This window comes from Ranitomeya variabilis, chromosome 4 (assembly GCF_051348905.1).
Source record: "Ranitomeya variabilis isolate aRanVar5 chromosome 4, aRanVar5.hap1, whole genome shotgun sequence".
Lineage (NCBI taxonomy): Eukaryota > Metazoa > Chordata > Amphibia > Anura > Dendrobatidae > Ranitomeya > Ranitomeya variabilis.
In genome coordinates, this window is record NC_135235.1 from 651,526,785 (window position 1) to 651,815,142 (window position 288,358).

Here is a 288,358-nt window from a genome sequence, read left to right on the forward strand (position 1 = left end):
ACAAAACTCTGTGGCCTTCACAGAGCAGATGTGGTTATACTGAGAATAAATTACACATAGGTGAACTCAATGTAATAATTATGTGATTTCTGGTGAAGTATTCGACTACAAGGGGCTGAATACAAATGCACATCACAGTTTTCAGATTTATAGTTTTTAACAATTAGAAAACCATATATCATTTCCTTTAAACTTCACAAATGCTTGGTATTTTCTGTTGGTATCTCATAAAATCCCAATATATTACATTTAAATTTGTGACTGTAAGTGGAAAAGTTCACAGGGTATGAATACTTTTTCAAGGCAATGTGTATATATAAGCTTCTTGCTTAAAGGAACCTCCCCCAAGTGTGGTTTGTGATTAGTAACTTGTACTTGAGAATGGAGTTTCATGTTGTACTGCTGTAAGGGACAAAATAAAAAACCTTCATTTCTAGACAGTAGGACGGATCTCCAGAACCAGAGATGGAGGAGAGATAAACTGGAATAGAAGTGGTGTGGGGAGGGGAAAACAACTACAGTTCTGATGTATAATGCTCACCAGCAGACAAGACAAAGCTTATATGTAAAGCAATATAAGTGACAGAAAAAATATTTAGAATGGAGAGTTGATACCTAGTTCAATAGATAAAATACACTGGCGCTGTGATAATAGATAAAGACCACACAAGTGCTGCCGGTATAATAGACAGATGCTGTGCCTACTCTGTCACTGGAAAAAACAATTGAAAAACATAGAATACCGCGCTACAAGTGTCCAGAACCTAGAAACAATCCGTATGTAGTACTAGCATCTCATTAATCTGTTTGTAGAGATTGCTAATATCACCTACTATACAATGTAATTGAAAAACACCCCTGCTAAGTATTAGAAATGTATGCAGCAGGAGAGAAAAGAAATAATGATACAATAAACCACACAGCAGTAGCCCCCTGTATAACAACCTCCCTCTGGTACTAAGCCCAGCTGAAACAAGCGATATTAGTATAACATTAAACAGTGTCTGTGAATAATGGATTCCCTTACCTATCCACTGAAAGTGTGTGACAGGTACCGGACTGCTGGTATCCTCGCATGAAGCTGGGATGCCGGATCCTTAGAAGGTACAGTTAGCTGGTAACAGCGGTGCTTGCTTGTAGTTGGGGACGAACCCAATTACCTCCACATCAAAGCGTGCGTGTACCGGCGTGGGTGAGAGCAGGTACCGCTAGTAGGGATAGCTGACAGGGGGTATGTGGAGCTGCATGTAGTGCCAGAGACGTCCCGGCCGGAGACGTCCCTGGATGCACGAGGAAAAAAATGGCTGACGCTGCAGTGCAGCGTGTGACGTCACTGGCCTAAGGGGACTGAGTAGGGTCAATTCTAACCGACGCGTTTCAGAGTGTAACGCACTCCTTCATCAGGGTTACCGACCATAGCCCAGTACTCAATATATAGAGGCTCCACATATGTCCCTCCCAGATTTGAATACATCCCACTTATTCCATTCATACTTGTGACAGCAGGCCCTACCATAATACCAATGACTGGACCCTACAATACAGAGGAACATTAAATGGCTAGCTTATACCATAAAGAATTGCTTTTCAATAAACCTACATACATTATCAAGGGCTGATCACCAACACAGTCATTAACCCTTTACATATTATGCTGGATTGATTCTTTCACCCACACATGCGAAATAAAATCCAAAACAACCACTCATGCGCAATAAAACTTTACTTTTATTAAAAATGATAAATATATAAAAACTACATAGAAATCCATAAAAAAGCTTAAATATGTTACATTAAAATATGATTACCATACTAACAAGTGTGACACACTTGCTGACACTTGATGGTGATTTGGACCTGTATCTATCCAGAATACTATATTTAGTCATTCTATATCTACTAAACTCATAATGCAGTCATCTAGTGAATAAACCATCACAGGTTATTACTCATTGCATCCTATTGTTCGTTCATATGGTGGTCCTATAAAACCATAACTACCCGCCCCCTCCTGGATAGGTAGAAAATGTATATAAAGGATAAATAAATATATATATATATATATATATGCCAAAGACTGGACACCTCATAACATTAAAAAGCGTATAGCTCCAATTCACAGTTGAGACCCTTATGCCTCAAACTATCTAAAGTAAAAATCCATTGGGATTCCAGTCTAGACATCTGTTTTAAAAAATCGCCCCTTCTTTTGCTTGGGCGTACTACCTGTATGCCATAGAAGATTGTTCCTTTTAGTGATTTCCCATGTTTTTCCTTAAAATGCCGCGAAAGGGGATGTTCTAGGAATCCTTTTTGAATATTTTTAAAATGTTCTTTAATATGCACCCTTAATTGTCTCTTGGTGCGGCCTACATATAACTTCCCACATGGACATTGAATCACATAAATTACTCCGGTGGTATAGCATGACATACTATCCTTAATAGGGAACTCTTTTGACCCATCAGAATCTAAAAATGTTAATTGCCTAGTTTTACTAAAGGAAGTGTGTGTACACCCATAACAACCTCCACAAGGTAGAAAACCAACCTTTAATGGGTTCATATTAGTCCCTACCTTGTCCGTAATGACCATTCTAGTTGTAGGAGCTATTAGTTGACCCAGGGATTGGGCTTTTTTATAGATGAATCTAGGATTGCTAGGGAGATGTTCACCAACCACCTTGTCATTTTGCAAAACTGCCCAATGTCTGCGTATAATATTAACGAACTTTTTGTGTCCAGCGTGGAATTGGGTTATAAGCGGTAGGTTGCGGATTTGTTGTTCCAAGGTCCCATCTCCTATGTCCACAGCTTTATTTCTACTTTGTAATGTAGATTTCCTGGATACTTCTGCAATTGCATTTTTCGTTTTCATTAATAATGATTCAGAATATCCTTTTTCCAAAAACTGTTGAGTTAAATGCTCCGCTTCTTCATGGAAATCTACCATCTTTGAGCAGTTGCGACGGATTCTGGTATATTGGCTTTTGGGTATGTTTGTTAACCACACTGGTAAATGGCAACTAGTCATATCTATAAAGCTATTTGAGTCTACTTCCTTCCGATAGCATTTGGTGTACAGCTGGTTACTTTCAACATAGATGTTCAGGTCCAGGAAATTCACTGCAGTAGAGCTAATATTGGCAGTGAACTCCAGACCAAATTGGTTGTCATTTATCCCCATAATAAAGGCATTAAGGTCTTCATGGGAACCCTCCCAAATGAAAAAAATATCGTCTATAAAGCGACGCCAAACCACTAGGCCTGGATGTAACAGCCCTTCCTTATAGATGTGTAGGGATTCCCACCTGGCTACATAAGTATTTGCGTAACTTGGCGCAAATCTCATACCCATCGCGGTACCCCACATTTGGATGTAAAACTGACCCTCATACACAAAATAATTATGTTGTAGTATAAATTTAATGCAATCCATGATGTACTGTATCTGTGTCTCCGTATAGATATCCAAACCTTGGAGAAAGTATTTAGCCGCCTGGCACCCTTTCTCATGATTTATGACTGTATATAATGACTTAATGTCGAGGGTGCCCATTATATAGTTTTGTTTCCACCTAGTGTTCTCCAAAAATTCCAGTGTGTGGCTTGTATCCTTCAGGTACGCTGGAATCAAGCGCATACATTTTTGCAGATGCACATCAACATATCTTGATAGGTTAGCTGTTAAACTATTAATACCAGATATTATAGGTCTACCTGGGGGGTTAGTTATATTTTTATGTAATTTGGGTATATGATAAAAGATGGCTATACTAGGATTTTTATTCATAATGTAACCGTGTTCCTTTTTGTTTATGATCCCTTCAGTTTTACCTTTTTGCGCCAAAATATTCAATTTACTAATAAAATGATTAGTGGGATCATGACTTAGTTTTTTATATGTAATATGATCATCTAGAAGTCTCATAGACTCCTGATGATACATAGTATGATTTAATACCACAATCCCCCCACCTTTGTCTGCGGGGCGCACTATGATGTCATTGTTAGACTGTAAGTCCTTTATTGCTCTTCTGTCCTGTGAGGTTAGATTTTGCGGCGCATATTTATAGTTGCTTACACTTAATTTCCTGATGTCCCGCGAGACCAATGAATCGAAAGCATGGAAAGTACTTGAATACTCTTGGATCGGATTAAACGCTGATGGATTTGCTAGAGAGGTATGTACATACCTCGATACATCCTTAGAACTATGATTCATGGATGTTGGCCCTTTCTTTAAAAAATATTTTTTAAGGGCTAAATTCCTCAGATATTTCTTCATGCTTATATATAGATTGAATGGCTTTGCCTGTTTCGTAGGTGCAAACTTAAGTCCTTTTTGTAGGAGAGAGGTTTCATTAGTTGATAGTACATGGGAACTCAGATTGTATATTCGTTGTGGAAATTTATTTATGCCAGCTAGTTATGGTTTTATAGGACCACCATATGAACGAACAATAGGATGCAATGAGTAATAACCTGTGATGGTTTATTCACTAGATGACTGCATTATGAGTTTAGTAGATATAAAATGACTAAATATAGTATTCTGGATAGATACAGGTCCAAATCACCATCAAGTGTCAGCAAGTGTGTCACACTTGTTAGTATGGTAATCATATTTTAATGTAACATATTTAAGCTTTTTTATGGATTTCTATGTAGTTTTTATATATTTATCATTTTTAATAAAAGTAAAGTTTTATTGCGTATGAGTGGTTGTTTTGGATTTTACTTCGCATGTGTGGGTGAATCAATCCAGCATAATATGTAAAGGGTTAATGACTGTGTTGGTGATCAGCCCTTGATAATGTATGTAGGTTTATTGAAAAGCAATTCTTTATGGTATAAGCTAGCCATTTAACGTTCCTCTGTATTGTAGGGTACAGTCATTGGTATTATGGTAGAGCCTGCTGTCACAAGTATGAATGGAATAAGTGGGATGTATTCAAATCTGGGAGGGACATATGTGGAGCCTCTATATATTGAGTACTGGGCTATGGTCGCTAACCGTGATGAAGGAGTGCGTTACACTCTGAAACGCGTCGGATAGAATTGACCCTACTCAGTCCCCTTAGGCCAGTGACGTCACACGCTGCACTGCAGCGTCGGCCATTTTTTTCCTCGTGCATCCAGGGACGTCTCCGGCCGGGACGTCTCTGGCACTACACGCAGCTCCACATACCCCCTGTCAGCTATCCCTACTAGCGGTACCTGCTCTCACCCACGCCGGTACGCGCACGCTTTGATGTGGAGGTAATTGGGTTCGTCCCCAACTACAAGCAAGCACCGCTGTTACCAGCTAACTGTACCTTCTAAGGATCCGGCATCCCAGCTTCATGCGAGGATACCAGCAGTCCGGTACCTGTCACACACTTTCAGTGGATAGGTAAGGGAATCCATTATTCACAGACACTGTTTAATGTTATACTAATATCGCTTGTTCGAGAGTTGATACCTTTTAATGGTTAACTGAACAGATGGTAACAAATTGCAAGCTTTCGAGACTACACAGGTCTCTTCATCAGGCATAGACTAAAAGAAATTCTGGAGAATCACATATTTATGCACAACAGAATTGTGGGTAAACAACTTTGTTTCAAGCATGTGAGGCTTGTTCAAACTCACCTGTAGCAAATAACAGGTGTGGGCAATATTAAAATCATACTTGAAACCACATAAAAAGGAGATAAGATGACTCAGTCATTGCTTTGTGTGTATGCGTGTGCCACACAAAGCATGAAGAATTGAAAGTGGAGAAGAGAATTGTGTGAGGACTTGTGAACCAAAATTGTTGAACAATATCAACAATCTCAAGGTTACATGTCCATCTCCAGAGATCTTGATGTTGCTTTGTCCAATCAACATAATCAAAAAGTTTACAACCCATGGCACTGTAGCTAATCTCCCTGGATGTGGAGGGCAGAGTAAAATTGATGAAAGGATGGTGTATAAGCAGCCCCAATCAAGTTCTAAAGAAATGTAAACTGTCCTGCAGTCTCAGGGTGCATCAGTATCAGTGCAAACTATCTGTCGAATCTGAATTAATTCAAACTCTATGGGCCATGGCAAAAGATCCAGGAGGACACCACTGGTGACACAGAGGCATAAAAAAGCTAGACGAGTTTACCAAAATGTATATGAATAAAGGTACCTTTACACTAAGCGACTTTGCAGCGAGAACGACGACGATCCGTGACGTTGCAACGTCCTGGATAGCGATCTCGTTGTGTTTGACACGCAGCAGCTATCTGGATCCCGCTGTGATATCGCTGGTCGGAGCTAGAAGTCCAGAACTTTATTTCGTCTCTTGATCACCCGCTGTCATCGCTGTATCGGCGTGTGTGACGCCAATATAGCGATGTGTTCACTTGTAACCAGGGTAAACATCGGGTTACTAAGTGCAGGGCCGCGCTTAGTAACTCGATATTTACCCTGGTTACCATTGTAAAAGTAAGAAAAAAAAAACAGTACATACTCACCTTCTGATGTCTGTCACGTCCCCCGGTGTCCACAGGGTTACGCGCTGCTGCCGAGAACTTCCTGCACTGACTGTGTCAGTGCCGGCAGTAAAGCAGAGCACAGCGGTGACGTCACCACTGTGCTCTACTTTACTGCCGGCGCTGACACATTCAGTGCAGGAAGCTCTGAGCAGCAGCGCGTAACCCTGTGGATGCCGGGGGACGTGACAGACATCAGAAGGTGAGTATGTACTGGTTTTTTTTTTACTTTTACAATGGTAACCAGGGTAAATATCGGGTTACTAAGCGCAGCCCTGTGCTTAGTAACCCGATATTTACCCTGGTTACCCGGGTGCTGCAGGGTGACTTCGGCATCGTTGAAGACAGTTTCAACGATGCCGAAGTCGTTCCCCTGATCGTTGGTCGCTGGAGAGAGCTGTCTGTGTGACAGCTCCCCAGCGACCTAAACAGCGACGCTGCAGCTATCGGCTCGTTGTCTATATCGCTGCAGCTTCGCTGAGTGTGACGGTAGCTTTAGGCAAAATCCTCCTAGTGAACAGATGAGACCAAGATAAAGCTTTTTTGGTAAAGCACATCATTATACAGTGGGGGAAAAGTATTTAGTCAGCCACCAATTGTGCAAGTTCTCCCACTTAAAAAGATGAGAGAGGCCTTTAATTGACATCATAGGTAGATCACAACTATGAGAGTCGAAATGAGAAAACAAATCCAGAAAATCACCTTGTCTGATAGGCAATATATATTTTGCAAATTATGGTGGAAAATAAGTATTTGGAAATTAACAAAAGTTCATCTCAATATTTTGTTATATATCCTTTGTTGGCAATGACAGAGGTCAAACGTTTTCAGTAAGTCTTCACAAGGTTGACACACACTGTTGGTAGTATGTTGGCCCATTCCTCCATAATGAAAAGAACACAAGAACACAATACCTACAGTCAATATGGTGGAGGTTCAAAGATGTTTTGAGGTTGTTTTACTGCCTCTGGCACAGAGTGCCTTGACTGTTTCCAAGGCATCATGAAATCTGAAGACTACCAAAGGATTTTGGGTCACAATTAGAGATGAGCGAATTTGATTGGGTCAGGGCTTATTCGGCAAGCTATAATGCTTACTGAATAAGCTGCAGAGGGAACCTAGTTTCCTGGATTGCTTCGGTTGATCAGCTGTTCGGCTCTGCAGCTGCATGTGTCGTGGCTGTGTGACAGTAACAACACATGCATGATGTGCATGACAGGCAAAGCGCTGGAGCGCTGCCATCAAAGTAATTTAAAGCATATTGCCATATCTATGCCATCTTGAGGACTATAAAGCGCACCTTATTTATGACTATAACCAAGGAAATAGCCCCACACAAACTACATCCAGCGCCCATGACTAAGGAGTTACCAACGACGTATTGAATAAGACCTAGGATAGGTCGAAACGTCACTTTAACATAGTCGCTCTAAATAATTTTTTGTTCTCACCAGTTGTAACTAACTGTATTTTCTTGCATCACTTTAAAACTACAGAGTGTGCAGTGAATTTTTATGACTGTGCAGGCCAACATTTTTTCTATAGTACTTCCATCCAGACAGAGGGAAATAGAACTATCACCGACAACCTGCTGAAGGGACTATAGTCCATGAGCCAAGAACCAAATTTGACGATATCGGTACCAAGCGGAGTGACTAATTCTCTTTGGTATTTTTAGGTAGATGCATGTCTGTAGTTTATTTTTTGATATGATAGCCCTTACATATACGTAGCTTATTAACCCCTTCAGCCCTAGGCCTATTTGTACCCAAGTGCCTAAGCCAATCTGACCTGTGCCACTTCATGGGCTAATAACTTTGGAACGCTTTCACCTATCCAAGCCATTCTGAGATTGTTTTCTCGTGACATATTGTACTTCACGTCAGTGCTAAATGGGAGTCAATATATTTTACCTTTCTATATAAAAAAATGCTAAATATTCGGAAATTTTGGAAAAATCGGCAATTTTTTAACTTTGAAATTCTCTGCTTTTTACAAAAATACTGATACCCCCCATAATAGTTATTAATTTACACTCCCCACATGTTTACTTCATATTGGCATCATTTTGAAAATGAAACCTTATTGTTTTACGACGTAATAGGGCTTATAGTTTTATGCGCAATTTTTCACATTTACAGCAAAACCCACTTTTCAAAGGACCAAGTCACTTCTGAAGTCACTTTAAGGGGCTTACATAACAGAAACCACCCATAAATTACCCCATTTTGCAAACTACACCCCTCAAGCTGTTCAAAACTCATTTTTAAAAACTGTTAACCCTTTAGGTGTTCCACAGGAATTTTAGCATGAGCCAAGAACCAAATATGACGATATCGGTACCACCCGGAGTGACTAGATGTAGTATTTGTAACAAAATTTAATCCAAGTTATGTAAATACACACTGAACATGTCATGTGCATATATATATATATATATATATATATATATATATATATATATATATATATATGTTACTCCATAATATCTTCAACATCGGACTCTGAATCTGACTGTTGTTCTACTGGCTCGTCTTCAGTACCCTTGTTCTGGCATGTCTGTAATCTGCACATGTCTGTGCACTTCAGGCCATTGCTGAGGCAAGTACACTGAGGAAGTTCACATGACCGCACACACTTGCAGGACAGTAGCTGTATAATAGCTTCTGGTGCTGGTGCCCCTTGCATCCACTTGACAACAAGCTTTCCGTCGTTATCTATCATCCAACCGCAGTCTGTTGGGTTTGCAACCCATGGCTGGCTCTGCAGACTTCTCCTCCAGATCGCAGCCTGGTAGTTTGCACGCAGTGCATGCATGAAAAGGCAGTCCTGGCAAGGAGGGAGTTGACTTGACTCTACCACTCCACGTCTGGCACAGAACAGCTGATAACGGAGCCTGTTTACCTCAGTTGTTTGGGTAGTTGGCAGGTACATGTGGCAGGTGATTTCCTGTAACTTCTCAAAAAGTTCGGTAGACACTTCCCATGAACGACCAACTTCCTGAAAGGCATCCTGGTATGTCTTGTTCATCTTCAACTGCTTGAGTGTCGTCATCTTCCCACGGCCAGCGAATGCACTGACGGTGTCACAGCCTGTAAATGCATGCATACCAATCAATGAATCACATACGCTGCCTCCCAATGTTCGGCTCAGAGTGGTGATATCCAGGAATCTTGTCCGGTTCTGTGTACCGCATTTCTGGAACAGGTGGGATGGGATTTTGTGGCACATGCCCAGACACAGGACCATGACATCAGTATCCTCCGAAGTGATGATGACCGACTTGTAACCAGATTCTGCTGCATGAAGAGCATGGAGAAGGAGGCGTGTGTCTGCTTCTTCTTGATTTGACTTAAGGTCAGCAGCCTCTTCCCACTGTTCTTTGGTGATCTTAAAGCAGAGCTGCTCACATGTGACATACAGCTCCTTCTCCTCAAGCTTCTCCCTGTGGTGTTTCGCCTTCCATTCTTCTACCAGAAACTTTATGAGACTTGCCTTGTTGGAGGAACTACTTAGAAGCTTTTTCCACTGCTGGATGTTGTGCCCATGTTGAATGTTCTTGAAATGGATCCCTGTGCCTTCATATCTGTTGACTCTTTCTGTATCTTTGATGGATGTCTCCTTGTAGACGTCAAAGACAATATCAATGCGCTTGCTCTTAGCACCCTCATGGATAGCGCGACTCATTGCTGTGCCTGCTAGCTGGCCAAATGTTGCATTGTTTCCCTTCAGTTTCTGAACCAGGCTCATCCCATCAATGATGGTTGCAGAGGGCTCGGGGATCACTTCTGCAGGACGAGCATTCCTCTCCAACTCCCTTGCGAGGGCAGCCTTGTTGGTCTTGCGGATAGACCCATCACCATTGGCAAGTGCCCATGGCAATGGACCCAGGGGATGAGTCAAGACATCACTCATTTGTAGCTTTCTGTTCTCAGCTACAAGTATCATCTGGCCAAATAGGTTTCTGTCAGCCTTCAAAATTACCTCCTTGCCAAGACCTTGTCTGCGTGTCTTCATTTGGATGTTAGAGAACGTTTTAAGTTTGTTCTTCGTCATCTTGTCATGAAACAATGTAGTTGGCTTATCGGTACCCAAACGCTCATCCTTGAATGTTTGATATGCATCCTCTCCTATACTGTATGCCCCTTGAAGGTCTTTGGCTACATCTGGTGGTGCTACAGTCGCTGTTGACAAACTGATAAGTTCACCATTATGCTCTTTGTTGAAGGGGTTCACCCAACCTGTCTCCAGCAGTTGAACGAAAGATTGGACATCGGCTTCATCTCTTCTAATCCTAGACACCTGTAGGTCTGAATGGCTGAAGTCAGTATATTGTTGGCCTACCAGGGCCCTCAGCTGCCTCAAGTACATACTGCGGTACTCTGATGTCAGGTAGAACCTGGAAACAGCTCCAACTTTGAGGCTGAAGCCTTTTGTGCCCCCTGGTGTCTGGGTGTCTTTGTTGATTGTCTCTTCAATGGTCTGGTCCACAGGAATTCGTCCAAAAGGATTCTTGCTACCGATCTGGACCGAAAAGCCACCTTGCATGAAGTATTCATGGACCTCTGGGTGTTCTATGGGCAGCCGAGACATTGTGGCATAGTAATAGGTTAGGTATCGGGCATAGTTGACCTTGTCATAGGCAAAACACCATGGTATCATCTGTCGGATTGCTCCTAGGTGAAGCATCCAGTTGCCTTCTCTTGAAGCTCGAACCAGGGCCAGCATGGTCTCGACCATGTCCAAGTATGACATCCAGAATGCTGAGAGTTGTTCATTTCTGAGGGTCTCAAGATAAACTTGAAAGAGCTTCAGGGTAAGTGTGCAAGATTCATTATCCAAGAGCTTTTCGAAGGATCCCTGCGACACACTGATGCGAAAGTTTGTGATGTTCTTCAGTGTTTCATCCAGATGGTGAAGGTCCCTTGCATGGTTTTCTTCTAGCCATGGAAGGAAGTTTTTCCATGCAAGCCTCATAAGTGCTTCATAGACCAGCTTGTGTAGTCTCACTGCTCTGTTGTACCTCCGGCCGTCCATCACTCCAGACACTGATCCTTCAGCGATTACACCGGATTCAACACACAGATCTCTAAGGCCTGCATCCTGAAATCTGTTCCCTATGATAGAGAGGAGATTACAGATTGTGTGGAAGACACCCATTCTAATTATAATGTTCTTGAACTTCTCCTGTTTCCAGATAACCTCGGCAGCTTTGGCATAGAGTGCTTGATCAAACACACACACAATTCTGTTAAGCTTCAGGGTCTGCATGATGGCATGTGTTTGCTCCAAGACTTCATTCACAGTGGACATGGCTGTTGCAGGAGCATTGATAGTGGGCAGGTAGCTTACAGTGTCCTGGGCCACTACAATGTCGCTGCGGATTTTTATGTTGAACCCAGTCCAACTGCTGGTGGTCTGATCCTCATGGTCTGACATTCTAGCCAGAAGCCAGATATGGTTTTTGGTTTTTGAATCCTGGACCTCCTTGGTAGTGTTAACATTCGAAGTCTCAATCCTGGGTGGCTCTCCCCGCTGCCCAACATTGTATATCGGTAGCATTAATTCTGTCAGAGTTATGCTTCTTTTCTTCGACTTGGTTACATCTGGCAGGACTTTCTTTGTCACAGAGCATGCAACATTGGACTGAACAGCAATGCCATTGACTCTATGAGATGTACCTGCTCCACTTAGTGTCTCCTCAAGTCTGTCAATGTTATCCCAGGCCAGGGTTGTGAACACACCTGGGTAGATACTTGCTGGCATTGGGATGTCATCCTTTGAACATTCCAACTTCTGGATACAAAGGGCTGTATCGATCTCCTCAGCCATTGAATATGACACACAGTGGCCAAGACGATTCAGAGTTCGAATCAGTTCTGTATTGCCGGTCAAAGACTTAACTGCAAAGGATAGCAGTACGTGCTTTGGTGGCTTTGTCTTTCCATTGGTAACAGCAAAAACCAAGTCACTGCCGAAGGATGTGGCAAGACGTTGAGCTCTTTCACAGGTAGTTTGGCACTCACAATCTCCTGTAAGCAGGGTTTGCAGGAATTGAGTGACTAATTTTCTCAACCAAGTGTTTCCAACTACTGTGAAACACTGGTTGGGTCAAAGTGGTCACTATACCCCCTAAAAGATTCCTTGGGGGTGTAGTTTCCAAAATAGGGTCACTTTTTGGGGTTTCCACTGTGGGGGTACCTCAGGCAGCCTTCAAATGTGACATGGCCCCCTAGATTTCTTCCAGTGAATCCGCCACCCAAAAACCACATAGCGCTCCTTCCGTGTTGAGCTGTGCTGTGTGCCCATACTTTAGTTTACGAGTACATGTGGGGTGTTTCTATAAACTGCAGAATTAGGGTAACCAAGTTTGGGTTTGCCGTTAACCCTTGCTAGGTTGCAGGTAAAATTGGATTACAATGTAATATCTGGAAAAAAAATGAAATTTTGAAATTTCGCCTTCATTCTGCTAAAATTCCTGTGGAACACCTAAAGGGTTAACAGTTTTTAAAAATGAGTTTTGAACAGCTTGAGGGGTGTAGTTTGCAAAATGGGGTAATTTATGGGTGGTTTCTGTTATGTAAGCCCCTTAAAGTGACTTCAGAAGTGACTTGGTCCTTTGAAAAGTGGGTTTTGCTGTAAATGTGAAAAATTGCGCATAAAACTATAAGCCCTATTACGTCGTAAAACAATAAGGTTTCATTTTCAAAATGATGCCAATATGAAGTAAACATGTGGGGAGTGTAAATTAATAACTATTATGGGGGGTATCAGTATTTTTGTAAAAAGCAGAGAATTTCAAAGTTAAAAAATTGCCGATTTTTCCAAAATTTCCGAATATTTAGCATTTTTTTATATAGAAAGGTAAAATATATTGACTCCCATTTAGCACTGACGTGAAGTACAATATGTCACGAGAAAACAATCTCAGAATGGCTTGGATAGGTGAAAGCGTTCCAAAGTTATTAGCCCATGAAGTGGCACAGGTCAGATTGGCTTAGGCACTTGGGTACAAATAGGCCTAGGGCTGAAGGGGTTAATAAGCTACGTATATGTAAGGGCTATCATATCAAAAAATAAACTACAGACATGCATCTACCTAAAAATACCAAAGAAAATTAGTCACTCCGGGTGGTACCGATATCTGGCCCGGCTCATGGACTACTAAAGGTATTTTAACATCCAGCAAGAGTGTGTTAATCAGCAACAGATGGTGAAGACCATCGCTAGGTCCTAGAGGGAGAAGGATATCACTCCACTGCAGAGATGCAAGATCCAGAAGGTGTCTACAGAGCGAGGGGCAATTACTTTCTACAGACGGATCCAGAATGACTGTCTGTCACACCTGACATATCCATGACACCAGCGTAGGGTCGTCATCATGGCCGCAAAGTTATCACACATGGCCTTCCCTGACTCCAGGTTCAATGGAGACAGCCATTGCTAAACTCAGCCTGGATAGCTGTCTCTTGTGCTGTGTGCCTGCGATCTCCAAGGAGAGGTTGAGGGAGCAGGTGGAGGCCCTAGAGGAGTGGAGGAACAGTTAGGTACAGAGGTCTGTACCACAAGCCTTGGGGATTCCAGGACTTGTGGAGCAGCCCTTTAGGCCATGTTCACACGATCCTTTTTTTGATCCTTTTTTTGATCCTTTTTTTTTCAGGTCCTGATTTGGAAAACCCGCAGTGCAAAACTGCACTGCTGATTTTCCTGCAGTTTCTTCTGCAGATTCCACTGCGGGTTTTCAACAGCACTTTCCTATTGGTGCCTGTTGAAAACAGGAGCTGAATCCGCAGAAAGAAGTGACATGGTACTTCTTTTTTTCTGCAGGCAAATCCTCGCGGATTTGCCTGAGAAAAAAAGCATAGTGGGCACAGCGGTTTTTGTTTTCCATAGAGTAACATTGGACTGTACCCTGCATGGAAAAAGGACCTGAAAAAAAAAGGATCAAAAAAAGGATCGTGTGAACATAGCCTTACTCACCTGCTTCCACAGTCACCAGTTAACCAGTGCCCAGTCAGCGAGATGTAATGCTCCTGCCGATGTTTGCTCATCCAGGTGTCAGTGGTGTATTGCACCCTGGTAGACATAGATTTTTTCAGGGAATGGGTGATGTTGTCTGTGACATGCTGGTGTAGCATAGGCACAGCTTTCTTAGAGAAGTAATGTTGACTAGGCAAGTCTATATCCGCCAGGTGGAAGGGCAGCATCTTTGTGGCCACAAATTGAAGATTGTGGAGTTCAAGCTCTTAGCGTTGGCATGTGTAGGAAGAAACATTGTTTTACGTGACCACAATGGCAGGACGGAGTGCTGACTACTGTGCAGAGAGAGGGTGGAGTAGGGTAAACAGGACAAACTGCTGAACTATGAGAGAGGTGCAGGGGGAGATGTTGTAATAGATTGAGAAATATATGGAGTGCTCGGTGAAAGAAAAACAGCAGGCATCTCCACTTCAATAACAGCTGATGGTCTCTCACTGTCGCGTGGGTACTGGGTAGACTACAGCTGATTACCTGGGCCCCTGCAATATCCCTCAAACTAGGGAAACCCTGTCTGTCCCTCTCCCAGAGTTTACACTGAAGGTGTGCATGTCTGGGCCGCCAGGCCTGACCCTGAGTCCTGTTTCAGTACTAAGCTGAAACCTCCACCCACCACCCAGTGATAAGACCCCACACCAACCCCCACAGAAAGCACAGACAGGGAAAACTAAAAAACGCACCATGCCGCAGACACACAGGAAAACTCTATAATGTGCACAGGGCAAAACAATACAAATATAGGAAGGAGAAATATAACGAAGGATAATACACCACCAGATATGATATTTCTTCTCCTAGACCACCACTCCAGACCGAGATCACCAGGCACAAGACACAAGCTATAATCGGTGACGCCCAAAGCCCAGGAAAACTATTTAAAGGCAATGGGCGTGACTAAGCCTCCAACCAGAGTACCAGCCAGATTAACCCCGGACAATCTGGATCAATCTAGCCGGCGCCACTGAGCATATAGTGGACAAATGAGGAATTACCGCTGTCTGTCGGACTTCCTAGTGTGAACAGCATCCGACATGACACTCACCTCGACTGTTGGGTGGTGAACAAGTGGAGGTTTTGCGGCTGGAGATCTGTGTGAGAACACTTTCCATGGTGGCGGAGGAGGAAGGAGCAGCAAATGCGGTTGATGGGACTGTCGGTGGTTGGCGATGCCTGTCAGTCCACATTTTAGCACAGTGTGATTCCCAGACTAAGGCATGTTGACTGCGCATGTGCCGGTTCATGCATGTAGAAGTCAAATTATTGCAATTTTTGCCTCTACTGAGTCACTTTTTGCAAATTTGGCAGATAACGTGAGTTGTGTCATCCTCTGCGGTCTCAAAAAAGACCCAGGCTAGGTAACCCTTGCAAACTGCAGACTCGTGCTGGCCACAGATGAGGCTGAGGATGCAGTGGATGCCCATGGAATAGAATGTGCGAACAGCTCTGCAGACTGATCCATCTGAGGTTCCCCAGTCAGTTGGGCAGTTGTGACATGGGGGAAACAAGGGTAATTGGGGTGCCATCTATGAGGATTGTACTGTGTGTGATGTTAAGGTAGAGGAAGAGGAGGAGAGGTCACTTGATGCAGTGCTTGCCATCCACTGGAGCACATGCTCTTTTTGACCCTCATCTACAAGGTGTACCGCTGTGTGGCTGTCAAAGAAAGGGAGTAGAGTAGCCCATGTGCGGCGCCCCCACCGCCGCAGGGCCGAGGGGTACCCGATACCGGGTCTCTGAGTCTCTGCTCTGGGGTTGTCACGGTGGCTAGGCCCGGTCCGTGACCCTGCTGGTGGGGAGGCGACGTATAGTGAATGATAGATATGGATAGTGGTGGTGGTGAGGCTGTAGTGGTGCGGTGCAGTAAATAACGAGGACACCAGGTTGCAGTCTCTTTACCTCTTTACTGAAGATCTCTGGGTCCTCAGTCCGGAATCCGGATAACCAGGCTGCGCAAGTCCGGCCGGTCCAATGGCACCTCCAGAGTTCTCTTAACAGGTGGAAATCTGTGCCTTCCTTCTAGCGCTATGTGTTGCGGTCCTTCCCTGCTGTGCTTACGGAAAGTCCCCACAACTGTTGTGTCTGTTTCTTAAGTTCCCTCACAACTCGATTAGATGATGTTCTGCTAATCCTCCGTCCCTCCCTGATGTTACGGTTAGGACGGCACCCGTTTGACGGGTAGGCTCGGAGCTCTTCCGGGACCCTAGAGTCGCCCCTCTCCACAAGTTGCCCCCCCAAGACTGCATAGGTGATTTAGGTGAGACAGCCTGCCTGAGACTGACTGTCCTGCCGTAGGTTCGAAGTATTGCCTGAAGCTCTATGTAGAAATACTTCCTTCGGCGTTCCGGCCACCGGTTGTTGCGCCTCAGTAGGATGTTGCCTCGGTCTTACAGCACGACCCCTACTGGTATTCTCCTTCTTGCTTTGATCTCGTTTCTCACTCAGCACAATCTATCTCGCTTCCAATCCCTTCTTGGGCACCGCCGCTATACTGTGCAGGCACGGTCCCGTTACGTTCGCTCAAGTTGCCAAGCCCCTGTCAGGATCCCACCCCTGACAGGGACCCTACCGAATCTTCTTCCGCAACACCCTCTGCCACAAGGTGTTGCCTGGTTCCAACCCAGTCAGCTTTCTGTCTAACTTCCTGCCTGACCCCCAGTTTTACCAGTGTCTGTGATACCTGATCAGATGAACTCCTTCAGTGCCATCAGACGTACCATAGCTCCCCTTAGTGGCGGAGCCACAGTACTGCAATGACCAGGACTCTGGGGCGCTGCACTCCCCCCCGGTTAAATCCAGTACTCCGGGACTGGGAAGAAAACAACAATACAAGTTAGCAAAAAGACATACAATTTGTTGAGTGCAATAACAATAAGTATACTTGAACAGAGCTTCCCTTTATGGGAGGTGAGGACACTTGAACGTTACAAACATGTTTAAATATCATAGCAACATGCTATAAGTAACTTTTCTTACCCAACCGGGTATTCTACTTAGTACAAATTCTTGAACAATAATTTAACATTGCCTTTAAGGACGTACACTCTGAATCCGCTAAAGACCTTCTTATAATCACATTATAAGGCAATTTAACTTTTACATTCTCCTTTCTTACAGGACCGCTCCTTTCAGCCCGAGCCTTCTGTCTTTTCAACTACTATACACAGTATAGAACATAACATTACTTTCAGTTTAAGAGCACTGAGCCATCTCTATATGGCTCCTAGGAGGACTCAGGGTTCACCTTCTATCCTCATTTTCTATCAACATTATCAAACATTTTCTATAAAACATTAAACTTTCTCATTACTTTCTTACTAGCAATTATGCAGGACACCATGTCTACCCCTACGGGTCTACTGCATCTTTCTTCTAGCTTTCACTTTCTACCAAAGAACATTATCAGCATTTCTTCACAATTAACTAGTTTGATACACATAACTTTTACATGTAAACGTTAGCATCTCTTTCTTTCATCAAGACATTACTGTTATCTATCAGTCTTAGAGCAACACGGTTCATCAGCGTAATACGTGGACATCCCCTTTAAGAGGGGACCAAGTCTTTATGAGGTAGCATATCTTCTCAGGCTACCAGTCCGTACTCAACAAAGGCTCCGGTGCGGTATCTTCGCAAAGAGTCTCTCTTTAAGTAAAACCAGTAGGAAGCACCTTTAAGAAGGTGCAAACTATTTACAAAGAGTTTGTATCATGCACTGTTCATGATTGCGGCAGTTCTGAAAACTTGTGCAAACTTAGAAAAACAAACAAAACAATAGGGATCCCGGGTCAACAAAGGGATCCCTTTAAAAGTTAACCCTAAACGGGTTCAGCAGCAAATCGGGAAACGAACAGTCAACTATTTACATCCAATACAGTATTTTTCCTTACTCTTGTGGTGCAGAAGGTGATTTCCTTCTGGGCCTCACCAGACCAACGGGTCGCGCTGCCGATCCAAGGAGCGGGTCCTGCCCCAGCAGCGACAGGATCCCTCGCCGTGATGTCCTTCTCACTGATGGACCAGCACGCCCCCAAAGTGCATGGTGGGTCCGGGTTCCCCGCTGCTCTGCCGGGGCAGGTTCCGCTGCCTTTTCAGCAGGAGGTTCATCCTCCGATGTTCCGGCAGCGGCTTGGAGTGCGACGCACCGCTGGACGCCCCGAGCTATCCAGCCAGCCTCACCGGTTTCCCTCCTCCACCTGGTGTAGGTCACAGCGTCACCTGGCTCCAGGTCGCGGGCGAACCTTCCTCCGCAGGGCTCCACTTCCTCCCGGTCCACACGGACTTGCAATGGCTCCCCGATCTCCTGTATAACTCCCCTTCCACGTCGGGAGTTAAAGGAGACCACTACACCCCAGTGGGACGATGGGACCTCTGCGACGCTGGTCAGATCAACCTGGGTCGCCGGTTGTGGTCGGTCTCGCCATGTAGCCATCAAGTGCCGCAGGTGTTCGGCCTCTGGCATGATCTTCAGGCCCTGCGTCCGCAGCGCACCTTCAGCCGCGGCCGGGTTGGGAGGAGCGGGGGACACTGCAGACAGGTGGACCTCCGTGGGTTGGCCCAGCCGCGCAAGCACACGGGCATCCGCCTCCAAGCGGCGCGCTATCTGCCGGGCTTCGGCTGCGGCCACACACTCCTCGGACGGCGGCCAGTTGGGTCGACCCATCAGTGGTTCCGTGAGGGTCTGGCCCCACAACGATGGCGTCTCCGAGGCTGTGTCCGGTGATGCGGCTCCGAACCGAGGCAGGTTATCCCCACGCGGTGCTCCCGGCGTTGCCATCTTTTTCTCCTCTTCCGCGTCTTCTTCCCGCGGTCTCTTTCGTGGGCGGCCCCGTCTCCATGGTCTCCACCCTCCAAACAGGATCAGGAGGCGGACCTCGGCTGTTGACGGACACGTCCTCAGGACACAGAAATATTTAGACTGGGCGGCCATTGTCCTTCGCGCTCTCCAGCTTGTCTACGCCTACTCCACGCCCCTCTTCTTCTCCTGCGCTTCTCCTCAGCGCTGCAATGGCGGCGGTTTTGGCGGTAATCCTTGTAGTAATGGCAATGCACAGTCCAATAAAGCACAGTCCAAGCACAATAAATCACAGTTCCAAGGCACACATGACCTGATTTGTCAGGCTTAAGTAGATCCTGTTCGTGACGCCAAGTTGCGGCGCCCCCACCGCCGCAGGGCCGAGGGGTACCCGATACCGGGTCTCTGAGTCTCTGCTCTGGGGTTGTCATGGTGGCTAGGCCCGGTCCGTGACCCTGCTGGTGGGGAGGCGACGTATAGTGAATGATAGATGTGGATAGTGGTGGTGGTGAGGCTGTAGTGGTGCGGTGCAGTAAATAACGAGGACACCAGGTTGCAGTCTCTTTACTGAAGATCTCTGGGTCCTCAGTCCGGAATCCGGATAACCAGGCTGCGTAAGTCCGGCCGGTCCAATGGCACCTCCAGAGTTCTCTTAACAGGTGGAAATCTGTGCCTTCCTTCTAGCGCTATGTGTTGCGGTCCTTCCCTGCTGTGCTTACGGAAAGTCCCCACAACTGTTGTGTCTGTTTCTTAAGTTCCCTCACAACTCGATTAGATGATGTTCTGCTAATCCTCCGTCCCTCCCTGATGTTACGGTTAGGATGGCACCCGTTTGACGGGTAGGCTCGGAGCTCTTCTGGGACCCTAGAGTCGCCCCTCTCCACAAGTTGCCCCCCAAGACTGCATAGGTGATTTAGGTGAGACAGCCCGCCTGAGACTGACTGTCCTGCCATAGGTTCGAAGTATTGCCTGAAGCTCTATGTAGAAATACTTCCTTCGGCGTTCCGGCCACCGGTTGTTGCGCCTCAGTAGGATGTTGCCTCGGTCTTACAGCACGACCCCTACTGGTATTCTCCTTCTTGCTTTGATCTCGTTTCTCACTCAGCACAATCTATCTCGCTTCCAATCCCTTCTTGGGCACCGCCGCTATACTGTGCAGGCACGGTCCCGTTACATTCGCTCAAGTTGCCAAGCCCCTGTCAGGATCCCACCCCTGACAGGGACCCTACCGAATCTTCTCCCGCAACACCCTCTGCCACAAGGTGTTGCCTGGTTCCAACCCAGTCAGCTTTCTGTCTAACTTCCTGCCTGACCCCCAGTTTTACCAGTGTCTGTGATACCTGATCAGATGAACTCCTTCAGTGCCATCAGACGTACCATAGGTCCCCTTAAGTGGCGGAGCCACAGTACTGCAACGACCAGGACTCTGGGGCGCTGCACATGCAGTAACAGATGTTGTCAGTCTTTGGATAGGACAAGACAGAGTTTGTTCAGTAGAACTTTCAGTAACATTACCACCTAACCCATGTACACGTCGAATACCAAGCCTATTCCTCCTTTCACCATGACCTCGCTTTTTCTCACTTATGTTGTATGGGGTAAGGATGATTCTGAGAAAGGTCAGGAATCAGTCTAGAATTACACGGGAGGATTTGGTCAATAAACTGAAGAAAGCTGGGACCAAAGTCTCAAACATTACCATTAAGCCGGGTCACACTTGTGAGTGCAATGCGAGAAACTCGCGTGAATCTCTCGCATCAATACCTGGTACTGCAGCCGGCACTGGGGACCTGAGCGTGCGGCTGCATGTATTTCTATGCAGCTGAACGCTCCGGTCCCAAGTGCTGGCAGCAGTGCCGGGTATTGATGCGAGTTTCTTGCATTGCACTCGCAAGTGTGACCCCGGCCTTAGTAACACACTACTCAGTCATGGATTAAAATCCTGCATGGCACACAAAGTCCCCGGTTATGGACTGGTGATTTTGGAGCGACATGCGACGAGCTCTGGGCAGGTGGTAACTATACTGACCGCAGTTCCTGATCTTAACACAACACTAGAAGTAGCCGTGGGATGTTCCTGTCACTCCCTAGACACCTCGTCACAGCTTAAGAGCTAACTACCCCTAAAGGTAGAAACAGGAAAGCTATCTTGCCTCAGAGAAAATCCCCAAAGGATAGACAGCCCCCCACAAATAATGACTGTGAGTGGAGAGGGAAATGACATACGTAGAATGAAACAAGATGTAGCAAAGGAGGCCAATTCTAGCTAGACAGATAGTACAGGACAGAACACTGTGCGGTCAGTAATAAAAACTAGAAAAAGTCCACCGCAGAGAATGTAAAAATCTCCACACCTGACTAAAGGTGTGGAGGGCAAAATCTGCTGCCCAGAGCTTCCAGCTTAGCTGAATAGATCCATACTGATAAGCTGGACTAAGAGAAAAACAGAATGTGCTGAACAATAAAGTCCACAACAAGTGGACTGCAAAAGGACAAGCAAGGACTTATCTTTGCTGAACTGGTCAGAGTGTCAGGGAAATCCAAAAGAGCTGTGACTCCAAGCAGGAACAATTGACAACTGGCATTGACTGAGGGATAAGGCCAGACTAAAATAGCCGAGCCAGAAAGACGATCAGTGGAAGCAGCTGCTGATGCTAAATCCAAGAAGCAGCCATTCCACTCAAAACCACAGGAGGGAGCCCAAGAGCAGAACTCACAAAAGTGCCACTTACAACCACCGGAGGGAGCCCAAGAGCGGAATTCACAACAGTCCCCCTGCTCATATCAGCACATGTCTAGGCTCTTTTATAATAATTTTATTTCTATAATGCCAACATATTCCGCAGCACTTTACATTTTAGAGGGGACTTGTACAGACAATAGACATTACAGCATAACAATAAACACATAGATGAACAAATACCAGGAGGAATGAGGGCCCTGCCCACAAGCTTACAATCTATGAACGCTTTGAAGTTCGCCAATGACCATCTGGATGATTCAGAGAAGGCATGGGAGAAGGTAATGTGGTCAAATGAGACCAAAATAGAACTTTTTGGCATCAACTCCACTTGCTGTGTTTGGAGGAAGAAGGACGCGTACAATCCCAAGAACACTGCTCTAACCGTGAAGCATGGTGGAGGAAACATCATACTTTGGGGGTTTTTCTGCAAAGGGGACAGGACAACTGCATCATATTGAAGGGAGGATGGATTGGGTAATGTACGAGCGAGATTTTGGCCAGCAGCCTCCTTCCCTCAGTAAGAGCAGTGAAGATGAAGAGTTGCTTGCTGTTCCAGCATGACAATGTCCCGAAACACACAACCAGGGCAACTAAGGAGTGGCTGTGTATGAAATGTTTCAAGGTCCTGGAGCGGCTTAGCCAGTCTCCAGACCTGAACCCATGAGAAAATCTTTTGAGGGAGCTAATACAATGTTGCCCAGTGACAGACATGAAACCTGGAAGATCTGGAGGAGTGTGAAAAAAATCTTTGCTGCAGTGTGTGCAAACTTGGTTAAGAACTACAGGAAACGTCTGACCTTAAATACTTATTTTTCTCACTGTATATAATGTGCATGGCAGCCTTTGGGAAGAGCTGTATCATGGTACCAGGATTGAGAGACGAGGAATTCAATCAAGGTCAAATTTTTTTTAATCAGACTGATGCATTGTGTAAAATGATAGTGGTCAGTTAAGCTGTATCACACAGGTTTTAGTGAATTCCTAAAACTTTGACACGTTTGATTCACATTAAATCAGTCATCTCTACTGACAATTTTTGATCTAGCATTAGAAACATTTACCACATTAAGAAATTATGAATATGGATTTTCCCTTCATTTCAATATTGTAATTGTCAACAAGATTTGATACTCTAGGAAAATATTTCCCCCATTCTCAGCATGAAAATGAGATTTTTCCCATGCGACTTCTCTAATGTTAAGATAGAATTCAGGAAGCATTTTAACCAAACATTTTAAGTGTCAGAACGGATTGTGCCTTGCATGTGTTCTTTGATGTGAAACAAGACCCCACTTCTGCACAAAACATTTCCCACATACTAAACATGAAAACGGCTTCTCACCTGTATGAATTTTTTGATGATCACCAAGATTTGATTTCTGAGCAAAACATTTTCCACATTCGGAGCATGAAAATGGCTTCTCTCCCGTGTGAGTTTTCTGATGTTTAACAAGGTTTGTTTTCTCAGGAAACCGTTTTCCACATTCCAAACATGAAAATGGCTTCTCTCCTGTGTGACTTTTCTGATGCACAGTAAGATGTGATTTTTGGTTAAAACACTTCCCACATTCTGCACATAAGTATGGCTTCTCCCCAGTGTGTGTTCTCTGATGTATAACAAGACCCAACTTCAGTTTAAAACATTTCCCACATTCTGTACATGTAAATGGTTTCTCTCCTGTGTGACTTTTTTGATGGTCAACAAGATATGTTTTTCGAGTAAAACATTTATCACATTCTGAGCATGAATATGGCTTCTCTCCTATGTGAGTTTTTTTATGGCAAACAAAATTTTTTTTCAATGAAAAAACTTTCCCACATTCTGAGCATGTAAATGGCTTTTCACCTGTGTGAGTTTTTTGATGGTCAACAAGATTGGATTTCCATGGAAAACCTTTCCCACATTCTAAGCATGTAAATGACCTGTCCCCTGTGTGAGTTTTTTGATGGTCAACAAGATTTGATTTCCAAGAAAAACATTTCCCACATTCTGAACATGTAAATGGCTTCTCACCTGTGTGAGTTTTTTGGTGTTCAACAAGATTTGATTTCCGAGCAAAATATTTCAAACATACTAAGCATGAAAATGGCTTCTCCTCACTGTGACTTCTCTCATGTCTAAAGAGATTCGATTGACGATTAAAACATGCTCCACATTCTGAACATAAGAACAGTTTCTCCCCAGTTTGACTCCACTCTTGTGTTGTAGGGTGTGATTTCATGGCAAAGTATTTCTTGCATCCAGAAGACGAATATGGTTTCTCTCCAGTGTGAATTCTTTGATTTATAACAACTTTTGAACCAGCTATTAAACAATTCCCACATTCTGACCTTGAAAATTCCTTTGCTTCTGTGCAACTTTTCTGACATTTATCAAGATTTAACATATCTATGTAACATTTTCCACACTTTAAACATGTAAATGATTTATCCCCTTTGTGAGATCTTTTATCTTCATCATCTCTTCGGTCTTTTTTATTTTTCTTATCAATCTCTAATGAATCAGAAGATGAGCCCTGTTGGACAGAATCAGATGATAGATCTTCGCTGTGAAGGTCTGATGTTATATCAAGGATAATAGCATGATCTTCATATGCATCTTGTGTGATATCATGATCTTCATCTTTAAAATCTGAAGATAGTATATGTCCCTCTAAGCTTCTGATACAGTCACCTGCCGAGAAGAAAACTGATAATTTTTATATAATGTAATCTTATTTTATGGATAGTTTATAATATGTCTACAGTGGGTACGGAAAGTATTCAGACCCCTTTAAATTTTTCACTCTTTGTTTCATTGCATCCATTTGGTAAAGTCAAAAAAGTTCATTTTTTTTCCATTAGTGTACACTGCACCCCATCTTGACTGAAAAAAACAGAAATATAGAAATTTTTGCATATTTATTAATAAAGAAAAACTGAAATATCACATGGTCATAAGTATTCAGACCCTTTGCTCACACATTCATATTTAAGTCACATGCTGTCCATTTACTTGTGATCCTCCTTGAGATGGTTCTGCTCCTTCATTGAAGTCCAGCTGTGTTTAAAGGGAATCTGTCACCCCAAAAATCGTATATGAGCTAAGGCCACCGGCATCAGGGGCTTATGTACAGCATTCTAGATAAGCCCCCGATGTAACCTGAAAAGTAAGAAAAACAGGTTATAGTATACTCACCAAGGGGCGGTCCCGTCCGATGGGCGTCGCGGTCCGGCGCCTCCCATCTTCATACGATGACGTCCTCTTCTTGTTTTCCTGCTGCGGCTCCGGCACAGGCGTACTTTGACCTGTTGAGGGCAGAGTAAAGTACTGCAGTGCGCAGCTGCCGGGAAAGGTCAGAGAGGCAGACAAAGTATGCCTGCACCGGAGCTGTAGATAAGCCACTGATGCTGGTGGCATTAGCTCATATACGATTTTTGGGGTGACAGATTCCCTTTAAATAAACTGATAGGACTTGATTTGAAAAGGCACACACCTGTCTATATAAGACCTCACAGCTCACAGTGCATGTCAGACCAAATGAGAATCATGAGGTCAAAGGAACTGGCCAAGGAGCTCAGAGACAGAATTGCGGCAAGGCACCGATCTGGCCAAGGTTACAAAAGAATTTCTGCAGTACTCAAGGTTCCAAAGAGTGACCTCAATAATCCTTAAATGGAAGAAGTTTGGAACCACCAGAAGTCTTCCTAGACCTTGCCGTTCAGCCAAACTGAGCAATCATGGGAGAAGAGCCTTGGTGAGAGAGGTAAAGAAGAACCACAAGATCACTGTGGCTGAGCTCCAGAGATGCAGTAGGGAGATGGGAGAAAGTTCCACAAAGTCAACTATCACTGCAGCCCTCCACCAGTCATGCCTCTATGGCATAGTGGCCAGAAGGAAGCCTCTCCTTAGTGCAAGACACATGAAAGCCCGCATAGGGTTTGCTAAAAAACACATGAAGGACTCCTAGACTATGAGAAATAAGATTCTCTGGTCTGATGAGATGAAGATAGACCTTTTTGGTGATAATTCTAAGTGGTATGTGTGGAGAAAACCAGGTACTGCTCATCACCTAGCCAGTACAATCCCAACAGTGAAACATGGTGGTGGCAGCATCATGCTATGGGGGTGTTTTTCAGCTGCAGGGACAGGACAACAGGTTGCCGCTGAAGGAAACATGAATGCAGCCAACTACAGAGATATCCTGGATGAAAACCTCTTCCAGAGTGCTCTGGACCTGAGACTTGGCCGAAGGTTCACCTTCCAACAAGACAATGGCCCTAAGCACACAACTAAAATACCAAAGGAGTGGCTTCAGAACAACTCTGTGACCATTCTAGACTGGCCTAGCCAGAGCCCTGACCTAAACCCATTTGATCATCTCTGGAGAGACCTGAAAATGGCTGTTATCCAACCTGACAGATTGTAGAGGATCTGCAAGGAACAATGGCAGAGGATCCCCAAATCCAGGTGTGAAAAATGTTTTGCATCATTCCCAAGAAGACTCATGGCTGTACTAACTCAAAAGGGTGCTTCTACTCAATACTGAGCAAAGGGTCTGAATACTTATGACCATGTGATATTTCAGTTTTTCTTTTTTAATAAATTTGCAAAAATGTATACATTTCTGTTTTTTTTTAAGTCAAGATGGGATGCAGAGTGTACATTAATAAGAAAAAAAAAGAACTTTTTTTGAATTTACCAAGTGGCTGCAATGAAACAAAGAGCATAAAATTTAAAGGGGTCTGAATACTTTCCATACCCACTGCATATAAACAGTTCCATACAAATTGCAGGGCATATAGCAAAACTCAAATTCAGTAGAAGATAGAAAAGTCTGCGACAGACCTCCCAACTTTTATAGAAGATAAACAGGGACAAACTATGCAGTATGGCTAAATTTTAGGCCATGCCCTTAACCACAGCCCTATAGTCACACTTACTTACCATTTCTCCCAACCCTGACAGGAGGAGATGACAGATGGGGTATGGTGAAAGTGAGGGACATTCAGCAAACTGCCTGGGATAGTGGTGCATAGACCCTGGGATTGTTTCTATATACCAAGAAAAGTTCTTATTTATAGATTTTTTTCATTTATTCATAGTTGTAGCAATCATAACTTTTTCATTTTTACCTAAACTAAATTATATGAGGTCTTCCTTTACTACGAGATGAGCTGTAGTTTTGTTTAAGTGCCATTTTGCCAAAAACATCTGTGGGTCTGTGTTCATATATACGTTTTTTTTTGCATAATAATAATCTTCTTCGTTAAAAGCAATATTCACTTGTAGCATACATACTGTTTTTTTTTCTCCACTAAACTAAAACAATCTTTGCTGGTCATTTAGTTTTTGCTGCATTTTTTATACGTTTGTTTTCCCCATTAGTCGTACATTTTTGTTGTAGATTGTAGATATAATCTCTTGTCTGCTCTTACCTCTTACACCTAAAGAACATCTCTAGAATCCGCCCATTTCTCACCATGGAAACAACAAAAACCCTCACCGTTGCCCTGATGCACTCCCCCCTTGACTACTGTAATGCTCTATTAATTGGCCTCCCCCTCACTCAACTTTCCCCTCTCCAGTCTATCCTTAATGCAGCAGCCAGGGTCGTCCATCTGGCTAATCGGTACTCGGACGCATCCACTCTTTGCCAGTCATTGCACTGGCTGCCCATTCATTATAGGATCCAATTCAAACTGCTTGTCCTCACCCACAAAGCTCTCCAACATGCGCCACCCCCCTACATCTCCTCCCTAATTTTTGTTTATCGGCCTACCCGCTTGTTACACTCTGCAAACGACTTTCAACTAACCTCTGCAATAATCCGTACCTCCCACTCCTGGCTCCAAGACTTCTCCTGCGTTGCGCCCATCCTCTGGAATGCTCTACCCCAAGAAATTAGGACTATCCACAACTTACACAGTTTTAGGTGCTCCCCGAATACACATCTGTTCAGAGCGGCCTATCATGTTCCCTAATCAAACTGCTTTTATGTGTGTATTTAGCCCATTCACTATCTATATCAGAATAACCCTGCATCAAACTCCACCGCACCCAACAGCACCACAAAAACTTGCTGGTTACTACCTCAAGCAGCTGTTATCTATCCCCCAACTCCCTCAAGATGGCTGGACCATCATTGTAAATATACACCTATATGTGTCTCCCCTACCTCATTGTAGATTGTAAGCTCTCACGAGCAGGGTCGTCTTATTTTGCTTTAATTATTGTATTACTTTGAATGTTGTTACTTATGACTTGTGTATGAACTGCTAAACTGTAAAGTGCTATGGAATATGTTGGCGCTATATAAATAACGATTATTATTATTATTAGATATGAAGCAGCATTTTGATGCATTTTTTCAGACTGCCTACAGAAGCAAAAAAAACCCACATATCTGCACTGCCTCAATGAATAACATTGGTCCGAGTGCAATCCTTTATACTGTACGCTCATGCGAGCGAGCCCTTAGACATACTGTGTGTATGAGTTTTCATGAAATGACATGCGCTTTATTTGATAAAAGGAATTTGTAATGTTGGATAAGGCTATTAACCTGCAGATATAGGGGTAATCTGCAGGTAAATAGCACTTAAAAAAGGTGCAAGGTCAACCTACTGAAGGGTGCTATCAGTCATACAAGAATACTGAAACAGCTACATAACAGTTACCACTTAAAACACTGAAAAAAATCTGACTTTTTTGTGCCTCTAGAATACAGGTACACAGGAATACACTGGTATATGGAGATGTATCTCTATATACATGTACACTCTCTGCCTGTAATGAAAAATACCTGACACATTCAGATAGAGAAAATTCAACTACACCTGACACTAGGGCTTGTGGCTTATTGCTTCAGCTGCAACCTGCTTTGCAAGAGGTTGGGTGTTTGAATCTTGGGAAAAATCAGACTTCAAGAAGAGTGAAGAAGAGATAATTAATTGAATGTTAGTTTCTACAGTGAACTCAGTAACTGACCGCGCATCCTCCAATGCACGATCAGTTAAAATCTGTTGCCGTGCAGGAGATTCCTCCCGCACGGTAACAGTTAACAGCTGCCAGCCAATCACAGGCCAGCAGCTGACGTCAGTGCTCACATCGCCGATGCCAAATTGGAGAGGAGGAGAGCGCTGGAGCTCATCCAGCTAAGGAAAATCCTTTTTTTATTTTTTGTAAAGCCACGGTATGGGGTATACTATACTACTATGGGGGGAAGGAAAAGGGGATGCATTATACTATGGAGTGCATTATATCCCTATTAGGCTGCTGCATTATACTATGGGGTGCATTATATCCCTATGAGGCTTCTGCATTATACTATGGGGCATTGTGGTGCATTATATCCCTATGAGGCTGCTGCATTATACTATGGGGCATTGTGGTGCACTATATTCCTATGAGGCTTCTGCATTATACTATGGGGCATTGTGCTGCATTATATCCCTATGAGGCTTCTGCATTATACTATGGGGCATTGGGGTGCATTATCTCGCTATGGGGCTGCTGCATTATACTATGGGGCTGCTGCATTATACTATGGGTGCATTATACGATGGGGCTGCTTTATTTTACTATGGGTACATTATATTATAGGGTGCATTATAAGCTTATGAGGGTACATTATACTGCTATGGGGTTGCATTATACTGCTATGGGGGTGCATTATACTCTTTTTTTGGGGGGGTGCATTATACTCTTTTCTTGGGGTGCATTATACTCTAATCTAAAAAGTTTGTACGCATTTTAGTCTGGAAGCAGTTGCTTTTTTCCACAAGTTGAACATTGACACAGCGTCCTTCCCGGTCACAAAACTGCTCTCTCCTCCTGCCAAACACTGATTAGTCTGATATGTGCAGAGCTGAAGAGAAATCTTCTGAGATGCTGCATGTCCCAAGTACCTGTTATGGGGTCGAGTTCCCGCCTCTGCACAGGGGGAATCTCGAACCATCTCCGCTGCGGTGTCTCATTCTTCTCCAGCTGCAGTGGAGCCTGCTCAGCGGAGACGTCGGTCCCAGCGTCTGGCTCAGCCTGACACGGTGCGGATGGTTACTGCTGGCTTTCCAGGCTCAGCCATTGTAGCCAGTACTGTTCAGCGGTGAGCAGACGTCTCTGGGACTAAGGGTACCGTCTCACAGTGGCACTTTGATCACTACGACGGCACGATCTGTGACGTTCCAGCGATATCCATACGATATCGCTGTGTCTGACACGCAGCAGCGATCAGGGACCCTGCTGAGAATCGTACGTCGTAGCAGATCGTTTGAAACTTTATTTCGTCGCTGGATCTCCCGCTGTCATCGCTGGATCGTTGTGTGTGACAGCGATCCAGCGATGCGTTCGCATGTAACCAGGGTAAACATCGGGTTACTAAGCGCAGGGCCGCGCTTAGTAACCCGATGTTTACCCTGGTTACCATCGTAAAAGTAAAAAAAAAAAACAGTACATACTCACATTCCGGTGTCCGTCAGGTCCCTCGCAGTCTGCTTCCCGCTCTGACTGACTGCCGGCCGTAAAGTGAAAGCAGAGCACAGCGGTGACGTCACCGCTGTGCTGTGCTTTCACTTTACGGCGGCACTCAGTCAGAGCGGGAAGCAGACGGCAAGGGACCTGACGGACACCGGAATGTGAGTATGTACTGTTTGGTTTTTTTTACTTTTACGCTGGTAACCAGGGTAAACATCGGGTTACTAAGAGCGGCCCTGCGCTTAGTAACCCGATGTTTACCCTGGTTACCCGGGGCCTTCGGCATCGTTGGTCGCTGGAGAGCTGTCTGTGTGACAGCTCTCCAGCGACCACACAACGACTTTCCAACGATCACGGCCCAGGTCGTATCGCTGGTCGTGATCGTTGTAAAGTTGCGGAGTGTGACGGTATCCTAAGTCCTGCTTTTCCCATTCTGAGCATGCCCAGGGTAAGTCCTCTCATTGGAGGTCGGGGGTCACATGCTCAGGTACTACAGAAGCTCCCATTGGTCCTCCAGGAAGGTCCTAAAGTGGCTCAGGTACTGTAGCAGCTCCCATTGGTCCTCTAGGAAGGTCCTGTAGTTGCTGCAGCTACAAATGGTACAAAAGCTACGGCCATGCGCTAGTATCAGCTAAGTTGTGTGTTCTGCGCCAGTGTGGTCATGTGTATGTGGTTTCAGGGTTCGGCTGAAATAAGCCCCTAAAATACCGGTGAGGAGTTTTGCATGTGCTATTCTGACTGCATGACCACTGTTCGCTCTATTTGGTAGCTGTGTTCCTCTGTGAGGTTAACAGGGCACAGCGTTCTCTTGTCTTAAGTGACTCTGTGAAGTAACAGAGTTCACTTATACCGCCATATTGTACCGTCAGTTACTAGCAGCGGGTTTTACTCCTGCACGGTGGACCCCGGGTTGCGAACGCACCTATTACTCTTTAAATATATATTTGGTGCCAAACCCTAACAGTACCTAAGAGACCTTGAAGGTCCTGACAGAAAAAAATTAAAACTATGGTTGTGTAAAGTGTGAATGTTTGTATGTTGATGATGAGGTAGTTAAATTGGCAATGTTATAGTTAAGTTGAGTGGGTTTGAGGAAAGGAGATGAGCTGAGTGTGTGTTTTGATGATGTAGCTGAGCGGAGGATAGAGTAGTTGAGCTGAGGATGGAGTAGTACAGCTGAGCGTGTTTTCGATTATGTAGCTGAGCTGAGTTTTGTAGGTGAGCTGTTTGTGTTTTGATAATGTAATTGAGTGTGAGGAGGTAGCTGCGTTGAGTGTGTTATAACTGAGCTGTCTCTAGCACAGATCATTAGATCAATTCTCATTGAATAATTCCACTGAATAAGAATAATTTGCTCTGCTGACGTGCATTGGGAGGAAAATAGAGCTTGAGTTAAGGTACCGTCACACTAAGCAATGTCGCCAGCGATCTGTGACGTTGCAGCGTCCTAGGGAGCGATATCGCTGTATTTGACACGCAGCAGCGATCAGAATCCCGCTGTGAAATTGCTGGTCGCTGCTAGAAGGTCTGCACATTATTTGGTCGCTAGGTCGCCGTGTATCGCCGTGTTTGACAGCAAAAGCAACCATACCAGCGATATTTTACACTGGTAACCAGGGTAAACATCGGGTTACTAAGCGCAGGGCCGCACTTAGTAACCCGATGTTTACCCTGGTTACCAGCGTAAAAGTTAAAAAAACAAACAGCACATACTCACCAGCGCGTCCCCCAGCCTCTGCTTCCTGACACTGACTGAGCGCCGGCCCTAAACTGAAAGTGAAAGCACAGCGGTGACGTCACCGCTGTGCTGTTAGGGCCGGAGCTCAGTCAGTGTCAGGAAGCAGAGGCTGGGGGACGCGCTGGTGAGTATGTACTGTTTGTTTTTTTAACTTTTACGCTGGTAACCAGGGTAAACATCGGGTTACTAAGCGCGGCCCTGCGCTTAGCAACCCGATGCTTACCCTGGTTACCCGGGGACCTCGGCATCGTTGGTCGCTGGAGAGCGGTCTGTGTGACAGCTCTCCAGCGACCAAACAGCGACGCTGCAGCGATCGGCATCGCTGTCGCTATCGCTGCAGCGTCGCTTAATGTGACGGTACCTTTACAGAGGCTTCAGATCTACCATAGCTCTTCAGCCTCATGGGGTGAAATCCTGCTGATGGATTCCCTTTAAAGGGGAACAACATTCACTAATGAGTGACATTAAAGTTTTAGTATGCCAGGAGACTCAATCTTCACTAGATGCCATCTCTCAGCAATTCACATCCAACCCCCCAGCCCTCTGAAAACGATGCTCAAAAAAGCATCAGATTCTAAACTGAAGTGCTATCAGGTTTTCATTTCTGATGGCCTAATTGAAGAAGAGCTGAATTACATCTGCCTGTTCCTGTAGACGGAAATGAGAAGCATTACTTCTCTTTCAATTTTCCTTTCACCACGACAGCACCCTACTGAGAGAGAGGATCTTCCCACCAGGACAGGAACCTACAGGTTAAAAAGGGGGCGGTCCCCCTCACGTCCTCAGTTGGGTTCCTCTCCTGATGGGAACCTGCTGCTTACCTGGGTCCAATCAGCCTCTGTGCAGTGTCTGCGGGAACGGCAGAGCCTGGGATCCCAGAAGCAGCGTCTGGGGTGCTCTGCCTGTTCAGGCCCCTCCTCGTCTAGCATGGATGGCGCGATCCCAGGTTCCAGGTGGTGCCGCCCTGGGTTGCATGGGCGCAGGTGGAGGTGAGGCTCCATGTGTTCATCCAGGGTGGTGGCATTGGTCGCCCTGCGCTGCATGCGGGCCATATTCGGTCAAGGTCCATGTGTGTGCGCTGGCAGTGACGTGCCCGTAACCCGGAAGTGCCTCCTCTTGACTTCCAGGGGGACCAGGGAGGTGCATCTTGAACGGCGAAGTGAAGGGGTGTGGCCAGTCCTTCTTTAGCTGGCACCATGCAGCAGCAGTGTGCTTGAGAAATGTCTTCCCCAAGAGATGCTGAGGAGCACTGTTGTGAATTCTGCTCTTGGGTTCCCTCCGGTGGTTGTTGGTGGTAGCGCAGTTGTCTCTGGGTTGTAATCCAGGGCAGGTGTTTCTGCTTATTGCAGCTCTACTAGGTATTTAGGTGTGCAGGATCCATTACTCCTGGCCAGTTGTCCATTGTTCTTGGAGGGTTTACATCTCTGTCTGGTTCCTTCTGCTCTGCTGCAAATTCAGCCAAGATAAGTGTCTGGTTTATTTTCCTGCAGCACATATGCAGTGTGCTTTTCAGTTCAGAACAATTCATTGTTTTGTCTTGTCCAGCTTAGACTTGTTTGGATTTTTTCAGTCATGCTGGATTCTCTGGAGATGCAGATATACATTCTATGTCTTTAGTTAGATGTGGAATTTTTGTATTTTCTCCTGTGGATATTTTCAGAGTTTTAATACTGACCGCTTAGTACTCTGTCCTATCCTTACTATTTAGCTAGAAGTGCCTATTTTGCTAAATTCTGCTTTCAGCCTGTGTGTGTCTTTACTCTTATATTCACCGTCAATATTTGTGGGGGGCTGCCTATCCTTTGGGGTTTCTGCTCTGAGGCAAGATAGAATTCCCATTTCCATCTATAGGGTTATTTAGTCCTCCGGCTGTGTCGAGGTGTCTAGGATGTGTTAGGTACACCCCACGGCTTCTTCTAGTTACGGTGTCAGTTTAGTGTTGCGGTCAGTACAGGTACCACCTTCTCCAGAGAAGGTCTCATGCGGCACCAAGGCCACCGGATCATAACAGAGCACCCACCGCCTGCAGAGGTGGTTACTGAGCAGCGCAGAAGCAAAGGCAAAAACAGTGGTTGCTCTAGAAGGAGTGACATCACTGAGATCAGAAGCGAACGGGGTCAGCAAAAACCTATGGCCTCCAAATCGCATGCTGTGTCTCCACCTCCTGAACTGGTACCCTGCTAACAAGCTTCAGATGGGGAGTGTGTACAATGATCACCTGGTAAGCTGAATCCCTTTTGTTCTGTGTGTTCCCAGGTTATGAAATCTGTTAAGACCAAGCACACACAGTGTGCTTTGTGCACAGAGCCCCTGCCTGACGCTTATCTTAAAAGACTGTGTCAGTCATGTATATGCCAGACCTTGGAGGGTAGGGAGCCAAAGTCAGCTTAGGCCCTGATGTTCACAGGCTTATGCCAGAGGAATTGAAAATCCTTTCACATGAATGACATAGTGAAAAACCTCATGAGAAGGGAGTGGGACAAGCAGGACAGCCGGGGGTTCCTGCCAAGCTCCTCAAAGAGTAAATACCCCTTTGATGATGATCTGCTAGCGGAATGGGTTAAAGTTCCCAAAGTCAATGCGGCGATAGCCTCTGCATCAAAACAGTCGGCACTGCCCCAAAAAGACAGAGGTCTTCTAAAGAATCCATCTGATAGAAAAGCAGAGATGCTTCTGAAGCTGGCCTGGGAGTTGTCGTCCGGGGCATTCAAACCGGCAATTGCAAGTACATGTACCGCCAGATCGATGATGGTCTGGTTGGACCAGCTGGAAGACCAAATACGGTCTGGAACACCTAGAGACACGTTACTGGACTCCTTTTCACAGATCCGTGGAGGTGCAACCTATCTGGCAGATGCTTCAGTAGACTCATTACGTTTAGCTGCCAGGTTTGCTGGTCTGTCCAACGCTGCCTGCCGAACCCTCTGGTTAAAGAGCTGGAAGGGGGATGCGCACGCTAAGAACAAATTATGTGCTATTCCATGCTGAGGTGAGTACTTGTTTGGCCCCATGCTTGATGAAATCCTCACAAAGGCAGGTGACGGAAAAGGGTCCCCTAAACTATTTACCGCTACTTTCAGGAACACCTTTAGGAGATGGTCAGCTTTCCAGAGGAAGTATAGAGACCGAGCCGAGGAGCCAGCAGAGCCGAAAAGAAAAGGTGGGGCCTCATCCTCCAAATATAGGCACAAGTATCGTTAGCCCTGATCTCCCGATGGGCGATAGATTAAGATATTTTTATAGTCAATGAGTCCATATAAGGTCCAGCACCTGGATCCTCGATATAATCATCTGGGGTGAAAGCAGAGTTCTGGAGTACCCCTCTGGACTCCTTCCTATTAACAACCTTGAGACACCCCCGATGGCACCGGCCCTGGAACTGGAAATTCTACAGTTGATGGAGAAACGGGTCCTAATTGAGGTTCCTAAGGACCAAGAGGGGAGGGAATTTTATTCACCTCTGTTCTTGATCTCCAAGCAAGATGGTGCTTTCAGAACCATTATTAATTCGCGGAAGTTGAATTTATTCCTGAAGTCCCATACCTTTAAAATGGAGTCCATTAAGTCTGCAATCAAACTTCTGTATCCCAGATGTTTCATGACAGTCACGACTCTAAAGGATGCCTATTACCACCTACCTATATACCAGGACCACCAACAATATTTCAGAGTGGCTGTACGGCTGGGCGATCAAGTTAGACACTTTCAGTTCGCCACCATACCATTTGGTCTGTCCATAGCACCACGTGTGTTCACCAAGGTGATTGCGGAGGTGATGGCACATTTGAGGGAACGAGATACCCTGGTTATTCCGTACTTTGATGATTTCCTTATAGTTGGGAGGTCGGCCATGCAGTGCAGCACCCGGCTGAACCATATAATATCGTCCCTACAGGATTTGGGTTGGTTAGTCAATCTAAAGAAATCAAGACTAGTTCCCTCGACCCTTCAAAGGTTCCTCGGCCTCCTTTTGGATTCAGTAGATCAATATTGCTTTCTTCCAGAAGACAAAAAGCAAAGTATCATCGGCAAAGTCAGAAAGATAACGGACAATCCAGAGCTACTTTTGAGAGGTGCAATGTCCCTGCTAGTTACTATAATGTCTTGTATACTGGCTGTGCAGTGAGACCAATTTCACACCAGGGCACTACAGAACGAGGTGCTCGAGGAAGAGAGGAAGTTGCGAGGCCACCTCAATGGGAGAACGCGGTTGTCAGTCGCCACTGTAAGCAGTCTATCCAGGTGGCTAAATCCACTACATCTGTCCAAAAGGGTGCCGTGGGGGATAAAACCCGACAGAATAGTCATGACAGATGCCAGTCCCTCGGGGTGGGGAGCTCACGTGGGAGACAGACTAAAGAATTAAGGGCAGTGAAGTATGCGCTTCTCGAGTTTCTACCGACTTTGTGGGACACACACGTGTGGATAAACACCGACAACACTACGGTGGCCTACTTGAATCATTAGGGGGATGAGATTACAATCACTAATGTCCACCGCAGACGACATACTCACCTTGGCCGAGACTCACCTCCTCTCCCTGTCAGCACTTCACATCAGAGGGGAGTGCAATATTCAGGCAGACTATCTCAATTAACACTCCCTGCGCCAGGGGGAATGGTCCCTAGACCCACAGATTTTCAGACGGATCATATGGTTATGGGGCCTCCCGGACATAGACCTTTTCACTACAAGGAGCAACGGACAGGTCAGGAGGTTTGTGTCGCTATGAACATCAGACCAGCCAGAAGTAGTAGACTCCCTTCAGGTCTGGTGGGATTATAATCTGGCCTACGCATTTCCTTCGATGTGTCTGATTCCTATAGTGCTCAGAAAGATCAGAGAGGAGGGAGTGAGTGTAATTCTCATTGCCCCCTTCTGGCCTAAGAGGCCTTAGTTTTCTTGGCTAAGGGCAATGTCCATGACAGACAGCTGGGTGCTACCAACTAGTCCGGGGCTTCTCTTTCAAGGACCGTTCCGTCATCCACGGATGGACGGTCTCCATTTGACGGTGTGGAATTTGAGAGGGAGCTGCTGAGGTATAGAGGGTTTTCAGAAGCCTTAGTTACCACATTGCTAAGGAAGGAGGTTACCACAGAAATTTATTTTAAGACCTGGAGGAGATTTTTGTTATTCCGCTCAGCCCCCCCTGTCAGACCATGTTCCATTTCTGGCAATTCTGGAATTTTTGCAGAAAGGCCAGGAGTTGGGGTTATCTGTTAACACCTTTAGAGTACAGGTCTCGGCTCTGGGCATACTGTAGAGCTATAATGTAGCAGGGGATAGATGGGTCACTATATTCATAAAAGTCTGTGAACGCAGTGATCCAGTGCGTATTCCTAGATTACCTCCGTGGGATTTAAACCTTGTGCTAGACTCAATAATAGGTTCCCTCTTTGAACCCTTAGGGTACCGTCTCACTATACGATTTACCAACGATCACGACCTGCGATACGACCTGGCCGTGATCGTTGGTAAGTCGTTGTGTGGTCGCTGGGGAGCTGTCACACAGACCGCTCCCCAGCGACCAACGATGCCGAGGTTCGCTGGTAACCAGGGTAAACATCGGGTTACTAAGCGCAGGGCCGCGCTTAGTAACCCGATGTTTACCGTGGTTACCAGCGTAAAAGTAAAAAAAACCAAACCGTACATACTCACCCTCTGATGTCTGTCAGGTCCCTTGCCGTCTGCTTCCCGCTCTGACTGAGTGCCGCCGTACAGTGAGAGCAGAGCGCAGCGGTGACGTCACCGCTGTGATCTGCTCTCACTTTCCGGCCGGCAGACAGTCAGAGCGGGAAGCGGACGGCAAGGGACCTGACGGACATCAGAGGGTGAGTATGTACTGTTTGTTTTTTTTTTACTTTTACGCTGGTAATCACGGTAAACATCGGGTTACTAAGCGCGGCCCTGCGCTTAGTAACCCGATGTTTACCCTGGTTACAAGCGAACGCATCGCTGGATCGCTGTCACACACAACGATCCAGCGATGACAGCGGGAGATCCAGCGACGAAAGAAAGTTTCAAACGATCTGCTACGACGTACGATTCTCAGCAGGGTCCCTGATCGCTGCTGCGTGTCAGACACTGCGAGATCGTAACGATATCGCTAGAACGTCACGGATCGTACCGTCGTAGCGACAAAAATGCCACTGTGTGACGGTACCCATAGATTCTGCCCCTGTTAAGGTTCTAATCTTCAAAACAGCTTTGTTAGTAGCCTTGACTTCTGCAAGATGAGTCAGTGCCATTCAGGCACTATCAGTAGATACTCCATTTTTGATGATTTATCAAGATAAGATAGTTCTGAAACTGGATCCGGCTTATTTACCAAAAGTCATTTTTTTGGTCGCTGCAGCATTGCAATAAAATGCAATTACAGGCAATCAAAAGATCTTATACACACCAAAATGGTATCAATAAAAAAACGTCAGAATGGCATGCAAAAAAAAGCCGTCACCCAGCCCCAGATCCCGAAACATGGAGACGCTACGGGTCTCGGAAAATGGCAACTTTTTTTTTACAAACATTGGAATTTTTTTTTCACCACTCATAAAAAAACCTAGACATGTTTGGTGTCTATGAACTCATAATGACCTGTAGAATCATAAAGCAGGTCAGTTTTAGCATTTAGTGAACCTAGTAAAAAAGCCAAACAAAAAAACACTGTGGGATTGCACTTTTTTTGCAATTTCACCACACTTGGAATTGTTTTCCCGTTTTCTATTACATAACATGGTAAAACTAATGGTTTCCTTCAAAAGTACAACTCGTTCTGCAAAAAACAAGCCCTCACATTGCTATTTTGAGCAAAAAATAAAAAAGTTATGGCTCTGGGAAGAAGGGGAGCAAAAATTAAAATGCAAAACAAAAATACCCTGGTCATTAAGGGGTTAAGCTCAATCAACTTATGATCCATAGATGATTCAACATAGAGTCAATATAAACAACTATTGATAGGACAAGACTTTACCATGACAAAAACAGATCTCCAAAATACAAATCATCAAATCACCATTCATCCATCAAAGTGAAAATGTCTAAGATTTACTATAATCCAAGGTTGACATTTTTGTCATTTTTAGTTTCATATCCTGCCCTTCGAATCTCCTTAAGTTGCTTTCCTCAAAAAACAAAAGCATTATACCCTACCTATATGCTATGATGCTCAGAGATTCTTCCAGGAAATCTGGCCTCAGACAATAAGTCAGTGTTCTTCACACTACAGAGAACTAAAGGCCCCGTCTCACATAGCGAGATCGCTAGCGAGATCGCTGCTGAGTCACAAGTTTTGTGACGCAACAGCGACCTCAGTAGCGATCTCGCTATGTTTGACACGTACCAGCGACCAGGCCCCTGCTGTGAGATCGCTGGTCGTGTCGGAATGGCCTGGACCTTTTTTTGGTCGTTGAGGTCCCGCTGACATCGCTGAATCGGTGTGTGTGACACGGATTCAGCGATGTCTTCACTGGTAACCAGGGTAAACATCGGGTTACTAAGTGCAGGGCCGCGCTTAGTAACCTGATGTTTACCCTGGTTACCATCGTAAATGTAAAAAAAAAAAACAGTACATACTCACATTCCGGTGTCCGTCAGGTCCCTTGCCGTCTGCTTCCCACACTGACTGAGTGCCGGCCGTAAAGTGAAAGTACAGCACAGCGGTGACGTCACCGCTCTGCTGTTAGGGCCGGCGCTCAGTCAGTGCAGGAAGCGGACGCCGGGGGACGCGAAGGTGAGTATGTACTGTTTGTTTTTTTACATTTTACACTGGTAACCAGGGTAAACATCGGGTTACTAAGCGCGGCCCTGCGCTTAGCAACCCGATGTTTACCCTGGTTACCCGGGGACCTCGGCATCGTTGGTCGCTGGAGAGCGGTCTGTGTGACAGCTCTCCAGCGACCACACAGCGACAAAACAGCGACGCTGCAGCGATCAGCATCGTTGTCTGTATCGCTGCAGCGTCGCTGTGTGTGACGGGGCCTTAAGAGCAGTTTGGGAATCTCCAAGAGCTGCCACAGACCTGATTCAAAATGCCTATGTAAAGATAGATTAAGATAACATGAAGAGAGTTGCAAATCTATGCCATCAAAAGGGTGCATAACAGAACAATCTTCAGATACTGTCAGTAAAAAATATTTTCCTGGGCGGAAACAAACCTTCTGTACTTATTGTCTCTTTTTCCAAAAAGGTGGGGACAATGTTGAGGTGGATTTCCTGAGCCAAAAAGATTTGGATCTAGGGGAATGGAACCTTCACACCCAGTTAATATCCAGGATGTGTGGTCTACTGGAAGATGATATGTTTGAAAAACAAATAACAAAGTTCCCTTCTTCTTTTCTCTAAATCCAAGAGATGCTTCACTGAGAGTGGATGCTCTACTTCACAAATGGACCTTCAGCTTGGCATATGTCTTTCCCCCAAACCCACTTCTGAAAATCTTTCAAAGATAAGTGTAGGAAGTATGATGTTTGGCCTACTAAAAAAAAGCTTTAACTTAGAGGAATCTTTCATTCTTCCAGAATCTACTCCATCAAGGTCCCATGTCCCATTGACATTTTCTAGTCACATTTAGGAAAATTGTCTCTAGCAGTATAGCTTCTGAAAGACCAATTCCAAAAGCTGGAGACGTTTGTAGAACGCAGTTATACTTACACTACGGTGAAGCAGCAAGATTTTTTTTTATAGTAAGTTTTGGAAGACCATTTCTAACTAGAGTGGGTCTAAACCTCCCGATCCTTCATCTTAACACCATAGAGATCCTGGAAATCCTTCAGAATGGAGAATGAAAAAAGAATAAAACCTAATGCACTAAAAGTTCAGATTTTAGCCTTGAGTTCATATTTTGACCAGGATATAGCCAGTAATCATTGGATTAAAAGATTTACTATAGCTGCCAGTTATATTTGTCCTCAAACTCCAAAACTATTTCCACTATTGAACTTAAAATTTCATATTTTCATCCACGGTTATTTAGAATTTTTGCAAAGAGTTCAATCTCAAGCTGAGAAACCTGAAAGACCAATGAGCTCATGAAAAAGAAACACAAAATGGTGCCAGCCAGTGACTGAGAATAATCTGTGACTTCTCTGTCTTTAATGGTTACTACTTACCCAATTCGTCATCTGTAATAATCTCCTCTTTACACCACTCATCACCCCTCGCATATGTCTCTGTAGTATTAATATGGGTCAAATCTTTACCCTGAAACAAAGATTGTAAATGTCACAGACAGATGGAGAAGTCACATCCATAGCTCTAACCTCAGCTCTAATCCTGCCATCTCCACCGTTCTCATTACACAAGTATAAAACATGTAATACTGGTGGATAAAACAAGACTGAACACAAGACCTTCACAGCCATCTACACATCATAGGGGAGATCTCATGACACCTTCTTTCCACCTACCTGATGATCCTGAGAAATATTGGGATTTTCTTGTTTACAGTCCTGTGGGACAAGAGGACGGGGACATCTCTCTGGTGTTGTCCTCTTACTGGATAGAACTGGAGGAAACACATACTGAGAATGAATACATTCTTTATGTAGAGAAAAGTATAGGCCATGTGCATTTAGTCCTGTCAATTACCTGGTGATGTGAGGGGCTGGGGAACCTCCATCATGATGTCCTTGTACAGATCTTTATGTCCTTCTAAATACTCCCACTCCTCCATGGAGAAATAGATGGTGACATCCTGACACCTTATAGGAACCTGACACATACAATGATATTGTCATCCCCCCCGATCCCCTCATAGCGTTACTGTATAATGTCCCATCATTCCCAGCAGTGTCACCTCTCCAGTCAGCAGCTCAATCATCTTGTAGGTGAGTTCTAGGATCTTCTGGTCATTGATGTCCTCATATATCAGGGGGTGAGGTGATGGCCCAGTGATTGGGCTCAGGGGTCTTCCCCATCCCTCAGACACAGGGGCCTGACAGCGCTCACTAGAGGTCTTCTTCACTACTGTGTAATCCTGGTTATGGAGAGACACATTAATAAATCTCACTACAGACATTCCCAGAGTCCTCACCTCTCCAGTTCTGTCCATCTGTTATTCCCATAGATAAGAATGATGTAATGTGACATCATCAGGATCTCTCACCTCTCCAGTAAGCCGGAAGAGGATCTCTAGGGTGAGGTGTAATATCTTCTCCTCCATCTTGTCCCTGTCTCTATCCATCCTTAATGGGTCAATCAAGAAAATTCTTTTATATAGAAGATCTCCACTGAGAGGACCCGATATTTTTGGAATCTAAATGAAAAGATGAAAAATCGCAAGAAATAAAATTTCTGGAAAAATAAGGGGAACATATCAGGAGGTACAAAGCAGCGTTTCCATATTTAAGGTTAGAGCATGTCACACAGTCATATGCAAGCTGCAGCTAATCACTGGCCACTGAGGTGTTACTAACTCGCATGGCAAATGAATACTGGGATAGCAACCACCTGCGCTATATTTCACATGCAATGATCATATATGTAGAGAAAATAACTACAAGGGCACAGTACTACTTTATTGTGATAAAAACAAATTGTTGTAGGATGTGCAATGCCACTACAAAAACCTCTGTGGGAACGTATCAGGAATATGGCAGGAGGTTTACTAAGGCACCCTTTATCAAAACATTTTATAGAAATACAAGTAGGTACAATTCAAAGGACATCAGTTTTTGGGGTAGAGAAAGTTCTCATAAGCTGTAAGGAGGGTGACTATATAATAAAGAAAATGCCTAGAACTGAATCCAAATGTATTTTTTAATTTAGATACTTTAACCCCAAAGGGTTTAACCTGAGAGAGACAACGATTTGTATCTTGAGTGTATCTCAAAGGAGCACGATTAGTATAGAGAATGTATCCTAAATACTAAGTAATAAAGTATAAGCTCATATGGTTATCAGCAGGGCTGTGGCGTCGGAGTCGGATCCCATTTTAGTGGAGTCAGAGTCGCAGTTGGAGTCATAGAAATTGAGAAGTCGGAGGTTTGGCTTACCGACTCCACAGCCCTGGCTGGGCTGTGGAGTCAGAGTCGTGGGGTCAGAGCTCATTTTGGTGGAGTTGGAGTCATGGATACTGAGGAGTCAGAGTTGGAGGTTTGGCTTACCGACTCCACAGCCCTGGTTAGCAGGGTCATCTCTCTCCTGTAGAGTGTAAGCTCTTATGGTCAGCAGGTTCCTCTCTCTTTCTTTTCTATAGAGTGTAAGCTCTTATGGTCATCAGGATCCTCCCTCTCTCCTGTAGAGTGTAAGCTCTTATGGTCATCAGGGTCCTCTTTCTTTCTCCTATAAAGTGTAAGCTATTATGGTCATCAGGATCCTCCCTCTCTCCTGTAGAGTGTAAGCTCTTATGGTCAGTGGGATCTTCTCTCTTTCTTTCCTATAGAGTGTAAGCTCTTATGGTCATCAGGGTCCTCTCTCTCCTAAAGAGTGCAAACTCTTATGGTCATTAGGGTCCTTTCTCTCCTATAGAGTGCAAGCTCTTATGGTCATCAGGGTCCTCTCTCCTGTAGAGTGTAATCTCTTATGGTCAGTGGAGTCCTCTCTTTTTATCTCCTATAGAGTGTAATCTCTTATGGGTCAGTGGAGTCCTCTCTTTTTCTCTCCCGTAGAATGTAATCTCTTATAGTCAGTGGAGTCCTCTCTTTTTATCTCCTGTAGAGTGTAATCTCTTATGGGTCAGCGGAGTCCTCTCTTTTTATCTCCTATAGTGTAATCTCTTATGGGTCAGTGGAGTCCTCTCTTTTTATCTCCTGTAGAGTGTAATCTCTTATGGGTCAGCGGAGTCCTCTCTTTTTCTCTCCTGTAGAGTGTAATCTCTTATGGTCTGTGGAGTCCTCTCTTTTTATCTCCTGTAGAGTGTAATCTCTTATGGGTCAGGGGAGTCCTCTCTTTTTATCTCCTATAGAGTGTAATCTCTTATGGGTCAGTGGAGTCCTCTCTTTTTATCTCCTGTAGAGTGTAATCTCTTATGGGTCAGTGGAGTCCTCTCTTTTTATCTCCTGTAGAGTGTAATCTCTTATGGGTCAGTGGAGTCCTCTCTTTTTCTCTCCTGTAGAGTGTAATCTCTTATGGTCTGTGGAGTCCTCTCTTTTTATCTCCTGTAGAGTGTAATCTCTTATGGTCTGTGGAGTCCTCTCTTTTTATCTCCTGTAGAGTATAATCTCTTATGGTCAGTGGAGTCCTCTCTTTTTATCTCCTGTAGAGTGTAATCTCTTATGGCTCAGCTGAGTCCTTTCTTTTTCTCTCCTGTAGAGTGTAATCTTTTATGGTCAGTGGAGTCCTCTCTTTTTATCTCCTGTAGAGTGTAATCTCTTATGGGTCAGCGGAGTCCTCTCTTTTTATCTCCTGTAGAGTGTAATCTCTTATGGATCAGTGGAGTCCTCTCTTTTTCTCTCCTATAGAGTGTAATCTCTTATGGGTCTGTGGAGTCCTGTCTTTTTATCTCCTGTAGAGTGTAATCTCTTATGGGTCAGGGGAGTCCTCTCTTTTTATCTCCTATAGAGTGTAATCTCTTATGGGTCAGTGGAGTCCTCTCTTTTTATCTCCTGTAGAGTGTAATCTCTTATGGTCTGTGGAGTCCTCTCTTTTTCTCTCCTGTAGAGTGTAATCTCTTATGGTCAGGGGAGTCCTCTCTTTTTATCTCCTGTAGAGTGTAATCTCTTATGAGTCAGTGGAGTCCTCTCTTTTTATCTCCTGTAGAGTGTAATCTCTTATGAGTCAGTGGAGTCCTCTCTTTTTCTCTCCTGTAGAGTGTAACCTCTTATGGTCAGCGGGATTCAATTAGCATACTCCAGATTGCAATTATAAACCTGGGACCTTGTATTTGGTCTTGCAAATTATAATAAATTCTGATGAAAACTTGTATTTTCTGGATGATTTTTTTTTCTTATGCTCATGCGAGCTTAACCTAAGTGTAACTGGTGGTCTCTCAATCGGAAAGAGGTGATATGGGTGGTGCTAGAAAGGGGCCCCTAAGTTACCCATAAATGACTGAAGGAGCCCCTCCACACATAGCCTCCCTTATTAAATGGAGGCCCACCACTCTCACATTAATACCTATGCACACACTCTACGTATACACACACATGTTCACACTCGCATACACATGGAATATACACACTTTACATGCAAAAATTGAGTGTAGTGGAAATGGGGTCCACTCAGTATACCTAAAGTCTCCAGGCACCCCATACTCTGTGCTCCAAAGCTCAAACTATCTCCGGGAATGGAGGGGTTACTGCCCCCTGCCCACCGCCCAGTAATGGGGAATCTCCAGCACCTACCTCCACCTGCAGAGCCGCACACCACATATATGGCTGTTCTGTGTGCACAGGACCTGAGATGAGGTCACAGGAGGGGAGGAGTCAGGGGTCACATGATCAGGGGCCTCAGTGCATGCAGAAACACGCTAGTCGCCTTAGACAAATGGAGATACTTATTAAGGACCCTATTTAGTCCTCCACGCACATATCAGTTGGCATCAGGCAAAACTACCTACTGTTGCCCTCTTACGAATTAAGGGGTAAACATGATCTCATCTGTTTAACCTTATTGTAGCACAACCTACTGCCACTGTCCTCTATAGGTGCACCACTTCAAGTCACTACACCAGAACAGCCATTAGCCTCCCCGACATGTTTAGCCTTGAGGCATCATCAGGGGAATGAGGTGAAACATAGAATCTTGATAGTAGATGTTAGGTTCGTATTTGGGCTTTTAATAGTATCCTCTAGGCTGGATGTGTGCGTAAAATCTGTCTTGCGTGAAGACAGTTTTTCTAATTACTGAGGTAGGTGATGACCAAAGTTCGTTTGAGAGGTGGGGGGGGGGGGGGGAGGAGGAGGGACAAGCTTGAGGTAGACACAGACATTCTATGGCAAGTTCCCTTAAAATGACAATTGGGCATTATGCAGTGGCTACACCGCAACATGATGGTGCTGTTACCTTACAATACAACAATAAAGGAATAAAAATAATAATAGTAATAATCTTTATTTTTATATAGCGCTAACATATTCCGCAGCGCTTTACAGTTTGCACACAGTATCATCGCTGTCCTTGATGGGGCTCACAATCTAAATTCCCTATCAGTATGTCTTTGGAGTGTGGGAGGAAACTGGAGAACCCGGAGGAAACCCACGCAAACACGGGAAGAGCATACAAACTTCTTGCAGATTAGGAAGGATTAATATACACAGAAAATACAATGTGATAACTGAGACCCAAAAATGACGAAACTTTTGGACAGCAGAACGAGTTCCCCTACTGGCCTGAGGAACAATTTGGTCTCGCCTTGTTTCCCTATTTTTACTTCTACCTTACATACAATTCCTACCTTATTCGGGAACGTCTTGGTAATGAGACCTAATGGCCATTCATTTCTCCGAGACTGACAGTCTTTCATTAGTACTAAATCACCAGGCTGGAAGTTAGGCTTGCTGGTTTGCCACTTTCTCCTCTGTTGCAGAGTAGGCAGGTACTGGTTTTTCCACTTGTCCCAAAAAGCATTGGCGAGACCCTGTACTTGTCTCATGTAACGGTATTTAACATTAAATTATCCAGGTGGAGAGCAATTAGATTCAGTCTTCTGCGTAAGCAGCGGGGTTGGAGTGAGAACAGTTGGGTCAACAGGATCACTTAAAATTGGAGTCAGTGGTCTAGCGTTTATGATGGCTGACACTTCGGCCATGAATGTTGTCAAGCTTTTGTGCGTCAGTCTTGCAGATCCTTCTTGTAAGAAGATTGAATCGAGGATTTTCCTTGCAACACCTATCATTCTCTCCCATACACCTCCCATGTGTGAAGATTTTGGTGGGTTGAAAGTCCTAGTACACCCTTTTACACTTAGGTATTTTTCTACATCATTCATATCTAAGTTGGAAGAGAGTTGCAGTTCTCTTGCTGCTCCAAGTTTCCGCAGAACACTATCTTTTGGTATTGGTCGTTGGTTAGTTACACAGTCGATTTCTTTAGCGTAGTTTTTCCGCTGTACAGCTCGGATAATTACATTCTTTGACTGCTCTAGCTCGAGAGCTGTGTTGGCGTGTTTACCATGGTGTCAGTGCTCTTCAGAGTCTTGAAGTGTAGGTGCTTACTCTGCATGACCGTTCTTACATATCTTCTCCATGAAGGTTAAGAAATGGTCTTTCATCTCTGGTTTACTATGGAAGCTGTGCCTGAGGGAGACAAATTGTTTGTAAACATGTTCTCTGTTAGGCAAGCAATGTCTTTGAGGCTTGAAGGGTAGAGGTGCAATCCAGCTTTTAGTTTTGTCCTGCACCATTCCTTGCTCCATCATCCTATCTAGGAACAGTCTATCTTCAAATGATATTGCTGTATGTTTATCTTCTTTTGTCTTGTGGAAGACTGTACACCGAAGGTGATCTTGATCGCCATTCAGGATGCAATCATCATAGGCATGACTTGCTAAGATATTTGGTGCTGAAGTGCTGTGTGGCAGCTCCTTTAAGAAGTAGTGATTTTCACATGGTTGAAGGAGAGATGGACGTCCATTCTCGAGCCTAGTGGTAAGCATGTTGTTAACCATTGTCGGTTTGTGTGCACCTCCAAAACAGACCTCTCCTACAATGACCCACAAAAGGTCAAGTCTCTGGGCATATGGTGCATTGTGTGAGCCATTGATCTGTTGTCTAACCTTGTGGACTCGTAGAATATCTCTCCCAAGGAGCAAGACTATTTGAGCCTCTGGGTCAAGACTTGGAATCAGGCGTTCTATACACTTCAGATGAGGATGATGTGATGCTACTTCAGGCGTTGGTATCTCTGACCTGTTGTCAGAAATCTGGTTACATTCCAATATGGCTGGTAAGGACAGACATATTTGGTCATCTATAGACTCAACTATGTAACCTCTTGCTCTCCTACCACCTGTCTGTACTATACCGGCACAAGTTTTTAAAGAGTAGGGGCACTGGGTCCTCTGACGTTAAAGCTATCAAAGAAGGCAGACTTGGCTAATGACCTGTTACTCTGATCATCTAAAATCGCGCTAATACCAGCCGATGGTGTGTTGTCAGAGTACATGTGTTCTGTGCAGTCATACCTGTTAGATGTCTCTGGTTTGGTCCAACTGCTGTAGTACCTTTCTGAAGCAAAGGGAGTCTCTGTAAGCCAGGGCAGATTCCGGATCTTCTGTTCTGCAGAAAGATTATTGTAGTCAGTCTCATCCCAATGTGTATTTCCTTGCAGGGAGACTGATAGCTGCTTTTCTGAGGGTCTGAATTATCTGGTTGGCTTGACTTGTTGACAAAATGTTCTGTCTTCGGCTATGGGTTTGTATCGTCGTTTGATTTGGTATGTTGATGGACGTACTCTGCAGTACGCTGCAATGGATCCGAGTAACTTGCTGTAGGCATAGCACACTGCTGAGTCTACTGTGTTCGTCGTCAGAATATACGGCAGCTTCTAAGGTTTCTGCTTCCGCTATGGCAGCTGCTGTTTCTTTTTCAATAGCAAGCTTCTGTAATTCCACTTCAAGGCGCGCTTTCTCTTCATCCAGGCATGCTTTTTGCACATACAGTGATGCTTTTTCCGCATCCAAGGTTGTCTGTTGGCATGCTTTTTTTGCATCCAGGGATGCTTGTTGTAGTTTCAGTTGTATCTCTTGCTCAGCAAAGGTGATTTGTGCTCTTGCTGCTTTAGCTTTTGCGTGGGCAATGGCGGTGGCATTGCTGACGGATGATGTCTTGGAGGAACCAACTCATGATCTCGTCTTGACAGAGAATGCTCCTCCTTTAGACATGATTCAACGGTTAGGGGACCGCTGCAAAATCCCTGTGTCACTCTGCATGGATGATGGCAGGCTCTGTGTGCTACGATTATTCAGTGAGACCGTTAGGAGGTTGCTGCAATATCCGTGTGCAATATCCGTTTGCTTGGATAATGGCGGGCAGATCTTCTGAGCTTGTTCTCAGCAGTTGTTTCACTATGTTGTCCTCATACACGTTAGCACGGTGTGTAATAAGACATGTAGCTAAACCCCCGATCTTCTTTAAGAAAAGAGTCTGTAAAGTTGTAACCTTCTTTTATTGATTGTAGATGTGACAGGAAAGTGTGATACTAAAAGATGCAATAACAGGAGCATTTCAGAGTTTATATCTGTACAGTGCATAGAATACAGATAGTCTGCAATACAGAGTAAAATAATGTAATACACAAGCTGATGATTATCTATTAATACAGCAAACGTACTGAAAAACACAAGGCTGTAACACATAGTGACTTATCAACTATGCTTAACCCCTTCATGACCCAGCCTATTTTGGCCTTAATGACCTTGCCGTTTTTTGAAATTCTGACCAGTGTCCCTTTATGAGGTAATAACTCAGGAACGCTTCAACGGATCCTAGCGATTCTGAGATTGTTTTTTCGTGACATATTGGGCTTCATGTTAGTGGTAAATTTAGGTCGATAGTTTCTGAGTTTATTTGTGAAAAAAACGGAAATTTGGCAAAAAATTTGAAAATTTCGCAATTTTCACATTTTGAATTTTTATTCTGTTAAACCAGAGAGTTATGTGACACAAAATAGTTAATAAATAACGTTTCCCACATGTCTACTTTACATCAGCACAATTTTGGAAACAATTTTTTTTTTTGCTAGGAAGTTATAAGGGTTAAAATTTGACCAGTGATTTCTCATTTTTACAACAAAATTTACAAAACCATTTTTTTTAGGGACCACCTCACATTTGAAGTCATTTTGAGGGTTCTATATGGCTGAAAATACCCAAAAGTGACACCATTCTAAAAACTGCACCCCTCAAGGTGCTCAAAACCACATTCAAGAAGTTTATTAACCCTTCAGGTGTTTCACAGCAGCAGAAGCAACATGGAAGTAAAAAATTAACATTTAACTTTTTAGTCACAAAAATGATCTTTTAGCAACAATTTTTTTATTTTCCCAGCGGTAAAAGGAGAAACTGGACCACGGACGTTGTTGTCCAATTTGTCCTGAGTACGCTGATACCTCATATGTGGGGGTAAACCACTGTTTGGGAGAACGGCAGGGCTCGGAAGGGAAGGAGCGCCATTTGACTTTTTGAATGAAAAATTGGCTCCAATCTTTAGCGGACACCATGTCACGTTTGGAGAGCCCCCGTGTGCCTAAACATTGGAGCTCCCCCACAAGTGACCCCATTTTGGAAACTAGACCCCCCAAGGAACTTATCTAGAAGCATAGTGAGCACTTTAAACCCCCAGGTGCTTCACAAATTGATCCGTAAAAATGAAAAAGTACTTTTTTTTCACAAAAAAATTATTTTAGCCTCAATTTTTTCATTTTCACATGGGCAACAGGATAAAATGGATCCTAAATTTTGTTGGGCAATTTCTCCTGAGTACACCAATACCTCACATGTGGGGGTAAACCACTGTTTGGGCACATGGTAAGGCTCGGAAGGGAAGGAGCGCCATTTGACTTTTTGAATGAAAAATTATCTCCATCGTTAGCGGACACCATGTCGCGTTTGGAAAGCCCCTGTGTGCCTAAACATTGGAGCTCCTCCACAAGTGACCCCATTTTGGAAACTAGACCCCCCAAGGAACTCATCTAGAGGCATAGTGAGCACTTTAAACCCCCAGGTGCTTCACAAATTGATCCGCAAATATGAAAAAGTACTTTTTTTTCACACAAAATTTCTTTTAGCCTCAATTCTTTCATTTTCACATGGGCAACAGGATAAAATGGATCCTAAAATTTGTTGGGCAATTTCTCCTGAGTATGCCGATACCTCATATGTGGGGGTAAACCACTGTTTGGGTGCACGGCAAGGCTCGGAAGGGGAGGCGTGCCATTTGACTTTTTGAATGGAAAATTAGCTCCAATCGTTAGCGGACACCATGTCGCGTTTGGAGAGCCCCTGTGTGCCTAAACATTGGAGCTCCCCTACAAGTGACCACATTTTGGAAACTAGACCCCCCAAGGAACTTATCTAGATGCATAGTGAGCACTTATAACCCCCAGGTGCTTCACAGAAGTTTATAACGCAGAGCCGTGAAAATAAAAAAATAATTTTTCTTTCCTCAAAAATGATTTTTAGCCCAGAATTTTTTTATTTTCCCAAGGGTAATAGGAGAAATTGGATCCCAAATGTTGTTGTCCAGTTTGTCCTGAGTACGATGATACCCCATATGTGGGGGTAAACCACTGTTTGGGCGCACGGCAGGGCTCGGAAGGGAAGGCACGCCATTTGGCTTTTTGAATGGAAAATTAGCTCCAATCATTAGCGGACACCATGTCGCGTTTGGAGAGCCCCTGTGTGCCTAAACATTGGAGCTCCCGCACAAGTGACCCCATTTTGGAAACTAGACCTCCCAAGGAACTAATCTAGATGTGTGGTGAGCACTTTGAACCCCCAAGTGCTTCACAGAAGTTTATAACGCAGAGCCGTGAAAATAAAAAATGTGTTTCCTTTCCTCAAAAATATTTTTTTAGCCCAGAATTTTTTATTTTTTGCAAGAGTAACAGGAGAAATTGGACCCCAAAAGTTGTTGTCCAGTTTCTCCTGAGTACGCTGATACCCCATATGTGGGGGTAAACCACTGTTTGGGCACATGCCGGGGCTCGGAAGGGAAGTAGTGACGTTTTGGAATGCAGACTTTGATGGAATGCTCTGCGGGCATCAGGTTGCGTTTGCAGAGCCCCTGATGTGCCTAAACAGTAGGAACTCCCCACAAGTGACTCCATTTTGGAAACTAGACCCCCAAGGGAACTTATCTAGATGTGTGGTGAGCACTTTGAACCCCCAAGTGCTTCACAGAAGTTTATAACGCAGAGCCGTGAAAATAATAAATGTGTTTCCTTTCCTCAAAAATATTTTTTTAGCCCAGAATTTTTTATTTTTTGCAAGAGTAACAGGAGAAATTGGACCCCAAAAGTTGTTGTCCAGTTTCTCCTGAGTACGCTGATACCCCATATGTGGGGGTAAACCACTGTTTGGGCACATGCCGGGGCTCGGAAGGGAAGTAGTGACGTTTTGGAATGCAGACTTTGATGGAATGGTCTGCGGGCATCATGTTACGTTTGCAGAGCCCCTGATATGCCTAAACAGTAGAAACCCCCCACAAGTGACCCCATTTTGGAAACTAGACCCCCCAAGGAACTTATCTAGATGTGTGGTGAGCACGTTCAACCCCCAAGTGCTTCACAGAAGTTTACAACGCAGAGCCGTGAAAATAAAAAATCATTTTTCTTTCCTCAAAAAAGATGTTTTAGCAAGCAATTTTTTATTTTCACAAGGGTAACAGGAGAATTTGGACCCCAATATTTGTTGCCCAGTTTGTTGTGAGTACGCTGATACCCCACATGTGGGGGTAAACCACTGTTTGGGCGCACGTCAGGGCTCGGAAGGGAAGTAGTGACATTTGAAATGCAGACTTTGATGGAATGGTCTGCGGGCGTCACATTGCATTTGCAGAGCCCCTGATGTGCCTAAACAGTAGAAACACCCCACAAGTGACCCCATTTTGGAAACTAGACCCCCGAAGGAACTTATCTAGATGTGTGGTGAGCACTTTCAACCCCCAAGTGCTTCACAGAAGTTTATAACGCAGAGCCGTGAAAATAAAAAATAATTGTTCTTTCCTCAAAAATTATGTTTTAGCAAGTAATTTTTTATTTTTGCAAGGGTAACAGGAGAAATTGGACCCCAACAGTTGTTGCCCAGTTTGTCCTGAGTACGCTGGTACCCCAAATGTGGGGGTAAACCACTGTTTGGGCGCACGTCGGGGCTTGGAAGGGCGGGAGCACCATTTGACTTTTTGAACGCAAGATTGGCTGGAATCAATGGTGGCGCCATGTTGCGTTTGGAGACCCCTGATGTGCCTAAACAGTGGAAACCCCTCAATTCTAACTTCAACACTAACCCCAACACACCCCTAATCCTAATCCCAACTGTAGCCATAACCCTAATCACAACCCTAACCCCAACACACCCCTAACCACAACCCTAACCGCAACACACCCGTAACCCTAATTCCAACCCTAATCCTAACCCTAATCCCAACCGTAACCCTAATCCCAACCCTAACCACAACTGTAACCCCAACACACTCCTAACCCTATCCGTAACCCTAACCACAAGCCTAATCTTAACCCTATTTCAAACCCTAGCCCTAATTCCAACCCTAACTCTAATTCCAACCCTAACCCTAAGGCTATGTGCCCACGTTGCGGATTCGTGTGAGATTTTTCCGCACGATTTTTGAAAAATCTGCAGGTAAAAGGCACTGCGTTTTACCTGCGGATTTACAGCAGATTTCCAGTGTTTTTTTGTGCGGATTTCACCTGCGGATTCCTATTGAGGAACAGGTGTAAAACGCTGCGGAATCCGCACAAAGAATTGACATGCTGCGGAAAATACAACGCAGCGTTTCTGCACGGAATTTTCCGCACCATGGGCACAGCGGATTTGGTTTTCCTTAGGTGTACATGGTACTGTAAACCTGATGGAAAACTGCTTCGAATTCGCAGCGGCCAATCCGCTGCGGATCCGCGGCCAATCCGCTACCGATCCGCTGCGGATCCGCGGCCAATCCGCTGCCAATCCACTGCGGATCCGCGGCCAATCCGCTGCGGATCCGCTGCCAATCCGCTGCGGATCCGCGGCCAATCCGCTACCGATCCGCGGCCAATCCGCTGCGGATACGCTGCCAATCCGCTGCGGATCCGCGGCCAATCCGCTGCCAATCCGCTGCGGATCCGCTGCCGATCCGTGGCCGATCGGCTGCGGATCCGCGGCCGATCCGCTACCGATCCGCGGCCAATCCGCTGCGGATACGCTGCCAATCCGCTGCGGATCCGCGGCCAATCCGCTGCGGATCCGCTGCCGATCCGCTGCGGATCCGCGGCCGATCCGCTGCGGATCCGCGGCCGATCCGCTCTGTGTGCACATGCCATAACCCTACCCCTATATAAAATAAAACCTGGCACTCAACTTTATCAACTGGAAATATATTTATTATCAGCAACAAAAAACGTTTCGGTCCCGAACTGGACCTTCATCAGTTACGTGCTGTGAAGGATATGTGCGAGAAACAAGCCCGTATGAGCAGATGATAATTAATTTTCCATAAGGAAGTGGATAGTTAACCTATGTAGGGCTGTATGGACAAGACACCGTATTGGAATAGTGTGGCTGACGCGGTGTCCACGTTTCTCGCACATATCCTTCACAGCACGTAACTGATGAAGGTCCAGTTCGGGACCGAAACGTTTTTTGTTGCTGATAATAAATATATTTCCAGTTGATAAAGTTGAGTGCCAGGTTTTATTTTATATTGTCATGGTGTTGGAACCTACCTGAGCACCATAAGTGTAAAGGCAGTGCACACGTTTTTCATTTAAGCGATAACCCTACCCCTAACCCTACCCGTAACCCTAACCCTACCCCTAACCCTACCCCTAGTTCTAACCCTAGTTCTAACCCTAACCCTAGTGGAAAAAAAAAAAAAATAATAATTATTTATTTTATTATTGTCCCTATGGGGGTGATAAAGGGGGGGGGGTTATTTATTATTTTTTTTATTTTGATCGCTGTGATAGAACCTACCACAGCGATCAAAATGTACTTGTAAGGAATCTGCCGACTGGCAGATTCGGCGGGCGCACTGAGCATGCGCCCGCCATTTTCCAAGATGGCGGCGCCCAGCGAGGAGACGGCCGGACACCGGGAGGATCGGTAAGTATGAAGGGGTGGTGGGGGGGTGGATCGGAGCACAGGGGGGGTGATCGGAGCACAGGGGGGGGGGGGGATCTGAGCAAGGAGGGAGCGGACAGGAGGACGGGGGAGCCGGCAGGCGGACGGAGGGGACCGGACCCCATAACGGAGGACTGGGGGGCGATCGGTGGGTGTGGGGGGGGTCACTTTAGTATTTCCAGCCATGGCCGATGATATTGCAGCATCGGCCATGGCTGGATTGTAATATTTCACCAGTTTTTTAGGTGAAATATTACAAATCGCTCTGATTGGCAGTTTCACTTTCAACAGCCAATCAGAGCGATCGTAGCCACGGGGGGGTGAAGCCACCCCCCCTGGGCTGAAGCACCACTCCCCCTGTCTCTGCAGATCGGGTAAAATGGGAGTTAACCCCTTCACCCGATCTGCAGGGACGCGATCCCTCCATGACGCATACGCTGCGTCACAGGTCGGGAAGGCACAGACTTTCATGACGCAGCGTATGCGTCAAAGGTCGGGAAGGGGTTAAACAGGCTGTTTACAAGGAGCATGACAGAAAGTGAGTGGTGTGTTTTCTCCTCAAAGCATACAGGAACAATGGCTGCTGCTCCTTCCACAGTGTCATAATAAGACCACAATGCAACAGGAACAATCCCACAATGCCCTAGGACAGTGATGGCGAACCTATGACACGCGTGTCAGTGCTGACACGCGTAGTCATTTTCAGTGACACGCCGGCCGCGGCCCCATAGAAATTGCATCTTTACATTGCATGGCATCCGATCCGATTTTTTATCGGATCGGATGCCATGCAGGAGGTCTGTGGGTCCAAACAACAGAGCTCCGGCACAGAGCGTCTAGGCCTGGGACTTCCGGTAGGCCCGGCGCAGCTCCCGGAAGTCCCAGGCCTCCGCGCAGGTCGGATGCCATGCAGGAGGTCTGTGGGCCCAAACAACAGAGCTCCGGTGCAGAGCGTCTAGGCCTGGGACTTCCGGTAGGCCAGGCGCAGCTCCCGGAAGTCCCAGGCCTCTGCGTCGGAGCTGTGTTGTTTGGGCGGCATTGCGCTGCTCCCTGCTCCCTGCTTCGCCGGCCGGAAAGATCGGACCTACCGGTCCCATGCCTAGAGTCCGCTCTGCGCCCTAGCTCTGTTGGGTGGCATTGCGCTGCTCCCTGCTTCACCGGCCGGAAAGATCGGACCTACCAGTCCCATGCCTAGAGTCCGCTCTGCGCCCTAGCTCTGTTGGGTGGCATTGCGCTGCTCCCTGCTGCGCCGGCCAGAAGTCCCAGGCTGCACTTCTGAGGCCTGAGGAGATCGCTGTCTGGAGGCCCTTTGATTGCTGTCTGGAGGCCCTGTGATTGCTGTCTGCAGGCCCTGTGATTGCTGTCTGGAGGCCCTGTGATTGCTGTCTGGAGGCCCTGTGATTGCTGTCTGGAAGCCCTGTGATTGCTGTCTGGAGGCCCTGTGATTGCTGTCTGGAGGCCCTGTGATTGCTGTCTGGAGGCCCTGTGATTGCTGTCTGCAGGCCCTGTGATTGCTGTCTGGAGGCCCTGTGATTGCTGTCTGGAGGCCCTGTGATTGCTGTCTGGAGGCCCTGTGATTGCTGTCTGGAGGCCCTGTGATTGCTGTCTGGAGGCCCTGTGATTGCTGTCTGGAGGCCCTGTGATTGCTGTCTGGAGGCCCTGTGATTGCTGTCTGGAGGCCCTGTGATTGCTGTCTGGAGGCCCTGTGATTGCTGTCTGGAGGCCCTGTGATTGCTGTCTGGAGGCCCTGTGATTGCTGTCTGGAGGCCCTGTGATTGCTGTCTGGAGGCCCTGTGATTGCTGTCTGGAGGCCCTGTGATTGCTGTCTGCAGGCCCTGTGATTGCTGTCTGGAGGCCCTGTGATTGCTGTCTGGAGGCCCTGTGATTGCTGTCTGGAGGCCCTGTGATTGCTGTCTGGAGGCCCTGTGATTGCTGTCTGGAGGCCCTGTGATTGCTGTCTGGAGGCCCTGTGATTGCTGTCTGCAGGCCCTGTGATAACTACAGCAACCATCATCCAGTGAACTGTGGGGTGTCATTGGCCATTACTAAGATAAGTGAGGGGGAGGCTGGAAGAGGCCTGTGCTATGGGTGCCGTTTCCCGCCATTAGGAACGCCATTTTGCAGCATAGTACAGACTCCATTTCACCACCATTACTGTTTGTGGTGCATCCTTATTAACCCCTATTTCTGCTAATTGCCTGCAGGGCTAACTATAAATCTTCTCTCATGGAGAAGCCACAAAATAAAAAAACAAAGTTAAGTAAAGGGAGTGGTAGTAGCAGTAGCCGACCCTTTCAAGAGACATGGACTGAGATGTACGGCATTATAGAAAAAAATGGCAGATCATTTTGCGTTCTATGTAGTGAAACGGTAGTAAGCAGAACGTGGAATGTAAATAGACATTTTGAAACTAATCATTCCCAGCTCTTGAAAAAAAGTGAGGATGAAAGGAAGGAATACATTTCCAGGCAGCTACACCTTCATAAGAGCCAATCTAATTCCATCCTTAAATTTGTAAAAAGCTCTACAAATGTAACATCTGCAAGTCTGAGCATTGCTCACTCCATAGCTCAGCATGGAAAAGCACTCAGTGAGGGAGAATTTATTAAAGATACTCTCTTAAGATGTGCACCAGTTCTGTTTCATGATATGCAGAATAAAGATGCAATTATCAATTATGCAACAGCTGGAGTGCCACAGGTTCGCCATCGCAAGAATTCCCCCTCCCCCTCTCTTATCTTAGTTCACGGCACCCCACACAAGTTAAATAATAGCAAGACCAACAAAAGAAACCAACTGACAGATGAACAAAGAAGTCACAAAGCAGGTAAGTTAAATAATTATAATTATACATATTTGTTATTTAAACTATACATGTCGCAAAATTATGGTTTTTTATCAAGGTGACACACCACCCAAGTTATGCTCGGTTTTTTGGCGAATTTTGACACACCAAGCTCAAAAGGTTGCCCATCACTGCCCTAGGAACTTCCATAATACATTGCAAACTAAGCTAGAATGTATACATTAAACCGCCAGCAGATGGTGCTGTTACCTTACAATACAAAAATATAGGAAGGATTAATATACACAGAAAATACAATGTCTGTGATAACTGAGAAAAAAAATGACTACACATTTTAGACAGCAATTATACTGCTGGACAGAACAATTAAGTTGATGGAAAGTGTCTCTCTTACCCCAAAAGTGCTGTGGCTGTGGGTATAAGGAGTCAGAAAAGAGAGAGGTGTCATCAACAGAATCAAAGTCCGCAATCAAAAAGATTCGCTGTTAAGGTGACAAAGGAAGAGGAGAGTGCAGAACACTTCTGTAAACTGATGGTGTCAGTGACAGAGGTGACATCATCCATCTGTGACTCTAAGGTCAGGATCACACATGTGAGAAATATAGCCAAGTCTTGCATGTTAATACCCCGCATTGCCACCGTCACTCAAGAGCGGAGCGCGCGGCTATGTATTGCTATGCGGCCGCACGCTCCGCTCCTGAGTGACGGCAGCAACGCCGAGTATTAACATGCGAGACTCGGATGTATTTCTCGCATGTGTGATCCCAGCCTAATAGCGATTATTATTATAATTTAGCAGCCTTTGACTCGAACTTGAGCCATGGCAACTTGATGGATGAATGCTCTATAGGAAAATTGAACTTGTGCAAGTCTAGATACATGTTGTTGGGGTGGTCTGCAAGTCAGACCTTCAGGGATATTGGATGGTTGCCAGATATGAGGATGTTCAAGCAATGATGGGACAGAGATTATCTGTTTCAGACGCCATAAAGTTTACTGGTTACATGCAGTTATACTGTATACCCTTTGAGTAGGCATATATATTATGTTTATGCGCGAATCAGCTGTTTATTACATATGAGATCATTCTTAATTCATCAGGTGATCCTTACATAAGAAGTGAACTGTGGACAAACATGTTGTGTTGGAAGGACCCAAAGTTACATCTTGATTAGCCTCTCCCTTGTCAGCAGTTACAGGTCAGAATGACTTAGTAAAGCTTGGACCTGTCTGGGCACATTCTGCTAGACTAACAAGTATATATGTGTGAATTATAAGGATATATCACGGTGGTCCGATTTCCCCATCAGTCCCCCCTTTTGAGAAAAGATATGATTCTTCCCCTAACCCACAGGTACTCCAAAGGCCTAGCGCCAGTGTTGGACTTTCTTCTCAATTCTTCTGCAGAATCCCCCATAAGAGGGTGGAGCAACCCCCAAACGCAGGGCAGCGGGGTACTCGGTACCGGGTCCCTCGGTCTCGGTTCTGGGGATGTCACGGTGGCCCGACCCGGTCCGTGGCCCTGCTAAGGGGCGCCCAATTAAAGGTGATGAAAGTCTGTCAAGTGTTCGTGACGCCACCTGTGGTATTCGGTCAGGGTGACCGACGCTGCTAGGGGTCCGCTGGGGCGATGGAATGGCAGCTAGATGGTGTAACTTCCCACAGGTGAAGTATGTCCCCAGGGCTGATGAGTAGATGGTAATGGTGTAGGTCGCAGTAAATGACGAGGACACAGGGTTGCAGTCTCTTTACCTCTTTACTGAAGGCTTCGGCATCCGCAATCCAGAGCACTGTTAACAGGGCTGGCTGAGACCGGCCAGTCCAAAGGCACATCCAGAGTTCCCGTTGCAGGTGGAAATCAGTAGCCTTCCTACTAGCGCCTGGGTGTTGTAGTACCTCCCTGCTGAGCACCACGGGATAGTCCTCACAACTGTCGTGTATGTTTCTGTTCTTTCCGTCCCCCAGATGGTTTGGATAGGACGCACCCGTATGACGGGGCAGGCCTGGAGTTATTTTATAGGGACCCTAGAGACACCCCTCTCCCACAATTGCCTCCGATGTCTTCATTAGGTGTAAAGGTGAGACAGCCAACCTAGAGTTAACTGCCCTGCCGTAGTTCAAAGTAATGCGTAGAGTCTATTACTTCGGCGTTCTGGCCGCCGGCTACGCGCCTCAGAAGGATGTTGCCGATCTTGGGGCACGACTCCTCCTGGTTCTATCTCCTTTGTGCTGTGATCTCGTTTCTCACTTCTCCACAATATACTTCGCTTCGTGTCTTTTCTTAAGATGCCGCAGCAATGAGGTGCAGGCACGGCTCCGTAACGATCTGTCCTGTGCTAGGCCACTGTCAGGATCCCACCTCTGGCAGGGACCCCCCTGAATCTTCCCAAGCAACCTCTTCTCTCACTAGATGTTGCCTCGGCAAAACCCAGTCAGCTTCTCTCTAACTTCCTATCCGACTCCCAGTTTTACCAGAGTGTGAGGAGTGGCCTAATACATAGAACCTTTTGCTCCCCCTGGTGGCCGGAGTGTGAAGTGTAGTGTGTGACTGTGATACCTGGTCAGGTGAACTCTTTTAGTGCCATCAGACGTACCATCACTCCCCTTAGTGGCGGAGCGACAGTACTGCAACGACCAGGACTCTGGGGCGCTGCAAGGGCAGGTAATTTCCTATTCTCAATTATAACGTTTCATATATTCATCATTGTGGGGTGTTAAATTTTATGTGTGATTTTAGTGATGGCGCCTCTATTTGTCTGTAGAGGTGTCTGCTAGGTTTGTCAGTGCATCCCTAATATACATTATAAATCTCTGTTGATTATAGTAAAGGTAATTTATCCAGTCCACTTGTTTCACAACATCAAGTCTAAGCGGGGCTGCTTTATTATAAGTGTCGCTTTGGCTTGTCTGAGTCGTCTGTATTCTCTGGAGTAGAGTCATCAGCATCATCAGGAGCAGGACAATCGCTCTTCTGTTCCAGGATCTTGCAGTGGCTTGCATGGATCCAGGTGGGCTTTCCCTCAAGCTTTACTGATGTGGCTGTAGTGAGGAGGACTTGGAAGGGTCTGTCAAACCTCGGCTCCAGTGGCTTCCATGTGTGTCTCTTGACCACCACCCAATCTCTGGGCTGGAGAGAATGGGTTCCCTCTCGGCTCTCTGGGTCTGGAATAGAATCAAACACTTGTTTATGCACGAATGAGCCTCTTTTGAGGGCCCTGGACATAGCTGGTGAGGCTGTCACACTGAAGCTGCAGTGTCTATGGGAAGTACAGGCCTAGTCTTGGTGCTGACCCGAACAAAACCTCAAAAGGGGACACCTTTGTCTTTCTGTTAGGTGTGTACCTGATGGAGAACAGAGCTAGAGGCAAACACTCTGTCCAAGGTTTCCCCAATTCCTCACTCGCTTTCTGGATCTTTAGCTTAAGTGTACCATTTAGCCGTTCTACCTTGCCGCTAGCTTGTGGTCTGTAGGGGGTATGAAATGCCTGTGTGACCCCTAACATTTGCATAACATTTTGCATTACCTCTCCAGTGAAGTGGGTACCTCTGTCAGATTCTATGGTTTCAGGCAGTCCGAATCTACAGAAGACTTCTGACATCAGTTTCTTTGCAGTGGCTCGTGCAGTAGCTTTTGGCATCGGGAAAGCTTCCGGCCACCCTGAGAAGAGGTCGACACACACAAGACAATATTCATATGTTCCTACCTTGGGAAGTTGTATGAAATCAATCTGCAGTCGTAGAAGCGGGTAGAGGGGCTTAGGTGTGTGTTTTTGTGGTACTTTCACTACACTATCTGGATTGTGTTGTGCACATGTGAGACATGCCTGTGTAAACCTAGTAGCAACCATTGTGAAACTAGGTGCGACCCATTGTTCATCCACCAGAGCACACATGGCGTTCTTAGACAGGTGTGTTGGACCATGGGCCGCTTGGGCCATTGCAGGATACTGAGATCTTGGCAGACACACCCGCTGTCCCACCTTCCACAAACCTTCATGCTCCCAAGCTCCAGCTTTCGAGCAAACTTTTTTCTCTTCCCTGGTGGCTTGCCGAGTCAGAGCCTGTAAGATACTTAAGTCCAACTGGTTATACTCAGTGCTTACCATAATCAGTGGGGGGACCTCAGGGGTTTCGTGTTGCCGTGGCTTCCTTGCTGCTTCCTTGGCTGCTCGGTCCGCTTTGTCATTGCCTCGTGCTTCGTCGGTCGCGAGCCTGGTGTGTGCCTTTACCTTAACTATGGCAACCTCTTTTGGAAGTAGTAGTGTGTCCATTAGCTGCTTGATGAGGTGCACATGCTTAATATGAGTACCTGTTGATGTAAGAAAGTCTCTTGCCCTCGATATGGGGCCGTAGTCATGTGTGACTCCAAAACTGTACCTGGAGTCTGTGTAAATGGTGTACTGTTTACCTTCAACCCCTTTAAGCGCTTCAATGAGTGCCATCAGCTCCGCCTCCTGTGCCTCCTGTGATATATGAGGAGGGAGTGGTTCTGCTTTTACTACCTCATGCTGTGTGACCACTGCATACCCAGTGTAGAACCGGCCGTCAAGGTGCTTCTCACAAAATTAGAATATCATCAAAAAGTTAATTTATTTCAATTTTTCAATACAAAAAGTGAAACTCATATATTATATACAGTCATTACAGACAGAGTGATCTATTTCAAGTGTTTATTTCTGTTAATGTTGATGATTATGGCTTACAGCCAATGAAAACCCAAAAGTCATTATCTCAGAAAATTAGAATACTTTATAACTCTTGAAAAAATGATTTTAACATCTGAAATGTTGGTCTACTGAAATGTATGTTCAGTAAATGCTCTCAATACTTGGTCGGGGCTACTTTTGTATCAATTACTGCATCAATGCGGCGTGGCATGGAGGCGATCAGCCTGTGGCACTGCAGAGGTGTTATGGAAGCCCAGATTGCTATGATAGCAGCCTTCAGCTAGTCTGCATTGTGGGGTCTGGTGTCTCTCATCTTCTTCTTGACAATACCCCATAGATTCTCTATGGGGTTATGGTCAGGCGAGTTTGCTGGCCAATCAAGCACGGTGATACTGATGTTTTTAAACCAGGTATTGGTACTTTTGGCAGGGTGGACAGGTGCCAAGTCCTACTGGAGAATGGAATTTCCATCTCCAAAAAGCTTGTCAGCAGAAGGAAGCATAAAGTGCTCAAAAATATCCTAGTAGACGGCTGTGCCTACTTTGGTCTTGATAAAACACAGTGGACTTGTGCCAGCAGATGACATGGCTCCCCAAACCATCACTGATTGTGGAAACTTTACAGTAGACCTCAAACATCTTGGATTGTGTACCTCTCCACTTTTCTTCCAGACACTGGGACCTTGATTTCCAAATGAAATGCAAGATTTACTTTAATCTGAAAGCAACACCTTGGACCACTGAGCAACAGTTCAGTTCTTTTTCTCCTTGGCCCAGGCAAGACGCTTCTGGTGTTGTCAATTGGTCATGAGTGGCTTGACACAAGTAATGCGACGCTTGCAGCCCATGTCCTGGATATATCTGTGTATGGTGGCTCTTGAAGCAATGACTCCAGCAGCAGTCCACTCCTTGTGAATCTCCCCCAATTTTTTTAATGGCCTTTTCTTAACAATCTTTTCAAGACTGCGGTTATCCCGGTTACTTGTGCACCTTTTTCTACCACACTTTCTAATTCCACTCAACTTTCTATTAATATGCTTGGATACAGCACTCAGTGACCAGCAAGCTTCTTTAGCAATGAACTTTTGTGGCTTACCCTCCTTGTGGAGTGTGTCAATGACTGCCTTCTGGACATCTGTCAATGATTGTGCAGCCTACTAAAACAGACTAAGGGGCATTTTTAAATGCGTAGGAAGTCTTTGCAGGTGTTTTTCTTCATTATGCTAATTTTCTGAGATGACTTTTGGGTTTTCATTGGCTTTAAGTCATGATCATCAACATTAACAGAAATAACCACTTGAAATAGATCACTCTATTTGTAATGACTCTATATAATATATGAGCTTCACTTTCTGTATTGAAGAACTGAAATAAAAAAAAATGTTGATGATAGTCTAATTTTGTGAGAAGCACCTGTAGGTCCACCAGGGTATTCACCGTTATCTTGATAGTATCAAGCCATTGGGTGTCTGCTCTTCCACTTCATCCTGAAAATAACTTCTGCATATAAATTGAGAAATGGTGACAGAAAGCTGCCTTGTCTGAAGCCCTGCTGTATTTTGAACCATGCCATGTCACCATATTTCGTTTGGATTGGTGCTTCTTGGTCAATGTAAAAGTTCCTAATGAGGCTGATCAGATAGTTCGGCACACTCATATCTTTCATGGTATTCCAACGTTTCTGGTGATCAACACCATTGAAGGCTTTGCTGTAGTCGATGAAGCAAAAATAGATCTTTGTTGTATTCTTTGGCCATTTCTATTATCCATCTAATGTTAGCAAACATCTCTTGCTCCTCAGCCTTTTCTGAAACCTGTTCCTCTGATAACTGTAAAAGTAAGGCTTTAACCATCATGGTAGGATCTTCAATAGTAGTTTGCTGGCATGAGATAGTTTCCACCATTGGTAGCATCTCCCTTAGTCAGAATAGGAATAAGCACTGATCTTGCCCAGTCCTTGGATAATTTACCAGTTGTCCATAGCTGTTGACACAGACTTCAGATGACATCAACGGCTGCTTCATAAGATTTTATTAGCTCTATTGGAATATTGTCACATCCAAGTGCTTTGTTGTTTCACAGAAACTTTATTGCAGCAACGACTTCGTATTTCAGCATGTTTGGCTTCCTATCATTTCCAGACTCAGCTTTTTCCTGTATAATTTAATTGTTCTTGTAGAGGTGCTCTGTGTACTCATTCCATGATTTGTTTTGGTTCAGTTGTTTGTTCTCATTGGCTTCTTTCAACATGATCACTTTTGGTTGAAATTTTCGTGATATCTCTTTGATCTTTTGGTATGACTTCCTGGTCTTACCCATCAGATGTTCACTTTCTATCTCTGTACATATCTTTTGATTACAAAGTTTTTTGTCTGCTCGAATGGTTCTCTTTAGTTTTTTACTGATGAACAGTCATAGCGCAGAGAGCTGGAAGATGCCGACGCTGAGGAGTCCGGAGCAGAGCAGCGGCCAGCAAGGAGAGCTATTTCATTTTTTTTAATGTTTGGAGCATCTTATGGGGCCAATTATATATGGAGCATTACTGTATATGGGGCACATTATATATGGAGCATCTTATGGGGCCAATTATATGTGAAGCATTCTATGGGGCCCATTCTGTATGGAGCAATATGTGGGGCCCTTAATATACTGTATGGAGCATTATCTGGGGCTCATTATTCAGTATAGAGCATTATATGGGGCTCATTATTCTGTATGGAGCACTATGTGGTGCCCATAATACTGTATGGATGACTATACTGTCTTGTTTCTGAGCTATTGATATCACTCATGTAATGTAAGAAGTGAAAACTTTGGCATTGTACTATATCTATATTTCTTTACCGCATCTGTGCCTCATTAATTGTGGTGTGTGTTACAGGGGCCCACGAAAACCTGGAGCCGGCTCTCGCTCCGTACACCTCGTACACACCTGGCTCCGCTCCGTACACCTCGTACACACACGACTCCGCTCCGTACACCTCTTACACACGGCTCTGCTCCGTACACCTCGTACACACAAGGCTCCGCTACATCCACCCTGTAAACCCCTCCTGACCCCACACATAAACTTCCCCTCATCCAGCACCATGACAACCAGCACAGCAGAGTCCTGCATACACTGAGGCCCCTGATCATGTGACCCCTGACTCCTCCCCTCCTGTGACCTCATCCCAGGTCCTGTGCGCACAGAACAGCCATATATGTGGTGTGCGGCTCTGCAGGTGGAGGTAGGTGCTGGAGATTCCCCATTACTGGGCAGGGGCAGGGGGCAGTAACCCCTCCATTCCCAGAGATAGTGCCCCCTTATACGAGTGCCGGCAGCTCCACAATGGCCCCTGTTCCCCATTACTTCCTCTTTATTTCCTGCTCTCACAGGAAGTTTCCGCCTTCCCTGCTGTGGGGCAGAGACTCTGACTGGCGGCTTCTTCTGTCCTGAGTGGAGGCTTTTTCCCTGCACTTAGTGACTGTGCTATAAAGTAAGTATGTGTGTAAGGTGTGTATATTTATTGTGTATGAGTATGGACGTGTATAATTCTGTTCATACTCCTGTATAGCCTGCGTATAGATATTAATGTGAGAGTGGTGGAATCTCATTTAGTAAGAGAGGCTATGGATGGTGGGGGAGGGGAGCAGTCAGTTATCGGTGACTAGAAGCCCTCATTCCCACACCATCGATGTCAACTCTTCAAGAATGAAAGCCCACCACCCTTAAACTCACTGACAGTTTTTTGGGGTGGAGCAAAGCCCTCAATCACTTCTGCTGTTATTGGTGATGAAAAAATAGAACTTTTCTATATGTGAAGCCATAATTGATTTAGGCCCCCCTCGCCTACGACCACTGTCCACCTACAAGCAACTGTCATCCCCCAACCAGCAACTGCGAGCATATATTCACATGCAGAATATTTGCTACAGATTTTTTCACCGTGTATCTGCTTGTGCTTCCTGCAGCTCTGCTTATGAATGGTACCGGGCTGAAATCGGCACATCTAAATGATGACCTGCTAGATGGGTAAGGCACTGTCCGAGGATAGGATCGTTATAGATGTGATCTTGCTGATTGATGGGTTTCCCACAGTTAGAACCTGTACTGATTAGCACACTGGGGAATTTTTTTCCCATTACAAAATGGAGCATCTGGTTGGATGATTGAAAGCTGCTCCATGCACACTCTATGGGGCTGCCGGAAAAAAAGACAAGCGCAGTGCTTGGCAGTCCCGTATGGAATAAGTGCCTCACAAGTGGAGTACGTGTACTGTGCTCCATTCAAACAGGGTCCACAGTACAACAAGTGGATAAGTGATAACTTTGTTTAACCGGGCAACACTTTAAAGGGAACCTGTCACCGGGTTTTTCTCATGTGAGGTAAGGACAGTATCTGTATGCCCCCAATCTGGCCTACAAGACAAGAAAATGACCTTTTATTATGCTCACCTACATGGCGGTCTGGTCCAAATGGGCATCTCTGGTCTTGGTACAACACCTCCTCTCTATTTGCAATAGCCGTCCTACGACATCGCTTCATGTGGATGATGCGTCCTACATTATCAACAGAGTGTCCACCATCTCGCTACAGGACAGGTGTACTTTGCTCTGGCGGAGCGCTGGCGCTCTTTGGCCTTTTCCTGTGCATGCGCACAGCAGTACTTTGCTCTGCCCTTGACAGGGCAGACAGAAGTACGCCTGCACATTAGTGCGATGCCAGACACTGCACAGATAACATAGCACGCATCATCCACACGAAGCAGTGCAGGAGGACCGCAATCGCAAGAAGAAGGGAAGCGCCGGATCAAGACCAGCAATGCCCAATGGACCCTTCCGCTCCGTAGTTGAGTATAATAAAAGGTGTTTTTCTTTTCTTGGAGGCCAGATTGGTGGTATATATAAAACATATTAGAATGCTGTTTATGAGTATGAGAGCTTACCTCTTAAGGGTAAAACCTTGTGACAGGTTCCCTTTAAGCAGTATTTGTAAAGAAAAGTGAGCCAAAATTACTTCAGAGCGCATTGGGAGACTGGTAAAGAAAACCATTACTCCAAGTTAGTGCTGCGAAAGGTGATTCTACACGCTATTGAGTCATGAGGTGTACTTAATTTATCACAGATTGCTTTTACTTTTTGTTATTAAAATAATGACCTGGCGTAGTTTCATTCATTGTTGTTCATTTGAAGTTGTCATTTTCTTTTACTGGGGACGCCATATCGCTATTCTAGGGTTAGAAAGGGAAACTATAGGGCTAGTGTAGCCCCCATTTTCCTTTCAGTGTACCAACATTGTTTTTTTCATTACCCTGATTTATTGACTATTTTGGCTTTATTTTAGTGCTCTGTTTTTAATATATTTATTAATAAACTTACTGTTTTGATGTTTTTTTTTGTTTTTCTGCTTGTTTGTTTATAAGGGCCCCTTATTCATATCTTGTTGTTTATTTTGTAGTTAATTAATTTTAAGATGTTATAAGGAAGATATTTTTATCATTCCTCAATTAGTGGAACCATAGAACTCAAAGAGTGTGTACTTGATTTTTCTCATACCTTGAGTGTACTGTAAGTGGCTCACACAAATACTGGATCCCCCATCATCTCTCCACTAGAAATCCCAATAATACACAATCTATAAGTATCAATAGTGCACATGACCCCCTATAGGATATATTTCCTATACTGATCATGTTCATGTGAAGGTGTAACATGCGCAATCCTTAAATATTGAGACGCTTCTCTATATCTCCTCATATGTTTCTTATTATTATCTCCGGTAATTGTATTATTACATAGGATTATTTATGATGGGTTCATCTTCTTGCCATTTAGGTTCCTACAATATTGGATCCTCTTAGTGGAGATCTTCTATCTAAGAGAATTTTCCTGATTGACCCATCAAGGATGGATAGAGACAGGGACAAGATGGCGGAGAGGATTTTACACCTCACCCTAGAGATCCTCTTCCGGCTTACTGGAGAGGTGAGAGATTCTGATGACGTCACATTACATCATTCTTATCTATGAGAATAAGAGATGGACAGAACTGGAGAGGTGAGGACTCTGGAAATGTCTGTAGTGAGGTTTATTAATGTGTCTCTTAATAACTAGGATTACTTGGTAGTGAAAACCTCTAGTGAGCGCTGTCAGGACCCTGTGTTTGAGGGATGGGGAAGACTCCAGGGCCCAGTCACGGGATCTCCACCTCACACCCTGATACATGCGGACATCAGTGACCAGAAGATTCTAGATCTCGCCTACAAAATTATTGAGCTGCTGACTGGAGAGGTGACACTGCTGGGAATGCTGGGACTTTATATAGTAACTTTATGAAGGTATCGGGGGGATTACTGTACCATTGTGTGTGTCAGGTTCCTATAAGGTGTCAGGATGTCACCATTTATTTCTCCATGGAGGAGTGGGAATATTTAGAAGGACACAAAGAACTGTACGAGGACGTCATAATGGAGGTTCCCCAGCCCCTCACATCACCAGGTAATAGACAGGACTAAATTCATACGATGTATAATTATCTGTATGTAAACAATGAAATCAGTCCCTGTATGTGTTTCCTCCAGTGCTATACAGTAAGAGGACAACACCAGAGAGATGTCCCCGTCCTCTTCTTACACAGGATTGTAAACAAGAAAATCTCAGTGTTCCTCAGGATCATCAGGTAGATGGAGAGAAGGTGTCATGAGATCTCCCCTACGATGTGTAGACGGCTTTGACGGTCTTGTGTTCAGTCTTGTTTTATCCACCAGTATTATATGTTTTATACTTGTGCATTGAGAATGGTGGAGATGGCAGGATTAGAGATGATCATAGATTTGACTTCCCCATCTGTATGTAAATTTTACAATATTTGTTTTAGGGTGAAGATCTGACCCATATTAATACTACAGAGACATATCTGTGGGATGATGAGCAGAGTAAAGAGAAGATTCCTACAGATAACAGAGCAGGTGAGTAGTAACCTCTAGATGCAGAGAAACCACAGAACCTTCACATTTACTAGCTGAATATATATCTACTAGATGGTGGCCCGATTCTAACGCATCGGGTATTCTAAAATATGTATGTATGTATGTATATATATATATATATATATAGCAGCCACATAGCATATAGCAGAGGCCATGTAACACAGACAGCCACGTAGTATATAGCACAGCCATGTAGTATATAGGAGCCACGTAGTATATAACACAGCCCACGTAGTATATAACACAGCCCACGCAGTATATAACACTGCGCAAGTAGTATATAACACTGTCCACGTAGTATATAACACTGCCCACGTAGTACATACAGTGGGGCAAAAAAGTATTTAGTCAGTCAGCAATAGTGCAGGTTCCACCACTTAAAAAGATGAGAGGCGTCTGTAATTTACATCATAGGTAGACCTCAACTATGGGAGACAAACTGGGAAAAAAAATCCAGAAAATCACATTGTCTGTTTTTTGAACATTTTATTTGCATATTATGGTGGAAAATAAGTATTTGGTCAGAAACAAAATTTCATCTCAATACTTTGTAATATATCCTTTGTTGGCAATGACAGAGGTCAAACGTTTTCTGCAAGTCTTCACAAGGTGCCACACACTGTTGTTGGTATGTTGGCCCATTCCTCCATGCAGATCTCCTCTAGAGCAGTGATGTTTTTGGTTTTTCGCTTGGCAACACGGACTTTCAACTCCCTCCAAAGGTTTTCTATAGGGTTGAGATCTGGAGACTGGCTAGGCCACTCCAGGACCTTGAAATGCTTCTTACGAAGCCACTCCTTCGTTGCCCTGGCGGTGTGCTTTGGATCATTGTCATGTTGAAAGACCCAGCCACGTTTCATCTTCAATGCCCTTGCTGATGGAAGGAGGTTTGCACTCAAAATCTCACGATACATGGCCCCATTCATTCTTTCATGTACCCGGATCAGTCGTCCTGGCCCCTTTGCAGAGAAACAGCCCCAAAGCATGATGTTTCCACCACCATGCTTTACAGTAGGTATGGTGTTTGATGGATGCAACTCAGTATTCTTTTTCCTCCAAACACGACAAGTTGTGTTTCTACCAAACAGTTCCAGTTTGGTTTCATCAGACCATAGGACATTCTCCCAAAACTCCTCTGGATCATCCAAATGCTCTCTAGCAAACTTCAGACAGGCCCGGACATGTACTGGCTTAAGCAGTGGGACACGTCTGGCACTGCAGGATCTGAGTCCATGGTGGCGTAGTGTGTTACTTATGGTAGGCCTTATTACATTGGTCCCAGCTCTCTGCAGTTCATTCACTAGGTCCCCCCGCATGGTTCTGGGATTTTTGCTCACCGTTCTTGTGATCATTCTGACCCCACGGGGTGGGATTTTGCGTGGAGCCCCAGATCGAGGGAGATTATCAGTGGTCTTGTATGTCTTCCATTTTCTAATTATTGCTCCCACTGTTGATTTCTTCACTCCAAGCTGGTTGGCTATTGCAGATTCAGTCTTCCCAGCCTGGTGCAGGGCTACAATTTTGTTTCTGGTGTCCTTTGACAGCTCTTTGGTCTTCACCATAGTGGAGTTTGGAGTCAGACTGTTTGAGGGTGTGCACAGGAGTCTTTTTATACTGATAACAAGTTTAAACAGGTGCCATTACTACAGGTAATGAGTGGAGGAAAGAGGAGACTCTTAAAGAAGAAGTTACAGGTCTGTGAGAGCCAGAAATCTTGATTGTTTGTTTCTGACCAAATACTTATTTTCCACCATAAAATGCAAATAAAATGATAAAAAAACAGACAATGTGATTTTCTGGATTTTTGTTTCTCAGTTTGTCTCCCATAGTTGAGGTCTACCTATGATGTAAATTACAGACGCCTCTCATCTTTTTAAGTGGTGGAACTTGCACTATTGCTGACTGACTAAATACTTTTTTGCCCCACTGTAACACTGCCTACGTAGTATATAACACAGCCCACGTAGTATATAACACTGCGCACGTAGTATATAACACTGCGCACGTAGTATATAACACTGCCACGTAGTATATAACACTGCCCACGTAGTATATAACACAGCCCACGTAGTATATAACACTGCCTACGTAGTATATAACACTGCCACGTAGTATATAACACTGCCACGTAGTATATAACACTGCCACGTAGTATGTAACACTGCCACGTAGTATATAACACTGCCACGTAGTATATAACACTGCCACGTAGTATATAACACTGCCCACGTAGTATATAACACTGCCCACGTAGTATATAACACAGCCCACGTAGTATATAACACAGCCCACGTAGTATATAACACAGCCCACGTAGTATACAACACAGTCCACGTAGTATACAACACAGCCCACGTAGTATATAACACAGCCTACGTAGTATATAGCACAGCCCACGTAGTATATAGCACAGCCCACGTAGTATATAGCACAGCCCACGTAGTATATAGCACAGCCCACGTAGTATATAGCACAGCCCACGTAGTATATAGCACAGCCACGTAGTATATAACACTGCCACGTAGTATATAACACAGCCCTCGTAGTATATAACACTGCCCATGTAGTATATAACACTGCCACGTAGTATATAACACAGCCCTCGACTCGTCCGGTCGTGTGGGGGTCTGCAGCGCCATCACCGCACAGTTAGCAGACAGCCTCTTGTCCTGGCGGTGTCACAGAGCACGAATGGAAACCAGAAGTCGCGCTCTGATGACATGGCCTGGACTTTTCACCGGGAGCACTTCCGGGGGGCAGGTACCGCAGGTGCGCTCCGGCCAGCAGATCCCCTACAGTACAGTACTGAAGGGTAGATTGCCGGCCAGGCAGGGACACCAGTGTAATCATGGATACACAGCAGCCCTCTCCACAGCGGCAGCAACAGCAGATACTGCAGCCACAGCAGCAGCATTTGGAGCCTGAGCAGCCGCAACAACCTCAGCGTCAGATTCAACCACACCAGGATAGGAGCATTGGGTGCTCCAGTGGGTCACGCAGGTCCAAAGATTCCAGGACAAGTTGGCACAGCTCTATTAGGATGGAGGATTCCGCGTTCTCTAAAGGAGACCTTTTGGACGACATTCTGCTTCCTGTTCCAGTACCCTTCAATTTCCTCTGAGTGGTGAATGAGCTACAAGAATGTCATTTTAATAATGCAAAACTCTCTCTCTTCCTTTCTGCTTCTCTTTCCTGTTGCTTTTCTGGTAGGATCCCTCTAGAAAATGCACAGGGAAATGAAAGCACAGAGCCTATTCTCTGTGCGGTCAGAGTCTAGCTAGTACATGGCCCAAAAAGCTGTGCCAAGCACGTATCAATGACACAGTGGCAAATGAGACCCCAGATTTCCAGTTCACCAATCCTGACAGCAACATGGGGGGTTGTCCTTCTTATCTTCACTGGGACAGGAAACGAGAGGTTAAAAGTACCCTCCCATCTCCACCTCTCAGTGCTTTTTCCTGTCTCAGTGAGGATAGGAACAATGAGAGGAAGCTCCTATCCCTGGCTGTACCACGCAGATCAGTGTGGATCGGGGGGCCCAGCCTTTCCCTTCCTGCTGTCAAGTAATCTGCGTCCGACACCCTCCAATGGGGGGTCCCTCAGCCTACCTCAGCCTACCTCGGTGAGCACTGCTCCTGAGTTGTGAGACGCTTCCTCCTGCCTGGAGGCTCTAAGCTCCGGCGTCTGCCTCCGGCACGCTGAAGCACTGCGGGTGCACTTCTGGCGACGTAATCTCTGCAAGCCAGGTAGAGCACTTCCGGGTTGCGGGCAGCGTGCGGTCCACGATGGAATGCAGGAAGGAGGATCCAGCAAGGACATCAGCAGAAGAAATCCGAGATTGGTATCGTATCAATAGGGCACTGAAACGTGTGTAGGCTGCCCTACTGTATGCTTAGGATATTCACCAAGCTTGTGGATGGAATATTCTGCTAAGACTGACATTGGCTTGGAATAGAGCCATGGGCATGTAAGTAAGCTTGTAAAAAGACACCCACGCTAAGCCCTTGCCCCACACATAGAAACACATGGCATCTACTCTGTGTATTCTATGGGGAAACACCTTTCTCGGCAACTCCTAAGAAGGATAGCAAAAAGTCAATGAAGGGTAGAAGATGTGCTATCTGTAACATCAAACCACCAGATACCTGGCAGAAGCACCTTTGTGAACCCTGCACTACAAAGATTATCAGAGAGGTCCATAATCAGAGAGGAGGTCCAGGCCTCAATTTCTGGAATGGTATACAGACATACCTCACAGCTCGAATCCCAGGGTGGTTCCCGTAAAAGACCAAGGGAAATAGAAGTGTCCTCTGAAGAAGAGATGATGTCAGATGAATCTGACCAGGAAGACGGGGAAGAATTTTCTGACACACCAGAGGGAGGGAATATATATCACTTTTCCTCCGAGTACACAGATGAACTCCTCCGTGCGGTACGAAATACCATGCAGGTGGAGAAAACCCCCAAACCCCTCTCTGTACAGGACGAGATGTTTGGGAGGTAACGATCCCAAAGAAACACAGTATTCCCGGTCAACAGCCACATCTGGTCAATGATCATGTAGGAATGGGAAGACGCGGAGAAAAGACTGGTTATTCCTAGAGACTTCAAACTTCGCCTACCCTTTGATCAGGAAGACATCAAATCCTGGGAAGACATCCCCAAGATCAACGTTCCGGTAGCCAAGGTGGCAAAGAGAACCTCAATTCCGTTTGAAGACTCCTCCAGCCTGAAAGAACCCATGGACCGGAAGGCGGTCTGCCTCCTAAAGAGAACCTTGGAAACCTCGGCAGCCATAATCTGGGCTAACATCGCAGCAACCTCGATGGCTCGATCTATGCATTTATGGGTCGACGACTTGGAGGAACACTTGAGGTCTAAGACCCCCAGGGACACTATCCTAAAATCCCTTTCCCTCCTGAAACTGGCGACCGGATTCATGGCTGACGCCTCAGTAGAATCTGCATGATTCGCAGCCAGGAATGGGTCTTTAACCAATGCCGCCCGGAGGGCTTTCTGGCTAAAGACTTGGTCTGGGGACACACAGTCCAAAAACAAGCTCTGTTCCATTTTCTTCTTGGGTAATAAAGTGTTTGGGCCTGTTCTGGATGATATTCTAGAAAAGGCATCAGACAAAACGAAAGAGTTCCCAAGGAGAAACCAAAGAAATAACAGCCCTTTCGTAGGCTCCAACCTAGCCAGAAGTCATGCTATAAGGGAAAGGGCAAAATGGGCAGATGGAGCTACCCCGAGGGAGGTAGGGGTAAGAACTCCATTTTTGGTTCAGCGTCAGGCTCAAGCTGAAAGTGATGTCATGAGAGTGGGAGGACGGCTAGGGCGGTTCCTGGGATCTCAGAAAATCAGTGGATTTTGGGGATAGTCTCCCATGGTTACAAAATAGAGTTCACCCAACTACCCCCAGAAAGGTTCATAATAACAAACTCCCGCCTTCAGCCAGCCACTTCCCCCATGTGGACAGTCATCCAGGATCTACTAAAAATCGAAGAGGTGGTCCCGGTCCCCGAGCAGGAAAAATGCAAGGGCCAGTACTCCAGCCTCTTCTCGATAAAGAAACCCTCATGAGAGAGCAGGACAATAATAAATTTAAAGCCTCTAAACCAATGGATAAAATACAGGAAATTCAAGATGCAATCCATCAGATCTATGATTCCTCTTATAGACAGGAATGCGGTGATGTGTATCCTAGACTTAAAAAAAAAAAAGTACTATCATCTTCCCGTCCATGCCTCATTCCAGAGATTCCTAAGGTTTGCTCTGAGAGTATAGGGGAGAGTCCGTCACTACCAGTTCCATTGTCTTCCCTTTGTCTTGGCTTTGCCACCCAGAGTATTTACCAAGCTTGTGGCAGAGTTAGTCACCTGTCTAAGGAAACGGGACATCATCATAGTCCCCTACCTAGATGACTTCCTGATCATAGCCAGCTCTGAAGAACAGCTCAGGGAGCACTACCAGACCTCGATTTCCATGCTTCAGAGGCTGGGATGGGTCATAAATTGGGGAAAGTCAGATCTTGTTCCAGAATCCAGAAAGTGATTCCTTGGGGTTCTGCTAGACTCCCAAATAAGAACATCTTTTTTACCAGAAGAGAAGCAGAGCAGAGAAAGAATCCACCAATTTACAGAAAGGCGCTGCTCCATCAGAGAAGCGATGAGAATCCAGGGACTGATGACCTCTTGTATCTCCTGTGTACGGTGGAGTCAGTTCCACTCACGAGAGCTCCAGGGCGCGGTTCTATCTGCCTGGGACAAACGTCAAATGTCGCTGGACACTGTAATGCCCCTATCTCTCCCGGTGAAGGAATTCTACGCTGGTGGACCACTCCGGAAGTTCCCTGGATTCTCGCCCCGTGTATCGTGATCACCACCGACGCAAGTCAGTTAGGCTGGGGCGGCTGTTATGATCCGGTGACCTTGGAGCCGCATGAAACTTTCTCTGGAGTCGGTGGAACCTGTACTGACCGCAAATCCTGAACTAACACCGCAACTAGAAGTAGCCGTGGGGTGTGCCCAACAAACCCTAGACACCTCGACACAGCTGGAGGACTAAATACCCCTATAGATGGAAATAGGAATGCTACCTTGCCTCAGAGCAGACCCCCAAAGGATAGGCAGCCCCCACGAATAATGACTGTGAGTAGGAGAAGAATAGACACACGCAGGTAGAAAACAGGATTTAGCAAAAGAGGCCACTCTAGCTAAATAGGAAAGGATAGGACAGATTACTAGGCGGTCAGTATTAAAACCCTTCCAAAAATATCCACAGCAGATAATACAAAAAGTTCCACAATCTAACTAAAGACATGGAATGTATATCTGCCACTCCAGAGAATCCAACAAGACTGAGAAAATACTGACACAATCTAAGCTGGACAAGAAAACGCAAGAATAGCACTGAATTGTGAAGCACACAGCATGTGTGCCACAGAAAAAGAAACCAGACACTTATCTTTGCTGCTTTGGCAGAAAGGCAGGAGAAACCAGGCAGAGGTCCAACACCTCCCAACAACAATTGACAACTGGCAAGGACTAATGAATCCTGCACACCTAAATACCCCAGTCAGAACTGCAATCAGCAGACACACCTGACCAGGACTGCAACCCAGGGACAACTGCATTACCACCTACTACCACCGGAGGGAACCCAAAAGCAGAATTCACAACAGGCGGCCATGTGGAAGAAAGATATTTCCAGGGAGAATGGAGTCCAGAGAAGGGATCCAGATCTTTGAACTTCAGGGAACTGTATGCAGTATGGAAGGTACTACTTCAGGTCCAGTCGATGGTCAGAGACAAATATATAAAAATCCTGTCCGACAACGTGACAGCAGTGGTGTTCTTAGGTCATCAAGGGGGACCAAACATCCTACCCTGCAACACCTGGCCAGGAAGATCTTCAAATGGGCAGAAAGGACGGTCCTATCCATCTTTACAGTACACTTGGAAGGATCCAGGAACAAGGTGGCAGACTTCTTGAGCAGGCAGAAGTTATCCCCCACGGAGTGGGAACTGAATGAGGGAGTGTTCAGTATGCTGTGTCAATGCTGGAGGGTGCCATGAGTGGATCTGTTTGCATCCAGAGAAAATGTGAAGGTCAGAATTTTTCTCCTTAAACCCTCTAGACGGTTCAGCATGAGTCGACGCACTATCCCAACCATGGGGAGAGGGGCTGTCCTATGTGTTTCTCCCCCTTCCTCTGGTTCCGAGAGTGCTGAGGAAAGTGCAGGAAGAAACGGCAAAGATCATCTTGGTGGTGCCCTTCTGGCCAAAGAGGAGTTGGTTCCCTGTGCTGAGAAAATTGGCGGAAGAAGACCCCATCCTCCTTCCAAAGAGAAGAGGCCTCCTCTACAAGGGCCCAGTTCTGCACCACAATCTGGACAGTCTTCAACTATCAGCATGGATCCTGAGAGGCAGGTTCTGAAGTCAAGAGGATTGTCTGACGAAGTGATATCTACCCTTCAAATAAGCAGAAAACCTGTGACCTCTGCTATACAGTATATATTCAAATTAAGGGTTTTTTTTTATATCATCCGCGCTCCTGTAGAAATTAATGTCCAGGCGTATTGGAGATAAAGATGATGGTTTATGCTCAACGCGTTTCAAAGTCACTAAGACTTCTTCCTCAGGAAGATGCTACACTACACAGTGAGGAAGAAGTCCTAGTGACTTTGAAACGCGTTGAGAATAAACCGTCATCTTTATCTCCAATACGCTTGGACATTCATTTCTACAGCAGTGCGGATGATATCCACAAAAACCTTAATTTGAATATCCTGAATCGGTCACTAGTGTGACCAGTGGATCTGCGGCAGCTTTTAAACTCTGAGGAGTTTTTTTTCATGCTATATTTATTGGAAACATCAGGTGAGTGCAATCTCATTTATATCTTGAAATCTCCATCGGATAAGAACCTATTGCGCTTTTCTTTCCTGCAGTGCCTTTGAATACAGTATATAATACGATCTGGAAGTGCTTCTGCATTTATTGCAGGGAATCATCGGTAGATACATCTTGCCTGGACATCCCCAACATTCTTGATTTCCTGCAGACAGGTTTCAATAAGGAAAGAATCCAACAAAAATAAGTCAAACCGCACCCAATACTGACATTGTCTCCATGGACATCGGGGCGCACGTCCACACCAGGGGGTCCATCCCAGTAGAAGAGTCCACGATAAAAATTAGAGAGAAGGACAGCGCCACACCAGGAAGTGACAGACAGCAATACACTTTATTCTGCCTCCTGCGGCAACGTTACGGTCCGAGGACCTTTTTCAAGCACAGTACAGTCACATTTCAACCACCATTATATATCATTAAGACCACCCCCTTAGTTAACAAACAACCAATAGGGGTGCTATGTTCAGATAGAAAAAACCAACAGTATTACAAACTCCATAGAAATACATAAAAACATTACAAAATATACAGCAATCTATATTCACCCTACCCACATATAAAAAAATCACCCCTTGATCACTCCCCTTATCACAACCCACCTCATAAATACAATACACACGCACCCGGCTTCCCAAATGTAAACAAACTCCATCATCCTATTAGGGCAATGCATCGGCGGTTGCTATGGCTCTGTAGGTGTGTGCAGGATAGGCGCAGCCCAATCAGGCAACAGCGCTGATCCCATGTGACCGCACTGTACCCAGCATGCAGCGCCCACCACCGCACAGGCCCACAGACGCCACCACCACCGCACATGTCCCAATGGAGGATCCGCCCACTGAGGGCCCAATCTGGGGCTTCTGCACACGCCGCCGTAGAAGAGATCATTGCGAGCGCTATGTTCCACAGCGCTCATCATTGCGCAAGTCCGAATACAGTCTATCAGTGCGCATGTCCTTATTCAGAAGCCTCCCATCATAGTCCAGGAATGGCACTTCAGTGCGCATGTCCGCAATGCCATAGTCTCAATTGAGCTCAGTGCACAAGTCCTAGCTCCAATTCCACAAAAGGTTCCAGTGCGCATGACATATTGCGTCCATAGGTATATAACTTTGGCTTCGTGCGCATATTCAAAAAAGTGGGACCACCGAAGGCGTTTTACTCCTCCAAAGTCAGATGATGTATAGATGCATTTAAATAGATATCGCACCAATGTGGCGCTGTCCTTCTCTCTAATTTTTATCGAGGTTTCAATAAGGGTCTTAGACCAAGTACTGTAAGGATACAGATTTCGGCTCTTGGTGTATTTTTCAACTCTCCCCTATCTATCCACCCCTGGATAGCTAGGTTCTCTAGAGCTATACAGAGACTGAAGCCCTCTGTGAGGAAGTTTGTCCCACCTTGGGATCTAAACCTGGTGCTAAACGCGCTCTGTAAACATCCATATGAACCAGCAAATGATATGAACATTAGTGGGCTCTCATTTAAAACTGCTTTCCTGGTAGCAATCACACCGGCCAAAAGAATAGGGAAATTACAGGCCATATCTATCCAAGAACCTTATTTATATTTGAGGACCGACTGGTATTGAGGCCCGACCCTGCGTTCCTCACAAAGGTGGTATCAACCCCAAACATGAACCAGGAAGTCATTCTCCCCTCCTTCTGCCAGCAACCTAGGAACCCGAAGGAGGAATCCTTTCCCAAAGGAGGCAACGAGGGACTGGAGACAGGACACAAACTTGTTCGTGCAATATAGGGGTTCAAATAGGGGTAAAAAGCAGCCAAATGCACAGTTGCTAGGTGGATCAGATCCAAAATTGGTCTAGCCAACAAGGTTGAAGGAAGATCTCCCCCGGAGACTCTTAGGGCCCATTCAACTAGGGCCATAGCTACTTCATGGGCAGAAAAAGGGGGGATTCAGTGGATCAGATATATAGGGTCGCAACATGGTCGAGTCTGAATACTTTCTCGAGGCATTATAAGCTAAACGTAGTCTCAGGACAACAGGCCTTCGGCAGGAAGGTTCTTGATGCAGTGGTCCCACCCTAGATCATCATACTTTGGTATTCTACATGGTGCTGTCAGGATTGGTGAACTAGAAAACAGTAATTAGACCTTCTGGTAATTGTATTTCCAGGAATCCATCCTGACAGCACTGCTAGTTCCCTCCCTTCTGAGAAATTCAATACTAATGTGACGTAACGTTTGTATAAAGAATAATTAATACATTTATGTTTCATCCATCCAGATGTGGTACTTTGAAAAGACACTGAGGGGTGGAGATGGGAGGGTCCTTTTAACCTCTTGTTGTTTCTTGTCCCTGTGAGGATAAGAAGGATGACCTCCATGGTGCTGTCAGGATGGATTCCTGGAAATACAATTAGGTAGGTCTAATTACTGTTTTCTCCACCCTAAGAACCCTCATCAGGATGGAGGTAGAAAATTCATTAAGGTCCTAGTCTCTCAGAGGATACACCACAAAGAGATAGGGCAAAGATGTCTCCTACATCATTAGCTATATACTCGGATGAGGGGGTTCTGCTGAATTCTTCGGAGTCATCCTCATCGGAAGACCACTTGGGAGCGGGCTATTACTTCACCCTAGTTAAGGCCATGAGGTCCACAATGAGTCTAGTCGATCAGAATGCTAAAAAATCTGTCCGGGATGTAATGTTTGGGACCTTGGACAGGAAAAAGTGTAGATCCTTCCCTATGAATGAGAAGGTGCTGGATCTCATTAATTAGGAATGTAAAAGGCCAGACAAGAAGGGCCCCCTGCCATCCTCCTTTAAAACAATGTACCCCTTTGAGGAAGAGGCTACCTGGTCCTGGAATAAAGCGCCAAAATTGGATGTCCCTGTATCCAAGACCTCAAGGAGATCATTCCTTCCCTTTGAGGATGCTGGATTACTGAAAGATCTCCCTCGATAGAAAGGTTGACACCTTTTTCAAGGCTACCTGGGAGTCATCAGCAGGCGCTATGAGGCCAGCACTTGGGATTCTCAGCCTGGTAAGATCAGGGTTAAAGCTGGAGTTCCTGAGATATCCACCAGACAGGTATCCATCTCGGAGCAAGTAGCCCTGGAATCAGAGATACAAAGGCTCCTAAAGAAGAAAGTTCTGCAGGATGTTCCATTAGGAGAAGAAGCGAAAGGTTTATGATAAAGATGCTGGATGGCTCATACAGAACAATTATCAACCTCAAAGGCCTGAACAAGTTCTTGAAGATTCCCAAGTTCAAGATGGAGTCAATAAGGCCAGCAATACAACTGTTCTTTTTTGGTTGCTATATGGCCATCCTGGACCTGAAAGATGCATATTACCATGTTCCAATACACGCAGCATTTCGGAGGTTTCTCAGAGTAGCAGTATAGTATGGGGGACCACAAGGCACAGTGCCCTCCCCTTTGGCCTGACAGTAGTTCCTTATGTGTTCACGAAGCTAATAGCGGAGATTACTGCCCACCTCAGAGAAAGAAACAGACTGGTCATCCCATACTTGGACGATTTCCTAATAGTGGGTCATTCATTCAGTCAGGTGAGAGAGCTTGCCACCATCTTAGAAGGCTTAGGTTGGTGTTTAAACCTAGAAAAATCAAGGATAGACCCACAAAGGACACATATCTTTCTGGGGCTATTACTTGACTCGTGCCAGCAGGAGTGTCTCCTACTTGATCAAAAGAAGGAAAAGTATTATTCAGTCTCCTCTCCAGGTCAATACAAGAGCTGGTGATGTCCCTCAGAAACGCTATGTCCCTCACCTCTTGCATCCCGGCAGTAAGATGGGCCCAGATCCACTCAAGGGAGTTTCAGTGGTACGTGTTGAAAAGCCAACGTTCCTTACGGGGTTATCTGGAAGGTAGGAAGGTACACTGACACTTCCTTGGGAAGTAATACATTCATTCCACTGGTGGTTAGAAATAGTATCCCTTCAGGAGGGGGTCCCTTGGTTTCCTCACATCACCAGGGTAGTCACCACAGACGCCAGTCCCAAGGGGTGGGGAGCTCATCTGGACAACCATCTGGTCCAGGGAACATGGTCGGTGGTAGAAAAGGAAGTCTCCTCAAACATGTGGGAGCTCTTGACAGTAGAGAATGCATTACAAAGTCTCCTACCATTCCTACAGGGTCCCGTGTAAAGATTCTTACGGACAACCAGGTCACGGTCGCATACCTGAATCATCAGGAGGGCACAAATTCCTGTTCCCTAATGCAGATTACCAAGCGGATTTTCAGCCTCACAGAGGAGAACATCCTTTCATTATCCGAAGTTCACATCAGAGGGAAGGACAATATTACAGCATGTGATGTCCGAGGAGGCGGACAGAGAGTGGACCCTCTGGGTCACGGTACTGACGCACCCAAGGGCGAGCGGGCCCGGAGGGCTACCCCTATACAGGGACAGTTGGGAGCAGGCCAAAGGAGGTCGAGTACCGCAACAGCTGATGCCAAGAGGGACGGCTCAAGGAAGGCAGGTTAGGTATGACAACAGAAAACAAACGGAAGGAAGGTGAAGAGAACCGAAGGCAGGCAAGGGGAATGGAGGAAGGGAAAAACTAGGGGATAGGACTGCAAGCGCTGGAATAGACAGGAACGGGCAGGAGACTGAACCACAGGGACCTGAGTTAAAGCACAATGAGCACAATAATAATCAGGCGCCTCCATTATGGAGGAGCCGCCTGATATAGCCGTGGGAGGGACCTGATAGGAGGAAGGGGAAGCGTGGAAGAGGTTAAGAGGAGAGAGGGGCGGGCGCCCGCGTCCTAAGGCGCATGTGCGGGGCAGACGCAGGGAGAGAGGAAGCGCGGACACCACGCCGGAATCCCCGGACAGCAGGAGAAGGAACCAGGGAACCGGCGCGGCGCAGTGAGCGGCGACTACCGCGGGAAGAGCCGGCAGGAGCAGGAGCCGCAGCAGCGGGCAAGACAGCAGGAGGAACCGGAGAACCGGCGCGGCGCAGAGGGCGGCGGCTGCAGCGGGAAGAGCCGACAGGAGCAGGAGCTGCAGCAGCGGGTATGACAGTACCCCCCCTCTTAAGACTCCCCCCTCTGAGGCTGGCCCAAAATCTATTTAGAATCCGTGGGGCATTAATGTTCTCCCTAGGTTCCCAAGACCTCTCTTCAGGACCAAACCCTCTCCAATCAATAAGGTAGAAGACTCTCCCTCTAACCCTCTTCATGGCCAGAATATCCCTTACTTCGAAATCCTTGTCACTGCCTAGAGGCAAAGGAGAGTCAAGTGGTGCAGGACAGAACCGATTAAGGACGAGAGGCTTCAGGAGCGAGACATGGAAGGCATTCGGGACTCGGAGCGAAGCCGGCAACCTCAATTTGTAAGCGACGTCGTTGATACGTCCCAGAATCTCGAAGGGGCCGATGTATCGGGGAGCCAACTTGTAAGAAGGGATCTTCAAACGGATATGTTTAGTAGAAAGCCAGACTTTATCACCAGGACGGTATGGTGGAAGATCTCTTCTCCTCTTATCAGCGTGTCTCTTCATTTGGGCAGAGGCCCGAACGAGTGCCTCCTTTGTCTCTTGCCAGATTTGAGAAAATTCAGAAGAGAGAGCATCCGCAGCAGGTACACCCGAAGAAGAAGACATAGGGAGGGGTACTCCCGGGTTTAGACCGGAGACCACAAAAAATGGAGATTTAGAAGTGGCCTCACTAGGATGATTATTATGGGCAAACTCAGCCCAAGGGAGAAGAGACACCCAATCATCGTGATGAGCATTGGTAAAGTTGCGTAGATAGGAGGTCAAGATTTGATTTATCCTTTCCACTTGCCCGTTGGTCTGAGGATGGCAGGCGGAGGAGAAATCCAGGGATACGCCTAAGAGCTTACAGAGTGCTCTCCAGAACTTGGAAGTAAATTGAACCCCCCGATCGGACACAATTCGCAGAGGAAGCCCATGTAATCTGAAGATATGAAGGAAAAAAATTCTTGCCAATTCTGAAGCTGAAGGCAGTCCTGGTAAGGGAATGAAGTGGGCCATCTTGGAGAAGCGATCCACAACTACAAGGATGGTTGTACAGCCAGAGGAGCGAGGCAAATCTGTGACAAAATCCATGGCTATCTGTTGCCAAGGGGCTTCAGGAACGGGTAAAGGATGTAGAAGACCAGAAGGTAGTTCTCTGGGTACCTTGTTTCTAGCACAGGTCATGCAGGAGGCTACGAACTCAGAAACATCATGTCGTAGGGATGGCCACCAATAATATCGGGAGAGAAGAAGAAACGTCTTCTTAGTACCGACATGTCCAGCAATCTTAGAGGAATGTCCCCAACGTAATACCTCTGTTCTCTTGTCACACGGGACAAAAGTTTTGCCAGGCGGAACTGAGTGGAGATTTGAAGGAGCTACCATAATGAATTTAGCAGGATCGATGATGTGAGAAGGGGCTTCCTCCGTCTCGGGAGATTGCAAGGACCGAGAGAGAGCATCAGCTTTAGTGTTCTTGTCTCCGGGACGAAAATGCAGTTTGAAATCAAAACGAGAAAAGAACAAAGACCACCTAGCTTGCCTGGAATTGAGTCTCTGAGCGGATTGAATGTAGGCCAAGTTCTTGTGATCAGTGAAAATTGCAAAGGGATGAATGGCTCCCTCCAATAGGTAACGCCACTCCTGTAGAGCCAATTTTATAGCCAGCAACTCACGATCTCCAATAGAATAGTTGCATTCCGCGGGAGAAAACGACTTTGAGAAGAACCCACAAGGAACCAGATGACCAGAGAGAGAGCGTTGAGAGAGGACCGCCCCGGCACCAGTAGAGGAGGCATCCACCTCGAGGATGAAGGGTCTGCTGGCTACAGGCCGATGAAGAACCGGAGCAGAAGCGAAGGCCCGCTTCAAGGAAAGGAAGGCGTCTTCAGCCTCCTGAGGCCAAACGTTTGGTTTAGCTTCTTTCCGGGTAAGGACGACAAGAGGTTTAGTCACAGAAGAGAAATGTGGGACGAACTGTCTGTAGTAGTTCGCGAAGCCTAAAAATCGTTGGATGGCCTTGACTCCAACGGGACGGGGCCACTTGAGAACAGCAGACAATTTCTCTGGGTCCATCTTCAACCCTAAGTCAGAGATAATGTACCCCAGGAAGGGCAAGGAGGTTTGTTCGAACAAACATTTCTCAATCTTCGCATAGAGACGATTCTCCCGAAGACGTTGTAGAACTAGACGGACGCTTCTCCTGTGGGAGGACAAGTCGGGAGAAAAAATAAGGATGTCATCTAGGTATACAACAACACAGGAATACAATAAGTCACGGAAGATCTCATTCACGAATTCCTGGAAGACTGCTGGGGCATTACAGAGACCAAAAGGCATGACTAGGTACTCATAATGACCATCTCGAGTGTTAAAGGCGGTCTTCCACTCGTCTCCAGCGCGAATTCGGACCAAATTATAGGCCCCTCTCAGATCTAGTTTGGAAAAAATTCGGGCTCCCCTCAAACGGTCGAAAAGCTCAGGGATCAGAGGTAGGGGATATCTGTTCTTGACCGTGATGGCATTCAGGCCCCGGTAGTCAATACAAGGCCGAAGGGATCCATCCTTCTTCCGGACGAAGAAGAAACCGGCTCCAGCCGGGGAAGATGACTTTCGGATGAACCCCTTCGCTAGATTTTCTCGGATGTACTCAGACATGGCTGTGGTCTCGGCTGGAGACAAAGGATAGGTTCTTCCTTTAGGAAGAGAAACTCCAGGGATTAGCTCGATTGGACAGTCGAAAGTTCGATGAGGAGGAAGAATCTCTGCATCCTTCTTATCAAAGACGTCGGCAAACGAAAGGTAGGCAGAAGGAAGATTTGGAGGATTGACGGATGCTTGAGGGCGGACAGAACGGGAAACGGACTGCAGACAATGTTCATGACAACCATGCCCCCATCGGAGAATCTCCCCAGAGCGCCAATCCAGAACTGGCTCGTGCGACCTGAGCCAAGGTAAACCCAACAGTAGAGCATGAGACAGGTAGGGCAAAACATAAAATGCTATCTTCTCCCGGTGTAGAGCTCCTATCTGCATCTCCAACTCGAGGGTAACCATTTTAATGGGGACAGAAAGCGGTTTGCCGTCTACTGCAGAGATTTGACGCGGAGTCTCAAGGGCAACCACTGGTATCTGAAACTGGTTCACCACGTCCTCACGAATGAAGTTACCAGCCGCACCCGAGTCCACATATGCCTCCACAGACCTGCGCTCCCGACCTAAGACAATCAAAGCTGAGATGGTTAAGGGTAGAGAGGGATTAGGGTCACCTAGGAAGGCCTCTCTTACCTGGCCTAGGTGGAGGAGTTTCCCGGCCTCTCTGGACAGGAACGTAGGAAATGATTGACCCCTCCGCAGTAGAGACACAAGCCCCGTGCCAACCTCTCCTTACGTCGCTGCTCCGACAATTTGACACGATCTACCTGCATTGGCTCCGGGGCAGGTAAAGCGGAGGGTTTGAAGGAAGGAGAACCGGATGCCAAATTGGTTTTAAAAGGCCTCCTCTCCCTGACTAACTCCCGAGAGCGTTCCTGGAAGCGTAAATCAATACGCGTGGCCAGAGAAATTAGGTCCTCCAAGGTAGTGGGAGTATCCCGGCCAGCGAGCTCGTCCTTTATCTTGGACGAAAGACCTCTCCAAAAAGCCCCTACCAATGCCTCGTTATTCCATCCGAGCTCAGAGGAAAGAGTTCGGAAGCGGATTGCATATTGCCCAACTGTGAGATTTCCTTGTTGCAGGTTAAAGAGGGATTCTGTAGTAGAAGCCACCCGACCTGGCTCATCAAAGACCCTACGGAAAGTATCTAAGAAAATCTGAATGCTGGATACTACCGGATCATCCCGCTCCCATAAAGGATTTACCCAGGCTAGGGCCTCCCCTTCCAGATGAGACACAATGAAGGCCACTTTAGCGCGATCTGACGGATACTGCTGGGGTAGAAGCTCGAAGTGAAGACGGCACTGGTTCAAGAAACCCCGACATAATTTGGGGTCACCGCAATACCTAGGGGGCTTTCCCAAACGAGGAGGGGGAGGTGGTACCGAATCACGGCGAGAGACAGAAGCAGCGGTAGTAGATTGTAGAGAGAGTAAACGGTCGTCAACGGACGCCATATAAGAGAGGATATGGGACTGGGTATCTCGCTGCTGCGCAAGCTCCTGCTGGAGACCTGCCAACAGAGGAGCGTTACTAGGATCAGAAGTCTGCAGGGCTGTCAAACGGGAGTCCATAGATTTCATGACCGACATGATCCGGGTCTGATTCTCCCGTAAGAACAACAACTCTTTCTGAGTTGCCGCAGAGGCACCAGCGGGGTCCATGGCCTGATTATACTGTGATGTCCGAGGAGGCGGACAGAGAGTGGACCCTCTGGGTCACGGTACTGACGCACCCAAGGGCGAGCGGGCCCGGAGGGCTACCCCTATACAGGGACAGTTGGGAGCAGGCCAAAGGAGGTCGAGTACCGCAACAGCTGATGCCAAGAGGGACGGCTCAAGGAAGGCAGGTTAGGTATGACAACAGAAAACAAACGGAAGGAAGGTGAAGAGAACCGAAGGCAGGCAAGGGGAATGGAGGAAGGGAAAAACTAGGGGATAGGACTGCAAGCGCTGGAATAGACAGGAACGGGCAGGAGACCGAACCACAGGGACCTGAGTTAAAGCACAATGAGCACAATAATAATCAGGCGCCTCCATTATGGAGGAGCCGCCTGATATAGCCGTGGGAGGGACCTGATAAGAGGAAGGGGAAGCGTGGAAGAGGTTAAGAGGAGAGAGGGGCGGGCGCCCGCGTCCTAAGGCGCATGTGCGGGGCAGACGCAGGGAGAGAGGAAGCGCGGACACCACGCCGGAATCCCCGGACAGCAGGAGAAGGAACCAGGGAACCGGCGCGGCGCAGTGAGCGGCGACTACCGCGGGAAGAGCCGGCAGGAGCAGGAGCCGCAGCAGCGGGCAAGACAGCAGGAGGAACCGGAGAACCGGCGCGGCGCAGAGGGCGGCGGCTGCAGCGGGAAGAGCCGACAGGAGCAGGAGCTGCAGCAGCGGGTATGACACAGCAGATATTTTTTGAGCCGCAAACTTGCTACAGGGCGAATGGTCCCTCAAGACCTGAAAATTCAGGTGGTTAGTGATCGACAGTGAGCAGAACAGCAAAGTAGAAAGGTTCTGCTATGAGCACTACTCTTGCCCTGTTCTGCCAGATCTTCCTGAGAATCGCTGGAATTAGACAAATTGGGGCGGGAAGGCGTAGGCCAGGGTGAAGTCCATGTGATCCAAAAGACATCCACCACCTGAGGATTTTCTTTTGAATCCAGGGGGCCCTGTTTCTTTTGGCTGAGGAACATGTCAGTCACAGAACCATGGGTCCTTCCAGAGATCCCAGACCTTCTAGCTCAGGGGCCTGTATTCCATCCTCAGGTGACTGGGCTGCACTTATCAACCTGGAACTTAAGAGGCCAGTGCTAGAGGGTAAGGGTTTTCCTCCCAACCTGGTCTCCACCTTGCTTACTAGTAGGAAACCGGTCACTACAAAAAGTTATGGTAGGACTTGGAAAAAATCTTGTCATCCATGGGATGTACTCTGGAAGGAAAGGTGCCCCTAAGAGAAGTCCTGAAGTTCCTTCAGAGGGGGCATGAACAAGGCCTGGCGGTTAGCACCTTTAAAAATACAGGTTTCGGCCTTAGGTGCTTTGTATAATTACAACCTCGCAGGTAATCAGTGGGTGGTCAGGTTTATTAAAGCATGTGCTAGATCCAGACCAGTCCCAGTCGCCAGGCCCTTCCATGGAACTTAAACTTGATTTTGAATGCTTTGACAGAAGCACCTTTGAGCCTGTGAGTGAAGGGTCCATAAAGTTGATTACCCTAAAGATTATACTTTTAGTAGCTCTAACATCAGCTCGTAGGGCGAGCGATATACAGGCTTTGTCAGCAGACCCTCCCTTTACTCTATCATCCATAACCAGGGTAGTCTGAAAACCTAACCCTGCCTATCTAACTAAAGTAGTATCTAAGTTCCATAGGTCACAGGAGATAGCTTTGCTGTCCTTCTGTCCTGACCCTAGGAATAGTAAGGAAGAGAAGTTTCACACCGGCCTAGGCGTTAGGCGATGCCTTCTTCACTATTTATCAGCAACAAAACCTTGGAGGAAGAATAGGGCTCTTTTTATCTCTTTTCAGGGTTTTAGGAAAGGAATGAGAGTCTCAAATGGTACCCTATCCAGGTTGATAAGAGAGGCTATCAAATTGGCCTATACAGGCACAGGAAGACCGGTCCCTGATGACCTGAGGGTCCACTCTACAAGAGCGATGGCAACATCTTGGGCAGAAAGAGCAGACGTGTCCATAGAGCAGATCTGTAAGGCAGCTGCGTGGTCATCACCTTCCACCTTTTATAGCCACTATAGACTGGACCTGTCTGCCTCTTCTGATCTCACATTTAGGAAGAGGGTTGTACAGGCTGTGGTCCCTCTCAGAGAGTAATTCTCTCATTGATGCTGTCATAGGTGACTGGAAAACACGTATATTACTTACCGGTAATAACAGCATATTCCCTCCCGTTACTAAATTCATCACCTTCTAGTTGGTGGGTTATTGTATATAGAACACCACTTATGGTTGTGGTTAAGCATAGTTTGTCTAAATGTGTATAGATATGTGTACATTAACTCAGAGGTCCTCTCATGCACTGTAATCCATTGATGCAGAGAGAGGAGCCACCCTTTTTATCTTGAAGGTTTTCTGTCCTTGAAGGGCGGAACTCCTCTCTCGTTGGTGCTGTCATGGGTTCCGTAAAAACACATTACCGGTAAATAATATACGTGTTGTTTCGTGACATATTGTACTTAATGATAGTGGTAACATTTCTTTGATATGACTTTGATATCACTTTATCTGCGAAAAAAAAAAGGAAATTTGGCTAAAATTTTGCAAATTTTCAAACTTTGAATTTTTATGCCCTTAAATCAGAGTTGGGGCTAGGGTTAGAGTTAGGGTTGGGGCTAGGATTAGGGTTGGGGCTAGGGTTAGGGTTGGGGCTAGAGTTAGGGTTGGGGCTAGAGTTAGGGTTGGGGCTAGAGTTAGGGTTGGGGCTAAAGTTAGGGTTGGGGCTAAAGTTAGTGTTTGGATTACATATACAGTTGGGATCAGGGTTAGGGATGTGTCAGGGTTAGGGGTGTGGTTAGGGTTATGGTTGGGATTAGAGTTAGGGGTGTGTTGGAGTTAGGGGTGTGGTTAGGGTTGGGATTAGGGTTAGGGGTGTGTTGGTTAAGGGTGTGGATGGGGTTAGGGGTGTGGTTGGGGTTATGGTTAGGGGCATGTTCGGGATAGGGTTTGTGGTTGGGGTTAGGGTTAGAGTTGGGATTAGGGTTAGGGGTGTGTTTGGGTTAGGGTTTCAGTTAGAATTGGGTGTTTCCACTGTTTAGGTACATCAAGGGCTCTCCAAACGCGACATGGCGTCCGATCTCAATTCCACCCAATTCTGCGTTGAAAAAGTAAAACAGTGCTCCTTCCCTTCCGAGCTCTCCCGTGTGCCCAAACAGGGGTTTACCCCAACATATGGGGTATCAGCGTACTCAGGACAAATTGGACAACAACTTTTGGGGTCCATTTTCTCCTGTTACCCTTGGTAAAATAAAACAAATTGGAGCTGAAGTAAATTTTTTGTGAAACAAAGTTAAATGTTCATTTTTTTTAAAACATTCCAAAAATTCCTGTGAAACACCTGAAGGGTTAATAAACTTCTTGAATGTAGTTTGGAACCCCTTGAGGGCTGCAGTTTTTAGAATGGTGTCAAACTTGGTTATTTTCTATCGTATAGACCCCTCAAAATGACTTCAAATGTGATGTGGTCCCTAAAAAAAATGATGTTGTAAAAATTAGAAATTGCTGGTCAACTTTTAACCCTTATAACTCCCTAACAGAAAAAAATTTTGTTTCCAAAATTGTGCTGATGTAAAGTAGACATGTGGTAAATTTTACTTATTAAGTATTTTGTGTGACATATCTCTGTGATTTAAGGGCATAAAAATTCAAAGTTGGAAAATTGCAAAATTTTAAAAATTTTCGTCAAATTTCCTTTTTTTTCACAAATAAACGCAGGTAATATCAAATAAATTTTACCACTATCATGAAGTATAATATGTCACGAGAAACCAAGGTCAGAATCATCAGGATCCGTTGAAGCGTTCCAGAGTTATAACCTCATAAAGGGACAGTGGTCAGAATTGTAAAAATTGGTCCAGTCATTAACGTGAAAACCACCTTGGGGCTTAAGGGGTTAACATGCCGATACCTCATATGTGGGAGAAAACCACTGTTTGGGTGCTCAGAATGGAAGGAGCACCCAATCCTCCTTCGGATTTATAACCATGCATACTAGACTTTGGCCTTGCCAACATCAATGATGGAAGCAATAACCACAGTGCTTTTTGTTTTTTTTTTCTTTTAGGCTAATTTCACTACTACCATCGGATTTTAATGTTTTGGCCACATTATTAGCTAGACAATGACACTTTCATACATGTAGATTTTTTTTACAAAACTTCAGGCAACTTGCAGCCATATCGAAGTCAGGGAGATTTGTCCTGTGAAGTTTGCAAAGCATTCAATTTTATTGTGTGGTGTTTCTTATTCTGTACACTTGCAAATTTGGGTTTGTAGACACACTTTATTTCAAGGGCATGTCTTCTTTATCCTGAAGCTAACTCCTGGGTAATGGTGAGCAGGTGGATCTCAGAACCCTTTCAGCTACAAAGTGGCAGCAGGCAGGGCTGCCTTATATCACCACTTTTATTCACAATAGCAATAGAACCACTGGCAATATGTCTACAGCAGGATCCCACTGTACTTAGTTTTAATATTCTTCGGAGAGCGAAAAAGTCAGTTTATATGGAGGAGTTACACTCCTTTACCTTGCAGACCCTGATTTGGACATTATGGACCGTCTACATTACTTCAGTTCCTGGTCTGGACTCCAAATTAATTGGTCCAAAACCAGTTTGTTACCTATAGATATAATGGTTCCTTCCAGATCTGTAGCAGTTTCCATTATTGAGGGAATCAACCATCATCTACGTGGGTGGTCGTCATTTTCAGATCTGTGACAAAATAGATGCAGCTAAATGTATTCCACTTTTTTTTGTCAGAGTCTAAAATTTAAGGATGGAGTAAGCTCCTATTATGGCAGCTAAAGTAAGTTTAATTTAAGTGACCCTTTTACCTAAAATATTATGTGTTGTAGCACTCCGCTACCTAACATATACCACATCAGAGACTATGGTGGACTTATTTGTGTGGAATAATGTGGCATCATGGGTGGCTGGAGGCATAGCAGCACTGGAATTTGGGTTACAAAATTAGCACATCTCACTAAGTGGTAGACATCATAATCGATGAGGTTGCAGATACTTCTCATATATCCCTAGAGCAAGTTATATTTGCATTCATTGCATCTTCTGTTTTGTGGTGTGAGAGGCTGAGTGACATCTTTAGAGGCTCAAGGCCTAGCGCAGTTGTTGCTGGTATGGAAGGACTTTTCAAGATAGTTGGGATTCATGTACGTGCTCTCTCTCTCCTCTGGTACAATGTGAGAGTCCCAGAACTGCTATCCCTCTCTGGGGAACTGGGATGGAAGAAACGATTGGGGTGGTTTATATACCAGGTATGCACAGGACTGTTAATGGACTTTCCTGTTTTTTGGACCAGCTATGATCTCCTATATGCCCTGATTTTTAATTGCCTACATTTCAAACTGGTGATGAGTGCACATGCTTGTAGACCGCATGTGCAGTACTATAGAAACTGCGACATATGTCACTCGCCACTCGATAGGGACGTATGTTGCGATTATTATAGCGCTGCTGATTGCAGTTTACAAGCATACAGCATAAGGTAAGCAGTTCTTATGAAGGTCCAAATTCAAGGCTGAAATGTTAACAACTGTAAGGATTGCCAATAAAAATTGTTTCCTCCAGTGCAACCTTTTGAGTGCCATGTTCCTCTTGTGCTTTGACTTCGGATTGGAACCCAACTTGGGCATCTCCTTTCTTAACCAGGAGTGCTGTATATTTTTCTAGTATGTTGCACAGTGTTTCATCATGAGGTTGTGTTTGTTTCATATTTTTGTACCTTCTTTTGTATTTGAATTTAGCTACTTGCCATGTAATCTGTATAGAAATCTTATATATAAAAAATAATATATTCTAAAAAAATATATAAAAAAATAAAGGTAGTCCATTTTATTCTCAGCAGGTGCATGTATCAGAAGCCCAAAGCGACATGTTCAGTCTTCAGATTTTAAAGCAGATGATCACGGCATCACACAAAATGCATATGAAGAGCTTGCCAGTATCCCAGATAAACCATCAGCCCTTCACAACAAAGATCTATCATCTAATCCTGTTCAACAGATTCTATCTTCTGACTATTTACAGACTGTTATTATTAAAAAAACTAATGGAAGAGATGATAAATGTGACAGCTCTCACAAAGGGGAGAAACCGTTTGCCTGTTTAAACCTTGGAAAATGTTATGCAGATATATCAAATCTTATACATGAGAAAATTCACACAAAAGCACAGAAATATTCATGTTCAGTATGTGGAAAACGTTTTAGACAGAAATCAAATCTTCTTGATCATCAAGCAATTCATACAGGAGAGAAGCCATTTTCATGTTCGGAATGTGGGAAATGTTTTGCACGGAAATCATATCTTTTTGATCATAACAAAATCCACACAGGGAAGAGGCCATTTTCATGTTCTGAATGCGGGAAATGTTTTATAAAGAAATCAAATCTTGCTGCACATGAAAAAATTCACACTGGGGAGAAGCCGCTCTCTTGTTCAGAATGTGGTGCACGTTTTACCTGTCAGTCGAAACTTATTAGACATGAGAGAAGTCACACTGGGGAGAGGCCATTTTCATGCTTAGAATGTGGGAAATGTTTTCCTATGAAATCAATTCTCCTTGACCATCAAAAAACTCACACAGGGGAGAAATCGTTCACATGTTCAGACTGTGGTGCATGTTTTACCTGTCAATCGAAACTTATTAGACACGAGAGGAGTCACACTGGGGAGAAGCCATTTTCATGCTTAGAATGTGGGAAATGTTTTTCTATTAAATCAAATCTTCTCCACCATCAAAAAACTCACACAGGGGAGGAGCCATTTTCATGTTTAGAATGTGGAAAATGTTTTACTAAGAAGTTCACTCTTGCTATACATCATAGAATTCACACAGGAGAGAAGCCATTCTTATGTACAGAATGTGGTAAATGTTTTAAGCAAAAAGCACATCTTGCTGTGCATCAGAAAACTCACACAGGAGAAAAGCCATTTTCATGTTTACAATGTGGCAAATGTTTTTCTCGGAACTCGCAGCTTACTGACCACCACAAAATTCACTCAAAAGAGTATCCATTTTCATGTTCACAATGTGAGAAATGCTTTAAAAAGAAGCCATATCTTGATAGACATCAGAGAACTCATACAGAGAAGCAATCTTTCTGATGTTAAGAATATGGGAAGTGTTTTAACCAGAAATCTGTTGGAGCTGAGCATCAAAAAACTCACCCAGGAGAGAAGTCATTTCCATACTGTCCATGTCACAATCTACAGATTTTTTGCAAAGCTCTTCATTTAGTCTTTGATGTAATTTGTCTTGATGCATATACACGTCGCTCAAATATTGAGATCTGTTGCTGCTTACATATTTTGAGTAGACCCCAACATTTCTTGGTTGCTCCTTTTTGGAAAGAGGTGATTGTGTTGAAAATGTATACAAGAGGATTAAAGAGTACAGATATTTAACTGTGTGACTGCCTCACAAAATATGCATTTCACAAACTACTGATTTATGCACTCCCATTTTACTTGTCAGATTTGAGTTGCATATCTGCCACTCCAATCCTGAAGGCTTTTGCTCTGATATTCTTTGGATACACCAAGTATCTAGCATTTCTTGTTTGGTCTTTTTTGGGGGGAAGTGGGAATTGTGGTTCAAAAGAGTGCTGAAAGTTGATCATAGTGAAATATAAAAGTGGTAATGTAAAAAAAGCCGCATACAATAGCATCAGGTATAGGAACATGAGAGCAGCAGCCCCGGAGTAGTAATAGCCCCGGAGTAGTAGTAGCTGTGTTGGTGGTAGTAGTTGAGTGGCACTTTTAACTTTGTTAGTAAGAGAATCGACAATGTCTGCTAAGATGGTATTGCCACTCCGTGGGGTGGAGGTTAGGATCTTAAGACATTTCCAAGACTGAGATGACTGTCACTTGAGTCAGGGATTATGATGGTGATGATTGATGGACAGGTGTTTTCGAAATACTTTCATCTGCTCATAATATATACTTGACTAATATTTCCATTAAGATTTCTAAATAAGCCTCAACTGTAAAACATCAGAAATAAACTGGAGCACGCCTAAAGTATTTCAAACTCCTTTTTTATATATAGTATTTATGTCCATCATACAAATGATAATGATACATCATGACATGCACAAGTAAGTTGTCACAATAGTTACTACATGCTGAGATTGATTGCCTCCTAATTCTGTGTTGGAATTGAGCATCCACAATTTTGGGTAGAAGTCAATCAGCAGGACACATTTAGAACTGTTCATCTTTGCGTACTCTTCCTTGCAATAGCTCCAAATCTGTCAGATTCCAAGGGCATCTCCTGTCTTCAGCACCCTCTGTAGGATACCCACAGATTTTCAAATGGATTCAGGTATGGGTTCTGGTTAGGCTATTCCAAAACTTTTGTTCTTCTGAAGAATCCATTCTTTTGTTGATCTGGAAGCATGCTTAGGGTTGTTTTGCTGAAATTCCTCTTTATCTTCAGCTTCTTAGCAGAGACCTGAAGGTTTAGATGCAAAATTGACTAATCCAAGATAGACAAATACAGTGTGTCCGTAAAGTCATGGTGCACTTTTGACCAGTCACTGGAAAGCAACAAAAACGTTAGATATGTGAAATCTCCAAATAAAAGAAAAACTCTCCCAGTTTCATACCTATTCAGTGCAGTTCAATGTGGGCTCCATTTGTCGCCCTACACACATCCAAACTATAGTGAAGTTCTTGCCACACACGGGTAAGGATGTCTGGTGTAACAGAGTGAATAACGTCTGACATTCTTTGTTTTGTGGAAGGTCGCCTCATCGCTAAACACAATCTTCTGCAAAAATCTTGCATCATTGTCGATCTCATAAAGCATATCTGTAGCAAACGCGTATCGTTTGGGTCTTTCCGCCAGTTTGATAGCGTGCAACAGCCGCAATTTGTACCCCCGTAAAACAGAGACATTTATTTAACACCTTATGAACTGTAGTCTTGCTTAGGTGTAATTGTCGAGCACACGCACAGATTTTTTAGGGCTCCTTAGGTAGCTATCCCGTATAGTCTGTACAGACTCGTCATTGAGTCATGGCCTACCAGAACGTGGTTTCTCCACCAAACTGCCAGTTTCTTCAACTGCTTATCCCACCGAGTAATGTTATTCCTATGTGGTGGCGCCTCATTTTAAACACGCCAATATTCACGAAGCACTTTGGTCATGGATTTGAATGTAGCGAGCCACAGAACACACTGAACTTTCCTCTGTACCATCCACATCTCGCCTGGCATGGAAAACCACACAGCTGACATAAGCTTGTGGTTGCATGATTTCACAGACCTGGCAGTGTATTAATCAGTGTTCAGTTTATCAGGGGTTAATCTGACTGGGGGCTCAGCAACAGCTTAAATGAGTTTGTGTTGTATGATTGGTTCTTGTTATCTCTCCTCATGAACAGATGTGATATGATTGGGCCAGAAAAATGTAAACTATAAATAGATACTTTGACTAGTCAAAAGTGCACCATGACTTTACGGACACACTGTATATAAATAACTATTAGATAGAGGGGGGTGTTTTCAATCCTATAAGGTCCATCAATGGCACCCTATTCTTACTCTTGCCTGTCAGCGGAGGTTGGCACCTTAATAGGCTGTCCCTACGGTGCGTTCCACTGAGTTTTGTTCTGCCTGTGTAGGGTGTATGATATAAAATGTTTATACCTTTGTCCTTCTCTCTCGTCCTGGTGCCATATGTTATCAGTGTTTGTGTATAGGTTTACATATGATGGTATTGCTACACAGTTTAGTGTATTACCACTCTTATATAATGGTACGGCTACACGATCAGGTATATTACCGTGTCTTGTTCACTATATATATATAATGTCTTTCTTATCCTTTAATCTGCTAAATGTATATATTGTTATTTGGTGTACCTGTTAAATAGGGAAAGCGTAGTACTGAAGTTGGCCCACTAGATGAAGTACCTTAGAATAGTGTACATAGTACTAGATAGGAGTTCCACATAGTTAGGAACTAGTTAATGTAGAAGGGGTCAGCTGCAGCTAAGAGAAGGAGCTTTTCCCGAATCTTGTCAGAAGAGCCCGGGTACCAAGACAGTCCACACAGGCTTAAGTGCCCAGGGCAATAGCAGAGACCACACAATGTTTGTTAAGAGAGGAGCCCAGCCATCCCCGGCATCGGGCCTGAGCAACAGTGACCAGTACAGCAGCGGGAAAGGAGAAAATAAGACAGAAATAGTGACAGGACGGGGGCACAGGTGGCTCCATGATGTGGCAGCTTATAGCTTGGGCAGATGCCCTCAGTACTGGGGCGAAACGGCCACAGAGGGAACTCCCAGGTGCAGTGAGCTTGGAACAGGAGTACGCGGTCCAGCCACGGGAGGCGGTAACTCACAGCCCCAGACCATCGAGGACAGGTCCGCGTTCGGCAATATCATAACTCGGGGGTCGTCCCATGATAATCATCCGTCAGAAGGCCCCTTCCCATCCCCCATGCAGGCCGTCTGGATCAAGAAGGTCATCCTCAAGAAACAACAGGAGGAGGTGTGGGTGGAGTTATGACAACCGGGAGGGGGCGCTATGGCCGGATGGCGCACCAGGGGGTAGTTGATCTACACTGACGAGGAACGCGGGTATGGATTTATCCGGGAGAGTGGCACCAGCACAAAAGTGTATGCGAATGCTGCCTTGGTAACATATGGCAGGCCCTTGAAAGTAGGCGACTGGGTCACTTTCTACCGGGAGGAGGGCCCCCGGGGATTCTTTGCGGTTGCTGCAACTCAACAGGAGGAAGGAGAACCGGTATTGTGTGCTGGTGTTGAGTCGGCCCACACAGAACCTGACCATCAGGCCAATGTGCAGCATAAGGATGCCCCGGCCAGACAATGGCCGCCTCTGATGACTGCAGCTGCAGCGTCAACTCAAGCACGAGCACCGGACTGTAAAGGAGACCATGTGACACGGGACAGGTGCTGATGAAAGAATGGACTCCAGCAAAATTTTGAAAAATATGCATAGTTAGTGCTGGTTGCACCTGATATGCGGGACTGTTTTGCATCCCGATGGGCAAAGGAGCCCTGCAGCACCAGAACAATGGTGCACTAAGGTCAGAGAGGCCCGAAGCTTTGACATTAAGTGGGAACCCCCACTTTGAGTTTGTTTCTTTTGTTTTGTTGCGCCCTTTCTGATGGAAAGCAGGAACATGCCCTGGGACTAAGTCCTGACTTTTTGTGCGACTGCAGCAATGGACTCTTTCCAGGACAGGCAGTGCACCTGGCATTAAAAGGGCAATGCTCGATGTGAAGGGAGGGGGACGCATTTTCCCTTAAGGATTTTTTACCTAATGCATAGGTCTTCTCATATTTGAATAGGTTGAAACCGTGCTTTCTTCAAGGGAAGGGGGAGGACATCCCCAAGCACTACAGACCCCAAGCACAGGACATGCTGTATACATTTGGGTAAACTTATTGAATGGGATTGTATTTGATAGACTTCACCTGGAGGACTGTGAACTAGAAATTATGTTCCAATACAGACTGCTGTGCCTTTTTGTGTGGCCTTGACTCACGAACAGTTACTCTAATATTATGACTACCTCGTTTGCCTCCCTGCATGGAGTATGGATTGTAAATATAAAGGTTTATGTTGTACTTGGTCAGGGAAGACCAAATTACAGTAAAGGGAAGGGGGAATGTAGGGGGTATGATATAATATGTTTATACCTTTGTCCTCTCTCGTCCTGGTGCTGTATGTTATCATTGTTTGTGTAGAGGTTAACATATGATGGTATTGCTACACGGTTTAGTGTATTGCCACTATTATACAATGGTACTGCTACACGATCAGGTGTATTACCGTGTCTTGTTCACTATATATAATGTCTTTCTTATCCTTTAATCTGCTCAATGTATAAATTGTTATTTGGTGTACCTGTTAAATAGGGAAAGCGTAGTACTGAAGTTGGCCCACTAGATGAAGTACCTTAGAATAGTGTACATAGTACTAGATTTGAGTTCCACATAGTTAGGAACTAGTTAATGTAGATGTGTCAGCTGCAGCTAAGAGAAGAAGCATTTCCTGAATCTAGTCAGAAGGGCCCGGTGCCCAGACAGTCCACACGGGCTTAAGTGCCCAGGGCAATAGCAGTGACCACACAACGTTTGTTAAGAGAGGAACCCAGCCATCCACAGAATTGGGCCTGAGCAACAGTGGCTAGTACAGCAGTGGGAAAGGAGAAAACAAGACAGAAACAGTGACAGGACAGGAGCACAGGTGGCTCCATGATGTGGCAGCTTATAGCTTGGGCAGATGCCCTCAGTACTGGGGTGAAACGGCCGTTGAGGGAACTCCCAGGTGCAGTGAGCTTGGAACAGGAGTATACTGGGTCACCACAAAGCACAGTACAGAAGAGCAGGTTGTTTGCCAAGTGGCAACTAGCTTTGGAGGCAGTAATTCTCTTGTCTGGTGTGAAATAGGCTAAGGAAGGACTAACCGTTGCAGAGCTGAATTGGGAGGACTCTGAGGAACCGTGCGGCACAGTCCGACCCGGATGTGTGCTGTGTGACAGAAAGGAAAGCGCAGGGAAAGAAGTAGAGATGGGCAATGCAAATCCTACTGTTAATGCTGTGAAGAATATGGATGTGCTGTGTGAAGGAAACAGTAAAGTTGTTTATTTGAAAGTTGAACAGGACTGTGTCTCAATCTTTATAACACCGACTGATGGGAGCCTGCAGCAAAACAGAGGTGACCTTGATGGCGCAGAGAGTGGAGCCACAGGTACGCAAAGTAATGGACAATGTTTTCATGTAATGGGAGGCCAGGGCAAAGATACACCAGAGTGTTCGACCATGACTACTGCCCTGGTCGTGCCTCTTACACTTGTACTAAGTTGCACATTTTAGCACCTCTTTGTTTTACTATTATCCCCAGATGAAACCTTGAAATGAAGAAACAGGGTGGAAACGTGTCGGGGCCTATCTTCCTGGCAGTATAAGATAAGTTGATACCCTTCTTTTTTGGAACTGTTTAAAAGTTATGATATCCATATTAGTAAGTTAATATGCAGTTTTCATAATAAGTGGGCATTGAAACCCTTCCAGAGACGCTACGACTATTATATTTATCACTTTTTGGGTTCTAAGGGGAATCAGAATGAGTCCCTAACAGATTCCTGCTGATATCCTAATTGGGGGGGGAGTGTATTTACTCTCCTCAGGTCACGTTATCTGCTTTTTGTTTGTTAATTTTTGTATCTAATAATTGGTTTGTTGACACTGGTGGTGTTTTAAGTGCATTGTCCACTTTCCTCTATATAATACTCTGATAGCTATCTGGAAAAACGGGGTTACAAGGGACCAACAGGGTGAGCCAATGTGGAACGGGGCGCCATATACATCAGGGTGTCAACCTCCGCTGACAGGTACTGTAAGTGAAAAACTAGGGATGTATTTAGGCCCTATGGCGATACCCCTATATTTTTTTCTCTTTAGGAAGGCTGCCAGGAGAATAGGGTTCCATTGAGGGACCTTATTGGATTGAAAATACCCCCCCCCCCTCTATCTAATAGTTATTTATATGTATGCCTGTGTTGGATAATTTTTTATTTTAATAAGTATTTAACTCCTTAGCGACCGCTGATACGCCTTTTAACGACATTAGTTTTTAACAGTACTGAGGAATAACAGTATAGCGCCGCCCAGTGGTGGCGATTCCCTCAGGTGTCAGCTGTACATGACAGCTGACTCCTTGCAGTATTGGGACCGGACAGTTTTGTGACCGGTCGGGGCAGATTAAGCCCTTAAATACCGTTGTCAATCGCGACAGCGGTATTTGAGTTGTTGCAGGGGAGGGTGGTGTCACAAGATGCCTTTAGTAACCATCGGACCCCTGCGATGAGAATCGGGAGTCCCGATGGTCACCATGGTACCCTGAGGTCATGTGATGACACCGGGGTAAGGTGGCTTGTGAGATCCAACTATAAGCTGGGTATCACTGACTGCTCTCCTGCACTGCTATACACGAGTACTGCAGTGTATGCGACAAGCAATCAAAATAGAAATTATACATGTCCCACAGTGTGACTAAGTGAAAAAGTAAAATGAAATATGTAAAAATGTTTTTAAAACATTTAAAAAAGTACACACATCACAAATTCTTTTCGCCACTCAAAACGCATTGTTTGTGATGAAACAAAAAAAGTACACATAATTATATAAAATTAGTATCTCCGTGACTGGAACGACCCGCTCTATAAAACTAGTATGTCATTTAGTCAGTATGGAAATAATAGAAAAAATTGGAGTCCGGCTCAACAGGACTGGATTTTCCTTTTCTTTTTCTTTTTCAAAATAAAATATGGTGCATACAAAAGAAAAATTCACATCGTCGACATGACCCAGTCGACGTGTTTCGACTACACTAGGCAGTCTTACTCATGACTAATGGTCAAATAACATGCAGTCATTTATATATTCTTTTACAAGGGATAACGTATTGCTTTTAATAATATTGAAAAGCATAGTGTCAACTTTGTATGTTTCAATAGCATATATATACACTCACTGGCCACTTTATTAGGTACACCTGTCCAACTTCTTGTTAACACTTAATTTCTAATCAGCCAATCACATGGCGGCAACTCAGTGCATTTAGGCATGTAGACATGGTCAAGACAATCTCCTGCAGTTCAAACCGAGCATCAGTATGGGGAAGAAAGGTGATTTGAGTGCCTTTGAACGTGGCATGGTTGTTGGTGCCAGAAGGGCTGGTCTGAGTATTTCAGAAACTGCTGATCTACTGGGATTTTCACGCACAACCATCTCTAGGGTTTACAGAGAATGGTCCGAAAAAGAAAAAAAATCCAGTGAGCGGCAGTTCTGTGGGCGGAAATGCCTTGTTGATGCCAGAGGTCAGAGGAGAATGGGCAGACTGGTTCGAGCTGATAGAAAGGCAACAGTGACTCAAATCGCCACCCGTTACAACCAAGGTAGGCCTAAGAGCATCTCTGAACGCACAGTGCGTCGAACTTTGAGGCAGATGGGCTACAGCAGCAGAAGACCACACCGGGTACCACTCCTTTCAGCTAAGAACAGGAAACTGAGGCTACAATTTGTACAAGCTCATCGAAATTGGACAGTAGAAGATTGGAAAAACGTTGCTTGGTCTGATGAGTCTCGATTTCTGCTGCGACATTCGGATGGTAGGGTCAGAATTTGGCGTAAACAACATGAAAGCATGGATCCATCCTGCCTTGTATGGAGCATCTTTGGGATGTGCAGCCGACAAATCTGCGGCAACTGTGTGATGCCATCATGTCAATATGGACCAAAATCTCTGAGGAATGCTTCCAGCACCTTGTTGAATCTATGCCACGAAGAATTGAGGCAGTTCTGAAGGCAAAAGGGGGTCCAACCCGTTACTAGCATGGTGTACCTAATAAAGTGGCCGGTGAGTGTATATGATACATTTATTGCATAAGGTATTTCAGCAAGTTGTTTTTTTGTTGTTTTCCATTTTATGGGAGGCATTCATATTTATTTATAAATGCTTGTATTATGTTTTCACTTTATAATCTTTCTTAATATTGAAATAAGGAATTAGAAAATTTTTTATATATACACAATAAAAATAATTTTTTAATATAATTTTTTGCATTTTTGTTTGGTAGAATTCACATTCACCTTCATAACGTGGTATAATTATATCATGTCATTATTAAATACACTTTGGGGTTTTTATTCTGGTGTATGATTTAATTTTTTTCTTATTTCAACATCACACTATTGCATGTATTTTTTTTTGAATTTTGGTGTGTGACTTTTTATATATAATTTTTTCGCCTGCACTGTAGAAAAATTCATGGTCACTACTCACTAATAATTTGCAGTTTTGTAATGTCATTCTAGTATTTGCTACATCGCTTGCTATATGTAACACCCATTTGTTAAGTGAATTAAGAACATCTGTGTTATACCTTGTAAAAGAATATATAAATGACTGCATGTTATTTGACCATTAGTCATGACTAAGGCTACTTTCACACTAGCGTTTTTGGCTGCACGTCGCAATGCGTCGTTTAGGAGAAAAAACGCATCCTGCAAAGTTGTCTGCAGGATGCGTTTTTTCCCCATAGACTAACATTACCGACGCATTGCGACGTATGGCCACACGTCGCAACCGTCGTGCGACGGTTGCTTCGTGTTTTGGTGGACCGCCGCCACAAAAAAGTTACATGTAACTTTTTTGTGCGTCGAGTCCGCCATTTTCGACCGCGCATGCGTGGCCGAAACTCTGCCCCCTCCTCCCCGGACCTTGCAATGGGGCAGCGGAAGCGTCGTAAGACTGCTTCCGCTGCCCACGTCGGGCATTTTTTTCACAGTATGCGTCGGTACGTCGAGCCGACGCAGCGCGACGGCCCTGTACCAACGCTAGTGTCAAAGCAGCCTTAGACTGCCTAGTGCAGTCAAAACGTGTCGACTGGGTCATGTCGACCATGAAAATTTTTCTTTTGTATGCACCATATTTTCTTTTGAAAAATGAAAAGAAAAGGAAAGTCCAGTCCTGTTGAGCCGGACTCCAATTTTTTTCTATTATCCTTGAAAAAAAAATGGTATAAATGAAAACGCCAAATCGTCCTGAAAAACAAGCCCCAATATGGCCCATTTGGCAGAAAAATAAAAAAGTTATTATATAAATGTATTAATATATAAATATGGTATCGCTGTAATTGCACCGACCCGCAGAATAAATCTGCCTTTTCACTCATACAGCATGGTGAACAGTGCAAAGATAAAAATGACAACTATTCTTGTACTGCTGTCTATTTGTGCATTCTACTTTGCAAAAATCAGACTAAGGCCAGAGTCACACACAACGTATAAAAATACGGTCCGTTTTTTATGGCCGAGATACGCAGAAAATTTCCAGAACAGTGATCTGTATTCAATGCGAGGATGCGATTTTTTTCTCCAAAATTATCTGTGTGTCATCCGTATGGCATCTGTACAGCAAAATTTTCTCGCCGGCTTGCAAAATGGACATAGAATGGCTCCATGGGCTCAAATATTCGTAAAAACATATATACAGCATATATATATATATATATATATATATATATATATATATATATATATATATATATATATATATATATATATATATATATATATATATATATATATCAGTGAGACACATATATATACACATATATTTATATTTCATACAGAGCTAGATAGCAGAAAAGCCGGTAATTCAATTGCCGGCTTTTGCTATCTCCTTCCCAAACCCGACAGGATATGAGACATGGTTTACATACAGTAAACCATTTCATATAACTTATTTATTTACATATTCCGCACTACTAATGTTAGAAGTGTCTGTGTGTAAAATTTGGTGGCATAAACTCATATGAACTCGAGCGTGAGAAAATATTCTGAAAAATTCCCACGCTCGAGTTCATATGAGGTTATGCCAGCAGGGGGCGCAGCACCGCAAGTCTACGATGCTACGTTCCCCTGCTTTTCATTCATTCCCCAGTTTTTACAGGCAGGGGCGGCTGCATTAGCAGAGCTCCTGCTTGTAAAATTATTTAACCCCTTCAGATGAATTTACAGCGTGGGACATGACTGAGCTCCGGAGAGGTATGGGATATTGCTGTTTTTTTATTTTAACTTTGTTTCAGGTGACAAGGGTCTTCAATTGGATTGAGCGTTTAATTAACATATTACAACACCATGTGTCTTTATTTCATTAAAATACTTTTTTCCTAATGTGTGTTTTTTTTTAACCCTTTATTAATATAGGATTAATAATGGATAGGTGTCTTATTGACACCTGTCCATTATTAACCTGGCTTAATGTCACCTTACAATAGCAAGGTGGCATTAACCCCTTATGACCCCATATCCCAACGCTACAGGGGAGTGGGAAGAGAGTGGCTAAGTGCCAGAATAGGCGCATCTTACAGATGTGCCTTTTCTGGGGTGGGTGAGGGCAGATGTTTTTAGCCTGGGGGGGGCAATAACCATGGTCCCTCTCTATGCTACTAATATCTGCCCTCAGTCACTGGCTTTCCCACTCTGGCGGAGAAAATTGCGCGGGAGCCCACGCCAGTTTTTTCCGGGATTTAACCCCTTATTTTAACATCTAGAACCACCAAATCTTGCACACAGACACTTCTAACATTAGTAGTGAGGAATATGTAAAAAAATAAGGGATATGAAATGGTTTACAGTATGTAAACCATGTCTCATATCCTGTTGGGTTTGGGAAGGATATAGCAAAAGCGGGCAACTGAATTACCGGCTTTTCTGCTATCTAGCGCTATATCTAAAAACAAGAAAAAGAAGCGCACATAGAGTAATACCTTCAGGTATCGCAATCACGTGGACCCCCACAAAACAGACTCACCTGGTCTGGTTGTGACAGGTCACAACTCCCTTGGATAAGCACGTATGGTCGCAGCAGGCTCCCGGCAAACAGTATGGATCCACATGGAGAAAAAAGAAGAACCGGAGGATAAAAGCCGCGCAGACCACAATGAAGATAACAGAGTTACACACACACTCTGTTTATTGGCCTACGCGTTTCGTGGCAGACAAGCCACTTCATCAGGGCATCAAGATTCATCAATAAAACCAGGTATATATACCCACAAGTACAATCAAAAAAACACAAACATGTATAAGCCCCACCCTCTTACGACATCACTTCTGGTGGGAACGCCCACTTTAGGTCAAACATTTGTAAATATACCCATAATATTGGTTACAAAACATTAAAATACATTGAAACCCAATGATCGATCTTTAAAACCATATATATTCATCAATAAATAATTAAAACAAATATAAACATTTCTGGTATCCAGATAAACCAGGATTAGAACTCACACTGGGAGAAACCTAAAAACTATCCTCCAGAGATCAAACCTCCGTCTTATACCACTAAACCACCTGGTGGTCTTAGGTGAGGGTAACTATTTATCTTGGAGCCACCAGTTAAACCCATTCGAAACACTTAAAATATCATATATTGACCCATAGTAACGAACCAAGGGCTCATATGGGGTAACTAACACTACATTGTAGTATACTTCAATATCAATAGGATTATTTGGACAAAAATTACATGAAATAAGAGAAGTAAAGGGGAGGGTGAATTCCCATGTGCTCAATTTCAACGGTTCATTCGGGAATTGAACCCATTTGGTCCAGAGGTCTACAAACACTGCAACGAAATAAGCAGCATCTCAGACCAGTCGGCCACCTAGATTAATAAAAGGTAGGGGCCACTGAAGTCAATAATCTCTCGCCATATCGTCACACGGAGGCACTCCAAACACCCCAAAAAAATTTTTCACAGAAGAATGTCAGTGTGATGAAAATTCATGATATCATTTATTGGTTTCTAGAAGAGGTCACTTACCTCATTTAATCCACCAGGGCTTAAAGTGCCCAACTTGAATATCCAATATGTTTCTTTTTTACCCAGGACCTCCAATCTCCTAGGTGTATTCACAGGCACATGGTCAATGGGGGTCACAGATAATTTAACATTACCATGATGAACTATAGTACAATGTCGCGACAATCCATGTTTAGAAAAACCTCTAAGAATATTAAACCTATGGGAGTTAACCCGTTTGTGAAGAGGTTGAGAAGTTCTTCCCACGTACTGTTTGCCACAGTTACACTGAATTAAATAGATTACGTAATCTGTCTGACACGTCATTCTAAAATTGATATTAAAAACCTTTCCTTTCTTTACAAACGACATGAAACTGTCAACATTGTTACTAATAGATCTACAACATTTGCACCCACGTCCATTACATCGGTAAGAACCGTTGCGGCCGATCCATTCATTACCTACTAAAGTGCATCCAGAGGTGGAAACCTTAACTACACTGGGTGCCAAGACATTTTTGATGGTGGGGGCCCTTTTAAATGTTACTGTTGGTTTCCTAGGAACCACCTTATTAAGGATCGGATCATTTAAGATCACACTCCAATGTTTTTCTAATATATTCCGTATTTGAACATTTTGTGCCGAAAAAGTAGTGATAAAATTAGTTTCAAAAAGGTTTTTCTTAGCACCCTTATTTTTGTCGAGATGTATAAGCTCATTTTGGGAACAACCCTTAACGGAGTTATAAGCCTTTTTGACAAGCTTCACAGGATATTCTTTTTCTTGAAATCTCTCCCTCAGAATTTTGCTTTGTTCCCTGAATGCTGTATCAGAAGTGCAATTTTTTCTAATCCTATAATACTGGTTCCTTGGGATGTTCCTAAGCCATGGTCTGTGATGGTTACTTTCAAAATGAACATACCCATTGGCATCCACATTTTTAAAATGGTTTTTGGTCATGATCTCTCCGGCCTCATCAATATAGATGTTCAGGTCTAGAAAGGTAACATTTTTACTTTCCACACAGGGAGTGAGCTCTATACCCCAACGATTATCCCTTATAGCATCAAGGAATTCAAAAACCGTATTATCTGCATTATCTGCAAAATGTTCATTTTGAAAGTAACCATCACAGACCATGGCTTAGGAACATCCCAAGGAACCAGTATTATAGGATTAGAAAAAATTGCACTTCTGATACAGCATTCAGGGAACAAAGCAAAATTCTGAGGGAGAGATTTCAAGAAAAAGAATATCCTGTGAAGCTTGTCAAAAAGGCTTATAACTCCGTTAAGGGTTGTTCCCAAAATGAGCTTATACATCTCGACAAAAATAAGGGTGCTAAGAAAAACCTTTTTGAAACTAATTTTATCACTACTTTTTCGGCACAAAATGTTCAAATACGGAATATATTAGAAAAACATTGGAGTGTGATCTTAAATGATCCGATCCTTAATAAGGTGGTTCCTAGGAAACCAACAGTAACATTTAAAAGGGCCCCCACCATCAAAAATGTCTTGGCACCCAGTGTAGTTAAGGTTTCCACCTCTGGATGCACTTTAGTAGGTAATGAATGGATCGGCCGCAACGGTTCTTACCGATGTAATGGACGTGGGTGCAAATGTTGTAGATCTATTAGTAACAATGTTGACAGTTTCATGTCGTTTGTAAAGAAAGGAAAGGTTTTTAATATCAATTTTAGAATGACGTGTCAGACAGATTACGTAATCTATTTAATTCAGTGTAACTGTGGCAAACAGTACGTGGGAAGAACTTCTCAACCTCTTCACAAACGGGTTAACTCCCATAGGTTTAATATTCTTAGAGGTTTTTCTAAACATGGATTGTCGCGACATTGTACTATAGTTCATCATGGTAATGTTAAATTATCTGTGACCCCCATTGACCATGTGCCTGTGAATACACCTAGGAGATTGGAGGTCCTGGGTAAAAAAGAAACATATTGGATATTCAAGTTGGGCACTTTAAGCCCTGGTGGATTAAATGAGGTAAGTGACCTCTTCTAGAAACCAATAAATGATATCATGAATTTTCATCACACTGACATTCTTCTGTGAAAAATTTTTTTGGGGTGTTTGGAGTGCCTCCGTGTGACGATATGGCGAGAGATTATTGACTTCAGTGGCCCCTACCTTTTATTAATCTAGGTGGCCGACTGGTCTGAGATGCTGCTTATTTCGTTGCAGTGTTTGTAGACCTCTGGACCAAATGGGTTCAATTCCCGAATGAACCGTTGAAATTGAGCACATGGGAATTCACCCTCCCCTTTACTTCTCTTATTTCATGTAATTTTTGTCCAAATAATCCTATTGATATTGAAGTATACTACAATGTAGTGTTAGTTACCCCATATGAGCCCTTGGTTCGTTACTATGGGTCAATATATGATATTTTAAGTGTTTCGAATGGGTTTAACTGGTGGCTCCAAGATAAATAGTTACCCTCACCTAAGACCACCAGGTGGTTTAGTGGTATAAGACGGAGGTTTGATCTCTGGAGGATAGTTTTTAGGTTTCTCCCAGTGTGAGTTCTAATCCTGGTTTATCTGGATACCAGAAATGTTTATATTTGTTTTAATTATTTATTGATGAATATATATGGTTTTAAAGATCGATCATTGGGTTTCAATGTATTTTAATGTTTTGTAACCAATATTATGGGTATATTTACAAATGTTTGACCTAAAGTGGGCGTTCCCACCAGAAGTGATGTCGTAAGAGGGTGGGGCTTATACATGTTTGTGTTTTTTTGATTGTACTTGTGGGTATATATACCTGGTTTTATTGATGAATCTTGATGCCCTGATGAAGTGGCTTGTCTGCCACGAAACGCGTAGGCTAATAAACAGAGTGTGTGTGTAACTCTGTTATCTTCATTGTGGTCTGCGCGGCTTTTATCCTCCGGTTCTTCTTTTTTCTCCATGTGGATCTAGCGCTATATGAAATATAAATATATATATATGTGTCTCACTGACATATATATACATATATATATATATATATATATATATATATATATATATATATATATTTACAGGGGTTGGACAAAATAATGGAAACACCTGGAAACATCAACAAAGGTTAGTTTAATATGGTGTAGGTTCACCTTTTGCGGCGAATACAGCCACAATTCTCCAAGGTATGGATTCATACAAGGTGTGAATTGTTTCCAAAAGAATTTTAGCCCATTCTGCACTTAAAACACCCTCCAGTTCTTTGAGCGACGATGGTGGCGGAAATCGACGTCTAACTTGAATCTCTAAAATCGACCATAAATGCTTCATAATGTTGAGGTCTGGGGATTGTGGGGGCCAGATGAGATGCTCAACTTCATTAGAATGTTCCTCGCGCCATGCTTTAATGATTCTAGCTGTATGAATTGGTTCATTATCATCCTGAAAGATGGCGTTCCTTTCCGGGAACAGTGCTTGAACTATTGGATGCACTTGGTCGCCCAAAATGCCTAAATAATCTCGGCTGTTAATTCCTCCATGAAGGGATATCATTGGCCCAGTTGATCTCCACGAAATAGCACCCCAGATCATCACAGAACCTCCGCCATGAGAAGGCAGTCTGGATGGAATGTTTCTTTCGGCTGTCACCAAACATACACTCGGCCGGAGGTCAGAAATAGGGTAAATAATGATTCGTCTGAGAATATCACGTTTCCACTGCTCGAGGGACCAATTCTGGAAGTTTCTACACCACTCTAAACGCTTGGAAACATTTGTCATTGAGAGCAGCGGTTTTCTAATTTAGTTTTCGTGGAAACTGGATTCTGTAGGTGTTCATTGAGCTCAGCAGTGATTTTCGGAGCCGTGGTCTTGCGATCCTCTCTCACAATTCGCTTTAGAGTCCGACGGTCTTGCTCAGTCAACTTTGACTTTCGGCCGGATCTGTGCTTTGCTGCGGATGTTTTTCCTTCTCTTTCAAATGCAGTCATTACTTTGGAGACAGTACCTCTTGACACACCAAGCATTCGGGCACTTTCTCTTACAATAGCGCCTGCCATACGAGCACCAACAATTTGGCCTCTTTGAAAATCCGAGAGGTCTGCCATTGATATCAGGTTCTCATCAATGTTCTTACAATTATGCAAAACAGTTAATTCACATAACACAAATAATCAACTACAAAACATTACCATATGTCATGGTTTGCATGTTTATCACATGTTCGAAGATTGTGATGCCAAAACATTAGGTGTTTCCATTATTTTGTCCAACCCCTGTATATACCATGTGTAGACATTAATTTTATCTGTTCTATTCTAACCTGTCAGTGTGATTTTACTGTACACCACACTGAATTGCCGGCTTTTCTATAGAACACCGGTGCATATTTCTCGCAAGTCACACACATGGTCCGTGGGTAATCCGTTTTTTTCTCGCCCCCATAGACTTGCATTGGCGATTCTCGGCCGAGATACGCTGACAATCGCGGCATGCTGCGATTTCACTTGGATCCTGAATGCAGCCGAGAAAACAACGGATGATAGGAGCTGCCCCATAGATTAACATTGGTCTGAGTGCTATGCGATTTTTTATCGCATAGCACTCGTCCGTATTACGGTCTAGTGTGACTCCGGCCCAAGGCTTGGCTCACATTTATCCTGCGCTCTCCTCTGAGCACTTATGTCTGGGTTTCCATGTAAATTTCCCAAAATCATGATTCAAACAAAACCCCCGACGTAACCACTCACTTATGAGGCAGATGGAGCCACTTCGGACTGGTCTGTATCCCAGAGGTGTCCCATCATTTTCTGTGTCTTTTTAGCACCCAAGTGTGGATGACTACAGATCTGTGCACTCCTAAAAAGATGGATACCACCGGAGCAGACGCCAAATGGAGTATGAAGTGTCTCAATCTGCCTCATTATGGTGGTTAGTTCAGTTGGGGATTTCGTCTGAATTGCATTTTTGTGGGATTTACATGGAAACCCCAACACCGATCCTCACCCCCCTGCTTCCTCTCTCTGCAGCACATTGGAATGCCCGCTCCATCTGCAACAAGCTCCACGTGATCCACGATCTCTTTATTTCCCGCAACCTTCCCTTCCTGGCCCTCACTGAGACCTGGCTGATGCCCCTGACATGGCCTCCCCTGCTGCACTGAGTTACGGTGGCCTCCACTTTACCCACACTCCTCGCTCTGGCAACAGACATGGCGGAGGAGTGGGTTTCCATCTTTCTAAAAACTGCTCCTTCAACCTTATTCAACCCACACCCTCCCTTATCTTCCCATCTTTCGAGGTTCACTCTGTCCATATCTACTCTCCCTCTAATCTCCAAATGGCTGTCATATACTGACCACCATTCTCAGCCATTGCCTTCATTGACCAATTCTCCACTTGGTTTCTTCACTTTCTGCTAACATCCCAACCATCATCATGGGTGACATTAATATCCCTACTTGCACCCGCCAGCCAGCAGCCTCCAAACTCTTGTCCCTTACCTCATCCTTTGGGCTTACTCAGTGGTCATCCACAGCCACCCACACAGACGGACATACACTAGACCTCATCTTCACCCGCCTTTGTTCCCTATCTAATCTCACAACCTCTTCCCCCTATCTGACCACCTACTCACCTTTTCATCTTTGTCCTAATGTCCAACCACTAGCACATCCTCGCAGAAACCTCGCACACCTAGACCTTCTCAGACTCCACCGCTTTCTATAACGGTACCTTCACATCAGCCATAGACTCAGTCGCTCCTCTCATGCATGGCAAAGTGCAACAAATCAATAGGCAACCCTGGCACAACAATCTCACAAAAAAAGTTCGACAAACATCCAGGGTCGCGGAGTGGAGTTGGAAGAAAACACGCCTGCCAGACAACTTCACTGCTTTCAAACAAGCTATACTTCCCTTCAAATTAGCCCTCACCTCTGCTAAACAGACTTATTTCACAAATCTTGTATCTTCATTATCCTACAACCCAAAAACAAATGTTCAGCACGTTCATCTCTCTCCTCTGCCCACCACTGCCACCTCCAACTACCCTCATCTCTGCTGATGACTTTGCTACCTACTTCAAAAATAAGATCGACCAAACAAGGCAAACCTTTACTGTTCCACCACTCCATATACCAGACCTCTGCCCTTCCCTAATAACCTCCCTCTCCAACATCACTGAAGGAGAGCTTACTCACCTCCTTTCCAAATCACACCTCATCACCTGCGCACTTGACCCCATCCCTTCCCACCTGCTCCCCAACCTCACTAACACACTCATTCCAGCCCTAACCCATCTCTTTAACCTATCGCTATCTTCTGGTACCTTCCCTCCTGCCTCCAAACATGCCACCTTCACACCCATCCTCAAAAAACTATCCTTGACCCAACTGCTATGCGCAGCTATCGCCCCATATCACTGCTCCCGTTTGCATCCAAACTCCTTGAGCAGCATGTCCATGCTGAACTTTCTTCCCACCTCTCATCTAACTCTCTTCTTGACAACCTCCTATCTGGCTTTCGCCCCCATCACTCCGAAACTGCCCTGACCAAAATTACTAATGACTAACAGTTAAAACTAGCAGACAATTCTCCATCCTCCTCCTTCTCGACCTGTCCCCTACCTTCGACACAGTCGACCACTGCCTACTGCTAAAGTCCCATGGCTTTCAGTACCATCTGCATGCGGATGACACTCAGATCCACCTCTGTAGCCCAGATGTCACCTCTCTGCAGTCCAGAATCCCAGAGTGTCTATCAGCCATATCCTCCTCCTTCTCTTCTCGCTTCCTCAAACTCAATGTGGACAAAGCTGAACTCATCATCTTTCCTCCATCTCATAGAACTTTCTTGCCTGACCTATCTATCGCAATTAACGACATCACGCTTTCCCCCGTACCAGAATCCCGGAGTGTCTGTCAGTCATATCCTCCTTCTTCACCTCTTGCTTCCTAAAACTCAATGTAGACAAAACCGAACTCATCATCTTTCCTCCCTCTTGCGTATCTCCCCTACCTGACCTATCTATTATGGTAAATGGCATCACGCTCTCTTCCGCACCTGAAATCCGCTGCCTCAGACTAACTCTCGACTCTGCCCTGTCCTTCAAACCGCACGTCCAAACTCGTGCCACCTCCTGTCACCTCCAACTCAAAAATATTTCCAGAATCCGTCCCTTCCTCAGCCTTCAATCTACTAAAACTCTTGTGCATGCCCTCATCATCTCCCGCCTTGATTACTGCAACACCCTCCTCTGTGGCCTCCCCGCTATCTCTATTGCACCACTCTAGTCAGTCCTCAACTCTGCTGCCCGGCTAATCCACCTCTGTCCTCGCTACTCTCCTGTTTCTCCCCTCTGCAAATCCCTCCACTGGTTCCCAATTCCCCAACAAATCCAGTTCAAACTACTAACACTGGCCTACAAAGCCATCCACAAACTGTCCCCTCCTTATATCTCTGAACTAATCTCCCAATATCTTCACTCACGTAATCTTCAATCCTCCCAAGACCTCCTACTCTCCTCCACACTTATTTGTTCCTCACATAACCACCTCCAAGATTTGTCCCGAATATCTCCCATCCTCTGGAATTCCACGCCTCAACAAGTCCGATTATCCACCACCCTCGGATCCTTCAGACGGAAACTGAAAACCCCTCTTCAGGAAAGCTTACAGCCTGCAATAACCATTCTGCCGCCTCACCAGCACTAGAGCTGCTGCACCCCTGACCTTCTGTCTCTTCCCCATTATCCCGTAGAATGTAAGTCCACAAGGACAGGGTCCTCTCCCCACTGTACCAGTCTGTCATTGTAAATTTGTTTACTGTGAACGATATCCAGAACTTTGAATGTAACCCCTTCTCATGTACAGCACCATGGAATTTATGGTGCTATACAAATAAATAATAATAACATAATTGCTCAGCGTAGAACACAAGATTATGATCCCAGCTTTATACTGGAAGCAATCCAAAAACATGTACCCCAAAATGTTACCAATAAAACCCCTAATTTATTCTGCACAAAACCAGCCCCCACTCAGGCCCTTCACTGTCACTGGAACTATAGGAGGTTCCCACGTTACAAAGTCTGTGGAAAAGCGACATCACTCCCACCTTCTCAAATAAAATCCAGTGAATTCTGCGCTCTCAAATCAAAATGCCCCCCATGCTTCTGAGCCCCAATGTGCCTAAACCACAGTAAGCGGCCACATGTTTGGCATTATAGTAGTGGGGAGAGAGCACTTAACACTTTACAGGGTGCGTATCACTAGAAGCACAAGCTGGGCACAATGTATGGGGGCGATACAATATAGAGGTGCACAATGTATGGGTACTAAACTGACAGATTTGCAATTCTCCAGAAAAAAGTCCTGGTGTGGATGAATTCATTGAGAGGTGCAACTTCTGCAATGGGGTAACTTTTTTTTTTGTTGTTGTTCTGGCACCTTCGGGGCTCCACAAATGTGTTCAAATAGTCAAGTGGTTCTCCTTCCCTTCTAAGACCTGTTGGGCACCCTAAACAGTGGATTTCCCCCACATATGGAGTATCGGCATACTCGAGAGAAAGTGCACGATCCTAGGGTCCATTTTCTCCAGATACCCTTGTGAAAAAAACAAGTTTGGGGCTAAAGTAAAATTTTGGTGAAAAAGGTAAATCTTCATTTTTTCATTCCACATTGCTTTAGTTTCTGTGAAGCAACTGAAGGGTTAAAAAACTTCTTGAATGTGGTTTTGAGTACTTTGAGGGGTGTAGTTTTAAAAATAGAGTCACTATTGGGTATTTTCTGTCATATAGGCCCCCCAAAGACACTTCAAATGTGATGTGGTCCCTAAAAAAAGGTTTTGTAAATTTTGTTGTTAAAATGGGAAATTTCTGATCAACTTTTAACCGTTCTAACTTCCTAGCAAAAAAAAAAAAAAAAGTTTAGAAAATGATGCAGAGGTAAAGTAGACATGTGGGAAATATTATTTATTAACTATTTTGTGTAACATAGCTTTCTGATATAAGGGTATAAGAATTGAAAGTTTGAAAATTGCAAAGTTTTCACCAAATTTCCATAAAGTTCAGGGTCTGTATCAAACACCTATTATTCAGGCACGGACCCTGAACACAAATTTCTCCAGGAAGTTCGTGTTCGGCACCCTGAACATTGGGTGTTTCCCTTGCTGTCATCTGCAGGACAGTGTGAGAAACACTGGTGGCTCTGATAGGCAGTAAGGTTATTACCACTGGTCAGAGATCTGGGGTAAAAAGTTTACCACTATTCACAGAGGCAGACTGATGTGAGTACTACTGCCATCAACCTACGCCTGGTATTGCTGATAAACACTGAGAGCCTGCACTATAAATAAAAAACAAACAAATGACGTGGAGTCCATTCTATTTTTGATAACCAACTAGGTAAAACTGACAGCTGTGGGCTGCAACCCTCAGCTGTCTGCATAATCATGACTAATTATCAAGAATAGATGGGTCCCCACGCCATTTTTTTTTTAACAACCAGCCAAGCTAAATCAGACAGCTTGGGGCAGGTATTCTCAGGCTGGTAAGGGGCCATGGGTACTGGACCCCCAGCCTAAAAATAGCAGCTGACAGCCACCCCAGAAAAGACGTATCTATTAGATGCGCCAATTCTGGCGCTTTACCTAGCTCTTCCCACTCGCCTCTGTGGCAAGTGGGGTACTAGTTGTGGGGCCTTTGTATCATCAGGTGACATCAAGCCCACAGGTTAGTAATGGAGAGGCATCTATATAAGTTGCCTCTCTATTACAAACCCAGAATAAAGTCCTTTATTTGAAATAAAAAACCACACCCTGATTGCAAATGTATTTAAAAATAAAAACACATTTATACTCCTCTTACGCCCATTCCATTGAAGCCCTTGTCGCCTGTAAAAAAACTGAAAAAATAAACAAAAATACTCACCTAACGCCTAGAAAAATATAGTTCTTACCGATAACGGTATTTCTCTGAGCCCATGACGGCACCACGGAGAGGGGATCCGCCCACCAAGGACAGGAAACCTACGGATAAAAAAGGCGGTACCACTCTCCTGCATCAGTTTGTTTACATAGAGAATGATGGGAGACTACTAAGGCATTTGTAATTTTTAACTCTTTAGCCTAATAAGATACCGCGTGACTTTAACTAAAAGTAGACTATAAATAGACTATGGCACTTTTTAAATGTGCACACCCATAAGTGAAGGGAGGGAATGTACGGGTGCCGTCATGGGCTCAGAGAAATACCGTTATCGGTAAGAACTATATTTTTCTCTGATCGCCCATGACGGCACCACGGAGAGAATTGCATAGATAGTACATTCAGGGAGGGACCACTGCTTCCAGAACCCTTTTACCGAAGGTAAGATCTGAGGAAGAGATTAGGTCCAATCTATAGTGCCTATAGAATGTGGATGGTGAGGACCAGGTAGCAGCTCTACATATCTGGTCTATAGAAGCTCCGGCCTTCTCCGCCCAGGAAGTCGCCACTGCTCTTGTCGAGTGAGCCTTAACCTCCCCGGGAACGGACATCCCACTTGCCGAGTATGAGAGACTGATGGCGTCCGTGATCCATCTTGCTATGGTGGCCTTAGAAGCTTTTTTCCCCTTCCGGGGACCCTGGAAACACACAAACAGAGAGGAATCCTCAATACTCTCTCTAGTGGCTTCTAGGTATTGTAAGAGACACCTTCTTACATCTAGAGTATGTAATGTTTGTTCCTCCTTATTTGTAGGGTTGGGACAGAAGGAGGGGAGAGATATCTCTTGAGACCTGTGAAATTTTGAAGCCACTTTCGGGAGATATGCTGGGTCTGTTTTTAAAATGACCCTATCCTCTAAAATTTGTGTGTAGGGGGCATTAACTGATAGAGCCTGCAAGTCGCTGACCCTACGGGCAGAAGTGAGGGCGACTAACAGAGCGGTTTTGAGAGACAAGTTTTTTATTGAAGTTTTGTGTAATGGTTCAAATGGTGGACTAGTCAGGGCTTTAAGGACCAAGTTTAAGTCCCATTGTGGAACCACTTTCACTGGCAGAGGCCTCGATCTTCCTGCTGCTCTGATGAACCTAGAGACCCACCTATTTGAAGCTAAGTCAAAATTGAATAATGCTCCCAATGCTGCCACATGAACTTTTAGGGTACTGGTGGCTAAACCCATCTCCAAACCTTTTTGTAGGAACTCTAATATGGAATTAAGGGGAATGTCTTTCCCTATTTTTGCGCCTGAAGACGACAAAAACTTTTTCCATATTTTGCCGTACTGTCTTGTTGTAACCGGCTTCCTACTTTTTAACAGAGTTGAGATTACACCTGAAGAGAACCCTCTGTTTTCTAATATCTTCCTCTCAAGAGCCAGGCTGTCAAGTGCAAGTTCTTGACTTGCGGATGACAAACCGGGCCCTGCGACAACAGATCCTGGAGGTCTGGTAATACCCACGGGTCGGATATTGACATTTTCCTCATCCATGAGAACCAAGGTCTCTTCGGCCAGAACGGGGCAATTAAGATGACCAGTGCCCCGTCCTCCCGAATCTTCCTCAGCACTGCTGGAATCAGAATGAGAGGAGGAAAGGCATAGACCAGATGGTGACCCCAAGAAATCAGGAAAGCGTCCACAGCTACTGAGTTCCCCAAGGGAGATAGGGAGCAGAAGGACGCTACTTTTTTGTTTAAATGGCTCGCGAAGAGATCTATTTTGGGAACCCCCCATTTTTTTGTGATCTGAGTAAATATCACTGGATTTAGTTCCCATTCCCCCTGTTTTAGGCTGGAACGACTTAGAAAGTCTGCCTTGTAATTGTCTACCCCCTTTATGTGTAGGCTTGTCAGGGATAGAAGGTTGCTCTCGACTATCTGAAGGATTGAGCTGGTCACTTCCATTAGATTTTTGGAACGGGTACCCCCTTGATGATTTAGGTAGGATACTACTACTTGATTGTCCGACATCACCCTTACATGGTGAGATTGAAGGACTCCCAGAAATTCCTGAAGGGCAAATTTCACTGCCAGGAGTTCCTTCATATTGGAGGAATTGTTTGCAAGGGACGGAGACCAAATGCCCTGAGCTACTAGGTCGCCCAGATGAGCCCCCCACCCTGAGGGGCTTGCGTCCGTAGTTAGGACCTTCGAGATCGGAATTACCCATGGGACTCCCTGGGAAAGATTTTTCTGCAATGTCCACCAAGTCAGGGAGTGATTGGTGCGAGGAGACAATGTTAACCGCTCGTCTAAATGTTCTCCTAGAAGGTTTTGCTCTGACAGTAGTTGCCATTGGAGATCTCTTGAATGTAGTCGGGCCCACTGGACCGCCGGGATGCAAGAGGTCATAGAGCCTAATAGGGACATGCCCTGACGGAGTGTTATGGAGGGGAGAGATTGTACTCTTAACGCTAGACTTTTTATTTTTTGTATTTTGCTCTCTGGGAGCCGACATTCCATTTGTTTGGAGTCTAGAGTGAGACCTAGGTACTCCTGAACCTGAGAAGGCACCAGTCTGGATTTCTCTAGGTTTATTAGCCAACCTAGATTTTTTAGAGAGTGAATCACTAGGTCTAGTTGGCTCTTGCAATGTTGCGGGGAGGAGCCTATCACCAGGAAGTCATCCAGATATGGTACGATCAGGGTATTTTCTTCCCTGAGGTGCGCCATTACCTCCGCCACCAACTTTGAAAACTCTCGGGGCGATTGCTAAGCCAAATGGTAGAGCTGAGAACTGGAAGTGACTTAGGACTCCCTGGATGTGGACTGCCAGTCTGAGGAATTTTTGGTGGTCCTTGTGTATTGGGACGTGATAATATGCGTCCTTTAGGTCCAGGACCACCATGAAGCATTGAGGAAATAGCATCTTGATAGATGATTTTACTGTTTCCATCTTGAATGCTTGAACCTCTAGGTAGTTGTTTAGGTTCTTTAAATTGATAATGGTCCTGAAGGAACCATCTGGCTTCTTCCTCAGGAAAAGAGGGGAATAGTACCCTTGCCCTCTTTCCTGAGGGGGGACTTCCAGGAGTACTCCTTTTTTTACCAACCCGACAACCTCGTTTTCTAACGTCAACTGCTCCTCTGCCGAGGTTCTTGTGGGCGTTATCTTGAAAGAGGGATGGGGGTACCTCTTGAATGTTAATCTCGGTCCCGACTCTATGATGTTTAGTATCCATCGACTTGAGGTAATCTTTTCCCAGGCTGGGAGAAAGAGAGATAACCTTCCCCCCACCTGGGGCGAACCTTCATTGTGAAGGTTTTTTGTTGTCATTGAGGTTTTTATTAAAGATAAACACCTTATTTTTGTTCTTTTTATCTTCCCATTTCCCCTGGTTTCTCCCCGTGTTCTTACGGAAAAAACTCTTGTTCCGAAAGGGCTTCCTATAAGAGGGGAGACCCAGAGGAGGGAAGGATTTTTTCTTGTCCCCCGCTTTTTCCAAGATGTCATCCAGGGTGGAACCGAACAGAAATTCTCCTTCACAGGGGATAGTGCACAGTTTTGTTTTCGTCTGTAGGTCGCCTGGCCAATTCTTAAGCCAGAGGGCGCGCCTGGCCGCATTAGCAAACCCTGCTGCTCTGGCGGATAGCCTGATAGAGTCGGCCGAGGCATCAGCTAGGAAAGCCGCGGCCCCTCTCATTACAGGTAGTGTGTCTAGTATTGAGTCCCGGGAAGTTTTCCCCCTTAATTGGCCCTCTAGTTGGTTCAGCCAAATCATCAGGGAGCGTGAAGTACATGCTGCCGCTACTGCCGGCTTCAGGCCTCCACCCGCTGCCTCCCAGGTACCTTTGAGAAAGGCGTCTGCCTTTTTGTCCATGGGGTCTTTTAGGACCCCCATGTCTTCAAACGGGAGGGAAATTTTTTTTGAGGCCTTAGCGATTGCTACATCTAATTTGGGGGCCTTCTCCCAAAAGGAGCAGGATTCCTCCTCAAAGGGGTATTTTCTTTTAGGCGTTAGAAGAGTCTTTTTCATAGGCTTCTTCCATTCCTTCTTAATTAAGGCTGCTATTGCTTCGTTAAGAGGGAAAGCTCTTCTCTTTTTTTGTTCCAGGCCCCCAAACATTATGTCTTGTACCGATTTTTTAGGGTGGGAGTCTACCAGACCCATGGTACTTCTCACGGCTTTTATGAGGCCATCAGTATCCTCTAGAGGGAAACAGTTATGTCCCCCCGAGGACGAAGTAGATGAAGAAGATGAGGTGGAGGAGTTGAAGGACACTGAATTCCCACTATCACTTCCTGATTTTGAGACGGGAGATGGGGACCTGAGTCTGGTTTTTCTCCTTTTTTTTCCACTTTTTAGTGATCTGAAGGTGTCCTCTACTTGTTCTTTAATCAGGCTCTTAAGGTCTGTTGCAAACCCAGGAAGGTTTTCGGATAAAGTTTGCTGAATGCAAGTATTGCATAGTCTCTTATCCCATGTAGGTGGAAGATCCTCTCTACAGATGGCGCAACTTTTGTGCTTAGTTTTACATACACTTTTCCTCCCCTATAAGAGACAAATAACAATCTTACTGTCTCTGACATTCACGAAGATCCACTTACCACCTCCAGGACCCATAAATACCGGTTGGGGATTGTCTGCCTCTGGCTTCTTCCCCGACGCCGTACTGGACTCCTTACTGTGCTGGGACCTTTGGCGTTCTTTGCTGGTGTCCTGGTGCCCTTTCTGCTGTCGCCTTTTTTGCTGCTGCTGCTGCTGCGGCGGCGATGCTACAGGTGGAGGTGACTCGGGCTGAGGTGATATCGGGTCGCTCATACTGCTGCTGGTCTGCTTATGCTGAGCTGACACTGCGGCACTACTACTCATGAGGCTCTTTTGCTTATTACAGTAGAGCCACTGGGAGGATGTGGATTCCTAAATTTAAACTCCCCCGCCGCTTCTGCGCAGTCCACGGGGAGGAGCGCCGAACGCCGTCTATTAGCTCGGCGCTCACCGCCGGCGCCTGCGCAGATTGCTTCTAGCGCCTGAGCGGTGCCCGTCAGCGCCTGCGCAGACCGCGCCCGGCGCTCGAGCGGCGCCCCTCAGCGGCTGCGCAGACCGCGCCGCTCGAGCTCCCGCGAGACCAGCTGGATCCCGGGCATGCGCCGACTTTCAAGATGGCGCCCGGGAAGCATTTATGGCGCTGCTGACCGGCGCCCCCGGTCCTATGCAGCCCTTGTAGCGCGTTCCTCTGCACGCCCGATGGCGGTGCAGCGTGCAGACTCATGCTTGTTCAGGGAGGGTCGCGCTGCACCTCCCGCAACCACAGAGGGACCCCCCTGGATCGTTGCTGCTGCTGCATCTTACCTGGGGAGGTGACCGCGACTCCTTGTCACCTCCCCCGCACACCCTGTCGCCCCTGGCTCCCAGCGGTGGCGCTTCGGGTCACCACCCTAGCCGAGGCAGAGGGACCCCAGCTGCCTTGAATCGGACTGGATGGCCCCGGAATTCCAACGTCGAACTGGTAAGTCCGTAGGTCTCCCATCAAGGACAGGAAACCAACTGATGCAGGAGAGTGGTACCGCCTTTTTTATCCGTAGGTTTCCTGTCCTTGGTGGGCAGATCCCCTCTCCGTGGTGCCGTCATGGGCGATCAGAGAAAAATAGTAAACAACCATATCTCTCACCTCTCCGAAGTGCAGTTAATCCATACTATACCACGACAATTCAGATGATTTGGAGAGCGGTCAGATTAGTGACCACTCTCCCTGCCAGCCGACACAGTGCTGAGCTCCCGCAGAGAGAAATTTCACCGGACTTTATAGCTGAACCCCATGAACTCACAGCACAGCTTGAGAGTAGTAGGACTCTCCCATCAGCCGATGCCTGTGACTGGAGGTAGACATTTTACAGTTACAGCTGCTGTCTCACGCTGTCATCTGACTGCATGGGAACCGCAACTCTGTGACAGCGATAATAATCTCGCTGCCAATTAGAGGAAAGCGTTTGCCACGCTTTCATGCAGATGACAGAGTGGCAAACAACGGATGTTTAGTTCCCTCATTCATCTAAGAAGACCCTGGTGGACCTACCTAGGCTTGCACAAGATCGATCTTCCTACATATTGTTTATCCATCAAGTCACTATGGCTTGAAATATAGTTGAAGGCCGTGACCTTGGCCTTACCAACATCAATGATGAAAGCAATAATAGTTCTTCCTAAGCCTAATAAGGACCCCAGATTTTGTGATCCTTCTGGCTAATTTTCCTACTACCATCGGATATTAAAATTTTGGGCTTGAGATCGAGTAGAAAGATGTGAAATAATAAATATAAATTATAAATCACCACCACATAAGATAAAGCTTATATAATGTATAACAAACAGCATAATATAAATGATAGCGATGCAAACAGCTCCACTAAATACACATCATACACACGGCTCCGCTCTGTATATACACCTCGTACACGCGGCTCTGCTCCATATGCAGCGCCCCAGAGTCCTGGTTGCTGCAGTAATGTTGTTCTCCCACCAGGGGGAGCAATATTACGTCTGGAGGCAATAAAGGAGATCTCCTGTCCAGGTATCACAGACACACCACACACTTTACATTCCAGCCACCAGGGGGAGTAAAGGGTCCGATCTAGTAGGCCACTCCTCACAGTTAGGTAAAACTGGGGGTTGGAGGGAAAGTTAGGGAGTTCCTGGCTGGAGACAGAGAGAAAGGTCTCCAGGCCGAGCTGTCTGGAGTGATCTCCAGCAGATCCAGAGTTTGGTCTGAGGAGGACGAGGGTCCTCGGAGCTGCGCCTGCCCCACGTGCGGCAGTATCCAAAGAAAGAGACATTAAAAGGAAGCGTGTTCTAGTGAGTGAGAAACGAAGGCATAGCAACAAGTGGATACCAGAGAGGATAGTAGACTGTAATAATTATAGGGGATAACTCAGGAGACTCTTTGCGTGGAACAAGACAACTACAGGACACAGTTTTATAAGAGGTAAAGTCTATATTATCACACGGTGATTCAAACAGGTGCAGAGAGAAACTTAAGTCCACAACACTTGGTGTAAATATTAAACGCAGCTTAGCAGTCTATAGGAAACTTCAGAGGAAAATGCAATCAAGCAGAAAGTCTATGAAGCACAGTTATTCTTAAGGATACTTGACACGAATAAATCCTTGTCTTAGTCCAAACACAGATAGATAAGCTTATAAGGCAGTTCAAATCATATCTTAGCTCAACCAGGGAGGCCTGGTTAATAGTCTCAGGTTTTTGCAGAGCAGAAACAGCTTACATGTCCAGCAAATGCAGATGGAAGTAAACACAAGCAGCAGATGAAGGAGGATTACTGGAAACTGGTGTATGCAGCAGGAACTCAGAGCAGAGTAGCAGGATCACCACACAGGTTCACAGGAGCAGGTATATAGCCAGGGAGTAATTGGAGGTCAGGAGCTGGATGCAAGGCAGAATACTCTAGCACAGACTGAAGGCTGGGGTGGAGTTTTATAGCAGGAAGACACAGTGCACATGAGACCAAAGACGCCATCTTGGAAAAGGGCAGTAATGCACAAAAGGTAAAAAATGTTCAGAGTCCTGACATATACGAGAGGAGCTGCATCCTTCTGGTGCGTGTTCCGGTAGCCAGAATAACGAGGAAGTAAAGTGCTCTATGCCATTGCTTCAGAGACTGGCAGGACAGTCAATTCCAAGTTGGCTGCCCGACCTTAATACCTAAGAAGACAGGTGGCAACTTGTGGGGGTCGGGGCGTCTCTAGGGTCCCTATAAACAAGCCTCAGGCCATCAGTCATACGGGTTTTGTTCTATCCGACCATGGGGAACAGAGAGAGAAGAGTAATAACAGTGAGGACTTCATTAGAGCTTCAGCAAGTGAGGACCTACTATGTTACTGTGCGCATAGGAAGGCTATTGCATTCCACCTGGATAAGGAGACTCTGGATTTGCCTTTGGACCAGCCGGACTCTGCCTACCCTGTGATCCGGCGCCCAGGACTGTGGACACTGAAGCCTTCAGTAAAAGGTAAAGAGACTGCAACCTTGTGTCCTCGTTATTCACTGCACCTCACACCATCCAACATCACCATCTACACTCCGGGAAGCCCTGGGGATACACTTCACCTGTGGGAAGGTATACCATCTAGCTGCCATAACATCACCCCAGAGGACCCCTAAGCAGCGTCGGTCACCCTGACCGAATACCACAGCTGGCGTCACGAACACTATCCCCTTAAAGACCTTCCCCTTTTAATACGGACGTCCCTAGGGGCCACGGACCGGGTCAGCCACCGTGACATCCCCACTGAGAACTGAAGGACCCGATGCCGAGTACCCCATTGCCCTAACGTGGGGGCGATCCACATACATGTCATACCCACACAGTTCCGCTCCATATACGTCGTACACACACGGCTCTGCACACAAACGGCTCTGCTCCATACACATCGTACACACACGGCTCCGCTCCGTACACCTCGTACACACACGGCTCCGCTCCGTACACCTCGTACACACACGGCTCTGCTCCGTACACCTCGTACACACACGGCTCTGCTCCGTACACCTCGTACACACGGCTCTGCTACATCCACCCTGTAAACCCCTCCTGACCCCACACAGAAACTTCCCCTCATCCAGCACCATGACAACCAGCACAGCAGAGTCCTGCAGACACTGAGGCCCCTGATCATGTGACTCCTCCCCTCCTATGACCTCACCACAGGTCCTGTGCGCACAGAGCAGCCATATATGTGGTGTGCGGCTCTGCAGGTGGAGGTAGGTGCTGGAGATTCCCCATTACTGGGCGGGGGCAGGGGGCAGTAACCCCTCCATTCCCGGAGATAGTGCCCCCAGCTCTGCCATGTGTATATGTACAGTAATAGGACGCTGGCTGTGCTCATGTATACAGGGGAGGGCGCTCTGGTTTGGGGACAGATGACGTTTTCTCTCTGGGGTGGAGATTACAGGGAATGGAAATGTCAAGTTTTTATGATGAATAAAAAATGTGGAAATATGTAAAATCTGTAATGTTGACATCTGATTATACTGCTATCAGCCCCATCCCTGTGCATTTCGCAGCCTCATTCAAACACATAACATTGTAAGGGAAAAATACGCAAATTGTCTCTTCAGAGAGGAAGAGGACTATTGGAACTATTGCCACCTATTGGAAGCAGCAATCCTAACAGCTCGACATGCTTATCATGTCACTCTCCGCAAGGAGAAACGATACTTCTTGGATAAGGGAAAAATAGATATTTCAAAACAGATTTATGATTTCCTGTAATATGATGAGAAAGTAAAAATCCTAAGCCTTTTCTCGTGGTTGTCCCTTTTTTTTTATTTTAGCCACAACAAATAAGGAAATAGACTTACAAAGGAGCCTGGGACCCTGCCCATTGCTCTCTGCACATTTCACTATGAGGAAGGGATGGAACAAAGAATAATGTGGGAGGACTGTCGCTCCTTAGGCCTCTTTCACACATCAGTTTTTGCCGTCAGTCACAATCCGTTGGCTGTGAAAAACTGATACGACGGATTAATTTTTTGGATGGATCCGACTAGCGGATCTGACTAATTGGATCGGAGCATGCTCAGTTAAAATAAACAGAATCCGTCGCCGGATTCCATCATTTGACTGATCCGGCACCATAGGCTTCTATTCTAGCAAACGATGGATGGCGACTAGTGATGAGCGAATATACTCGTTACTCGAGATTTCCTGAGCACGCTCGGGTGACTTCCGAGTATTTTTTAGTGCTCGGAGAATTAGTTTTCATCGCCTCAGCTGAATGATTTGCAGCTCTTAAGGCCCCGTCACACATAGCGATGCTGCAGCGATTCAGACAACGATGCCGATCGCTGCAGCGTCGCTGTTTAGTCTCTGTGTGGTCGCTGGAGAGCTGTCACACAGACCGCTCTCCAGCGACCAACGATGCCGAGGTCCCCAGGTAACCAGGGTAAACATCGGGTTGCTAAGCGCAGGGCCGCGCTTAGTAACCCGATGTTTACCCTGGTTACCAGTGTAAAATGTAAAATAACAAACAGTACATACTCACCTTCGCGTCCCCCGGCGTCCGCTTCCTGCACTGACTGAGCGCCGGCCCTAACAGCAGAGCGGTGACGTCACCGCTGTGCTGTACTTTCACTTTACGGCTGGCAGTCAGTCAGTGCGGGAAGCAGACGGCTAGGGACCTGACGGACACCGGAATGTGAGTATGTACTGTTTTTTTTTTTTTACATTTACGATGGTAACCAGGGTAAACATCGGGTTACTAAGCGCGGCCCTGCGCTTAGTAACCCGATGTTTACCCTGGTTACCAGTGAAGACATCGCTGAATCCGTGTCACACACACCGATTCAGCGATGTCAGCGGGACCTCAACGACCAAAAAAAGGTCCAGGCCATTCCGACACGACCAGCGATCTCACAGCAGGGGCCGGGTCGCTGGTACGTGTCACACATAGCGAGATCGCTACTGAGGTCGCTGTTGCGTCACAAAACTTGTGACTCAGCAGCGATCTCGCTAGCGATCTCGCTATGTGAGACGGGGCCTTTAGCCAGCTTGATTACATGTGGGGATTCCCTAGCAACCAGGCAACCCCCACATGTACTCAGCCTGGCTTACAGATGTAAATCATTCAGCTGAGGCAATGAAAACTAAATCTCCGAGCACTAAAAAATACTCGGAGGACCCCCGAGCGTGCTCGAGAGATCTCGAGTAACGAGTAATACTATTGCACGCCCCACTTTTCACTTTTTGAATTTCCCCAAAATTTAAAATAACCAATAAATTTCGTTCAACTTCACAATTGTGTTCCACGTCTTGTTGATTCTTCACCAAAAATTTACATTTGGTATCTTCATATTTGAAGCATGATATGTGGGAAAAGGTTGAAAAGTTCCAGGGAGCCGAATACTTTCGCAAGGCACTGTGTCCCAGATGAGGGTGCACTAACCCTTTGTAAAGTGGTAGTATTACATCCTTATTCCGGGAGTCCACACCTTTTAATACCTGACCATATCCTGCTGGACTTAGAAGCAGCTGATTGTCGTTGCAAACTGTTATATAGTCTGTGATCTACAATTACACCCAGATTCTTTTCTTCTTGTGACTTTCCTACTTTCGCTCACCCTAGATTATATGGAGCCCATGTGCATAACTTTACATGTAACCACAAGGGAAATCCTCTTCCAAGTGGGTGCACTATGGATAAGCCAGTTTTGGTCCAATTACAAAGCCTACTTTCTCAGCCTATAGACCTTTATCCCCTTTCTGACCTCAGATGGAATAGTACGTCCGAGGGCAGAACCCCCACTTTGATGTGGGCTCCGGCGCGGAGCCCACATCAAAGCCGGGACATGTCAGCTGTTATGTACAACTGACATGTGCCCGCAATAGCGGCGGGTGGAATCGCGATCCATCTGCCTCTATTAGCTAGTTAAATGCCGTTGTCAAACGCTGACAGCGGCATTTAACTAGCGCTTCCGGCCATCGGGCCGGAAATGCGCGCATCACTGACTCCTGACACGTGATCGGGGGTTAGTGATGCGTCCACATGACAACCAAAGGTCTATTGAAGACCTCTTTGGTTGTTGATGCCGTATTGCTGTGAGCGCCACCCTGTGGTCGGTGCTCATAGCAATGCAGAAATTTAGCCACATAGAAGCGATCTGAGCATCGCTCCTATGTAGCACAGCCGATCAGGCTATGCCAGCTTCTAGCCTCCTATGGAGGCTAATGAAGCATGGGAAAAGTAAAGAAAAAAAAGGTTTTAAAAAAATAAAAAAATATAAAAGTTTAAATCACCCCCCTTTCGCCCCATTCAAAATAAAACAATTAAAAAAAAATCAAACCTACACATATTTGGTATCGCAGCGTTCATAATCACCCACTCTATAAAAAAAAAAAGGATTAACATGATCGCTAAACGGCGTAGCGAGAAAAAAAATAAAAAACGCCAGAATTACGTTTTTTGGTCGCCGTGACATTGCATTAAATGCAATAACGGGCGATCAAAAGAATCTATCTGCACCAAAATGGTATCATTAAAAATATCAGCTCAGCACGCAAAAAATAAGCCCTCAAGAACCCACACATCACGAAAAATGGAGACGCTACGGGTATCGGAAAATTGCACCATTTTTTTTTTTTTTAGCAAAGTTTGGAATTTTTTTTTGTGTGTCTTTGAACTCGTATTGACCTGGAGAATCATAATGGCAGGTCATTTTTAGCATTTAGTAGTGAACCTAGAAAAAAATCCAAACAAAAAACAAGTGTGGGATTGCACTTTTTTTGCAATTTCACCGCACTTGGAATTTTTTTTCCCATTTTCTAGTACACGACATGGTAAAACCAATGATGTTGTTTAAAAGTACAACTTGTCCCACAAAAAATAAGCCCCCACATGGCCATATTGATGGAAAAATAAAAAAGTTATGGCTCTATGAAGGAGGGGAGGGAAAAACGAAAACACAAAACCGAAAAAAGCTGGGGTCTGAAGAGATTCTTTGAGGAGACTCTTGATTTTCCCCCCAAATTAGTTGCCACTAATGCCTTGCCTACCAACAAACAGAGAAATGCCTCATCTTGAAGAAGTTACAAATCTGAGGTCCAATAAAGATTCCTTCCTTAATCTTTCTTTCACGCAACCTTGGAAATGTATAAATGAGATACTTGAATGTTTTTGCATTTTTGTCCATAGCATAACCAACCGGAAGGTAGGTAGCGCATTGACATTATGGAGCAAAACATCTTTTAGGCTTGCCTTGGACAAATGGATGAAAATCTTTCATTCCTCTGGATTATGACTTATCTTCTGAGCTTCCATTAAACTGTTGATGTTTTTGCTTACCACAAGATCAGCCTTCATGAACAATTACTGGACAAGATCCTTATCACAGAACGGAAAACAAAGAAATCCAAATATAGCTCCTAGGAGATTTCACCTCTGTAGCCTGCCTAAGGGTATGTGCACACATCAGGATTTCTGGCAGAAATTTTCCTGACAAAAACCGGACATTTCTGCCAGAAATCCGCATGCGTTTTTATCGCGATTTTCACCGCGTTTTTTACTCGTTTTTAGTGCGTTTTTTTCCCAAATGCATAGAATTGTGGGAAAAACGCGGAAAATTTGCCAAATTAATGAACATGCTGCTTTTTTTACCGCGATGCGTTTTGGAAAAAAACGCACCATATGCAGAATGCATTCTAAATGATAGGATGCATAATGTATGCGTTGTTAATGAGTTTTTATAGCGTTTTTATCGCGAAAAAAACGCGAAAAAACCTGAATGTGTGCACATAGCCTAAGGCCATGTGCCCACGTTCAGGTTTTTTCGCAATAAAAACTAATTAAAAACGCATGCATTATGCATTCTATCATTTAGAATGCATTCTGCATGTTTTGTGCACATGGATGCGTTTTTTTCCGCGAAAAAAACGCATCGCAGTAAAAAAATGAGCATGTTCATTAATTTTGCGGTTTTTCCCGCATTTCTATGCATCTGGGAAAAAACGCACAAAAAAACGCATCAAAAACGCGTCAAAAAATGCGAAAAAAAACGCATGCGGATTTCTGGCAGAAATTTCCGTTCTTTTGTCAGGAAAATTTCTGCAAGAAATCCTGACGTGTGCACATACCCTTAAGGTACCGTCACATTTAGCGACGCTGCAGCGATATAGACAACGAGCCGATCGCTGGAGCGTCGCTGTTTAGGTCGCTGTAGAGATGCCAAACACAGCTGCTCCACAACGATGCAGGAGCGATCCTGTGACGTAGCAGTGACTCACTTATCGTTCTCACAGGTTGTTAGCTCCATGTTTAACATTGCTGGCATCGTTGCTTTTGCTGTCAAACACGACGATACACGCCGACCTGACAACCAAATAAAGTACTGGACTTCTAGCTCCGACCAGCGATATCACAGCGGGATCCAGATCGCTGCTGCGTGTCAAACACAACGAGATCGCTATCCAGGACGCTGCAACGTCACGGATCGTTGTCGTTCTCGTTGTAAAGTTGCTCAGTGTGAAGGTACCTTTACTCTTGGGCAGATACAAATCTCTAACAAGATTGTTCAGTTCCCTTTGTGTTATAATGTTTGGTTTAGTTGAGGTTACTAACAGAAAGTCTGCATCACAAGAGGAAGATGCTTCGAGACTCCAAGTGCCTACTTCTTCCTCACTTGACTGGACTGAAAATGTTTCTTCTGCTTTTGGATTCAGCAGTTCTTCTGTATGTGTTACTAAGCATATTGCAGATGGAATGTTTGGAAGCTGTAAAGTCTATTTCTTCTACCTTGAAACGCCTTTCCTAATGGGGCACCGTGCTGAAATAGCATTGAGACTGCAAAATGCATACATTTTCTCTCCCCCTTAATCCACTGGGTAAGATGTGATGCACATCTATTGCAGCATTTGTGGAGCCCAACCCTTGTCCTGATTTCCTATTCTGCAGACAAAATACAGGTCTTTCCTTATCATGGTAGTAAAGTTTTTCCTTTGTAACGCAAAAGTGACTTTTCCACATATGTAGCAAAAGCTATCCACTTTGTTAATGCAAAAACAAGGCATATCTGAACAAACATATAGAAACGTACTTCACGAGAAGTTTGCTGTTTTCCAGGTGCCCAAATCAAAGATGTGTGTGATAGGGTATCAAGATTCTTCAGTGCTACAGACGACTACCTAGGTCTACTAATACACGTAGGAACAAATGACACAGCAAAAAAGGATCTGGAAACTATATGCAGAGACTTTGAAGACCTAGGCTGGAAAATGAAGGAACTGGGAGCACAAGTCGTCTTCTCATCCATCCTCCAATTGGATGGACATGGACCAAAGAGATTGAACCGGATTCTACAGGTGAACAACTGGCCACGTCGATGGTGTTGTGAACAACATTTTGGGTTTCTTGATGATGGAGTGAATTACCTGCATGATGGACTCTTTGCTAGAGATGGGTTGCATCTTACAAAAACAGGAAAACTCATATTTGATACACGCATTGCTACATTCATCAGGAGAGCTTTAAACTAGAGAAATATGGGATGGGAAATATACAGCAAGGAAAAAATATGCAGCTAATGAATTCTTTTGCAAATTGCCTCTTAAGAGAAAAAGAGGACTTGAACTCTATAGCGCCACCTTTTGGAAGTAGCGATCCATGCAATTAGAAGTGGAAATAAAGAACAAAACAATACATTCTGAATGAAAATAGCGGAGAAAGAGAAACTGACTACAAACTAAAATATGTCTATATATATGCACAGAGCATAAGAAAGAAACAAGGAGAATTTAAGCTGCTAACACAGGAAGAGAGATATTATGTCATAGACATCACTGAAACTTGATGGGATGATACACATGATTGGAATACAAACTTTGAAGACTACAACTTATTTATTAAAAACAGGATTAACAAGAGGGGTGGAGGTGTTGCATTGTATGTTAGGAAAATGTATATCTCCACGGAGATCCAAGCTTCAGAGACTGGTAGCTCTGTAGAAAATGTCTGAGTAAGAATACAAGGACAGAAGAACAGAAAGGACACTATTGTAGGTGTCTACTAGAGTCCACATAGACTGAAGATATGGATGAACTCTTTTTACATCAGGTGTTTCTGTTATTAAAAAAAGTATGATATAGTGATCATGGGACATTTTAACTATCTAGGTATTTGTTGGGAATCTCTCTCAGGCAAAAGTACTGGGTCCAGAAAATTCTTATCTTCTCTTGCTGACAAGTTTATCCTTTAAAAGGTAGACGAGAGTACAAGAGGATCTAAAATTCTGGACTTAATTCTTACCAACGGATAAAATGGTTGCGGAAGTAAAGGTGGCTGGGAATTTAGGAAGCAGCGATCATGCTATCCTTAAATTTTTGATTACAAGAGGAGGAAAACCAGTGAGCACTCAGACTTTAAGTTTGATTTCAGAAAGCATATTTTAATGGACTCAGAAGTGGGGTAGGAAAGGTCCAATGGCTGGATGTTCTAAAGAACAGAAATGTCCAAGAAGAATGGGAGTTTTTGTTAAATGAAATTCCCACTGCACAATTTGTAACAATACCAAAAAAAGGAAGAAATGGATGCATTTAAAGAGACCAGGATGGATGAACACAGAACTTAATCACTTGTTAAAAAGGAAAAAAGAAATGTATATTAAATAGAAAGAGGGGGACATATCTAAAGAAGAATATAATGCAGGGCAAGCATTAGAAAAGCTAAAGCCAGTGATGGAGTGAGGCTTGCAAGAGAGACCAAAAGCAGTAAAAAAGTATTTTGAGGGTATGTTAAAAGCAAAGGAAAAGTCAAAGATGCCATAGGATTTTTACAGGATGAAAAGGGTGAAGTACCTTATTTTTCGGACTATAAGACGCACCGGACCATAAGACGCACCCCAAATTTGGGGTGAAAATTGCAGAAAAAAAGATTTTTTTATAAGATGGGGGTCCATCTTATTGTCCGAATTTACAGTATCTTACCTGAGGGCTGGCGGTGGCAGAGCAGGGTCACAGGAGGCATTGTGGCAGCAGAGGTGGGGTGATGCGGTACGGCGTGCACCTGAGCAGGGTCCCTTCCACCCTTTAGGTGGGCGACACCATGGCCTGGTGTCCATGGGGGGTTGCAGAAGTGGTGTGGCGACGGCAGAGGTGTGGGAATAATGAATGGTATGAGGTGACGTGACGCAGCGGTGAGGTGATGCAGCGGCCCGGTATCCAATGTGAGCTGCAGAGCCAGGTTAATCACCGGTTTCTCGGTGGTGACGGCCTTCTTCCTGAGGCCGCGCGTGTGCAGATGGAGTCCTCTGCTTCCCGGGGCTTCAGGAAAATGGCCTCGGGAGGCCACCGGTGATTAACCCGGCTCTGCTGCTCACATTGGATACCGGGCCGCTGCGTCACCTCACCTGTGGAAGGGACCCTGCTCACACCATACCGCTCACTGTGCCTCATCATCCCCGCACCTCTGCCGCCGCCACACTACTGCCGGTAAGCCTGCATTACAACTATAAGATGCACCCCCCATTTTCCTCACATTTTTGGGGGGAAAAAGAGCGTGTTACAGTCCGAAAAATACGGTAGTCAAAATTATGTTGAGAAAACCAAACTTTTAATTTCCTATTTTGCATCTGTGCTCTCTAAGAAAATGATTGTAACATCAATAACATCAACTGAAATTCATGGTGCCATTGAAGGAATAAAAGAATCCACACGATTTATAAATAGAGAGATAGGGAGGGAACACTTAGCTAAGTTAAATAAATTTAAATCTCCTGGTCCAGATGAAATACATCCTAGGGTACTGAATCTTTGGAAAAATCCTGTAGAACAGGGGAAGACCCAGAAGATTGGAGAAGGGCAAATGTTTTCCCTATCTTCAAAAAAGCAAAGATGAAGCCAGAAAATTACAGTACAGTGAGCCTTACTTCTATACCAGGAAAGATCTTTGAACAAATTATCAAACAACATGTATGTACGTACTTGGATAAGAATACAATAATTTACCAGAGCCAGCATGGGTTTGTAGCAAACAAGCCATGCCAGACTAATCTAATTTCTTTGTATGATCAAATCACTGACTGAGTGGATCAGGAAAATGCGATAGATATAGTATATCTCGACATCAGCAAAGCATTTGATAAAGTATCTTATACTATCCTTATTGAAAAAATGACCAAGTATATTATTGATAATACTAAGGTTAGGTGGATTCATAACTGGCTCAGTGATCATACTCAAAGAAAGGTAATAAATGGTTCCACACGCAATTAGAAGAGTGTTTCAAGTGGGGTACCACAAGACTCAGTCCTGACCCCAGTGTTGTTCAATATTTTTTTATAAATGATCTAGATAAGGGAACTGAAGGTAAACTGATCAAATTTGCAGACGATGCAAAGTTAAGGGGGATATCTAACACTAGACAAGACAGAGAAAGGATTCAGAAGGATCTAGATAAGCTTGAACAATGGGCAGTGACTAATAAAATGTTATTTAACAGGAATAAATGCAAGATTCCACATATGCTCAAGAAAAAGCAAACTTATATCTACAGAATGGGTGGAATAGAGCTAAGCAACAGCACGTGTGAAAAAGACTTGGGTATACCAATAGATTATAGGTTGCACATGAGTCAACAGTGTGATTCAGCAGCAAAAAAGGCAAACACTGTTCTATGATGTATTAAGAGAAGCATAGAGTTTAGATTACGTGAAGTAATTATGCCTCTCTACTCCTCCTTGGTCAGGCCTCATCTGCAATACTGTGTCCAGTTCTGGGCACGACATTTTAAGACCATGATAAACTGGAGCAAGTTCAGAGAAAAGCTACCAGGATTTTGAGTGGACTGCAGTGTATTACAAGGAATGGTTAAAGGATATGGAAATGCTTAGCCTGCAAAAAAGAAGGCTAAGGCTGCTTTCACACTAGCGTCAGTATGAGGCCGTCGCGCTGTGTCGGCCCGACGTACTGACGCATACTGTGCAAAAAATGCCCGACGTGGGCAGCGGAAGCAGTCTTAGGACGCTTCCGCTGCCCCATTGCAAGGTCCGCGAAGGAGGGGGCAGAGTTTTGGCCGCGCATGCGCGGTCGAAAATGGCCGTCTCGATGCACAAAAACAGTTACATGTAACTTTTTTTGTGGCGGCGGTCCGCCAAAACACGACGCAACCGTCGCACGACGGTTGCAACGTGTGGCACTGCGTCGCAATGCGTCGCTAATAAAAGTCTATGGAGAAAAAACGCATCCTGCGGGCAACTTTGCAAGATGCGTTTTTTCTCCACAACGACGCATTGCGACGTGCAGCAAAAAACGCTAGTATGAAAGTAGCCTAAGAGGAGACCTAATAGCAGGAGACCTAATAGCTGTCTACAAATATCTGAAGGGATGTCACAGTGTAATGGGATCATCCTTATTCCCATTTGCACATGGAAACAAGAAAAGCAATGGAATGAAATGGAAAGGGAAAAGATACAGATTACCGTATTTTTCCGACCATAAGATGCGCTTTTTTCCTCCAAATTTGGGAGGAAAGTGTGGGTGCGTCTTATGGTAGGGATGTAGCATGTGGGGAGGGGGGCAGCAGCGAGTGGGCACTATTATCCCACTTCAGGAGGCAGAAAAATGTCCCTGCTGCCTGGAATCAGTGCTGGGGAAACCATGTGGTCCCGATGATTAAGTGCAGTGAATATTCATTAGCTGCTTCCCCGCCCACCTATCAGCTGAGCCATGAGCTGGGAGCAGCAAATGAATACTCCACTTAAGCAGGGACACACATGGTTTCCTCAACGCTGGATTCCTGCAGCAGCTGGGGAGATCTGTGTGTTCGGGGGAGGAGGAGGCAGCAGCAGCAGGGGCCAGGGGAGAGGAGATCGCTGCATACCTGCCTGCCGGGGTGCTGAGTGCTGTGCACAAGGAGGACCTGTGTGATGTCAGAAGTGGGCAGGCTGGAGCATCACATGGCAGCTCAGAGCCCTCCCTCTTCTTGACATCATCACAGGTCCTTCAGACTCCCCACTAGAATCTGCAGGCTTCCTCTTATAACCTGTGCTGTGGAAAGGCAACAAGAGGGAGGGCTCTGTGTGTGCAGTCATGGGATGCTTTTACCTCACCACAGTGGCTGGCTGCCACAATTAAGAGGTTAGTCTTTACAACACACAATAAAGCACTCTGCCACTCCTTTGGTGAACTATAACTCCCAGCATGTCATAGGATCTGCAGGACATGCTGGGAGTTATAGTTCTCCCATGGGATTTTAAAGCAGCACTCCAGTGTTATTTTGCAGTGCTGGAGTGGTGCTTTCAATATAAGCCCCCATTCTTATACTCACCCTCCAGCGTCTTCATATAGTACTTTACAGACACCACACTGGTCCCGCAGCTACCAACATAATAACGTACTATTATATATAATAACACCACTTATAATAGTATGTTATTTATGTTATTAAATATTTTACCACATTTTTTTGCTTCAAATATTTTTTTCCCTATTTTCCACCTCTAAAACCTGGGTGCGCCTTATAGTCCGGTGCGTCTTATAGTCCGAAAAATACGTATTAGAAAAAACTTTTTGACATTGAAGGTGATGAGTTCTTCAGTAGAAGTCTTCAAAATTAGCGGGACATACGTCTGGCTGAAATAGTTTAGTGAGTCGTGCATTGAGCAGGTGTTTGGACACAATGACGCTTGAGGTCTCTTCCAACTCTAACATTCTATGATTCTATGTCAATATGCTAAGAAATCCTAAAACTGTATACCATACACACAGAGTATTTATAAAAGTAGGTGATTCAACAGTAATTAGGATTACGTCATCGGAGCGGAGTTGGCATTTTTTGATTGGTCACCCTAAGATGATAGAATACCTAAGGCTCAATAGACTAAATAGATGATGTAATGGATGATGTAATAGACTAGCTACTAACAAAGAAATAATGATGATGAAATAATAAAGATGCAATAAAGATGTAATCAGCAAATTTAGGTATCATATTTGTTTTCAGCACCACAAGATTAGTTGAGCTCTACTGCTTTTGTCTCTGAAACAATTTGGCTGTAGAGCAGTATAATTGTACTTCATTAATCATAGAGATATCGAACTAAACAATGAAAAAAAAACACTGAAGCAGCAAAATGTGAGAAGCTTTTGACCATAACTGTACAATGTTTTCATTTTCTTTCAATTCAGGTTTCTACAATATTGGATCCTCTCAGTGGAGCACTTCCATATAAGAGAAATTGACCATCAAGGATGGATAGGGACCAGGACAAGATGGTGGAGAAGATATTACACCTCGCCATAGAGATCCTCTTTTGGCTTACTGGAGAGGTGAGAGACTTTCATGACGTCAAATTACATCATTCTGTAAAGTTTTGTACACAGTCTATTTATAGAGTCTTGTGCTTGAGTGCGAGGAAGACACAGGTTTAGTTAGGACTGGCTTGTATTACTTCATACAAGTATGCCACAGAAAAACAGGTTTTACATAATTGCAGGTACAGAGGCAGGAGACACGGCGGGCGACACAGCAGACCAGAGCAAACCTGAAGTTCAGCAATAACCCCTTAATCCCATATGACGTACTATCCCGTCGAGGTGGGGTGGGCCTTAATTCCCACCGACGGGATAGTACGTCATAGCGATCGGCCGCGCTCACGGGGGAAGCGCGGCCGGGTGTCAACTGCCTATCGCAGCTGACATCCGGCACTATGTGCCAGGAGCGGTCACGGACCGCCCCCGGCACATTAACCCCCGGCACACCGCGATCAAACATGATCGCGGTGTACCGGAGGTACAGGGAAGCATCGCGCAGGGAGGGGGCTCCCTGCGTGCTTCCCTGAGACCCCCGGAGCAACGCGATGTGATCGCGTTGCTGCGAGGGTCTCCTACCTCCTATCCCTGCAGGCCCCGGATCCAAAATGGCCGCGGGGCTGCATCCGGGTCCTGCAGGGAGTACTTCCGGGTCCGGAGCAGACTGCAGATGAAAGCTGCAGCCTGCAGCGATGTGAGTGAGAGCGCCGATCTGATAGAGTGCTGTGCACACTATCAGATCGGCGATCTGTGATGTCCCCCCCTGGGACAAAGTAAAAAAGTTAAAAAAAAAATTTCCACATGTGTAAAAAAAAAAAAAAAATCCTAAATAAAGAAGAAAAAAAAAATATTATTCCCATAAATACATTTCTTTATCTAAAAAAAACAAAAAAAACAATAAAAGTACACATATTTAGTATCACCACATCCGTAACGACCCAACCTATAAAACTGTCCCACTAGTTAACCCCTTCAGTGAACACCGTAAGAAAAAAAAAAAAAACGAGCCAAAAAACAACGCTTTATTATCATACCGCCGAACAAAAAGTGAAATAACACGCGATCAAAAAGATGGATATAAATAACCATGGTACCGCTGAAAACGTCATCTTGTCCCGCAAAAAACGAGCCGCCATATAGCATCATAACCAAAAAAATAAAAAAGTTATAGTCCTCAGAATAAAGCGATGCCAAAATAATTATTTTTTCTATAAAATAGTTTTTATCGTATAAAAGCGCCAAAACATAAAAAAATGATATAAATGAGGTATCGCTGTAATCGTACTGACCCGACGAATAAAACTGCTTTATCAAGTTTACCAAACGTGGAACGGTATAAACGCCTCCCCCAAAAGAAATTCATGAATAGCTGGTTTTTGGTCATTCTGCCTCACAAAAATCGGAATAAAAAGGGATCAAAAACTGTCACATGTCCGAAAATGTTACCAATAAAAACGTCAACTCGTCCCGCAAAAAACAAGACCTCACATGATTCTGTGGACCAAAATACGGAAAAATTATAGGTCTCAAAATATGGAGACGCAAAAACTTTTTTGCTATAAAAAGCGTCTTTTAGTGTGACAGCTGCCAATCATAAAAATCCGATATAAAAAACGCTATAAAAGTAAATCAAACCCCCCTTCATCACCCCCTTAGTTAGGGAAAAATAATAAAATAAAAAAAATGTATTTATTTCCATTTTCCCATTAGGGCTAGGGTTAGGGCTAGGGTTAGGGTTAGGGCTAGGGTTAGGGTTAGGGCTAGGGTTGGAGCTAAGGTTAGGGATAGGGTTGGGGCTAAAGTTAGGGTTGGGGATAAAGTTAGGGTTGGGGCTAAAGTTAGGGTTGGGGTTTGGATTACATTTACGGTTGGGATTAGGGTTGAGATTAGAATTAGGGGTGTGTCAGGGTTAGGGGTGTGGTTAGGGTTACAGTTGGGATTAGGGCTAGGGGTGTGTTTGGATTAGTTTCAAGTAGAATTGGGGAGTTTCCACTGTTTAGGCACATCAGGGGCTCTCCAAACGCGACATGGCGTCCGATCTCAATTCCAGACAATTCTGCGTTGAAAAAGTAAAACAGTGCTCCTTCCCTTCCAAGCTCTCCCGTGCGCCCAAACAGGGGTTTACCCCAACATATGGGGCATCAGCGTACTCGGGACAAATTGGACAACAACTTTTGGGGTCCAAGTTCTCTTGTTATCTCTGGGAAAATAAAAATTTGGGGGGCTAAAAATCATTTTTGTGGAAAAAAAAGGATTTTTTATTTTCACAGCACTGCGTTGTAAACTGTAGTGAAACACTTGGGGGTTCAAAGTTCTCACAACACATCTAGATAAGTTCCTTGGGAGGTCTAGTTTCCAATATGGGGTCACTTATGGGGGGTTTATACTGTTTGGGTACATCAGGGGCTCTGCAAATGCAACATGACGCCTGCAGACCAATCCATCTAAGTCTGCATTCCAAATGGCGCTCCTTCCCTTCCGAGCTCTGCCATGCGCCCAAACAGTGGTTCCCCCCACATATGGGGTATCAGCGTACTCAGGACAAATTGGACAACAATTTTTGGAGTCCAATTTATCCTGTTACCCTTGTGAAAATAAAAAACTGGGGGCTAAAAAATCATTTTTCTGAAAAAAAAAAAAAATTTATTTTCACGGCTCTGCGTTATAAACTGTAGTAAAACACTTGGGGGGTTCAAAGCTCTCAAAACACATCAAGATAAGTTCCTTAGGGGTTCTACTTTCCAAAATGGTGTCACTTGTGGGGGTTTTTAATGTTTAGGCACATCAGGGGCTCTCCAAACGCGACATGGTGTCCCATCTCAATTCCAGTCAATTTTGCATTGAAAAGTCAAATGGCGCTCCTTCCCTTCCGAGCTCTGCTATGCGCCCAAACAGTGGTTTACCCCCACATATGGGGTATCGTTGTACTCAGGACAAATTGAACAACAACTTTTGTAGTCTAATTTCTTCTCTTACCCTTGGGAAAATAAAAAATTGGGGGCGAAAAGATGATTTTTGTGAAAAAATATGATTTTTTATTTTTACGGCTCTGCATTATAAACTTCTGTGAAGCACTTGTTGGGTCAAAGTGCTCACCACACATCTAGATAAGTTCCTTAAGGGGTCTACTTTCCAAAATGGTGTCATTTGTGGGGGGTTTCAATGTTTAGGCACATCAGGGGCTCTCCAAACGCAACATGGTGTCCCATCTCAATTCCAGTCAATTTTGCATTGAAAAGTCAAATGGCGCTCCTTCCCTTCCGAGCTCTGTCATGTGCCCAAAAAGTGGTTTACCCCCACATATGGGGTATCGGCATACTCAGGACAAATTGTACAACATCTTTTGGGGTCCATTTTCTCCTGTTACCCTTGGTAAAATAAAACAAATTGGAGCTGAAGTAAATTTTGTTTGAAAAAAAGTTAAATGTTCATTTTTATTTAAACATTCCAAAAATTCCTGTGAAACACCTGAAGGGTTAATAAACTTCTTGAATATGGGTTTGAGCACCTTGAGGGGTGCAGTTTTTAGAATGGTGTCACACTTGGTTATTTTCTATCATATAGACCCCTCAAAATGACTTCAAATGAGATGTGGTCCCTAAAACAAATTGGTGTTGTAAAAATGAGAAATTGCTGGTCAACTTTTAACCCTTATAACTCCCTAACAAAAAAAAATTTTGGTTCCAAAATTGTGCTGATGTAAAGTAGACATGTGGGAAATGTTACTTATTAAGTATTTTGCGTGACATATCTCTGTGATTTAAGGGCATAAAAATTCAAAGTTGGAAAATTGTGAAATTTTCAAATTTTTTGCCAAATTTCCATTTTTTTCACAAATAAACACAAGTTATATCGAATAAATTTTACCACTAACATGAAGTACAATATCTCACGAGAAAACAATGTCAGAATCGCCAAGATCCGTTGAAGCGTTCCAGAGTTATAACCTCATAAAGGGACAGTGGTCAGAATTGTAAAAATTGGCCCGGTCATTAACGTGCAAACCACCCTCGGGGCTTAAGGGGTTAAGCACAAAACAGGTTCAGAATCGCTCTGTTACTTCCCTGGTAAATGTTGTTTAGCATGCAGCAGAGTTCCAGTGTCCACAAGTGTCCCAGAGATCCACAGTAGGAGATGGATGGATTACTAAATCCAAGACTTCCAGGAGCAGGTCACAGGCTGACTGCAGACATGATTCCGAAGCACTGATTGAACAGCTGAGGCTGCTTAAAAAGGCAAGAGGCAGAGAACAGGGTGGAAACATAGAAGCTAGAAACTCCATACTGACGCAGGGCAAGGTAACTGCAGCAGGACAAAGCAAAATGACCGACGACAAAAACAGGTTACAATAACAGAAAATCACAGCAGATATAGCAAAGAGACATTACACAGGAATAACAGGTGGACAGAACTGGAGAGGTGAGATGTCTGTAGTGAGATTTTCTAATGTATCTCTCCATAACCAGGATTACACAATAGTAAAGAAGACCTCTAGTGACCGCTGTCAGGCCCCTGTGACTGAGGGATGTGGAAGAACCCTGAGCCCAGTCACAGGGCCTCCACCTCACCCCCTGACACATGAGGACATCAATGATCAGAAGATCCTAGAACTCACCGACAAAATGATTGAGATCCTGACTGGAGAGGTGACACTGCTGGGACATTATACAGTAACACTATGATGGGATTGAGGGATGATGGTATCATTGTATGTGTCAGGTTCCTTTAAGGTGTCAGGATGTCGCCATCTATTTCTCTCTGGAGGAGTGGGACTATTTAGAAGGACACAAAGATCTGTACAAGGACGTCATTATGGAGGTTCCCCAGCCCCTCACATCACCAGGTAATAGGACTAAATACAAACGGCCTCTAATTATCTGTATGTAAAGAATGAATTCAGTCCCTGTATGTGTTTCCTTCAGTTCTATCCAGTAGGAGGACAACACCAAAGAGATGTCCCCGTCCTCTTCTACCTCAGGAATGTAAACAAGAAAATCCCAATGTTCCTCAAGATCACCAGGTAGATGGAGAGAAGGTGTCATGAGATCTCCCCTATGATGTGTAGACGGCTGTGATGGTCTTGTGCTCAGTCTTGTTTTTACCACCAGTATTATATGTTTTATACTTGTTTAATGAGAACGGTGGAGATGGCAGGATTAGAGCTGATCATAGATGTGACTTATCAATATGTGACTTTTACAATATTTGTTTCAGGATGAAGATCTGACCCATATTAATACTACAGAGATATATGTGAGGGGTGATGAGCAGTGTAAAGGGGAGATTCCTACAGATAACAGCACAGGTGAGTAGTAATCATTAAATGGAGATATGTCACAAACTTTTCTCAGTCACTGGCGGTTACCATTTTGTATTACTTGTTGTGAGCTCTGTGATACTTTAGGTTTTTTAGCTTTAGTTTCAATCCTTTTGCCAAAATACAGCTGAAATTTGCCAATGGGGGGAAAAACGTGGTAGATCAGTCCATCTGAACTGTTTCTTCTTCATTATTTTCATTGCAGCTAATTAACAGCTGATGTTGGAGATTGAATCATTTACAGCAGTTAAAAGTCTTTCTGCGCAGTATTATTGACTATTTTGGAGCCGACAAAGTGCAAATTTTATGAAGTAAAGACTATAACTGATTGCAAGGGTTAAATTGTAGGGTGAAGATTAGGAGAAGAGGAGATCTTGTGTTTCTTGTCAGAAAAATTATTCCAAGAAGTTATAAGGAGCTGATAAATGTACAGTGGGTACAGAAAGTATTCATACTCCTTTAAATTTTTCACCCTTTGTTTCATTGCAGTTATTTGGTAAATTCAAAAAGTTCATTTTTTTCTCATTAATGTACACTCTGTTCCCCATCTTGACTGGAAAAAAAACAAATGTAGAATTTGTAGCAAATTTATTAAAAAAGAAAAACTGAAATATCACATGGTCATAAGTATTCAGACCCTTTGCTCAGACACTCATGTTTAAGTCACCTACTGTCCATTTCCTCGTGATCCTCCTTGAGATGGTTCTACTCCTTCATTGGAGTCCAGCTGTGCTTAATTAAACTGATAGGACTTGATTTGGAAAGGCACACACCTGTCTGTATAAGACCTCACAGCTCACAGTGCATGTCAGACCAAATGAGAATGCAAACTTTTATTTTTACATCTACTGATTTTTCTTTGAATTTTTTTTTCTAAATTTTTCCTTTTTTTATCTAATGTTTTTCTCTCTACTTTTATAATAAATAGTACTCTTTACACAAGACCCACGCAATACAGGTGTAAAAGAAAAGGAGGAAGTAACCACCTCCAATTGTATACTACAAAAAAAAATATTTAATAACACTATATGGCATTACAGAGTGCTTTAGCAGACTACTGTGTTTATCTAATATTTTTCAAACTTCTCTTTAATTGGAATTTTGCTACCTGCCCTATAATTTGAATGGAAAAGTTTATCTTAATATTATTTTGATTTTCTAAAATACTTCAAGATACTATAGAAAAATTATTGGTTTTATTGACAGGTGACTGTATCAGAAGCTTAATGAGACATATGATATCTTCAGACTTTAAAGCTAGAGAACATGGTATCACACAAGATACATATGAAGAGAATGCTATAGTCCCAGATCTACCATCAGCCCTTCGCAGTGAAGATCTATCATTTAATCCATTTCAAGAGATTCTATCTTCTGATTCATTACAGACTGTTAAAGATAATACATATGACAGAAGCGATGGTGAACATGAAAGATCTCACAACGGAGAGAATTCTTTTTTGTGTTTAAAATGTGGAAAATGTTATGTAGATATATCAAATCTTGTTGAACATGAGAAAAGTCACACAGAAGCAAAAGAATTTTCATGTTCAGAATGTGGGAAATATTTTACGTGGAAATCAAATCTTTTTGAGCATCAAAAAACTCATGAGAAGAAGCAACATTCATGTTCTGAATGTGGGAAATGTTTTATGAAGAAATCACATCTTATTAGACATGAGAGACGTCACACAGGGGAGAAGCCATTTCTGTGCACAGAATGTGGAAAGTGTTTTGCCCAAAAATCACATCTTCATACGCATCAGAAAACTCATACAGGAGAAAAACCATTTTCATGTTTAGAATGTGGAAAATGTTTTTCTAATAAAAGAACTCTTGATTGCCATGAAAAAACTCACACGGGAGAGAAGCCATTTCCATGCTCAGAATGTGGGAAATGTTTTGCATGGAAATCAAATCTTGTTGAGCATCAAAGAGTTCACACTGGGGAAAAGCCATTTGTATGTTTAGAATGTGGGAAATGTTTTAAATTTAAGTCATGTCTTGTTCCACATAAGAGAACTCACTTAGGAGTGAAGCCATTCTGATGCTCAGAGTATTGGAAACATTTTAACCATACCTCACAATTTAAAAAAAAAAAAAAAAGGAAGAAAGGGACAGATTATGTGGTGTATGGAGCACACAGCAACAAAACTTTAGACCATACTCTTAACCACACCCATTTACCGTTTCATTCTATTCTGCCCACAAAAATAAAATGTTAGAAAATGCTACAATGTAATGGACAACCCCTTCATGGCTGTGTTCTCACTACTCCTAAACTATTCTTTTGCCCTGTTCCATTTTTTGGAAAAGAGTAACGAAAAAGGTAGGAAACAGATTCATCATTAGACCCTGTAGTGCAGCAGAGAAAGCAGAAGAATCCAGCTCACAGATGAAATCCAAAAAGTGCATTTTATTATCCAAGGTACATGAAGCAAAGATTAAAATTGTCTGTTCACCAAAATGAGAATACAGGCATCTTTTGACCCATTTTGAGCAACATGCGCTCTTCACATCCGATGCCTTGGGACAAGGGCACTCCCGACAGTCCAGACCCTCAGAAGGTCCGTAGCTTCCCCAACGGAGTACCGTCATAGACTCTGTGAGTACATGGTCTCACTCTGTGCTATTCAGGAATCCAGTCCACCCTCACGACCTTCCAACACAGCAACCATCCAGGTCCACGGCCTCACCATGTGCTCTTCAGGAAGTCCGTCCACTCATAGGACCTTCCATCACACAGACCTGACCTCCTACAGGACTGTACAACCTCCAACATATGACCCAAAGCAAGGTCACATTATGTAGCTGAAACCACCCCCATAGGTGAGAGGTGTGTGGCTAGCCAGTCCCGCCCAGCTCTCCGACTAACCTTGTAAGCCCCCTTTATAAACAAACCAAGGCTCGTGGAAATAAAGGTCCCAGAGCAACGTTTCCAGCTTACAGCACAGAGGACCTCTTCCTCTGCGACACATACCGGCCATTTACAACAATGCCGGTCACTATCTCGCATACCCCCCCTCTGTTCAAACTTGTTGGGTTGAACACTTGTCAAACGCCAGGGGTCTCGAGACAGGTCATGTACGTTACCTTGTCCTACCAGTCGAGGGAACCGTCTCAGTCGGTTTTGGACGCCATTCAGTGTCATACCCTTGTTGGGCCTCCCCCACCCCCAAGGCACCAGGAAGGGTCTTTGGGTCTCAAAGAGCACATTGGCTAGGTGGATTAGGGAGGCTATTTCTCTAGTGTATACAGCGTGTGGCAGGCCGGTACCAGAGAAACTGAGGGCGCATTCCACTCGATCCATGGCAGCCTCGTGGGCAGAGAGGTTGGAAGTCTCCATTGACTAAATATGTAAGGTGGCCACTTGGTCTTCTCCGTCCACCTTTTACAATCATTATAAGTTAGACTTGGGTGCTTCCTCAGACCTCTCCTTCGGTATAAGGATACTGCAGGCTGTGATCACTCCCTAAGTAGTTATTACTTCTCTGTAATTCTCTTGTTGGTGCTGTCATGGGCGACCGAATAAAGTCTTAGTTACTTACCATTAACGGTATTTTTCGGAGCCCATGACAGCACCCTTAGATTCCCTCCCTTTTCACGTTGGGTGTGCACTTCTTTCTCTTATAAGGTTCACTTGTGTGAAGTAGGTAGTCATTAGAGTATTGTACATAATTTGCCATTAACCATGGTGGTCCTCTCGAGCTCTGTAATCCAACTGATGCATGGGAGAGGTGCTGCCCTTTTGTATCTGTAGGTTTCCTGTTCCTGAAGGGCGGATCCCCTCTCTTGTTGGTGCTGTCATGGGTTCCGAAAAATACCGCTAACGGTAAGTAACTAGGACTTTCCGATTCTAAGCATCCTTGTCTTGCTGAATTACCCAGGCGTCTTCTAGCTGGCTGTCTTTGGCTCACAGGAATTCCATTATTTGGAGGGTCCCTTCTGTTCCTTTTACCTTGAGCTGAAGGCGGCTGCCATTTTATGTCCTGCAGCTGATTATTAATCTGCAGTCTGTGACAATGACAATTGGTACTATCCCATCTTCACAAGCTACCTGGGCTTCGTCCTCAGCTGGAATCCTCACTCTCACCACACCGGCTTTATTTACAATTTATGGCAAAGAGAGTAATCCTCAATATATATGATAAATTCTTTGCTGACAAAGATTTGTTACTCGTCTGTCAACTATGAACTCTGACATTATACGTCATTTGATTGTTTGGCGCCGTTTTTTGAACCCTGCATGTATTTAAACATTGTAAGAACACTGTCCCTGTATGTTGTATGTGGCCATTCCTGAAGAAGGGGCCATTGAAGCCTTGAAACGCGTTGAATAAACCACTGTTAAATTCTACTATCAACTGGAACCAAATTATTACAGCAGCACGGATTTAATCCACATTCCCTACCCAGTATATTGCTTCATATGGTCGGTGACCGGCCTGTGGACCTGCGGAAGCCGAAATCTTTGCAAGCTTGTTTTTAGCATCACCAGGTGAGCAATTTTCTTGGTGATTCCTCCATCTGTTTTATGGGATAAGACCCTATTTGCGCTTTGTGTCTCCCTTTTTCTTTCAAACCTACTATCTAACTCAGCGTGTCGGGCCATCTGACTTAAAACGTGGTCAGGGACAGCCATTCATAAAGCAAACTCTGCTCCATCTCATTCTCAGGCACTCGTCTTCAGTCCAGTGCTATATTACATTTTATATAGGACCACTGAGGACAAGAAAGAGTTCCCGGAAGAGAAAACAAAAAAATACCATTCGCTTCATAGGCTACGTCAGTCCCACAGGCAGGACTAAAAGAGGAAGGGGAAGATGGGCAGGTGGAGATACCCCTAGGGGGGCAGAGGTAGATCCACCCAGATTTCTTTGGGCCCACAGAGGAGATCTTGACGCCAGGAAGGTAGGAGGGAGATTCCTTTTTTTTCTGGGAAAATGACAGACCATTACAAACAATTAGTATATCCTGCGGAGCGTAGAAAAAAAAGGCACATAGACTTCTCCCATGTCCCTCCTCAATGGTTTTGCACCAACAAACCCCAGTCCCTCTCCGCTCGACTCTGGGTGGATGTCTGGAACCTCTTAGAATTAGGAGCAGTCGAGCCGGTACCCATTTCAGAGATAGGTCGGGGTCACTACTCCTCCCTTTTCTCCATGAAAAAGCCTCCAGGCAAATATTGTACCATTATAAACCTAAAACCCCTGAATCAATGGGTCATGTACAAAAAATTCAAAATGGAGAAAATAAAATCAAACATTCAGTTGATAGGGAAGGACTCCGCCATGTGCACGTTAGATGTAAGAGACGCATACTATCACGTGCCAATCCACCCACACCACCGCCAGTATCTGAGGTTTGCACTGGATCATCAGGGAGCAAGCCACCATTTCCAATTTACTTGGATTGAAGCTTGAAGAGGACAATTTGCATATTTCAGGTGCCTTCTGGGAAAAGCAAAGAGTCTCCCTCAGCAAGAAGATCGTTGGGTACAGCCGGGATCAGCTGCTTGGAAAGCATCGCCAATTTTTGCCTCTAGGACATTATTGCAAGAAAGCTTTGCTGATTGAGTAGATTGCACAAGGGGGGAGACACAGCAAGTCAGCATTATCTAGGAGCAACATGGCAGATGAGACAATCTACATGGTGAGCTGCAACATGTGCTACATGTTCATAGATCGACCAGAAGAAGAATTCAACTTCACCTGCCAGAAGTGTAGACTACTGGCCCTTTTAGAAGAAAAGGTGTGGGGTCTGGAACAAAGAATTGCAACTTTGAAACTCATCAAAGAAAATGAAGACTTCCTAGATAGAACAGAAGCATCTCTACTGGTCACAGAAGGTGAGGAAACTGTCAGAGAACCTCCAAAAGCAGACGAGTTGAAGCATGTGACCAAAAGAAGCAAGAAGACCATGGAGACATTATCAAGTAATAGAAAAACTCCGGCACACAAGAGAATATAACCGATGAAAAATTTATTTCAAAGTCAATTCAAAGGATCAGACTCAAGTAAAGAAAAAATACTTTTGAAGATTCTTACAGACACATATTAGATTCAACGTTTCAGCTATTTAGCCTTTTTCAAGAAATGTCTGTTATCTGTAACATATACAAACATCATTATATTAACATTGGGTTTAAGTCATGAGGGATTCTTTACATATAGTATTCTTATAAATAATAAGAAATATGTAACCAAAAAGAAGGGGAGAGTTGAAAATATGTGTAGTATGTATCCTATGATCCTCTAATAATAATCATGCATCCCGTGTGTTAGTTGTGACAGAAACAGCAATGGGAAAAACCTGTTGCAAGTGTAGACCATCATAGGTGATACAAGGGTGGTGTATACCACATAAGTGAATAAGAAACAAGATATAATACTTTACTTGTATTTGCTCCGTTTTAGGAGAAAAAATATCAATCACACTGTGGGATAAAACAAGAAAAATATGAAGAGCGGTCCGTGCCGCTAGTATGGCCAAATAAATGAAATACACAAAATGTCATAGTCCTAACAAAGTTACCTGGTAGTCTTAGCCAAAAGAAAGGGGGAAGTGCCCATGTGGTAAATGCTAAAGGAGACACGTCGGCAGTGGATCAGTGATGAATCTGATAGAGGAGGACGCGATATGCCGGTACTGAGATGCTTCTGGTGGGGAAAGAAAAAAGTTTGTGTGCAGCAGCGCATGTGCCAGACGAAAAAAGCCGAATCTATGATGAGGAGTCGAAGTCCACTCGGTGCGCATGTGTAGATGCACCGTGGGATAATCCGGAAAAAGCCGAGGTATCTTCAACAAGAGGGGTGTAATGTGCGCATGCGTGATGCGAAATCTTCCGGAAAAAGCCGACAGACTCAGCCATGAGTCAGTATACTGGGTGCGTGTGCGTGGTCTTATCTTGGATCGCCGCCTACGTGCTGTGAAGATAATAATAAAAAATTAATGACCTATATGAAAGTTTCTTACTCTTCGTCGTCGCTATGATTAAATAAAGATTCTGAATGTTGTAAAAAAGTTATGCAATAAAGATATATAGGCATGTGCTGGGTCCTATGTAGGTATACACTCATATATATGTATAAGAAATCTTAGTGTATAGTTTAAAGTATCACATGAACAGATTAAGAATTGAAAGTTAGTAATGTTAACCCAATTTAGAAAAATAGAAACAACAATGATGGAGTCCATAGAGTCAAGGATTTGTCAGTATTGGGAAACCATTTAATATGAAATTTCATATTCTCTATTGAGACCGAGTGGAGATAGAGTTTGGAGTCTATAAATCCAGAAGGATTCACGTTCCTTCAATCTTTTGACTCTATCTCCTCCTCTTCTGAAGATGGGCACATGATCAATTACCTGATATTTGAGTTGGGTAATGCCATGGTTATGTTGATGAAAATGTGCTGGGATGGGAAGAAGTGTTCTTCCACACCTAATGGTGGACTTATGTTGGGAAATGCGGTCCCGGATATGCTGAGTGGTCATTACCAACCACACAACTGAGAAACCGATATCAATTCATTGTGGAGGATGAAGATGGCACACCTAAGGATGAGGCACTACCAGCAAGCAAAGAAGAAAAGGACATACAGCAACACCCAGAAGTGACACCAAAAAGTACAGCCAAGAAGCAAAGAAGAGTGGTAGTGGTGGGAGACTCACTACTGAGAGGCACAGAAGCAGCCATCTGCAGACCGGACATAACCGCAAGAGTAGTATGCTGCCTCCCAGGTGCGAATATCTAGGATGTCACCGATAGGATACCTAAGCTCTTCAGTTCCAAGGATGTCCACCCATTTCTTCTGATACATGTCGGCACCAATAACACGGCAAGGAAGGACCTATCAACAATCTGCAAGGACTTTGAAGAGTTAGGGAAGAAAGTAAAGGAACTGGATGCACAGGTATTTTTTTTCTATCCTTCCAGTAGATGGGCATGGCACCAGGAGATGGAACAGGATTCTTTATGCGAACTGGCTAAGATGATGGTGCAGTCAACAAGGATTTGGATTCCTGGACCATGGTGTGAACTACCTGAACGACGGACTCCTTGCCAATAGCCAGGAGACTCGCTACACATCAGGAGGGCATTAAACTAGAAGAAGAGGGGATGGAAAGAAAAACATAGACTTGAGCATGAAGCCAAAAAATATACTGATGAAGGATATAAGGTGCGGCAAAGAAGACCCAAGACAACATACTCGGAAGGAAGATAAGAAAATTTGCAAAACAATCCACAGGGAGGAGATTGAAACAAAATCCTCTAAATTGCATGCTCGCAAACACCAGAAGCCTGACAAAGAAGATGGAAGAACTAGAAGCAGAAATATCTACAGGTCACTATGACATAGTGGGAATAACCGAGACATGGTTAGATGAAAGCTATGACTGGGCAGTTAACTTACAGGGTTACAGTCTGTTTAGAAAGGATCGTAAAAATCGGAGAAGAGGAGGGGTTTTTGTTTATGTAAAGTCTTGCCTAAAGTCCACTTTAAGGGAGGATATTAGCGAAGGGAATGAGGATGTCGAGTCCATATGGGTCGAAATAGATGGAGGGAAAAATAGTAACAAAATTCTCATTGGTGTCTGTTACAAACCCCCAAATATAACAGAAATCATGGAAAGTCTACTACAAAGGCAGATAGATGAAGCTGCAACCCATAATGAGGTCCTTGTTATGGGTGACTTTAACTACCCGGATATTAACTGGGAAACAAAGATCTGCGAAAACCATACAACAGGTTTCTGCTATTAACCAAGAAAAATTATCTTTCACAATTGGTGCAGAATCCAACCAGAGGAGCAGCACTTTTAGACTTATTACTATCTAATAGACCAGACAGAATAACAAGTCCGCAGGTCATCAGGCATCTAGGAAATAGTGACCACAATATTGTACAGTTTCACTTGTCTTTTACCAGGGGGACTTGTCAGGGAGTCACAAAAACACTGAACTTTAGGAAGGCAAAGTTTGACCAGCTTAGAGATGCCCTTAATCTGGTTGACTGGGACAATGTCCTCAGAAATAAGAATACAGATAATAAATGGGAAATGCTTAAGAACATCCTAAATAGGCACTGTAAGCGGTTTATACCTTATGGGAAAAGAAATAGGAAAAACCAAATGTGGCTAAACAAAGAAGTAAGGGGCAATTAACAATAAAAAAAAAGCATTTAAACTAATAAAGCAGGATGGCACCATTGAAGCTCTAAAAACTATAGGGAGAAAAATGCTTGATCTAAAAAACTAATTAAAGCTTCCAAAAAGGAAACAGAGAAGCACATTGCTAAGGAGAGTAAAACTAACCCCAAACTGTTCAACTATATCAATAGTAAAAGAATCATAAGTGAAAGTGTAGGCCCCTTAAAAAATTTTCAGGAAAGAATGGTTGTTGATGATGAGGAAAAAGCTAATATATTAAAAACCTTCTTCTCTACTGTATTCATGGTGGAAAATGAAATGGTAGGTGAAATGCTGAGAGGCAAAGAAAACACTATATTAAGGGTCACCAATTTAACCCAAGAAGAGGTGCAAAACCGGCTAAATAAGATTAAAATGGATAAATCTCTGGGTCCGGATGGCACACACCCATGAATACTAAGAGAACTAAGTAATGTAATAGACAAGCCATTATTTTTTATATTTAGGGACTCTATAGCGACGGAGTCTGTTCCACAGGACTGGCGCATAGCAAATGTGGTACCAATATTCTGCTACAGATGGATCTGGATAAGTTGGAAACTGGGGCCGAAAGGTGGCAGATGCGGTTTAACAATGATTAATGTAAGGTTATACACATTGTAAGAAGGAATCAATATCACTATTACACACTGATCGGAAAACCACTGGGTAAATCTGACATGGAGAAGGACTTAGGGATCCTAGGTAATGATAAACTTACCTGGAGCAGCCAGTGCCAGGCAGCGGCTGCCAAGCAAACAGGATCATGGGGTGCATTAAAAGAGGTCTGGATACACATGATAAGAACATTATACTGCCTCTCTAGAAATCCCTGGTTAGACCGCACATGGAGTACTGTGTACAGTCTTGGGCACCAGTGCTCAGGATGTATATAATGGAACTAAAGCGAGTACAAAGGAGGGCAACAAAATTAATAAAGGGATGGGGGAACTACAATACCCAGAGAGATTAGCAAAATTAGGATTATTTAGTCTAGAAAAAAGATGACTGAGGGGTGATCTAGTAACCATGTATAAGTATATAAGGGGCCAATACAAATATCTCTCCGAGGATCTGTTTATACCAAGGAATGTGACTGTCACAAGGGGGCATTTTCTGCATCTGGAGGAGAGGTTTTTCCATCAACATAGAAGAGGATTCTTTATTGTTAGAGCAGTGAGAATCTGGAATTACTTGCCTGAGGAGGAGGTGATGGCGAACTCAGTTGAGGGGTTCAAGAGAGGCCTGGATATCTGCCTAGAGCGTAACAATATTGTATCTTACAGTTATTAGGTTCTTTAGAAGGACGTAGATCTGGGGATTTATTCTGATGGAATATAGGCTGAACTGGATGGACAAATGTCTTTTTTCGGCCTAACTAACTATGTCTACCGTTTGGCCTATCCTCAGCCCCTCGTATCTTTACGAAGGTAATGACGGAGGTGGCAGCCTTTCTGAGGGGGAAGGGAATTTTAAGTTTTTTCCATGCCTCAATTCCCATCGCAGGATGTCTTCCTTGTCCCTCATAAATCGGGAAGAGATCAGAGGCAAGATCCAGGAATTACAGAGGAAGAGGATAGTTTCCATCAGGTATGCCATGAGGGTCCTAGGCCTGATGACATCCTGCACCCTGAGCATTCGGTGGAATCAGGCCCAGTTTAGACAGCTACAAGGTACAGTCCTATCAGTCTGGAACAGACATCAATACGGCCTAGACAGGAAGATGAGAATTTCGGCCAGCTTAAAAAATTCCCTATCGTGGTGGACATCCGGGAACAAACTCAGGGAAGGAATAGTGTGAATCCTTTCTCCCTGCATCCATATCACCACCGACTCAAGCCTGAAAAGATGGGGGGCAGTAGGGGAGGGCTGATACCTGCAGGGTACATGGTCTCCAGAAGACCAGGAAAGATCCTCCAATTACAGAGAGCTAAAGGCGGTATGGGAGTCTCTACAACAATGCTGAGATACGATCAGGGATCGTCATGTGAAAATTCTTTCAGACAACATCACGGCGGTTTCTTTTTTGCTTTGCCAGAGAGGTCTGAGAGGCCAAATACTACAGGCCTTAGCAGAACAAATATTTTGGTGGGCAGAAAGGAACATTCTGTCTATTTCAGCAATGCACTTGAAAAGCTCTGAAAACAGAACAGCAGACTTTCTCAGCAAGGAAAAGCTGTGGTCCTCCGAGTGGGAATTTAATCCAGAAGTGTTCCACCAGCTAGCGATGGCAGATTCCACGTATAGATCTGTATGCAATCCAGAGGAATGAAAAAGTGGCAAGGTTCTTCTCCATAGATCCAAGAGACAGCCCAGAAGGAGTGGATGCCCTATCTCAGACTTGCGAAGATCTTCTAAATGCATTCCCCCTTTTTCCCCTTAAACCGAGGGTCCTGAGGAAAATCCAGGAAGATCAAACCACAGTAATATTGGTAGCCCCCTTCTGGCCCAAGAGAAGTTGGTTTCCAGTGTTACACTACCTGGCCCTGGAGGATCCTGTTCCCCTTCCAGACAGATGCGACCTGCTTTCCCACGGTCCTCTCTGGCATCAAGATTCACATTTTCTATGCCTGAATGGGTCCTGAGAGGAAGATCCTAAGCTCCAAGGGATTTTTGGATAAGGTAAAATCCACTATGCAGGCAAGTAGAAAACCAGTGACTTCATCAATCTATTCCAAGATATGAAAGAAATTCTGCTGTTAAGTAGGGGAATCTACTTCGGACGCATCCCGTCCAGACATTCCCAGAATACTAGAATTCCACCAGTGTGGATTCGAGAAGGGTCTGAGGCCTAGAACGCTAAAAGAACAGATTTCTGCCCTTAGCACCTTTATTGCCTTCCCTCTAGCAGACCACCCTTGGGGTGCAAGGTTTACTCGAGCCGTTACTAGGTTAAGACCCACAATCAGGGAGACTGTTCCACCATGGGACCTAAACTTAGTGTTAGGGACACTATGCAGATCTCCCTTTCAACCCCAGAAACAATCTAACTTTAACTTTATCACCATGGAGACTGCATTACTGGTGGCAGTCACCTCTGCAAAAGTGGTTAGGGGAAAGCCAGGCACTGTCGGTAAGGGATCCCTAATTAAAAATCCTAGAGGATTGTTTAATATTTAGGCTTGACTTGTCCTTCTTGCCAAAGGTAGTATCAAAGACAAATTTGAGCCAGGAAATCGTTCTTTCATCATTCTGTCAGCTCCCAAAGAACGAGAAAGAAAGGCTACACTCTAGACGTAAGACGAGCAGTGATGCGCTATGTAGAGGCAATCGCTCCCTGGAGGCAGGACTCGAACTTGTTCATACAGTATGTGGGGACTAATAGGGGCAAGTAAGCCTGAAAGTCAACTTTAGGTGGATTACATCAACCTTATCGCAAGCATACGAGTCAGAAAAGAGAGAGCCGCTGCTTAATATTAAAGCTTACTCCACAAGAAAGATTTCCGTATCCTGGGCCGAAAGAGCTTCCATACACAAGATCTGCAGGACCTCAACTTGTTCTAATGTAATGACTTTCTGTAGACACTACAAGCTAGATGTAATGTCAGGTCAGCAGTTAGCTTACAGTAGCCCCCCCCCCCAAAAAAAAAAAAAATGCCAATATCCTGTCATGCTGTCATGAGGGTCGTCCTGGGGAAAATAGAGATTAGTCCTACTGGTAATTGTATTTCTAGGAGTCCATTATGACAGCACCATTACATTCCCTCCCCTAAATTCTGAAAGCTGGTGTGAGATTAACATTTGTATGTAAGAATTCAATAAAATAGAGTTGCATCCATCCTAGAGTGGTGACTGGTAAAAACACTGAGGGTGAGGTGGAAGGGGGTGTTGGGGGGGGGGGGTTAGTCTTTTAACCTCTTGTATGTTTACTGTCCCTAGAGGATGAGTAGGACTACCTCCTGTCGTCATGATGGACTCCTGGAAATACAATTACTAATTCCTATTTTTCACCGTTTCATCCCACTTGGAATTTTTTCCCCATTTTTCAGTATATGGTAAGAAAAAAAAGATGGTGTCATTCAAAACTACCTATGACTTTTCCTAGAAAAATCAAGACTTTATATGGCTATGTGTATAGAAAAAATCTAAAACATATGGCTCTGGGTAAAAGATGAGTAAAAAAAGGATTTAATGTTGAAAAAAATGATTCCAGGGCATTACAAGTGTGAGACATGTAATGACTTGACAGTCTGCTCTCCTGATCTACATGTCTCACACTGGTAATACCCTCTTTCATACAAAAAAGCTCTGGAGGCAGATTCTCAGAAAGATCTGTGTCCGGCCCATAGATCTTATCAGCTTATTTACATATTAAAAATCATGGATTTCTCAGGAATAAAACATCTTATCACAGTTATCAAGGCATAATTTTATTCAACTTTCTATGACCTATATGCCCATGGAGACAGCATAGAAGGTTTGATCCTACTGACAGATTCCCTTTAAGCAGGATCTTACAATCCTCAGGCATGATTTACCATAGCTGTGGGGGGAAGGGAGAATTTCTAAAAGACATTTTGTATTTATTGGATTATAAGATGCACTTTTTTCCTCCAAATGTGGGGGGAAAAAGAGGATGCATTTTATAATCTGAATGTAGCTCACTGGAGGGGGTGGTGGCTGCTGTGCTCCCAAGGTTGGCCTGTGTGTTTTCTGAATGTATATTTATTCCATTTATCAATATTTTGCTGAAAAGGTTGTGTTCCCATTACCATAAAAACATTCAAACATTCACAAGACTGTGGGTGCAGTTGGGTGGGCTTCCCCATAATGTCCTGTAGCTATAGTGGGGAAAATAAGTATTTGATACAAGGCAGATTTTGCAAGTTTTCCCACCTAAGAGTGGAGAGGTCTGTAAAAATTTTTTTATCATAGGTACACTTCACTGTGAGTGACAGAATCTTAAAAAAAAATCCAGAAAATCACATTGTATGATTTTTAGATAATTAATTTGCATTTTATTGCATGAAATAATTATTTGATACAATAGAAGAACAGAACTTTAATACTTGCTACAGAACCTTTGTTTGCAATTATAAAGGTTGCCCTGGTTGTGTGTTTTGGGTCACTGCCATGCTGGAAGACCCAGCCACAACCCATCTTCAATGCTCTTACTGAGAGAAGGAGGTTGTTGGCCAAAATCCATCCTCCCTTCAATATGGTGTGGTCATCCTGTCCCCTTTGCAGAAAAGCACCCCCAAAGTATGATGTTTCCTCCACCGTTGGGACGGTGTTCTTGGGGTTGTACTCATTCTTCTTCTTTCTCCAAACGTTGTGAGTGGAGTTGATAGAACTTCAAACGAGCCTGGACATGTGTCGACGTGAGCAGGGGGACCTTGCGTGCCCTGCAGGATTTTAATCCATGTGCATAGTGTGTTACTAATGGTAATATTTGACACTGTGGTCCCAGCTTTCTTCAGGTCATTGGTACGATCCTCCCGTGTACTTCTGGGCTGATTTCTGACCTTTCTCAGAATCATACTTACCCCACATGGCGAGATCATGCATGGAGCTCCAGGAAGATTGACAGGCATCTTGTGCTTCTTCCATTTTCTAATAATAAAAACAAGTATATGTGTGTGTGTATCGACGATGATGTCAGAATGGTTGCCATGGTGAAGATGATGTCATAATAGGTATATGGGCACAGAACTATGGGATGGAGGATATGTATGATGGGTATATGGGCACGGGACTATGGGATGGAGGATGTGTATGATAGGTATATGGGTACGGGACTATGGGATGGAGGATGTGTATGATGGCTATATGGGCACAGGACTATGGGATGGAGGTTATGTATGATGGGTATATGGGCACGGGACTATGGGATGGAGGTTATATATGATGGGTATATGGGCACGGGACTATGGGATAGAGGATATTCAGTATAATTTGTTATAACTAACCACAGTTAGTAACTATGCCCGGGCAACGCCGGGCTCTTCAGCTAGTTTTCTAATAATTGTACCAACAGTTGTTGCATTGTCACCAAACTGTTTACCTATTATAGCCTAACCCAGTCTTGTGCATGTATGCAATTTTGTCCCTGGTGTCCTTAGACAGCTCTTTGGTCTTGGCATGGTGGAGAGGTTGGAGTGTAATTGATTGTGTGGATAGGTGTCTTTTATACAGGTAATGAGTTCAAACAGGTGTTGTCATGAATCCCAATGGCTAGGGATAGCACAGGACAAGCAAGGTACAAATATATAACGGACGAGCTCTAGGGTGATGGAACCTGGGCTGACCGCTGCCCTACGCCTGACAAACGCAACTAGAGATAGCCAGGGAGCGTGCCTACGTTGGTTCTAGACGCCACGCACCAGCCTAAGAGCTAACTAGTACTGCAGAGAAAATAAAGACCTCACTTGCCTCCAGAGGAACGAACCCCAAAAGGTATAGTTGCCCCCCACATGTATTGACGGTGAAATGAGAGGAAGGCACACACATAGAGATGATATATATAGGGTTAGCAAATTGAGGCCCGCTGTAAACTAGAAAGCAGAACGATACAAAAGGGGTCTGAGCGGTCAGCAAAAAACCCTAATCAAAAAACCATCCTGAGATTACAAGAACCCATGTGCCAACTCATGGCACATGGGGAGAACCTCAGTCCACTAGAGCTACCAGCTAGCATAGAGACATAATAAGCAAGCTGGACAAAAAAACCAAACAACTGAAAATCAGCACTTAGCTTATCCTGAAAGATCTGGGAGCAGGTAGGCAGGAACAAAACAGAGCACATCTGAATACATTGATAGCCGGCAAGGAAATGACAGAAAGGCCAGGTAAAATAGGAAACACCCAGCCTCTGATGGACAGGTGGAAACCAAAGGCCGCAACCCACCAAAGTCACCCAGTACCAGCAGTAACCACCAGAGGGAGCCCACAAACAGAATCCACAACAGTACCCCCCCCCCCGAGGAGGGGTCACCGAACCCTCACGAGAACCCCCAGGGCGATCAGGGTGAGCTCTATGGAAGGCGCGGACCAAATCAGTCGCATGAACATCGGAGGCGACCACCCAGGAATTATCCTCCTGACCATAACCCTTCCACTTAACCAAATACTGGAGTTTGCGTCTGGAAACACGAGAATCCAAGATCTTCTCAACAACATACTCCAATTCTCCCTCCACCAGCACCGGAGCAGGAGGCTCAACCGAAGGAACAACGGGCACCTCATACCTCCGCAACAACGACCGATGGAACACATTATGAATAGCAAACGATGCTGGGAGATCCAAACGAAAAGATACAGGGTTAAGAATCTCCGAGATCCTATAAGGACCGATGAACCGAGGCTTGAACTTAGGAGAAGAGACCTTCATAGGGACAAAACGAGAAGACAACCACACCAAATCCCCAACAAGAAGTCGGGGACCCACGCGGCGACGGCGATTAGCAAACTGCTGAGTCTTCTCCTGAGATAACTTCAAATTGTCCACCACCTGATTCCAAATTTGATGTAGCCTGTCCACCACCACGTCCACTCCAGGACAATCCGAAGACTCCACCTGACCAGAGGAAAAACGAGGATGAAACCCCGAATTACAAAAAAAAGGAGAGACCAACGTGGCAGAACTAGCCCGATTATTAAGAGCAAATTCGGCCAGTGGCAAAAAAGCAACCCAGTCATCTTGGTCAGCAGAAACAAAACACCTCAAATAAGTTTCCAAGGTCTGATTAGTTTGCTCCGTCTGGCCATTCGTCTGAGGATGGAATGCAGACGAGAAAGACAAATCAATGCCCATCTTGGCACAAAATGTCCGCCAAAATCTAGACACAAACTGGGATCCCCTGTCAGAAACGATATTCTCCGGAATCCCATGCAAACGAACCACGTTCTGAAAAAATAAAGGGACCAACTCAGAGGAGGAAGGTAACTTAGGCAAGGGCACCAAATGAACCATCTTAGAAAAGCGGTCACACACAACCCAGATAACGGACATTTTCTGTGAAACCGGGAGATCAGAAATAAAATCCATGGAAATGTGCGTCCAAGGCCTCTTCGGGATGGGCAAGGACAACAACAACCCACTGGCCCGAGAACAGCAAGGCTTAGCTCGAGCACACACCTCACAAGACTGCACAAAGGTACGCACATCCCTAGACAAGGAAGGCCACCAAAAAGACCTGGCCACCAAGTCTCTAGTACCAAATATTCCAGGATGACCAGCCAACACAGAAGAATGGACCTCGGAGATGACTCTACTGGTCCAATCATCCGGAACAAACAGTCTTTCTGGTGGACATCGATGCGGTTTATCCACCTGAAACTCCTGCAATGCACGTCGCAAGTCTGGGGATACGGCGGACAATATTACCCCATCCCTAAGGATACCAGTAGGCCCAGAGTCTCCAGGAGAGTCAGGCACAAAACTCCTGGAAAGAGCATCTGCCTTCACATTCTTTGAACCTGGCAGGTATGAAACCACGAAATTGAAACGAGAAAAAAACAACGACCAACGAGCCTGTCTAGGATTCAAACGCCTGGCAGACTCAAGGTAAATGAGATTCTTGTGATCAGTCAAGACCACCACACGATGTTTAGCACCCTTAAGCCAATGACGCCACTCCTCAAATGCCCACTTCATGGCCAAAAGCTCCCGATTACCCACATCATAATTGCGCTCGGCGGGCGAGAATTTTCTAGAGAAGAATGCACATGGCTTCATCACCGAGCCATCAGAACTTCTCTGTGACAAAACCGCCCCCGCTCCAATCTCGGAAGCATCAACCTCAACCTGAAAAGGAAGTGAAACATCTGGTTGACACAACACAGGAGCAGAAGAAAACCGGCGCTTAAGTTCCTGAAAGGCCCCCACGGCCGCAGGAGACCAATTAGCAACATCAGCACCCTTTTTAGTCAAATCAGTCAAAGGTTTAACAATACTGGAAAAATTTGCAATGAACCGACGATAAAAATTAGCAAACCCCAAGAACTTCTGTAGGCTCTTAACAGACGTAGGTTGTGTCCAGTCACAAATTGCCTGAACCTTGACGGGATCCATCTCAATAGTAGAAGGAGAAAAAATGTACCCCAAAAAAGAAATCTTCTGGACTCCGAAGAGACACTTTGAGCCCTTCACAAACAGAGAATTGGCCCGCAGAACCTGAAACACCTTCCTGACCTGTAGAACATGAGACTCCCAGTCATCAGAAAACACCAAAATATCATCCAAATACACAATCATAAACTTATCCAGATATTCACGGAAAATATTGTGCATAAAGGACTGAAAGACTGACGGAGCATTGGAGAGTCCAAAAGGCATTACCAAATACTCAAAATGGCCCTCAGGCGTATTAAATGCGGTTTTCCACTCATCACCTTGTTTTATCCGCACCAGATTATACGCACCGCGAAGATCTATCTTAGTGAACCACCTAGCCCCCTTAATGCGAGCAAACAAGTCAGTCAATAATGGCAATGGATACTGATATTTGACTGTAATCTTATTCAGAAGGCGATAATCTATACAAGGCCTCAGGGAACCATCTTTTTTTGCCACGAAAAAAAACCCTGCTCCCAGAGGGGACGAAGATGGACGAATATGTCCCTTTTCCAAGGACTCCTTAATATAATTCCGCATAGCAGTATGCTCTGGCAGTGACAGATTAAATAAACGACCCTTAGGGAACTTACTGCCAGGAATCAATTCTATAGCACAGTCACAATCTCTATGAGGAGGGAGCGAATTGAACTTAGGCTCCTCAAAAACATCCCTATAGTCAGACAAAAACTCAGGGATCTCAGAAGGAGTAGATGAAGCGATTGAAATCGGAGGTGCATGATCATGAACCCCCTGACATCCCCAGCTTAACACAGACATTGTTTTCCAGTCCAGGACAGGATTATGAGTTTGTAACCATGGCAGCCCCAGCACTAGTACATCATGTAAATTATACAATACAAGGAAGCGAATCACCTCCTGATGAACGGGAGTCATGCGCATGGTCACTTGTGTCCAATACTGCGGTTTATTCATAGCCAATGGTGTAGAGTCAATTCCCTTCAGAGGAATAGGAACTTCCAGAGGCTCCAGACTAAAACCGCAGCGTTTAGCAAATGACCAATCCATAAGACTCAGGGCAGCGCCCGAATCCACATAGGCATCAACGGAAATGGAAGACAGTGAAAAAATCAGAGTCACAGACAAAATGAACTTAGGCTGCAGAGTACCAATGGCAAAAGATTTATCAAGCTTTTTTGTGCGTTTAGAGCATGCTGATATAACATGAGCTGAATCACCACAATAAAAACACAATCCATTTTTCCGCCTATAATTTTGCCGTTCACTTCTGGACTGAATTCTATCACATTGCATAGTCTCAGGTGCCTGTTCAGAAGACACCGCCAACTGGTGCACGGGTTTGCGCTCCCGCAAACGCCGATCAATCTGTATGGCCATAGCCATAGACTCATTCAGACCTGTAGGCATAGGGAACCCCACCATAATATCCTTAATGGCCTCAGAAAGACCATTTCTGAAGTTTGCAGCCAGGGCGCACTCATTCCACTGAGTAAGCACCGACCATTTCCGAAATTTTTGACAATATATTTCCGCTTCATCATGCCCCTGAGAGAGGGCTAACAAAGCCTTTTCAGCCTGAATCTCCAGGTTGGGTTCCTCATAGAGCAATCCCAATGCCAGAAAAAACGCATCCACACTGAGCAATGCAGGATCCCCTGGTGCCAATGCAAATGCCCAATTCTGAGGGTCGCCCCGCAGGAAAGATATTACAATCCTGACCTGTTGAGCAGGGTCTCCAGAGGAGCGAGATTTTAAAGAAAGAAACAATTTACAATTGTTCCTGAAATTCAGGAAGGTAGATCTATCTCCAGAGAAGAACTCTGGAATAGGAATTCTAGGTTCAGACATGGGAGTGTGAACAACAAAATCCTGTATGTTTTGAACTTTTGCCGCGAGATTACTCAGACTGGAAGCCAAACTCTGGACATCCATGTTAAACAGCTAAGATCAGAGCCATTCAAGGGTTAAGAGGAGGTAAGAAGCAGCTAGACAGCAATTAAGGGCTAGGCAGCAAAACTCTGAAGGGGAAAAAAAAAAAAAAAAATTTCCCTTAAACACTTCTTTTTCTCCTGCTTCAGCCCAAACAATTAACACTTTGTGGGCCGGCTATACTGTCATGAATCCCAATGGCTAGGGATAGCACAGGACAAGCAAGGTACAAATATATAACGGACGAGCTCTAGGGTGATGGAACCTGGGCTGACCGCTGCCCTACGCCTGACAAATGCAACTAGAGATAGCCAGGGAGCGTGCCTACGTTGGTTCTAGACGCCACGCACCAGCCTAAGAGCTAACTAGTACTGCAGAGAAAATAAAGACCTCACTTGCCTCCAGAGGAACGAACCCCAAAAGGTATAGTTGCCCCCCACATGTATTGACGGTGAAATGAGAGGAAGGCACACACATAGAGATGATATATATAGGGTTAGCAAATTGAGGCCCGCTGTAAACTAGAAAGCAGAACGATACAAAAGGGGTCTGAGCGGTCAGCAAAAAACCCTAATCAAAAAACCATCCTGAGATTACAAGAACCCATGTGCCAACTCATGGCACATGGGGAGAACCTCAGTCCACTAGAGCTACCAGCTAGCATAGAGACATAATAAGCAAGCTGGACAAAAAAACCAAACAACTGAAAATCAGCACTTAGCTTATCCTGAAAGATCTGGGAGCAGGTAGGCAGGAACAAAACAGAGCACATCTGAATACATTGATAGCCGGCAAGGAAATGACAGAAAGGCCAGGTAAAATAGGAAACACCCAGCCTCTGATGGACAGGTGGAAACCAAAGGCCGCAACCCACCAAAGTCACCCAGTACCAGCAGTAACCACCAGAGGGAGCCCACAAACAGAATCCACAACAAGGTGTGTTGTGAACTCTATTTTTAGGCTCCCTCTAGTGGTCACAAGCGGTACTGTGTAGTGTTGTCTTTCTGCAGGTTGGCTGCATCAGCTGGTTCGTTATCCTTGGTTGGTTTCCTATTTAGCTCACCTGGATACTCAGTTCCTTGCCTGCTATCAATGTATTCAGTGCTCTTCAGATTCCTTGTGATTACCTTGCTCCCAGCCTCTCCAAGACAAGCTAAGTTTTTGTTCGATCATTTTTTGATTATCAGCATTCATCATGTTTCTTGTCCAGCTTGCTAAGATGTGATCTCCTCGCTTGCTGGTTGCTCTAGGGGACTGAGTTTCTCCCCCCACACCGTTAGTTGGTGCGGGGGTTCTTGAAATCTCAGTGTGGATATTTTGTAAGGGTTTTTTACTGACCGCACAGACCCCTTTACTATTTTCTGCTATCTAGTATTAGTGGGCCTCATTTGCTGAATCTGTTTTCACCCCTGTGTATGTGCCTTCCTCTTACCTCACCGTTATTATCTGTTGGGGGCTTCTATATCTTTGGGGATTATTTCTCTGGAGGCAAGAGAGGTCTTTCTTTCTCTCTAGGGGTAGTTAGTTCCTCAGGCTGGCTCGAGACGTCTAGGATTTTTAGGCACGTTCACCGGCTACTTCTTGTGTGTTTGGATAGGTTCAGATTTGCGGTCAGTCCAGTTTGCCACCTCCCTAGAGCTTGTCCTATGTTTGTTACTTAGCTGGAGTAATTCGTGATCCTCAACCACTAAGGATCATAACACAGGTGCAATTAATACAGGTAATGAGTGCAGAGTAGGAGGCTTCTTAAAGAAAAACTAACAAGTCTGTGAAAGGCAGAATTCTTGCTGGTTGTTAGATGATCAAAAACTTATTTCATGCAATAAAATGAAATTTAATTATTTAAGAATCATACAATGTGATTTTCTGTTTATTTTTAGATTCTGGCTCCCACAGTTGAAGTGTACCTACGATAAAAATTAACAGACCTCTCCATTCTTTGTAGGTGGGAAAACTTGTAAAATGGGCAGTGTATGAAATACTTATTTTCCTCTCTGTATAACACAACAAGCTCAGCCAACGAAGAAGTACAATCATAGACTGTATAAAAGCAGATGCAGGGAATGCAGCCACTATTTTGTGGTGTATTTGGATACTAAGAGAATGTCACAGCTTAGCTACAGGGATGAACAGAGAAAACCATAAACCAATGAACAAATTCTACAACTGGTGTGTGTTACAGCAGTGAAGAATATTAGTGTATAGTTTGTTAAAAGAGAAAACAGAAATTCAATTGATAGGGGAAGAGAGAGAAGAGAACAAGCAATGATTAATCGCAGTGGTTCCAGTGCATCTCAACTACACTTTATTATTCAGAAGATTAGCAATATTCATGAAAAAAAAATAATGCAATACCTCACTAAGTGTGCGTGTCACAATCTACTGATTTTTTTGCATAAGAATTTTGTCATATTTGAGGCATGTACACCACTTCAGTTGTGGAGCCTGTTGCCGCTATTGTTTTTTGGGCTCACTGTGTACTTATTTTTTAGTTGATTGTTTTTGGGAAGGTGGAAAGATGATAATTACTTACCGGTAATTGGATTTTCCCAAAACATGACAGCACCATATGGAGAATGAGAGTATCCGCCCTAAGAAACAGGAAACCTACAGAATGAAAAGGCAGTACCTCTCCATACACCTGAGTCTGTTTGCAGAACATAAGAGGTAGCCGTGCCGTTAGAGACACCACCAAACATACTTAGATCTAAGACACATGCCATATAAATATAATTTCCATTTTTTTTCCCACCCAGTGAGTAAGGGGAAGACATTCCACCACCAAAAAACATAAGGGAGGGAATAAACATAGTGCTGTCATGGTTTGGGAATATCCAATTACCTGTAAGTAATTATCTTTTCCCTACTCTACACCCTGAAAGCACCTTGCGGAGAAACTGAAAAAGAAGAAATCCCTAGGGAGGGACCACTGCAGAAAGAACTTTCTTTCAAAGATCAGAGTATCCCAGCTAACTTGTAGATGGAGAAGGACCAGACTGCCGCTTTGCAGATCTGATCAACAGAAGAATTAGCCCTCTATGCACGAGAGGTAGCCATAGGTTTTGCAGATTGAGCCTTAATCTCCACAGGAGGATTCTGAACTGATGCTGAGTAAGCTAAGGTTATGGCCGTTCTAACACACCTAGCTACGGTGGATTTAGTAGCCCCCTTACCTTTATTGGGACCATGAAACAACATATGGATGAGGATTTATGCCAGGGGCCCGTGACTTCAAGGTATTTAAGCAGGCATCTCCTGACATCCAAAGAATGAAAATCTAACTCGCCCTGACATTTTGGATTCTCACAGAAAGATGGCAGAACCATTTCCTGGGATCTATGACAACTGGAAACTACTTTTGGGAGAAAAGCTGGAGTAGGCTTTATGATCATCCTGTCTTCCAGGAAGTTTGTGAAGAGTGGATTACTGAGATGGGCTGTATCTGACCCACCCACCTAGCTGAGGTTCGAGTCACTAAAAGGACTGTTTTCAGGGTGAGTACCCTAATAGCGGCAGATGAAATTGGCTCAAAAGGGTTCCTGCATAAGGACAATTAATACTAGATTAAAATCCTAGCGAGCTACTCATGTGCGCCTCATTGGTCTGGATGCAATGGATGCTTCAATAAATCTAGGTACACATGGATGGTCAGTGATTTTTATTTTTATTTTTAACAAACAGAGCCCCTACGGCAGCAACATGAACCTTTAGCATACTGGTATACAGGCCCTTCTCCAGACCCTACTACCCATGCTCCCCTAAGAAAAGTGTTGCCTATTTTATCCAAAGGATCTTTAAAGGAACCCAGGTTATCAAAAAGGAGTGCCGCATGTTTTGAGATTTTATCTACAGCCACAACAATTTGGGGGATTTCTCCCAAACCTCGCACAATTCTTCCTCAAACGAGTACTTCCTCATAAGCGTGTTAGGGACCGAGACCTTTTTAACAATTTTTCTTTCACTCTTTCCTAATGAGGGAAAGTAGATTCTTATGTATTGGGAATACTTGATGTCTGCAGTCCTCTAACCCACTCCTCCTGGATGATCAAAGATTCTCTAGGAGATTCATTCCCATGGTGATGACCTTAAGCAACTTTCCTGCATCTTTAACCTGCATAGACTCCCATATTCACCGACTCTTCATTGATTCTGAAGCATAAACAACAATGAATTCCCTGGAATCTTCTAATTCTTCCCCAGAACTGGTTTCACGAGGGACATGATGTTTACTTGAAGAGGAAGAGTGAGCTTTTATCTACCGAATCACTTTCTTAATGGTTTTGTTACCTTCTTCAAAAAACGGAGACTCTTCATCTGCTGTTTTCTCAGTCTAGGAACAACAGTTGGGCAACCTTTCCTTATACAAGGCCCATTCCCTGTTTTCAATCCTCATTGCTGTAAGCTTATCCTAGGGAATACATTAATAACAACCAATCAGTAAATAAACGGGGAATCAATTTTATACATTTCTCCCCCATGAGTCGCTCTATGACATATAATTATTTGAACTATAAAGTACAAAATCTGGTTTTGATTGTAGGAGAATACGATTATTGAAGGGCCAAATGTGTCTACTTCTCATATGAAAAATAAAAATAATCTGAAATAGAGAACGCCGTGCCTTCTAATAAAGTGAATAATACACCAAAAATTGGAAATAACAGTGCGACTGTAAATAATTCAGAGAATCTGAAGCAACCTCACCTGTAATAAAGTGTCAGCCGATCCCGCAAGGTGGGCACATTACAGAAGGAAAGTTCAAACATGTGTGTCAGGTAGAGTGGAGCGAATATGCTCAGAATCGGTCATCGAATCTGAATTTGCCATATTTGGGCTGAATTTACGTTTGATGATCAGTTCCGAACATATTCGTTCATTTCTACTCCCATTGACTCCAATGATGTTCGACTGTGGGAAATATTGCAAAAACAATATGGCTCTATACACCTATGGCTCTGCTCCGTACACACGCGGCTCCACTCCATGCGCATGCAGCTCCACTTCGTACACCACATACATACACGGCTCTGCTCCATACACACATGGCTCCGCTCCGTACACACACGGCTATGCTCTGTACACCTCGTACACACGTGACTCTGCTTCGCTCACACATGGCTTCGCTCCATACACCCCACGCGCACGGGGCTTCGCTCCGTACACCTCGTACACATGTGGCTCTGCTCCGTACACCTCGTACACACGGCTCTGCTCCGTACACCTCGTACACATGTGGCTCTGCTCCGTACACCTCGTACACACGCGGCTCTGCTCCGTACACCTCGTACACACGGCTCTGCTCCGTACACCTCATACACACTTGGCTCTGCTCCGTACACCTCGTACACACACGGCTCCTCTCCGTACACCTCGTACACACACGGCTCTGCTCCGTACACCTCGTACACACACGGCTCCTCTCCGTACACCTCATACACACGGCTCTGCTCCGTACACCTCGTACACATGCGGCTCTGCTCCGTACACCTCGTACACACACGGCTCCTCTCCGTACACCTCGTACACACGGCTCTGCTCCGTACACCTCGTACACACACGGCTCTGCTCCGTACACCTCGTACACACGGCTCCTCTCCGTACACCTCATACACACGGCTCTGCTCCGTACACCTCGTACACACGCGGCTCTGCTCCGTACACCTCGTACACACGGCTCTGCTCCGTACACCTCGTACACACGCGGCTCCGCTCCGAACACCTCGTACACACACGGCTCTGCTACATCCACACTGTAAACCCCTCCTGACCCCACACAGAAACTTCCCCTCATCCAGCACCATGACAACCAGCACAGCACAGTCCTGCATACACTGAGGCTCCCTGATCATGTGACCCCTGACTCCTCCCCTCCTGTGACCTCATCCCAGGTCCTGTGCGCACAGAACAGCCATATATGTGGTGTGCGGCTCTGCAGGTGGAGGTAGGTGCTGGAGATTCCCCATTACTGGGCGGGGGCAGGGGGCAGTAACCCCTCCATTCCCGGAGATGGTGCCTCCTTGTGGTAGGACTTGCAGCTACATTCTGGCCTCCAACCCCCCACCATGTCCTGGTACAGACCTAGTAGGACAGTGTCTGTTGACTTCAGCTGTACTGAGTGGACCTTTTTACCTGTTACCTGCGCCCAGCTATAAAGTCAGTGTATTTATGGTGTATGTGATTTCTACAGCACCAGCATATTCCGCAGCGCTGTACATTAGAGGGGAGTTTTACAGGCAATAAAGAAATAACAGAACAACAATAATCACATAGAGCAACAGATACAAGAGCAGTGAGGTTCCTGCTCACAATCTCTGAGGAAATGAGAGCGACACATAACGTAAATGGTAAAAAAAAGTGCTTTGTTGTATGGTCCAGTCATCCATAAAATACATAGTGGGGGTTCACATAATGCTGCATGATCCGGCCACCAGCCAGTGTGTGTACAGTACAGCCATGGAGGGCAAGTAAACATGATAGGAGGGACCAGATGCTGAGGAAGAGTTAGGAAGCGAGAACAAGAAATAGATTAATGTGATGGGTCAGTCTAAAGAGATGTGTTTTTAGGCAATGCCTCAAACTACGGTAGTCAGAGATGAGAGAGGAGATGTAGGGCGGTGCAGAACTGTGGAGTTTTTTTGGGTGGGAGAAGTTTATATTGCACTTTGTTGCAGATGGGCAACAATTTCAATGACTGGCACAGGGTGGAGGCATCGGTGTAAGAGCTGGACATAAATATGGCCCTTGTTGCTGCATTCCAAATAAGTTAGAGAGAGTTCCGATTTGCACCATGACCAAATGTACAACATGCACCCTCGAACGGCTGATCAAGGATTGCATACATGCGACAAGATGTACACTGGGTGGCATTGTCAAAAAAGCGAGCACATTTTGCTAACATAGATTGCAGAAACCTTGGAATATAAGCAAGGAAATTGAACTATGACTTAAGCTACACTCTTCTAAACCCACCGAATCACTTGTCACACTTAAAAAGGTCCTGTCAGCAGAATTTTGCTAAGTAAAGTACAGACATGGCCATGTTATACTGATTAAAATGATATTGTGGTGAAGAAATCCATTTAATCTGTGTTTAACCCTCCGTCAGGGGCAATATGTTTCATAACGAGTTTAGGGGCATTGCGCCTTTCCGGCACAGGCTAGAAAATTGGCTATATTTTCCTTTTTTTAAAATTTCAATGCTCTAAAAGTGATCAGTTACCTTAATAGGAATGTAATAAATGAGAATACACATAATCAGGTGGAAAAAAAATGTTTAATAACCAGAAAAGTAATATGTTTCTATGTCTTGAGCATCCTCCTCACTCTCTCCATCTTGACCTGTATCAGACACATCTGGACATTCTTCCACATCATCTTCTGAAGCAATGTCACTTTCTTCCCCTAAATCTTCTAGCTGTAAGGGGTCTGTCTCATCAGCAAGCAGTATATTTTGCACTTGCTCAACATGAAGGGCATTGGACAAATCAAATATTCTCCTCGCCATTTCAGAAGAAAAGCTGAAGCAAGAGAGAGAACATGTGTTAGGGCGCAATGTGCCTGAGAAGCACAATCTTATTTCTAACAAAACCTTCTATGACAAATCCACAAATTTAGCACTAGCTATTCATAAAACAAGCTACAAAAACAATTGGGATGAATAAAAACAGCAAATTCTAACTGTCAAAGGTGTGACGCATTCAGGGGCAATGAGCCAGAGAAGCCAAAACACTGATATCTGATCTCCTGCAGCTCTGCAGCACAAGAGGCTTCTCAGGTTTCATACAGCCTTTAAAGTTAGGAAGGTACTGGGAGGAGGGGGTTTCCCAGACAAACCACTGAAAATAGAGAAATGAAACTAAGTGAGCTGCGCCTGTCAGATCAGTTGCTCCTGACGGAGGGTTAAAGTTTTCTTGTAATCATATCTTCGTACATCGTGCCGTGGGTGGGACGGCGTCGTTTCAAAATTTCCAATGGGAAGAAGATAAAGACACCAAAGGCAGTGGAGGGGCCGGAGCAGAGCTGAAGACCCTACCCACAGTCCTTCTCCAATACACCTCACATATTAAACAAAATCCACAAAACTGATTTATTCACAAGTATCATTTTTTTTAAACAATACTTTATATTGATTTTTAACATCTATAATTGGACAATAACATTACATACACTAAGTTTACAAACTCTCAGATTTTATATTCCTTTCTTCCATTTTCAAAATGAAGATCCATGTTTGGATCTGTGGCAGATCTGGTTTCCCTCTGATTTAAAGGGAACCTGTCACCCCCCAGGCGTTTGAAACTAAAAGAGCCACCTTGTGCAGCAGTAATGCTGCATTCTGATAAGGTGGCTCTTTTAGTTATTGGTGCTGTAACTGCAGAAATAATCCATTTTGTAATTAGTCCCAAATACCTTTCCTCAGTCCTGGAGGCAGGCCTTTCCCCCCCTGCTGCAGACGCCACACAGCCGTCACTCAAGTCTTTTTGGTGCCGGGCGCCGCCTCCTCAGCGCTGTTTTGAAATCAGCCGGCGCCTGCGCTCTTTTGTCATGCCTTGGGCTGGCACAGTGAGCGCTGCCCGTCCTCTGTCCTCATACGCAGTCTAGCTGACTGCACCTGTGCGGCCGCCCTGCCTGTGAATCCCAGCCCCGCAGTGTCTTCTGATTTATGCACACCTGTCACCCCCAAGAGCGATGGTGAGGTAAGCTCACCGTCATCAGGGGCTTATCTACAGCATTCTGTAATGCTGTAGATAAGCCCCCGATGTAACCTGAAAGAGGAGAAAAAGAGGTTAGATTCCTCCGGCGCCTCCTATCTTCATTCCATGACATCCTCTTCCGGTCTTCACGCCGCGGCTCTGGCGCAGGTGTACTTTGTCTGCCCTGTTGAGGGCAGAGCAAAGTACTGCAGTGCGCAGGCGCCGGGAAAGGTCAGAGAGGCCCAGCGCCTGCGCACTGCAGTACTTTGCTCTGCCCTAACAGGGCAGACAAAGTACGCCTGCACCGGAGCCACGGCGTGAAGACCAGGAGAGGACATCATGGAATGAAGATAGGAGGCGCCGAAGTGGACCTGAGACGCCCATTTGACCGGACCGCAGCGGGAACGCCCCTGGGCGAGTATAATCTAATCTCTTTTTCTCCTCTTTCAGGTAACATTGGGGGCTTATCTACAGCATTACAGAATGCTGAAGATAAGCCCCTGATGACGGTGAGCTTACCTCACCATCGATTTTGGGGTTGACAGGTTCCCTTTAAGGAAGCCTGCAAGTTGTACTTCAGGCTCCGCCCTCGTTCATCAGGGACTGAGGAACAACGGGTGGGAATCATGGTTTCCCTTCTTAAGGGTGATCCCCAATCCTGGGCCTTCTCCCTGCCGACCGGTTCACCATCCCTACAGTCGGTGGACGAGTTTTTTACGGCTCTAGTGTATGGTGATCCAGATGGCTTCTCTCTGGTGGAATCCCGACTCTGTAAGATCAAGCAGTGGGGTCGGCCGGCTGAGGAGAGTACTGTTCAGAGTTCAGGAGGTGGGCCACAGACACACAGTGGAATGACCCTGCCCTTAGGAGCCATTTTGTGCAGGGTCTGTCCCTAAGGTGGCAAGATACTCTGGTGCAGTACGCAGCCCTCAGGTCATTGGAGGCCGCCATGTCCCTTGCCATCTGGGTGGATAGACGCTTGAGGGAGAGGCATACACCAAATGTGCCCCCTATAGTCCTTGCTAGGGAGGAGGACACACCTGGGCAGGCGGACAAACCCATGCAGGTGGGAGGAGTTGGTTCCCAAACTGGGTTGCCTGTGGTTCGCCGTGGAGTGGGGCATGTTTCTACTGTCGGAAGTCCAGTCATTTTATCAATGTCTGCCCAGCGCGTGCCAAAGTACCTGCACCATCTAAAGAGCCGCGTCCCCCTGGTCGTGTGGAGGGAGGCGACCAGGGTGTGTATATTTCCTCCATTTTTTCGTCTCAGTGTACCTTACCTGCTGAGGTGGTTATTGGTGGGGTAACTGAGAATATTTCGGTGCTTGTGGACAGTGGAGCAGGAGTCAATTTGGTGGATGCTCATTTTGTCCAGACCCATGGCCTGATGAGTAGGACGCTAGCGAGACCCTTAAGTGTCCAGGCCATTGACTCTGCTCCGTTCAGCCAGGGGAGCATTACACAAGTCGTAGACAATATACATCTGCATATAAGGGCTTGTCATGAAGAGTCTTTATCATGCTACGTCTTAGAGGGCATACCAACTCCCATGGTTTTAGAACTCCCTTGGTTGAGAAGACATAACCCGGTCATAGACTGGCGGTCCAGGTAAGTAGTCAGCTGGGGTCAGTCGTGTCAGGACTGCTGCCCAGGAGCTACAATCTCTGCCGTTCTTCTAAAACCTACCCCTTCCCCTTCAGTGGGGGCAGCAGAGGTGCTGCCAGGGATTAGGGGCAAGACTTTACCCTCACTACAGGTTAACCCGGTGGGTCAGAGACCTCTTAGGAGGAGGGGTCGGCTGAGGGTGGTGGTTCCCTCGGAGCATTGTGGGGGGTGTGAGTGTAGTGACACAGGGGGTCGCCCCTGTTGTCAATTCCTCAAAGAATTCTCCGTCCTGTGGCAAACGTTTGCATGGAAATAAATGTTCAGGTCTGGACCTGTGTGTGAATGAGTACGTATGGGTGTCCACCAAAAACATCAGGTGGAAGTGTGCAACTGGGACCTGGAGTTCCAGGGTGATTGGGCCATATCGGGTGTCGGCTATTCTCAGCCCGGGGATTTTTCAGTTGGAGTTACCCCCAGTTGTGCATGCACACAACTCATTCCCCAGGTCGGCGCTCTGGAGATTTGTGGCTCCTCCGGAGCCTACGTTGCTGGCATTTTCATCAGGCCGCATTTGCCATAAACCTGAGAGTCAGGTGCCTGCCGAGGTGAGCTCTGGTGGATCGAGGCGTCCTCACCATAGGTAGGTCTGGTGAGGTCTGATGTTGAGTGTTCAGAGGCCACTCATTGAAAAGGGGGTACTGTCACGATCCATGTTTGGATCTGTGGCAGATCTGGTTTCCCTCTGATTTAAACCTTTTTTCCATTCTGGTCATTGGGGTTTAATGCAGTCTCCCCCCCCCCCGGTGGCCGCTGGTGTTATTGCATTGCTGCTGGGTCAGCTGATGTTTGTGACCACTCCCACCATCCTTTATAAGGTCACCTGGTGCATCAGCTGACTGTTGTTATACAGGTCCTTTCAGGAGACCAACCTTGCAGTAGCAGCTCCCTGGTGTCAGCCAAGTCTGGTGTTTGGAGCTCTGTTGCTGTACAATCTGTGTTGTGGAGTCAGCAGCGGCGTGCACAAGCTAAGTTCTGAGTTTTGTTTCTTTGTAGTTTGTGCATTCACCTTTTGGTATCGTGTTCCCCTCACTCTCATATTGTTTATTCCTGTTTATTTGCTTTGTGGTGCTGTTTACACTGTTCACCTCCTGGGGTGGGGGTTGGGGGTTTAGTTCAGGGTTTAACAGGAGACAGGGACAGGTCGGTGACTTGGGCCTCCCTACCTTCAAGGGTACCCCTAAGTTAAGGAAAGACAGGGCTTCCCCTAGCCTGAGGGGCAGTTTAGGGGCCCAGATTCCTCATCTCCTGTTTTCCTATTTCTGCCCCCTGACAGAAAGGATCACAGAGTAATTGAAAAAGAAAAACAAACATATGATTCCCCAATCACCCTCCCTGTACCCAGACATGCAGGATATACTATACTATACTGGATGTACTATTTATATTTCCAGTGTTCACTTCTATCCTATCATTCTCTTGACCAAAGTAACCCCTCGGATATTGTACTTCCTTATTTAATCTCTATGCCATGTTCTGTTAGCCTGTATCTCTCCCCCATTTTCCCTCCACATTCGGATCAAATATTTTTAACTTCCCCTAATGTTCCACCCAAGTCTTCCAATAAATACCCACTGGTCTGGCCAAAGGGCTTCATGATTTTAGGAAGTTCCTCCTGTGTATAATAATTGAGTAAAAAGTCTTTCCATTTTATCATAAATGATTTAACACTTCTTTCTTTATCACGTTCTGCTTCCATCCATTCCAAATGGAATATGGCCTTCATTCGGCCTGTTATCGCTTTCCAATTTGGAATAGTTTCAGATAACCAATGTTTTAACAAGCTTCTTTTGGCAATTAAACAGATTTTATGGAATATTGGGGTTAGTTTTTCATTCTCTTTTTGTTGTACATCTTCCGCATTCCTCCAGTAATGGAAAAGAAATGGTAACCCTTTTGGAAGTGCATAGAACAGCAGGGCGGATTGCTGCTGAGGGGAAAAAAAAAATCTCTTTAAATCTTCAGCTTAGCGAGTGTGTGCGAGCTGAGTGTTACCGGAGCGTAAGTGCGAACGGCGGTAAGTGTGTGACTTGTGATTCAGTGACTTTGGATTCAGGGAGTTTCCAAGGGAGGAATTACTGAATTGCTGTCTGTATTTTATTAATACTTTTGTATTTATTTTTTATTTAACGTTTCTGTCTGGTGCAATCCCCATTAGGAAATGTCCTCCACTATTGTTAATGCCACCCAGTGCACATCTTGCCACATGTATGCAATCCTTGAGCAGCCGGTCAAGGGTGCATACTGCTTTGCGAGATGTGAGCACGTTGTGCATTTGGAATCCCAGATTCTGGATCTAAATGTGCAGCTGGCAACACTGAGATCCATTGACAATAGGAACAGAGTCTTCTGCTCACTGAGCAGACGCTCAATGGGATAGATGAGGGGGGGATGGTAGGATGGAGCTGCAGGACAGTAAAGCAGCAAGCTGGGTGACAGAAGGCCTGGTAGAGGGAAGAGTGCAAGGGAGGCTAGTCCTGATCTGGCACACCCCAATAAGTTTGCTAAGTTGGCAGATGAGGGGGGTGCCAGTCCAGGGGTAGCACTGCTGCAGCCAGGCATGTCCTCTGAAAGCCGGAGGAGTGACTGCTACAGTAAGGAGGGAAATAGGAGAGCAGGGCAGGCCAGACAGGTGCTGGTAGTGGGGGACTCAATTATTAGGGGAACAGATAGGGCAATCTGTCACAAAGACAAAGACAGGGATCGTCGAACGGTGTGCTGCCTACCTGGCGCTCGAGTCTGACACATCGCTGATCGGGTGGACAGATTACTGGGAGGGGCTGGTGAGGATGCAGCGGTCATGGTGCACATTGGCACAAATGACAAAGTTAGGGTATGTGTCCACGTTCAGGAAACGCTGCGTTTTTGACGCAGCGTTGTTCCGCAGCGTCAAAAACGCAGCGTCCAGATGTTACAGCATAGTGGAGGGGATTTAATGAAATCCCGACTCCACTATGCGTTAAAAAACGCATGCGTTTTTGCCGCGAAAACGCACATGCAGTGCGTTTTTTCAAAATGCAGCATGTTGCTACTATGAGCAAAACACGCAGGTACACCGCAGGTGACCTGCCAGTGACCTCAGGTGCAGTTTTGGTCAGGATTTTACATGCATAAAATCCTGACCAAAGCCTGAAGCAAAACTGAACGTGGACACATACCCTAAGAGGTAGGTGGAAGGTCCTTAAAAACGATTTCAGGGAATTAGGCTGCAAGCTGAAAGCAAGGACCTCCAACGTGGTATTTTCCGAAATACTGCCTGTACCACGTGCCATGCCAGAGAGGCAACGGGAGATTAGGGAGGTTAATAAGTGGCTCAAGAATTGGTGTAGGAAGGAGGGGTTTGGGTTCCTGCAGAACTGGGCCGACTTCTCAGTTGGCTACAGGTTCTACGCTAGGGACGGGCTGCACCTCAGTGGAGAAGGAGCAGCTGTGCTGGGGGAGAAAATGGCTAGAAGGTTGGAGGAGTGTTTAAACTAGGGAATGGGGGGAGAGTATTCATTTTATAGCAGGGGAAGATAGAGACTGTTGTGAATTCTGCTCTTGGGTTTCCTCCGGTGGTTGTTGGTAGTAATGCAGTTGTCCCTGGGTTGCAATCCTGGGCAGGTGTCCTGTTATGACCCCAATGGCAGAGGGTCTCAGGAATAATTGCTAAGTCTGCAAACACAGAAAACCAGCTCATAGGGCAGTGGTAACTGGGCTGACCATATATCTAATCCTAGCACCACAAATACCAGCAGCCGGGGAACGTGCCTACGTTGATTCTAGACGTCTCGCGCCAGCCGGAGAACTAACTAACCGTAGAAGGGAAAAGAAAGACCTTTCTTGCCTCCAGAGAATAGACCCCAAAAGTTGGATACAAGCCCCCAACAAATAATAACGGTGAGGTAAGAGGAAAAGACAAACATAAGAATGAGCTAGGTATTTAGCAAAGAGAGGCCCACTAGCTAATAGCAGAATATAGAAAGATAACTTATATGGTCAGCAAAAACCCTATCAAAAATATCCACACTGGAAATTCAAGAACCCCCGAACCGTCTAACGGCCCGGGGGGAGAACACCAGCCCCCTAGAGCTTCCAGCAAGGTCAGGAATCACATTTAGTACAAGCTGGACAAAAATGAGAGCAAGCAAATAACCCAAATAAACAAAGAAGCAGGACTTAGCTTAATTTTGCACGAACCAGGACCAGCAGATAGGAGCAAACAGAATGTGTCTGATTACAACGATGCCAGGCACTGGACTAAGGATCCAGGAGGTTTATATAGCAACACCCCTGAACTAACGACCCAGCTGGGTGCAAACTGAGGGAAGAAAATCCCAGAGTCATATCACTAGTAACCACAAGAGGGAGCCAAAAAGTCTAATTCACAACAGTACCCCCCGCTTAAGGAGGGGTCACCGAACCCTCACCAAGACCACCAGGGCGATCAGGATGAGCAGCGTGAAAGGCACGAACTAAATCGACCGCATGCACATCAGAGGCAACCACCCAGGAATTATCCTCCTGACCATAGCCCTTCCACTTGACCAAATACTGAAGCCTCCGTCTGGAGAGACGAGAATCCAAGATCTTCTCAACCACGTACTCCAACTCGCCCTCAACCAACACCGGAGCAGGAGGCTCAGCAGAAGGAACCACAGGCACAACGTAGCGTCGCAATAAAGACCTATGGAACACGTTGTGAATGGCAAACGAAACCGGAAGATCCAAGCGAAAGGACACTGGATTAAGGATTTCCAATATCTTGTAAGGACCGATGAAGCGAGGCTTAAATTTAGGAGAGGAGACCTTCATAGGAACAAATCGAGAAGACAGCCACACCAAATCCCCAACACGAAGTCGGGGACCCACACCGCGGCGGCGGTTGGCAAAACGCTGAGCCTTCTCCTGTGACAATTTTAAGTTGTCCACCACATGATTCCAGATCTGCTGCAACCTATCCACCACAGAATCTACCCCAGGACAGTCAGAAGGCTCCACATGTCCCGAGGAAAAACGAGGATGGAAACCAGAGTTGCAGAAAAATGGCGAAACCAAAGTAGCGGAACTAGCCCGATTATTAAGGGCAAACTCAGCCAACGGCAAGAAGGTCACCCAATCATCCTGATCTGCCGAAACAAAACACCTCAAATAAGCCTCCAGAGTCTGATTAGTTCGCTCCGTTTGTCCATTAGTCTGAGGATGAAAGGCAGACGAGAACGACAAATCAATGCCCATCCTAGCACAAAAGGATCGCCAGAACCTGGAAACAAACTGGGATCCTCTGTCAGACACAATATTCTCAGGAATGCCGTGTAAACGAACCACATTCTGAAGGAACACAGGAACCAGATCGGAAGAGGAAGGCAGCTTAGGCAAAGGCACCAAATGGACCATTTTCGAGAAGCGATCACATACCACCCAGATGACAGACATACCCTGAGACACCGGGAGATCAGAAATGAAATCCATGGAAATGTGTGTCCAAGGCCTCTTCGGGACAGGCAAGGGCAAGAGCAACCCGCTGGCACGAGAACAGCAAGGCTTAGCTCGAGCACAAGTCCCACAGGACTGCACAAATGACCGCACATCCCGTGACAAGGAAGGCCACCAAAAGGACCTAGCCACCAGATCTCTGGTGCCAAAAATTCCCGGATGACCTGCCAACACCGAGGAATGAACCTCGGAAATGACTCTGCTGGTCCACTTATCAGGAACAAACAGTCTGTCAGGTGGACAAGAGTCAGGTCTACCAGCCTGAAATCTCTGCAACACGCGTCGCAAATCAGGAGAAATGGCTGACAAAATAACTCCCTCTTTAAGAATACCAACAGGTTCTGCGACTCCAGGAGAGTCAGGCACAAAGCTCCTTGAAAGAGCATCAGCCTTCACATTCTTTGAACCTGGTAAATACGAGACCACAAAGTCAAAACGGGAGAAAAACAATGACCAGCGGGCCTGTCTAGGATTCAGGCGTTTAGCAGACTCGAGATACATCAAATTTTTGTGATCAGTCAAGACCACCACACGATGCTTAGCACCCTCGAGCCAATGACGCCACTCCTCAAATGCCCACTTCATGGCCAGTAACTCCCGATTGCCAACATCATAATTCCGCTCAGCAGGCGAAAACTTCCTAGAGAAGAAAGCACATGGTCTCATTACCGAGCAACCAGGGCGTCTCTGTGACAAAACGGCCCCTGCCCCAATCTCAGAAGCATCCACTTCGACCTGAAAGGGAAGTGAGACATCAGGCTGGCACAAAACAGGCGCCGAAGTAAACCGGCGCTTCAACTCTTGGAACGCCTCCACGGCTGCAGGAGCCCAGTTAGCAACATCAGAACCTCTCTTGGTCATATCCGTCAATGGTTTAACAACGCTAGAAAAATTAGCGATAAAACGACGGTAGAAGTTAGCAAAACCCAAGAACTTCTGAAGACTCTTAACTGACGTGGGTTGAGTCCACTCATGAATAGCTCGGACCTTGACTGGGTCCATCTTCACAGCAGAAGGGGAAAAAATAAACCCCAAAAAGGGAAACTTCTGTACTCCAAAGAGACACTTTGAGCCTTTAACAAACAAAGCATTCTCACGCAAAACCTGAAACACCATCCTGACCTGCTCCACATGTGAGTCCCAATCTTCAGAGAAAACCAGAATATCATCCAGATAAACAATCATAAATTTATCCAGATACTTCCGGAAAATATCATGCATAAAGGACTGAAACACTGAGGGAGCATTAGAGAGCCCAAAAGGCATCACCAAGTACTCAAAATGACCTTCGGGCGTATTAAATGCAGTCTTCCATTCATCTCCTTGCTTAATGCGCACAAGGTTGTACGCACCACGAAGATCTATCTTGGTGAACCACTTGGCACCTTTTATCCGGGCAAACAAGTCCGACAACAGAGGCAAAGGATACTGAAATTTAACAGTGATTTTATTCAGAAGCCGATAGTCAATACAAGGTCTCAAAGATCCGTCCTTCTTGGCCACAAAAAAGAATCCCGCACCAAGAGGGGAAGAGGAAGGACGGATATGCCCCTTCTCCAGAGACTCCTTGATATACGAACGCATTGCGGCATGCTCAGGTACAGACAGATTAAATAATCTTCCCTTAGGAAATTTACTACCTGGAATCAAATCTATGGCGCAGTCACAGTCCCTATGAGGAGGCAGAGCACTGGATCTGGACTCGCTGAATACATCCTGATAATCAGACAAATACTCAGGAACTTCCGAAGGAGTAGAGGAAGCAATAGACACCGGCGGGGAATCAGCATGAATTCCCTGACAGCCCCAACTTGACACAGACATTGCCTTCCAATCCAAGACTGGATTGTGGGTCTGTAACCATGGCAGACCCAAAACGACCAAATCATGCATTTTATGCAGAACAAGGAAACGAATCACCTCCCGATGTTCAGGAGTCATGCACATGGTCACCTGCGTCCAAAACTGTGCTTTATTTTCCGCCAATGGCGTAGCATCAATACCTCTAAGAGGAATAGGATTTACCAACGGTTCAAGAACAAAACCACAGCGCTTGGCAAATGACAGATCCATAAGACTCAGGGCAGCACCTGAATCCACGAACGCCATAACAGGGTAAGAAGACAAAGAGCAAATCAAAGTCACAGACAAAATAAATTTAGGTTGCAAATTACCAATGGCGACAGGACTAACAACCCTTGTTAGACGTCTAGAGCATGCTGATATAACATGTGTAGAATCACCACAGTAAAAACACAACCCATTCTGACGTCTATGATTTTTCCGCTCATTTCTAGTCTGAATTCTATCACATTGCATTAAATCAGGTGTTTGTTCAGACAACACCTCCAGAGGATTAGCGGTTTTGCGCTCCCGCAAACGCCGGTCAATTTGAATAGCCAGCGCCATAGAATCATTCAGATTTGTAGGAATGGGGAAACCCACCATCACATTCTTAATGGCCTCAGAAAGGCCATTTCTGAAATTTGCGGCCAGAGCACACTCATTCCACTGAGTAAGCACGGACCATTTCCGAAATTTTTGGCAATACACTTCAGCTTCATCCTGGCCCTGAGAAATAGCCAGCAAGGCTTTTTCTGCCTGAATTTCAAGATTGGGTTCCTCGTAAAGCAATCCGAGCGCCAGAAAAAACGCATCAATATTTGCCAATGCCGGATCTCCTGGCGCTAGGGAGAAAGCCCAATCCTGAGGGTCGCCCCGTAAAAAAGAAATAACAATTTTAACTTGCTGAGCTGAATCTCCAGATGAACGGGGTCTCAGAGAAAGAAACAATTTACAATTATTCATGAAATTCCTAAACCTAAATCGGTCTCCAGAAAATAATTCCGGAATAGGTATTTTAGGTTCAGACATAGGACTACTGGTAACAAAATCTTGTATGCCCTGCACACGAGCTGCCAGCTGGTTTACACTTGTAATCAAGGTCTGGACATTCATGTCTGCAGCAAGCACAAGCCACTCAAAGGTAAAGGGGAGGAAGAGAGGAAAGAAAAAAAAAAACAAACAACTCAGAATTTCCTTTCTTATTATCCCACTTCTGCAATGCATTAAACATTCAATGTTGGCCTGGCATACTGTTATGACCCCAATGGCAGAGGGTCTCAGGAATAATTGCTAAGTCTGCAAACACAGAAAACCAGCTCATAGGGCAGTGGTAACTGGGCTGACCATATATCTAATCCTAGCACCACAAATACCAACAGCCGGGGAACGTGCCTACGTTGATTCTAGATGTCTCGCGCCAGCCGGAGAACTAACTATAACCCTAGAAGGGAAAAGAAAGACCTTTCTTGCCTCCAGAGAATAGACCCCAAAAGTTGGATACAAGCCCCCAACAAATAATAACGGTGAGGTAAGAGGAAAAGACAAACATAAGAATGAGCTAGGTATTTAGCAAAGAGAGGCCCACTAGCTAATAGCAGAATATACACTCACCGGCCACTTTATTAGGTACACCATGCTAGTAACGGGTTGGACCCCCTTTTGCCTTCAGAACTGCCTCAAATCTTCGTGGCATAAATTCAACAAGGTGCTGGAAGCATTCCTCAGAGATTTTGGTCCATATTGACATGATGGCATCACACAGTTGCCGCAGATTTGTCGGCTGCACATCCCAAAGATGCTCCATACAAGGCAGGATGGATCCATGCTTTCATGTTGTTTACGCCAAATTCTGACCCTACCATCCGAATGTCGCAGCAGAAATCGAGACTCATCAGACCAAGCAACGTTTTTCCAATCTTCTACTGTCCAATTTCGATGAGCTTGTACAAATTGTAGCCTCAGTTTCCTGTTCTTAGCTGAAAGGAGTGGTACCCGGTGTGGTCTTCTGCTGCTGTAGCCCATCTGCCTCAAAGTTCGACGCACTGTGCGTTCAGAGATGCTCTTAGGCCTACCTTGGTTGTAACGGGTGGCGATTTGAGTCACTGTTGCCTTTCTATCAGCTCGAACCAGTCTGCCCATTCTCCTCTGACCTCTGGCATCAACAAGGCATTTCCGCCCACAGAACTGCCGCTCACTGGATTTTTTTTCTTTTTCGGACCATTCTCTGTAAACCCTAGAGATGGTTGTGCGTGAAAATCCCAGTAGATCAGCAGTTTCTGAAATACTCAGACCAGCCCTTCTGGCACCAACAACCATGCCACGTTCAAAGGCACTCAAATCACCTTTCTTCCCCATACTGATGCTCGGTTTGAACTGCAGGACCATGTCTACATGCCTAAATGCACTGAGTTGCCGCCATGTGATTGGCTGATTAGAAATTAAGTGTTAACAAGAAGTTGGACAGGTGTACCTAATAAAGTGGCCAGTGAGTGTAGAAAGATAACTTATATGGTCAGCAAAAACCCTATCAAAAATATCCACACTGGAAATTCAAGAACCCCCGAACCGTCTAACGGCCCGGGGGGAGAACACCAGCCCCCTAGAGCTTCCAGCAAGGTCAGGAATCACATTTAGTACAAGCTGGACAAAAATGAGAGCAAGCAAATAACCCAAAAAACAAAGAAGCAGGACTTAGCTTAATTTTGCACGAACCAGGACCAGCAGATAGGAGCAAACAGAATGTGTCTGATTACAACGATGCCAGGCACTGGGCTAAGGATCCAGGAGGTTTATATAGCAACACCCCTGAACTAACGACCCAGCTGGGTGCAAACTGAGGGAAGAAAATCCCAGAGTCATATCACTAGTAACCACAAGAGGGAGCCAAAAAGTCTAATTCACAACAGTGTCCCTGCTGATTGCAGCTCTGACTGGGATATTTAGGTGTGCAGGATTCATTAGCCCTTGCCAGTTGTCCATTGTTCTTGGAGGTTTTGCATCTCTGTCTGGTTCCTCCTGCCCTGCTGCCAAATCAGCAAAGATAAGTGTCTGGTTTTGTTTCTACAGCACACATGCTGTGTGCTTTACAATTCAGTACTATTCAATGTTTTTTCTTGTCCAGCTTAGACTGTGTTTGGATATTTCAGTCAAGTTGGATTCTCAGGAGATGCAGATATACATTCCATGTCTTTAGTTAGATGGTGGAATTTTTGTATTATCTGCTGTGGATATTTTTAGGGTTTTAATACTGACCGCTTAATATTCTGTCCTATCCTTTGGGGTTCTGCTCTGAGGCAAGATAGAATTCCCATTTCCATCTATAGGGGTATTTAGTCCTCCGGCTGTGTCGAGGTGTCTAGGATGTGTTAGGTACACCCCACGGCTACTTCTAGTTGTGGTGACAGTTTAGGGTTTGCGGTGAGTACAGGTTCCACCTACTCCTGAGAAAGTCTCATGCGGCTCCAAGGTCACTGGATCACAACAAGAGACCTGGGCACAAATAAGGAAGTTGGGGGTGGCGGTGGCATGGGGGGTGGGGTTAGAACAATAATAATTTAAGAAAGAATAGAGGTACAGAGAGGAACATCAAGTGCATGTATACTAGTGCCAGAAGCCTCGCCAACAAAATGGACGAATTAGAATTAATGTTGTTGGAGCATAATTATGACATGGTGGGGATATCTGAAACATGGCTGGATGAGAGCCATGACTAGGCTGTTAGCTTGCAGGGCTATAGCCTTTTCAGAAATGACCGTACAGATAAGCGAGGGGGAGGGGTGTGTCTATATGTAAAATCATCCTTAAAACCCATCCTGCGTGATAATATAGCTGAATCTAATGAAAATGTAGAGTCCCTGTGGGTGGAGATAAGGGGAGGGGGAAAAAATAATAAATTACTGATAGGGGTTAGTCTCCAAAAATAATGGAAGCAACTGAGAATATCCTCGTAAAGCAAATAGATGAAGCAGCGTCTCAAGGAGAAGTCATTATTATGGGGGATTTCAACTACCCTGAAAGACATTGGGGAACAGAAACCTGCAGTTCCAGCAAAGGTAATCGGTTTTTGACAACTATGAGAGACAATTACCTTTCACAATTGGTTCAGGACCCAACAAGAAAGGGGGCACTGCTAGACCTAATATTAACCAACAGGCCAGACCGCATATCAAATATAAGGGTTGGGGGTCACTTGGGGAATAATGATCACAAAATAATAAGTTTTCATGTCTCCTTTAATAAGATGTGTAGTAGAGGGGTTACAAGGACACTAAACTTCAGGATGGCAAATTTCCAACGGATGAGAAATGATCTTGGTGCAATTAACTGGGACGATATCCTGAGACATAAAAATACACAAAGAAAATGGGAGACGTTTATTAGCATCCTGGATAGGACCTGTGCACAGTATATACTGTATGGGAATAAACATAATAGAAATAGGAGGAAACCAATATGGCTGAATAGAGCTGTAAGGGGCGCAAGAAGGGACAAAAAGAAAGTATTTAGAGAATTAACCCCTTCATGACCTTGGGATTTTCCGTTTTTCCTTGTTCGTTTTTCGCTCCCCTCCCTCCCAGAGCCATAAGTATTTTATTTTTCTGTCAATATGGCCATTTGATGGCTTATTTTTTGCAGGACGAGTTGTACTTTTGAACGACATCATTGGTTTTACTATGTCGTGTACTAGAAAATGGGAAAGAAATTCCAAGTGCGTTGAAATTACAAAAAAATGCAATCCCATGAGTGTTTTTTGTTTGGCTTTTTTGCTAGGTTCACTAAATGCTAAAACTGACCTGCCATTATGATTCTCCAGGTCATTACGGGTTCCTAGACACCAAACATGTCTAGGTTATTTTTTATCTACCGTATTTTTTGGCATATAAGACGCACTTTTTCCCCCCCAAAAAAGGGGGGAAAATGGGGGGTGCGTCTTATATTCGCAATGCAGGCTTACCGTGGACCGTGGCGGCAGAGGTGCGGCGGCAGAGGTGTGTTGGCAGAGGTGTGGAGATGAGGAGGCGCAGTGAGCGGGGTCCCTTTCCCCGGTGAGGTGATGCAGCAGCCCCGGTAATGCAGCAGGGCCGGGTGAATCCTGTTGTTATCGGTGCGCGCGGCCATTTTCCTGAGGCCGCGCGTTCGCAGATGGAGCTCTGCTGCCCGGGGCTTCAGGAAAATGGCCGCGGGATGCCGCGCGTGCGCAGATGGGGATCGCGGCGGCCATTTTCCTGAAGCCCCGGGCAGCAGAGCTCCATCTGCGAACGCGCGGCCTCAGGAAGATGGCCGCGCGCACCGATAACAACAGGATTCACCCGGCCCTGCTGCATTACCGGGGCTGCTGCATCACCTCACCGGGGAAAGGGACCCCGCTCACTGCGCCTCCTCATCTCCACACCTCTGCCACCACGGTAACAGGATTCACCCGGCCCTGCTGCATTACCAGGGCTGCTGCATCACCTCACCGGGGAAAGGGACCCCCGCTCACTGCGCCTCCTCGTCTCCACACCTCTGCCACCGCGGTAACAGGATTCACCCGGCTCTGCTGCATTACCGGGCTGCTGCATCACCTCACCGGGGAAAGGGACCCCTCTAACGCCATACCTCCTCATCCCAACACCTCTGCCGGTAACCACTGCTGCCACCCTCCCATGGACACCAGGCTGTGGCGTCGCCCACCTAAGCAGGAAGGGACCCTGCTCAGGTGCACGCCGTACCGCCTCACCCCACCTCTGCCGACACCATGCCTCCTGTGACCCTGCTCTGCCACCACCAGCCCACAGGTAAGATACTGTAAATTCGGACAATAAGACGGACCCCCCATCTTATAAAAAATCTTTTTTTCTGCAATTTTCACCCCAAATTTGGGGTGCGTCTTATGGTCCGGTGCGTCTTATAGTCCGCGAAATACGGTAAGTGGTGAAAAAAATTCCAAACTTTGCTACAAAAAAAAAATTGTGCCATTTTCCGATACCCGTAGCGTCTTCATTTTTCGTGATCTGGGGTCAAGTGAGTGTTTATTTTTTGCACGCCGAGCTGACATTTTTAGTGATACTATATTTATATTTGATTTTATTTTTGTTTTATTTTGAAATGGGTGAAAGGGGGGTAATTTAAACGCTTATATATTTTACATTTATTTCATATTTTTTTTAACTTTTTTTTTTTTTTTTTTTTTACTTATGGGAGGCTACTATGTAGTAGAATTACAGGCTTGCTATGAACGCGGACCACAGCAAGCCGGCATCAACAACCATAGAGGTCTCAAGGAGACCTCTGGTTGTTATGGCGATGCTTAGGTGACCCCCGATCATGTGACAGGGGTCGGCGATGAGCGCATTTACGGCCGGATGGCCAGAAATGGTAGTTAAATGCCGCTGTCAGCATTTCATAGCGGCACTTAGCTAGCTAATAGCGGCTGGTGGATCGGGATTCCACTCGCTGCTATTGCACGCACATGTCAGCTGTTCAAAACAGCTGACATGTCGCGGCTTTGATGTGGGCTCACCGCCGGAGCCCACATCAAAGCAGGAGATCTTACCTCGGACGTACTATCCCATCCGAGGTCAGAAAGGGGTTAAAGCAAGTAGGTAGTGATGAGGCAATAAATAAATACAGAAAATTAAATAAATTCTGTTAAAAGCAAATTAAGGCAGCAAAGATTGAGACAGAGAGACTCATTGACAGAGAGAGTAAAAATAATCCCCAAATATTCTTTAACTACGTAAATAGTAAGAAACTAAAAAATGATAGTGTTGGCCCCCTTAAAAATAGCCTGGGTGAAATGGTGGATGAGGATGAGGAAAAATACTTTTTCATCAGTATTTACAAAAGAAAATCCCATGGCAGACAATATGATCAGTGATAACAAAAATTCCCAATTAAATGTCACCTGCTTAACCCAGCAGGAAGTACGGCGGCGTCTACTGTGCCTGTGGATCCTACCTGGTGTGCTCCGTCTTGGTGCCCTGCAGTGGTAAGAGCAGCTTGTACCTATTTGTTACTCTATGCCGTTTGGCTTTTCATACACTTAGTTTCACATGTATCTTTAGCAGTAGGTCTCTGCCACTATTGGTATGCATGTTGGCCCCTCAGACGGTGCACACCGGGGGACATCCACCTATCCTTTTATCATCCTTGGATTTTTACTGTATCTTTTGTATGTTTTCTACTAATATATTAATATGTAAACTATACGTGTATTAATAAAGTATTTAATTACATACATACTCCCAGTGTTCTCCTATTCCTGTAACTATGTTACTATGTAACCTATCTAGAGGAACACTCTTAACACCCGTATTTTCCAATATATGTTTTATGTCTTTGCAGTAATTCTTGTACTTTAGGGTAGCTCCACAACCCATGTAGTAGGTCTGAATCTTTGTTTGCATTTTGGACGTGTCAAGACGATTTCTCATTTTTGAATATTGGTATATTAAAGGCCTAGATTGCTCTATGCATGATCCTAAACTATGTGAACCTCCAAACCTCACTCAAAATATTCTTCCGTACTACCTTCCACCATACTAGGATTTTTTACTCCATTTCCTCTCCCTCTATTTGCCTATTCCATGACCTAAATACTTATACTGTTTCTAATTTCCCCAGAATTTCTTTGAAACCTCTGTATAACGTAGATATACTGTGTGTATGCCTGCTCGGTCTGTTAATAGAGTATCCATTGCGTTTTTGAGTTTATTCCCTTACATTTATCAGATGCGCCATAAACATTCCTCTGATTTGTTCGAATTGTAGAAATTGGTGTTTACTAAAGTTAAATTTTGATGCAATCTCTTCTCTGGTCAACCACTCATCCTCGCGCAATAAATGTGCTATTTTGAGTATCCCCTTCAGCTTCTATTTCTGGAATAATTTGATCTCCCCTAATTTCCATAACACTGGATTCCCCCACAAGGGCAAATCCCTGAAATTATCCACGATAATTTGTCTTTTTCTGATCTCTTTCCATTTTGCTATCATGTCCTGGTACACTATTGAGTTTTTAATTTTGCTAGGAATTGTATTTTGTGTACTTCCCTCACGTAATCTTCGATCCTCCCAATACCTCCTACTCTCCTCCACACTTATTCGTTCCTCACACAACTGCCTCCAAGATTTCTCCCGAATATCCCCCATACTCTGGAATTCCACGCCTTAACACGTCCGATTATCCACAACCCTCGGATCCTTCAGACGGAACCTGAAAACCCATCTCTTCAGGAAAGCCTACAGCCTGCAATAACCATTCTGCCGCCTCACCAACCACCCGAGCTGCCGCCCCACCAACCACCCGAGCCGCTGCCGCCTCACCAACCACTCGAGCTGCCGCTTCGCCACCGCCAGAGCTGCCGCCTCACCAACCACCCAAGCTGCCGCCTCACCAACCACCAGAGCTGCCGCCTCACCACCACCAGTGCTGCAGCACACCAACCTCCTGTCTTGTCCCCATTATCCCGAAGAATGGAAGTCCGCAAGGACAGGGTCCTCTCCCCTCTGTACGAGTCTGTCATTGTAAATTTGTTAACCGTTAACGATATCTATAACCCTGTATGTAACCCCTTTTCACATGTACAGCACCATGGAATTAATGGTGCTATATAAATAATAATACTGCAACTAAATTCTATGGATCTGCATAGGATTTTTCGAGGGCCACGTCGGAGAATTTATTAGTATCTTTCAACCACTCTATTATGTGTTGGGAGATATACACCAGGTTGTATTTTCTTATGTATGGTAGATTTGCCCCCCTCCTTTTTTGATGCCATCAGTGGTTTTAATTTTATACTGGGCCTCCAACCCTTCCATATGAATTTCCTGATATATGAATTTATCCTCTCTATGGCTAGATGATATTTTAGGAGAACTGGTATTATCTTTAGTGGATGCATGAGTTTTGAAATACCATTTTTAAAAGATGTATCCTTCTCAATAAGCTCCAAGACAGATTTTGCCATCTTTCCAGTTCCTGACTTGATACCGAAATATGTGATATGCGTTCCCGCTACCGGAATACAATATATTTCTATTTTTCCTGTTTCATTTCTATCTTTGTCTGACATTTGTAGAATTTTGTATTTGCTTTTATGTAAGGTGAAGCCTGAAAGCCTATCAAAAACTACTAAGAGATCTAATACTTCTGGCAAATCTCTCTCCACATCTGCAAAATAAAGTATTATATCATCCGCAAAATATGAGGCTTTGATCCTCTTGCCACCTAGTCTTATCCCTTCAAATACCTCCTGTTGTTCCAAGTAGCGTGCCACTTATAACCGAAGACCATTTAGAGTACCTGTCATTCACCATAACCTAGCATAACCACACTCCGCAAGGAGAAAACTTATTCCCTAGATCCCAGTATTGGCCTCTCACCTAGCCAAATCAGATCTAATATTTTGCACTGATGAAACACCATATCTGAATATTAAGATTTTTATTTGGCTTTTATCCTGAGTCATATCGAAAGGCTCGTTAAAGTGTCGATATTGACTTGTAGTATTGCTACCTCCAATAGGTGGCACTAGAATTCACATCCTCTTCCTCTCTGAGGAAACAATTAGCCTATTTAATTACCCAGAGGAGCATGCAAGGCGCTTAAGTCTCATACTGGTGTGCCAGACCTGGCATGTCACTCTCCACAAGGAGAAAACTTACTCCTTATCTCCAACAGAGAACTTGTATCCCCTTTACAAAATAGAGCAACAGGATGGACAACCGATAGCTTGATTCATTCTCTATGAAACTGCTGAAAAAAGCAGAGCACCGCACAGCCACATAGGGAATAAATTGTGCACCAGTCAAGCATGCACACTGTCACTGCTTTGTAACCGAGATAACAGTTCTCTATTCTGCCAATCAATGCAGATTCCAACAGTCGGACTCCCACCGATCCGTAGGTGACAACTTCCTTTCACCAGATAATTTACCCATTAGGTGTCTATGTGGGACAGTGTTAAATGCAAAATCAAAAAACTGTATATCCATAGCTACCCCTCACCTCTTAGCTTAGAAGTTTATTTGTCAACCTCTTTTCTTAGTAAAACTGTGCTCTCCAACACTCATGATATTATTTACTATATATCTCTTTGTATGTTTCCACTTATTGTCTCCAGAAATTGTACTTTAAATGATTCTATAATTTTTCATCCTCTTCCCATTCAGGTCACTACAATATTGGATTCTCTCTGTGGAGATCTTCTATATAAGAGAATTTTCCTGATTGACCCATCAAGGATGGGGAGAGATCGGGACAAGATGGCCGAGAGGATATTAAACCTCACCCTAGAGATCCTCTTCCGGCTTACTGGAGAGGTGAGAGATTCTGATAACGTCACATTACATCATTCTTTTCTGTGGGAATAACAGATGGACAGAACTGGAGAGGTGAGGACTCTGGAAATGTCTGTAGGGAGACTTATTAATGTGTCTCTCCATAACCAGGATTACACAGTAGTGAAGAAGACCTCTAGTGAGCGCTGTCAGGACCCTGTGTCTCCAGGATGGAGAAGAACTAGGAGCCCAATCACAGGGCCTCCACCTCACCCCCTGATACATGAGGACATCAATGACCAGAAGATCCTAGAACTCACCTACAAGATGATTGAGCTGCTGACTGGAGAGGTGATACTGCTGGGAATGCTGGGACATTATACAGTAATGCTATGAAGGGATCGGGGGGATGATGGTATCATTGTATGTGTCAGGTTCCTATAAGGTGTCAGGATGTCACCGTCTATTTCTCCATGGAGGAGTGGGAGTATTTAGAAGGACACAAAGATCTGTACAAGGACGTCATGATGGAGGGTTCACAGCCCCTCACATCACCAGGTAATAGACAGAAATAAATACACACGGCCTATATTATCTGTATGTAAAGAATGAATTCAGTCCCTGTATGTGTTTCCTCCAGTTCTATCCAGTAAAAGGACAACACCAGAGAGATGTCCCCGTCCTCTTCTTCCTCAGGACTGTAAACAAGAAAATCCAATTCTTCCTCAGGATCATAGGGTAGGTGGAGAGAAGATGTCATGAGATCTCCCCTATGATGTGTAGATGGCTGTGAAGGTCTTGTGTTCATTCTTGTTTTATCCACCAGTATTATATGTTTTATACTTGTGTAATGAGAACGGTGGAGGTGGCAGGATTAGAGCTGATCATAGATGTGACTTCTCCATCTGTCTGTGACTTTTACAATATTTGTTTCAGGGTGAAGATCTGACGCATATTTATACTACAGAGACATATGTGAGAGGGGATGAGCGGTGTAAAGAGGAGATTACTACAGATGACCGCCCAGGTGAGTAGTAATAATCACTAAATGCAGAGACATCACAGATTCTTCTCAGTCACAATCTGGAACCATTTTGTATTACTTGTTGTGAGCTCTGTGATCTTTCAGCTTTAGTTTCAACCCTTCTGCCAAAATACTGAATAAATATGGATTAAAATCTGATATTGTTGTAGATAATAAAATAAGGATATACAAATACTGATGAAATGTGCTCCAATAAAAGGAATAAGGTAAATCCACCTGAACTATTCTCAATGCAACTCAATAACAGCTTGAGTTTGGAGTTGTTGGACTTTGGATCATTTACAGCAGTTACTTAAGTCATTTTGATACAGGAAAGATATATATGTTTGTACCGTGTTAGCCAGTTGATAAAAAAAATACTTAGAATTGAGAGTCCTCAGTGGTTTATACCATCTTTTCAGTTAGCCATTAAAAGGTAACAAATTGTAAGCTTTCTAGGCTACTCAGGCCTCTTCATCAGGCATAGACTAAAAGAAATTCTGAAGCATCACATATTTATACACAACACAGCACAGAGCTGTCATTATGGGAGAGTGATAAACAGTGGTGTCCATAAATATTGGAAAGTTCCTAGATAAGGAGTGAATGTTTTGTTGTCCTCTGGGGTCTGGTACTGTTATGATGCCCCATAAGGTCTGAGTGCAAATTCCTTAATTTATCTAAAAAGACATCAATCCATGCGACACATTCATTCTTGCACTAAGTGTGTCAAAGGTTGTCATAAATGTATTTATTATTAAGGAATTTGCACTCAGACCTTATGGGGCATCATAACAGTACCATACCCAAATCAGAGGACAACAAAACATTCACTCCTTATCTAGGAACTTTCCAATATTTATGGACACAACTGTTTATCATTCTCTCATAATGACAGCTCTGTGCTGTGTTGTGTATAAATATGTGATGCTTCAGAATTTGTATTAGTCTATGCCTGATGAAGAGGCCTGAGTAGTCTCGAAAGCTTGCGATTTGTTACCATCTTTTCAGTTAGCCATTAAAAAGTATCAACCACTGAGGACTCTCAATTCTAAATATTTTTTTTATCAACTGGCTAACACGGTACAAAGATATATATCTTTCCTGTATCAAAATCACTTAAGTAACTGCTGTAAATGATCCAAAGTCCAACAGCTCTAAACTCAAGCTGTTATTGAGTTGCATTGAGAATAGTTCAGGTGGATTTACCTTATTCCTTTCCTCAATTCTGAATATTTTTAAGTCATTTTGTACATTATCTCACACTATTCTTGACTATTTGGGGCCCACAAGCTATGGATATTCATGAAGCAAAACCCATAATTCTGCATAAGGCTCCATGGTAATGGGAAAGATATTAGGAGTTCCTGTGTCATGTCAGTAAAATTCTGTTCCTAGAATTTTTGTGGAGCTGATAAATGTAGATGCTTTAATATTGCTAATAAGCCAGTTGGATATCTGCACCTCAAGAGGGGAATATTAAATAGCCACGTGATGACCAAGAAATCTCTTCTCTCTCTTAATCTCCAAATATTTTTGTATACATACACATGGGTGTGATGGCTTGTTGCTAAGCTTTGAATTATTATACCGTTTACAAGTTATAATGCCATGAGTAATAGGAAATGCTTCAATAACGCTACTTGACATCATAGTGTTTTATCAGAATTCTTCGTTGTTTTGCCTTCTATTGACCTCGATTTTTTTTTTTGATTTTTTTTTTTACATCCCTTGCAATTTTGAATGGATTTATTTACACTTAAATAATAATGATTATCAATATAATATTAAGATTATATCAATGTAATCTGTTATATCTTTAGTAGATTGTACCAGAAGCTCAGAGGGACATGTGATCTCTTCAGATTGTAAAGAAGATGATCATGGTATCACACAAGAAACATATGAAGAGCTTGAAATTATCCCAGATATACTATCAGCCCTTCACAGCAAAGATCTATCATCTGACCCAATTCAAGAGGTTGTCTCTCCTGATTCAATACAGACTATTAACCAAAATGAAAATAACAGAAGGGATAGCGAGCCAGACGGATCTCACAAAGGGGAGAATCCATTTGCATGTTTAAAATGTGGAAAATGCTACGTAGATATATCAAATCTTGTTAAACATGAGAAAAGTCACAAGGAAAGGAAATTTTCATGTTCAAAATGTGAGAAATGTTTTACGAAGAATGCACATCTTATAAGACATGAGAAAAATCACACTGGGGAGAAGCCATTCTCATGTTCAGAATGTGGAGCATGTTTTGACTATCAATCGAAACTTAATGGACATGAGAGAAGACACACAGGGGAGAAGCCATTTTCCTGCTTAAAATGTGGGAAATGTTTTTCTCAGAAATCAGGTCTTGCTGACCATCAAAAAACTCACAGTGTGGAGAAGCCATTTTCATGTTCAGAATGTGGGAAGTGTTTTAAACATAAATTTGTTTTAGTTAAACATCACAGAGTTCACACAGGGGAGAAGCCATTCTTATGTACAGAATGTGGGAAATGCTTTGCACAAAAATCACATCTTAATGTGCATCAGAAAACTCACACAGGAGAGAAGCCATTTTTATGCTCAGAATGTGGGAAAAGTTTTTCTACCAAAAGAACTCTTGGTTACCATAAAAAAATTCACACAGGGGAGAAGCCATTTTCATGCTCAGAATGTGAAAAATGTTTTGCATGGAAATCAAATCTTGTTGAGCACCAAAAAGTTCACACGGGGGAGAAGCCATTTGTATGTTTAGATTGTGGGAAATGTTTTAAATTTAAGTCATGTCTTGTTCCACATAGAAGAACTCACTTAGGAGTGAAACCATTCTGATGCTCAGAATTCGGGAAATGTTTTAACCATAAGTCATAATTTTTCAAAACAAAGAAGGACAGATTATGCGGTGTGCGAAGCTCGCAGCAGCAAAATTTTTGACCATGCCCTTATCACATACACTAGCCGCACCCATTTATAATTTCATTCTACGCTGCTCACATAAAGAAAATGTTAAAATATGAAGGACAACTACTCTAAGGCTATGTTTGTACTATTGCTAAAGCCTTTCGTTGTGTACATTGTAGTTAAAAAGCAACACAAGCAACCCGGGGACAGAATCATTAGTCGGACACCAGCTCATCCCCACTGTCCTCACTGACTATAATGAGTTCTGTTAACTTTCTGTCAAGATTCCTATCATATCTTGCACCTAAGTTCTTGTTCTCATAAGTACACACTCAGGTCCTCTCCTCAGCACTCCTCCTCGCCCTAATGCTCTCAGGTCCTCTCCTCTCTGCCCTCAGGCTGTCTCCTCAGCACTTCTCTCTTGTTCTCTTGTTGCCTCTTTCAATCTTCTGTACACTAGTTGCATTCCTGTGTTACAAATAATATAATCTGCATTTCTCCCCTCTCACTGCTCTAGTGCAGCTCTCAGCTGCTGCTTCAGTTTTCGATTACAGGCTGCAGCAGTAATGCCATGTCTGTAGTGCATGTGACAACTGCAGCCAATCACTGAGCTCAGTGGTTCACGACTAAAGTGGCAGCAGTGCTACGCTCAGTGATTGACTGCAGCGGTCATATGTGCTACAGACATGATGTCACTAGAGGTGCATTTAAAGCAATACACATTGTGGGCACAAATAATATGCACATTGGAATCAAGTTCAAAATAAAGAAACAATACAGAAATACATATTTGTTTGTTGCATCCATAAAAGTTTGATCTTTGAAAATAGAAAATTAAGTAAACTCTGTTAAGAGTTAAAAAATCGAAAGATTAGAATGTGATTTTTCATTCACTACACCATCCTATCAAATGCAATAAAAAGTAGTCAAAATGTTGTAAAGATCAAACAAAACCACCCGGGCACAACACCATAAATAAGCCGTCACACAGCTTTATTAATGGGAAAACACAAATGTAACGGGTCTCGGAAAATGGCAGCACAACCAAATTTTTTGTTTCCTTTTAAAATTTCACCTCTTAATATAAAAAAAATTTAAGTATCTACTTAATTTTACAAACCTGGAGAATCATACATCCAGGTCATGTATACCATACATTGAATAATGTTCAAACATAATCCAATAAAAAATGGCTGAATTGCATTTTTTTTTCCACCATTGTATCCCACTTGGAATTTTGTTTCTGTTTTTTAGTACATTGTATGGAAAAAAATAGTTGGTGTCATCCAAATGAACAATTCATCCAGCAAAAATAAAATTCTTTAAATGGTTATATCCACTGAAAAATGGAACAGTTCTGACTGTGGGGGAAAAAAAGGGAGTGAAGAATGATGATGCAAAAAATACATTTGTATTTTTGAGGCGAGTGGTTGAGCCATAATATATATAAATATATATATATATATATATATATATATATATAGTATATACATTTAGGTCCATATATATTTGGACAGTGAAGCACTGGGGGGTTCAAAGTGCTCACCACACATCTAGATAAGTTCCTTGAGGGGTCTAGTTTCCAAAATGGGGTCACTGGTGGGGAGTTCCTACTGTTTAGGCACATCAGGGGCTCTGCAAACGTAACGTGACGCCCGCAGACCATTCAATCAAAGTCTGCATTTCAAAATGTCACTACTTCCCTTCCGAGCCCCGACGTGTGCCCAACCAGTGGTTTACCCCCACATATGGGGTATCAGCGTACTCAGAACAAACTGGACAACAACTTTTCGGGTCCAATTTCTCCTGTTACTCTTGTGAAAATAAAAAATTGAGGGCTAAATAATAACTTTTGAGGAAAGAAAAATGATTTTTTATTTTCACGGCTCTGCGTTATAAACTTCTGTGAAGCACTTGGGGGTTTAAAGTGGTCACCACATATCTAGATTAGTTCCACGGGAGGTCTAGTTTCCAAAATGGGGTCACATGTTGGGGAGCTTCAATGTTTAGGCACACAGGGGCTCTCTAAACGCGACATGATGTCCGCTAACGATTGGAGCTAATTTTTCATTCAAAAAGTCAAATGGCGCTCCTTCCCTTCCGAGCCCTGCCGTGTGCCCAAACAGTGGTTTACCCCCACATGTGAGGTATCAGTGTACTCAGGAGAAATTGCCCAATAAATTTTAGGATCCATTTTATCCTGTTGCCCATGTGGAAATGAACAAATTGAGGCTAGAAGAAATTTTTTGAAAAAAAAAAAAGTACTTTTTCATTTTTACGGATCAATTTGTGAAGCCCCTGGGGGTTCAAAGTGCTCACTATGCATCTAGGTAAGTTCCTTGGGGTGTCTAGTTTCCAAAATGGGGTCACTTGTGGAGGAGCTCTGTTGTGAATTAGACTTCTTGGCTCCCTCTGGTGGTTATTAGTGATATGACGCTGGGATTTTCTTTCCTCAGTTTGCACCCACCTGGGTCGTTAGTCCAGGGGTGTTGCTATATAAACCTCCTGGATCCTTAGTCCAGTGCCTGGCATCGTTGTAATCAGATCCTTTTTGTTTGCTCCTATCTGCTGGTCCTGGTTCGTGCAAAATTAAGCTAAGTCCTGCTTCTTTGTTTTTTGGGTTATTTGCTTGCTCTCATTTTTGTCCAGCTTGTACTAAATGTGATTCCTGACCTTGCTGGAAGCTCTAGGGGGCTGGTGTTCTCCCCCCGGGCCGTTAGACGGTTCGGGGGTTCTTGAATATCCAGCGTGGATATTTTTGATTGGGTTTTTGCTGACCATATAAGTTATCTTACTATATTCTGCTATTAGCTAGTGGGCCTCTCTTTGCTAAATACCTAGCTCATCCTTACGTTTGTCTTTTCCTCTTACCTCACCGTTATTATTTGTTGGGGGCTTGTATCCAACTTTTGGGGTCTTATCTCTGGAGGCAAGAAAGGTCTTTCTTTTCCCTTCTAGGGTTAGTTAGTTCTCCAGCTGGCGCGAGACGTCTAGAATCAACGTAGGCACGTTCCCCGGCTGCTGTTATTTGTGGTGCTAGGATTAGATATATGGTCAGATCAGTTACCACTGCCCTATGAGCTGGTTTTTGTGTTTGCAGACTTAGAAACTGTTTCTGAGACCCTCTGCCATTGGGGTCATAACAGTATGCCAGGCCAACATTGAATGTTTATTGCATTGCAGAAGTGGGATAATAAGAAAGGAAATTCTGAGTTTTTTTTTTTTTTTTCCTCTCTTCCTCCCCTTTACCTTTGAGTGGCTTGTGCTTGCTACAGACATGAATGTCCAGACCTTGATTACAAGTGTAGACCAGCTTGCTGCTCGTGTGCAGGGCATACAAGATTTTGTTACCAGTAGTCCAATGTCTGAACCTAAAATACCTATTCCTGAACTGTTTTCTGGAGACCGATTTAGGTTTAGGAATTTCAGGAACAATTGTAAATTGTTTCTTTCTCTGAGACCCCGTTCATCTGGAGATCCAGCTCAGCAAGTGAAAATTGTTATCTCTTTTTTACGGGGCGACCCTCAGGATTGAGCTTTTTCGCTAGCGCCAGGAGATCCGGCATTGGCAAATATTGATGCATTTTTTCTGGCGCTCGGATTGCTTTACGAGGAACCCAATCTTGAAGTTCAGGCAGAAAAAGCCTTGCTGGCTATTTCTCAGGGCCAGGATGAAGCTGAAGTGTATTGCCAAAAATTTCGGAAATGGTCCGTGCTTACTCAGTGGAATGAGTGTGCTCTGGCCGCAAATTTCAGAAATGGCCTTTCTGAAGCCATTAAGAATGTGATGGTGGGTTTCCCCATTCCTACAAGTCTGAATGATTCTATGGCGCTGGCTATTCAAATTGACCGGCGTTTGCGGGAGCGCAAAACCGCTAATCCTCTGGTGGTGTTGTCTGAACAAACATCTGATTTAATGCAATGTGATAGAATTCAGACTAGAAATTAGCGGAAAAATCATAGACGTCAGAATGGGTTATGTTTTTACTGTGGTGATTCTACACATGTTATATCAGCATGCTCTAAACGCCTAACAAGGGTTGTCAGTCCTGTCGCCATTGGTAATTTGCAACCTAAATTTATTTTGTCTGTGACTTTAATTTGCTCATTGTCTTCTTACCCTGTTATGGCGTTTGTGGATTCAGGTGCTGCCCTGAGTCTTATGGATCTGTCATTTGCCAAGCGCTGTGGTTTTGTTCTTGAACCGTTGGTAAATCCTATTCCTCTTAGAGGTATTGATGCTACGCCATTGGCGGAAAATAAACCGCAGTTTTGGACGCAGGTAACCATGTGCATGACTCCTGAACATCGGGAGGTGATTCGTTTTCTTGTTCTGCATAAAATGCATGATTTGGTCGTTTTGGGTCTGCCATGGTTACAGACCCACAATCCAGTCTTGGATTGGAAGGCAATGTCTGTGTCAAGTTGGGGCTGTAAGGGAATTCATGCTGATTCCCCGCCGGTGTCTATTGCTTCCTCTACTCCTTCGGAAGTTCCTGAGTATTTGTCTGATTATCAGGATGTATTCAGCGAGTCCAGATCCAGTGCTCTGCCTCCTCATAGGGACTGTGACTGCGCCATAGATTTGATTCCAGGTAGTAAATTTCCTAAGGGAAGATTATTTAATCTGTCTGTACCTGAGCATGCCGCAATGCGTTCGTATATCAAGGAGTCTCTGGAGAAGGGGCATATCCGTCCATCCTCTTCCCCTCTTGGTGCGGGATTCTTTTTTGTGGCCAAGAAGGACGGATCTTTGAGACCTTGTATTGACTATCGGCTTCTGAATAAAATCACTGTTAAATTTCAGTATCCTTTGCCTCTGTTGTCGGACTTGTTTGCCCGGATTAAAGGTGCCAAGTGGTTCACCAAGATAGATCTTCGTGGTGCGTACAACCTTGTGCGCATTAAGCAAGGAGATGAATGGAAGACTGCATTTAATACGCCCGAAGGTCATTTTGAGTACTTGGTGATGCCTTTTGGGCTCTCTAATGCGCCCTCAGTGTTTCAGTCCTTTATGCATTATATTTTCCGGAAGTATCTGGATAAATTTATGATTGTTTATCTGGATGATATTCTGGTTTTCTCTGAAGATTGGGACTCACATGTGGAGCAGGTCAGGATGGTGTTTCAGGTTTTGCGTGAGAATGCTTTGTTTGTTAAGGGCTCAAAGTGTCTCTTTGGAGTACAGAAGGTTCCCTTTTTGGGGTTTATTTTTTCCCCTTCTGTTGTGGAGATGGACCCAGTCAAGGTCCGAGCTATTCATGATTGGACTCAACCCACGTCAGTTAAGAGTCTTCAGAAGTTCTTGGGTTTTGCTAACTTCTACCGTCGTTTTATCGCTAATTTTTCTAGCGTTGTTAAACCTTTGACGGATATGACCAAGAAAGGTTCTGATGTTGCTAACTGGGCTCCTGCAGCCGTGGAGGCGTTCCAAGAGTTGAAGCGCCGGTTTACTTCGGCGCCTGTTTTGTGCCAGCCTGATGTCTCACTTCCCTTTCAGGTCGAAGTGGATGCTTCTGAGATTGGGGCAGGGGCCGTTTTGTCACAGAGAGGCCCTGGTTGCTCGGTAATGAGACCATGTGCTTTCTTCTCCAGGAAGTTTTCGCCTGCTGAGCGGAATTATGATGTCGGCAATCGGGAGTTGCTGGCCATGAAGTGGGCATTTGAGGAGTGGCGTCATTGGCTCGAGGGTGCTAAGCATCGTGTGGTGGTCTTGACTGATCACAAAAATCTGATGTATCTCGAGTCTGCTAAACGCCTGAATCCTAGACAGTCCCGCTGGTCATTGTTTTTCTCCCGTTTTGACTTTGTGGTCTCGTATTTACCAGGTTCAAAGAATGTGAAGGCTGATGCTCTTTCAAGGAGCTTTGTGCCTGACTCTCCTGGAGTCGCAGAACCAGTTGGTATTCTTAAAGAGGGAGTTATCTTGTCAGCCATTTCTCCTGATTTGAGACGCGTGTTGCAGAGATTTCAGGCTGGTAGACCTGACTCTTGTCCACCTGACAGACTGTTTGTTCCTGATAGGTGGACCAGCAGAGTCATTTCCGAGGTTCATTCCTCGGTGTTGGCAGGTCATCCGGGAATTTTTGGCACCAGAGATCTGGTGGCTAGGTCCTTTTGGTGGCCTTCCTTGTCACGGGATGTGCGGTCATTTGTGCAGTCCTGTGGGACTTGTGCTCGAGCTAAGCCTTGCTGTTCTCGTGCCAGCGGGTTGCTCTTGCCCTTGCCTGTCCCGAAGAGGCCTTGGACACACATTTCCATGGATTTCATTTCTGATCTCCCGGTGTCTCAGGGCATGTCTGTCATCTGGGTGGTATGTGATCGCTTTTCCAAAATGGTCCATTTGGTGCCTTTGCCTAAGCTGCCCTCCTCTTCCGATCTGGTTCCTGTGTTCTTTCAGAATGTGGTTCGTTTACACGGCATTCCTGAGAATATTGTGTCTGACAGAGGATCCCAGTTTGTTTCCAGGTTCTGGTGATCCTTTTGTGCTAGGATGGGCATTGAGTTGTCGTTTTCGTCTGCCTTTCATCCTCAGACTAATGGACAAACGGAGCGAACTAATCAGACTCTGGAGGCTTATTTGAGGTGTTTTGTTTCGGCAGATCAGGATGATTGGGTGACCTTCTTGCCATTGGCTGAGTTTGCCCTTAATAACCGGGCTAGTTCCGCTACTTTGGTTTCGCCATTTTTCTGCAACTCTGGTTTCCATCCTCGTTTTTCCTCGGGACATGTGGAGCCTTCTGACTGTCCTGGGGTAGATTCTGTGGTGGATAGGTTGCAGCAGATCTGGAATCATGTGGTGGACAACTTAAAGTTGTCACAGGAGAAGGCTCAGCGTTTTGCCAACCGCCGCCACGGTGTGGGTCCCCGACTTCGTGTTGGGGATTTGGTATGGCTGTCTTCTCGATTTGTTCCTATGAAGGTCTCCTCTCCTAAATTTAAGCCTCGCTTCATCGGTCCTTACAAGATATTGGAAATCCTTAATCCTGTGTCCTTTCGCTTGGATCTTCCGGTGTCGTTTGCCATTCACAACGTGTTCCATAGGTCCTTGTTGCGGCGGTACGTTGTACCTGTGGTTCCTTCTGTTGAGCCTCCTGCTCCGGTGTTGGTTGGGGGCGAGTTGGAGTACGTGGTGGAGAAGATCTTGGATTCTCGTCTCTCCAGACGGAGGCTTCAGTATCTGGTCAAGTGGAAGGGCTATGGTCAGGAGGATAATTCCTGGGTGGTTGCCTCTGATGTGCATGCGGCCGATTTAGTTCGTGCCTTTCACGCTGCTCATCCTGATCGTCCTGGTGGTCTTGGTGAGGGTTCGGTGACCCCTCCTTAAGGGGGGGGTACTGTTGTGAATTAGACTTCTTGGCTCCCTCTGGTGGTTATTAGTGATATGACTCTGGGATTTTCTTTCCTCACTTTGCACCCACCTGGGTCGTTAGTCCAGGGGTGTTGCTATATAAACCTCCTGGATCCTTAGTCCAGTGCCTGGCATCGTTGTAATCAGATCCTTTTTGTTTGCTCCTATCTGCTGGTCCTGGTTCGTGCAAAATTAAGCTAAGTCCTGCTTCTTTGTTTTTTGGGTTATTTGCTTGCTCTCATTTTTGTCCAGCTTGTACTAAATGTGATTCCTGACCTTGCTGGAAGCTCTAGGGGGCTGGTGTTCTCCCCCCAGGCCGTTAGACGGTTCGGGGGTTCTTGAATATCCAGCGTGGATATTTTTGATAGGGTTTTTGCTGACCATATAAGTTATCTTACTATATTCTGCTATTAGCTAGTGGGCCTCTCTTTGCTAAATACCTAGCTCATCCTTACGTTTGTCTTTTCCTCTTACCTCACCGTTATTATTGGTTGGGGGCTTGTATCCAACTTTTGGGGTCTTATCTCTGGAGGCAAGAAAGGTCTTTCTTTTCCCTTCTAGGGTTAGTTAGTTCTCCGGCTGGCGCGAGACATCTAGAATCAACATAGGCACGTTCCCCGGCTGCTGTTATTTGTGGTGCTAGGATTAGATATATGGTCAGATCAGTTACCACTGCCCTATGAGCTGGTTTTTGTGTTTGCAGACTTAGAAACTATTTCTGAGACCCTCTGCCATTGGGGTCATAACAGAGCTCCAATCTTTAGGTACACAGGGGCTCTCCAAACGCGACATGGTGTCCGCTAACGATTGGAGCTAATTTTTCATTCAAAGTCAAATGGCGCTCCTTCCCTTCCGAGCCTTGCCATGTGGTTTGTGACCACATATGAGGTTATCGGCGTATTCAGGAGAAATTGCCCAACACATTTTAGGATCAAAAGTACAATAGAAAAACAATAGTAGAGCAGCACAGCCCATACAGGGAGAGGTGAGCGTGTGCTCAAACAGTTAATCCCCCGAAGGCTGATCGGCGGTGCTCGCTTGAATAAAAATAATGACATGTAGCTCCACAGAAGAAAAAGCGTCAGCACTCACCGATCCTGAGGTTGGATATACCTTTTATTCAAACATGTAGCAAAACCTTCACGGTCCGGGAGGGTGGGATGGTGGCAGGAGTGTGCGGGGAGAGACGATGGCCGTTTCACGCTACACACAGCACTTCTACGGGTCAATCATTTTAGGATCAATTTTATCCTGTTGCCCATGTGAAAATGAAAAAATTGAGGCTAAAAGAAATTTTTTGTGAAAAAAAAGAAGTACTTTTTCATTTTTACGGATCAATTTGTGAAGCACCTGGGGGTGGGGGTTCAAAGTGCTCACTATGCATCTAGATAAGCTCCTTGGGGGGTCTAGTTTCCAAAATGGGGTCAATTGTGGGGGAGCTCCAATGTTTAGGCACACAGGGGTTCTCCAAACGCGACATGGTGTCCGCTAAAGATTGGAGCCAATTTTTCATTGAAAAAGTCAAATGGCGCTCCTTCCCTTCCGAGCCCTGTCGTGCGCCCAAACAGTGGTTCCCCCCCACATATGGGGTATCGACGTACTCAGGACAAATTGTACAATAACTTTTGGGGTCCAGTTTCTCTTTTTACCCTTGGGAAAATAAAAAAAATTGTTGCTAAAAGATCATTTTTGTGACTAAAAAGTTAAAGGTTCATTTTTTCCTTCCATGTTGCTTCTGCTGCTGTGAAGCACCTGAAGGGTTAATAAACTTCTTGAATGTGGTTTTGAGCACCTTGAGGGGTGCAGTTTTTAGAATGGTGTCACTTTTGGGTATTTTCAGCCATATAGACCCCTCAAACTGCCTTCAAATGTGAGGTGGTCCCTAAAAAAAAAGGTTTTGTAAATTTAGTTGCAAAAATGAGAAATTGCTGGTCAAATTTTAACCCTTATAACTTCCTTGCAGAAATTTTTTTTTTTTTTTCAAAATTGTGCTGATGTATAGTAGACATGTGGGTAATGTTATTTATTAACTATTTTGTGTCACATAACTCTCTTGTTTAACAGAATAAAAATTAAAAATTTGAAAACTTTCGCCAAATTTCCATTTTTTTTCACAAATAAACGCTAAAATTATCGACCTAAATTTACGACTAACATGAAGCCCAATATGTCACGAAAAAACAGTCTCAGAACCGCTAGGATCCGTTGAAGCGTTCCTGAGTTATTACCCCATAAAGGGACACTGGTCAGAATTGCAAAAAATGGCCAGGTCATTAAGGTCAAAATAGGCTGGGTCATGAAGGGGTTAATGTGGATACCCTCAAATTAAAGCTGAAAGTCTGAACTTCAACTGCATCTGAATTGTTTTGTTTAAAATTCATTGCGGTAATGTCTATGACCAAAATTAGAAAAATGTTGTCTCTGTCCAAATATATATGGACCTAACTGGAATTTTGGAATCACCGGCCTTGGAGGATGTTCATTCAGTTGTTTAATTTTATAGAAAAAAAGCAGATCACAGACATGGCACAGAACTAAAGTAATTTCAAATAGCAACTTTCTGGCTTTAAGAAACGCTAAAAGAAATCAAGAACAAAAAATGTGGTAGTCAGTAATGATTACTTTTTTTAACCAAGCATAGGGGAAAAATTATGGAATCACTCAATTCTGAGGAAAAAATTATGGAATCACCCTGTAAATTTTCATAACCAAAACTAACACCTACATCAAATTAGATCTGCTCGTTAGTCTGCATCTAAAAAGGAGTGATCACACCTTGGAGAGCTGTTGCACCAAATGGACTGACATAAATCATGGCTCCAACACGAGAGATGTCAATTGAAACAAAGGAGAGGATTATCAATCTCTTAAAAGTGGGTAAATCATCACGCAATGTTGTAAAAGATGTTGGTTGTTCACAGTCAGCTGTGTCTAAAATCTGGACCAAATACAAACAACATGGGAAGGTTGTTAAAGGCAAACATACTGTTAGACCAAGGAAGACATCAAAGCGTCAAGACCGGAAACTTCAAGCAATATGTCTCCAAAACAGGAAATGCACAACAAAACAAATGAGGAACGAATGGGTGGAAAAAGGAGTCAACGTCTGTGACCGAACTGTAAGAAACTGCCTAAAGGAAATGGGCTTTACATACAGAAAAGCTAAATGAAAGCCATCATTAACACCTAAACAGAAAAAAACAAGGTTTCAATGGGCTAAGGAAAAGCAATCGTTGACTGTGGATGACTGAATGAAAGTCATATTCAGTGATGAATCGTGAATCTGCATTGGGCAAGGTGATGATAGTGGAACTTTTGTTTGGTGCCGTTCCAATGAGATTTATAAAGATGACTGCCTGAAGAGAACATGCAAATGTCCACTGTCATTGATGATATGGGGCTGAATGTCAGGTAAAGGCACTGGGGAGATGGCTGTCATTACATCTTCAATAAATGCACAAGTTTATGTTGATATTTTGGACACTTCTTATCCCATCAATTGAAAGGATGTTTGGGAATGATGAAATCATTTTTCAAGATGATGATGCATCCTGCCATAGAGCAAAAACTGTGCAAACATTGCTTGAAAATAGACACATTGACACAGGTCAAGAGAATGCCAAGAGTGTGCAAAGCAGTCATCAAAGCAAAAGGTGGCTACTTTGAAGAACCTAGAATATAAGACATATTTTCAGTTGTTTCACACTTTTTTGTTAAGTATATAATTCCACATGTGTTAATTCATAGTTTTGATGCCTTCAGTGTGAATGTACAATTTTCTTAGTCATGAAAATACAGAAAATCTTTAAATGAGAAGGTGTGTCCAAACTTTTGGTCTGTACTGTATATATATATTACAATTTTCTTTTTTTCCTTTTTTATTTGGTATCTTGATTATCTCACTAATGTTTTTTTCTGCCTGTATTTGGGTATTTCACCTTTGCATCATCTTTAGTGTTTATTTGCTTTTGGTAACTTTATTGCAGATATACAGTATGTCACAAAAGTGAGTACACCCCTCACATTTTTGTAATTATTTTGTTACATCTTGTCATGAGACAACTATGAAGATGACACTTTGATACAATGTAAAGTAGTCAGAATACAGCTTGTATAATAGTGTAAATTAGATGTGCCCTTTAAATAAGTGCCCCTAAGTGAAAATGACCAAATTCTACCCAATTAGCATTTTGCCCACCCCGGTGTCATGTGACTCATTAATTTTGCAAGATCTAAGGTGTGAATGGAGAGCATGTGTGTAAAATTTAGTGTTATCACTCTCACATACTGGTCACTGGAAATTCAACATGGCACCTCATGGTAAAGAACACCCCGAGGATCTGAAAAATAGAATTATTGCTCTAAATAAAGATGGCCTAGGCTATAAGAAGATTGACAACACCCTGAAAGTGAGATACAGCACAGTGGCCAAGACCATACAGCGGGCACCACCAGCGAAATGCCGTGATTGCTACTGTATACATTTTTCTTTTTGCTGGCTGGAGAGAACTGAATGTTCTGTTTTTTCCTCTACTTGCACACATTATTGTTGCTCCATGGACAGTGTTATGACGTAATACAGTTATAGTCCCTAAAAATTATACTGCACTTCTAATGTGAGAAAAGGTTCCCAAGTAGGGTTTCCAATCTGTAAATCATATAAATACAACTTGGCACTCAAAAGGGTTGCAGTGAATGAAAGAATTAATAATAATAATCTTTATATAGCGCCAACATATTCCGCAGCGCTTTACATTTCAACAGTTCATATGCAACAGCCATAACAAAGTTAACGATAATACAATGATTAACGCAAAGATATTGACGACCCTGTCTGTAAGAGCTTACAATCTACAATGAGGTGGGGGAGACACAAAGTACAGGTGCTAACTTACAATGATGGTCCAGCCATCTCAAGGAAACGGGGGGTAAATAAAGGCTGCATGAGCTGGTCGCCAGCCAATGTTTGTGGTGCTTTTGGGAGCTGTGGAGTTTGATGGAGGACTATGATCAGAGAAGTAGAGAATGAGCTATATATAAAAGGAATTCGATTAGGGAATGTGATAGACCACCCTAAACAGATGTGTTTTTAGGGAGCACCTAAAACTGTAAGGTGTGGTTAGTCTTAATTTCTTGGGGTAGAGCATTCCAGAGGAATGGTGCAACTTGGGAGAAGTATTGGAGTCAGGAGTTCATTTATTTAGGCAATATTTATAGTTTAACGTTTTCAGTCCTACAATTGGACCTTCATCAGAACTGTATAGGACATACAGAAAATAATAGTGAATTACACAAAGGAGAAATACAATTTTTTTTTTAAGAACATGCACATATTTACAAATGGAAAATTATGGATTATTTGTTTGCCATATTCAGTTTTATTAAGAACGTATGTTATAGCAGAAAGCTTCATTTATTAAGCTATGATTAACACATTTAGCAGTAACACAATAGTACAATTTTACGTGATGAGAATATAGGTTATACATATTGTAGTAGATGTTTAAACAATTCTGAAAAGAATATCAGAAAGACCTAGATTGTGATCTGAGGTGAGATTCCAGTTGCTGTCACTAGATGGTACTTGGTCCAATATGGAAAAAATACTGATGCTAGCTTGCAGCTAGAGTCTCAATCCAGAACGTGATAGTTAAAGTCTGTGCTATTTACTAGAAGTAAGTGGAGTAAGTACCTAAGAAAAGTGAATATATTGATAAGACAGAGATAAGTGAATAAACGGAGCAACAGTGAAATCTGCTGCCTCACTATAGTGAATGAATCCATCGGGGGTTTCATCTGAATCACGTCACTTAGAGATTTAGATGGAAACCACAAATTAAGTGGTTAGCGTAGAGTGCCGGAAAATTTGATCCCAAATGTTAAGTAAATTGTTCGCAATAAAAGCTTCAAATCAATCCACAAAAAAGCAAGTCCCCACTCAGATCTGTCATCTGTTAACGGAATTATAGGAGGCTTCCTCGTTACTGGTAGCACAAAGGCTCTGGAAAAGCGAAATGACTCCTCACCTGAAAAAAGATATACAACCCCTGGCAAAAATTATGGAATCACCGGCCGTGGAGGATGTTGATTCAGTTGTTTAATTTTGTAGAAAAAAAAGCAGATCACAGACATGACACAAAACTAAAGTAATTTCAAATGGCAACTTTCTGGCTTCAAGAAACACTAAAAGAAATCAAGAACAAAAAATGTGGTAGTCAGTAATGGTTACTTTTTTAACCAAGCATAGGGGAAAAATTATGGAATCATGAAAAACAAACAAAAAACACTCCAACACATCACTAGTATTTTGTTGCACCACCTCTGGCTTTTATAACAGCTTGCAGTCTCTGAGGCATGGACTTAATGAGTGTCACACAGCACTCTTCATCAATCTAGCTCCAACTTTCTCCGATTGCTGTTGCCTGATCAGCTTTGCAGGTCGGAGCCTTGTCATGGACCATTTTCTTCAACTTCCACCAAAGATTTTCAATTGGCTTGAGATCCGGACTATTTGCAGGCCATGACATTGACCTTATGTGTCTTTTTTCAAGGAATGTTTTCACAGTTTTTGCTCTATGGCAGGATGCATTATCATCTTGAAAAATGATTTCATCATCCCCAAACATCCTTTCAATTGATGGGATAAGAAAAGTGTCCAAAATATCAACATAAACTTGTGCATTTATTGAAGATGTTATGACAGCCATCTCCCCAGTATCTTTACCTGACATGCAGCCCCATATCATCAATGACTGTGGAAATTTGCATGTTCTCTTCAGGCAGTCACCTTTATAAATCTCATTGGAACGGCACCAAACAAAAGTTCCAGCATCATCACCTTGCCCAATGCAGATTCACGATTCATCACTGAATATGACTTTCATCCAGTCATCCACAGTCAACGATTGCTTTTCCTTAGCCCATTGAAACCTTGTTTTTTTCTGTTTAGGTGTTAATGATGGCTTTGATTTAGCTTTTCTGTATGTAAATCCCATTTCCTTTAGGCAGTTTCTTACAGTTCGGTCACAGACGTTGACTCCTTTTTCCACCCATTCATTCCTCATTTGTTTTGTTGTGCATTTCCTGTTTTGGAGACATATTGCTTGAAGTTTCCGGTCTTGAGGCTTTGATGTCTTCCTTGGTCTAACAGTATGTTTGCCTTTAACAACCTTCCCATGTTGTTTGTATTTGGTCCAGATTTTAGACACAGCTGAGTGTGAACAACCAACATCTTTTGCAACATTGCGTGATGATTTACCCACTTTTAAGAGTTTGATAATCCTCTCCTTTGTTTCAATTGACATCTCTCGTGTTGGAGCCATGATTTATGTCAGTCCATTTGGTGCAACAGCTCTCCAAGGTGTGATCACTCCTTTTTAGATGCAGACTAACAAGCAGATCTAATTTGATGCAGGTGTTATTTTTGGGTATGAAAATTTACAGGGTGATTCCATAATTTTTCCCCTCTGCTTGGATAAAAAAAGTAACCATTACTGACTACCACATTTTTTGTTTTTGATTTCTTTTAGTGTTTCTTAAAGCCAGAAAGTTGCCATTTAAAATGACTGTAGTTTTGTGCCATGTATGTGATCTGCTTTTTTTCTACAAAATTAAACAACTGAATGAACATCCTCCAAGGCCGGTGATTGCCAGTAGATAGAAAAATATTTAGAATTGAGAGTCCACAGTGGTTGATACCTTTTAATGGCTAACAGAAAAGATGGTAACAAATTGCAAGCTTTCGAGACTACTCAGGTCTCTTCATCAGGCATAGACTAATACAGATTCTGAAGAATCACATATCTACGCACAGAACAGAAATAATGTCATAGATAAGACAGGTGACGTGAAGCAGAACTACCATTATGGGGACAATAATACATTCACACTCCTTGTCTATGAACTGTTCCAGTATTTATGGACACAACGGTTTATCACTCTCCCATAATGGTAGTTTTGCTTAACATCACCTGTCTTATCTATGACATTATTTATGCGCTGTGTTGTGCATAAATATGTGATTCTTCAGAATTTGTATTAGTCTATGCCTGATGAAGAGACCTGAGTTGTCTCGAAAGCTTGCAATTTGTTACCATCTTTTCAGTTAGCCATTAAAAGGTATCAACCACTGAGGACTCTCAATTCTAAATATTTTTTACCTGAAAAAAGAAATTCAGCAAATTCTATGATCCCAAATCCAAATGCCCCCCTCCCTTCTGATCCCCCATGTGCCTAAACAACATTTGTGCCCACGTTTGGCATTTCTGTAGTGATGACAGCCCGCCTAGTTTACAGGTGCATGTCTCGGGATGCATGAGCTGGGCATAACAATGTACTGGTCACTACAATGGCAGTTTGCAATTTTCACTCAGCAACATCCACTGCTGTCTGTTTAACTGAAAAACACCCATGGAGTCAAAATCGTCACTACATCTGTAGATAAATTCCCAAAGGGTTATAATTTCCAAACTGGGGTCACTTGAGTGGGAAATCTGCTTTTCTAGCATTTAGGGGCTCTTTATATGGAATCCACAAACTATTCTAGGAAAATCTGACTTCCATGAGGCAAATATTGCTCCATCCCTGCTGAGTCACTCTGTATGGCAAAGTAGTACTGTACAGACACATATGGGGTATTTCTACATTCAGCAGAAATTGTGCGACAAATTCTGGTGCCATTTTTACCCATTTCACAGTGTGAAAATGTGAAACTTGTAGCTAACACGCAATCTTGGTGGTAAAAATATAAATTATTTTTTCTTCACATCTCAATGGTATAAAAGTCTGGGACATACCTGTGGTGTCAATATAATCACTGCACCCCTAGATGAATTCATTGAGAGGTTTAATTGGTAACATGGGATCACTTATGGGTAGGGTTGAGCGAAACGGATCGGTCATTTTCATAAGTCGCCGACTTTTGGCAAAGTCGGGTTTCATGAAACCCGATCCCAGCGTGGGATCGGACATGCGGTACACGATCTTCGCGCCAAAGTCGCGTTTCATATGACGCTTAAAGCGCCATTTCTCAGCCAATGAAGGTGCATGCAGAGTGTGGGCAGCGTGAAGACATAGGTCCTGGTCCCCACCATCTTAGAGAAGGGCATGGCAGTGATTGGCTTGCTTTGTGCGGCGTCACAGGGGCTATAAAGGGGCGTTCCCGCCGACCGCCATCTTATTGCTGCTGATCTGAGCATACGGAGAGGTTGCTGCCGCTTCGTCAGAAGCAGGGATAGCGTTAGGCAGGGTAAATTAACCCCCAAACCGCTTGCGCTGTAGCGATTTCCACTGTCCAACACCACCTTTTCTTTGCAAGGACAGTGGAGGCTAGATTTCTGTGCAACAGCTCTGTAGCTTATAATGCTCCCTGATCGCTGCGTTGCTGTGTGTACGCCGCTGTGCAAACCAACTGTTTTTTTAAAAGCAAAAATCCTGTTGCTCCTTCCTTTCTGCACAGCTATCTTGTTTGTTTGTCCTCATTTTTTGTGTGCAGCAGTCCTTTTTATTGCTGCCTGCCATAATTTTCAGAGATTATTGTAGGAAGATAGAAATTGTAGTACAGTCTCTTTTTTTTTTTTTTTTAATATCTTCCAGCCACTTTCAGCCCCTGAAACTGTGTAGTGTAAAACAGTGGGCCTGTATTTTTCTGCACTGTCCCACACCTAAGAAGGGAGATTTATATTGCCAATCAGTGCATCTGCCAGTGCTGTCTGTGGTATCTCTGTCAGTCATTTTGTGCCACAGAAACTTGTTATGGTTCTCAATGGCAAGAGAACATAGCCCAGCATACATAGGAACTAGCTCTTGAAAGGATGGAAACTTAAACTGACCATGAACTAAACCTGCCGCACAACTAACAGTAGCCGGGTAGCGTAGCCTGCGTTTTATCCCTAGACGCCCAGCGCCGGCCGGAGGACTAACTAATCCTGGCAGAGGAAAATATAGTCCTGGCTCACCTCTAGAGAAATTTCCCCGAAAGGCAGACAGAGGCCCCCACATATATTGGCGGTGATTTAAGATGAAAATGACAAACGTAGTATGAAAATAGGTTTAGCAAAATCGAGGTCCGCTTACTAGATAGCAGGAAGACAGAAAGGGTACTTTCATGGTCAGCTGAAAACCCTATCAATACACCATCCTGAAATTACTTTAAGACTCTAGTATTAACTCATAACATCAGAGTGGCAATTTCAGATCACAAGAGCTTTCCAGACACAGAAACGAAACTGCAGCTGTGAACTGGAACAAAATGCAAAAAACAAACAAGGACAAAAGTCCGACTTAGCTGGAAGTTGTCTGGTAGCAGGAACATGCACAGAAAGGCTTCTGATTACAATGTTGACCGGCATGGAAGTGACAGAGGAGCAAGGTTAAATAGCGACTCCCACATCCTGATGGGAACAGGTGAACAGAGGGGATGATGCACACAAGTTCAATTCCACCAGTGGCCACCGGGGGAGCCCAAAATCCAATTTCACAACAGTACCCCCCCCTCAAGGAGGGGGCACCGAACCCTCACCAGAACCACCAGGGCGATCAGGATGAGCCCTATGAAAGGCACGGACCAGATCGGAGGCATGAACATCAGAGGCAGTCACCCAAGAATTATCCTCCTGACCGTATCCCTTCCATTTGACCAGATACTGGAGTTTCCGTCTGGAAACACGGGAGTCCAAGATTTTTTCCACAACGTACTCCAACTCGCCCTCAACCAACACCGGAGCAGGAGGCTCAACGGAAGGCACAACCGGTACCTCATACCTGCGCAACAATGACCGATGAAAAACATTATGAATAGAAAAAGATGCAGGGAGGTCCAAACGGAAGGACACAGGGTTAAGAATCTCCAATATCTTGTACGGGCCGATGAACCGAGGCTTAAACTTAGGAGAAGAAACCCTCATAGGGACAAAACGAGAAGACAACCACACCAAGTCCCCGACACAAAGCCGAGGACCAACCCGACGCCGGCGGTTGGCAAAAAGCTGAGTCTTCTCCTGGGACAACTTCAAATTGTCCACCACCTGCCCCCAAATCTGATGCAACCTCTCCACCACAGCATCCACTCCAGGACAATCCGAAGATTCCACCTGACCGGAGGAAAATCGAAGATGAAACCCCGAATTACAGAAAAAAGGAGACACCAAGGTGGCAGAGCTGGCCCGATTATTGAGGGCAAACTCCGCTAAAGGCAAAAAAGCAACCCAATCATCCTGATCTGCAGACACAAAACACCTCAAATATGTCTCCAAAGTCTGATTCGTCCGCTCGGTCTGGCCATTAGTCTGAGGATGGAAAGCAGACGAGAAAGACAAATCTATGCCCATCCTAGCACAGAATGCCCGCCAAAATCTAGACACGAATTGGGTTCCTCTGTCAGAAACGATATTCTCCGGAATACCATGCAAACGAACCACATTTTGAAAAAACAGAGGAACCAACTCGGAAGAAGAAGGCAACTTAGGCAGGGGAACCAAATGGACCATCTTAGAGAAACGGTCACACACCACCCAGATGACAGACATCTTCTGAGAAACAGGAAGATCCGAAATAAAATCCATCGAGATCTGCGTCCAAGGCCTCTTCGGGATAGGCAAGGGCAACAACAATCCACTAGCCCGAGAACAACAAGGCTTGGCCCGAGCACAAATGTCACAAGACTGCACAAAGCCTCGTACGTCTCGTGACAGGGAAGGCCACCAGAAGGACCTTGCCACCAAATCCCTGGTACCAAAGATTCCAGGATGACCTGCCAACGCAGAAGAATGAACCTCAGAAATGACTTTACTGGTCCAATCATCAGGAACAAACAGTCTACCAGGTGGGCAACGATCAGGTCTATCCGCCTGAAAATCCTGCAAGGCCCGCCGCAGGTCTGGAGAAACGGCAGACAATATCACTCCATCCTTAAGGATACCTGTAGGTTCAGAATTACCAGGGGAGTCAGGCTCAAAACTCCTAGAAAGGGCATCCGCCTTAACATTCTTAGAACCCGGTAGGTATGACACCACAAAATTAAACCGAGAGAAAAACAACGACCAGCGCGCCTGTCTAGGATTCAGGCGTCTGGCGGACTCAAGATAAATTAAATTTTTGTGGTCGGTCAATACCACCACCTGATGTCTAGCCCCCTCAAGCCAATGACGCCACTCCTCAAAAGCCCACTTCATGGCCAAAAGCTCCCGATTCCCAATATCATAATTCCGCTCGGCGGGCGAAAATTTACGAGAAAAAAAAGCACAAGGTTTCATCACGGAGCAGTCGGAACTTCTTTGCGACAAAACCGCCCCAGCTCCGATTTCAGAAGCGTCGACCTCAACCTGAAAAGGAAGAGCAACATCAGGCTGACGCAACACAGGGGCGGAAGAAAAGCGGCGCTTAAGCTCCCGAAAGGCCTCCACAGCAGCAGGGGACCAATCAGCAACATCAGCACCCTTCTTAGTCAAATCAGTCAATGGTTTAACAACATCAGAAAAACCAGCAATAAATCGACGATAAAAGTTAGCAAAGCCCAAAAATTTCTGAAGACTCTTAAGAGAAGAGGGTTGCGTCCAATCACAAATAGCCCGAACCTTGACAGGATCCATCTCGATGGAAGAGGGGGAAAAAATGTATCCCAAGAAGGAAATCTTTTGAACCCCAAAAACGCACTTAGAACCCTTCACACACAAGGAATTAGACCGCAAAACCTGAAAAACCCTCCTGACCTGCTGGACATGAGAGTCCCAGTCATCCGAAAAAATCAGAATATCATCCAGATACACGATCATAAATTTATCCAAATAATCACGGAAAATGTCATGCATAAAGGACTGAAAGACTGAAGGGGCATTTGAAAGGCCAAAAGGCATCACCAAATACTCAAAGTGGCCCTCGGGCGTATTAAATGCGGTTTTCCACTCATCCCCCTGCTTAATTCGCACCAAATTATACGCCCCACGGAGATCTATCTTAGAGAACCACTTGGCCCCCTTTATGCGAGCAAACAAATCAGTCAGCAGTGGCAACGGATATTGATATTTAACCGTGATTTTATTCAAAAGCCGATAATCAATACACGGCCTCAAAGAGCCATCTTTCTTAGACACAAAGAAAAAACCGGCTCCTAAGGGAGATGACGAAGGACGAATATGTCCCTTTTCCAAGGACTCCTTTATATATTCTCGCATAGCAGCATGTTCAGGCACAGACAGATTAAATAAACGACCCTTAGGGTATTTACTACCCGGAATCAAATCTATGGCACAATCGCACTCCCGGTGCGGAGGTAATGAACCAAACTTAGGTTCTTCAAAAACGTCACGATAGTCAGACAAGAATTCAGGAATCTCAGAGGGAATAGATGACGAAATGGAAACCAAAGGTACGTCCCCATGCATCCCCTTACATCCCCAGCTTAACACAGACATAGCGTTCCAGTCGAGGACTGGGTTATGAGATTGCAGCCATGGCAATCCAAGCACCAACGCATCATGTAGATTATACAGCACAAGAAAGCGAATAATCTCCTGATGATCCGGATTAATTCGCATAGTTACTTGTGTCCAGTATTGTGGTTTATTACTAGCCAATGGGGTGGAGTCAATCCCCTTCAGAGGTATAGGAGTTTCAAGAGGCTCTAAATCATACCCACAGCGTTTGGCAAAGGACCAATCCATAAGACTCAAAGCGGCGCCAGAGTCGACATAGGCATCCGCGGTAATAGATGATAAAGAACAAATCAGGGTCACAGATAGAATAAACTTAGACTGAAAAGTGCCAATTGAAACTGACTTATCAAGCTTCTTAGTACGCTTAGAGCATGCTGATATAACATGAGTTGAATCACCACAATAAAAGCACAACCCATTTTTTCGTCTAAAATTCTGCCGTTCGCTTCTGGACAGAATTCTATCACATTGCATATTCTCTGGCGTCTTCTCAGTAGACACCGCCAAATGGTGCACAGGTTTGTGCTCCCGCAGACGTCTATCGATCTGGATAGCCATTGTCATGGACTCATTCAGACCCGCAGGCACAGGGAACCCCACCATAACATCCTTAACGGCATCAGAGAGACCCTCTCTGAAATTCGCCGCCAGGGCGCACTCATTCCACTGAGTAAGCACAGACCATTTACGGAATTTTTGGCAGTATATTTCAACTTCATCTTGCCCCTGAGATAGGGACATCAAGGCTTTTTCCGCCTGAAGCTCTAAATGAGGTTCCTCATAAAGCAACCCCAAGGCCAGAAAAAACGCATCCACATTGAGCAACGCAGGATCCCCTGGAGCCAATGCAAAAGCCCAATCTTGAGGGTCGCCCCGGAGCAAGGAAATCACAATCCTGACCTGCTGAGCAGGATCTCCAGCAGAGCGAGATTTCAGGGACAAAAACAACTTGCAATTATTTTTGAAATTTTGAAAGCAAGATCTATTCCCCGAGAAAAATTCAGGCAAAGGAATTCTAGGCTCAGATATAGGAACATGAACAACAAAATCTTGTAAATTTTGAACTTTCGTGGTGAGATTATTCAAACCTGCAGCTAAACTCTGAATATCCATTTTAAACAGGTGAACACAGAGCCATTCCAGGATTAGAAGGAGAGAGAGAGAGGAAGGCTGCAATATAGGCAGACTTGCAAGTGATTCAATTGAAAGCACACTCAGAACTGAAGGAAAAAAAAAAAAAAAAATTTTCAGCAGACTTCTTTTTTCTCTCCTTTCTCTGCCAATTAATTTAACCCTTTGTTGGCCGGTCAAACTGTTATGGTTCTCAATGGCAAGAGAACATAGCCCAGCATACATAGGAACTAGCTCTTGGAAGGATGGAAACTTAAACTGACCATGAACTAAACCTGCCGCACAACTAACAGTAGCCGGGTAGCGTAGCCTGCGTTTTATCCCTAGACGCCCAGCGCCGGCCGGAGGACTAACTAATCCTGGCAGAGGAAAATATAGTCCTGGCTCACCTCTAGAGAAATTTCCCCGAAAGGCAGACAGAGGCCCCCACATATATTGGCGGTGATTTAAGATGAAAATGACAAACGTAGTATGAAAATAGGTTTAGCAAAATCGAGGTCCGCTTACTAGATAGCAGGAAGACAGAAAGGGTACTTTCATGGTCAGCTGAAAACCCTATCAATACACCATCCTGAAATTACTTTAAGACTCTAGTATTAACTCATAACATCAGAGTGGCAATTTCAGATCACAAGAGCTTTCCAGACACAGAAACGAAACTGCAGCTGTGAACTGGAACAAAATGCAAAAAAACAAACAAGGACAAAAGTCCGACTTAGCTGGAAGTTGTCTGGTAGCAGGAACATGCACAGCAAGGCTTCTGATTACAATGTTGACCGGCATGGAAGTGACAGAGGAGCAAGGTTAAATAGCGACTCCCACATCCTGATGGGAACAGGTGAACAGAGGGGATGATGCACACAAGTTCAATTCCACCAGTGGCCACCGGGGGAGCCCAAAATCCAATTTCACAACAGAAACTATACTGTGATATAGTGGGCCTGATTAAATCACTTGTCTCCCATATAAAAAAAAAAAATTAAAATAAAGGGAGAATACTCTTGCCAAATCTGTGCATCTGTGCCAGTCATGTCTTAAAGGGAGAATACTCTTGCCAAATCTGTGCATCTGTGCCAGTCATGTCTGTGGTTTCTGTCAGTCATTTTGTGCCACAGAAACTATACTGTGATATAGTGGGCCTGATTTATTCACTTGTCTCCCATATAAAAAAAAAATTTAAAATAAAGGGAGAATAATCTTGCCAAATCTGTGCATCTGTGCCAGTGCTGTCTGTGGTATCTGTCAGTCATTTTGTGCCACAGAAACTATACTGTGATATAGTGGGCCTGATTAAATCACTTGTCTCCCATATCACAAAAAATAAAATTAAAATAAAGGGAGAATAATATTGCCAAATCTGTGCATCTGTGCCAGTGCTGTCTGTGGTATCTCTGTCATTCATTTTGTGCCACAGAAAATATACTGTGATATAGTGGGCCTGATTAAATCACTTGTCTCCCATATAAAAAAATAAAATAAACTAAAGGGAGAATAATATTGCCAAATCTGTGCATCTGTGCCAGTCGTGTCTGTGGTTTCTGTCAGTCATTTTGTGCCACAGAAACTATACTGTGATATAGTGGGCCTGATTTATTCACTTGTCTCCCATATAAAAAAATAAAATAAAGGGAGAATGATCTTGCCAAATCTGTGCATCTGTGCCAGTGCTGTCTGTGGTATCTGTCAGTCATTTTGTGCCACAGAAACTATACTGTGATATAGTGAGCCTGATTTTTTCCTGCATTCTCCCACACATAAAGAGGGAGATTTCTATTGCCAGTGTGTGCATCTGCGTGCGTCAGTCCTGTTAGTGGCATATCTGCCAGCCTCTTTCTGCCAATCAAACTGTGTAGTGTAATACAGTGGGCCTGATTTTTCCCTGCATTCTCCCACACATAAAAAAGGGAGATTTAAATTCACAACAAGTTTACGTACACCTTCTACCTGCTTGTACAGGGCCACATAACGGTTGTTAGTTTGGTTTCATTTTTCCAAGAATGAGGAAGTCTGGTGGAAGAGGTCGTGGCCGTGGGCGGTCATTGCCAGCTGGTAATGATGGTAGTGGTGGTGGTCGTGGAGCATCAGGTGGTCGTGGGAAAAGCAATATAGACCCTAAGTCTCGAGTTGTTGAGCCAGCGTCATCGTCTGGCTACACAAGGCCTCGAACGCTCCCTTTTCTGGGAGTAGGAGAACCGCTTTTAAAGCCAGAGCAGCAGGAACAAGTTTTGGCTTTCCTTGCTGACTCTGCCTCTAGCTCTTTCGCCTCCTCCTCGGAAAGTGCAAAATTTAAAAGCAGCGCGTAGTCAGTGGATGTTCCCGGTCAGGGACAAGTCGCTTCCTTGTGTTCTTCACCCAGAACAACAGAGAAGGATGCGTCAGGCGACAACAGGTTACTCCATGGAGCTCTTTACACATACCGTTCCTGGGTTAGAAAGGGAAATTGTTAACAGGCCATGCCCATTACAAGATGAATCGGACATGGAGTGCACAGATGCACAGCCACATTATTATGCTGTTCCTTTGACTCAGATCAGAACATTGCCCTCGCAGTGTACTGATCCAGAATCTGACCCTGATGAGACTATTAAACCCCGTCACGAACGCTATAGCACCGGCTTACACGGTGACCCAGAGGAAGGTGCACAGGACATAGAAGAGGAGGTCATAGATGACACAGTTGTTGACCCCGATTGGAGCCATTGGGGAACAGGGTGCAGGCGGCAGTAGCTCTGAAGTGGAGGAGGAGGAGCTGCAGCAGGCATCAACATCGCAACAGGTTCCATCTGGCAGGCCCGTATCTGGTCAAAAACGTGTGGCAAAACCAGTTGTAGGACAGCGTGGCCATCCGGTTAAAGTAGCTCAGTGTGCAATGCCTGAAAAGGTATCCGATGGTAGGAAGAGTGCAGTCTGGCATTTTTTTAACCAAGATCCAAATGATCAGTGCAAAGTCATCTGTAAGAAATGCTCAAGGACCTTCAGCAGAGGTCAGAATGTTAAAAATCTAAATACAAGTTGCATGTGTAGACATTTAACCACCATGCACTTGCAAGCCTGGACTAACTACCAAACGTCCCTTAACGTTGTAGCACCCTCTCACAATGAAGCTAGTCAGCAATGCTACATCCCTTCCCTCACTGTAAGCCCACCGTTTATCACACCACCTGCAGTAAATGTGGCGGTTTCATCGCAAGGCCAAAGCAGTCAGGGAATCACCAGGTTCATGGTAGGAAACACTGTATGTAGGGCAACAGCAAGAATACCATCACCAACCCTTTCTCAGTCTGCCATGTCCACCGGCACCCCCGCTAGTTCCACCCTATGCAGCTCTCCAGTCCAGCTCACCCTACATGAGACTCTCGTTAGGAAAAGGAAGTACTCATCCTCGCATCCGCGTACACAGGGTTTGAACGCCCACATTGCTAGACTAATCTCGTTAGAGATGATGCCCTACCAGTTAGTTGAAACCGAAGCTTTCAAAGCCCTGATGGACTACGCTGTACCACGCTACGAGCTACCCAGTCGACACTTCTTTTCGAGAAAAGCCATCCCAGCCCTCCACCAGCATGTAAAAGACCGCATTGTCCATGCACTCAGGCAATCTGTGAGTAGAAAGGTGCACCTGACAACAGATGCATGGACCAGTAGGCATAGCCAGGGGCGTTACGTCTCCATCACGGCACACTGTGTTAATGTGGTGGATGCAGGGTCCACAGGGGACAGCAATATTGGGACAGTTCTGCCTAGCCCACAGTCTAGGAAACAGTTGGCTGTAGGCGTTCGTCCCCCCTCCTCCTCCTCTTCGTCCTCCAGCAGAAGCGAGAGCTCGTCCACAGACCGCAGTCGCACGACCACTCCATCCGCAGCTGCCACTGTTGCACACGAGGTGTCCCATTATGGAACAGCTGGTGGCAAGCGTCAGCAGGCTGTATTGGCAATGAAGTGTTTGGGCGACAACAGCCACACCGCGGAAGTTCTGTCCAAGTTCTTGCAGCAAGAAACTCAGTCATGGCTGGGCACTGTACATCTTGAGGCAGGCAAGGTAGTCAGTGATAACGGAAGGAATTTTATGGCTGCCATAGCCCTTTCACAACTGAAACACATTCCTTGCCTGGCTCACACCTTAAACCTGGTGGTGCAGTGCTTCCTGAAAAGTTATCCGGGGGTTACCCGACCTGCTCCTGAAAGTGCGCAGACTTTGTTCGCACATCCACCGTTTGCCCGTACACTCCAGCCATATGCAGAACCATCAGCGGTCTTTGAAACTTCCCAGCATCGCCTAATCATCGACGTTGCAACAAGGTGGAACTCCACACTGCACATGCTTCAGAGACTGTGCGAACAGAGGCGTGCTGTTATGTATTTGTGGGAGGATACACATACACGGGTAGGCAGTTGGATGGCAGACATGGAGTTGTCAGGTGTGCAGTGGTCGAAGCTACAAGACCTGTGTCAAGTCCTTCAGTGTTTTGATGAATGCACACGACTGGTTAGTGCAGACAACGCCATAATAAGCATGAGCATCCCCCTAATGCGTCTGCTGATGCAAAGTTTGACACACATAAAGGAGCAGGCATCTGCAGCCGAGGACGAGGGAAGCCTAGATGACAGTCAGCCATTGTCTGCTCAGGGAAGTCTACAGGACGAGGTGGCGGGCGAAGAGGAGGACGAGTATTTTTTGGATGAGGAAGCTTCTCAGGGGGCAATAGAAACTACTGGCGTTGCAAGGCCGGGTTCGAGGTTTTTGAGGGAGACAAGTGACGTTGATTTGCCCGAAAGTGCTCCTCAACCCAGCACATGCACTGATTTGACAACTGGAACATTGGCCCACATGGCGGATTATGCCTTGCGTATCCTCAAAAGGGACCCACGCATTATAAAAATGATGACCAATGATGATTACTGGTTGGCCTTCCTCCTTGATCCTCGCTATAAAGGCAAATTGCTAAATATCATGCCACATGAGAACCTTGAACAAATATTGGCAACCAAACAAGCAACTCTTGTAGACCGTTTGATTCAGGAATTCCCAGCACACAGCGCCGGTGATGGTTCTCACACGAGCTGCAGGGGGCAACAGGGCAGAGGTGTTAGAGGTGCACAAATCAGAAGTGGCATTGGACAGAGGGGTTTTCTGACCAGGGTGTGGAGTGATTTCGCAATGACCGCAGACACGACAGGTACTGCAGCATCAATTCAAAGTGACAGGAGACAACATTTGTCCAGTATGGTTACTAACTATTTTTCCTCCATTATCGATGTTCTCCCTCAACCGTCATTCCCCTTTGATTACTGGGCATCCAAAATAGACACCTGGCCTGAATTGGCCGAATATGCATTGCAGGAGCTTGCTTGCCCAGCAGCTAGTGTGCTATCAGAAAGAGTATTCAGTGCTGCTGGTTCAATACGGACCGAAAAAAGGACTCGTCTGGCTACCCAAAATGTTGATGATCTAACCTTCATTAAAATGAACCACTCATGACACCTAGGTTTCCTGAAAAAAGGTCTTGCTTTGGGACTGGTGTTACTGACTGTTCCAATCTCTTAATTTGCAGCTGCTGTTTGCACAGCATACGACATGTTTACACCTCCCTAAATGGCCTAACTCCCCCCACGGGGCCGTGGTCTCGCCACTTGGCGCAAGCACCCGTCAGAGTGCCGTTTGTCTGAAGAGGTGGGTGTGCCCACTTTTGGTCGACGGCACTGCCACTGGGTCCCTCATAGTACAATGAAGTGTCTCTGGCGGTGGTGGCGCGCACCCAACGTCAGACACACCGTTGTAACATGAGGGGCCCTGGGCCTGTACCGCCGGCCATGAGTGTCCCCCCCAACTCAAACAGTGCTCTACCACTTGCAAAATCTCTCACTGCTCCACCACTGTTTAGTCTATGCGCTGAAATCCTTCAATGCCTGGCACTGACAATAACAATTTGTTGACATGTATGATGCTATTTAAAATAGGCAGGGGCTCTGTCCTACATTTACACCAGTAGATACTTTGCACCAACTTACATTGTCTGCAAGTCAGCAATAGAGCCCACCCCTGTACCTAAGTATGCCACCCTTATTTTTTTTGTTTTGTTTTTCGAGACATTGACATCTATTTAGTTTTTTGGAGTACTTATTGTCTGCGGTCCCTCCTTCCAATTGTCCTCCGCTGACCACACCAATGCTGCCTGTGTAACCCTGCCACATAATGGAAGCTGCAGAGAGCCTATTTTGTTATTTTAGGCCTACTAAGTCTGTCTGCGGTCCCTCCTTCCAATTGTCCTCCGCTGAGCACACCAATGCTGCCTGTGTACCCATGCCACATAATGGAAGCTGCAGAGAGCCTATTTTGTTATTTTAGGCCTACTAAGTCTGTCTGCGGTCCCTCCTTCCAATTGTCCTCCGCTGACCACACCAATGCTGCCTGTGTACCCCTGTAGCCTAATTTAAACCGCATCAAGCCTGCTTTATTATTTTAGGCCTAGGAAGTCTGTCTGCGGTCCCTCCTTGAAATCGTCCTCTGCTGACCACAACAATGCTGCCTGTGTACCCCTGTAGCCTACTTTAAACTGCATAGAGCCGACTTACTATTGTAGGCCTACTACCTGTGTCTGTCTCGGCCAGTCCACTCCTTACAGTTGTCCTCCACTGAACAAAGCTATGCCGCCTGTGTATTCCTGTTACCAATTTTGAACTGCATTTATCCTACTTAATTATTTGTGCCTAGTAACTGTGTAAGCCTCTCATAACAGTTGTCCTCCACCACAGAACCCAGCTATGCCACTTGTGTACTCCTTTTACCAATTTTGAACTGAATATAGCCTTCCTTTTTATTTTAGGCCTACTTCGTGTGTCAGAGCCACTAATTACACATGCCCTCCTCCGCTGAACCACGCTATGCTGCAAGTGTACTCCACTTACCAATTTTTAAATGCATTTTGCCTAATTACTTATTTAGGCCTACTTATTGTGTCTGTCTCCCATTACAGTTGTCCTCCACTGCACAAAGTTGAGCTTCAATCTTCAGGCTCTCATTAAGTAGTTGTTGTTAATATGTGTGGTTGGGGCCTACTAACGCTGTCTGCCGCTCCAAGGTGTTCTCCAGATTTACTTGCCTGAGCTTCAATCTTCAGGCTCTCATTAAGTAGTTGTTGTTAATATAACAGTGCAGTTGGCCTACTATTTTGGTTGGGGCCTACTAATGGTGTCTGCCGCTCCCTGGTGTTGTCCTCCACTGCACAAAGCTGAGCTTCAATCTTCAGGCTCTCATTAAGTAGTTGTTGTTAATATGTGTGGTTGGGGCCTACTAACGCTGTCTGCCGCTCCAAGGTGTTCTCCAGGTTTACTTGCCTGAGCTTCAATCTTCAGGCTCTCATTAAGTAGTTGTTGTTAATATAACAGTGCAGTTGGCCTACTATTTTGGTTGGGGCCTACTAACGGTGTCTGCTCTCCCTGGTGTTATCCTCCACTGCACAAAGCTGAGCTTCAATCTTCAGGCTCTCATTAAGTAGTTGTTGTTAATATGTGTGGTTGGGGCCTACTAAAGGTGTCTGCCGTTCCAAGGTGTTCTCCAGGATTACTTGCCGGAGCTTCAATCTTCAGGCTCTCATTAAGTAGTTGTTGTTAATATACAGTTAGGTCCATATATATTTGGACAGAGACAACATTTTTCCAATTTTGGTTATAAACATTACCACAATGAATTTTAAACAAAACAATTCAGATGCAGTTGAAGTTCAGACTTTCAGCTTTCATTTGAGGGTATCCACATTAAAATTGGATGAAGAGTTTAGGAGTTTCAACTCCTTAACATGTGCCACCCTGTTTTTAAAGGGACCAAAAGTAATTGGACAGATTCAATAATGTTAAATAAAATGTTCATTTCTAGTACTTGGTTGAAAACCCTCTGTTGGCAATGACTGCCTGAAGTCTTGAACTCATGGACATCACCAGACGCTGTGTTTCCTCCTTTTTGATGCTCTGCCAGGCCTTCACTGCGGTGGTTTTCAGTTGCTGTTTGTTTGTGGGCCTTTCTGTCTGAAGTTTTGTCTTTAACAAGTGAAATGCATGCTCAATTGGGTTGAGATCAGGTGACTGACTTGGCCATTCAAGAATATTCCACTTCTTTGATTTAATAAACTCCTGGGTTGCTTTGGCTTTATGTTTTGGGTCATTGTCCATCTGTAGTATGAAACGACGACCAATCAGTTTGGCTGCATTTGGCTGGATCTGAGCACACAGTATGTCTCGGAATACCTCAGAATTCATTCGGCTGCTTCTGTCCTGTGTCACATCATCAATAAACACTAGTGACCCAGTGCCACTGGCAGCCATGCATGCCCAAGCCATCACACTGCCTCCGCCGTGTTTTACAGATGATGTGCTATGCTTTGGGTCATGAGCTGTACCACGCCTTTGCCATGCTTTTCTCTTTCCATCATTCTGGTAGAGGTTGATCTTGGTTTCATCTGTCCAAAGAATGTTCTTCCAGAACTGTGCTGGCTTTTTTAGATGTTTTTTTAGCAAAGTTCAGTCTAGCCTTTTTATTCTTGATGCTTTTGAGTGGCTTGCACCGTGCAGTGAACCCTCTGTATTTACTTTCATGCAGTCTTCTCTTTATGGTAGATTTGGATATTGATACGCCTACCTCCTGGAGGGTGTTGTTCACTTGGTTGGCTGTTGTGAATGGATTTCTCCTCACCATGGAGATTATTCTGCGATCATCCACCACTGTTGTCTTCCGTGGACGCCCAGGTCTTTTTGCATTGATGAGTTCACCAGTGCTTTCTTTCTTTCTCAGGATGTACCAAACTGTAGATTTTGCCACTCCTAATATTGTAGCAATTTCTCGGATGGGTTTTTTCTGTTTTCGCAGCTTAAGGATGGCTTGATTCACCTGCAAGGAGAGCTCCTTTGACCGCATGTTTACTTCACAGCAAAACCTTCCAAATGCAAACACCACACCTCAAATCAACTCCAGGCCCTTTATCTGCTTAATTGAGAATGACATAACGAAGGGATTGCCCACACCTGCCCATGAAATAGCCTTGGAGTCAATTGTCCAATTACTTTTGGTCCCTTTAAAAACAGGGTGGCACATGTTAAGGAGTTGAAACTTCTAAACCCTTCATCCGATTTTAATGTGGATACCCTCAAATGAAAGCTGAAAGTCTGAACTTCAACTGCATCTGAATTGTTTTGTTTAAAATTCATTGTGGTAATGTCTGTAACCAAAATTAGAAAAATGTTGTCTCTGTCCAAATATATATGGACCTAACTGTAACAGTGCAGTTGGCCTACTAGTTTGTTTGGGGCCTACTAACGGTGTCTGCCGCTCCCTTGTGTTGTCCTTCACTGTACAAAGCTGAGCTTCAGTCTTTCAGCCTATAGTATCAGATATTTAACTGCATTTGGCCTACTTGTCTGGTTGGGCCCTACTAACGGTGTCTGCCGCTCCTGGGTTTTATCCTGTTTGGTTTTCTTGAGCTTCAATCTTCAGGCTCTCATTAAGTAGTTGTTGTTAATATAACACTGCAGTTGGCCTACTAGTGTGGTTGGGGCCTACTAACGGTGTCTGCCGCTGCTTTCTGTTCTCCACTGAACAGAGCTGAGCTTCAATCTTCAGGCTCTCATTAAGTTGTTGTTTATATAACACTGCAGTTGGCCTACTATTTTGGTTGGGCCTAGTAACGGTGTCTGCCGCACCTTGGTGTTGTCCTGTGTTATTTTCCAGAGCTTCAATCTTCAGGCTTTTGGGCTATATTTGTAATATTAAACTGCATTGGGCCTACTAGTGTGGTTGGGCCCTTAAAACGGTGTCTGCCGCTCCTGGGTTTTCTCCTGTTTTGTTTTCCCGAGCTTCAATCTTCAGGCTTTCGGCCTTTATTAGTAATATTAAACTGCATTGGGCCTACTACTGTGGTTGGGCCCTTAAAACGGTGTCTGCCGCTCCTGGGTTTTCTACTCCACTGAACAAACCAATGCCGCCTGGTTAGTCCTGTTACCAATTTTGAACTGCATTTAGCCCACTTTATTATTTGGGCCTATATCTGTGTTTCATCCTCATCCTGCCCATTGCCCAGCCCATGCTAGATGAGTCTTGTGGTACATTGACCCAGACCACTACATTCCCCTTGCACGCTACACAGCCACAATCTGACCCTGCTGAAAGTCAGGTTCCCCTTCCCGCATACTATACCACCTTACACAGGGACAAAGAGGAAGGTGCAGATGAAAGTGCAGGTTCCTTCATCAGGTGGGGGGGCATACTCGTTGGCGACGTCACAGGCACAGGGCCCCTCAGAGTACGCAAAAGTGTCGCTGCCTGTGGGAGGCACCCCCGCCGTGCAAACACACCGCCGTACTTTGAGGGGCCCTGTGCCAGTGCCAATGCGAACGAGTGGGCCCCCCCTGCTTGCTCAGGATCACAGCACTTGCAAACTGGAAATACTTACCTCTCACTGCTCCACCGCCGTGATGTAGTCCACGTTTCCTGGGCCCACTAAAAACTTGAACCAGCCCTACCCCCCACAACTTTAGCCAAATGACCCCCAATTTCCAATGCCTAACTATTATTATAAAGTTAATTAAGATTGACAAGCTTCAGAAACAAGAATGGATGTTTTTGCCATTAAAATGGGCACTGTAGGTGTTTTCCTGGCCCGCACTCACTGCTGACTATGTTTCCCCATTGAGTTGCATTGGGTTTCGTGTTTCGGTCGATCCCTGACTTTTCGCGATAATCGGCCGATTGCACTCGACTCGACTTTTGAGATAGTCGGGTTTCGCAAAACCCGACTCGACCCCCAAAAAGTAAAAGTCGCTCAACCCTACTTATGGGGGGGTTCTGCTGTTCTGGCACCTCAGAGGCTCTGTCAATGTAACATGGCACCCTCAAACAAGTGCAGCAAAATCTGCCTTGTAATATGGCGCTACTTCCCTTCTGAGCTTAGCACTGTGCCTCAAAAGTAGTTTTGGACCACATATGGGGTATCGGTGAACTCAGGAGAAATTGCACAACAGACTTTGGGGTTTATTTTCTCCTTTTGCCCTTGTGAAAATACAAAATTTGTAGCTAAAATAGATTTTTTGCGGTTTTTTTTATATTTTCACGGCTTAACGTTATAAACTTCTGTGAAGAACCTGGGGGTTCAAGGTGCTGAATTCACAGCTAGATAAGGTCCCACAGCGGTCTGGTTTCCAAAATGGTGTCACTTGTCGGGGTTTCCACTGTTTAGGCACATCAGGGGCTCTTCAAACATGACATGGCGTCTGCTAATTATTCAATCAAATTTTGCATTCAAAAAGTCAAATGGCGCTTCTTCCCTTCCAAGCCCTACCGTGCGCCCAAACAGTGGTTTTCCCCCACATATGGGGTATCGGCATACTCTGGAGAAATTGCACAACATTGTATGGCGTAATTTCTCCTTTTACCCTTATGAAAATGCAAAAAATTTAGCTTTTTTTTTTTATTTCCACGGCTCTAAGCTATAAACTTCTATGAAGCACCTATGTGTTCAAGGTGCTCAATACACATCTAGATAAGTTCCATAAGGGGTCTAGTTTCCAAAATGGTGTCACTTGGGGGTTTCTACTATTTAGGCACATACGGGGCTCTCCAAACGCGACATGGCAACCACTAATTATTCCAGCATATTTTACATTGAAAAAGTCCAATGGTGTTCCTTACCTTCCGAGCCCTGCCATGTGCCCAATCAGTAGATTTACCCCACATATGGGGTACTGGCATGCTCAGGAGAACTCTTGTGTAAGTGAAAAAAAATAGGTCTAAAGGAACATTTTTGTGAAAGAAAAGTAAATGTTTATCTTTTCCTTCCACATTCCAAAAATTCCTTTGAAGCACGTGAAGGGTTAATAAACTTTTGAATGTGATTTTGAGTGCCATGAGGGGTGCAGTTTTTAGAATGGTGTCATTTTGGGTATTTTCTGTTATATAGGCCTCTCAAAGTCACTTCAAGTGTGAGGCGGTCCCTAAAAAAATGGTTTTGCAAATTTTGTTGTAAAAATGAGAAAATGCTGGTCAACTTTCAACCCTCATAACTTGCTACCAAAAAGAAATTATGTTTCCAAAATTGTGCTGATGTAAAGTAGACATGTGGGGAATGTTATTTATTGACTATTTTGAGCAATAAGGCTCTCTGATTTAGGAGCAAAAAAATTAAAAGTGTGAAAATTGCGAAATTTTCACCAAATTTCTATCTGTTTTCCACAAATAAACGAAAATCATATCGAAGAAATTTTACAGCTACCATAAAGTACAATATGTCACGAGAAAATAGTCTCAGAATCATCAGGATCTGTTGAAGCGTTCCAGAGTTATTTTAAACTTCAACCCGTAGAAGTGCTGATTGCACGAAACGGCCGTCGTCCTCCTGCACTCCCCGCACCCTCGCTATTTCTCATTATGTGTTTGAGATAATCTGCACTATGGATTAAACACATTGAATCAGCAAACTGGTGAGTGCCGCTGTCTTCTAATCCTTCGTTATGATATTGTTCCAGAGTTATTACCTCATAAAGTAACAGTGGTAAGAATTGTAAAAATTGGCCTGGTCATTAAGGTGAAAACAGGCTAGGTCTCAAAGGGTTTAAGCAGGGTATGCATTGTCACCTAATCCCTATTTTGGTATGCATGGTTCCTCATCTGCATGGCTCCTTACCCCATCCTTCTCTGCATGGCTTCTCATCCCTATCTTTGTATGCATGGCTCCTTATCCCCATCCTTGTATGCATTGCTCCTTATCCCCATCCTTGTATGCATGGCTCCTCATCCCTATCCTTGCATGTATGGCCCCCATGAGAAAAGCATGAAAAAACAAACAAAACATCCTACTTCTCTTCCCTGCGTGCCCTCGTTTTGTTCCTGTGCCAGCAGCAGCTGCGACCGAGCGATGACGTGACCACGCTCAATAAGGTAATGAATATTCACCCCTCTCCATGCGTATGGGAGTGGAGAGAGGTGAATATTCATTACCTTAATGAGCAGACACCCATGATATCCTGGCAGCTGCTGGAAGCCGGCGACTGCTGCGGACACCGTACACACTATAAGAGAAATGAATATTCACTGCCAGGGCAGTGAAAATTAATTTCTCTTTAGCAGCGAGCACTCATTAGCCGCATCCGCCAGCTCTTGCCTCCTGTGACCCGCTGCTCCTCCTCCGTCTTCTAGGACAATGACTCGTGTATGAGCCGAGGGGGGCATTTTCAACACAAAAAAAAGCTGAAAAACTCGGCTTATACACGAGTATATACGGTAACTACTCACTTCTGCCCGTTCCAATGCTGATCTGGTCTCTTCATATATCACAATCCTACCAGTGGGCATTAGCACCGCCACTCTCCTCAGCCCGTGCGCAGACTGATGGGAGGATGCGTGACATGATGGAACGGCGCGCATGCAGAGGAGAGTGGCCACAGTTCTATTGCTGAGGGAGATGGCAAGGGGGCTGAGAAGAGTGGTGGCGGCGCTAGTCCTGAGGAGATGGCGCATGTGACCACCAGGAGGGCCCTGCATGCCTCCTCTGGCACGCATGCCATAGGTTCGCCGCCACTGCTCTAGGCCATTCAGAACCTTAAATTCCACCCAGAATAGGTCAAGTGGAAGATTTACCATTATTCTGTCTAAACATTTCCCTTCCTTAGTCAATTTTGATCTCCAGCCAAACAAATCTTCTGAAGATTCTAAGTGGAGTTCTTCTGATGTAGTGCAATATCTCTATATTTACCTTACTAGAACCACTAGTTTGGAGAAAAAAATGCTAAAAGAAAAATGGAATAAAACTTTCTAAAATATACTATAGCTGATGCTTTCAAATAAAGCAATTTGTAGCCTTATATTTCAGCCGTTGAGTAAGATTCTTTATTCCTAGAATCTCATCCTCAAATATTGCTGTACACAACTCTGCCTCTCCTAATACTTCTAATTACCCAGTGTAATAATACACATATTACTATGTCATTCACTACTATTTATACATATAAAATACCAGCCCTCTCTCACCTCCATAGATTCAAAGGTAAGTCCTAAATACATAAGCAGCATTTCTCTATAATGGATGTTAAATTAGATAGAAAGGAGTGCCAACAGACAATCCTCTAAAGCTGAAGTTAAACACTGTACGTAAAAGTTATATATTTTACACACATGGTTCTTATTTGGATACTAAATGGATACTTTGCAATAACAAGTGGTTATTGGCAATTGTATACAGGTTTGACTACTTCATTGTAACTTGATTTTTTTTTTCTGCATGAGGTCAATAAAATTAAAAACAAATATGAAAATGTCTACTACCCTGTGTGAGTTTTCTGATGTCTGATAAGATTTCTTTTCTGACTAAAACATCTCCCACAATTTGAACATGAGAATGGCTTCTCCCCTGTGTGAATTATCTGATGTCTAACAAGATCTGATTTCAGTATAAAACATTTCCCACAATTTGAACATGAGAATGGCTTCTCACCTGTGTGAGTTCTTTGATGTGCAAATAAACCTGATTTATGTTTAAAAAGTGTACCACACTCTGAACATGAAAATCGCTTTTCCCCTGTGTGAATTATCTGATGTGTAACAAGACTTGCTTTCCATTTAAAACATTTCCCACATTCTGAACATGAATATGGCTTCTCACCTATGTGAATCCTCTGATGTTTAACAAGATATGATTTCTGTGTAAAACATTTTCCACATTCAGAACATGAAAATGGCTTCTCTTCTGTGTGAGTTCTCTGATGAGTAACAAGATGTGTTTTCTGATTAAAACATTTCCCACATTCTGAACATGAATATGGTTTCTCCCCTGTGTGAATTCTCTGGTGTGTAACAAGATTTGTTTTCCGAATAAAACATTTTCCGCATTCGGAACATGAAAATTGCTTCTCCCCTTTGTGACTACCCTGATGTGTAGAGAGATGTGAATTCTCTGTAAGATATGTCCCATATTCTGAAATTGAAAGTGGTTTCTCCTCTGTTTGGGCTATTTGATCTTGTCCACAACTTCTGTGACTTTTGCTTTGCATAATAGTCTTTGATGAAGAAGAAAAGACCTGGTGAAAAGGATCAGATGGCCGATTTTCTCTGTAAAGGGTTTGAGATGTGACTGGGATAGTATCTGGTGTAATACCATGATCTGCTGCAAAATCTGAAAATATCACATGTCCCTCTGTCTTCCTGGTGCAGTCATCTGCCAAGAATAACACATGTTATAAAACCTATCAGTAACACTGTCTGGAAATTATATTCATATTACAAACTATATTTAACTGTATTTTCAGTTTCAGTATTGTCCGTGCTAATAGGTGGTGTTTGTCTTATACCCAGCTACATGTAGTCTTGCACAGAGCAGGACAGATGGGAGAAGCAGTGTGGTCATCAACAAAGAGAAGCATAGCTTGTATTTGTTTTATATTCTGTAATGTAACCAATTTTTTTTCCAGACGTGAGGGTAGCCAATGGAAACACTCGCTTTCAGTAGAAAAAATGGAAAAAAAAAAATTGTGTCATTTTAATTCTTGGTTTCACTAATCACCATAAATAATATCTTCAATTTATTGTACAGTTTATGATTACAAGGACTCATAATATTCCCATGTTTATTGTACTTGTGTGGCACCTTTATTTTTAATAGTAATGTAGTATTGTAAAATGAAACCTATGACACTTTTCAGTACTTCTAATAGAGATAAATCTGTATTAAGAGTTTTAGGCTGAGAAAATTGTCTTGTACATAAAGTGTAAAGCCTATTGATGACTGGTAATATTTCTGCCTTCCATATCAGTTGTCTGTGACACCATGACACTATCAAGCTTCAGAAATATATTTAGAGACATCCACTGAGCACAGTGTCCAATGTTAGACAATACTGTGAATACATAAGCATTTCATCTGTACCAGCTAAGAAGGGTGCTATGGCGGTAAAGAAAAAAACCTTCTAAAAATAGAGCAAAAAAGAATAATTTTTGTATTTAGGTAATAATTTTTTTAAGAATAAAATTCACATCAAAAAGCTCAGTGTGAACAAACCCTAAAAAGTCAACTTATCAATATACAAGCTGGTGACTAATTAGAATCCGTGACTTATCTACATTCAGTAGTTACTACTCACCTGGATAGTCATATGTAGGAATCTCCTCTTTACACCACTCACCACCAATCACAAATGTCTCTGTAGTATTAATATGGGTCAGATCTTCACCCTGAAACAAATATGGTAATAGTCACAGCTACATGGAGAAGTCACATCTATGATCAGCTCTAATCCTGCCATCTCCTCCATTCTTATTACACAGCTATAAAACATGGAATACTGGTGAACACAAAACCTTCACAGCCATGTACACATCATAGGGGAGATCTCATGACACCTTCTCTCCATCTACCTGATGATCCTGAGGAATATCAGGATTTTCTTGTTTACAGTCCTGTGGTAGAAGAGGACGGGGACATCTCTCTGGTGTTGTCCTCTTACTGGATAGAGCTGCAGGAGACACATACAGGGACTGAATTCATTCTTTACATACAGATAATCATAGGTCATCTGTATTTAGTCCTGTCTATTACCTGGTGATGTGAGGGGCTGGGGAACCTCCATCATGACGTCCTTGTACAGATCTTTGTGTCCTTCTAAATACTCCCACTCCTCCATGGAGAAATAGACGGTGACATCCTGACACCTTATAGTAACCTGACACATACAATGATACTGTCATCCCCTGATCCCTTCATAGCGTTACTGTGTAATTTCCCAGCATTCCCAGTAGTGTCACCTCTCCAGTCAGCAGCTCAATCATCTTGTAGGTGAGTTCTAGGATCTTCTGGTCATTGATGTCCTCATGCATCAGGGGGTGAGGTGGAGGCCCTGTGATTGGGCTCAGCGGTTTTCCCCATCTCTCAGATACAGGGGCCTGACACCGCTCATTAGAGGTCTTCTTCACCACTGTGTAATCCTGGTTATGGAGAGACAGATTAATAGATCTCACTACAGACATTTCCAGAGTCCTCACCTCTCCAGTTCTGTCCATCTGATATTTCCATAGATAAGAAAGATGTAATGTGACTTCATCAGAATCTCTCACCTCTCCAGTAAGCCGGAAGAGGATCTCTAGGGTGAGGTGTAATATCCTCTCCACCATCTTGTCCCTGTCCCTATCCATCCTTGACGGGTCAATCAGGAAAATTCTCTTTTACAGGAGATCTCCACTGAGGAACAGATATTGTAAGAACCTGAATGCGAATGAGTTAATGTAACATCACAAATAATCCAGAATAATAACACAGTTACAGGAGATATAACATGTTGTGTTCTCTCCCTTTTAATAAGGACTGGAACATTTTATCTAATATATACAGCTGAATGTGTGTGTGTGTGTGTGTGTGTGTGTGTGTGTGTGTGTGTGTGTGTGTGTGTGTGTGTGTGTGTGTGTGTGTGTGTGTATGTATGTATGTCCGGGATTGGCATCTGCACCGTCGCAGCTACAGCCACAACATTTTGCACAGTCACACGTCTGGACCCCGAGAGCATCATAGGCTATATTGTGAGGCGAAATTTTAACCCCGCGTGTTCCAATTCACCAAACAATTTTGCCCCCCTCTACATAATGGGGAAAAAGTGAAAGGAAAAGTGTTGGAGGCAAATTGACTGCTGCCAGATGTGAACAAGGGGGACTTAAAGAATAAGAGCGATGGCGCCAAAGAGTATTTACAGTACAGTTGCTAAGGTGGGTCCCTGACATGGGACACTCACCACACACGGGGATATGAACACACACACAAAATGCGCCACACACTACCACGTGCTTGAACACATATACCACCCTCAGCACACATTTCACCACACATACACCAACATCGCCACATAAAAGTTGAAACACAAAAGTCGCCACTCAAAACTCGCCATGCTCAAAATTCGCCACATGGAAAACTCGCCACACGCAAAACTTGCACATGTGGAAAAATTGCCACATGCACAAAAGTTGCAACAAATGCAAAAGTTGCCTCACACAAGACTTGCACCTACTCAAAACACACCACACATAAAACTCGCCACGCGCAAAACTCGCCATGCACAAAACTTGCTGCACACAACTTGCTACACCAACCTGTCACATGCAACTCGACACACACAAAGTTGCTACACGCATGTCACCACACAAAGCTCATCTCACAAAAGTCGCTACATGCATGTCGCCACACGCAACTCAACACACACAACTTGACACACGAAACTTACCCTAAAACACACACAAGTCTGGGATTATCCTTCAAAAATAAAAATCTGATTAATAAGCAGACAAACTACAAGAGCAACAAATGTACCATCTAGGAAATACGGCAGCTGTCAGTCACATGACCTGTCTATTATGTGCATGTGTGAGCTAATATATACTGCCAGGGGGTGGGCTTACTGTTGGCTGGGGATTTATCAGGCTGCCAATTTAGCTTACAAACACTGAGGTAAAAATACTGACCAAATAACGTGTGAACGAGGTCTAATACAGGAGGAGATGACACACACACATATATACTATGTACAGGAGGAGATGACATACAGGTACATACTATATACAGGGGAGATGACACACAGGCATATACTATATACAGGAAGAGATGACACACAGGTATATACTATATACAGAAGAGATGACATACAGGTATATACAATATACAGGAGTTGACACATAGATATATACAATATACAGGAGGAGATGACATACAGCAGGTATATACTATTTACAGGGGAGATGACATACAGGTATATACTATATACAGGGGAGATGACATACAGGTATATACTATATACATGAGATGACATACAGGTGTATACTATATATAAGGGAGATGACAAACATGTATATACCGAGGGGAAAATGAGAGGTGTGAGGTGAAAATGAGAGGTGTGAGGTGAAAATGAAAAGGTGTGAGGGAAAATAGTGGAGTGATCGGAAAATGACAGATGTGAGGTCGAAATGACAAGTGTTAGTGGGGAATGGGAGGAGTGAGGGGGGAATCAGAGTAGGGGGAAAATAAGAAGAGTGAGGGGGGAAATGAGAGGTGTGAGTGAGAAAATGAGAGATGTGAGGGGGAAAATGAGAGGCGTGATGGGAAAATGAGAGTAGTGAGATGCTATAACTAACCACAGATATTTACTATGCCCAGGCAACGCCGGGCTCTTAAGCTAGTATGTTATAAAGACATAATCTCCACATCACATCTGCCATCTACGTGGATAATTGTACAGATTATCAATACAAGAGCTAATCTGGTCCCAAAGACTCTGGAAATACAAAGTGCAATGACACTGGGAGGGTCCCGGGGAGCGGCCATGAGGGGGATTTACAGGAGTCAGTCATTATAACTGCCACAATTATAAATGTCGCCTGAAGAAACCGCGATAGCAACAAGTGTATAGAACCGCAGAGAGGCTTCTACAGGGGACGTGTGCGCTTCTCTCTATTCATTGTCTATGGGACAGAGGAGAAACGAGCGCGGCTCTAACTGGTGACAATGAAGGAAGACGATGAGAGAATCGCTGACGCTTTCTGCCCTCAACGTGACAGGTTCCCTTATATGAAGCCCAGAATGACAAATACAAATGTTCTAGCGCCTGCGGCCAGTAATGGGGAATCTGCAGCACCTACCTCCACCTGCAGAGCCGCACACCACATATATGGCTGTTCTGTGCGCACAGGATCTGGGATGAGGTCACAGGAGGGGAGGAGTCAGTGGTCACATGATCAGGGGCCTCAGTATATACAGGACTGTGCTGGTTGTCCTGGTGCTGGAGGAGCGGAGTCCAGGCAGCGCACATAGGGAGCTCCAGGGGGCACGTTCCCGTACAGCCGACCACTTGCTCAGGAGACTTCAGAACATTTAGGCTAGTGCACACGTTCAGGAATTTTCGTGTTTTTTCGCTATAAAACCGCAAAAAAATGCATACATTAAGCATCCTATTATTAGAATGAATTCCGCATTTTTTGTGCACATGCTGTGTTTTTTTCCGTGGCGGAATCACATTCCGGAAAAAAATGCAGCATGTTCATTCTTTGTGTGAAATCGCAGAGATTCCGCACACATAGGAATGCATTGATCCACTTACTTTCTCCATGTGGCTGTGCCCACCATGCGGGAAGTAAGCGGATCATGTGCGGTTGGTACCCAGGGTGGGGGAGCGGAGACTCTCCTCCAGGCCCTGGGAACCATATAATTGTTAAAAATAAATAATTAAAATAAAAAATCATGATATTCTCATCTTCCAGCGTCCCCGGCAATCTTCCCGCTCTTCGCGATGCTCGCGTTCCCAAGGATGCTTTGCGGCAATGACCTGTGATGACATGCTGTCTCGCGAGACCACTAAGTCATCTGGGGTCATTGCCGCTAGGCATTCCTGGGAAAATGCCTGTTAATCAATTTTCCAAGCGATGCTACAGATCGCTTGTAAAACGCTAGTGTTTAGCGGGAAAATGCATGCCAATTTTCCCACGGCAGGGAGTTCCGGAATTGCCGCGAAAATTTCCGAGGCAATGCCGGACGTGTGCATATAGCCTTACAAATAATATCTTAGTAATAATATTATAATGATGACTTTCAGGGCCACCACCCGGGGCCCAACCCTCGGGGAGGGCCGTGTCCAGATTGCCATGATAATAATGTATTTTGGGCAACCATCAGCAGCGCTTATTGTCGTCAGGGGGCCTTCCTTTTGCTCCACTATCGGCAATAGAGAGTGTCATGTTCTCAATGGCAAGAGAACATAGCATCAGCATATATAGGAACTAGCTCTTGGAAGATGGGAACTGAGCTGACCATGAACTAAACCTAACGCACAACTAGCAGTGGCCGGGTAGCATGCCTACGTTGATTCTAGATGCCCAGCACCAGCCGGAGGACTAAATAAAGCTAGCAGAGGAAAATATTAGTCCTAGCTCACCTCTAGAGAAATACCCCGAAAGGAGACAGAGGCCCCCCACATGTATTGGCGGTGAATTAAGATGAAATAACAAACGTAGTATGAAAATAGGTTTAGCAAATTTGAGGTCCACTTACTACATAGCAGAAGACAGAAAGGACACTTTCATGGTCAGCTGAAAACCCTATCAAAACACCATCCAGAAATTACTTTAAGACTCTGGCATTAACTCATAACACCAGAGTGGCAATTCCTGTACACAAGAGCTTTCCAGACACAGTAACGAAACTACAGCTGTGAACTGGAACAAAATGCAAAAACAAACATGGACAAGAGTCCAACTTATCTAGTAGTTGTCTAGGAGCAGGAACAAGCACAGAGAGGATTCTGATAACATTGTTGACCGGCAAGCAACTAACAGAGCAGCAAGGTTATATAGCGACTCCCACATCTTGATGGGAACAGGTGAACAGAGAAGATGAAGACACCAGTTCAATTCCACCAGTAGCCACCGGGGGAGCCCAGAATCCAAATTCACAACAGTACCCCCCCCTCAAGGAGGGGGCACCGAACCCTCACCAGAACCACCAGGGCGATCAGGATGGGCCCTATGAAAGGCACGAACCAGATCAGAGGCATGAACATCAGATGCATTCACCCAAGAATTATCCTCCTGGCCGTATCCCTTCCACTTGACCAGATACTGGAGTCTCCGTCTGGAAACACGAGAGTCTAAGATTTTCTCCACAACGTACTCCAACTCACCCTCAACCAACACCGGAGCAGGAGGCTCAACGGAAGGCACAACCGGTACCTCATACCTGCGCAATAATGACCGATGAAAAACGTTATGAATAGAAAAGGATGCAGGGAGGTCCAAACGGAAGGAAACAGGGTTAAGAATCTCCAATATCTTATACGGGCCGATAAACCGAGGCTTAAACTTAGGAGAAGAGACCCTCATAGGGACAAAACGAGAAGACAACCACACCAAATCCCCAACACAAAGCCGAGGACCAACACGACGGTGGCGGTTGGCAAAAAGCTGAGTCTTCTCCTGGGACAACCTCAAATTGTCCACCACCTGCCCCCAGATCTGATGCAATCTCTCCACCACAGCATCCACTCCAGGACAATCCGAAGATTCCACCTGACCAGAGGAAAATCGAGGATGAAACCCCGAATTACAGAAAAACGGGGACACCAAAGTGGCAGAGCTGGCCCGATTATTGAGAGCGAACTCCGCCAATGGCAAAAAAGCAACCCAATCATCCTGGTCAGCAGACACAAAACACCTCAGATATGTCTCCAGGGTCTGATTAGTCCGCTCGGTCTGGCCATTCGTCTGAGGATGGAAAGCGGACGAAAAAGATAAATCTATGCCCATCCTAGCACAGAATGCCCGCCAAAATCTAGACACGAATTGGGTCCCTCTGTCAGAAATGATATTCTCAGGAATACCATGCAAACGAACAACATTTTGAAAAAACAGAGGAACCAACTCGGAAGAAGAAGGCAACTTGGGCAGAGGAACCAAATGGACCATCTTAGAGAAACGGTCACACACCACCCAGATGACAGACATCTTCTGAGAAACAGGCAGATCTGAAATAAAATCCATCGAGATGTGCGTCCAAGGCCTCTTAGGAATAGGCAAGGGCAACAATAATCCACTAGCCCGAGAACAACAAGGCTTGGCCCGAGCACAAACGTCACAAGACTGCACAAAGCCTCGCACATCTCGTGACAGGGAAGGCCACCAGAAGGACCTTGCCACCAAATCCCTGGTACCAAAAATGCCAGGATGACCTGCCAACGCAGAAGAATGAACCTCAGAGATGACTCTACTGGTCCAATCATCAGGAACAAACAGTTTATCAGGTGGGCAACGATCCGGTCTATCCGCCTGAAACTCCTGCAAGGCCCACCGCAGGTCTGGAGAAACGGCTGACAATACCACTCCATCCTTAAGGATACCTGTGGGCTCAGAGTTACCAGGCGAGTCAGGCTCAAAACTCCTAGAAAGGGCATCCGCCTTAACATTCTTAGAACCCGGTAGGTATGACACCAGAAAATTAAACCGAGAGAAAAATAATGACCAGCGCGCCTGCCTAGGATTCAGGCGCCTGGCGGTCTCAAGATAAATCAAATTTTTGTGGTCAGTCAATACCACCACCTGATGTCTGGCCCCCTCAAGCCAATGGCGCCACTCCTCAAAAGCCCACTTCATGGCCAAAAGCTCCCGATTCCCAACATCATAATTCCGCTCAGCGGGCGAAAATTTACGGGAAAAGAAGGCACAAGGCCTCATCACGGAGCAGTCAGAACTTTTCTGCGACAACACTGCCCCAGCTCCGATCTCAGAAGCGTCGACCTCAACCTGAAAAGGTAGAGCAACATCAGGCTGACGCAACACAGGGGCAGAGGAAAAACGGCGCTTAAGCTCCCGAAAGGCCTCCACAGCATCAGGGGACCAATCAGCAACATCAGCACCCTTCTTAGTCAAATCGGTCAATGGCTTAGCAATATCCGAAAAACCAGCAATAAATCGACGATAAAAGTTAGCAAAGCCCAAAAATTTCTGAAGACTCTTAAGAGAAGAGGGCTGCGTCCAATCACAAATAGCTTGAACCTTGACAGGATCCATTTCAATGGAAGAGGGAGAAAAAATATATCCCAAAAAGGAAATCCTCTGTACCCCAAAAACACACTTAGAACCCTTCACACACAAAGAATTAGACCGCAAAACCTGAAAAACCCTCCTGACTTGCTGGACATGAGAGTCCCAGTCATCCGAAAAAATCAGAATATCATCCAGATACACAATCATAAATTTATCCAAATAATCGCGAAAAATATCATGCATAAAGGACTGGAAAACTGACGGAGCATTTGAAAGACCAAAAGGCATCACTAAATACTCAAAGTGGCCCTCGGGCGTATTAAATGCGGTTTTCCACTCATCCCCCTGCCTGATTCGCACCAAATTATACGCCCCACGAAGGTCAATCTTAGAGAACCACTTGGCCCCCTTTATGCGAGCAAACAAATCAGTCAGCAACGGCAATGGGTATTGATATTTAACAGTGATTTTATTCAAAAGCCGATAATCGATACATGGTCTCAAAGAGCCGTCTTTTTTTTGACACAAAGAAAAAACCGGCTCCTAAGGGAGATGACGATGGACGAATATGTCCCTTTTCCAAGGATTCCTTTATATATTCTCGCATAGCAGCATGTTCAGGCACAGACAGATTAAATAAACGACCCTTTGGGTATTTACTACCCGGGATTAAATCTATGGCACAATCGCACTCTCGGTGCGGAGGTAACGAACCAAGCTTGGATTCTTCAAAGACATCACGATAGTGAGACAGGAACTCAGGAATTTCAGAGGGAATAGATGATGAAATGGAAACCACAGGTACATCCCCATGAGCCCCCTTACATCCCCAGCTCAACACAGACATAGCTCTCCAGTCGAGGACTGGGTTGTGAGATTGCAGCCAAGGCAATCCTAACACCAAATCATCATGTAGATTATACAGCACCAGAAAGCGAATAATCTCCTGGTGATCCGGATTAATACGCATAGTTACTTGTGTCCAGTATTGTGGTTTATTATTAGCCAATGGGGTGGAGTCAATCCCCTTCAGAGGAATAGGAGTCTCCAAAGGCTCTAAATCATACCCACAGCGTTTGGCAAAGGACCAATCCATAAGACTCAAAGCGGCGCCAGAGTCGACATAGGCGTCCGTGGTAATAGATGACAAAGAGCAAATCAGGGTCACAGATAGAATAAACTTAGACGGTAAGGTGCAAATGGAAACAGATTTATCAAGCTTTTTAGTGCGCTTAGAGCATGCTGATATAACATGAGTAGAATCACCACAATAGAAACACAACCCATTTTTCCGTCTAAAATTCTGCCGCTCGCTTCGGGACAGAATTCTATCACACTGCATACTCTCTGGCGACTTCTCAGTGGACACCGCCAGATGGTGCACTGGTTTGCGCTCCCGCAAACGCCTATCGATCTGAATAGCCATTGTCATGGACTCATTCAGACCCGCAGGCACAGGGAACCCCACCATAACATCCTTAATGGCATCAGAGAGACCCTCTCTGAAAGTCGCCGCCAGGGCGCACTCATTCCACTGAGTAAGCACAGACCATTTACGGAATCTTTGGCAGTAAATTTCCGCTTCATCTTGCCCCTGAGATAGGGACATCAAAGTTTTTTCTGCCTGAAGCTCCAAATGAGGTTCGTCATAAAGCAACCCCAAGGCCAGAAAAAACGCATCCACATTGAGCAACGCAGGATCCCCTGGTGTCAATGAAAAAGCCCAGTCTTGAGGGTCGCCCCGGAGCAAGGAAATCACAATCCTGACCTGCTGTGCAGGGTCTCCGGCAGAGCGAAATTTCAGGGACAAAAATAATTTGCAATTATTTCGAAAATTCTGAAACCCAGATCTATTCCCCGAGAAAAATTCCGGCAAAGGAATTCTCGGCTCAGATACAGGTGCATGACAAACAAAGTCTTGCAAATTTTGTACCTTCGTGGCGAGATTATTCAAACCTGCAGTTACACTCTGAAGATCCATTACAAACAGGTGGACACAGAGCCATTCAAGGATTAAGAGGAGGAAAGAAGCAGCAGGCTGCAATTATGGCTAGGCAGCACACTCTGAGTAAGAGAGAGGAAAAAAAAAAAAAAAAAAAGGTTCCTCAGACTTCTTTTCCTCCTACTTCAGCCAATACAATTAACACTTTGTGGGCCGGTCAAACTGTCATGTTCTCAATGGCAAGAGAACATAGCATCAGCATATATAGGAACTAGCTCTTGGAAGATGGGAACTGAGCTGACCATGAACTAAACCTAACGCACAACTAGCAGTGGCCGGGTAGCATGCCTACGTTGATTCTAGATGCCCAGCACCAGCCGGAGGACTAAATAAAGCTAGCAGAGGAAAATATTAGTCCTAGCTCACCTCTAGAGAAATACCCCGAAAGGAGACAGAGGCCCCCCACATGTATTGGCGGTGAATTAAGATGAAATAACAAACGTAGTATGAAAATAGGTTTAGCAAATTTGAGGTCCACTTACTACATAGCAGAAGACAGAAAGGACACTTTCATGGTCAGCTGAAAACCCTATCAAAACACCATCCAGAAATTACTTTAAGACTCTGGCATTAACTCATAACACCAGAGTGGCAATTCCTGTACACAAGAGCTTTCCAGACACAGTAACGAAACTACAGCTGTGAACTGGAACAAAATGCAAAAACAAACATGGACAAGAGTCCAACTTATCTAGTAGTTGTCTAGGAGCAGGAACAAGCACAGAGAGGATTCTGATAACATTGTTGACCGGCAAGCAACTAACAGAGCAGCAAGGTTATATAGCGACTCCCACATCTTGATGGGAACAGGTGAACAGAGAAGATGAAGACACCAGTTCAATTCCACCAGTAGCCACCGGGGGAGCCCAGAATCCAAATTCACAACAAGAGAGACACGGAGTGCATCTGTAACCAGGAAGCCATTCTTGCCTTTCTGTCGCTTTTTCTATGACGCAGCCGCCATGATGATGTCGTCAAGAGTGAATGGTGATATACACCAGAATATCATGCCCCTGATGACGGTGTCCTTACCTCACCATCGATTTTGGGGGTGGCAGGTTCCCTTTAAAGATCTCAGCTGTTCAGTATTGGACACTCCCCTCTCCAACATATACCCCCCTCTGGCATTCAGTGTTGCCAGTGTTAGTTTAATTCTGCCCTGGTTCAGGAACGTGGAAGAGCTTGTCGTTTGAGTAGGTGTTTGTAGTGTTGTTCTAAAGACAGTTGGTTGGAGATTTGTCTGTATGCTAACCCTCATCCTCTCCCATTTGTTTTTATTTTCCCTTCCTTCACTGCCTGGTGATCCGCTTTGTTGTTTGCAAGTGTATCTTTGTGTGATTGGTATTTTCCTTTATCCCTGAATATATTCCCTCTTTAGTCTTGGAAGGGGAGTTTAAGGCTGATCTAGGAGCTCAACAAGGTACGTGACCCTGGCGTCTTCATCATTAGAAGTAGTCCGATGAGCAGGGATAGGTAGGGCACCCTCTAGCTTCAGGGAAAGGCAAGAAGCCTAGCCACGGGATATCTGAGTTGTGATACTAGCAATGCTGACTGTTGTTACTGGCTAATGCAACACAGATTCTATTCTAAACAGGAGCTGTGGTGCAGTACTTGGCAACAGCCAGCAGGGTCTGCTGCATATTGAGTGGAACTGCACTTAGCGGCTCTGTTCATAAGCCTTGATTCATCAAACTGTTTACGCCAGTAAGAAAATTGTTGTAAAACCTGTTTGAAAAGTCACTACATTTTTTAAACGTTGGGTGCAACTGGAGATGAGGTGGGATAATGCAAAGTTATGTACACATGTCAAATCAATCAAAAATTGTAGCGTTTCTTATACCAAAATTGTTACACCAGTTTGTGACTGAAGTAACAGTGCTGGTATGGCGCACATCACTCATAAAATCAGACAAATTCATTAAAGGGAACCTGTCACCTGAATTTGGCGGGACCAGTTTTGGGTCATATGGGCGGGGTTTTCGGGTGTTTGATTCACCCTTTCCTTACCCGCTGGCTGCGTGCTGGCCACAATATTGGATTGAAGTTCATTCTCTGTCCTCTGGAGTACACGCCTGCGCAAAGCAACATTGCCTTGCGCTGGCATGTACTCCGGAGGACAGAGAATGAACTTCAATCCAATATTACGGCCAGCACGCAGCCAGCGGGTAAGGAAAGGGTGAATCAAACACCCGAAAACCCCGCCCATATGACCCAAAACTGGTCCCGCCAAATTCAGGTGACAGGTTCCCTTTAAGTTGTGTGTGCCTCTTAATGAGGATAGTGCAACTTACTCCTGCTCACCACTTAATAAGACTGGCATACGAAATGCTTCTCTTAACGAATCAGGGTCACAGTGTTTATAACTGGCCACCACAGAAGGACATAACAGCTGTTCAGTGTGTGTGTGTGTGTGTGTGTGTGTGTGTGTGTGTGTGTGTGTGTGTGTGTGTGTGTGTGTGGGGGGGGGGGGGGGGGGGGGGTACCAGATGTCAGACACCACCAAACTGCTATTAATGACAAAACCTAGGATTTGTGTCCGGACAAGCTCCATCTGGCTGGACACCTGAAGCAGTAAGTAAAAGTACAATTTCTGGCAGTATACATAAACCATTGTCCATCAAGTCACTGAAAACAGTGAGTGCATAAAGGAGCCTAAAGGCAACGTACCATGGAACATATAACAGCAAATAAGTAATCTAATAGTATACTAAAGCATTGTGAGAATAAACAAGTAAAGCCATAATGTATATGTTTATAACCAGTCCCTAAGGTGTGTATGTAAAAGGGAGCCACAGGGTCAGAGCGTTTCCTGTGAAGAACAAGTGGCTCGTGACTGGAAGGAACGAATAGAGTACCAATATGGCACGAATATCGCAAATTCAGATTCGGCAACCGATCCTGAACATATTCCCTCATATTTCTTTAGTATTGCAATCGTGTTAATTCCATCACCTGTGCAATCCTAAAGAAATCCTGAAAACATGCTCAATATTAACAATATGCTAACCTACAGTTGTGCTCAAACGTTTACATACCCCAGCAGAATTTTTGCTTTCTTGGCCTTTTTTCAAAGAATATGAATAATAACACCAAAAATTTTTCTCCATTCACTGTGTTTTCTCTTTTCAAATCATAATGACAAAACAAAATATCCAAATGACCCTGATCAAAAGCTCACATACCCTCGTGATTTTGGCTTGATAACATGCACAGAAGTTGACACAAATGGGTTTGAATGGCTACAAAAGGTAACATCCTCACCTGTGACCTGTTCCAGATGCAAAGAAAAAAAACACAAATATCATCTGCTGAAATACAGGACTCTCTGAAAACTAGCGGTGTAGCTGTTTCAAGATGCACAATAAGGAGGCACTTGACAGAAAATGGGCTGCATGTTCAAGTCGCCAGAAGAAAGCCATCACTGTGCAAATGTCACAAAGTATCTTGCCTACAATATGCAAAACAGCACAGAGACAAGACTCAAAAATTCTGGAACAAGGTAATTTGGAGTGATGAGACCAAAATTTAACTTTTTGACAACAACCATGAACGTTACATTTGGAGAGAGGACAACAAGGCCTATGATGAAAGGAACACAATTCCTACAGTAAAGCACGGAGGTGGATTGCTGATGTTTTGGGGATGTGTGAGCTACAAAGGCACAGGAAACTTGGTCAAAGTTGAAGGAAAGAAGAATGCAGCACGTTATCAGCAAATGTTGGAGGCAACTTTGCAATCATCAGCACGGAAGCTGCGTATGGGACATACTTGGATGTTCCAACATGACAAGGATCCAACACACAAGGCCAAGTCGGCCGGTCATTAGCTACAGCAGAACAAAGTGAAGGTTCAGGAGAGGCCATCCCGGTCTCCTGACCTCAATATCATTGCGCCACTCTAGGGAGATCTCAAGCGCGCAGTTCATGCTAGACAGCTGAGGAATTTTCAGGAACTGGAGGCTTTTTGCCAAGAAGAGTGGGCAGCTTTGCCACATGAGAAAATAAAGAACCTCATCCACAACTACCACAAAAGATTTCAAGTTGTCATTGGCGTTAAAGGGGGCAATACACGGTATTAAGAAATGGATTATGTGAACTTTTGATCAGGGTCATATGGATGTTTTGGGTTGTCATTATGATTTAAAAAGAGAAAACACAGTAATGTGACAATAAATGGCTTCACCCAACCAATAATGAGGAGTGTAGAAAAAGGTTTGGTGCTATCATTCATATTCTCTGGAAATAGGCCAAGAAAGGAAAAAGTCTGCTGGGGTATGTAAACTTTTGAGCACAACTGTACATTTCTCTTCCAGTTTTGAATAAGAAAACAGTGTGCAATGTTCCCAATGCAGGAAATAAAAACTAGTATAAAGATTTTGTGATTAACTCATGTTTTTGAACACACTGCTATTATTTTGAAAACTACTATAGATGGAAACCACAAAGTAAGTGCTCAACCGTAGTGCACAGGATAAATGTGAACTGATCCAAAATGTTATGAAGCTAAAAATGCCACCAATTAAAGCTTCAACTCAATCCATAAAAAAAGACCCCACTAAAGGCAGTCACCAGTTAACAGAAATATAGGGGGTTTCCACGTTACATGTAGCACAAAGGCTCTGGAAAAGCCTCAAAGATCCCCACACTTCCAATAGAAAACGAATGAAATCTGCCCTTCCAAGTCCACATGCCCCCCTCCCTTCTGAGAACCACGATGTGCCTAAACTGCAGTTTGTGGCCACAAGTTTGACATTACTGCATCAAGGAGAGCCCACTTAATTTACAGGGAGCGTGTATCCAGAAGCAGGAGCTGGGCACAATGTACAGGGCACTACCTCGGCATATTTGCAATTTTCACTCTACAATGTCCCCGCTGCTTATTTTTCTCCAATGGAGAAAAAATTTACACTAAAACCACAGATGAATTCCCAGAGAGGTGTAATTTCCATCACAGATTAACCCCTTCCCCCTCAAGAAGCCGCGATCTCGCTGTAGGTGCAGAGAGCGGTGTGAGAATGTCTCAGTGATGGTCACATGTGGGGAATCGTCTGATCCGGGATCGGCTTCTCGTGTCGTAGATGGGAACATACACGACTGAGGGTCAGAAGTGACGTCATGTTATTTATTACCCCGGTCACTATTCTCAGGGGGACGGAGGGGCACAGTGTGCGCGATATGTGCCTGTACTATCCAACCCGCCGGGTCTGAGTCTACATCACCGGGAACAGAGGGAAAATATGTCTCCTGGAGCACAAACCCCCCAAATCACCTCAGTAATGGAGGGGTTACTGCCCCCGCCCAGTAATGGGGAATCTCCAGTACCTACCTCCACCTGCAGAGCCGCACACCACATATATGGCTGCTCTGCGCGCACAGGACCTGTGGTGAGGTCACAGGAGGGGAGGAGTCAGGGGTCACATGATCAGGGGCCTCAGTGTATGCAGGACTCTGCTGTGCTGGTTGTCATGGTGCTGGATGAGGGGAAGTTTCTGTGTGGGGTCAGGAGGGGTTTACAAGGTGGATGTAGCAGAGCCGCATGTGTACGAAATGTACGGAGCGGAGCCGTGTGTGTACGAGGTGTACGGAGCGGAGCCGTGTGTGTACGAGGTGTATGGAGCGGAGCCGTGTGTGTACGAGGTGTATGGAGCGGAGCCGTGTGTGTACGAGGTGTACAGAGCAGAGCCGTGTGTGTACGAGGTGTACAGAGCAGAGCCACGTGTGTATGAGGTGTACAGAGCAGAGCCGCGTGTGTACGAGGTAATAATACCCAGAGAAAAAGGAGTACTGTGTCCAAAAATATAAAAATATACAAATTTTATTGAATAGTCATATAGTGACAATTTAAATAGAAACACATATAAATATTGAGGGATCAGATACAAATCGGCCACGGGTATCCCAGCATAAATGTCACAAAACAATAAAGTGCCTAGTGCTTATATTGACATGGGAAGCACTCAGTGTGCCAAACAGTAAGACTAGTTAAATCAAGTCCATATTTTCTGCTCAGTAGCAAACTCATAATACATATCAGAACTTAGATGTGCTTACCCATCATATGTTACAAAGCTGGACCCGTGTCCCGCCGCCACCGACGCGCGTTTCGCTGCTTTTTCAATGTGCGGTGTTGAAATGTGTGTGGGCCAGTGTTTAAATACTCTTTCCTCCCGGGTACCTGTATCAACGGCGCATGTCCCCCGAACTGCACGCCGGAACTTGCATCACTTCCGGCAGGGCGGAGTAACACTGCGTGTCAAAGTGACCGTCGATATGACGTCACTGAAACGCAAATGTCATCCACAAGCGCCATCAGCAATGCTCTGGATCAGTGCAGCAGGAGACATGCACACAACAGGACCTGTTCAAGTATAGAATCACAATGGAAGAAAAGCGCACACCATATTAGTAGGAATAGAAGGATATCAAGATACTAATGTATGTAAATGTTGTGAATAATAATAGTGCAAATGTGATTAATAAATGTGATTAATATACTACATATACTGACATATATAATTATTATTCCATAATTACACCACTAAATATAAGTGTACCTCAATTATATAATACATAAATCATAAAGTGACAAAAATGTATATAATAAATCCATTTAACTCCTGTGTTGATAAAATATTAAATATATAAATAATAACAGTGAATATAATAATTGTGATTCCGCTTCATCCTTCATATTTCCAATCCATAACTGGAAAACTCCATAAGTAAAACCTCCAAAGCAACTTTCTGGCCCCAGAATACATTGCCAGTTCACACATCAGGATGGTAACATTGATCAATAGAACAAACTAGGAAATAAAATATAAAAATTAATACCTAAAAACATGACAAAAAATCAAAACAACACAAAACACAAAAGGATTAAAAACAAGTCTGGGATTTTGTGTCACTTAGTCTACAAGAATGAACTAAAGCTCAACTGCTCATTGAGATCTGTCGGTGTCACCGTATTTAATACCATGATCCACCGACATTCCCTTTGAGCCTTTTAACCCCTTAAGCCCCGAGGGTGGTTTGCACATTAATGACCGGGCCAATTTTTACAATTCTGACCACTGTCCCTTTATGAGGTTATAACTCTGGAACGCTTCAACAGATCTTGGCGATTCTGACATTGTTTTCTCGTGAGATATTGTACTTCATGTTAGTGGTAAAATTTATTCGATATAACTTGCGTTTATTTGTGAAAAAAATGGAAATTTGGCAAAAATTTTGAAAATTTCACAATTTTCCAACTTTGAATTTTTATGCCCTTAAATAACAGAAATATGTCACACAAAATACTTAATAAGTAACATTTCCCACATACAATCATATAAGAAAAATGCGTATACAGAACAAATATAGATATAATTTTATTGAAAAAGATCAAACATGAGGAGAAACACTTCCCTCAAAAATACAAAACATGTCTAAAAAGAAAACACCTAAATGCCACATGTGTGTTCTAATGGTGAGCCAACAAGAAAATACGTGGCACCACTCTGAGTATGCGTCTATAACAAAAAATATGCACTAGTTACACTGCAGTACCATATGTTTAAATGCATGATCAGTAATCAGACACAGCCCACTTGGGGTTAAATAACCACCGTATAGACCAAAAATTAGAGTAACCAAATCCATATATGATCAAATACAATATCAATTAGTGATACTGCAGCAAGCGAGTATATCAAATAGTAAAAGGGTACATTACCAGGAATACTCAGAGGATGGTGCCACTGCCCCAACGCGCGTTTCGGCGGCGTGCCTTCGTCAGGGGAAGGGACTTCCCCTGACGAAGGCACGCCGCCGAAACGCGCGTTGGGGCAGTGGCACCATCCTCTGAGTATTCCTGGTAATGTACCCTTTTACTATTTGATATACTCGCTTGCTGCAGTATCACTAATTGATATTGTATTTGATCATATATGGATTTGGTTACTCTAATTTTTGGTCTATACGGTGGTTATTTAACCCCAAGTGGGCTGTGTCTGATTACTGATCATGCATTTAAACATATGGTACTGCAGTGTAACTAGTGCATATTTTTTGTTATAGACGCATACTCAGAGTGGTGCCACGTATTTTCTTGTTGGCTCACCATTAGAACACACATGTGGCATTTAGGTGTTTTCTTTTTAGACATGTTTTGTATTTTTGAGGGAAGTGTTTCTCCTCATGTTTGATCTTTTTCAATAAAATTATATCTATATTTGTTCTGTATACGCATTTTTCTTATATGATTGTAAGTATATAGCGTTGAACATATACGTATTTTCCGCAATTAAGGACATTATATATATCCGCTATTTATAGCCATACAATTTAATATTGATATGTCCAATTTGCTTTTGGTAACCTTTTGATTTTTCAAACATTTCCCACATGTCTACTTTACATCAGCACAATTTTGGAACCAAAATTTTTTTTGGTTAGGGAGTAGTGTTGAGCATTCCGATACCGCAAGTATCGGGTATCGGCCGATACTTGCGGGTATCGGAATTCCGATACCGAGATCCGATACTTTTGTGGTATCGGGTATCGGTATCGAAACAACATTAATGTGTAAAATAAAGAATTAAAATAAAAAATATTGCTATACTCACCTCTCCGACGCAGCCTGGACCTCACCGAGGGAACCGGCAGCGTTCTTTGCTTAAAATGCGCACGTTTCCTGCCTCCCGTGACGTCACGGCTTGTGATTGGTCGCGTGCCGCCCATGTGGCCGCGACGCGACCAATCACAGCAAGCCGTGACGTAATTTTCAGGTCCTGAATGCCTAATTCTAGGTATTCAGGATTTTAAAATTACGTTCCGGCTTGTGATTGGTCGCGTCGTGGTCACATGGGCGACGCGACCAATCACAAGCCGTGACGTCACGGGAGGCAGGAAACGCGCGCATTTTAAAATTACGTCACGGCTTATGATTGGTTGCGTGCTGCCCATGTGACCGCGACGCGACCAATCACAGCAAGCCGTGACGTAATTTTCAGGTCCTGAATGCAGAATTAGGCATTCAGGACCTGAAAATTACGTCACGGCTTGCTGTGATTGGTCGCGTCGCAGCCACATGGGCGGCACGCGACCAATCACAAGCCGTGACATCACGGAAGGAAGTAAACGCGCGCATTTTAAGCAAAGAGCGCTGCCGGTTACCTCGGTGAGGTCCAGGCTGCGTCGGAGAGGTGAGTATAGCAATATTTTTTATTTTAATTCTTTCTTTTACACATTAATATGGATCCCAGGGCCTGAAGGAGAGTCTCCTTCAGACCCTGGGAACAATCAGGGATACTGTCCGATACTTGAGTCCCATTGACTTGTATTGGTATCGGATATCGGTATCGGATTAGATCCGATACTTTGCCGGTATCGGCCGATACTTTCTGATACCGATACTTTCAAGTATCGGACGGTATCGCTCAACACTATTAGGGAGTTATAAGGGTTAAAATTTGACCAGCAATTTCTCATTTTTACAACACCATTTTTTTTTAGGGACCACATCTCATTTGAAGTCATTTTGAGGGGTCTATATGATAGAAAATAACCAAGTGTGACACCATTCTAAAAACTGCACCCCTCAAGGTGCTAAAAACCACATTCAAGAAGTTTATTAACCCTTCAGGTGTTTCACAGGAATTTTTGGAATGTTTAAATAAAAATGAACATTTAACTTTTTTTCACACAAAATTTACTTCAGCTCCAATTTGTTTTATTTTACCAAGGGTAACAGGAGAAAATGGACCCCAAAAGATGTTGTACAATTTGTCCTGAGTACGCCGATACCCCATATGTGGGGGGTAAACCACTTTTTGGGCACATGACAGAGCTCGGAAGCGAAGGAGCGCCATTTGACTTTTCAATGCAAAATTGACTGGAATTGAGATGGGACGCCATGTTGCATTTGGAGAGCCCCTGATATGCCTAAACATTGAAACCCCCCACAAGTGACACCATTTTGGAAAGTAGACCCCTTAAGGAACTTATCTAGATGTGTGGTGAGCACTTTGACCCACCAAGTGCTTCACAGAAGTTTATAATGCAGAGCCGTAAAAATAAAAAATCATATTTTTTCACAAAAATGATCTTTTCGCCCCCAATTTTTTATTTTCCCAAGGGTAAGAGAAGAAATTGGACCCCAAAAATTGTTGTGCAATTTGTCCTGAGTACGCTGATACCCCATATGTGGGTGTAAACCATTGTTTGGGTGCATGGCAGAGCTCGGAAGGGAAGGAGGGCCATTTGACTTTTCAATGCAAAATTGACTGGAATTGAGATGGGACGCCATGTTGCGTTTGGAGAGCCCCTGATGTGCCTAAACATTGAAACCCCCCACAAATGACACCATTTTGGAAAGTAGACCCCTTAAGGAACTTATCTAGATGTGTGGTGAGCACTTTGACCCACCAAGTGCTTCACAGAAGTTTATAATGCAGAGCCGTAAAAATAAAAAATCATATTTTTTCACAAAAATGATATTTTCGCCCCAATTTTTTATTTTCCCAAGGGTAAGAGAATAAATTGGACCCCAAAAATTGTTGTGCAATTTGTCCTGAGTACGCTGATACCCCATATGTGGGTCTAAACCATTGTTTGGGTGCATGGCAGAGCTCGGAAGGGAAGGAGCGCCATTTGACTTTTCAATGCAAAATTGACTGGAATTGAGATGGGACGCCATGTTGCGTTTGGAGAGCCCCTGATGTGCCTAAACATTGAAACCCCCCACAAATGACACCATTTTGGAAAGTAGACCCCTTAAGGAACTTATCTAGATGTGTGGTGAGCACTTTGACCCAACAAGTGCTTCACAGAAGTTTATAATGCAGAGCCGTAAAAATAAAAAATCATATTTTTTCACAAAAATGATCTTTTCACCCCCAATTTTTTATTTTCCCAAGGGTAATAGAAGAAATTAGACCACAAAAGTTGTTGTTCAATTTGTCCTGAGTACAACGATACCCCATATGTGGGGGTAAACCACTGTTTGGGCGCATAGCAGAGCTTGGAAGGGAAGGAGCACCATTTGACTTTTCAATGTAAAATTGACTGGAATTGAGATGGGACACCATGTCGCGTTTGGAGAGCCCCTGATGTGCCTAAACATTAAAACCCCCCACAAGTGACACCATTTTGGAAAGTAGACCCCCTAAGGAACTTATCTTGATGTGTTTTGAGAGCTTTGAACCCCCAAGTGTTTCACTACAGTTTATAAGGCAGAGCCGTGAAACTAAAAATTTTTTTTTTTTTTCAGAAAAATGATTTTTTAGCCCCCAGTTTTATATTTTCACAAGGGTAACAGGATAAATTTGACCACAAAAGTTGTTGTCCAATTTGTCCTGAGTACGCTGATACCCCATATGTGGGGGGGAACCACTGTTCGGGCGCATGGCAGAGCTCGGAAGCGAAGGAGCGCCATTTGGAATGCAGACTTAGATGAATTGGTCTGCAGGCGTCACGTTGCATTTGCAGAGCCCCTGATGTACCCAAACAGTACAACCCCCCCACAAGTGACCCCATATTGGAAACTAGACCTCCTGAGGAACTTATCTAGATGTGTTTTGAGAGCTTTGAACCCCCAAGTGTTTCACTACAGTTTATAACGCAGAGCCGTAAAACTAAAAATTATTTTTTTTTTCAGAAAAATGATTTTTTAGCCCCCAGTTTTATATTTTCACAAGGGTAACAGGATAAATTTGACCCCAAAAGTTGTTGTCCAATTTGTCCTGAGTACGCTGATACCCCATATGTGGGGGGAACCACTGTTCGGGCGCATGGCAGAGCTCGGAAGGGAAGGAGCGCCATTTGGAAAGCAGACTTAGATGGATTGGTCTGCAGGCGTCACGTTGCATTTGCAGAGCCCCTGATGTACCCAAACAGTATAAACCCCCATAAGTGACCCCATATTGGAAACTAGACCTCCCAAGGAACTTATCTAGATGTGTTGTGAGAACTTTGAACCCCCAAGTGTTTCACTACAGTTTACAACGCAGTGCTGTGAAAATAAAAAATCCTTTTTTTTCCACAAAAATGATTTTTAGCCCCCCAATTTTTTATTTTCCCAGAGATAACAAGAGAACTTGGACCCCAAAAGTTGTTGTCCAATTTGCTTTCAAAATATTTTATTAAATTTTAAACTTTAACCGGGAAGGATAAATCAGGAAGGGGAGGAGGGGAGGGGGAGGAGTATGGAGGTAAGGAGAAACAAAACCCCTAACAATGGGGTATATTGATGATCATACAGTAATATTGTATAGAACAAATATGATAACAAGAGCTATATACAGATTCTTTCAAGCATGTTAATAAACGTCTTGGAATGAAACCAAGAATGAAAATTAGAACCATATAAAACAGGAATCAAGATAATCTCTTAATGAATGATAAATGGAGCCTAAACTTGTCTAACATTTCAAGTAATCGGGGTAGGAAATATTTTGTCCCATCTGGACCATTTTTCCATGAATTTTGAACACTGGTTATTTGCTATTGAAAAATGGAACTCATGAGATCTGTGCTGAGCGACTCTTAGTATGATATCTTTTAATGATGGTAATTGTTGACTCTTCCAATGAAAAGCAATATAGTTTTTCACCACTAGACATATATGAATTATAGTTAATTTTAAGTTATGATCGAACTGATCAAGTCCAATAGACAGCAGAGCATTTTCAGGTTGTAAAGTGAAAGGAGCGTTGGTAAGTTTACTGATGACTTCTCTAGAAAGTTTTTTCCAGAGAGGGTTTACCATTGGGCAGCTCCAGAATACGTGCATCATGTCTCCTTTTTGACCGCATCCTCTCCAACATTGAGAGGAGTTTGTTGATCTTATGTGTGCTAACCTGCTTGGGGTGTAGTACCACCGCGAGATCACCTTAAAATGGGTTTCTTGGAGAGACATGGAAAGAGTTGATTGATAGGAAGTGGCGAAAGCCTCCTCCCAATCCTCAATTTCATATGTGTCCTTTAAGTCTTGTTCCCACTTAATCATTGGGGGGCTTTTGGATAAATTAAAGTCTGAATTGAAATTATTATAAATAAATTTATGGCTCCAAAATATACGGTGACCGATGTTATTAAGTAATTTGATTGAAGATTCTGAGAATTTTGGTTTGTCTCCCAAGAAAGACCCTATGTTCTTTTTAAGGATCATGAACTCCATAAAGGAGGATGTGTGTATGCCAAATTTGCTTTTTAGGGTTTGAAAATTTACAAATGTCCGGTCCGAATATATATCTCCTATTTTTTTAATTTTTGAGTTTGCCCATATCTTGGGAAGGGTTTGATTGGTTATAGAATATACCAAGGAGATGGGAATGTCTTTTAGGATATCTGAATGTTTTAGGCCTTTTTTCTGGTAAGATAGTTTATTCCAAGCTTTGGCCACCGCCTGAAAAAGGGGGTATGATACAGAGTCTGGAAGGTTGTTAAAAAGAGCTTTGTGAATGATTGATTTTGGATGACGGTTGTTGTTTATTGCCATCTCTAAATCAATCCATACCGGAGGATCTGTATTTTGGAGCCAGTGGATACTTTGCTTTATTAGTAGGGTGTGGTAATGTGCTTTTAGGTTTGGGATATTGATCCCACCATTTGTTTTCCTTTTGTATAGGGTCTGAGTGGCTGTTCTTGGTTTTTTTGAATTCCAAATGAATGCCTTAATCTGTGCTTGTAGATGAGTGAAGCCGGTGTCTGAGAATGGAAGGGGAACACACCTAAGAACATAGAGGAGTTTTGGTAAGATGAAAAGTCCCATTGTAAGAGTCCTTCCCCACCATGATAAAGTGTTGTCTCTATGAGTGATGTTCTCTTTGCTTATTATCTCGCTTAAAAGTTTGAAATTTGATTTTATTGTCCCTTTCATGGTTTTGTTTATCAAAATGCCTAAGTATGTAAATTCTTTATCACACCAGTTCAACATAGTTGAGTTTTTTATGGTTTGAATTTGGTCGTTGTCTAGGCCTACGGGTAGGATATTAGATTTGACTTCATTTATTTTGAAATTTTAAAGTGTAGAAAATTTTTCGATATTTAGTAGCACCTCGGGGATAGAAGTTTCTGGGTTTGACAAGGTTAAAATTAAATCATCCGCGAAAAGTGTAATTTTATGGTGTCTAGTGTAGGTGGAAATGCCCGTAATTTTTTTGTTAGATCTTATTAGTTCAGCTAGGGGTTCTATAGCTATATTAAATAGGATAGGTGAGAGGGGGCAACCCTGTCTGGTAGGTACCATTGTTGATACAGAAGGGATCCGAGATTTGGCAATTGCAGCAGATGCTAGCCTTAGGCTCCGAGTATAGGGCCATGATGTATGATATCATAGATTTGTCGAACCCAAATTTAGTTAAGCTCTCTCTCAGAAAGTCCCAATCGACCCTGTCAAAGGCCTTCTCGGCGTCAAGAGACAATAGGGCTAGGGGTATCCTGTTTTTCCTAGCCCAGCTCATAATGTCAATAATCCTCCTAGTTGCATCTGCCGGTTGCCTTCCTTTCACAAATCCCATCTGATCATTGGGTATAAGTCTTGGAAGAATAAGGCTAATCCTGTCTGCTAAAATTTTTGAGTATATCTTTAAGTCCACGTTAATCAAGGAAATAGGTCTAAAATTTTCTATAGCCTCAGGATCACCTTTGGATTTTGGAATAACTGAAACCGTAGCCATCAGCATCTCCTGAGGAAAGGATCCTCCCTGAAAAACATAGTTAAAGACCACGGCCAAGTGTGGTGAGAGAACACCTGGGAAGGCTTTATAATAGGCGTTTGTGAACCCATCAGGGCCAGGAGATTTATGAAGGCCGATTTCCTTGATTACACTTTCTATCTCATCCGGGGTAACTGGGGCCTTAAGGGAGGTGAGTTCGTCTGATGTTAGGGTAGGAAGATTTATTTGTGACAAAAATGTTTTGATTTTGTTAATTTTTCCTAATTTATCTATGGGGTCGTTTTGTTTGGGATTGATGTTATAGAGTTTTGAGTAGAATTTTGCAAACTCATTCGCTACTTCTTTTGGGTGTGAAATTTTTCCCGTCCCGTCCAATTTGTTGATTCTGTTAATCCTATTGTTAATTCTTTTCTTTTTAATTTTGTTGGCCATAAATTTAGTTGGTCTGTTATGGGAAGTGTAATGTTTGTAGTTCGACATTTTCACAATGGCATCATATGGTGAGAATAGTATCTCTCTAAGTTCCGTTCTCAGTTTAGATAGTTCAGACTGAAAGTTTTGGGGGGGTGTGGTAAATTTAAGTGACTTGTTTTCCATTTCTCGTATTTTGTTTGATAAGTTTTGAATTTTTTTCCTAGACTCTTTTTTCTCTTTTGAGGCTAAGCCCATAATCACTCCTCTAATTACAGCTTTATGGGCACACCAGTTATTGCAGGGGTTTGTCATTTCAGGTTTGTTGTCATCAAAGTAGTTAGTTATGGCTTTATGTATTATTGTTTTACTTACTGGATTGTGCAGGATTTTTTAACTGCATCTCCAGAGTTTAGTATTTAGAAGAGGGGGACCTATTATAGTTTTACCCTTGACTGGGGCATGATCAGATATTGTTCTATCCCCGATTGAAACTTCTTTAATTTTGGTCAAGGAATAAATATCGGTAAGAATCAAGTCGATTCGCGAGGCTGTCTGGTGTACATCTGAGAAGTGAGTGTACTCTCTGGAATTTGAATTTAGGCACCTGAAGGTGTCAAATACCTCATTCTTATCCAACCAAGCATTGAGGTAATCCGCATTAGGCCTAGTTTTTGAAGATGAATCCAATTTGTTGTCTGGGGTGATATTAAAATCACCCAGCAGAAACAAATACCCTCTCCTGACTTCCTCAATTTTCTTCATGACCTTATTCAAGAAAGGTATTTGACCTGTGTTCGGTGCGTAGATGTTGGCTAGTGTGCATTCCTGGTCATTAATTTTGCATGTCAGGATGTGAAAACGACCCTTATTATCCTTGTATTCATCTAATGCTTCAAATGGGGTGGAGCTCTCTATTATTGTTAGTACCCCTGCTTTTTTCTTTGTATTGCATGCCTCAAAAATATGAGGGAATTTGTGGTGTGTGAAGTATGGATGGTTACCTTCGAGAAATTTAGATTCCTGGATGCATATGATGTTAGCCTTGGACCTGATCAGCTCTTTCCAGAGGGCGTGTCTTTTCCTCGGATTGTTAAGACCCCTGACGTTATATGAAACTACGTTCAGCTCCATTATCTTATCTGTGAAATAACTGAAAAATAAGCAGTGGTAAAGTTGCTTAGATTAGTAGGTTAATAAAAACAGTTACAACTCTCCTGGTGCTCAGAATATAACGATATAATCTATATCCTGCAAAGAAAAAATAATTAGCAATGTATAGTAATATAAAACAGATGCTCAGGTAGACCCAAAGAGATACTACCACCTCTCTGCAAGGAGCTCCTGTGGAAGGAAAACAGAGACAACATCCAAATAGCTGAAAATCAAAGCCAGCATATCCCCATTTGTAGCGATATAAGCAGCTTTTTCATTCTTTGACTCTGGTGAAAGTTTCTTTAATCGAATGAATGAAGTCCATTCCATCACCTGGAGAATGGATTGGGATGGTCCGTCCTTTAAAGTTCACCAACAGTTTTAGGGGGAAGCCCCACTTGTAGGGTATCTTTTCTTCCCTGAGGATCGAGGTAACTCTATTGAATTCCTTTCGGCCCTCTAACGTATCTTTAGACAGGTCCGGGAAAATTTTTAAGTCCTTGTACGGTTCAGGGAAGAATTTATTTATTCTCAGGTAGTTAAGGATTTTCTCCTTAGTATGGTAAAAGTGGATTCTCAAGATGGTATCCCTTGGGACGTCAGATGCTAATCTAGGGGGTCGAGGAAGTCTGTGTGCCCTATCGATGATGAGGTCAGAAGGAGTCAGATCCGGAATTGCAGTTTTGAAGATATCTTGGATATGGTTTGAAAGATCTTCCTGTGTTATTGTCTCCGGAAGCCCTCTGATCTTTATATTATTCCGGCGCCCCCTATCCTCGATATCTGCCATTTTTATTCTCAATTTATGGACTTCTGCTGAAATATATTCTAAGTCAACTGATGATTCAGCAGCTCCTTTTTCTAATTTTTGAATCCTTTTTTCATGGCTTTCCAATTGTTTATCGACTTTCTCACAAAACTTCACAAATTGTTCATTAATTTCTTGCTTCTGTGTTTGAAATTTTTTATCTAGCATTATACTGAACCTGAGAATAAACACACACCGGCGCTCCCAGGGGAATAAAGCAGAAGGCTGCAGGTACCTAGACAGTAACTGTGCTAATTCTGTCGAATAATAAAGGAAAATACTAAATAAACAAAGGCACCGCGCCAACTAAATAAATAATGCGTAAATGTACACAGTGAGCATCTACCTGAACACAACGTGACGCACAATGAAAATATAAAAGGTAACAATAGCAGAGTGGATGCCTGTTATTGGTCCATGTGTGCCGGCAAGCGGTGTTCCTGACGTGTGCGGCAGGCACATACTCACCAGGGAGGACGCTCCCTTTACTTTTGGGTGTTTGTGCCGCCCCACGTCACTGTCCTGGGCATCGCAAATCTGGATATTGGATTTTTACTTTCACTTTTGTGGCCGCTGGCGATCCTGTTCCTACTACTGCAGCCCTCCTGAAAACGTGCTCTCACCTTCACAAACAGCTACATCATTAGCCAGTAAGTGTGTTTTCTCTTCTAATAGCAAGCCATGCACTTTATGTGGTAGCTTTGGAAATAACAGGCATCCACTCTGCTATTGTTACCTTTTATATTTTCATTGTGCGTCACGTTGTGTTCAGGTAGATGCTCACTGTGTACATTTACGCATTATTTATTTAGTTGGCGCGGTGCCTTTGTTTATTTAGTATTTTCCATTATACTGAACCTGTCGATGAGATCTGTTGGGGTGTCTTGGATCTGCGGATTCGTAGCAGACTGAGTTCTTACAGGGCTCTCTCTTCTGGCTCTATGTTTGTCTGGGCTCCTATTAGGGCTATAGTCGTTTTAGGAGTCCTCTGACTCACTAAGATCTTTTAGGTCCTCATATTTTTCACCAGTTGCTCCCGGCATGCTTCTTTTAGAAGAAAAGGATGAATCCATTTTATCTGATGAGAGGGGATTTCCATCCATTTTAGTTTTCCTATTAATTTCTGGACAATGATTTATGTCTCTTGGAGGAGACCTAGATTTAAGAGGACTGATAAGGTTTGCTTGGTCCCTGTGTGGCTTATAACTACTATAGAGTTTATTCTGCTTAACAATGTTTTGCGATTTTGGTGAGTATTGGGGTTGGGAACCTCCTTTTGCTTTAGAGGATCTCATAGTGATTGTCGTCGACAGTAGGTTTCTTCTTGTGTTATAGGAATAAGCTTAAGGGCAATCCTGCCGCATTTATTGTATTTTCTCTGCTACAAACGTTGTGAAATAACAAGTTGATACCGGATGACCCGGTGTGGGAGCCGCCGCTATTACTGCAGTCTTAGCAGTTGTAATGTGGCTCAATGACACTTATACGTGCCTGTAGAGAGAGGGAAGGGAGACCTCCAATTGAACTGTAGTAGCGTACTAAGTATAGCGCTGGAGTGGAGTAGTGCGCTGGTGCGTTTTATGAAAATCGCTGGAGCGTCATGAATAAGTCGCTGATGCGTTGTAAAGCGCTGGAGCGTTGTAAATTGCTGGGCGTCGTTAAGCGCTGGGGCGTCGTGGATGTTAGCTGCGGGCGCGACGCTACAGTTATCAGTCTGTGATGGGTCTATTAGCCGTGTGCCAGGACCGGGAAGAGAGGCTCTTACCTCCGGTTCCAAAGGCTCTGGTGACGTCTCTGCCTGGTTGCTGACCTCTTATGGCGGGTGTCTTCCGGTGAGTACCCTCGCCGATGTTTATACAGCCTCTGCACTTCAGCCGCTTCACCGTGCTTAGGTACTGCATGGGCTGGTAGGCTCTTTGGTCCCCGCGCAGTTCCGCCAGTCACAGCGGGGGGAAGAGGGGATGCCGCTCTCTGCAGCTCCTGCTTCTAGCTCCAGCCGGTGCTCCGGTATTGTGTCTCCTCGCTGTGCCTGGCCGCTGGGGAAATCTAGGTCCCGGCCTCAATGTTGCACCAGCGTTGTAGGCCTCAGCTTCTAAAGTCCTCAGATTTGGAAAATAAACATCCAGAAAGGGGCTAGACTGTGTCCTGGACCATTCCCAAACACTTTTGGGGCTGGATGGCTTGATTAATGTCGCTTTTTTAGTCGGATTGGGATGATTGTCTCTGGAGCTCCTGAAACTACATCCTCATGCTTCAGGCTCAAGCCACGCCCCCAGTTGTTGTCCAATTTGTCCCGAGTACGCTGATGCCCCATATGTTGGGGTAAACCCCTGTTTGGGCGCACGGGAGAGCTCGGAAGGGAAGGAGCACTGTTTTACTTTTTCAACGCAGAATTGTCTGGAATTGAGATCGGACGCCATGTCGCGTTAGGAGAGCCCCTGATGTGCCTAAACAGTGGAAACTGTTATGGTTCTCAATGGCAAGAGAACATAGCCCAGCAAACATAGAACTAGCTCTTGGAAGGATGGAAACTAAACTGACCATGAACTAAACCTGCCGCACAACTAACAGTAGCTGGGTAGCGTTGCCTACGTTTTTTATCCCTAGACGCCCAGCGCCGGCCGGAGGACTAACTAATCCTGGCAGAGGAAAATATAGTCCTGGCTCACCTCTAGAGAAATTTCCCCGATAGGCAGACAGAGGCCCCCACATATATTGGCGGTGATTTTAGATGAAATGACAAACGTAGTATGAAAATAGGTTTAGCAAAATTGAGGTCCGCTTACTAGATAGTAGGAAGACAGAAAGCGCACTTTCATGGTCAGCTGAAAACCCTATCAAAACGCCATCCTGAAATTACTTTAAGACTCTAGTATTAACTCATAACATCAGAGTGGCAATTTCAGATCACAAGAGCTTTCCAGACACAGAAACGAAACTACAGCTGTGAACTGGAACAAAATGCAAAAACAAACGAGGACTAAAGTCCAACTTAGCTGGGAGTTGTCTAGCAGCAGGAACATGCACAGAAAGGCTTCTGATTACAATGTTGACCGGCATGGAAGTGACAGAGGAGCAAGGCTAAATAGCGACTGCCACATCCTGATGGAAACAGGTGAACAGAGGGGATGATGCACACCAGTTCAATTCCACCAGTGGCCACCGGGGGAGCCCAAAATCCAATTTCACAACAGTACCCCCCCCTCAAGGAGGGGGCACCGAACCCTCACCAGAACCACCAGGGCGATCAGGATGAGCCCTATGAAAGGCACGGACCAGATCGGAGGCATGAACATCAGAGGCAGTCACCCAAGAATTATCCTCCTGACCGTATCCCTTCCATTTGACCAGATACTGGAGTTTCCGTCTGGAAACACGGGAGTCCAAGATTTTTTCCACAACGTACTCCAACTCGCCCTCAACCAACACCGGAGCAGGAGGCTCAACGGAAGGCACAACCGGTACCTCATACCTGCGCAATAATGACCGATGAAAAACATTATGAATAGAAAAAGATGCAGGGAGGTCCAAACGGAAGGACACAGGGTTAAGAATCTCCAATATCTTGTACGGGCCGATGAACCGAGGCTTAAACTTAGGAGAAGAAACCCTCATAGGGACAAAACGAGAAGACAACCACACCAAGTCCCCAACACAAAGCCGAGGACCAACCCGACGCCGGCGGTTGGCAAAAAGCTGAGTCTTCTCCTGGGACAACTTCAAATTGTCCACTACCTGCCCCCAAATCTGATGCAACCTTTCCACCACAGCATCCACTCCAGGACAATCCGAAGATTCCACCTGACCAGAAGAAAATCGAGGATGAAACCCCGAATTACAGAAAAAAGGAGACACCAAGGTGGCAGAGCTGGCCCGATTACTGAGGGCAAACTCCGCTAAAGGCAAAAAAGCAACCCAATCATCCTGATCTGCAGACACAAAACACCTCAAATATGTCTCCAAGGTCTGATTCGTCCGCTCGGTCTGGCCATTAGTCTGAGGATGGAAAGCAGACGAAAAAGACAAATCTATGCCCATCCTAGCACAGAATGCTCGCCAAAATCTAGACACGAATTGGGTTCCTCTGTCAGAAACGATATTCTCCGGAATACCATGCAAACGGACCACATTTTGAAAAAACAGAGGAACCAACTCGGAAGAAGAAGGCAACTTAGGCAGGGGAACCAAATGGACCATCTTAGAGAAACGGTCACACACCACCCAGATGACAGACATCTTCTGAGAAACAGGAAGATCCGAAATAAAATCCATCGAGATGTGCGTCCAGGGCCTCTTCGGGATAGGCAAGGGCAACAACAATCCACTAGCCCGAGAACAACAAGGCTTGGCCCGAGCACAAACGTCACAAGACTGCACAAAGCCTCGCACATCTCGAGACAGGGAAGGCCACCGGAAGGACCTTGCCACCAAATCCCTGGTACCAAAGATTCCAGGATGACCTGTCAACGCAGAAGAATGAACCTCAGAAATGACTTTACTGGTCCAATCATCAGGAACAAACAGTCTACCAGGTGGGCAACGATCAGGTCTATCCGCCTGAAACTCCTGCAAGGCCCGCCGCAGGTCTGGAGAAACGGCAGACAATATCACTCCATCCTTAAGGATACCTGTAGGTTCAGAGTTACCAGGGGAGTCAGGCTCAAAACTCCTAGAAAGGGCATCCGCCTTAACATTCTTAGAACCCGGCAGGTAGGACACCACAAAATTAAACCGAGAGAAAAACAACGACCAGCGCGCCTGTCTAGGATTCAGGCGTCTGGCGGACTCAAGATAAATTAGATTTTTGTGGTCAGTCAATACCACCACCTGATGTCTAGCCCCCTCAAGCCAATGACGCCACTCCTCAAAAGCCCACTTCATGGCCAAAAGCTCCCGATTCCCAACATCATAATTCCGCTCGGCGGGCGAAAATTTACGCGAGAAAAAGGCACAAGGTCTCATCACGGAACAATCGGAACTTCTCTGCGACAAAACCGCCCCAGCTCCGATTTCAGAAGCGTCGACCTCAACCTGAAAAGGAAGAGCAACATCAGGCTGACGCAACACAGGGGCGGAAGAAAAGCGGCGCTTAAGCTCCCGAAAGGCCTCCACAGCAGCAGGGGACCAATCAGCAACATCAGCACCCTTCTTAGTCAAATCAGTCAATGGTTTAACAACATCAGAAAAACCAGCAATAAATCGACGATAAAAGTTAGCAAAGCCCAAAAATTTCTGAAGACTCTTAAGAGAAGAGGGTTGCGTCCAATCACAAATAGCCTGAACCTTGACAGGATCCATCTCGATGGAAGAGGGGGAAAAAATATATCCCAAAAAGGAAATCTTTTGAACCCCAAAAACGCACTTAGAACCCTTCACACACAAGGAATTAGACCGCAAAACCTGAAAAACCCTCCTGACCTGCTGGACATGAGAGTCCCAGTCATCCGAAAAAATCAAAATATCATCCAGATACACAATCATAAATTTATCCAAATAATCACGGAAAATGTCATGCATAAAGGACTGAAAGACTGAAGGGGCATTTGAAAGACCAAAAGGCATCACCAAATACACAAAGTGGCCCTCGGGCGTATTAAATGCGGTCTTCCACTCATCCCCCTGCTTAATTCGCACCAAATTATACGCCCCACGGAGATCTATCTTAGAGAACCACTTGGCCCCCTTTATGCGAGCAAACAAATCGGTCAGCAGTGGCAACGGATATTGATATTTAACCGTGATTTTATTCAAAAGCCGATAATCAATACACGGCCTCAAAGAGCCATCTTTCTTAGCCACAAAGAAAAAACCGGCTCCTAAGGGAGATGACGAAGGACGAATATGTCCCTTTTCCAAGGACTCCTTTATATATTCTCGCATAGCAGCATGTTCAGGCACAGACAGATTAAATAAACGACCCTTAGGGTATTTACTACCCGGAATCAAATCTATGGCACAATCGCACTCCCGGTGCGGAGGTAATGAACCAAGCTTAGGTTCTTCAAAAACGTCACGAAATTCAGTCAAGAATTCAGGAATCTCAGAGGGAATAGATGATGAAATGGAAACCACAGGTATGTCCCCATGCGTCCCCTTACATCCCCAGCTTATCCTTGCAGCCATGGCAATCCAAGCACCAACACATCATGTAGGTTATACAGCACAAGAAAGCGAATAATCTCCTGATGATCCGGATTAATCCGCATAGTTACTTGTGTCCAGTATTGTGGTTTATTACTAGCCAATGGGGTGGAGTCAATCCCCTTCAGGGGTATAGAAGTTTCAAGAGGCTCCAAATCATACCCACAGCGTTTGGCAAAGGACCAATCCATAAGACTCAAAGCGGCGCCAGAGTCGACATAGGCATCCGCGGTAATAGATGATAAAGAACAAATCAGGGTCACAGATAGAATAAACTTAGACTGTAAAGTGCCAATTGAAACAGACTTATCAAGCTTCTTAGTACGCTTAGAGCATGCTGATATAACATGAGTTGAATCACCGCAATAGAAGCACAACCCATTTTTTCGTCTAAAATTCTGCCGTTCACTTCTGGACAGAATTCTATCACATTGCATATTCTCTGGCGTCTTCTCAGTAGACACCGCCAAATGGTGCACAGGTTTGCGCTCCCGCAGACGCCTATCGATCTGGATAGCCATTGTCATGGACTCATTCAGACCCGCAGGCACAGGGAACCCCACCATAACATCCTTAATGGCATCAGAGAGACCCTCTCTGAAATTCGCCGCCAGGGCGCACTCATTCCACTGAGTAAGCACAGCCCATTTACGGAATTTCTGGCAGTACACTTCAGCTTCATCCTGCCCCTGAGACAGGGACATCAAGGCCTTTTCCGCCTGAAGCTCTAACTGAGGTTCCTCATAAAGCAACCCCAAGGCCAGAAAAAACGCATCCACATTGAGCAACGCAGGATCCCCTGGAGCCAATGCAAAAGCCCAATCCTGAGGGTCGCCCCGGAGCAAGGAAATCACAATCCTGACCTGCTGAGCAGGATCTCCAGCAGAGCGAGATTTCAGGGACAAAAACAACTTGCAATTATTTTTGAAATTTTGAAAGCAAGATCTATTCCCCGAGAAAAATTCAGGCAAAGGAATTCTAGGTTCAGATATAGGAACATGAACAACAAAATCTTGTAAATTTTGAACTTTCGTGGTGAGATTATTCAAACCTGCAGCTAAACTCTGAATATCCATTTTAAACAGGTGAACACAGAGCCATTCCAGGATTAGAAGGAGAGAGAGAGAGAAAGGCTGCAATATAGGCAGACTTGCAAGAGATTCAATTACAAGCACACTCAGAACTGAAGGGAAAAAAAAAAAAAAAAAAAAATCTTCAGCAGACTTCTCTTTTCTCTCCTTTCTCTGTCAATTAATTTAACCCTTTTTTTTTTGGCCGGTCAAACTGTTATGGTTCTCAATGGCAAGAGAACATAGCCCAGCAAACATAAGTACTAGCTCTTGGAAGGATGGAAACTAAACTGACCATGAACTAAACCTGCCGCACAACTAACAGTAGCCGGGTAGCGTTGCCTACGTTTTTTATCCCTAGACGCCCAGCGCCGGCCGGAGGACTAACTAATCCTGGCAGAGGAAAATATAGTCCTGGCTCACCTCTAGAGAAATTTCCCCGATAGGCAGACAGAGGCCCCCACATATATTGGCGGTGATTTTAGATGAAATGACAAACGTAGTATGAAAATAGGTTTAGCAAAATTGAGGTCCGCTTACTAGATAGTAGGAAGACAGAAAGCGCACTTTCATGGTCAGCTGAAAACCCTATCAAAACGCCATCCTGAAATTACTTTAAGACTCTAGTATTAACTCATAACATCAGAGTGGCAATTTCAGATCACAAGAGCTTTCCAGACACAGAAACGAAACTACAGCTGTGAACTGGAACAAAATGCAAAAACAAACGAGGACTAAAGTCCAACTTAGCTGGGAGTTGTCTAGCAGCAGGAACATGCACAGAAAGGCTTCTGATTACAATGTTGACCGGCATGGAAGTGACAGAGGAGCAAGGCTAAATAGCGACTCCCACATCCTGATGGAAACAGGTGAACAGAGGGGATGATGCACACCAGTTCAATTCCACCAGTGGCCACCGGGGGAGCCCAAAATCCAATTTCACAACAGGAAACTCCCCAATTCTACCTGAAACTAATCCAAACACACCCCTAGCCCTAATCCCAACTGTAACCCTAACCACACCCCTAACCCTGACACACCCCTAATTCTAATCTCAACCCTAATCCCAACCGTAAATGTAATCCAAACCCTAACCCTAACTTTAGCCCCAACCCTAACTTTATCCCCAACCCTAACTTTAGCCCCAACCCTATCCCTAACTTTAGCCCCACCCTAACTTTAGCTCCAACCCTAGCCCCAACCCTAACCCTAGCCCTAACCCTAACCCTAGCCCTAACCCTAGCCCTAACCCTAACCCTAGCCCTAACCCTAACCCTAGCCCTAACCCTAGCCCTAATGGGAAAATGGAAATAAATACATTTTTTTAATTTTATTATTTTTTCCTAACTAAGGGGGTGATGAAGGGGGGTTTGATTTACTTTTATAGCGTTTTTTATATCGGATTTTTATGATTGGCAGCTGTCACACACTAAAAGACGCTTTTTATAGCAAAAAAGTTTTTGCGTCTCCATATTTTGAGACCTATAATTTTTCCGTATTTTGATCCACAGAGTCATGTGAGGTCTTGTTTTTTGCGGGACGGGTTGACGTTTTTATTGGTAACATTTTCGGACATGTGACAGTTTTTGATCACTTTTTATTCCGATTTTTGTGAGGCAGAATGACCAAAAACCAGCTATTCATGAATTTCTTTTGGGGGAGGCGTTTATACCGTTCCACGTTTGGTAAAATTGATAAAGCAGTTTTATTCGTCGGGTCAGTATGATTACAGCGATATCTCATTTATATCATTTTTTTATGTTTTGGCGCTTTTATACGATAAAAACTATTTTATAGAAAAAATAATTATTTTGGCATCGCTTTATTCTGAGGACTATAACTTTTTTATTTTTTTGGTTATGATGCTATATGGTGGCTCGTTTTTTGCAGGACAAGATGACGTTTTTAGCGGTACCATGGTTATTTATATCCATCTTTTTGATCGCGTGTTATTTCGCTTTTTGTTCGGCGGTATGATAATAAAGCGTTGTTTTTTGGCTCGTTTTTGTTTTTATTTTTCTTACGGTGTTCACTGAAGGGGTTAACTAGTGGGACAGTTTTATAGGTTGGGTCGTTACGGACGCGGCAATACTAAATATGTGTACTTTTATTGTTTGTTTGTTTTTTTTAGATAAAGAAATGTATTTATGGGAATAATATTTTTTTTTTTCTTCTTTATTTAGGAATTTTTTTTTTTATTTTTTTTTACACATGTGGAAATTTTTTTTTTAACTTTTTTACTTTGTCCCAGAGGGGGACATCACAGATCGCCAATCTGATAGTGTGCACAGCACTCTATCAGATCGGCGCTCTCACTCACATCGCTGCAGGCTGCAGCTTTCATCTGCAGCCTGCTCCGGACCGGAAGTACTCCCTGCAGGACCCGGATGCAGCCCCGCGGCCATTTTGGATCCGGGGCCTGCAGGGATAGGAGGTAAGAGACCCTCGCAGCAACGCGATCACATCACGTTGCTCCGGGGGTCTCAGGGAAGCCCGCAGGGAGCCCCCTCCCTGCGCGATGCTTCCCTGTACCTCCGGTACACCTCGATCATGTTTGATCGCTGTGTGCCGGGGGTTAATGTGCTGGGGGCGGTCCGTGACCGCTCCTGGCACATAGTGCCGGATGTCAGCTGCGATAGGCAGCTGACACCCGGCCGCGATCGGCCGCGCTCCCCCCGTGAGCGCGGCCGATCGGCTATGACGTACTATCCCGTCACTGGGAATTAAGTCCCAGGTCACCTTGACGGGATAGTACGTCATATGGGATTAAGGGGTTAAACCATCTGGGTTACATTTATGTTTGAGACGAAAATGTTTAGGAATTGGCTTTAATAAATTAACATCCTCCACATCATGTGCGGCCACAATGTCCCTAGCATGTTCGCGTATACGAATACGCAATTCTCGTGATGTTAAGCCGATATAAATCAAATTGCAGGGACATACTGCATAATACACCACATTAGTGGTGCTGCAAGTAATGTAATCTCTGATTGCATATTCCTTATGGCCGTCTGATGCCGTAAAGGATGTGGCACGTCTCAAATTTCTGCATGCCAGACAATTACCACATGGGTAAAAACCTGTTCTTGGCATGCCAGCTCCAAAGGGATCAATTTTTTTAGGTACATAATGACTTCTCACTAACATATCCTTGAGGTTCTTACTTCTTCGTGCAGTCATTAGTGGGCATTGTGGAAGGCATCCCCGCAGAATGGGGTCTGTTTTCAATATTGACCAATGTCGGTTTAATATTGATCTCATAGTATCCCATCTATGATTGAATGTGGAGATATATCTCAACTCCCTATCTTTCTTTAATGATGGTTCCTTTCCTCTGTTCACCAGTAAATCATCCCTATGTGCTTTCTTAGCTCTCAAATATCCCCTTTTGACATACCTTTTACTGTAACCCCTTTGAACAAATCTCTCCCCAAGGTCCACAGCCTGCCTCTCAAAAGCTGTATCAGTAGTACAAATTCTCCTGGTGCGAAGAAACTGCCCTACAGGTATTGATCTAATTGTGGAACGCGGATGTGAGGAGGACACATGTAAGAGGGCATTCACAGAAGTCTCTTTGCAATATAAATCAGTATGTATAAGACCATTGGACTGAACCCTAAGAGTAACATCCAAGAATGCAATTTCATTTTGATGATAGACATAGGTGAGATAGATGTTGGAGTTGTTGCAATTCACATCATCGATGTACCTGTACCATCCTACAATCTGGGGAGCGGCATGTGTGCCATCTAAAAAAATCTCCCTCTCCCAAAATCCCAAAAATAAATTAGCATAGGATGGCGCACATGCCACGCCCATGGCAGTCCCCTGCTTTTGTAAGAAAAATCGATCTTTAAAAATAAAAAAATTATGAGTCAGGACGAATTCCAACAACTCCAACACCAACTCACGTATGTCCGCATCCAAGTTGCTTGTCTCAAGAAAAAATCTGGATGTCCTCAAACCGTCCTCATGGCGGAAGCTGGTATAAAGAGACTCAACGTCTGCCGTAACAAGTACCATATCCGCGTCCACAAAGAAACCATCCAGGCGTCTCAAGATATCATTAGTGTCTCTGACATAGGAGGGAAGCGTCTCCACTTGAGGATGCAAGTAATGTTCAATAAACCTGCAAACTGGATCGCATAACCCTCCCATGCCAGAGACAATTGGGCGTCCGGAAGGATTAACAGGATCCTTTGTGGACCTTGGGGAGAAGATAAAATGTGGGAATTACCGGGGTAGAGACTAATAATCCTCCCAATACTTTTTTAGAAATAATTCCCCTCTCATATGCAATCTCCAAGATGTTATGTAATTGACTCTGAAATTTTGAAAGGGGACTTTGGGGCAGTTGCACATATGTCTCCTTATTCCTCAATTGTCTCATAGCTTCCTTTTCATATTTTTCCACCGGCCAGATCACCACATTACCCCCCTTATCTGCTGGTTTTATCACTACATCATCCCAGGTTTTAATTCCCTCCAAAGCCCGCCTTTGTGTCAAATTTAAATTATCTTTTTTCTTATAGTTGTTAATAGCCTTAAAATCTTCCATAACTAAGCGGGTAAAAATCTCCACCTGTGGGCATAATGATAGTGGGGGGAATGTGGTGCATCTGGCCGAAATAGGAGGCATGGACGTACTCACCGAGTCAGGATTTGCTTCACTTTCAAGCTCTTCCAAAATACGTATGGCCATATGGATCATGGAGATCTTTTACTGCTACAAAATAATCAAAGTTGTTAACTGGTGAGAAGGAAAGTCCCAACTCTAGGACACATTTTTGTGATTCTGAAAGGACATGTGAAGAGAGGTTAATTACCTCAAATGTATTTGGTCGGGCTTTTTTATCACTCTTAGGTAACATTGCATTCTTGCGTTTATTGCCAGATCTTCCCGCTTTCCAATGACCATCCTTCACATAATCCCTTCGGCCCCAGAGAGATCTCACATTCTCCACACCTCGCGTTGTATCCTCAGCAGAGGAAACAGATGAGATTGAGGTCGATCTAGCCCTCACAAACGCTTTATTATTATTGGGATGGCGACCTCGCCATCTATATACTCGGTCCTGTTGTCGATCAGCCAGATCGCGTTGGTACTTTTTAGTATTTTTCTGAACAATCTCTGTCTCCCATTTCTTTAGAAGTGTGTCCAGTTCAGCTTTAAATTTCGTTATCATCTCTGCAGTTAGATGTTTATTAATCTTGTATTGTAGTGTGTACGAGGTGTACAGAATGGAGCCGTGTGTGTACAAGGTTTAGGGAGTGTATACGAGGTGTGCGGAGTGGAACCGTGTGTGTATCATGCGTATGGAGCGGAGCCGCATGTGTATCACGTGTACAGAGCGGAGCCATGTGCTGTCAGTGTACCTGGGATGAATACTAGAGGTGTTCGGATACATTTACTCTACAGTATCCGGCATTCACCCCAAACCCGTGCATCACTCTGCAGGTAGAGCAGGGTGATTTGTCCATCCACTGAGTACATTTCCTGCCCTGGTCCAGTGCCTGCAGCTTTCCACCATTTCATCCGTTGCTTGTAATTGTTCTGATCAGCCGTGGGAACCAATGTTGTGAAGCTTCCGTGGGGGCGCAGGTTTATTGTTGAGGTTAATGCTGAAGGAGGTTTAGAGCTCTGCAGCTACAGAGTCAAAAAACAGAGAACAAACAACCGAACTGATGCCCATATAATCAATAAATAGAGTTTATTAAGGAAAGGTAATACTACATAAATTGGTAGGGGGGGGGGAAAGAAACAAAAAAATGGGGCACACAAAGGAGACACAGCAGCATACAAAACACAGTCCAAAAATATTACGGTACTAACATGATATAAATAAATAAATAAATATATATATATCATTGAATATCGGACTGATAAATGTTAATATTACTCTGTTTAAACCAGCATAGAGTGCCAAGAAAATATATATGTGACCAAAGTGCAAAAATGAGTGCAAATATAAAGTGCACAAGTGCAAAAAATCGGCCGCTGGAATAACTAATTAAAGCAGGTAACTGCTGTAAGGTATGGTGGGCACTGACACAGGTATGGTTAATAGTACTATCAATAAATAGTTAAATATTGTAGGTATAATAAAAGGAAAGTGCCCAGAGCAGGATCTACCTGAATTGCTGCTGTCTCCTGGATGTGCCAGTCCCCAACGCACGTTTCGGCATGAGCCTTCGTCAGGGGGTGTCCAGCCTCCCGTGACGTCACGGCTTGTGATTGGTCGCGTCGCCCATGTGACCGCGACGCGACCAATCACAAGCCAGAACGTAATTTTAAAATCATGAAGGACCTGAAATTACGTCACGGCTTGCTGTGATTGGTCGCGTCGCGGCCACATGGGCGGCACGCGACCAATCACAAGCCGGGACTTCACGTAAGGAAGTAAACGCGCAAATTTTAAGCAAACAACGCTGCCGGTTCCCTCGGTGAGGTGAGTATAGCAATATTTTTTATTTTAATTCTTTCTTTTACACATTAATATGGATCCCAGGGCCTGAAGGAGAGTTTCCTCTCCTTCAGACCCTGGGAACCATCAGGGATACCGTCCGATACTTGAGTCCCATTGACTTGTATTGGTATCGGGTATCGGTATCGGATTGGATCCGATACTTTGCCGGTATCGGCCGATACTTTCCGATACCGATACTTTCAAGTATCGGACGGTATCGCTCAACACTACTCAGCACTTCAATAATTTAGAGGTAATTAATTTATCCTCATATATATTGTCAGACACCCAATGTGAGGTCTTACGGTTGTGATTAACATTTGTTCCAAATAACAACTTTGACTTCTTCACTACAGTGAAAGATCTGCACTTATTCCTAAGGAAATTTATCCTGAAAAAATTGCACTCTGGTACATAACATGACCGGACTTCGGCAGTAAGGCAGAACAGGAGGCCATTCAAATCCTTGAAGATCTAGAGAGGGAAAGCACTGACACCTCCACAAGTAAATTCCGTGCATCTGTTCTTCCCAAGTCCACCACGTTCCTTCCCTTCTCACTGTGTCCCCAGATAAACATATGCTGCAAGTTGATGACAGAAGAACTAAAACAGTTCCCACAAATAGGATACATGACAACCTAACAAAGGCACAGGTGCGGGACTGTGTCACTTGAGGGCACTGAAAGATGTGGTCATTAAACCTGCTGATAAGGGGAGAACGTGGTGATTTGGCCCATAAGGATGTATGAGGTTTTTAGGCAGTTAAAAGATGAGGATGCCTACACGCCCCTCTCACACAACCTTTTGTCTTGTTCGCAAAGGGAGATATTTCTCATAATAGATAGAGCATATTCTCAGGGAATTATCACTAAAAAGGTCCAGGAGGGATTGTATATTCACCACCCAATCATACCCACTTTCTATCTTTTGCCAAAGATTCATAAGGACCTTCGGGTTCTGCCTGGGCATCCTATTGTCTCTGGCGTGGGATGGCTTTACGACCCAATTTGTATAGATTTATTGAACATTATCTTCACCCTTTAGTGAACACACTGCCTTCTACGTTAGGGACACTACAGATGCCCTTCAGAGGCTTGACAGCTTCTCCCTGGAACGGGACATGATGCTAGTCATGGCAGATGCCGATTCCTTGTACACCTGTATCCAACATGAACATGGGCTCAAGATGGTTGAGTTCTACCTGGGCACTAGCAATCTGGATCCATCACTGCGGTCATTAATTCTGAAACTATTGAAATTTATTTTGACCCACAATTTTTTACATTTAAAGATAGATTTTTCCTGCAAAAGCAACCGCCATGGGCGCGGCCTGGGTGCTATCTTATGCAAACCTTTTTCTTGGATTCTGGGAGAGGGGGGTTTTCGGGGAAGACGCGCAGGCCCCCACCCAGGCATTATGCTGGTATCGCTACATTGATGACCTGCTTATCATCTGGCAGGATACTGTTGAAGATCTACATGGGTTTATCGCACAAATAAATCAGAACTGTTAGAACATCTAACTTGCATATAAGTTTCATAAAAAAATGATGGAATTTTTGGATATCCAGATTGCTGTGTCCAGTGAGGATAGAATTCAGGCCAATTTCTATAGTAAAGAGACATTGGTCAATGCACTTTTGCATGCCACTTCTGCCTATACCCTGTCAACCGTGCGCGCTGTCCTGTTGGTTCAGTTCTTGCGGATCAGATGCTTATGTTCCACTGAGGAGCATTTTGAGACACAGGCTGCTGACCTTTGGGACAGATTCATTGCTGGGGCTTCAGTGGACATTGCATTAAAAAAGGCTACCAGCGGGCTAAGGGGTCCGACCATGACCGCCTCCTGTCCGGCTCTAGGGGGATTCCTGATGGGTTCCATAACATCAGGTTCATTTCCACTTACAATAATAGATGGGGGACTATTAGTAAAATTCTGAATAGACATTGGCCCATCTTAAAGACTGAACCATCTTTGGGTAAGTTGCTACCTGAAAAATACTTGTTAACTGCGAGGAGGAGTAGCAACTTGAAAGATTTATTGGTGATTTTTCATTCATCAGATGGGAAACAGACATTTCAAATAAGGGAATATATTTCTTACACCAGTGATTTTGTAGTCTATTATGCCACATGCCCTTGTGGCTTAATTTATGTGGGCTTCACCTCCCGCGAATTGTGGGTACGTACGAGTGATGTTAGGGACATTAGGGCGGCCCTAACTGTTGATGACATAGCGTCCCTGAAAACAGTTCCTCGCCATTTCAGGCTGAGACCAGCCTGCAACCCTGAACTACTCAGGGTACGAAGTATTGATTGCGTCCATGGTGGAATCAGGGGTGGTGAGCTGAAGTGCAGGCTGTCTCAGCTTGCATGCATATGGATAGTTAAATTGGGTACAATGACCCCTTCGGGTCTTAATGAAAGACTTAGTTTCTTATCTTTTTTGTAATGGCCCCCATTTTGTTTGTAAATAATGGTGTGGTTTTTTTCTCTTCAAATTCTCAGTCTGATTCGGCACCTCTGCTTTTATTTGATCTTAATTGTGTGTTTTTTGTGTTCTCTCAAGTTTTTAGTGGTGGAAAATGATCCTCCATTGGATTATGTGCTTCTCTCCCAGACACGCTCTTTTCCAATCTTGATCAATATAAGGAGAATTTCCTATATTGCTGGCCCGAACACGTCTTCTGGGTGGGGTTGGGGTTTGTCTATTTTTAAAGGATTTAATGGTTGTTTTTTATTGTTGTTGGCACCCTATGGATGTACATGTTTAAGTCTGATATTTCAGCATTATGTATATGTATTTCTATTCTATTACTAATGCCCTTTTGTGTGCCCATTTCCAATATGGCTGCTATACACATACTGACCTTATATCTATGCCCACACATGTGCTCACACTTAAGATGTCCGCCAAACACATTCAGTAATGTGTGCAGGTCTGTAGACCATGAGCTGCGCATACTGCCGGTTCTTCCTGGCTGCCCCTGAATCTGAAGGTGTCCACATGGGATGATATGTGCCTTGACGTCACCAAAACATTTGTTGCTGACATGCATTGCACCCAGGACGCCAAAAGTGACGGACCGGCACTGGAAGTACCATCCTCATGCGCGTGATGCTCAAAGCTGTGCACATCCTCCTCCAGTCTTTTTTTTTTTTTCACAACAAATTTTGATTGAATTTTACAGATAAGGTAAATAAAGAAATGGCCCTCAGAACATTCAGCGCAGAGCGAACATACAGCCTGCTTTGCTCTGGCAGTGAAACAGAATCTGCCTCTGAAGTAGAGCAGTTTTCAGGCAGCAACGACGACTCTTCCTCCACGGGATCCCACAGCCCAATGATAGCGGAGTCGGTCATCACTGCTGAAGCTTCAGAGGCAGGACCAAGTACCGCAGTCTCCCCACCGCTGTGGTATGATTCTTCATTTTCCCCTCAAATTTCCCCTTTTTCTGCAGCCCCTGAAATAAGAGTAGATGTCACCAATTTTACCCCCATTGAATTTTTTCAAACATTTCATTAGCACAGAAGTCCTAGAATTAATCACCCACCAAACAAATTTATACGCCAGACAATACATCTCCCAAAAACCCACTGCCTTTCATTCCCGTTCCTGGATCCCCACAAATGTCCCCGACATAAAAAAAATTTTAGGCCTTACCATGAATTTAGGTTTAATAAAAAACCCACACTCCACTCCTACTGGGCAACAAAAGCTGTCCACAGAACCGCTGTATTTGCAGCCATCATGTCCTGAGTCCATTATGAAGCCCTGATGAGATTCCTCCACTTTAGTGACAATTTCCAAGCCTCCCCAAGAACTATGATCGGCTAAATAAATTGAGACCCCTAATTTCCCTCCTACAAAATTCATTTCTATATTCCTATACCCGAGAGAAAAATGGGGCAGTCAACGAGTCCTTGATGAGCTACAAGGGCTGTCTGTCATTCCGTGAATTTATCCCCTCCAAACCAAATACAACATAAAATTGTACAAGACTTGTGAGAGCTCATCAGGGTACACTTCCACCTTCCTAATATATGAAGGTAGGGACCGCCAAATCAACCCCCCAAACTGCCCCCAGACAATTGGCAGCTCTGGCAAAATTGTCTACTAATGACGGCCTTTCTACATCAAGGGTACCAAGTCTACACAGACAATTATTACACAAGCACCCCCTATACAAATCCCTCCATGCTGCAAATACAGGGGCCTGTGGGACAGTCAGGAAAAACCGAGTGGGGTTTCCATCACAGTTGGTGTCCAGACGTTTAAGAATGGGGTGTCATTCTCACTTGCAAGTGACCAACTTCTTGAGTGAAGTGGAATAACAGGAAGGACGTCTACATGCTGACCACACTGCATGCAGACACCCCTGTGACGGTCAGAGACAGGGGCGCCACCAGGGACAAGGAAAAAACGGTCTGTGTCACAGACTATAATAAATGTATGGGAGGCTTTGACTTGTCAGACCAGGTTCTGCAACTATACCTGGTGAAAAGGAAGACCAGGGCTTGGTACAAAAAGGTGGCAATCTACCTTATCCAAATTGCTACATACAACAGCTTTGTCCAGTATAAAATGTCCCAAGGACCGCTTACATTCCTCTAATTTCAGGAAAAAATTGTAGAGAGCACAGGGGGAAGCCTTCGACTCTGGGGATGCCCGGAGACTTGCAGAGTGCCATTTTCCTTGCGCTGTCCCTGGCACTCTCATCCATAGGTATCCTCAAAAAAGATGCCGGGTTTGTAGGAAGCATGGTAGATGGAGTGATTCCCGATACTATTGTCCCACATACCCATCATTTTCATTAGTAGATCCCATTTTATCCCATTTAACAATTAATTCCAGGACTTGATCAATTACATACCAAATTACTATTCCAACAAATTCTTGTCCGCGTACCCACGTATGCACACTCCAGAGTGTGTACCCCACAAATGTTCTTGAAAAGTCAGGTCATCTGAAAATTAATTCTAGGGCTTGATTACTCACAAACATTTTTGACCATTTATCTAACTTTGACTGTTTTTATGACTGTTTTGCTGCACAAAACTTTGGCTTTCATTTGTTACTTATATTTATGTTGGTGATACAGGCATGATCATTTTATTGGAGGGTCTCTAATAATGAGGAAGTTCCATACTTATACACTATGGGCTTTACTTTATGGTTCTTGCCGAACCTCTAGTACCAGACAATACTTTCTGTAGATAACTGGTTGTTTTGTGCATATAGTGGTTCTGACCTTGGCGGGTGGGAGCTTGCTATGGTGTACCACGTGTGATGCAGTGACCCATGTTACAGCCAGGGGGTGCTGTATGTGCTGCTCAGGATACGCATGGAGGCATATCTGTAATGGTGATAATGAAAGTGTCCGGCATGATTGTAAATGGCTGGTATGTGTCGCAGAAGGAGTTTGCGCTGTAAGCCTGAGGTATTGTTATTTTGGGACCTGTAGTCCCACAAGTATTTGTATAGACAAAAGGGAGGCTTGCAGGGTTAGTCGGAGAGCTGGGCGGGACTGGCTAACCACACACACACCTCCCACCTATGGGGGTGGTTACAGGTACATAATGTGACCAGGGTTTGGGTCACATGTTCAGAGTGTATGGACGTGAATGTTCAGAGTGTGAGGTCCTGTGAATGGCCTGTGTGTTGGAATGTCCTGGAGTGGACTGGATTCCTGGAAGCATATGATGTGGCCATGGCCTGTGTGTTGCAAGTGCCTGGGACTGGACTTCATGAATAGCGCAGGGAGAGGCCATATCTGCAGAGCTTGGGACGGCTGCTGTGTTGGGGAAGCTACAGTTCCGTCTGTGGGTCTGGACTATCTGAAGTGCCCTGGTCACAAGCACGGTGATCCCAGTTCGGCAGCTTCCCTGGGAACCAGGACTGACAGGAGATAGTGTGTGGAGCAGGAGCTCCTGTAAGGTAACTCCAGATAAAGGGGGTTACGGGCAGAGAAGTATCTGCCATTGGAACAAACTGTTGGTGCTTGTTGTGTTCCGTGGACGTTAATGAACTGTTAGGCGAGTTAAAGTGCTATGGTCTATGTGTAGGCCTGTGATGTGCAACATGGCTTACGGTTTGGTTTGTGATGCCTTAATAAACCAAATAGACTGTTTTTGTGAGAAACCGTGGCTGAGTGCTTTAATCCCATTGCCAAGCGAGTGTCCCCCAACCCACTCAGGTAGTGCTATCTCACATACGTCTATTGGCACATTTGTCTCTCTCATATAGGGATTGATGGAGCTAAACGGACTTGTACGACCAGTCTCTAAAAGTGTCTGCCATTCTAGCCCTGCTGGTGTTCTTTCATCTTTGGAACAAACTCAGCTTTGCCACATAGTTCTCTGCATTTTCCTCCACATTTTGCCCTTCATTCCAGTACTGTTTATTCTTCCTGCTGCAATATATGCAAATGCGGGACAACTGTTTATTAGCAAGACCAAATTTTATAATCAGCCATTATATTTTTAGGAGCATGCCTCCCTCTGTGAGTAATAATTCCTGGAAGGATTTTCTTGTTTGCTCAATGTTTCCAGAAGCTTTGAATTGGTCCTGGAACTTCAATTTTACCCTAAATACCAAATCGTGTGCCATCTACTATTATAAGCAAAGCCGTGTGTCCAGTAATCACATTGGTGCCATATTGGATATATTTCTGAACACACAAAAACTAGTGCAATAAAATTTGAGGTTCGTTCCTCAGAACGTACAAAAAAGAATCCTAAGAAATGCAAATTGTAAATTTTCAAACTTGTGTTTCATCAACTGGATATAAAATGATGGTATCAAATTACTCACTACCTCCCTAGATAAATAGATTAGAGGGTACAATTTATAAAAATATGACATTTATGGGGGATTTCTGTTGCTCTTGAACCACACAGGCTCTGCAAATATGACAATCTATTTCAAATAAAGCCAAATTTGTCACATTGTGCCACTTTCTGTTTGAGCCCTGCCGTTTGTCGAACAGAACTTTTTGACTGCACATGGGATATCGCCACGCTCATAAATAAGTGGTTAACAAGTTGTGTGGTCCACTTTTTGGTGTAATCTCTGAAAAAAGTGAGAAATTAAGGTCTAAAACAAGATTTTTGTGAAAAAAATGAACTTTCTTTCTCGCTTCATTGGGGGACACAGGTAACCATGGGTGTATGCTGTTGTCACTAGGAGGCTGACACTATGCAAATAAAGAAGAAGTAACTCCTCCCCAGCAGTATACACCCTCCGACAGGCACCAGGCAACTCAGTTTTTGCTTAGTGTCTGTAGGAGGCGGACCTGGATCTAACCCAGATCCGCATTTCTTTTACAGGGATTTGTTTTGTTTATTAACCTTTTCCCTTTCTTTTTCTGATTTTTCCTTCAGGGTAACAGGGTGCAGTTCTTCTCACCCTGTTTTCCCCACTTTGAGTGACCGAGAGAGCAGTGTGGTATCACCCACATCGCACCCTCTCGGACCCGCTGGGCAGGACTTTGTCCCCTGTCACCCATTCGGGTGTTCAGGGTGACCTTCTTCCTCGGTGGGCAGTCCTGCCCGTTTTTCCCTCCTCATCCCTCTCCTCGGAGTGGGCTGAGAGGAAGACGGCGGTCACTTCCAGTGACCCTCTCCCCCTGGTTAGGGGTCGACGCCGTCTTCTGCGCCGGAGAGTTCGTGGCGCAGGAAGGAGGACTTCTTCCAGGACCCTCTAGTCTACAAGGGATCCTGATGGTTCCTCATCTCCAGTTAAGGGATCTTCAATCAACAAAGCCTCCCCCGCCCCCCTTCCTTCCCTCTCCCTGCCCTGCAGCGATCTCCATATAGCTTACCAGGCTTCCCCTGTGATAGGAGAGAGGGTCGCATTTTCAGGCGCTTGGTCGCGCTAAACCGTGGGGAAAGGCTTCACATTAACGCCGGCATTCTTTCCCGCCATTTTTTTCTGTCTCTCCCGCCATTTTTTTCTGTCTCTCCCGGCTTTTCTCCTTTTTTTGACGCTTGAGCGCCCTCTGGTGGCGGCCGGCATTATTGCGACCAGGAGGTTTTTTTTTCATCTCCCGGCTTTTCCTTCACTTTCTATTTGGCGCTTGAGCACCCTCTGGTGGTGGCCAGTATTATTGCGCCGGGAATCTTTTAGTGCTGTTGGGGGTGTTTCTTCTGCTACCCCCTTCAGCGCTTGTGCCCGCCCACAGCGTCGCGCTGTCTCAGCGCTCTTTTTACTGCTTCCTGCTCCCTGTCAGGGTCTGCTCAGCGCGTGGGACAGAAGTTTTTCGGGGGAACACAGGCACCTGCAGCTGCCGCTGTCACTGTTTTTTCGGCAGGCTCAGCGCTACTGCTCTCTCAGGCTCTACTCCTCCCGGCAGTACTTCTCTGCTCCAGGACAAGGTAATATCCACCTATGTCTGACCCCACCCCGGCCTTTGCCACTATGGCCATCCATTACGCCTGCGCTCACTGTAAGAAAAAGTGGGCCTCAGGTCAGCCTTCACCCTTCTGCCCGTCCTGCGTTCCTCCCATCATGTCAGCCCCTCAAAAAGCTCCTAGGTCCCGGGATGAGTCCACCCCCCTCCCCCGGAGTGGGCTGTTGCAATGTCTCAACCAGTGTCCAACCTGACTAAGGTTTCTCAGTCCCTGGTCCAGGCACTTGAACATATCCCGCTTCTCTCTAATGCCACCAGTGCCACGAACGCCTCACACGGCGATTCGCTCGCACCTGTCCTAGACCCTCACAGAGGCATACCGGACAAAAGAGACAGAAAACGGACCTTATCTAGATCCTCGTCCAGTTCCCTGGACGGGATACCCCTATCTGCCCGTTCCCCCTCCTCGCAAGCGGACGTCGGGTCTGATCTATCCTCTCAGTCGGAATCTGACTCGGATGCAGATCAGACTTCCGGAACACAGGACATGGTCGATAGCCTTATTTCAGTTATCATCCAGACGCTTGATCTTAAGGAGGTTGAAGCAAGCTCTCAGGATGTCTCCGTTGCGTTTAAATGGATTAAATGTCCTTCTAGGTTTTTTCCTAATCACAGGGAGTTTGACAACACTACCTCTACACACTGGGAAAACCCTGGCAAGCGTTTCCCTGGCAGGAAACGGCTTGACGTGTTATACCCTTTTCACACTGACCTTGTCTCCAAATGGTCCGAGTCTCCTAAGGTTGACCCGCCCGTCTCCAGGCTATCCTCGCAGACGTTTGTCTATCCCGGATGCGGCTTCCCTTTAGGACCCCATGGACAGGCAAATCGAGGTATTAGCAAAATCGGCATTTGAGGCTTCCGGAGCCTCCTTTTGCCCTAGTTTCGCCTCGTCCTGGGTAGCCAAGGCTGTGTCAGCCATTTTGGCCTCTGCTCCTGCTGAGGAACTGTCTGATTTGGCGGATCAGATTTCTCTTGCAGGAAAATACCTCATGAATGTCTCCCTTGATGCAGCGGCCTGCTCCATCAGGGCTAACAGCAACATTGTGGCCATTCGCCGCATTCTCTGGCTAGAAACGTGGAACACTGACCCCGCTTCTAAAAAATCCCTCACTGGTCTGCCCTTCCAGGGTTCTAGACTCTTCGGCATACAGCTGGATCAAATGATCTCGGACGCTACGGGTGGTAAGAGTACCTCCTTACCCCAGTCCAAGCCTAAACGTCCCTTCAACAGGAGGGGCCCCCAGTCCTTTCGTCCCTTTCGGTCCTTCGCCTCCTCAGGAATCCCCAACCAGGACCGTTCTTCCTCACAAGGGGACCAAAGGAAACCTTCTTTCAGGCCTCCACTGCGCTGGAGAGCTAAAAGCCACCCCGCAAGACAATCTGGATCTCGGGGCCACAGGTCCTTTAATAAATGACGGGTCACCCCCACCTGGAAATCCCTCCAGGGTGGGAGGCCGACTTCTCCTGTTCTCAGAGGTGTGGCAATCGGTAGTCGACTACGCCTGGGTCAGGGAGATCGTCACTTCGGGCTACAAGATAGAATTTTCTTCGCCCCCAGGAAGACATTTCCTGCTCTCTCATCCTCCCAAACAACCCTCCCACCTCTCAGGACTTCTCCAGGCCGTCGAGTCGCTCCTCGCAACTGGAAGTTACGGTGCCTCATCGTGAGAGGTTTTTGGGTTTTTACTCAAACCTGTTTGTGGTTCCAAAAAAGGACGGTTCTCTCCGTCCAATTTTGGATCTCAAGCGGCTGAACCGCCATCTCCGTATTCGGCGTTTCAGGATGGAATCTCTACGCTCGGTGATCGTGTCCATGGAACCGGAGGAGTTTCTGTGTTCCGTGGATATCTGAGATGTGTACCTTCACGTCCCTATTTGCGTACATCATCAGAGATTCCTCCGGTTCGCGATTCAGGGTCATCACTATCAGTTCACGGCCCTCCATTTCGGTCTGGCGTCTGTGCCCAGGGTCTTTACGAAGGTCATGGCAGCTGTCATGGCCATCCAACGTTCAAAGGGGATTCTGGTAATCCCATACCTCGACGACCTCTTGATCAAGGGTCCGTCCCATCGGGATTGCAGCCAGAGCCTCCAGCTTATTCTGGACACGCTTCTTCGCCTCGGCTGGATAACCAACTACCAGAAGTCTTCTCTGATTCCATCTCAGCGGCTGGAGTTCCTGTGCATGGAATTCGATACCTCTCTGTTATGATCCTAGTGGCTTAGGATCACAAATCTAACCAGCTAAGTAGAAAATAATAGGACGAGCTCTGGGGATGTGGTAACTGGACTAACCGCAAACCTGATCCTAACCGCACACACTATAGGCAGCCGTGGAACGTTTCCTGAAATCCTAGACGTCTCTTCACGGCCTGAGAAACTGACTACCCCTAAAGAGAAAGTAAAGACCTCACTTGCCTCAGAGAAATCCCCCAGAGATATAGATGCCCCCCACAAATAATAACGGTGAGTTAAGAGGAAAAGACAAACGCAGAGATGAAACAGGTTAAGCAAATGAGGCCCGCTAACGCTAGATAGCAAAAAATAGCAAGGGATCTGTGCGGTCAGTAAAAAACCCTATGCAAAAATATCCACGCAGAGAATGCGAGAACCCCCACACCAACTAACGATGTGGGGGGAGCAACTCAGCACCCCAGAGCACCAGCAAGCAGGGAAATCACATATTAGCAAGCTGGACAAAAACTCATCATATACTAGGAAACATCTTGAACACAGATGAGCAAAAATAAGCAAACAGAACTTAGCTTCTCTTGGAGAGACTGATAACGGATGTAGACAGGAGCAATCAGAATAGCACTGAATACAACGGCAACAGGCAAGGAATGAAGGACCAGGTGGATTAAATAGGAAACCTAACTAGCAGATGACGAGACAGCTGATCCTGCCAGAAACCTGCAAAATAACAAAAAGAGCCACCAGGAGGAGCCCAAAGAGAGAACTCACACAGTACCACTCATGACCACAGGAGGGAGCCCGGAAACAGAGTTCACAACACCTCTCAGGCTCAGGTCTTTCTCGCCAAGGAGAAGTTCCTTTATCTTCATCGGGGGGTCAGAGCACTAAAGAACCCGAATCCTCCATCTCTCCGCCTCGCCATGAGGGTTCTGGGAAAGATGGTCGCCTCTATGGAGGCGGTCCCCTATGCCCAGTTCCACTCTCGTCCCCTCCAGCTGGCCCTTCTGTCAGCCTGGGACAGGAATCCACTTTCCCTGGATTGCCCATTTCGCCTCTCTCTCAAAGTGAAACAGTCTCTCTCTTGGTGGATGCTGTCCACCTCCATGCTGCGCGGGAGGTCATTTCTCCCTCCCCACTGGCAGGTGATCACCACCGACGCCAGTCTCCAAGGTTGGGGAGCAGTTTTTCTCCTACTCACGGCCCAGGGCCGCTGGACTGCTCAGGCCTATCAACCTCTTGGAAATCAGAGCCATCTTCCTAGCCCTCATCCGCTGGGAATCTCTCCTTTCAGGGAAACCGGTCCGCATTCAGTCGGACAGCACCACGGCTTACATAAACCATCAGGGAGGGACTCGCAGTACACGAGTCATGGCGGAAGTGGCAAAAACTCTGCGTTGGGCAGAGGGTCACGTTCCCTCTCTGTCAGCCGTCCACATCCCAGGGGTGGACAATTGGGAAGCTGACTTTGTAAGTCGCCAGGGCATCGTGGCGGGCGAGTGGTCCCTTCTTCCCGCAATCTTCAGCCAGATTTGCCAGCGGTGGGACGTTCCAGACGTCGACTTGATGGCCTCCCGGTCAAACCACAAGGTTCCCCGGTATGTCTCCAGATCTCGGGATCCGATCACAGTCGGATGCGACGCTCTCGTAATCCCGTGGACTCAGTTCCAGATGCCCTATCTGTTCCCACCCCTCCCCTTGATCCCAAGGGTCGTAAAAAAGATCAAGACAGAAGGGGTCCCCGTACTCTTAGTAGCTCCAGATTGGCCTCGCAGGGCCTGGTATGCAGAACTGGTGAATATGCTATCGGATGTTCCGTGGAGGCTTCCGGATCTTCCGGACCTTCTTTCGCAGGGGCCCCTCTTCCAACCGAATTCTCGGTCTCTGAATTTAACGGTATGGCCGTTGAGGCTGCGGTCCTGAAGAACGCGGGTTTTTCTCATAGCGTCATCCAGACTATGATTAGGGCGAGAAAACCAGCTTCCTTGCGTATTTACCACAGGTGTTGGAAGGCTTTTTTCCGGTGGTGTCAGGACAACAATTTGCTTCCTATGACCTTTTCCCTTCCTTCCCTTCTCAGCTTCCTTCAAACGGGCCTAGATGCGGGTCTTTCCCTTAGCACCTTGAAGGGTCAGATTTCCGCTCTGTCCATTCTTTTTCAAAGATACCTGGCTTCCCTGCCTCAGGTGAGGACCTTCATCCAGGGGGTCGCTCATATAGCTCCCCCTTATCGTTCTCCTGTCGAGCCTTGGGATCTCAACCTCGTCTTGGACGCCCTCCAGCGTGCCCCCTTTGAACCGCTTCAGGACGTTGCCTTCTCGCTTCTATCCTGGAAGGTAGCCTTTTTGGTCACCATCACTTCCATTAGAAGGGTGTCAGAGCTGGCGGCATTATCCTGTCGTTCTCCCTTTCTAGTCCTGCATCAGGACAAGGTGGTTCTTTGTGCGGTTCCTTCCTTTTTACCGAAGGTTGTCTCATCTTTTCACATCAATGAGGGCATTGTCCTCCCTTCCTTTTGCCCTTCCCCGGTTCACCCCCTGGAGAAATCTCTTCACAGGTTGGATGTGGTCAGGGCTATCCAAATTTACCTTGCCAGAACTGCCTCTTTTCGTCAGGCCGATCCTCTGTTCGTCGTCTCGGATGGGCGTCGAAAGGGACTCCCCGCCTCCAATTCCACATTTGCTCGTTGGATCCGTTCGGTGGTTCTGTAGGCATACCGTGTTCAAGACAAACGGCCCCCTTCAGGGGTAAAGGCTCACTCTACCCGGGCTCCTGGGCAGTTCGTCATCAAGCTTCAACCTCACAGGTTTGCAAGGCCGCAACGTGGTCATCCATTCACACCTTTGTAAAATTCTACAAGGTGCATACTCAGGCTTCTGCAGATGCGAGCCTGGGTAGGAGGATACTGCAGGCGGCGGTTTCTGACCGGCCGACCTAACTCCTCTTTTTCTGCAGAATATCCCACCCTAGGGACTGCTTTTGGACGTCCCATGGTTACCTGTGTCCCCCAATGAAGCGAGAAAGAGGGATTTTTGGTTCTTACCGTAAAATCTCTTTCTTGGAGCCTTCATTGGGGGACACAGCACCATCCCTTGAAGTTGTACCGTGTTGGCCAATTGGCCGTTGTTGTGGGTTGGTACATAGGTTGAGTTTTATATTACATGTTCCTACTACTGCTTTTGCACCAACTGAGTTGCCTGGTGCCTGTCGGAGGGTGTATACTGCCGGGGAGGAGTTACTTCTTCTTTATTTGCATAGTTTCAGCCTCCTAGTGACAACAGCATACACCCATGGTTACCTGTGTCCCCCAATGAAGGCTTCAAGGAAGAGATTTTACGGTAAGAACCAAAAATCCCTCTTTTTCAATATGACGACCTAATGTTATAAAATTCTGTGTCATACATGTTCGTTCAAATTGCTCAATATACCCCTAGATAATATCTTTGAGGGGTGCAGTTTCCAAAATGAGGTCAGTTGTTGGGGAGTTTCTGCTGTTTAGACACATCTCCAAACCAGACATGGCATCCACTCTCACAATTTTGAGACTAAAAAAATATTTAGAATTGTGAGTCCTCAGTGGTTGATACCTTTTAATGGCTAACTGAAAAGATGGTAACAAATTGCAAGCTTAATTTTTAGACTAAGGGCTTGTTTCCATTTGCGAGAAACACGTCCGTGTCTCGCATGTGGAAACCAAGCTCTGGCACCGGCACTTTGGAGCAGAGCGTGCAGCTCCATGTGTTGCTATGCGGCCGCACGCTCCGCTCCCAAGTGCTGCCGGCACCAGAGCTTGGTTTTCACATGCGAGACACGGACGTGTTTCTCGCAAATGGAAACAAGCCCTAAAAAGTCAAACAGCACTCCTTCCCTTCCAAGCTCTGTCGTGCACCCAAACAGTGGTTTACCCCCACATATAGGGTATCAGCATACTCAGGACAAATTGAACAACAACTTTGGTATTCTAGTTTCTCCTGTTACCCTTGGGAAAATAAAAATTTTAGGGCGAAAAGATCATTTTTGTGGAAAAAATATGATTTTTTATTTTCACGCCTCTACATTATAAACTTCTGTGAAGCACTTGGGGATTCAAAGTGCTCACCACACATCTAGATAAGTTCCTTGGGGGTCTAGTTTCCAAAATGTTGTCACATGTGCGGGGTTTTCACTGTTTAGGCACATCCTGGGCTCTCCAAACGTAACATGGTGTCCGATCTCAATTCCAGCCAATTCCGTGTTGAAAAAGTCAAACGGCGCTCCTTCCTAGCTCTGCCATGCGCCCAGTGGTTTACCCCCACATATGGGGTATCGGCGTATTCAGGAAAAATTGCACAACAAATTTTGTGGTTAATTTTCTCTTTTTACACTTGTGAAAATGAAAATAATTGGTTCTGAATAAAATGTCTGTGAAAAAAAGTTAAAGTTTTCATTTTTTCCTTCCACATTGCTTCAGTTCCTGTGAAGCATGTAAAGAGTTAATAAACTTCTTGAATGTGGTTCTGAGCACCTTGAGGGGTGCAGTTTTTAGAATGGTGTCACTTTTGGGTATTTTCTGTCATGTACACCCCTCAATTTATTGTAAAAATGAGTTACAATTCTGTATCGGAGTGTCTGGAAGCAGTAAATGACAATTCAGCTGTCCAATAGAGGACACAGGCATGATGAGCTGTCAGTATGGTGGACAGCTCAGCCGTCCAATCGGAGGCGGGGGTTTGCTGAGCTGTCAGTGTGATGAGTGACAATTCAGCTATCCAATCATGGTCAGGTCTCTTTGGGCTCTCTGTTCCTGTATTTGATTTTTGTTGCCCAGCCTTGGACCTTGCATTTAACCCTCCCTTTCCCTTATTGATACTGCTGCCTGGCGGAACCGCCATGCGATTTGTTATGAACTATATATCAGGTCCTGATATATAAATAATTCAGAGCAGCGTTCCGGATGTTTCTGTCCCATAATA

General features: G+C 44.5%; 4 protein-coding genes across 13 annotated transcripts; 3 read left to right on the plus strand and 1 right to left on the minus strand.

Annotated features, from left to right (window-relative positions):
• Positions 1-22,143: 22,143 nt before the first annotated feature.
• Positions 22,144-236,279, minus strand: LOC143766195 (uncharacterized). Of its 5 annotated transcripts, none has more exons than XM_077253678.1 (7): positions 45,551-45,587; positions 42,373-42,522; positions 42,064-42,243; positions 41,856-41,979; positions 41,675-41,772; positions 41,378-41,468; positions 22,144-24,766 (listed from the first exon to the last, which is right to left on the minus strand). In XM_077253678.1, the coding sequence occupies exons 1-7, from the start codon at positions 45,575-45,577 to the stop codon at positions 23,319-23,321; spliced, it is 2,118 nt and encodes a 705-aa protein (XP_077109793.1). In that variant the 5' UTR covers positions 45,578-45,587; the 3' UTR covers positions 22,144-23,318. The 5 variants fall into 5 exon arrangements, with proteins under 5 accessions (XP_077109793.1, XP_077109794.1, XP_077109796.1 ...); XM_077253679.1 differs by having other exon boundaries at positions 22,145-24,751; XM_077253681.1 differs by having other exon boundaries at positions 22,145-24,751; positions 45,437-45,554.
• LOC143766200 (uncharacterized) lies at positions 65,624-98,476 on the plus strand. 4 transcript variants are annotated; one of them, XM_077253689.1, is made up of 9 exons: positions 65,624-65,686; positions 65,835-65,935; positions 66,411-66,471; positions 68,274-68,423; positions 68,553-68,729; positions 68,813-68,936; positions 69,020-69,117; positions 69,316-69,406; positions 93,071-98,476. In XM_077253689.1, exons 4-9 carry the CDS (start codon positions 68,346-68,348, stop codon positions 94,330-94,332), a joined length of 1,830 nt encoding a protein of 609 aa, XP_077109804.1. In that variant the 5' UTR covers positions 65,624-65,686; positions 65,835-65,935; positions 66,411-66,471; positions 68,274-68,345; the 3' UTR covers positions 94,333-98,476. The 4 variants fall into 4 exon arrangements, with proteins under 4 accessions (XP_077109804.1, XP_077109801.1, XP_077109803.1 ...); XM_077253686.1 differs by having other exon boundaries at positions 93,068-98,475; XM_077253688.1 differs by lacking the exon at positions 66,411-66,471 and having other exon boundaries at positions 65,644-65,686; positions 93,068-98,475.
• LOC143769282 (oocyte zinc finger protein XlCOF7.1-like) lies at positions 125,213-146,676 on the plus strand. 2 transcript variants are annotated; one of them, XM_077257791.1, is made up of 7 exons: positions 125,213-125,257; positions 137,169-137,309; positions 141,758-141,937; positions 142,011-142,134; positions 142,214-142,311; positions 142,506-142,596; positions 143,815-146,676. In XM_077257791.1, the coding sequence occupies exons 2-7, from the start codon at positions 137,232-137,234 to the stop codon at positions 144,654-144,656; spliced, it is 1,413 nt and encodes a 470-aa protein (XP_077113906.1). In that variant the 5' UTR covers positions 125,213-125,257; positions 137,169-137,231; the 3' UTR covers positions 144,657-146,676. The 2 variants fall into 2 exon arrangements, with proteins under 2 accessions (XP_077113906.1, XP_077113907.1); XM_077257792.1 differs by lacking the exon at positions 125,213-125,257 and adding an exon at positions 132,182-132,771.
• On the plus strand, positions 190,603-195,846 carry LOC143766189 (uncharacterized). Of its 2 annotated transcripts, none has more exons than XM_077253666.1 (6): positions 190,603-190,748; positions 190,878-191,057; positions 191,141-191,264; positions 191,347-191,444; positions 191,643-191,733; positions 193,554-195,846. In XM_077253666.1, exons 1-6 carry the CDS (start codon positions 190,671-190,673, stop codon positions 194,561-194,563), a joined length of 1,581 nt encoding a protein of 526 aa, XP_077109781.1. In that variant the 5' UTR covers positions 190,603-190,670; the 3' UTR covers positions 194,564-195,846. The 2 variants fall into 2 exon arrangements, with proteins under 2 accessions (XP_077109781.1, XP_077109780.1); XM_077253665.1 differs by having other exon boundaries at positions 193,557-194,711.
• Positions 236,280-288,358: the final 52,079 nt, after the last annotated feature.

Coding starts and splice junctions, on each gene's coding strand:
- LOC143766195 (XM_077253678.1), bottom strand. CDS start 45,577: ATGTGGTGTGCGGCTCTGCAGGTGGAG. Junction 41,469..41,674: donor ATATTTCTCAGGATCATCAG/GTAGGTGGAAAG, acceptor TCTTTGTTTCAG/GGTAAAGATTTGACCCATAT. Junction 24,767..41,377: donor TATTACAGATGACGAATTGG/GTAAGTAGTAAC, acceptor AAAAATTATCAG/TTTTCTTCTCGGCAGGTGAC.
- LOC143766189 (XM_077253666.1), top strand. CDS start 190,671: ATGGGGAGAGATCGGGACAAGATGGCCGAGAGGATATTAAACCTCACC. Junction 191,265..191,346: donor ACAGCCCCTCACATCACCAG/GTAATAGACAGA, acceptor TGTTTCCTCCAG/TTCTATCCAGTAAAAGGACA. Junction 191,445..191,642: donor TTCTTCCTCAGGATCATAGG/GTAGGTGGAGAG, acceptor TATTTGTTTCAG/GGTGAAGATCTGACGCATAT.
- LOC143769282 (XM_077257791.1), top strand. CDS start 137,232: ATGGATAGGGACCAGGACAAGATGGTGGAGAAGATATTACACCTCGCC. Junction 141,938..142,010: donor TTGAGATCCTGACTGGAGAG/GTGACACTGCTG, acceptor TGTATGTGTCAG/GTTCCTTTAAGGTGTCAGGA. Junction 142,312..142,505: donor ATGTTCCTCAAGATCACCAG/GTAGATGGAGAG, acceptor TATTTGTTTCAG/GATGAAGATCTGACCCATAT.
- LOC143766200 (XM_077253686.1), top strand. CDS start 68,346: ATGGATAGAGACAGGGACAAGATGGCGGAGAGGATTTTACACCTCACC. Junction 68,424..68,552: donor TCTTCCGGCTTACTGGAGAG/GTGAGAGATTCT, acceptor CTTAATAACTAG/GATTACTTGGTAGTGAAAAC. Junction 68,937..69,019: donor CCAGCCCCTCACATCACCAG/GTAATAGACAGG, acceptor TGTTTCCTCCAG/TGCTATACAGTAAGAGGACA.